General features: G+C 40.0%; 1 protein-coding gene, 1 long non-coding RNA gene and 1 pseudogene across 8 annotated transcripts; all 3 read left to right on the forward strand.

Moving 5' to 3' along the window:
- The first annotated feature begins 38,800 nt into the window (after positions 1 to 38,800).
- On the forward strand, positions 38,801 to 211,567 carry ZNF438 (zinc finger protein 438). Of its 7 annotated transcripts, XM_040451049.1 has the most exons (8): positions 38,801 to 38,915; positions 77,140 to 77,199; positions 100,457 to 100,557; positions 110,775 to 110,939; positions 116,430 to 116,507; positions 183,669 to 183,739; positions 206,844 to 208,662; positions 210,265 to 211,567. In XM_040451049.1, exons 6-8 carry the CDS (start codon positions 183,700 to 183,702, stop codon positions 210,884 to 210,886), a joined length of 2,481 nt encoding a protein of 826 aa, XP_040306983.1. In that variant the 5' UTR covers positions 38,801 to 38,915; positions 77,140 to 77,199; positions 100,457 to 100,557; positions 110,775 to 110,939; positions 116,430 to 116,507; positions 183,669 to 183,699; the 3' UTR covers positions 210,887 to 211,567. The 7 variants fall into 7 exon arrangements, with proteins under 7 accessions (XP_040306983.1, XP_040306986.1, XP_040306984.1 ...); XM_040451052.1 differs by lacking the exon at positions 110,775 to 110,939; XM_040451050.1 differs by lacking the exon at positions 100,457 to 100,557.
- On the forward strand, positions 136,683 to 139,402 carry LOC121014553 (probable ATP-dependent RNA helicase DDX10; annotated as a pseudogene).
- A 5,288-nt stretch (positions 211,568 to 216,855) lies between the features above and the next one.
- LOC121014570 (uncharacterized) lies at positions 216,856 to 219,484 on the forward strand. Its single transcript, XR_005783276.1, has 2 exons — positions 216,856 to 217,235; positions 219,429 to 219,484. It is a non-coding gene; the product is annotated as an uncharacterized LOC121014570 (long non-coding RNA).
- Positions 219,485 to 273,825: the final 54,341 nt, after the last annotated feature.

Consider the following 273,825-nt stretch of genomic DNA (forward strand, 5'->3'; position numbering starts at 1 on the left):
AAAAATGTTTTTGGGTCTCATTGTTTTGAATCAGAAGACCTTGTATATAAATACAGACACACGCTGTATATCTACACACATATTGTAGTGTACCTACAACCAAATCTGTACATTCATTTGTAAATTTGTATTCACAAGCTCTTCCTCAGAGAGCTAGATTCTGGTAATAGATGACCATTTCCACTTCCTTTAATTAACTTTAATAAGACAGATTTCATGTAGCAGTTTGTTCTATTAAATCTAAGTCATCTCCTCTCAGCGCCCAAATTTATGACCCCTAATTTCAGCGCACCTCCTACTTATCAAAACCAAGAAAATGATGGCACGTATCTCACAGTGACTTACGGTGTGCGGTAAAGGTATTGTCTTTGTTTCATCCCTGGGCCCTGCAAGGTCCGTGGAAGTCTGTTGGGTGCTTTTCTTTTCTCTCAAAGGTGTGGAAGGGAAGTGGAGAAGACAGGCAGCAGCCTCAATGTGGCCCGTGGACCTTCCTCCGTGTGGGGTGTTGCAGGGTGTGGGGTACAACTGTGACTGCCTTATGGTCGTTCCCAATTTACATGTTAGACAACAGCAGAGCCAGAGAGTGGGGAGAGGAGACCATGTTTGTGGCCAGCATCAGGTTTCAGGGCTGCTGACCTTATCCCTGAAAGATAAATAAATAGGAGGAGCCACATTTGGAGCTAATTTTGAAGGACGGTCCCAATACTGCAAATACGTGGTTGAGAGGAAAAGCAGGTAGTGGGAGAAAATAGAAGCTAATTCACAGGCAAGCACCTGGAAAGGCCTGGAAAATGTGACACATGTAAAAGCAGGGTGCCTGAGAGGTGAGTGGGAGGGCGGAGGGGCAAAGCAGGGGTGACAGAAGAATTTGGGAGAGAGGTTAACACCGTTCCTCTGTTGACAAAGGACTCATTCTAGTGACATGCTTTGTTGTCAAAAACATTGTCATCAGAAGTAAGAAATGACATAAGGAACCTAAGAATGCACGTTGGGATGACAGCAAAGAGAGGATTATTAAGGAAAAGAAAAATCTACAACGCTTAGGAAAATAGAATCGAAGGAGTTGAGATGTGTTGAGTGTTTGGATAGTAAATGTAATGGAAGTGTTTGCTGTTATTGTTAGCAGCAGCGTCACATGGGCCAGTTGAGGAAAAGGCCGGAGGAAGGGGAAGGGTTCAGAGGGAGGACAGAGGATGGACAGCGGGAGGAAAAGCGTCCAAGTACGCATCTGTCTTAGGTCTCATGGGGTTCCAGGCCACAGGGTAAGTTGATAAGAAAGTTGGCCAAATATGTGCAAGTTCTGAAAATAGTTTTGGCAGTGGGCCCGGGCAGCCCTGAGCTGGTCCTCTGCCCGGATCTCTGGAAGAAGTGGGTCAGAGCCTGCGGATCTTTTCAGATCACCTACTCCAGTCAATGCTAAAAAGATAATCGATCCAACTGGCCTTCTACAGTTCCATCCGTTCTATCACCCAGCCCCTTCTTCCTGCCGCCTCCCTCCTTTTAACTTGGGACACAAACTTTTGTTCTACAGTTGAAGATAAAACATCTTCACATGTGAATCCTGAGAGTAGTAGCATCTTGCCTGAAACTTATGTTCACTGGGTGTAATGAATCCATCAGTAGCTGTAATCCATTCCTTGTTTTTTAATGTTTATTTATTTTTGAGTGACGGAGAGAGCACAAGCAGAGGAGAGGCACAGAGAGGGGGACAGAGGATTCAAAGCAGGCTCCCCAACATGGGGCTCAAATTCACAAACCATGAAACCATGAAGTCAGCCGAAGCTGGACAGTCAATTGACTGAATCACCCAGGTGCCCTTAGCTGTAATCCATTCTTATTGGAACCTCAGAAGAGTGGTAAAAAGCTTGGGCTTTGGTGTCAGACTTGCAGGAGTGCCTGGGTGGCTCAGTTGGTTAAGCAGCCGGCCCTTGATTTTGGCTCAGGTCATGATCTCACAGTTCATGAGATGGAGCCCGATAGCGGGCTCCGCACGGACAGTGTGGAGCCTGCTTGGGATTCTCTCTCTCTTTCTCTCTCTACCCTCACCTCATTTTCTCTCTCTCTCTCTCTCAAAATATATAAATAAACTTAAAAAAAAAAAAAGACTTGGATTTAATTCCCATAACTGCCAATTGCCTGTTAAGTGACCTTGTGCATGTTGCTTAATCTTCATGAGTCTCAGTTTCCTCATCCATAAGATGGGGACAACAATGACACTCTTGGGATTGCTGCAAGGATTAAATCATCTATTATGTGTAAAGGAGCCAGCACAGGCTACAATTCCATACATACATAGGTGCAGCTGTTGCTATTATTATTCATACGGTGAGTGGTTTGGAAGGCAGGATGGCGCTGGCCACAAGAAGAGGAAAGGGGGGAGGAAAGGAATAAAGGCACCGGATTGGCATGAGGCTGGTCTGTGCAACTTCAGCTTTGTACAACTGCATCCTTGGATATAAACTCAACTTTGGTCATTCAGCTCTGTGATGCCCACCAATGTTGCTCATGTATCTCCTGAACATAATTTCATTTCATTTCTTTTTTTAAGTTTATTTATTTATGTTGAGAGGGGTGGAGGGGCGGAGAGAAGGAGAGAACCCCAAGCAGGCTCCAAGCTGTCAGTGCAGAGCCTGACGCGGGGCTCGAACCCACAAACCGTGATATCGTGACCTGAGCCGAAACCGAGTTGGACACTTAACCAAATGAGCCACCCAGGTGCTCCGAACATAATTTCACTTTAAAAGAGTTTTGCCCCAGAGGCATCCTCAACTGAGGCATGAGGCCTGGAGAAGGTAAGGTGTCAGAGTTTAACTCCTGGGCCTGCTCACTTCAGTCTCAAACTTCAAAAGGTCTGTGAGGTTTCTGAAGAAATGGAATTTTAGGCTATTCGTGGCGTAAATACTGCACCTCGGAGGACCTTCACGTCATTTGCAAACTTTTAAGCTAGCAGGCCCATTCCCACATCGCAGGTAGGCACCGATTCCCAAGGCACCCGGCATCTCCTATGTGCTCCCGGACTGCATCCTAAAGGTTCTGCCTCAGTCCATCTTGCTGGCCCCTTCCCCTCCCCAGCTGGTCCTGATTGTCCCAGGTCACGGCCCTAGACCTGTTTCCTGCTCCTTTGACCTGTGGTCCCACACTGCTTCCATCAGGCCGACCCCTGGCTTCCTTCCTTCGATCCATTTTTCTTTTGTCCCTTTCTCACAGGGCTTCACGGCTGCTCTGAGCCGGGCTTCACCCTCTCCCTGGTAGGTGCTCTCAGGCCAGAGTGCCTGGCCCCCAGGGTCACTCTGCCTTCAGCAACAGACCCCAGACCCACATCTCCTCTTATCCTGTGAGAAATTAGTTTTGAGCCCCTTGAAAGAACGGGCTGCCATGAAGACTTTAGAATTTGGTCATCACTGAAAAGCTAAATGTGCATCATGTAGCTAGAAAGGCCGCGTGTGCCTGAGAATTGATTTTCTCTAGGTGTGCACATGGTGAGCACCAGACCTCGCTCATGTGTAATTAGAGAACAGCAATACATAGTAGAGCTTTGCATGTACGGGAGTCAACCCAATATTCAGAGAGAAAATAATTGTAATTGATTGATTAGAAAAGGGCAACATAAAGATGATTTTAATGACTTTCTATCAGGTGACATGGTGTTCCAGCCAGGCCTTGTAATTACTTTCTAGACACCCTGTCCACATCCCAGCATATGTGGTCTTTTCTGAACCTGTCCGCTTTTACAGATGAGAATGGTGAAGCACAGAGGTTCAATGCTTGCCCAAGGTCACGGTTTGTAAATGTTGGAGTTGGAATTTGAACCTAGATAATCTGGTTCCAGATTTCATGCTTCCAACCCCTACATTATGTTACCTCTCAAAAAAAAATTTCATTCAAACATCTTGTAATAGTAATTATTTTTATTGATTTGCTTGCTTTATGTGATTCTACAAGGTGGGTGTGAGTTTGCTGGACAGGTGGTGCTGCCTTATTCAAAGCAGTGACTGACTGTTTTCAAATGCTAGAAGAATGAAACATTAAGGAGCCAGAAATGCAAGGGAGTGAATTAAGGCAGGCTGAGTATTTGCAAGCTAAGGACATTATGCCAAATATTTGGTGGTTCAGAGTTCTAACCTCTTACCCATGTTTGGGCAGCTAGATATAGAAAAACCTAGAATTATCTGTCCCTGGCTTACCAGAACCTTCAATTACTGGATTTTTTTTTTTCTTTACCTGGTCTTTTCACAAAGACGTCACTATCAACAAAATACTCTGAGCAGGCTGTTTATTTGTTTGTTTGTTTACTTATTTATTTTTAGAGCAACTTTTAGTGGCTGCCTTGAGTTTATATAATTTGGCCCCAGTCTCCTCCATCCAAATGATCTTTAGCATGAGGACCATGAGATGCTCCCCCAGCTTCCATTTTGTCCTTTGGACCATGTTTACCAAGTCAATAAAGCAGACATGAAGGCTTGATGGTTCTGAAAAAGCATTGGTTCTGAAAAAGAGTTGATAATGTGTTCCCTGAATTTCTGGTTGAATACAATCTTTACTATTGGTCACAATTTATTTTATTTTATCAATACAATTGAAGAGAAAAATATTCTGTGTACTTTATATTGAGTGTTATACGGACACAGGTGCACGTGTGTCACCTTTGTGAAGCTGTTTAATAACACAGGTTAGGGGCACTCAGCTAAATGGTGTATAAGGTCAACTGAATTCTAACAGCATCTTGAGTCCCCAGTAGTGTAAGACCTGGCTGAGCTGGATGATATGAGTGAATCAAAACTATGTAAGGTGTAACCGTACACATGATGACAACATAGGTGACCACAACATAAGGCAAATTAATCAATTGCAACACCGTGGGGTTCAGAGAAATATTCTCACTCAGAAATGGCAATTCCCTGCCAATGTCCTGCTGCACCCTTTTCCCAGATCCACAGCTGACAACATCGATCAGTCACAGTACTCTTTCCACTGAGCCCAGAATTAGCCTTAAGAAATAATAATGCCTAGGGGGCACCTGGGTGGCTCAGTTGGTTAAACGTTCACCTCTTGATCTCTGCTCAGGTCATGATCTCATGGTTCACAGGATCAAGCCCCAAGGTCGGCTCTGTGCTGACAGTGCGGAGCCTGCTTGGGATTCTCTCTGTCTCTCTCTCTCTGCCCCTCCCCACCCACGTGCGCGCGCTCTCTCTCTCTCTCTCTCAGAATATTTTTTTTTTAAAAAAGAAACAATAATGCCTATAATAATATCTCTCTCCTTCCCTTGTATTTCCTTCTTGAATGGGAAAGAAAGGAGTAGACTCCAGCTACCAAGTGGGGCATACGCATAGGCCATGCCTGTAAAAACAAACTGTCACATGTGTCACAGCAATGGAGAAGATTGAGAGTTTTGGTGGGGTGGGGCTGTTTTTAAGTATGCAAGTTTTCATAATATTCACTTAAAAAATTCTTGTGGCTTCCTTTGCATACTTTTGGAACTTTATTAGTAGTAAGAAATTATCGCACTTCTCACAACTCATTCCAACATACCAGGCTGTCGGGGCACCTCCACTGAGAACAGCTGCCGTGGAGGTTTCAACTCCAAAGTCTGCTCCAGACCAAGGTGAAAGAACAAGCTAACCACCTTAACACATCGCGACGTGACTATAACCCAGTCCAAGGCAAATTATCCCTTCCCTCCACGTTCCTGAATAGCTGTGCGTGTTCCTCCTACACTTAGATGCTTACAATTCTTGGTTCCCAAGGCGGTTATGACAAGTAAGAGGGAACACATTGGCTTTTTCCTTTTTGGACACCCTTCCTCCACCCCCCAAAAATATGAGTAAGGCCGGTGTGGCAGTCCTCGCTAGCAGCTTCCCATGGCCTTATGCTGAGCCAGTCTTGGCGACGTCTCAGAGCACTTCCCTACCTCCCCCAGGGGAAAAGTTCGCTCCATAAGGGATCAGTGAAAAGTGAGATACTTCACTGAAGCTTCCCGAGGGTTGGGTCTGCTTCATCTCCACCATGTAGCACAAAGCCTGGCCCACAGCAAGTGCTCGGGAAAGATGTTGGAACAAGTGAATTCACTGATGAATGAAAAATCACTGAAGTTCCCATTGCACATCTCTGTTCCCCTCCCAGCTCTTCTCTTCAGCCACAGGGGACCTCAGCCTGCTCTCCTTCCTTCCCCTTCAAAGATTGGAGCCAGCCTTTCCTGCTTCTACGAGTCCCCTCGATTCCCCTCTTCTCCCCACCATCTAACACAGCTCTTTCCTGCTCCTCCACCCCCACCCCCACCACTTCGCTCTGCAAAGGGCCCCCTCGAAGGGGCCTCCATCTTTCAAAAGCAGCCAGAAAATTGTAAAGGACAAAACACTCCCCACGCAACAACTAACATTTTCCTGTTGTGTATTTGTCATGTTTCTGTTCCCCCAGAGGAGTAATCTCTTTACAGGCAAGGGACAGTGCCTTTTACTTGTAATTCTAGTGGTCCATGGGGGGAGGGTGTTAGGGGAGGGTGACTATTACTGTCATACTCTGCACATGGAGGGTTCTTTCATGAGAGCTTTGTGGCTCTCAGAACACCACCGCCGCCACCTTAGGGATATCGATACTGTGTAAAAACATGAGCGTGTTGGCAATTAGAGGGAATTAAGTTCCCACCTTATTTTCCAGTACACAGAAGGCCTCTTAAGAGAAGTGGGGTGTTATGGACTTAGTGTAAAGAGAACATGAGTTTCCTTTTCGTAAGACCTTAATCTAATGAGTATAAACACATTAATTTAGGCAGGCTTTGTCAAAGTTCCCCAATTCTGTCCAGTCACATGCAAAGAAGAATACAAAATTCCTATTTTGTTAGCTCTTTTATCCTTTTCTCTGACCTCTTCCCAGCCTCCCCTGCCCCTGTGTCCTTCCCTGCCCCCCCCCCATATACACGCACACGCAGAAAGAGAGGAAAGGTGTGTTAAAGTTGTCAGAGAATTTAACGCAGTCAAAATCGTAAGATTTATGGTTGAAAAATCTATTTTTCTGTAACAATTTTCTACTTAAAAAGCCAGTTCCAATGGCTCAGCTTCTTTTCAAATGCACTTTGTGTGGTAATATCGCATATCTCCATTCCATTCCTTGGAACTTAATTTTTATTTGATTTTATTGACGCTGCTCGATTGGAATGTGTATCGCTTGAGCCCCCACGGAGAACTGAGCAGGTGTGAGTAAAGCAAAACATCTTTTGTTAATAGAAGTACACCCTGGGAGTTCATGGAGACGCTGTAATTTCGATTGCTTTTATGAAAATTCTGTAAATTCCCATGTTGTGAATTTCAAACAGAGCTTGGGAGACCAACAGTCTTTAATACGAGCCAAAGATATGGTTATTTCTATGACTGAAATAAATGTTCTGCTTTCTTTTTGCCAAAAAAGAAACTCAGGTATTTAATTAGAATGTTTAAACTGTAGAAAATCATATTAACTTTTGAGTTTGGCTCTCATAGCTAGAAAATGGAGATCTTGCTGTGATCGCCCTACCGAAAGGTGACTTTGGGTTTCCTGAGTAACTTCTGAAGCATGAAGGATCACTCATCCCACCTTCATTCGAGTCCAGAATGACTTTGCAACAGCATTGCCCATTTCCAGCCTAAGTCGTATCTAATTTAGAGACCAAGGGAATGGGACCCGGTCCCTCAAACCTCTCAGCTTAAGAGGGTGATGTATTAACTCTCTGCATCCAGCCTTCCTGGATCAGCTGCTACAGGGAATCTAAGGGTGAGGCCAAGCCCAACTTTCTTCCTGGTTTGGGGCCAGACACATATGGTGTTGCACTCTCCCAAGCTGGAAGGAAAGACGTAAGCTTGGTATATTACAAAATTGCATGTGTCATTAGAAAAAGATGTCAGAACGCTTTATTTAAAACTTTGTTTTCTCAGGTTGTATTGCCCAAGTGTATCTTGGCATAGACAGCTTAGCTTCAAAAATTCCAAGATGTATAAAGAGTTTCACCTAGCTGAAGCTATTATATTTGGTTATTTGCCACTAACACCTTTTCCCCCCTTCATTCTTGCAGAGGAGTGAAGTGATGACTGAATTTCTACTAAAAATTGTGTTCTCTTCTCCTTGCAGCCACGGGGTCTATTCTTGACAGGATCATTTATCTGCTCCAAAAAGAGGAATGTGGAGTTCACAATGGTGTGGGACTTCTGGGGATTTCTTGGATAAGGCCATTAGAGTCAAAGCTGTCACCATTCCAGGACAACTTTCAGAAGAATTATCTAGCAGCCTGCCCCGGTAAACTTGCCAAATTGCTCGTACTTGGCTAGAAACCACGGGTACTTGAAGGCCTTTCTTTTCCCCTGTAGAGCAATAGAGTATCACTCGACAGGAGCTAAGCATACTCATGTGATGTCTCGGGGAGTTTTTCAGGCTGTGTGTAAACCCCTGCAAAGGACCTGCTTCAAATGACATCTTCACGTCCACTTAGTCCCACTAAAACAAAGGCCACCTACAGAGAAACAGGTGTGCCTTTTGAAAGCATATGCCCTCCTGGTCTCCTATGCTCCTTGACAACTGGGTGGAGAAGGAACAAGGACTTAGATTATTTTTTTTCTCCAAACTTCTCCACCAGGCGTTTAGGGGGCATGGCTCTTCTTAAGTATAAAGATTTTGAGAGATTTGAGGATGCTCCCCTACGGCCTACAGACTTCTCTGAAAAACACGGTCTTTATGGGCAGGGGTGGAGTCTAATGTCCCAGGAAGTTCCCAGGCCTTGCCAATTACCTCAGCGCAAAGAAATTGAACTGGGCTGGATTGAGTGTTGTCACGTCTGTCCCCAGAAACCTGCTTCACTTCCAAACTACATTACCTCAGCCTTTCAAAGTTACCACAGGCAATGTTGGAATTTAATTTTGCTCCCCTTGGCCACGGTGCATAAGAACATTTGCTAGTTCCTGCCCATGTCTTCTCTCATGTACTGCCCGTGATGGCTGCCCCACTACCTTTCCCAGTCCAGACAAGCCACGGGAAGGAAAAATCAGGGCCCTGGGAAGTTCAGTGACGGGTGTGCTGAGCCTCTGGGAAGGAATCAGGGAGCAGGGACGTTAAGAGGACATTCACATGGAACAGGAAAGTCAAGATTGTGACCGGTGCTGCCTTCTATCCAGGAAAGGAAGAGATTAGTTATGACTTCTCATTCCTCTGGTACCTCAACTGTAGGAAAGAGCCCACCTAACCACCCAGATCCCATTCTAGTAGGAGTTGGTGTTCTTCCACTGTGTAACACCCTTCCAGCTCATGCCTGTCTCCCACTGACTGCAGAAATGCTGGGCTGAAATGTTTTTAAATTTTTATTTTTTTATTTTTTATTTTTAGAGAAAGAGAGCGCAAGTGGGAGAGGGTCAGAGAGGGAGAGAGAGGATCCCAAGCAGGCTCCATGCTCAGCACGAAGCCTGACATGAGGCTCTGTCCCATGAATGGTGAGATCATGACCTGAGCTGAAATCAATAGTTAGATGCTTCACTGACTGAGCCACCCAGGCACTCCTGAGTTGAAATGTTTTAAAGTAACATGGTAAACAGATTCACATTTATGCCTAATCATCCTGCAGTAAAGTAATGATTATGTGTGTTAGGGACATTGCATGTGAGGTTTTTTTTTTGTTTTTTGTTTTTTTTTTTTTCAATTACAACACTATGGCCTGTTCATGGAGGCTCAGACTTCATAGTTCTGGAAAACAATTGGATCCTTGTTCTCATTTACTATCCAGGTGCCTGAATTTCTAGGTAATAAAACCTAAACCAGTAGTTCTCCAATATTGACATGCAGAAGAATATTAAAGTTTTACAGTGTTTGCTAAAATGCAGATTCCTAGGCCTCACCACCAGAAGCTCAGACTTTCTGGGCACCAACCCCGGGTCACAGCCAAACATCATCCCTGGTGACTCAAGAATCACCTCCAATAAATCTGAGTCCCAGTCTTTCCTGTTACATCCTTTGTCTTTTTCATTTGCCTCATCATTTAACTGTATTGAGCCGAAATTGGCAACCTCCATGTTCCTACTTTGTTACATTATCTGTGTTTCTACACCCTAATATTTCTTCAGAAAAGTGCCCTCCAGCTCCGAGCAAAGGCTCTAGGGGCTCCTTTAGTCTTCCCCCACTTCCTACATGGTGGGGACAGGGATCTCTCACTCCTAGTACCTAGTGAGTGGTTCTAGGAGAAGGGACTTCCCAGGGATGGGAATGGGGTTGCTTGTAGGGGCTCAGCTTCCAGATGGCTATTCCCTGGGCTGTTTCTTTGCCTTGGGTCAATTAATTCTTTTTTCCCCAAGAATTCTTGGGTTTGTCCTATGGCTTTGATTTCCACTGTACCCACCTGTTTCTTGGGATCAAGGTTTCCTTCCTCCTCTGGCTCCTAAGCCTTGGGATCAGCCATAAATACCCTCCTACTCTCCAACTCCTGAAGTAAGCCACAATCCTTTAATCCTTTTGAAGTTGGAAACAGCTGGAAACAGGCTGAGGGTAAAAAGGGCAAACAGAGACCCATGGATATTAAGTCCAAAGCGTCCCAGGGCACTTTTCTCCATCAGGCTTCTCGGCACATCACTGGAGCTGAGGCCCTGATGTTAACCTGCACGTTCCTCGTTCACTGGGGGAGGGAGGCCCTCCCCACCCCCTTCGGCTCCAGTCCCAAGGCTGATGGTCCTCAGCACTGCTGGTCTCTCTGTTCAACGGTCCCTCTTCCTATTCCAGTTTATTTATTCATTTCATGCCCCGCCCCTGTCCCACCTCTCCAGGAGAGAAGGACATTGGGACAATGCCTATGATAGATTTCAGGATTCCCAAAGAACCTCAGAAAGATCCGTCATGTTTTAGAAAAACTGTCAGACTGTTTTTCCAGGATCTACTAAAAAAAAGTAAAAATAAAATAATAATAATAATAAGGCTATATTCTCTTCCTCCCAGGAGCCAAGGCTGGTATGAAAGCAGGAAAAACACAGGAGTTTTGGGGCTGGCATCTGTAAGGGGCAAGAAGTGGCCGGAGTGACAGCGCTTGAGTGTAGGGGGCTGGGAAGCTTTGGTGTTTGTCCAGCGTGCTCCTCCTTCTTTCATACTTCAGGTGACAAAAACTTCCTCACAGCTGCTCCTGCTTGATTCGTGCCCATGCCCGGGAGAGTTCGGCCTGCCTGAATCAGGGTTCACCACAAGCCCTCAGGCAGAAGCCCCAGCTCCAGAGGTAGCCATAGCAGAAGCAAGGGCAGCCTTTGGAAAGGTTGTGCAGGTTCCAGAGGGGAAGGCCTGGGTTCAAATCCCAATTTACCACTTACGTGACGGTAGGCAGGTATTTTAACGTTTCTGTGCCTTGGTTTCCTCATCTGTAGAAGTGAGGTAGTAAAAACTGTGGATTAGGTGGCTTAATCCACAAAAAGCGTTCAGAACATGCCAGAATATGTTAGACATTGTCTAAGCAGAAAGCCTTACTATTATCATTTTGCCACTATCTACCTCGCTGCTGTGCTTATGTCTCAGTCCTCCAAAGGATCCCCAACACTTGAATTCAAACTCATCCCCAGGCTCTTTCAGATGGTCAAAAGCAACATATTTCTTAGTAATTGCTTTGTAATTTTTCTAAAACTGGATACAATTTCTTTTTTTAGTTAAGTTTATTTATTTATTTTGAGGGAGAGACAAAGACAGAGAGGCAGAAGGAGAGGGAGAGAGAGACAGAGAGAGAGAGAGAGAGAATCCCAAGCAGGTTCTGCACTGTGAGCACAGAGCCTGATGTGGGGCTCAAACTCATGGAAATGTGGGCTCATGTCCTGAGCCGAAATCAAGAGTCAGGCATTTAACCAACTGAGCCACTCAGGAGCCCGGAAATGCATAAAATTTCTTTCTTTCTTCTTCTTTTTTTTTTTTTAATGTTTATTTTTGAGAGAGAGAGAGAGGGAGAGAGACAGAGAGTGTGAGTGGGGGAGGAGCAGAGTGAGAGGGGGACACAAATCCGAAGCAGGCTCCAGGCTCTGACCTGTCAGCACAGAGCCCCGATGCGGGGCTGGAACTCACAGACTGAAAGATCATGACCTGAGCCAAAGCCGAACGCTCAACCGACTGAGCCACCCAGGCGCCCTGCCCTCCATGCTTTTTAAACTATTTTTTATTTTTTTTAAGTTTATTTATTTTGGGGAGAGAGAGGGAGAGAGAGAGCGACAGAGTGCAAGCAGGGTAGGGGTAGAGACAGAGGGAGACACAGAATCCAAAGCAGGTTCCAGGCTCCGAGCTGTCAGCACATAGCCTGATGCGGGGCTCGAACCCACGGACTACTGCAAGATCATGACCTGAGCTGAAGTTGGACGCTTAACCGACTGAGCCACCCAGGCGCCCCGTGTAAGATTTCTTAACACCATTTTGGTCACATTGGATAAGCTACCATGCAAATTGACTTCCGTGCAACTGAACAATAGGAAATAGCAGGACCAGGAAATTGCGTTGGTTCATGATCTTTGTCTGGGCAAGGGGTACTGCTATAGCAGCAACAGAATGATAACCTTCACCAGAAGAGGAAAAACAAAACAGCTTGACTGCCACACCAGCACTAGGAACCTATAAACTGTATTTTTAGGAAGATAAACATGGCTGGTCTCCGGGGCACCCTTCCCAGAGAAGTGAAGACCCACCCGTGTGGCTATCACTTTGGGGGAGGTAGAAGTGCTTTGCATACCCCTTTTGGCGGCCCACAACCCCTGCCCACCTGCTCTGTGGCTGCCCAGCCAGCTCTGTTCTAATGGAAATGTTCCCAGCACTGGCTCTCTTGCTCCATGTGGCATTTTCTAGACTCCCCCAGAGCTGCCCAACTGGGCTCCAGGGGCTATTGTTCCAAGTACCAATTTTTGTTTTTATTCTGCTCTGGTTACAAAATCGCATAGTTTGGAGTGGCCTGCTCCAGCCTGATTTCTTCAGGAACTCAGTTGCTTCAGTACACCATTTTGCACAGCATAGTTTTGTAAGGAAACACATAACACATTAGAGCAGAAACCACTGTATTGTTATCATTACCTTGAAGACACATTTCAACACTGACTTTCAATGTGTCTATATTATCTTTGCAAATGGATTGCAAGTCCTTACTTTATTTCTTGAAATTATCAAAAGGAAAACTTAGATGGTCATTTGCCTGGAAATGAGATGGTGTTCTAAAATACCTTTTATCCTAGGCAGCACTGAGTCTATGTTGACTCGTTTCTAAGTTCAATTGGCATACCATCTAGACTTCAGTGTCTGAGCTACATAGTGATCATATTTTTATGAAACTGTTTTTATTTTATTTTTATGTCCTATTTGTTCGCTGTCATTCTTTCTCTCTCCCTCCTTCCTTCTTTCCTTGTTTTTCTTGGAGAGGAGGGCTTACCTTACTAAAGCCTGTTTCTTAGTGACTATTTTGTTTTTGGTGTTGTCAGTGTGATCCATCATGCTAAGGGGTTATTTTCTATTCCTTGAAAAAGAAATGATATGAACTTAGATGCACATCTGTCTGTCAATATTTCACATATAAGGCCTTAGTTACCTTGTCATGTGATGTGAGTCATTTGCCCTTAATGATGATATCAAATCAGAAAAGTTTAGCTGGTGTTCATGTAGAATATACCTCTTGCTACAAAACATATTCAGATTAAATCCCTTCTATCACATTTACTGAACACTTATTTTCTTTATACACGTTAGTTAATTTAAAGATCATGATAATATTGAACAAATGAGTAGCCAGTGTTGGTTTAATGCTACGTGCCAAGTAATCTTCTAAGCATTTCAGTGATATTAACTCGTTCAACCCTCAATTCACCCCCTTAAAAATGAATACCTTTATCATGCTTATTCTGCAGGAAAGGAAACTGAGGCACAGAAAGGCCAATGTGAAGTGGTATGTGGTGAATGAAGGTCATTGTGAGGCGGTTACGTGGTGAAGCCAACATTGAAAGCTAGGCAATGAGACTCAAGAGCCTGAAGGATAAATGTGCTTGGCCCTCACCACCACGATCCTGTCCCATCAAGGAAAGAACTATCATCCCCATTACACAGTCGAAGAAACCAATGCTTGGAGAGACAAAATACCCCATCCGAAGTCACAGATGTTCAGTGGTAGAACAGAGATTTGAACTAAACACGTAAGTACTTGGCCACTTCAGTCCTTCCTGAATTCCCATGCTTCTCTGTTATCTCAGACTCCAATACTGCATTAGATCCCCTTATCTCTTGAATATTTTTGAGACTTCAGGTGGAAAGGCCTCAGTGCCTTTCATTTATGACTCTCGAATTTGCATATATACATTTATTTCTAAAGTGTATGCAGAAATAAGAATATCTGGTTTAAACAGGAAGTCTTTAGCAAAAAGGCATCAATTCAAAAGAACTCTCAAAAAAGTTCTCAAATGTGCAAATAACTTTTTTTTCCCCTTTAAAAAACCTTCTGAATTAACTTGGCAGAAGACTGCACGAACCTGATAGCTTTGAGATTCCTCCCAACTTCTCTTTACAATTCCCTCAAAGATAAACATGAAGATTAGAAGTGGAAACTAAGTCTAAGAAGACCATATGCAAAAGACAAGCCTGATTCTCCACTACCACTCCAAGGGTTGTATTGAGGAGCACATTTTTGGATAGAAAGTCACACGCCCCACAGCCAGAGCCAGAATAGGACAGATGCTCCCCAAGGAGACTGGACAAGCTTCTGGCTCACCATTCTGTTGTTGTGATACACCAGCTTGGCATTAGCAAGCAAAACAGATACACTCTCCAAATGTTGAACTGGGAAAAGCCACACTTCTGCCTTCCACCTACCAGTGTCTCCTTTTTATTTTCATCAATTTTTTCGGCTGTTCATCTATGACCAGAGTGGTGGTAAAAGGTGGGGTGGAGAGAAGGGACCAAGGGGCAGGACGTATGGGAGATACAGTTTCAGCTCCCACTAGAAGAAGCCATTTTCAGATAAAGGGGCCTGGTTTTCTGAGAAGAAAAGGGGATAGGGTTAGGCTGCTAAAACCTGACTGGAGTCTGGGAGACGTGCCTTAGATGAGTACTAGACTTTATAAACTGAGCTGGGTTCTACACATTAATTATATTCTCCGACCTGGGCCAGTGTCCAGGCCCCTGTTCCCGGGCCAGTACATCCTTCTCCGGGCACTGTGAGCTGAACCCTTCTCCAGAGTTGACAGGAACTGCCTCATGCCCAAGTGCAGGGGAAGATAAGCCCTTACCCCAGAGATAATGTTCAGCCAGTGACTGGCAGTACGCAAAAGGCTAGAGCCTTTTTCTACGTGGGACAATGCTGTGTGGCAATGCTGCCCATGGGTTCAAGTTGAGACTAGACTTCAGTTGAACCCATGGATTCACCTTGCTTCTTCCTCAGCCCCAGCATGGGTCCCTTCCCACCTTGTAGGCCATGTGTCTCCTGCAGGAGTTGTCACTAAATCACTGCACAACAGTCCCCATCTCAGTCTCTGTTTCTAAGGGACACAAAACCTCAATCTACTAAACTAATTAATAGTAGTTCTAGGTATACTGAATATCTTGTAAGTAAAGGTGATACAAAAACCCTTACATGGGTAGTTTTTTCTTGTTTTATAGAATTCAATTAAAAAAAAATGCAGAGCCAGTATATTTTGTGGCTCTTGAAACGCATTGTCAAATTATTTTTGATGAGGTTTGTCCCAATTGTACTACCTCCAGCAATGTTTCAGAGTGGAATTAACAACAAAAGCAGCCAGCCCTGGAAACCAGGATTATTCCAAACTATAAAGGTTATCTTACTGCTGCTGTTATTTGTGTATCTCAGATTGCCAATGGGGTTGAATATCTCCCCGTATTTGTTTACTAATGGTTGATCTTCCTTAGGGGAATTTCGAATCTAAGAAGAAAATTCCATGCCAGCTTTCCACAAGTTTTGATGCTACGAGATTAATGTCATTGTGTGTGAGGGCTTTTCAGTTCCGTGTAAGACAATTCCAAGTTTAGAAACTGGGCAAAATCATCAGGACTGTTTTTCCTGTGTAGAAAGGTTAAAGTAAAGCAGATGTGAAACTGGCCTCAAATCTTTTTCTCATGCGGTATTATTTGTCAGGGATGTTAACTCTTGAAACTACACACAAAAGAATACTGAAGAAATAATTTGATGGTCATTAAAATTACCTTTCATGTCATTTCATTAATAAAACATACTTAATAGCATAAGCATAATTATAGTGAATGACCTCATTGGCCTTACTCTCTCAGCTTCCATGGCAAACCTCCTTGTTTTCCTTGTCCTGTGTCACCCCTTTTCTTCTTTTCCAGTGCCCTGAATGTGGGTGTTCCCACACTTTTCTGTTTTGGGGCCTTTTGTTGTCCCCGCTTTACATTTTCCCTTGGTGGTTTATTTACAGTGCGAAACTAAACTACCTGAGGTGATTTTTTTCCAGACCTTTCCATGCCACTCATGAGTGTGAAATGCCTGAGGGTTCCCCACAAATTCAGCAGTGCTCCCACACAGACAGATAACCTCACAATAAGGACACACTCTCATCAGAAAGTGCTGCTCGCTAGGAAATGCCACAGAGATGAAATGAATGTTTCTACACAATTCCTACACCACCACCTGACCACTGACCTGGTGCGTAAAGACAGCTTGTTCTGTATGGGTCCCATGCTTGTTACGGGCATAAAATGAAAGTTGTTGGACAAATTAGGCCCAAGACTATATGTTTCTAGCCTGTGTCAGAACTGTAAATTACTATTTACCAATATCTAAAACCTGGGACATTTTATATCCAATTTCTAGCATATCTTTTAAAAAAGGCTGATTCGAAGGGGCACATGTACCCCAATGTTTATAGGAGCACTATCATCAATAGCCAAATTATGGAAAGAGCCCAAATGTCCGTTGACTGATGAATGAATAAAGAAGATGTGGTGTGTATGTATATATATACATATATATATATATATATATATAGGAATATTACTTGGGGATGAAAAAGAATGAAATCTTGCCATTTGCAACAACGTGGATGGAAATGGAGAGTATTATGCTAAGCAAAATCAGTCAGTCAGAGAAAGACAGATATCATATGATTTCACTCATATGTTGAATTTGAGAAATTCAACAGATGAACATAGGGGAAGGGAAGGAAAAATAAGATAAAAACAGAGAGGGAGGTGAATCATAAGAGACTCTTAAATACAGAGAACAAATGAGGGTTGATGGGGGGGTGGGTTAAATGGGTGACGGGCATTATGGAGGGCACTTTTCGGGATGGAGCCTTGGGTGTTACATGTAAGAGATGACTCACTGGGTTCTGCTTCTGAAGCCAAGACTACACTGTATGTTAACTAACTTGAAAAAAATAAACCAGATATAACAATATTGGCTCAAAATTCCTACATGAGAAGAGTCTATAAAAGCCTGGTAATGGCTCCCTCGCTTTAAAATTTTTTTTTATGTTTCTTTATTTGAGAGAGAGAGAGAGAGAGAGAGAGCACACATGAGTGGGGAAGGGGCAGAGAAAGAGGGAGACACAGAATCCGAAGCAGGCTCCAGGCTCTGAGCTGTCAGCACAGAGCCCAATGTGGGGCTTGGACCCATGATCTGTGAGATCATGACCTGAGCCGAAGTCGGATGCACAACCGACTGAGCCACCCAGGCATCCCATGACTCCCCTGCTCTAAATGAAGCATGGACCTCCAGTTTACCACAGTCCCCTTGGCACCCCATTGCCTTAAACCTCCTCTTATTTCTTTGCCTCTTTTCTTGATACCCTTCTCTTCCTCCCTCCACTTCTATATATGCTCTTTCCTTGCCCGAGATTCTCTCTGCACATGCACCTATCAACTTACTCCTCTGTGTGGCACATCCTATTCAGTTTTAGAATTCTATTTGATGTCGCCTCTTCTGTATACCTTTTCCTGACTGTCCACTAGCACCACTACCTAGTTAATCATTAGCTCCTGTCCATTTATTCTGTGCCATGTAAAAACCCAAATGTATTTATCTATAAATACAGGGCAAGCAAGTCATATCGAGAAACCAGCATGCAACAGACAGTCTGCGAGGGGCTGCATGTATACAATAAAATATATATATATATATATATATATATATATATATATATATATATGATCCAGGAAGCATGGAGTGCAGTTTGCAGAAACTGCTTGGGTAAAGCATTGAGGAGGGTGTTGTGCAGAATAGAGGCAAGGCTACTCCATTTTGAAGCAAGCTTTCTAGAGTAAGTAAGTGGCTTACTTGATCTGACATTTGAAGGACAAGGAGGAATTAGCTTAGCTAATAAGTTGAGGAAAAGTGAATTTTAGGAAAGGAAGGCATGATCTGAGAAGACACAGAAGCCTAAAATACACAGTGTAGACAGGGAATTGCAACCAGCTTTCTATTGCCACAGATTAAAAAAAAAGTGCATTCCCTGACATAGCAAAATATGAGGCAAGAATCGTTTTAACCTACTCCCTTTATTTGAGCCACAGTTTCCTTTCACTCCATTTAAAAAAAGTTTTTTTAACATTTATTTATTTTTGAGACAGAGAGAGACAGAGCATGAACGGGGGAGGGTCAGAGAGAGAGGAAGACACAGAATCTGAAACAGACTCCAGATTCTGAGCAGTTAGCACAGAGCCCGACGTGGGGCTCGAACCCACGGACAGTGAGATTGTGACCTGAGCCAAAGTTGGACACTTAACCGACTGAGCCACCCAGGCGCCCCTTCACTCCATTTTAAATGGTAGAATTAATTAAATATCACAACTAAAATAAATAAAAGCAGCTGTATTTTAGGAGAAAATGTTAATTTTAACTTGAGGCCTACATTTTTCTTCTTAGTTGTGTGATTTTATGTGCATATTGGGCCTGCACTTGAGCTTTCTTTGGAAACAAGAGTTTGGAAGCAAGAACGCAACATAGGCCATTTTTAACATCAAGGCTATCATGCTACTTTGTTTTCATAGCCAGAAATATAAAAATTAAAGAAATATGTTTCACAAATAGAATCAATGAAAATTGGGTAAGGGCATGCAAGGCCTGCTCACTTATTTTGGGTAAAATAAGAATATTTTATCTAAAAGTTTTCCAAATTATTTTCTGGAAGTTAGAGCTAGATCAAATTTGATTCCCCAAATCTCCTCCTGGGGATCGTTTGGCAAAGACAGTATGTTAGTGAGTAAAAATTTCCTTTTAAACTTCCAAATGGAATTTTCTGCCACAATATCAGGAAAATATTACCTGAATTTATCTTGTAGGCAGACTAAATGACATTTTACATTTTTTTCTTTGAAATCACTTTGAAGAATTAAGTCAGAAAAGAGGAGAACATTCTTTTAACAATTTACTCTCTTATAGCTGGATTTTGGTTATAACTGCCTAAAGTATACTTAAAACACATTAATATTGGTGTTTACCTCTTAAAATGTCAGGTTCTATATACAAAATTCCAAATATATCTGCCAAATATGCCAAGCACCAATGAAAGTTATTATTTTTGAATGTTTTAAGTAATTGGTAGTTTCCTTGATGTTCTAAAAATAAGGCCCCTACATCCTTCAGCCAAATATATTTCCTTTTGATAACTAATAAACTTCAGGATGGAACATAAGAACTTTGCCATGAGCATTCAAATAATCATAAAGTAAAACATACACTCTAGTACTTTTCATGGGGTTGACCACCTTGATAGCGATATGAATAATTCTCATAGATTGCTGGGCATAGTTTTAGGTGCTTAGCAGTGAATAATTCTGATTTTTCCCCCCCTAAGGAATTCCTCACTGTGAGTCCTGTGTTACTGGAGTAAGATCAATGCGCATTCCTGTCAATTTTTTTAAAGCTCACTTGTTCAGAAGAATTTTGACAGGCCTTCAAAGATATTATTAGGTTTAGTTGTATCCCAAAAGGTTTGAGAAACAGTTTTTTCTTCCATACCACCTTGAACCATAAGTCATGCATCCACACATGGTACAGCCCAGAGTTCTTAGGGGCAGTCACAAGATCCATGAACTAATGGTAAGAAAAGGCAATGATTTGATCTTTGGCAAAGTTCAATGTGTGGTATTATCAGGAAAGACATTCTAAGGCCTGACTATAGAAAGGAACATTCTGGAAAAGTTTCAAAATATCCTCTCAGATAAACATTTGGCAGCATTCAGAAAGCATAATTCTCAGAGAATTTCTCCTGCATTGTGTAGTTTGGTCCTCGAGTGATTAAAAGGGGTGATTTAGGGACACTGCGTGGCTTAGTTGGTTAAGTGTCTGACTCTTGATTTTAGCTCAGGTCATGATCTCATGGTTTGTGAGATTGAGTCCTGTGTTGGGCTCTGTGCTGACAGTGTGGAGCCTGCTTGGGATTCTCTCTCTCTCCCTCTCTCTCTCTCTCTCTCTCTGCCCCTCCCCTGCTCATGCTATCTTTCTCGTTCTCAAAATAAATAAATAAACATTTTTTTAAAAATAAAAGGGCTAATTTATATAAAGTCTTCATGGTTATTAAAATTTGTTCTTAAAATGTTCTAGTATTACTTAATATTACATGCTGCAGAGTTGCGCTCTAAAAAAAAAAAAGGCACCCATATAGAAATACGGTTTGTATGAATTTGATTTAAATGTCATTAAAGCTGAGACAGGTGCTATATGGTTCCTTTGAGTTGTGTTGTTAGACATAAAACACACTGAGGAAGTTACACGTTTATTTGCAATAAACCTAGATTTAGCCTTGATATATAAGTGAGCCTCATCAGATCTGTGTTTTGGTGGACATCTTCAGCTCCCTTATACAAAAAAAAAAATTTTAATGAAGAGTGTTTTCAAGACTGCCAAACTGATTCAGAAAAGTAAAGTGTTGCTGATAGCAGAAGATGACTGCCTAGTCTCCCCTCATACCTGAGCCCAATAAACAAAATATTTGTTCATTCTGTGCATACATTTATGTCAACGACCTAAAACATGCCATCTTTTAATGGAGACTGAGGTAAGATTTAAAATATTTTCACGATTCTCTGATTTCTTCTTTGCTGTTGGAATAAACTCCATTGTCAAACAATACAGAGATACATAAAGAGAAGAGTCATTCCCATAGTGTCCTTACAAACCCATCTCTCTGATGCAAATCAAGCTATATATCCACCCTATTCTTCATGCTCCCACAAACATATAGTCATATTTATGTTAACACACAAACATGTAGGGTTTTTATTTTATAATAGTATTCTTTGCACATTTTTTTGCAACTTACTTTATCACTTAATGGCTGGTCCAGCCACAGACATATAATTCATTTTAAGGAACACCGAAAACAGATTCTGATTTGATTTGCATCAAGATGTATTAAAGTGGAGAAAGAATTTTTAATTATATTATGTTTTTATTTAGTAACATGGCATAAGTTTTCATTTATTGAGATTTTATGTCTTTCAAGAGAAAAAGTTCTTCATATAGTTATAATTTTTATAATTTTCATTATGATATTTGTTAACTTCATTTTTGTTTTTGTTTTTGCTATCATGAAAAGGTGGGTTTTATTTTTCATTTGTATTTAACTGGCTATCACTAGTATGGTGAATTGTATTAATGATCATTATCTACTCCCTCTATGGTAAGAGGATTATACATCCATGCTTGTTGAATATAATTTGCAATACCTTCTTAGAGAGGAAGCATACTTCCTTTCCCAATTGGGCTGGCCATATGACTTCCTTTGGCCAATGAATATGAGCGAATATGACATAAACACACCCAAACAGGAGCTCTAAATTCAATTGTGAGATTTCACTTAGCCTTTTGAATTTCTGCTTTTTGACATAAAAATGAGCAGGTAGGAGCTGCTCCTTCAGCCTAGCTCCTGGAATGAGAATACTTGTGAAGCAGACCTGCAACCAACCCATAGCTTAGAGAAGAATATCAGCCAACTGTCAAGAACTTGAAAGGTCTCATATTTTACCCCACTTTGAAGCTAAGGACTTAACTTGCCAGTTTCATGGATACTGAAGGAAGAACTTACTCCTGGGTCAGAGACAAAAACTATCACAACAAAAGCAGCATCGAGAATGTCAACATGATTGTGTGGCTTTCCTGAGTTTCTGTTCCCACACTGGTGATGTGAAGGGGCTCAGATGGATACCTGAACAAAGAGTAGGTTGCATTACAGGAGAGGAACATGGAACTTTAAACCCCATCGTTTCATAGCAAGCAGTGATCAAGCTTGCTCTTTGTCCTAGAGGTAGAAATTATGTCCTCCCTCAAGGTTGCTCATTGCAAACACACCTGAGAAATGGCTGGGTAAAAAAATGATTAAGGTCTTAAAGGCTTAGCAGACCCAACAGGACATGTAGAAACATGAGACTCATGAAACAGTGTCTACCAACACCAACCCTCAGCTCCCAGGTAATGAAATTGAGAAATAAATGTTTGCTATTGAGAAATAAATGAAATTGAGAAATAAAACTGCCATATTAGGCTTGTTTTGTTACACAGCAAAGTTAACCAACACAAAAAGTACAGAGACAAGGCACTGATGTTTGTATATTTGTCTTATATCCTGCCACCTTACCTAATTCTCTTACTTAAAAAATAATTTACTAAAGTTTCTTGGATTTTCTAGGTATAATATCTTCTGCAAGTAAAGTGTTTTCTCCCTTTTTTCATCCAGTGTTTATACTGATTATTATTGATTATTTTGTTTTCTTACCTTCCATATTAGCCTAAATCTCCAAAATAGTTTTGAATAACAATAATAGTAAATATGCCATTAATTAAGATATTGTCTCTTAGTTCCAGACCTACCCTTTGATATTTCACTTCTGATGCCAGAACCAGAACTCTGCAAACCATGTTTTTGCTTCTCATAGTGCTCCATGGTAAACTGCTGACAGGGATACTGCTGGGAGATCCCAGGCTGCAGAAGGAAGACTTGTTCTTTCTTATTTTTTTCTGAGGGATTCTTATTTGTTCCCAGTTCTCATGAGTGTCATGTCACCAATGCCTCTTCATCTTGGCAGCAGCATTTCCATCCAATAGCAGTAGGAGAATTCCATAAATGGTTTTCCAGTATGTACAGAAGCCATCCCATTGCGCTCCCCTTCCCTTACTCAGAGATGCCAGGGGTCTGAGTTTCATTTTCACAAGGGCCCTTCTCTAAACTTCTAAGTTTTAATAAATCCAATCTCTCTTCTTGATCCCACCCAATCATAGGATGGTGGCTACTTTCTGCAATTACTACCTCTGTGATTCCAAGTTCTCTCTCTTTTTTTAAACTTTTTTTACTTTGTGAATAATTTGACACTTAGTGAATAATTCCTTATGTTAAATTCTCTCTGCTAAAATAACTGGTGTTATTTCTTCCTTCTGATTGACCCCTGATTGTTAAGTAGGTAGGTATTCCTATTTATTTTCTGATTTTAATGATGATAACTTTAACCATTCACTTTTTAGTATGTGGTTGCTGGGTTTTGGTTAACTGCTGTTGAAGTTTGTCAGATGTGTTTATTATATATTGACAAATACATTTTTTCTTTGTTAATGTACTAAGCTAGGTATTTTTCATAATGTTGAATCACCTTTACATTTATGGAATAAATAGCTAATAGTTAACACTTTTGTAGCACTACATATGCTCTAAGAACTACATATATATTAATTCACTTAATAAACCTACTTGATTATGGCTTATAATGACATTGCCAAATCTGATTGCCAAGTGTTTATTTAGAACTTATATTCAAAGCTGAAATTGAATAATAGAATTTTATATCATGTATTGCTTTACTTGTTTCCTACTATCTTATTGTCTCTATTAAACTCAAAGATCCTTGAATATCAGTGCTTTACCAATATTTTTCTCCTACTCAGTCAATATCACAATACCTTGTAAGACCATATGATTGATAATTATTGACATAAGGTATGGGCACCTGGTTTGCTCAGTCAGTTAAGCGTCCAACTTCAGGTCAGGTTGTGATCTCATGGTTTGTGGGTTTGGGTCCCACTTTGGGTTCTGTTCTGGCAGCCCAGAGCCTGGAGTCAGCTTTGGATTCTGTGTCTCCCTCTCTCTCTGCTCCTCCCCCACTCATACTCTATCTTTCTCTCTCACAAAAATAAATAAACATTAAGAAAAATGTAATAGATCTTAAAGTAAGTCTACTTTTTGAAAAATTAGCATTTATTCTGTAATAAGTTTTAATTTTACATCTCCAATATAAGAAATTAAAATATATAACAATAGATACATTTAATATTATTTCAACTAGATCTCTCAGGGCCTATGTGTTCATTTCAGAACGCTGAAATTTTGTAAATTGTTGCTGATGCTCTCTCCTTAAACATGCTTTCATAGAGTTTTTAAATTTTCCAACCCTTAATTAATAGCAATAATTACTTTTGCATATTTTTGGGGTACTGTGTTACGTTTTGTAAGGTAGATTGTCTCAGCATTATTTCTTTTCTCAGAGGATTAAAGACAAATTAGTAAAATATATGCATCAAGGATTCTTAATGTATGAAACTGTTTTCAACAAAATACTTTTTGTTTAGGTTAAAATTGGATTTCCATGGTTTGAGGCTTCAGGGCTTCTCCCACTTTGCTCCCATAGATTGAAGACTTGAACTAGTCATTAAAGTTTATCATGTTGCCCTTTTAAGGTACTAGCTAAAGGATTTGGCAACTATTTTCTATGATTTAGCTTTACTTGATTTTTCTCCTTCAAAGCATCTGTTAATATGTCTTTGTGATTAAGTTAAAAGACAAGCCATGCTATGTTTTATTTGTGTCTTTTTTTTACATTAAAAATTTTTTTAATATTTATTTTTGAGAGAGAGAGAGCATGAGTGGGGGAGGAGCAGAGAGAGAGAGGGAGACATAGAATCTGAAACAGGTACCACGCTCTGAACTGTCAGCACAGAGCCCCATGTGGGGCCTGAACTCAGGAACAACAAGATCATGACCTAGGCTGAAGTCAGATGCTTAACCAACTGAGCCACCCAGGTACTCCAATTTGTGTCTTTTTTAAATTGCATTTTAAGGATCTTCTATGTGCACAGCACAATACTGGGAGATAGATAAGTACAAATGTATTCTGTACCACCAAGGATCTTGAAATTTAAGGGAGTGACCAAATGCTGACTCAAATTTTATATTCAAATAATAGTGTAGGGCAAACGTTTTTCAATCCCAATAGCAATAGGAAAAACAACATATCAAAATTAGACAAGCATGTTGCTGAGGTGGCACTCTGAGGGTCTTTTCCCTATTTGTTTTTGTTTTAATTCTAGGTTCTAATTTTATGTGATTTGGTAGGTAATGATTGGGGATTTATAATCACAGTCATGAAGAAACTTTTTCTCACATTGTCATGTCATGTTTGGGAGCAGTAATGTAAATGATTGTAATCAGAATTTTTGTTACTACTATTTTCTCTTTTTACCTTCCCTACATTCTAAATTTTTTGCATTCTAATTTTGATTATAAGGAATGATTATTATGTATCCTTTTACTAAAATGCAGTTTTCTAAAGCTTGGACTGGACTTATTTGAGAAAATACTCTATTTTAATGTATTATGTGGCCTGAAAATGGCCTCAAATACTTCTTGTCAGTTTAATTCAGTTTAATTTGTTCAATTCAGTTTAATTGTTTACCTCAGCTTCTTTGGTGTGTGTGTGTATGTGTTTATGTGGATCATATCCCTGATGATGGCAAAAACCTACACACAGTTCTGAAAACCACAGATACAGGGAACTATTTTGATGATATTCATCTAATTTTAAAAGTAAATTATGGCAGAGAACTATAGTTTGATCATATTAAGTATAGTCTACATTACTATCCTATATTTTTATCTCAGCTTTTCATTTACTTCTAAATATGAGATCCTTCTTTTCAAAGGTTTTCTGGGATTATGATTTAAAGACAAGGAAATAAGAAATACATATAGTTTATAGGGTGTTAAGTGACAGACATAGGAATCTACTTCAGGAAATTAAAATGGCAACTTGGGGGAATTAGTTTTTCTTTTAAATTAGGTTTATTAAGATATATAAATTGTCTCATTCACATCAATTACATGATATTTAAAAATATTAGAAAGCTTATAGTTTAAAATTTCACACTACTGACTCAGAGGTTTGTTCAAAGTTTTTCACCAACTGTCTGGAATGCCAACCAGACGATAAAGCATAAAATATACTAGCTATTTTTAATATGGTGTTAGCAGCCCCTTTATTATATTGCTTATTATACAGTTATTTTGTTTTTCTGATGTTTTTTGTTTTTTTAATTGATTTTTGTTGCTTGGTTCTTTAAAAAATGTTGATGCTATTTTCATAGAGAAAAAAAAAAAAAAAAAAAGCATAGACCAAAGGAAGAAAGTGATGTTGAGCAAATGTTAATGGAAAATTACTTTCTTGGTTTTAAAATTGAAGTTGACACCTTTGAGTTGTCAAGATTTTTTTTGGGGGGGGGGGTGTATTAGTTAATTCAAAATCTCTAAGATTTTAGGAAAATAATTGAAATCAGGAGATGGTCTTGAATGTGAAAAGACAAAAGATGGGGGAAAAAGTGTAAAGAGTAGAAAGGAGAAACTTTGGCAAATGTCTTTGTTCCACAGCAACATCTTTTCTGTTTTGAAAATAAGTCTTTGCAGGTGCGTTTCCTATCTTATTTTCCTGCTCAAGGAAGAATGTTGATCACTTTCTGAATTTACCAGCAATTGGTGTGTGCTGAGGGCTCATTTATTTCTTACAAAATGTCGCTAACCCATTCCTGTCCTCTTAAATTTAAAACAGCTGCTACCCACTGGCAGGATCTAAATCTTAAAAGAGACAGACAGAATTCCACATTCTCTGTACGCCTGTATTACACTATTGTTAATAATAATCTCTGTCCGTCAAGGTGACAAGGGCACAATGTGCGTCTACGCACATAATTTCTTTGTACGTATATAAAAAGCTAAGGCTTTTATTTTGTTAATAAAAACTCATGATTTAATTAAAAAAGAAACCTCTGACTGTTGCTGCCATTGGAAGCACTATAATTTAGTTTGCTTAAAACACTGCATCATTCAATTGCTGTTTCCTTTGTCTACAGTTATATTTTTTTTAATATTCTCTGTGAACTAGAATAGCTGATTTACTGAGCAAAAATAGCAGAAGGGTCCAAGCTAAATGTTAAAAGGTAAAGCAAATTTGGAAAAAGGGACATATTTTTAATTTTAAATTTATAAATTTATAATTTTATTTTCAGAATATATGTCATCATTTAGAATTTACACTCTTCTCAACATTTATTTTGCAAAGAAGACAGTTCCAACGTTTCCAATGAATGCTTCACTGTTTAAAATATGAATTTTGACATAATCATAAATACCTGGATTTTCAAAGATAACACTGCTTTTTCTTGTTCATTTTTTTTACTTGCTTTTACATTGCTACCTTACCAAAAAAGAAATACTTTTGTGTTTTTCTCTTAGATTTTTCCTGCAGCACAACTTCAATTTCCATAAACATAGATTCATCTGTTTTGAAAAATGCTAAAGCTTATTTTCATGCATAATATAAATCACTGAAAGAGACAGTAAAGAATTCAAAAAGTACTTCATGTTCTACCAGAGTGAAATCCAAATCATTCTTCTCCACAGTGGATTCATGGCTTCCTGCAAGATAAGATCTCGTCCTGGTAAGGACTTCATCTCTAAAGAAAAGAGAACATGATTTCTCAAGGGAACTCCAGTATCATAATTCATAAAATCAAATATATCAATAAGCACAGCTCTTCTTTTAAAATAGTCATCCAAGTCTCTGGAAACTAGAGTCTAGTGCATTGATGTTAAATTGTAATATGCTATAACAATGTAAATATGTAAAAGAGAACACAGTTAATTATTAAAAAGTTTTCATTCTCATGAATAAAATTAAAATGCCCAGTAATCCTTAATTAATACATTTAGAATCCCTTCCTTAGTGATGAGAATTAACTTTGCAATTTAATTTGACACTTTGCAGTGTGAAAAAGAAAGATAAAAAATAAGCCTCTTGGGAAAGGGAGGAAAATTTCCAGTCTCTAACTAACCAATCCAATTTAATCAGGTCTCTCTCCCCACCTCTTTCTTTCTCTGTCTTTTTTTCCCCCTGAAATAATTGATATTTCTACCCCTAGTCTCTCCCAGTCCTCTCTCTCTCTCTCTCTCTCTCTCTCTCTCTCTCTATATATATATATATATATATATATATACAGAACTAACTTTAAAGATCTGAGGTTTGGATTTCATTTCATCTTAAAGTATTTGCCTGGATTTGTTGCCAGTCAACATGGTAGTCCAGAATCTTAAAAAGATTAAAAAAATATATAGACTATGTTAAAGGAGATACATGACACTCTAGATATACGAAACCATGAACCAAATACAGCAAAAATTTCCAAATGTTGAATACTTTTTACAGTGCCCATCTGATCTTGGTATATATTATTCATGTATTCACCAAAAATGTATTGCAAATCTATAATCCATGATGGCACAGGGCCCAGGATTCAGTCCCTGCCTAGAGAAGTTCATAATTTAGTAAAAGAGTCAGATAGGTAAACAAATAAGTTTCAGTATTAGATGGCAAATTCTTATATAAACAGTTATATGGTACTGTGGGGAGAAACATGAAGACTTCCCAGAGGAGGTGACATCTGACCAGGGCAGAACAGAAGGATAAGCAGAAGGTGGGAAATTTATCCTTGGCAGAGAGAAGCTCCATATGCAAAGAAGTGGGTAATGGGGAATGAGGGGATATAAATGAATAAAGTTATCTGAAGGACAGAGTCCATGGTGACAGAAGAAGTTGGGGAGAGAGAAATGAATTAGAGCCAATCCATGAAAGCCTTTGTATGCCTCACTGAGGAGATACTACTTTAGATTGTAGGCAAAGGACTGTAAGCAGAGAAATGACATAATCAGCTCTAAGATTATCAGAAGTCAGACTCCCTGAGAAATAGTCACAGAAGCCCTGAGATGTGCATGCAGCAACTCATATAGGGAATAGTTTTGGGAACAGTACTTCTAAGAGAGTAAGGGGAAGGAGGGCTGGGAAGAGGGGAAGTTGGGCCTTAAAGCAGATGCATCAGAGGCTGTAGCTGATCCCTTGTAGCTCTTGAGCCACAATGGCTGTTCAGAGTTGTCCTACCTTGAAGCCAGGCCACTAGGCCTCTTACCCACACTGAGAATGACTGGATGTGGGCTGTCTCCAGAGATAAGGGGTAGCCTTGGGCATGGCTGATTCCCGCAGATGGGAGAATGCCTGGAGAGGGACACAGCTGTGAACTATCACCAACCAACACGTCCAGAAGCTGGAACAAATGTCTCCATCCAGGGATCTGAAGAGGTGGGGGGATCTGAGCAATGTGTCACAGAAGCCACTGCAGAGGTTTTACGTTTTTGTTGTTGTTGGTGGTGGTGGTGGTGGTGGAGGTTTATTTTTTTAGCCTAAATCTGACCATACTGAGAAGGATGATCTCAAGTGAGGAAAGATTAGTTAGAAAGAGATCAGATGGGATTTTGTGGGGGGGAAAAAAAAAGATGCCAAAGATGATGCCAAAGGTACTATGGTAATTCAGTTGGGGAAAGATAATTGTAACATAAATGGTGCTTGAACAACTGGCTATTAATATGGGAAAAGAAAAAGAAACTCAACTCTTGCTTCACACTATACAACAATCTAATTCTAAATGGATCATATTCTTAAATGTGAAAGCTAAGCTACAAAACCTGTGGAAGAAATCAAAAGAGAAATTCTTTGTGACCTTGGGTGAGTCCAACCTTTCTTAGATAGAACACTAGAAAATAAACAACAAAGGAACTGAAAGATTGACAATGCCAAATGTTGGCGAGAATGTGAAGGAACTAGAACTTTCATACATCACTGATGAGAATGTAAATTTGTACAGCCACCTTGCACAGCAGTTTAAAATTTTCTTACAAAGTTAAGGATATACTAACCACAAAATCCAGTCCCACTACAAGGTATTTGTCCAAGACAAAAGAAAACGTAAGAGTTGTATTCCAAAGCTTATAGGTGTTTAATCTATAATAGACAAAACTGGAAACAACTCAAATGTGTGTCAATGGGTGAATGGATAACATAGATTATAATATATCCAGAATATTGTATAATATACAGCAATAAAAAAGGGCTTGAACTACTGATACAACAATGTGGGTAAATCTCATAGACATTTCACTAGGTAAAAGATGCCAGACACAAAACACTATATTATTCTATTTATACGAATCTATTTATATAAAGGCAAAAGAAACACTGCTACTAGGGACCAGAGGAGGGGAAGGGACTGACCACAAAGTAGCAAAAGGGAACTTCCTGGGTGATGAGAATATTCCATAATATATGTGTTTTAAAATTGTTTGGTGGGAACATGGCTTTATTTATTGGTTAAAATTCATTGAATTATATATTTGTTATTTGTGAAAATTTTAAAGTTTATTTATTTATTTATTTATTTATTTATTTATTTATTTTGAGAGAGAGTATGTGTGCGCACATGCAAGTGGGGGAGGGGCAGAGAGAAAGAGAGAGAGAGAGAGAGAGAGAGAGAGAGAGAGAGAGAAAGAGAGAATCTCAAGAAGCTCTGCACCGTCAGCAGTGTGGAGCCCAATTCGGGGTTCGAACCCACAAACTGCAAGGTCATGAACTGAGTCAAAATCCAGAGTCAGACACTTAACTGACTGAACCACCAGGTGCCCCCATCCTGTTTCTCCTGACATCACCTCTCTGCTTTGTATTCACTCTAAAGCATAGCTTTGTAGTTCTAATCAGATAATAATTAGAGCACGAGAAATTACATATGGCAATAAACTATTGTTTAAATATAAGGTATTTTCCTGCACATATATCAGTTTTTGTCAATCCACAATTTTGTTCCCTGATATCTGAGTCAAAAGAGCTATCACATTTCTTTAATTTTTCTAAATTAAATCCAACCTGACTTAGTTTCCACACTAGAGAGGTCAAAAATGCTATCTATCTATCTATCTATCTATCTATATATCATCTATCTATCTTTCCTGGCTCCTATTCCTTCTCTTAGGGTTGTACATAAACCCAGAAATAATGGGGAAGAGCCTCAGCCCTTCAGTGCCTGGTAACTTCCAGTCCTGGTCATCCTGGCCCAAGGGTTTTCGTCATCCATTCACAGATATGAAGCCTCACGCCTCTGGATCACATTTAGCCTCAGGACCATCTGTATAGAATCCTAGGCTGGCATCTAGCTTCCCTGGCACACATACTCCCTAGGGCCCTGTGTACACGTGAGCCTCGGACAGAATCTACAACTGGTGTGAACCCCCTCTCAACAGCCCCCTTCCCCAGCCCCCAGCTGACAGTCTTCTCTCACCTTTGCAGTTGTTCTCCAAGTATGGATCCTGGACCAGCAGCAGCACCTGAGCACTGCTTTTTCATTTCAAAGTTTGTCAGGCCACTCTAATGTGCAGCCAAGGTTGAGAATCATTGTTCTAGATTTAAGAACAATGGTGATGACAGAGATATTGAGACTATGCATAATATAAATACATCTTAAGTATTTAAATGATTGAAATCTAGGAAAAGTAGGTTTTAAGTGAATTTAGAAATTAACACTTCAGTCTCTTAATTAGCTGAGAAAAGCTTCTTGGAAAAAGTGGGATTTGAGGAGTACAGGCTGCAGGATATTCTGGAGCTTCTCCTTCTTGCATGCTGGGGGATTACTGGAGCTAGGGTGCCATCTTGGACTGTGAGATGACTTTGGGAATGTGGGTCATGTATATGACTGAGCAACAAGATGGAAAGAGCCTGAGTCCCTGGATAGGTGACATGGGCAAACTGGACCTGAATCACCTATGTCCAGACATTTTTATACAGGAGAGAAATAAACCAATCTAGTTCAAGCCTGTTATCTTGTGGCATTTTTTGTTTTTTGTTTTTTGTTTTGTGATTTGCGACCAATGTCAATAGCAGTACCCACCACATGTCTAGGCAAGAGAATCTCACCAAAATAACAGACTAATGAAATACTCACATTCTATATAGCCTCAGAGTTTACTTTAAAGTGTAATGTAAAAGTGACCATGACTACCATTTGTGGTATAGAACAACACACGAACCTGATAATTAACACTCACTTCCCTCCTCCCATGTGTCACAAGAGAACTGAGAAGCCAAGGAAAGCAAGTTGCAGGCTAAGTGCGTGTTCTGCGAATCAGTCAGTACAACAGTCGCATATGCCTGGCTGTACTGTGAACTCTATTGCCTATTTTGCCCTCTATTTCTCTTAAGTATTTTTCTCTTTTGTTTAAGTACCAAAAAGCAGTATCCTAATGCACAAAATACCAAAAAGCAATATCCCTAATGCACAAAAACACTTCTTCTCTAGAAGACATATATAAACATTGTGAAAAATCTATTTCTAAAGGAAAATGTGACTATTGACAATCATTTAGAGCATTACTGAATTTCTGGGCAAAGCTGTTCATTTTGCAGGTTTTATGATCTTTCTTAAGCTAGAGACTTAAATGATCAAGCCCTTCACTTTCAAGGTTCGTCATAAACTCAAGTGCCTTCAGGGGTAGGTTAAATAGTCCCCAAGGTGGGGTTATGGGAAAATGGGGAACATCTGCACCTCCGAACCAGGCAGCTTCACTCCAGTGATGAATGCCCTGGGTGACTGGGCAGCCGACATCATCAGAGCTTCTGACTTTTTGGAAGAAGTCAAATGCCTGCTTTTAAAATATGTCATCTCCTGGGGTGCCTGGGTGGCTCAGTCGGTCGAGCGTCCGACTTTGCCTCAGGTCATGATCTCCCAGGTCGTGAGTTCGAGTCCCGCGTCCAGCTCTGTGTTGACAGCTCAGAACCTGGAGCCTGCCTCGGATTCCATGTCTCTCTCTCTCTCTCTCTGCCCCTCCCCCACTCACAGTCTGTCTCTCTCAAAAATAAATGAACGTTAAAAAATTAAAAAAAAATGTGTTATCTTCTTTCTGATAGTCCACTCAAAAATGTAAAAACACAAATCAAACACCTCTGTGAGCTGAGTACCATCTCCAATTTAATTGGAGTTTTCAAAATCAGATTTTAAAATATTACTCTGATTTGGCCTTAGTATAATTGCTTTAATTGGTTAAAAACTGTGTGACCCCAACATAAAGGGCAAATAATAAATGACAATTTGTCAAGTGGAGAAGAGACATGTTGAGTTAATTGCCCAGGGGCACTATCATGTACCTTACAGCCAGATAGGACTTAACCAGGATAAAACTCAGAGATGGAGGTGGCTTTGTTTCCCCAGGCCAATGAGGTCTTGGGGACAACCACAAATTTTGGTGTCAACAGTGATGACTTTTGTCTCCTAGGTTGCTCCTACCTGTCACTCTGCCCTGGAGACGAAATATCTTCTCCAACTGAATTCAAGAAGTCTGTCAAATGTTTTTTTATGTGCCAGGAACTGCATGGGGCACTAAGGACACAAAGTGGAGTAAATCATGCTCTGTCTTCAAAGAATTCACAGCTTTGTGGGGGAGAAAGAAGCATAAAGAGTTTTAATACAACACACTATTTGTTATTAAATTGAAGATGCCATCAATTACAGGAGGCACCATTTGCTTTTGCACCTCTAAGAAAAAAATGAATTGTTGTAAAGATTAAAGGTTTTACAGAGAGTGCTGAGCCTTAGATCTAAGCAAGTGCTCAGTGAAGGTTGGCTATTATTACTAGCAGAGATAGTTAATGGTAGAACTTGAACTTGAAGAACGAGTAGGTCTTTTCTAAGAGATAAGGGAGAAAATAGATTCCAGGGAGGAAGAACAGTATATACAAAGACCCAGAGGTCTGTTTCTGGAATATTCTGCCTGTTGTGCTGTAGTAGGTGAGGTTTTTTTTTTTCCCTTGAGGAATTGTAAATATTTTTGACACCCTCTCCTTTCTCCTGCATCTTTCACCCTTGCCCTCCAATCCCAACACACTCACAAAAAAAAGGCAGTTTGCTTCTTTCAACTCCATACTCAAAAGCATGCACCTGGCCCTGTACTCAATCATGAACTTGGCTCCTGGGAGCAATGACACTAGTTACTTGTCTTCCATTTCCCTCCATACTCCCCCATCCCACCCTCTTGTGGTTGGGGGAAGCCTTTGTCCAACATCTTTTGTTTAAAAGGATTAATTGCCAGCTCCCAGTGCCTGTCAGTTTCTTTTAGGGAACTTTATGCAAATTAGGCTCCAGGTGGCCTGCCCTGATTTCCCAGAGTTCCCCTGGGGCAACACTCTATTAGGACCTTCACTACAAATAACATTTATTAAGCCCACTGAAGTCTCTTAAGAAGTTACTGGACTTGAACAAAAGTACTCAGTTAATAACAGAGTTGCTCCTGTTCAGTGTTCTGCTGTGATACGCTGCATCGTTGTTCAAAATGTTTTTCCTTTTAAAGGATTTTTCTTCTCAGTATTATTTCTATTAACACGGTGTCCCCTTTTCAATATTTATTTATTTATTTATTATTTATTTTTTTTATTTTTTTTAAGAGAGAAAGACAGAGCATGAGCGGGGGTGGGGCAGAGAGAGAGGGAGACACAGAATCTGAACCAGTCTCCAGGTTCTGAGCTATTAGCACAGAGCCTGAAGTGGGGCTTGGACTCACGAACTGTGAGATCATGACCTGAGCTGAAGTCGGACACTTAACTGACTGAGCCACCCAGGCACTCTGACACAGTCCCCCCTTTTAAGAAAACAACTAGCATCTTGAATAAGAAAACCAGCCAGTCTTTAAATTTGAGTTCATCAATGCATTCATTCCTCCTTCCACACATAGTTCTTGAGTGCCTACTTAGGGTGTTCAGCTACAAGTTTAGAGGATTTGAGGTTGAACAAGACCAACATTGTCCCTCCTCTCACAGAGCTTACAGTCTAGCAGAGAAGGAAAATTAAAATCATTTTCAAGGCCAAGAGCAGAGACAGCTTAGGGAAAGCCTCTCAGGGGGAGTTCCTGAGAAGAAGGGACCAAAAGGTGGGGAGGATTAGCTAAATAAAGGGATGGGGGAAGACAGCTGATAAAATGAGACACGAAATACTTTGCAAACTGTGTGACAGCAGACGTGTGAAAGACCATGTGGTTATTAATCACACGCTCCTCCATAGCTCTCCAATCTTTGTCTCAGGTCTCCATTCCACTAAGCTCCTTATCTCTGCTCCTTGCTCTGAACAATCTCTCTTTTATTCTGTGTAACTCTTGGTTTGTGGATGTTTATTCTATTGTTAAGTTATTAGGACCCTTTTGGGCTTGCACTAGAGACAGGAGCATTTCTGGATACAAGAGTGACCTGATTATTATCTTGGCTGCCTGGAAAGAGATATCTCAGACCAGATCTTGGAGCTGACACAGATGCAAGGGGGTGGCAGAATGGGATTTGGTGTCTCTTGATCTTAATTCTGAAGGATGAAATATGCATGGAAGTCAGGCAAGAGGTGGCTTGTAATAGTGTTTTTCAAACTTTTTTTGATTGAGACCCATAGTAGGAAATACATTGGCACAGCAACTCAGGATACACATGCATTACTGAAACAAGAGTTTCCCAAAGTATATGCTTTGGGAAAAATTACCCTCATTATGTGTGATACAATCTGATATTTTATACTTTGGATTCTGATTAGTGTTTTGCAGGGTGGCAATCTATTAATGGTTATAAAATCAACTTACTGGGTCATGATGGGTGCCTTAAACAATGAAATAGAAGCATCCATGCAAAGACAGGCTGGGGAATAATGAAAAAGATACCTATGGAATCAGTCTTTAGGAGCTAGAATTTAATTTTTGGACTTTCTGAGTCTCTGTTCCCTTTTTTTTTTTTTTAAAGTTCATTTATTTATTTTTGAGAGGGAGAGTGCAAGCTGGAGAGGGGCAGAGAGAGAGAAGAAGATACAGAATCTGAAGCAGGCTCCAGGCTCCAAGCTGTCAACATAGAGCCTGACATGGGGCTTGAAACCATGAACCATGGATGAGCCCAAGTCGGATGCTCAACCAACTGAGCCACCCAGGCACCACCCCCTGAGTTTCTGTTTCTTGTATTGTTACATGAAACTTCATACGGATCGATGGTTATGGCTGTGGATTCTGGAGAATGGATTCAAATCTTGACTTTGCTACTTAGGGGCTGTGTGATGTAAGATACTTGACGTAGTATCCTGTACCCTGTTTGCCTTGTGTGTAAAATGGGAATAATAACAGCATTTATCTTATCCATTTGTAAGGATTAAGTGAGATAATGCAGTGCCGGGTATATATAAACACTCAAATAGTAGCTATTATATTTCGACCTTTTATTTTCCCCTAGTATTAAAGTCCAGCTTTTCTCAGTCTGTAGTGTAGGACCAAGGGAAGTGTTATGAAGTAGAGTGTTCTGGGAGCTAGCTTGCTAGGAGCAGCAGATATCTTTTAAAATTTTTTTTTTCAACGTTTTTATTTATTTTGGGGACAGAGAGAGACAGAGCATGAACGGGGGAGGGGCAGAGAGAGAGGGAGACACAGAATCGGAAACAGGCTCCAGGCTCTGAGCTATCAGCCCAGAGCCTGACGCGGGGCTCGAACTCACGGACCGCGAGATCGTGACCTGGCTGAAGTCGGACGCTTAACCGACTGCGCCACCCAGGCGCCCCAGGAGCAGCAGATATCAAAGAGGAAGAGCCATCAGGGGAAATTGAAACCCCAAGGGCCAGAGCAGAGGCCCTTAGTCCCTCTGGTCCAGGGCTTGAATGTCCAGGGCTTTATTTTCTTGAAGAAATACGTTCTTCTTACAGTTCCTCTCTCTAATATCAACACACTTTTGACCCTAGCTCCTGGCTTCTTATTTAGGTCAGATTCCAGTTTGTCACAGAAACTTGACTAAATCTGGATGTGTATTTCCTCACAAATTTTTACTTGATGTTCCCTGAGGTTCCTCTTTGTTTGGGTGCCCTTTCTGCTTGTCAGTCTTTACTTAGCCACATTACTTCTTTCCTGCATCTAGAAATATCGGAAGTTTTTGTGTTTGCTTTTGCTTTAAATCTTGAGGTAGCAAGAGAAAAAATAAAAACCAAAAACGAGTAAGATGGGGAAAAAAAAAGAATGCATCCTGTTAAACCATCTTACAGAAGCAAAAGTATTCTATGTTAAAAACACGGAATGAATTTGATGTATACTTCTTATCCATTTCCACTCCAAAAAATGAGAGATGACATTTACTTGTGAAACACTCCCATAGGCACATCTGGAATCTCAAAAGAGAATTCCAGCTTTTGGCATAATATACATAAAACATTTTATAAGTATGTTAACACTGAAATTTACAATTTCTTAAAATTGTTGTTTTGCAAAGAAAAATATCAGTATCATTATTTTGAAAATATGTAGCATTTTTCAAAACTCCCCTATTTTCCCTACCCCCCCCCCCCCCCCCGCCGGGCGGGGGAATTTAGTGTTGTAATGATCATGTACAGACTTTACAAACTTTTTACGTTATTTGATAATACTTAAAACCCTGCATAAAAATATAGTAAGAGGTACAAATATTCTCCACATCAGAAACTTTTCAAAAATTTCGATTTCTCCTGAATACACATTTTTTTTAACCAGCTCAGATATCGAGTTAAAGGCTAATAATATTCTCCTGTAATCTCTCCTTTCTGTGAAAATACTACAGTATTTTCAATGAGAGTTTCAAAGTTTTATTTACACTGGAGCTGCCTGGCAAAATCCCATGCCTGATCTAGCCATTTGTCTTGATTCCAAGTATTTAAGAGATCCTTGCTATCTACAATATTTCCACCTTGGCGTTTACTTCCAAGGCCTGTTTTTCCCATCCTTTATTTTTCTCCCAGGACAAATGTGTCTGAGCCACTTTTAACCATGTTTATTGTTTTTCCCGCTTATGAGAGCAATGTAAGAATCCTACAAGCCAGAGATAATCTGTTAATACACTGTTGTTAGTTCCTCGGGCATTTAGTTTTCCTTCTACTGAGTCATCTTTTAAGCATAACTGGTCCTTTCTAAGAGCAGATATAAAGCATTGACCCGGGGCACTGGAAGGTACGGTCACAGGAGTGGGAGGCTGTGGAAAGTTTACACCCGCCAAGAAGTGTACGTATTTGTTTACACGGAACCACCGTTTGTTACTTTTAATAACGGTGAACGGTAATCCATAAGTAGTCACACAGAGGCCAAACGGGTTACCCAGTAAGAAACACACACTAAAACCTCTAAGACGGCGCCGGGACAAGGCGAGGTAGGCGGGCGCACTCTGGAACCAGCAGCCGGAGCCGGAGCCGGAAGGGCGGACTCGGAGGGGCGGGTCTAGCCATCGCGGGCGGGGCCTACCCAAGGCAGGTCCGGTTGGGGCGGAGCCGGGGGCGGGCCCGGGGGCGGAGCCGGGTGGGAGCTGGGCACGGCGGGAGAGCTGACTCCTCCCTCTCGAGGAGTCGCAGGCACCTGGTGAGGAGCTAACGGCTGTTTCCACACGTGGAGAACTTTTAATGAACACGTGAGGGAAGGAGGCAATGTCTGCGGAAAGTCTACCTCACAACTCTGGCGTCCGACTCCAACCCCCAGGGCGACAGCTAGTTCGATGTGTTCCTGGGGTGGGGGTGAGGTGGTCTACGCCCCTTTCCATTAGTGTCCCCTGCCCTCGGCCACAGGTTTTCTGAGAAGCTTTCTCAAGCAGTCCCCGCCCCAGGAGGCGGCCACACAGGCCACTTGCGCCTGCGCCTCCTCCCGGCGCCACACCGCGGGGGCGGAGCCGCCGAGGAAAGGGGCGTCTCTCCCGCCGTCGCGCGCAGGGCGGAGCCGTGGGGGCGGTGCGGCCGGGCGCCCAGAGACCTGACCTTCCCGAACGCCGGGTCCCGTGACGTCACCTCGCCGTGACGCGCACGCTGTAGGAAAACTGTAAGTTTCTAAGGATTCCTGCAGCTCCCTGGGCCTGCGGGGCTCGCTCTGTTGCTTGCATTCCCTGTGTCGGTGGTGGCTGTGGGCGTTTGATCATTGGGCGATTGGGGAGCCGCCGAACGTGGCGAAGGGACAGGTGCCCGCCCAGAGCGGGAGTGCACCTTCTGCGACGGGCGGGACCGAGAGTGCGGGGAGGCGAGGCCGCGCCCCGCAGGACAGGCCCTCACTTCTCCCCTGGGGCCGAGAGGGCTCAAGGAGCCTGCGACCGAGGACAGGGATGGAGGAGGGTCCACATGGGAGCGACCCCCTTTTTTTCCTTCTTTGATGAAGGGACTTAGATTCCCCTCAGCCCTGGAGTTTGACATGTGAAGTATGGTATGGAGGGTTTCTTCAGAGACTCCACATCTGGGCTTCTTTGGGGATTCTGCAAGTGACCAAATCGCTGAGGACCGGTTATAAAGATAGCCACCTGCTGCCTCAGTTTCCTTTTTGTGTAAAATGGAGGTAAAGCAGCCCCTGGCCTAATTGGCACTCGTACAGAACCGGGGACGTTGTGAGAGCACGTGAGGTAACACAAGCATGTAAACTTGGTAGGTGAAAGCTTAGAAAGGCAGTCCTTATTCTGAGAACGTGGTGGCCAATGGCCATTTAACAAAGGTCTGGTAGGTAGGGATCTTTCACAGTTTTGCCTCCTTAACCCCCTGGCGCCCACTGATCATGGACAACACTTGAGTCGGATGGGCGATCTGAACTGTTGTCACTGAACTTAGTGGAACAGGGATCAAGAAATGACTGGTATCCTTATCACAGTGTTCTTGACAATGGACAAATGAGATCCCCTTGTCTGGGTTTTTCAGAGAAAGCTTTCAGCTTGCTTGAACTAGTGCATTATACTCGACACGGGTATACTCAGTTTTAGAGTTGTTGTGTCCACTTGGAATAGCTGATGGTCATACTTGAATTTGAAAGTTTTGGCTTGCCAAGGGTTAGCACGTTATTGATGACTTAGTACTGTAATACTTCTCAAGTTCAGGGATAAGTATTTGTTAGGACCTTTGAAGGGAATTCTATTGTACACATCACAGGGTGTATTTATTCCAGAGATGGAGAGATCACATTTCTGTAAATCCAGTTTAACCTCCTTTGAGAAGGCTTAGAATTAGAGAGCAGGGGTTTTAGTCTTTGTTCTTCCACTTAATAACTTTGTGTCCAAGGACAGCTCACCCCAACTTGGGATTTTCTTTTCCTGTCTCAAATGGGAGATGATGGTGTATTTACTGTTGCTTTCTCAAGGAACCAATGAGAGGGTAAGTGTAAGGATGAAAGGGTTTCTAAGTGTGGTTATTGTTATTAAGAAACCTCCGTAGGTCCCCTAGCCTGGATAAGAGGTGTGTTCGTTCAGAAGTCAGGTTCTAAGTCAGAACTAGAAATACAGCAGCAAGCAACTATCCTGCGAGCTGGTGGAGCTCATTTTCCGGGGGGCGGGGGGGGGGAATGGGCTACAAAGAATAAGAACACAGTATTATTTCAGACAGTGATTAAGTAGAGTGAGGTGAAGGAAGGTAAGAGAATGGCAGTGGGGGAACAGAGCAGGTGTAGATAGGGTCTGTCAGGGAAAGCCTTCCGAAAGAGGTGACCGTCGAATCCATGAAACCGAGAGGAAGAGCGTGAGGTAAGAAGATTTCCGGCAGGGATCATAAGAGCAGTAAACACATGGACTCACTGTATTTGAGGTAGTCTTGTAAACACTAAATTTTTACAGCGAACTTACGAGGTAGGTACTTTTATCTCCCATTTTTGTGGATGAAGAAACTGACACCCAGAAAGGCGTGCTCGAGGTCGTACAGCTTAAACGTATGGAATTTGGGCAGTTTGACGCGGAGTCCATGCTCCACGTGGCAGTCCTGTCGTGCCTCTCAGCAGGGGCAGCGGAGGAACGATGCTGGGAGGTGGACGCTAGCCTGAGGTGGCCAAGGCGTGGCAAGATGAGTGTACAGATCGCAGCAAGGACAGGGGGAAAGTGGTGGCAGGCGGTGTTGGAGGACCAGGCTGGGTTTTGGGGGCCCTTGTAGGCTATGGTAGTGTTACTCTAGGTGTGACGGGAAACCACTGGGAGGTTTGTATCAAGGAAGTAGCGTCTGATGTTAGTTTTCTTGGCTGGAGGACTAGCCGTAAGGTCAGGGAGTGGGGCCACTTGACCATGGGGAAGTAGGAGGGTATCGTTCTGTGCTGGAGGAGAGATGCTGGTGTCTTGGCCTGGGAAAGTGGTTGTAGAGACGATAGTACGTGCTCGAATTCATGATATGCTTTTGAGGGTAGAGCTGCTGGTGTGGGCTTACATCTGGCGTGTGAGGAAAAGGGCGAAGTCATGACCTCCTCGGTTTCAGGCTGGGAGAACAGTGGTGCTGTTGAGGGAGCAGGGAGAAAGGGCTTGGCCGCGAAGGTCATGAATTCTGTCTTGGACAACTTTCAGATGCCTCGTAGACCTAGTAGTACCAGAGCTAGTAGTAATAGGAAGCACTATGTAGCCGTAAACTGTACTGGGCAGGGTTTTAAGCACTTTCACGTGTATTAATTAATTTCATCCTCGTAACAGTTATACGTGCTAGAGATCATTATGATCCCCATTTTACAAATGAGAGGACAGAGGCACAGGTTGGTTAAAAGTGGCTGGCCTAAAATCACCCAGCCTGCAAGTGACGGAGCCAGGATTCAAAACCAAGCAGTCTCTGGCTTCGGATCCACACAGTTAATGTCTGTAACCACCTATAAGTTGACTGGTTGAGTAGGTAGTTACAGACATTAACAGTACGTTTGATTTACGCATTTGGAACTTAGAGGAATGGTCAGAGCTGGATACTCAGCATTTACATTTCTGAAAAGAAAGCCTACTTTTGTGCCTCATCTAAGCCTTGGTTGGCGATGGAGTAAAGAACGCAGGCAGTTGGGCCATGCTGACTAGACTTTGGTTACTTTGCTCGGTTCATACGGCCAATATCCAGGATCCCCTTTCTATGAGGTTCTATGAGGGTGAGGTCTGTATGTTTTTTACTTCTCTGTCTCTGGTTCCTAATCCAGTGCCTGCCATGTAGTAGCTGTTAGGGATGACTTTATATGTAAGACATTTGATTAAGTTTTGGGAGTTCAGAGATGAATAAATCATAGCACTCTCCTTGGAGGAGCAGAGTGTGAGGAAAAACCTGTGGGAATAAAACCAGAGTAGACTAAATGCATAAATACATGTTGATTATTTCATTCTGGCCTTCTGCAGCCCCCCCCCCCATCCCCCACCCCATATACTTGAGGGATGGGGCACGAAGAGGGTCAAAGGAGCAAAAGAATGCCTTAGCAATTGCATGGTGAATTTGAGGCTCCTCTTCCACAAAAGAATTACTCATAATCTTGCATATTTTACTATACTTGCATTAGTTTTATTTGGCAACGGTGTAATTTTTACCAAATGAAATAAATTCTGATATTTTAGTATCATTGTGGAGTGATGAGTTTTTCCAGTTCTATTACCTCAGTGTTGACAGGACTCACTAGTGAAATAAGGGAGTTGGCTTGAGATGTTGCAGCTTGCATAATAGAGGGTGATGCAGGGGCTGTGTGAGGTATTTAGGCAGGTTTCCACTGGTTTCAGTGTATCACGCCAAAGTTCCACATATTGGAGTAAGTTTCAGTTTCTCTGCTGATGATCTCTTTAACACTTGAGATATGTATATATATACATATACATACATATATATATATATTTTTGTCATAGAAAGGGGATCTGGTGGTGTATGTCATAGGTGGAATTATAGATTACATCTCATATCTGGAATGTGGTAGAACCTAGAAACTAGAACAATATGCACAAAAATAAGTGTCTTCTGTAGATCTCTGTAAGGGTATACTATAACTTCAATACATTTGTCACAATTTTATTACTTCCTATCAGGAGTTTTTGAAATTTGAACCATTACAAGATTATATAAAATTGCACCATGGTAGATTTTGGATTAATTTCAGAGTTTTTTCTTACAGTATATAAAATTATATCTTGTTTAGCTTTTTTAGCTTTCCATGGGAGAGTTGATCTGGATAACCCGGTTCACCATCACTCTAAACATCTAATTTTTTTTTTTTTAATATTTATTTATTTTTGAGAGAGAGACAGAATGTGAATGTGTTAGGGGCAGAGAGAGAGAGAGAGAGGAAGACACAGAATCCAAAGCAGTCTCCAGGCTCCGAGCTGTCAGCACAGAGCCCGACGCAGGGCTCAAACTTGTGGACCGTGAGATCATGACCTGAGCCGAAGTTGGACGCTCAACTGCCTGGGCTACCCAGGCGCCCCTTCACTCTAAACATCTAAACAGGAACCCTCCACAAATACAGATGTGCCATCTTGTTTTGCAAATTTTAAATCTGCTATTGTTGCTTCCCTAAATTTAATGGAGTTGAAATGATTAGTATTCCTTTATACCACAATCACAGCTGGCTTCCCCAGGAATATCAGATATGCATAAATGGTACAAAGTATCTTGAAGGGCCTGCTGATTGTTCAGCCTTAGTCACTTTTTAAGTTTAAACTTAGCGAGGGCAGGTTGATGGTTATTTAATTGTGCTAGATTGTGGTAAGTCTTCCTGTTTGCAGACAGAAGCCCCTCTTTCTAAATGTGACCATCCTAGATAACTTATACAATCCAGATTCTTAAAAAAAAACAAACTATATTTACATGAGCAAATTTAGAAACTACTACTTTATGTTAAGAGTACACATTTAAATATATGGAAATTGTTTCTTCTAGAAAATTATGTCTAGCCCAGTGATGATATGTAGTGGCCATTAAATATAATTTCTAAAATTCTACTTGTAGTTTCTTTTATTCCTGCATACTACCTTCAACTTATATATGTGTGTACATATGTGTATACATTTATATTTTCTGTATTTGCAGTAAAAGCTGAATATTAGTTGTGTCCTTTTACTTAGCATTGTAAATGATTGAATATATTTAAATAATATAAACAATTGTCACTTAATTTTTTTAATTTTAGTTTTATTTAAAATTTTTTATTTTAGAGAGCAGGGGAGAGGGACAGAGAGAGAGATAGAGAGAGATAGAGAGAGATAGAGAGAGAGAGAGAGAGAGAGAGAGACAGAGAGAGAATCCCAAGTGTGCTCCATGCTGCTGCAGGGCTTGATTCCACAATTTTGGGATCGTGACCTGAGCCGAAATCAAGAGTCAGAGGCTCAACCGACTCAGTCACCCAGGTGACCCACGTGTCACTTAATTTTGATTCATTTGACACGTGGTTACTTACAGATTAATTGAGGCTTGATTTTTTTCACACAAACAGTAATTATTATTAGTAAGTCTTGGTAGAGACTAAGCTTTAGTGACGGGTTAACCAAATTGCTTTTGCAAAAGAACATGCAAGGAGAAAATTTTAGAGGGGATTAAGCAAAAACAGAATGTTAGTGGAAGGGATAATTTAACCATAACAACCTGCCATACCTAGAATTCTTAAGATGTTACTATCCTATAGATAGCATTTTTTTATTTGGTTCTATATTGCAAAAGTGTTAGTTTTAAGCTGCATTCTAGGCCACCAATCTATAGTGAGATAAATACTGGAATATATGCAACTATGAATTTAGCTCAGTGGATCTCAACTGGGGATGATTTTGTTCCTTCCCCCAACCTCACTCTTGGGACATTTGGCAATGTCTAGAGACATTTTTGGTTGTCACAACTGTGTGTGAGGTCATGGTACCTGTCATATAGTAATGGAGGCCAGGGATGCTCTTAAATATCCTACAAGGCACAGGACAACCCCAACAGTAAAGAATTATCCATTTCAAAATGTCAATACTGCTGCTGAGAAATCCTGCAAGATATAAGTTTTTTCTTTTTTTTTTTTTTTTTTTTTTTTTTTTTTGGTGTTTTAGAGATTGAGGTGGTAGTTGCAAGTGGCAAGCACCTTACTTGAACAAAAGATTGTGTTCAACTGCTTTTAGTTTGTTGGAGAACTGAGCTAATTTGGTTCATTTATTGCAAGGAAAAGAATTTTTGTAGCTGATGGCTTTGAATTTTTTTTTTTTTTTGATTGCCAGTATGTCTAATGTTTTTGGTTTGTTTTCAGCCATGATTTTTTTTCTTGATAAAATTAATTTTGGCATTATGCAATCCTGGGTTGTATCAGATTTGCTAGTATGAGTCTCCTTCATATTTTGAATTAACTATCTCAGTTACGTGGTTGTTTATTCACTTCAAAAATCCTTTCACATTCATTTTGATTTGCGATTTTCATGAACACCCCATGAAATGTGCAGAGCATGCATTACCCTTACTATTTGCCAGATGAGGGAACAGATCAAAAGATTTGCTGTATACATTACAGCAAGTTAGGGATGAAAGCAAATTTAGGACTCTCAGAGGTTTTGATGCTTAGGACATTTTTAAAGTTACTAGTTGTTGTTTTCTCATTTGATTTTCCTGGCTGTCCTTTGAAAACTGGTAACTTAAGGTCACCCAACTCATAATGTAGTTTTGACTATTTCCAGTGACCTATGCTGCTTCTCCAGGTATTCTCTAATAAGTATATTTGACAGTTTCTGGATAAATTCACCAAATCCATGCTTAACCTAAGTAGGTTTCTTAACACTATAAGGGAGGAAAATTTCTCCATCCTCTTTGGTTCTCATTCTGGGCCTAAGTATTAAACTGATATGACAGATTGATAGTCGAAAAACATACAAATTTTATTCAACTTACTTGTACATGGGAACCTTAGATGAAGACCTAAAGTAGTAGCCGGAACAGGAAGCTTTTATACATTTTAGACAAAGAAACAATAAATTTGTGAAGAATTGACAAGACCAGAGGAGTTTGGGCCAGGGGTAGTAAATGGTGAAGAAGTAACTAGGAAGATAAGGATTAGTTTAATAGGATTTCTTTGTATAGGTTTCTCCACCTCCAGTTCTCCCTCACCCCTCCCACCACCATCTCTGCTGATAAGAATACTTTTCACATGGGAGTTTTATCTTTTGCTTTCAGGAGGGAAAAAGGAGAGTCATAACGTCCTTGCACCTGCTGTTTCTTAAATATCTTTGATTCAAAATAATCAGAATATCAAAATGGCGTATGTGGGGGGGGGGAGCATTCTGGTGTCCTGCAACACCTGTCAGATGTTCATGTTGTCACTTGAATGAATAGGTAATCCAGTGTTTGTAATCCTGTGATTGGACTTGAGTGGAAACTTCGCTGAATTTTGATAAACCATAAGGTAGTGCTACTTGCTATTTAGAATTTATTGTTCGAGCAGTCTGAGTCCAAAAGCAGACTGAAGAGATGGCTCTCAGCTGTATTTGAGTATATTTGGGTGAGGCAACCTACTCGGCATGATTCATTTTGCCTTTCTGATGAGTGATGTATATTTGGGATAGTACCTCCGTTGGTTCTAATTTTTAAATTAGAAACCCATTATTCTCTTTAGCCAGTGCCATCTTCTATGTCACATTTGAGGCTGTTTCTCTTAACTTTTTCAAAAAGACTATATACTCAAATATTTGATGAGCTTTCATGTTTGAAGATTATTTGATGATATTCAATTCTTGATGTAAGTTTCAGTAATCAAAAAAATTTTTTTAATATCCAGAAGTGGAATTGGTGGGGCATACGGTAGTTTTATTTTTATGTTTTCTTGAGGAATCTCCATACTGTTTTCTATAGTGGCTGCACAAATTTACAGTCCCAGCAACAATGCACAAGAGTTCCCTTTTCTTCACAGCTTTGCCAATATTTATTATCTCTTGTCTTTTTGATGATAGCCATTTTAACAGGTGTGAGGTGATATCTCATTGTGGTTTTGCTTTGCATTTCTCTAACAATTAGTGAGACTGAGCACCTTTTCATGTTCCTGTTGGCCATCTGTATGTCTTCTGTGGAAAAATGTTTGTTCAGTTACTCTGCCCATTTTTAAAATCAGATTGTTTTAATGAAGGGCAGTTGGCACACAGTGTTTAATTAGCTTCAGGTGTAACAGCGTAGTGCTTCCGCAACCCTATACATCGTGCTGTGCTTACCACAGTTGTCACTATACAAAGCTACTACAATACCTTGACTATATTCCTCATGCTGTACCTTTTATCCATGGGACTTACTCATGCTATAACCAGAAGCCTGTACCTCCCATTCCTTTCCCCCAATCTCCCATCCTTCTGGCAACCACCAGTTTGTTCTCTGTATTTATGCGTCTATAATTGGAAATTTTAATGTTTCGTATAATACATCCACTGGCTGAATGTGGACAATTGATAGTGTGAAATTGTGGGTCTTGGATTAAGAAGGAAAGGAAAAAGACCTTCGTCTGTGCAATTGTGTATTGGGCAACAAGGACTATAATTATATTGAAAAGGTGAAGATTTTCAATTTTCCATAAAACTGAATTGTCCTGACAAAATATTTTTCTTATCTCCATGAAGAAAAATGCCATATCCAAGTGGACATAATACTGTATTACTGAGGGGAGAGACCACCACTGACGTGTAACTGAAGCCGGGCTGGATTCCATACTTGCTAAGCAAGGGAGAGCTCTATGTGCAGAATATAATCCTCCAAACAGGCAGAGATGTACGTAGATAGGGTTTTGAGGAAGCATGGAGTTGTAGGATTGGCATATTTTCAGTGAGACAGTTTAAGGATTGGCCAACTTGAAACTTGGGGTTTAGGGTCTGGCTGGTGCTGAGGAGCAAGTGTCCTGAAGCAAGGCAGTTGCCGCTCGGCTGACTTCCTCAGCTGAGTACTTACGTGGAAATGTTGAGTAGAGTTGAAGGGTTGATACATTGGGGCATATTTACAACCGGTTCTGTGATTACTTGTTCCCAGCTTGGGACAAGAGCCAAAGAATAATCTTTTCCTTTCTCGAAGCTGGAGAATAGGTACTTTTTATTTTCCACATTTGTGTCAAACATTTGTTAGCATTCGCGCTAATACACACTTTGATTTTGCTTTCCTTCTGAAACTTGTAAAAAAAGAAATGAGTGCAGTGAATGTAATTTGTTTCCTATCTACCAGTCTCAGGATTATGTGTTATTTGGGACCCAGGCTGCTTCAAGGATTATTTTGATATATAGTTAAAAAGGTAATATGTTATTTATGGAAATACTTGACTATTTTAAATACTGTGGTGATAGCTGTTACTTTTATGTCTGTTTTTCTCTCTTGTGGGAATGTGTCGTATCATATGCCTGCCACAGTAGTCTTGATGGACGCTGAATTATAGATCTACAAGTTTGCTGTTTTGCTGTTGTTAGAGATACATGTAGAGGTGATTACTTTTTGAAAGTTAACTGGCAAATTCTTCTTATCAACATTTAGGAGATTTAATGGTTATATCGTGTCTTATATAAGGTAGGCTGAATGATTTTAGTGTCTGTGAATCATTTTACCACAATTATATCATAGTATCATTTTTACAAAGTATTTCGGTTTAATTTTTATTTAGAATATTTTAATTTTTGGAATGAAATAAAGAGCTGTTTGTGACAATTGGCTGGAACTGTGATATTTTTCTAAACTGATGTCTCACAGTAGTATTTTAGCTTTAAAAATGTTTTCCTTTGAGGTTTTAAAATAAACTCAGAGGGCATTCTTTATCCTAGAAGTTAGAAAAAGCAAAAGGAGTTTTTGATATACTTTCTATTTTGTGTTGAAGTTTTATTTAAAATAGCCTGTGTACTGTATTTACATGGAAAAACATCATAATATTTTAAAAAAAGAATGGGTACTGCCACGTTTATATGCAGCCCTTATTTCCTTTCTTAACTTACAGCTGTTATCATACCTCACTGCCTTCCAGATGAGTCTTATCCAGTGATAAAGCTACATTTATGATTTAGATAAAGCATTTTTGTGTGAAAGCTCTTTGAAAATGTGAAGCCTGATTCTTGTTTTTACCTATAGCACAAGTTTTTGACTTGCTATGATAGTTAATCTTAAGAGCTTAATCTCAACCCATTATTAAACTTAACATCATGTTGTTTATGAAGAGCTATTGTTTAATTGGTAAATGATACTCAAACATTTTTAGCCTCAGCATTTAAATTTTCTAAATCTATACTAAATAGGTAATTAAATTTCCTAGGAAAAAAGGTGTCTTTGATGCCTAAGCATGGTTACACTTTTGTTTATATGTATGAAATAATGGATTTGAAATGTGGTTTTTCTCTGTGCATATAAGCCCACCTCTGGGAATAGGTGGGCTTATATTGCCTAGTGATATGATCAAAAATAGAGTCCTAGGTAGGTGATAGTAAAATGGAAAAAACTGCTAATATAAATGGATATAAAATGGTATTTCGTAGTTTTAATTTGCATTTCTTTGATTACTGCTGAGGCTGAGCTTCTCTTCATTTACTTGTTAGCCATATAAAATTCACCTACAGTTTTCAGATTTAGCAAATAAGAATACAGGAAACCCTGTTAGATTTGAGTATTAGATTAACAACAAATACATTTTTCGTGTAAGTATATACCCTTGCATTAGTTGGGATATACATATACCAATTTTTTTATTGCTTATCTTTAATTCAAATATGATGGAGCATTCTGTATTTTATCTGACAACTTTACTTCTCTAAATTGTCTGCTTCTGTCTCTTACAAAATTCTTAATTGCATTTCCTGTCTTTGTTGTTAACTTCAAGAGTTCTTGGCATACACTGGATATTAATCCCTTGTTTTTTTTTTTTTTTTTTTTTTTTTTTTTTTTTTTTTGTTAGAAGTTGCAAACATATTCTCCCATACTTTTGCCTGTTAGTTTTGTAGAGTTTTTTTTTTTGTTGAATAACAAGTCCTTAATTTTGATGGAGTCAATTCTGTCAGTTCCATCTGAATTTTCCCATCTTGTTTATATTTTTGAGATCTTAAGAAATCTTTCATCACTCCAAGGTCACAAATGTATTACCCTACTTTTCATTTCAACAGCTTCCTAGTTTTACCTTTCATATTTAGATCTTTAATACATTTGGTGTTTATTTTAAGGGAAGAGTATCAGGAGATGAAGTGAGAGAGGTAGTGGAAGGAGCAGATTGCATAAGGATGGTAGGCCATTGTGAGGACTTTGGTTTTTATGCTCAGTGAAATAGGAAGCCAGTGGAGGTTTTGAACAGAGGGTGCCACTCTCTGAACTCTGAAATATGCTTTAACAAAAATTCTCTGATGACAATTGAGAATAGATTGTATGAGGTATGGCAGAGACTATTGATTCTTCCTCAGTATCTAGGATATCCTTTTCTCTGTTAGTATTGGAACCCGTCTTAGAGACTGTATCTTCTTACTTCTTCTGACTATAGGAGATATCTGTGTGTTTAGGTTGGGGCCAGTTAAATGTGAGCAAAAGTGGTATGTGCAACTTCTTCAAGGTGAGGTGCTTGTCCTGTTCATCTCCCTACGCTGCCTCCACCTTCCTGTTGACTGGAAAGCTGCATCAACTAGAATGGTAACAACCACCTTGAACCCAGAGATAGGCAGCCTGTGATGAGGATGGCAGAGCCATCCCTTGTCAGCCTAGGTCCCCATATGACCTTGTGGAACAGAACCAACTACTACTCATCCTCCCCTAAGCACTTGCCTATCTCTTTACTGTTTCCAGGAAGAGAATAAACTTTCTTGTTTCAGTCACTGTATTTGTTGTCATTTTATCACAACAGCTTTCTTCATACCCAATTTAATGCCAAAATTGGTACCTGAAGCGAGGTGTTGCCATAATAAATAGCTAAAGTACATGGCACTGGCTGAGTGGTTGGTCAGCAGACGGTTAGGCACCATGTCATAGGCTGGAAAACTTGTTACGCTATGGCAAAAGCTTGGTGAAACTGTCACCTCTGATAACTTGGAAGGCAATCAGTGTGTCTACCATTTTGTACCCCCAGGGAAGTGATTGGAAAGACTCCTAATGTGAGGCTGCTAACATAGGTTGACCAGCTGCTTTAGCAAGGAACTGCAAGAGGGTGTCAAGTAAGAGAACAATTAGCTAGTTTGCAAATAGAGCTGGGAGGGGTATGATTTCACTAAAGGAAGTTCTGTATGTCCATGGCCTATGCTTTGAATTAACTGAAAGGACAGTAATATGGGGTGTTGCAGGGTTGGAAAGATGGTTTCTTCTTCCCAAACAGCGAGAGGTTAGATTTGTTCTTAGGAGACTTCATTAGATTTTCTTGGCCAGAGAAAGGTGGAAGCCAGGCTAGGCAAGGATCAAATGAAGGATTTATCTTCCCACCTGAACCAGTCAATTAAGCTAGGTAAAGCTCCAGTTACAAATGCAGAGTTTCAGTTCCCTAGAGCAACAAAAGTTTATTTCTTACTCATAACATGTCTGTGGCTCTGTTCCACCATCCTCTGTCACTCCAAGCCAAAGGAATAGGTTTTTGGGGACATTGCTGTTCTGTTTCCGAGGGAGAGGAGACTTGCAAAACCGCTGCTTGGAAGTAACAGGTGTTACTTTTGTTCATATTTTATTGGCCAAAGCTAATCGGGTGGCTGAGCCTGAAATCAGTCAGGCAGGAAGAACATTTTAAGTCACATGGCTTGCACTGATGTGAATGGGGTGTGGTGGTGTAATCATCCTGTCCTGTGAATCAGATGACCTCAAATTAGCTAACCTTAAATTGAGGTACAGAGGGATGGATCTGCCTCAGAGGTCAGCTAATCAAAAAGGGCAGAATTGACAAACTTAGCATCTACCACCAGATTAAATCTTTAGTTGTCCTTACTTTCACGTGGTACTGACTGAAGACAAGAAGACGTGGGGGATTTTGAGACGATTATGTTGCCACAAGTTTAGCTTGCCAAAACTTGTGATGGTTTCGCATTGTTTGACAACTAAAGCCGTCTTTGACCCCCCAAATATGTACCCCCCGGGAAATAGGCTATTAGCTCTTTCCTGCCTCATTGGAGCACATACTCTCCTGTGTTCACTTCATAGATTGCCAGAAGGGATAATGGAAAAAGATATCTTCCAGAGACAAAGCCAGGCTTCAACAGACAAATGAACAAATGAGTCTCTCTCCCCACCAGGCACACAGAACCTGAGTTAAACCAAGGAACTTGCTTCCCTGGTAGAGTCGGGGGATTCGTTGCCATTCCTGTCCAGTCGTATTTTGTGATTGGTAAGAATACCTATTTGCCATTCTTTTCAAAATGACTTAATTGCATTAATCTTACTTGTATTCCATTGTATATTGGGTGTGATGGTGGTGGTAGAGAACAAAGTTATTTCTCTATTAGTTTGTGGGTCACTGGATTGGGACAGAGACACATTGATATCTGTTGAAGAGGTTGTGTATCACCCAGAGGTCTTAGGCTTTGAGCTGAATCCAGTAACTGGTTGGGACTTCAGGTTATCCCTTTAGAAAAGGAGAGGAATGTTTCAGAGTGGGAAGAAGGATGCACTCCGACCTCTGATATTTTGCTGGCACATAGTTCCTACACAGAAACTGTATTCCTTAGGCTTCTTGTAGCCAGATGAGACCACATATCTAAGTTTGGGCCAGTGGATGGGAGTGGAAGTGATGTGTGCAACTTCTAAACCACATTTATATTAAACATCTGCTGTATGTCGTAGTCTTTTTTCCCCTGTCCCCATGGGCGAGGTGTAGGTGAGCCAGCTTCCATCATACAGACAAAGGCAGTGCCCCAGAGGAGTGACAGGACAGAAGAGAAGGACCCTCAGGAGGAACCCTCAGGGAGGAACCTGCCCACCTTGCTGGGACCACTTGTCTGTCTCAGGCCTACTGCACAAGACAGAAGTAAACTCTGGTTTGAGCCACTACATTCTTGGTTTTATTGTAGTAGTGTAGCCTATATCTTGGTTAATACAGATGGCAGTGATGGAAACAGGAAACAGGAAAATTAGAATCATTTTTAGTGATTTTTTTTCAGGTGAGGCTTTTCATTTATATATTCTTTCTGTGAAAGTTTATCTTTCAAACTGTCTAACAAAGAGTTTAGAAATAAAGAAACTCCTTTGAACATTGTGATTTCCTTTATATTTCAGAGGCGTATTTACATATTCATGTAAAAATCCTGACATTTTCACATGATACCAATTTTCTTTGTTGCTGTAGAGTTCTTACACTTGCACAGTTATTATTACATAACATTTGGTTTTACCATCCTATACTTTTATTACTGTTTGATGGGCAGCAGCAAGCAAGGACCTGCTGAGACGGGAGACTGCATTTGCAGCATCTCTGGTCCACTTGGGTGGGGCTTTTATAGCAGCAATCTCCAGTGTGGTTGTGGGAGGGAAGAAGTAGGTTCTTAGATTGGTTTAGGAGAAGGACAAGCCAGCAAGAAAGTTAAGTTTAGGCAAGGGAGTGGGCAAAGCTGGATGATCAGATCTTAGGTTTATAGTGGATAGGAAGTGAAGCCTGGAGCATGGCTAATGGATCAGGAAAAAATAGAGAGGGCATGAGGAAAAACTGGAATCTTCAACGTATTAAGATCAAGTGAGATTTATTTATTCATTGATTCAATAAATATTGAGTATTTATCTTCCAGACACTGTTCTCTGTGGCATGGCTACTAAGATCAAAACAGTGATCAAAACGAAGCACCTGCCCTACTAGAGCTTACTTCTACAGGGGAGATAGATAATACACATGAATATATGAAAATGTTAAAAAGAAAAATGAGGAAGGGTAAGGGGGTAGAGAGTGATTTAGATGCTATTTTAGATGATGTGAACAAGAAAAGGCTCTTGGAAGAGATGATCTCTGAGCAGAGACTGGAATGTAGTTAGGATACAGCAATGTGAAGAGCATCCCAGGGTATGCAAATAGTATGGCAGACAGAGCCCTGGCCCAGAGCTTGCCTGAGGAGTGGCCAGGTAACTGGGGAGCGTGAGTGAGGAGGAGTTGTAATTACTGAGGGCCATGATACTTTAGGGCTGCGGTAGGATTTGGGATTTTATTCAAGTGTCATGGGAAACCCATTAGAAAGTTGGAATCAGAGAAGTGACGTGATCTATTTTACTTTCCTGAAGGCTCATATTGGCTGCTTTGTGGAGGATTGATTGGCAACGGCAGGTAAAGAATCTAGAGAGCTAGACGGGCAAGCGACTATAGCCTATAAGTGCATATTGGAGTTTAAGATGTCAGCAGTTGAATGCTTCTGGGTGAAGGATCCCCTTGCCGCTCTTATAAGCAGACACACCCACTCCACAATAGGCATTATTTTCAGTGGATACAGGTCTGACCCCGACCCTTGGCTTATGCCGCACCCTTTCCTGTTTTTGACTCTGCCCCTCACCAGCTTCATTATTCATTCTTCCGTTGGGTCCTCACTTGTCTTTCAGATGTGATGCACAGTGTTATGTTGTCTGCCTAGCCAAGACTTCCTCTACATTTAGGTTCTCAGACCTTTTTTTTGGAGTCTGATTTTAGTCTTCAGAGAACTTACCTGGAAGCCTGCTGTGTAAGACAGGTGAAAGCAGTGGAAACGGAAGTTGGTGGTGTTGTGTTCTGTCCACTTAGCAGCTATTCTCTGACTCCCTGAAGCAACACCGAGCCACCTCCAGGAAACCCCAGCCTCTCAGTTCACAGTGGAAAGAGCCCTGCCTTGATCTGTGCTTTTGCCTGTCTTGCAGCAGGCCATCTCTGGGATCACCTCCAGTCATACTCTCCAGGCTCAGCCTGTGCCTTCTGAATCTTTAGGCACCTAGCTAACCAAACGACAGTATGCATGCCCTCCATTTAAAGTGGCGTGTTGAGGACTCTCAAAACTATGAGGTAGGCATGGTACATCATCCCGAGTATTAGTTTTACTTGCGGTTATTTAATTTACTAAATTTGCACAGCAAAAATTAATGTAGTTCTAATCATAAACTATCTTTCTCAACAGATTCTTTTATTGACTCTAATTAAGAATGTAAACTTTTTGGGGCACCTGAGTGGCTCAGTCAGTTAAGTATCCGACTTTGGCTTAGGTCAGGATCTCAGCGTTCTTGGGTTCGAGCCCCATGTCGGCCTCTGCACTGAGCTTGGAGCCTGCTGCAGATTCTGTGTCTCCCTCTCTGTGCCCTCCCCACCCCTGCTTGCCCACACACACACACACTCTCTCTCTCTCTCTTTTTTAAAAATAAGTAAACATTAAAGAAAAAGAATGGTACTGAGAACAAACTGGGGGTTGAAGGGGGGTGGGAGGGTGGGGAGGGTCGGTGATGGGTATTGAGGAGGGCACCTTTTGGGATGAGCACTGGGTGTTGTATGGAAACCAATTTGACAATAAATTTCATGTAAAAAATAAATAAATAAAAATAAAGAATTAAAAGGAAAAAAAAGAATGGTAACTTTGTAAAATAAGAAAATAGACGTATTGGGGCACCTGGGTTGCTCAGTCGGCTGAGCATCTGACTCTTGATTTCAGCTCAGGTCACCATCTCAGGGTTGTGGGATTGAGCCCTACATTGGGTTCTTTGCTGAGTTGGAGCCTGCTTGGGATTCTGTCTGTCTGTCTGTCTCTCCTTCTGCCCCTTTGCCCCACTCGCTCCCTCTCTTTCTCTAAAATAAAAATGGAAAAAATAAAATAGATATATTATAGTTTAGAGTGTAACATTTGTGTGAACTCTTTAAGGGGCAAAACACAAAGCCAAGAAATGTAAAGTTCGTGTGGGCCATTTAGTGCCATGCCTTCAGCCTCTTGAGGGCTATTTGGTCCCTCTGCTTTGCATTGAGGATACTTTGATAGGCAAGGTTAGAACTACCTTTTTAGCTGGTTGGATTTGTAATTCTATATTACTGTTTTTATGTTTAATGGAGCTATATAACATTTTTTTTCAGCATGAGTTAGGAACTGGCTATGGTATAGACTCTGAATCTTTAGGCTTTTCTTGTTAAAGGTAAAAATATGAGTATTTTCTTCCTTTACTCAGGTTTCATTTTGACAGATGTCATTAAAGTAAGCACTGCTGCATTATAAAAAGGTCATCCTGGGCCACAAAATAAGTTTGACACTTTGGATTAAAAAAAAATAGGGTATCCCTTGCATTAAAATCTGTAATGTTTCTTGAGGGGGATTTTTAAGCAATAAGATAAATTTCTTTGTTTGGACTGTTTGCCATTAGGACATTGATTTAGCACTAGGGATTTTGTCTAACACTGCCAATTTGTAAGGTTAATGAAGGACTTGGTCATGTTCGCTGATGCATCCTGAGCATAGCACCTGCCATGTAACAGTAACTATTTTTTGAATGAATGAATGAATCATCTTTGAGATACCTGTGGAAATAATATTGTCTGGTTATTGATACAGGACAGCATCACAGTTGGATGAAGGCTCCTTCCTTGATGTGCTGTCACAATGTTGCTATGGCTCCTTTAAATTAATGAAAATAGGTCATAGCTGTAAGTTGTTTTTATTTATTTATGTTTTTTGAGTCTGCCAGTTGTCAAGTCTATTTAGTCATATAAAATACTAATTCTCTCAGTAAAATAGGGATGGTAGCACAGAATTTGTTTATTGAGTGCGAGTAGCTGCACTAAGATTAGATGAGGTACATAGAGTGGGACAAAATGCATACAGGCAGATGAGATATCTGACAATGGACTTATATCCAGAATTTATAAAGAACTCTTACAACTCAGTGGTAAAAAGGACACCACAGTGAAAAAATGGTCAGAGGACCTGAATAGATATCTCTCCAGAGAGGACTTATAAATTGTAAATAAGCACATGAAAAGATGCTCAGCATCATTAGTCATAGGCTTATACACATCAAAACTACAAAAGAAAGCACTTTGTACCAACTATTTGCTTATAATCAAAGACAGATAATAACAAGTGTTGGTAAGATTGGAGTGAACATGCATACAGTGCTGGTGGGAGAAAAAGAGGCAGCCGCTTTGGTAAATGGCTTGGCAGTTCTTTATAAGGTAAAAACATCGGGGCCTGGGTGGCTCAGTGGGTTAAGCATCAGAATTCGGCTCAGGTCATGATCTTGCAGTTTGTGAATTCGAGCTCTGCATCAGGCTCTGTGCTGGACGCTGGGAGCCTGGAGCCTGCTTCGGATTCTGTGTCTCCATCCCTCTCTGCCCCTCCCCTGCTCACGCTCTGTCTCTCTCTCTCTGTCTCTCTCTCTCTCTCAAAAATAAATAAACATTAAAAAAAATGTAAAAGGTAAAAACATAGAGTTACCATATGTTACCCAGCAATTCCATTCCTAGGTCTCAACCCAGGAGAAATGAAAACACACATCCGCATAAACATTTATACACTAGTGTTCATAACTGCATTATTCCTGATAGTTAAAAAGTAGAAACAACCCAAATAAATGTCCATCAGCTGCTGAACGGATAAGCAGAATGTGGTATATCATTCACAGGATCCAGTGGAATATCATTCAGCATGAAAAAGGAGTGAAGTACTGACCATGCTACGACATGGATGAATCTCAAAACATGCCACGTGAAAGAAGCCAGACACAAAAATGCTCTATATTGTATGATTCCATTTATATGAAATGCCGAGAAGAGGCATGGGGACAGAAGGTCAATTAGTGGCCGGGGAGGGTTGGGGAAGGGAGTTGGAGAGTGACTGGTAATGCCTAGAGAGTTTCTTTTTAGAATGAGGAAAATAGTCTAAAAAATTGTTTGTGGTGATAGTTTTACAACTCTGAATATACCAAACCAATGAATCATCTACTGTGAAAGGGTTAATTGCACGGTATGTGAATTATATCTCTTTAGCTATTAAAAAACGAATAAGTGAGGTAATGTGTGGGAATATACTTTGAGCTACTTGAGAAGATATTATTGTAGTTTGACTGTAAGGCCTTTAAATAGTAGCAGGATGACTTAGATATTTTTCCTTGCTTGCAGGTCTGTGATTTTTATGCCATGACTCAACTTTATAAGGCTGTAACTCAGCAATATAAAATATTGAAAATGTTGAAACATTAAATGAAAACTGCTTGGCTTACTATTTTTATTTAATAGGATTTTCTGAATCTGTTAATTAGCAATAAGTAGAATGTCATTAAGGAATTAGGTTTTGAACCATAAAATTTTAGAGCTGGAAGAAACTTTAGAAGTCATGTATTCTAGGCCCCCTCATTTTGCTTTGCAAGTGAGAGAAATGAGTCTAAAGTTAACTAAGATGTCTTAGGTCAGAGAGTAAGTTCTAGAACTGAGTCAGTGCTCTTTCGCTGGACTACCATTGTTTTTGGTGCTGTAATAGTAGTAGCACTATTAATATCTTTAGCAGCTATTTGAATACTTCTATATCCTAGGCATTCTGTTAGGTACTTTATGTATATTTTCTTGGTTACACAGTTTATGAAGTTGATTCATTTTACTTGTGTATTAGTTTGCTGTTGTTCTGTAACAAATTAACAAAAACTTAATGGCTTAAAACAATGCAAATTTATTACCCTATGGAAGCCCAGCATGGGTGTTACTGTCAGCAGGGTGGCATTCCTTTCTGGAGATTTTAGGGGGCATCAGTTTTCTTGTCTTTTCCAGCTTCTAGAGGCTGCCCACATACTGTGGCTTGTGGTCTCCTTCCATGTACAATGCCAGCGGTGGTGGGTCAAGTCTGACATGCAGTCTTTCTGGTTCTGACTCTTTGGCTTCTCTCTTTTCCCTTTAACAAACACCCTTGTGGTTACTGTGGGTCCACTTAAATATTCCAGGATACTCTCCTTATTTTAAGGTCAGTTGCTTAGTAGCCTTAATTCCTGTTTCCATGTAACATAACATATCCACACATTCCAGGGATTAGGATGGTAGATATCCTTGAAGGGGCATTGTTATGCCTACTGTGCCTACCACAGTTTGTTAAGAGGTATTAGATCAGAAAGGTTAAGTCATTCAAAGTTGCAACATTAGCAAATGAAAAAGCCGGTATTTTATAAACTGTGACTGTTACTTAGCATATTTTTTATGACAGCATGGTCTTTTCCACAAATGCTGTTTGACCTGACAAAGTAAATTGGATGGTGAGCGGTGTCCAAATAGTAAATAGCTCTTTCTTATTAAAGTAAATGTGATTTTACTTTAATAGTATCAAGGTATAGGCTATATTATTATGGAACAGTTAAAAGCATGGTAGAGGAGTATATTTATTGATATGGAAATGTGTATGACTCATCAAGGCTTTTCAGTTCATTAACACCCTCCCCCATTTTTCTCTATTCATTAGTTCCCTTCTGTCATCAAGTTTTTCCTTATCTAGCCTAGCTGCCCCAATTCAAGCTGCACTGCGGAAGATTCCCTCAATTCCTTTGCATCTCTTTGATCTCTCCTATCTGGCAAAGCCTTAGGACTGGATGAGCCCAACTACCTGCTTGTTGATTTCACGTCAGGGATATACTCAGCAGTCTCAAAACTGCTGAGCAGTCTTCCCACGTGGCTCTGTTATCTTACTCCCACAGCATACCTCCTCCATTCTTTCAAACAGCCTACCCCCTCCCAGTGCCACTTGCCATCTTAGCTGTTTTCCATGGAGTGGACTGCTGTTGAGCATCGGTCCTTTTAGGAACACTCTTCTTTTGGCCTTTGTCACACCACCCTTTCCTGGGTTTCCTTTTCCCGTTCTGGCTAACCCTTTTTAGTCTTCTGTGTTGGTTCTTTCACTTTTACCTGACCACTGAAAAAGAAGTTCCTCAAGGTTCTTTTTTTTTTTTTCTCACTTTGCACTTTTGGTTTTATTTATTTATTTATTTATTTATTTATTTAAAAAATTTTTTTTTTCAACGTTTTTTATTTATTTTTGGGACAGAGAGAGACAGAGCATGAACGGGGGAGGGGCAGAGAGAGAGGGAGACACAGAATCGGAAGCAGGCTCCAGGCTCTGAGCCATCAGCCCAGAGCCCGACGCGGGGCTCGAACTCACGGACCGCGAGATCGTGACCTGGCTGAAGTCGGACGCTTAACCGACTGCGCCACCCAGGCGCCCCAAAACATGAAATTTTAAAGATTTTAAATTATAGGTAATAAATAATTTTCTTTATTACATAAAGATAACTTTGTAATCTTCATGCTAAAATGTATAATTTTTAAAGTCAGCTGGCAGACTTCTCTCACCCTCTCCTCATCAAAGGCTACACTCTTAGTCTTGTTGAGTTATCTGGTGTAACTATCAGGAAACAGGGTAGACCTCCCCAGACTGTGGGCTCACAGGGTAGCTGCATTTATGTGAATGAATTAAGTCTCCAAGCATACTTGAACTTTTACTATGATTGAATGTATATAGGTTGAGAAGTATTTTCCTTTTTCGTGGTTTTTTTTTTTTTTTTTTTTTTTCCAAATGATTCCATCTCCTAGGTATATGGTGCTTAGTATTTTGGAGTTTATAAATGCATTCACATTATCAGTGATACGTTATACAGCTTTTGATGATTTCAGATATAAATGGTAATTGACTTCTTTTACATTTTTCGAGTATCTACCATCTGTCGGTGACTGAGATACAGAATGCCTTCAGGGGAGTCCTTGTCTGGCAGGAAAGATGGGCAGCCATGATCACGTGATGAACATATGGTGGGGTGCAGGAGGAGGGAGAAGCAGTTATTTACCAAGAAAATCGGCAAGATAAGATGACTTTTTTCCCAGTGAGATGACTCTTGAGCAGGACTTCAGAAGATGAACTAGATTTTTGCCAAAAGGCAGAAAAAGGAAAGTATAAACAGAGAGGTGGAGGTGTGGAAGTATATGATGTGTTCACAAGCCACTGAAAAGCTTTAGAGAGGGAGATGACATGATTGTGTTTGTATTTTGGAAAGAAAACTGAGGTCCATATGCAGAATGATTGTTTCGAGGAGACACGTGAAGAGTGGTTCTCAGTCTTCTTCGCTTTGATTTTTGCATGCTTTCCCATATGATGTTTTTGTAATCATCCCTAGATTTCGATTGCAACATAGATAAGACAAGTTATATATTATGCACAGTTCTGGCCAGCCAACCATATGGCCTTTCTCAAATTAATAGCTGTATAACAGAGTGTCTCTTAGGAAATTCTGGATGAGAACCAGTGGATTAGAGGAATGAGATCAACTAAGAGGCCACTGCAATGTTCCAGACAAGAGGTGATGGCTTAAATCAGGGCAGTGACAGAAATGGATGGGAGGGAATATATATGAGACGTTTTCCTGTATAGACTTGGTGGACTTGAAGTGCGGGGGTAGGGAGAAAAAGGAATTACAGATCAGTGTTTCTCAGATTTTAATGTGCGCTTGAATTGCCTGGGGATTTTGTTAAAAGGTAGATCCTAATTCAGCATGTCTGGGGTGGGGCAGTCTTATGTTTCTAAAAAGATTCCAGGTCATGAACAACAAGCACTGTTGGTCCATGGACCAACCTTTAAATAACAAGGGTGAGAGAACTTGAGTGTCAGGTTCTAGTTTCCAGCTGGTAATGTCATTATCTGAAATGGGGAACACAGGAGAAAAGAAAGGTTGGAGTGGAGTCCTTTTGGGACATTAGGTATAAAATTGTAGGCACCTGGAAATTTGTATTTTTAACTCAAGAGAGAAATCAGCCCTAGAGATACAAATTTGGGAATCAGGATTTCGTCGATTGTAGTAAAAGCTGTAAGAATGAATGACATTACCTACAAGAAAGAGGTAAGGGTAATTAGAGTATATACTTACTCCCGTTTGCCAGAATTTTAATGCTCCATTTAAGTTACTTTATAAACTAGCAATGGGGAAGAAATTGGATAGACGGCCTCCTTTCTATGAACAGTGTGTATGTACAAATTTCAGGAGTGGGGAAGTCTTTGGAAAACTCCTTTATCTCTTGGTAATGACCATAGATCAGGTTAAATATTCCCTGGTCAGGTTAAAAATGAATTGAAGTACCTTCTGTTAGGTAAATTCATTTATACAAACAAATATGTATTAAACAGCTTCAAAATGCCAGCTACTTATCTACGCTCTAGGGCTAAAATAGTAGCAGATAAGATGTGTCACCCAAATGACTGATTACGGGGGAGATAAGCAAAGTGATTACAGTACAGTGTGAGAGATACTGAGGTGGGGGAGTACAGCAAGGACACCTGTGATTCAGTGTGGGGATGAAGAACTATCTCTTGAGGAAGTATCATTTAAGCTGAGAAGAGAAGCCTGAGCCAGATGACCTAGAAGATGTGGGGGAGGGCGTGACAGCAAAGGCTGGGAAGGGAAAAGGCCCTGCAGGTTGAAGAAGGGCAGTGGGGCTGACCCACAGAGCATGTGGTGTGGGGAGTAGTGAAAGATGAGGTTGGAGAGGTGAACAGAGTCCATGGCTAGGCCCTTTCTCCTGGGACTAGGTAGAGGGTGGAGGGAGAAAATGATATATTTTCTAAAGGAAAAAGTATTATTCTGCCTGGGTGTAGTTCAAACAATAGTCTTATGCGTATGGTTTTATAAGGGTTTTATGGACTGGCCCAGGACCGGAATGACTCATAGTAACATTGTTTCTATAGGAAAAATGTTTTGGGCTTCAAAAACTGTCTTACAATTTAACTTTCAATTTTATTTTTCACCATTTGGGGACTGCTTGGATACACATACAGTTCTAGGGCTTTTTGTTATTTGTGTTCAAATTGCACTTTCTCTAGTGTTTATCTACATGGCCACAGTGTTGATTTTCCACAGATGTAGTTGAAATGTTTTCTTTTCTTGAACAGATTTAGAAAAGGTATGGAAATAAAAATAGAAACCTTTTAATACACTGTTTGCTTTTCAGAGTGTTTGTTCTTTCAAGTTAAAGGTTTCCTCTGTAAACTATATTGTGGTATGATGTTATATACCAAGAAAGTCGGAAAATTGTTACAAACAGAAAGTAAAAGACATTGGTATGATTTCACTGCTGAAGTCAAAGGGAATGCAGAAGGTAAACAAAACAAGGCTTAAATACCTAGCTTTTAAAAATACGTTAATAATCATGAGGTTATCACCATCATCTTCTTCGTGGCTAACTATTGTTATTGTGAGAAATACTAGATATTTTAAAGCAGAATAGAGCTGTTAAGGCCTGTCCCTTTATAAAATAGATCTATATGAGCTTCATTTTGTTTAATAAATGAAACTTTAGTCTGGAAGTCCCTCAAATTCCCATGTCTCCAATAGGCAAAGTTAATTTTATTCACATCCATCTGAGTGAAAATGTCTTTCAGTATCAGAATGCTTTCAGCTGGCAAGTGACAGAAGACCCAATTGAAACTGAAAATATTAAGTTAATTTTATGATCTCATATAACTAGAAATTTGGAAGAAAGATGGTGTTATAGTTGGTTCATGTAGCAGCTAACTGCTGTCATGAGGCTCTCAGGATCTTTCTGTCTTTCTTTTCTAAACATCTTAGATGAGTTAGCCTTTGTCCTCAGGCTTGTCTCCTTCTGGTCTGAAGATGACAGGCAGCTTTAGTTCCAAGCTTTATGTCCTCGTATAAAAGAACCCAAGATTGTAAGAAAGGAAGGTGTCTCTTGTCTTAGTTTAGGCTGTTGTAGAAAATACCAAAGACTGGGTGGCTCAAACCACAAACATTTATTTTGCTTTGTTCTGGAGTCTGGGAAGTCCAAGATCAAGTTGCCTGAACATTCTTGGTGAGGGCCTCTTTCTGGCTTGAAGACCACCACCTTTATGCTGTTTCCTCACATGGCAGAGGGAGAGTGCTCTCTAGTCTCTTTCTCATTTATAAGAACACTAATGGTATTACCTCCCAAATACCATCACAGTGGGGATTAGGGCTTTAATCTGTGAATTTTGTCAGGGTGGAGGGAGGCACAAAAATTCATGCCATAGCATCTTTTTTATGTCTTTTTTAAGAGTGAAAAAACACTTTTCCAGAAACCTCTCAGCAGACTTCACTAGTTGAATTTACATCATATAGCCCATTTCTAAACTGGTACGTGGCAAGAGATATAGAAGTCCTGTGATTGGCTTAGACTAGTCAGGATTCGTGGCCCTCCTGACTTCCCAGAGAAGAACTAAATTAAGATTCTGTTGTCCAGGAAGGAGAGTGGACCTGGAAGACACCCACTGGTGCCTGCCATACCTTCCAAGGCCAGTTCCTTCTGCCTGGGCTCTGAATCTTTTTCTACCTTTTAGAGGACTTTATTCTGTTAATCCTTTTTTTTTTTTTTTAACATTTATTTATTTTTGAGAGAGAGAGAGAGCGCGCACAAGCAGGGGAGGGACAGAGAGGGAGGGATACACGGAATCAGAAGCAGGCTCCAGGTTCCAAGATGTCAGCACAGAGCCCGATGTGGGCTCAAACCCACAGACCGTGAGATCATGACCTAGGCCGAAGTCGAAGTTGGTGGCTTAACTGATTGAGCCACCCAGGCACCCCACTGTTCATCCTTTTTTAAATCACCTGTGTCTCTTCTCATTCTTTTAAAGCTATATTGAAAGAATCTACATGTGCTGTCTCCATTTCTCTTCCTACAGTGTAGTCCTTAAATTTACTGTAATCTGGATTCTGCTTAACCTTTCCTTTCCCTTCTGTCATCATCAGTGCCCACCTGATTGCCTGATTCTTCACCCGATTACTGGTAGTGTTTGGCAAGACCATTGGTTCTGTAGGGTTAGCACACACCAGAATCATGTAGAGGGTGATTAAAAACATAGTTGACTGGGCTCCATCTCTAGAGTTTCTAATTCAGTAAGTCTGAGCTGGGGCTTGTACATTTGAGCTTACTTTTGATATTATTGATTTTACTAACTACTACCTTTTTCCCGACTTTCAAAACTCAAAATTACCTCTCAAACCTGCCCTTCTTGTTCTTCCTGTAATCTCTGTTTTATTGATGAATACCAGTGTCTTTTTTTGTCAAGTAAGAAATCTGGAACTCATCCTGGTTTTTTATTCTTCCTTACCCCCATATATAGTCAATTCATGTGTCCTACTCTAAATGTCCTTCAAGTACATCATTTTTGTCTCCATCCCTATTGTCTCTGCATTAGTTTGAACACTCATTTCTTTTCACTTATGCTACTGGAATGATCTCTAAAGTGCTTGTCATATATCCAATTGCATATTTTCTCTTATTTATACTTCATACTGTTGCAGAGTGGTTGTTTTTTTTTTAATGCAAGTCTGATCATATTATTCCTGAGCTCAGAATTCTTTGGGCTGTTAAACCCTCCAGATAAAATCCAGACTCCACGCCATGCAAGCAAAGAGCTTCAGGATTATGTCTACCCACCTGTCTAGTGTTTGCTTTTTCTCCCCTCTTCTTTACTGTACTTCAGTATTGAGCTTGACTTAATTCTTCTCTTGGGCTTTTGAGCCTTTGCATGTTTTCTCTTTGCCTGAAACATTTCTCCTTCCCCCTTCACTGCTTTGGTAGGTCTTGCTTATCTTCCAAGACTTAGCCCAAGGATGCCTCTGCTATTGCCTCACTTCCCTGGTCCCTTTCCTTTTCTATTCCTGGAGATTAGGCGTTCCTTTCTGTACAACCATAGAGGTATATAAATGGTACTCATTTAGTACTGAAACACTATTCAGTTCTGCAGGTTTATTGGGTACTTGCTCCCTCTAGGCTATAATTTCTATGAGGACAAAGATTGTACTTTTCATCTGTTTCCTAATATAGCACCTAACATAATAAGAAATGTTTGTCAAATGAATATTAAGGATCATTTTTACTGATAGAAACTGGTCATAAAATCAAATCTGAAAAACTTAGGACTCGGAAACAAACAGGAGGGTGACAGAAACACCTTAGACTTTATATATAGTTGGATTTGTTCAGGATGCTGGGTGGAATTTATGGTTCTTAGAGAATTTATAGGGGTTGGTGATAGGTTGTAGAAACCACATGAGTGATGTTCAAATTAGGTTACCTTTTTTATTTCCTGGAGAGTTAGGGTGAAATCTGGAAATAGGGCTGCTGTTAAGTTTTTGGGCATATTAAGAACTCTGCCAAGTGGGATAAGCACAACTGATTGCAAAATTTTCTGATATATATATCTACACATATATGCATGTGTATATATATATGATATGTATATTATATATGTGTGTATGTATATATATATGTATATATATATAAATAGGGAGTGTGTGTGTGTATACACACACACACACACACACACACACACACACACACATATATATACACACTCCCTATTTCATTGCTTGTTGAGAATTCTATGCACATTTTAAAAAGTGATGGTTATTATAAAGCTGCCATCTCTGTTACATATAGATTTTATTTTCAATGTTTTAAAGGTTAGCTTATTTATCCACTATTTTTGAAAATATATATCTGCCAAAAATTTCATAGTAGTTGTATGCTCTAAGCTTGCATTGTCCATGTGGTAGCCATCAGCCACATATGATTATTTATATTTGAATTTAAACTAGTTAGAATTAAATTAACAATTCAGTTCCTTAATCATGCTAGCCACATTTCAGGTGCTCAATAATTGGACAGTATAGACATAGGATAGAACCAGTGACTTTGAGGGGCGCCTGGGTGGCGCAGTCGGTTAAGCGTCCGACTTCAGCCAGGTCACGATCTCGCGGTCCGTGAGTTCGAGCCCCGCGTCGGGCTCTGGGCTGATGGCTCAGAGCCTGGAGCCTGCTTCCAATTCTGTGTCTCCCTCTCTCTCTGCCCCTCCCCCGTTCATGCTCCGTCTCTCTCTGTCCCAAAAATAAATAAAACGTTGAAAAAAAAATTTAAAAAGAAGAAAGTGACTTTGAGTGGCATATTAGACCAGATGAACTTAACATATATATCCAGAACATCCCATCCCAAAACACCAGGATACACATTCAAGTGTACATGGAACATTCTCTGGGATAGATCATTTGTTAGGCCACAGAATAAGTCTCAAGTTTAAGAAGACTGAAAGCATATCAAGCATATTTTTTTCAATCACAGCAGTGTAGAACTAGAAATTGATTACAAGAAGGAAACTGGAAAATCACACAAACACATGGAGGCTAAACAGCATGCTACTACACAACAGTGGGTCAACGAAGAATCAAAGACAAAATGAAAAAATACATATAGACAAATGAAGATGGAAGCATAGCAGTTCAAAATCTTTGGGATGCACTAAAAGCAGTTCTGAGAGGAAAGTTTGTAGTGATACAGTTATAGATCAAGAAATAAGAAAAATCTCAAATAAGCAATCTAACCTTACACCAAGGGCTTTGAAAAAAGAACAAACAAACCCAAAGTTAGTAGAAGAGGGCGATAATAAGGATCAGAACAGAAATAAATGAAATAGAGGCTAAAAAAATAGAAAAGACCCATGAAACCAAGAGTGATTCTTTGAAAAGATAAATAAAATTGATAAACCTTTAGCCAGACTTGTCAAGAAAAAAAGAGAGGACTCAAATAAGAAATGCAAGAGGAAAAATAACAACTGACACTGTATGAAGGTCATGACATCATGGAATATAAAGGATTATAATAGGCTACTATGAAGAATTTTATGCCAACAAGTTGGATAACAGAAGAAACAGGTGACTTCCTAGAAGCATATGATCTTCCAAAACTGAATCAGGAAAAAAATAGAAAAATTGAACAGACTGATTACTAGTAATAAATTGAATTGGTAGCAAAAAATCTACCAACAAACAAGAGCCCAGGACCAGGTAGATTCACAGTTGAGTTCTACCAAACATTTAAAAAGAGTTAATACTGATTCTTCCTAAGCTATTTCAAGAAATAGAAGAAGGAAAACTTCCAAGTTAATTTTATGAGGACAGCATTACCCTGATACCAAAACCAGACAAAGATGCTACAAAAAAAGAAAACTATAGGCCAGGAATACCTGATGAACATAGTTGCAAAAATCCTCAACAAAATATTAGCAAACTAAGTTCAACAATATATTAAAAGAATCATTCACAGCGATCACATGGAATTTATTCTAGGGGTACAAGGAGAGTTCAGTATCTGCAAGTCAGTCAACATGGTTCATCACATTAACAAGAGGAAGGGTAAAAACTACATGACCATCTCAATAGATATAGAAAAAGCATTTGGCAACATTCAACATCCATTCATGATAAAAGTCTTCACAAAGTGGGTTTAGAGGGAACATACTTCACCATGATAAAGATCATATATGACAAACCCACACCCACAGCTAACATTATCTCAGTTGCAAAAACTAAAAGCTTTTCCTGTAAGATCAGGAATAAGACAAGGATGTCTTCTGTTACCACTTTTATTCAACATATACTGGAAGTCATAGCTGCAGCAGTCAGACAAGAAAAAAAAATAAAAGGCATCCAGATTGGTAAGGAAGAAATAAAACTTCACTACTTAAGAGTGACATGATACTCATATATAGAAAACCCCAAAAAACTATTAGAACTAATAAATGAATTCAGTAAAGTTGCATGATACAAATTAATATATAGAAATCTGTTGCATTTCTATACACTAATACCAAACTAGCAGAAAAAGATATTAAGAAAATCCCATTTACAGTTGTGCCAAAAAAATACGTAGGAATAAATTTAACATAAGAGGTGAAAGACCTATATTCTGAAAACTATAAGACGTTGAAAAAAGAAATTGAAGATGACTCAAACAAATGGAAAGATATACCATACTCATGGGTAGAATTGATATTGTTAAAATGTCCATAGTACCCAAAACAATCTACAGACTCAATGCACTTCCTTTCAAAATACCAACTATATTTTTCATAGAACTAGAACAATTATAAAATTTCCAGCTCATATAATTACAATTTTTTTCTTAGTTATGTACTGCTGATATTTTTAATGATTCTTTGAGATTTTGTAAGTGCTAAGGAATACATTAGTGTGGTGGTGGGGGTATATAATAGTGATTAAAACAGATTTACTTCTTGCCTTCAGGGAAATTATACCATAATGGATGAGGTAAGACAGTGAACACATCAATAAACTATATAATTACCAAAAAAAATCCCAAAATTTGTATAGAACCGCAAAAGACCTCAAATAGCCAAAAAAAATCTTGAGAAAGCACAAAGCTAGAGATACCAAGATCCTAGATTTCAAGATATACTACAAAGCTGTAGTAACCAAAACAGTATCTCTCTCTCTCTCACACACACACACACACACACACACACACACACACACACACACTGGAACAGGATAGAAAGCCTAGAAAGAAACCAAGCTTATATGGTCAATTAATCTATGACAAAAGAGGCAAGAATATGCAATGGGGAAAAAACAATCTCTTCAACAAATGGTATTGGTAAAACTGGATAGCTACATGTAAAAGAATGAAACAGGACCACTCTTAAACAATACACAAAGATAAACTCGAAATGATTAATGATTTAAATGTGAGAACTGAAACCATAAAAGTCCTAAAGGAAAGCATAGGAAGTATAGGCAGTAATCTCTTGGACTTCATGGCCTTCACAACATATTTATGGGTGTGTTGCCTGAGGCAAGGGAAACAAAAGCAAAAAAAAAAAAAAAAAAAAAAAGACTAAATGAGATTACACCAAAAAAGCTTTTGTACAGCAAAGAAAACTATCAAGAAAATGAAAAGGCAGCCTACTGAATGGGAGAAGATATTTGCAAACGATATTTCTAAGAGGTTAATATCCAAAATATATAAAGAACTTAGATAATTCAATGCAGAAATTGCCCAAGTAATCTGATTAAAAATGGGCAGAGGACCTGAATAGACATTTTCCTAGAGAAGACATACAGATGGTCAACAGACACATGAAAAGATGTTCAGCATCAGTAATCATTAGGAAAATGCAAATCAGAACCACGATGAAGTATTGCCTCACACCCGTCAGAATGGCTAGTATCAAAAAGACAAGAAATAATAAGAGTTGGCGAGGATGTGGAGAAAGGGGAGCTCTTGTGCACTTTTGGTGGGAATGTAGATTGGTACAACCACTGTGGAAAACATTATGGAGGTTCCTAAAAAAACTAAAAATAGAAATACTATCCAGTAATTTCACTACTAGGTATTTACCCAAAGACAAAAACACTAATTTGAAAAGATATGTGCACCCCTATGTTTATTGCAACATTATTTATAATAGCCAAGATATGGAAAACCAGTATATGAATGGTTAAAGAAGAGGTAGTGTATACACAGTGGAATATTACTGATCGATAAAAATGAATGATAGATCTTGCCACTTGTAACAATATGGATGGACTTAGAGGTAGTACTATGTTAAGTGAAATAAGTCAAAGACCAATACCCTATCATTTCACTTACATGTGGAATCTAAAAAACAAAACAGACAAGCAAAAACCCAGAAACAGACTCGTAAATACAGGGAACAAAACTGGTGGTTGCCAGAGGGGAATGGATAAAATAGGCTAAAGGGATTAAAAAGTATAAAACTACATTTATAAAATAAATGTCATAAAGATGAAAAGCACAGCATAGAGAATGTAGTCAATAACATTGTAATAATGTATAGTGACAGATGATAACTACACTTAGGCATGGGGAACACTGTATAATGCATACATTTGACAATCACTGTTGTATGCCTGAAACTAATATAACATGTATGTCAAGTATACTTCAATAAAAACTTTTTTTTTAATTCAGTTCCTCAGTCATGCTAGCCACATTTCAAATGCTCAATAAATGTATACAGATAGAGGATATTTTCATTATTGTCTTAGCAAATAGTTTAGTCAGATGATTAGGATATAATCTCAAATTCCTATTTTTTAAAAATCCACAATGAGAAAAAAATGAAATCCTCCAGCAATGTGGATGGAACTGGAAAGTATTATGCGAAGTGAAACAAGTCAGAGAAAGACAGATATCATATGTTTTCACTCATATGTGGATCTTGAGAAACTTAAGGCCATGGGGGAGGGAAGGGGGAAAAAATAGTTACAAACAGAAAGGGAGGGAGGCAAACCATAAAAGACTCTTAAATACAGAGAACAAACTGGGTTGATGGGGGGGTGGGGAAGAGGGGGAAATGGGTGATGGGCATTGAGGAAGGCACTTGTTGCGGTGAGCAGTGGGTGTTGTATGGAAGCCAATTTGACAATAAATTATATTTAAAAAAATCCAAATATGACCCTTAAAAATGTGTTTTTATTATAAAATAAAACATATGCTATAAGAAACGTTATAAAATACATGGTTTACTGAATGATTGCAATGCTGATAACACCCAGGTCAGGAAATAGAACTTTGTCCATCATCCTTAAAACTCTTCCATGTGTCCTGTGTCAGTCACAATCCTCTCTTCTCTCTTAAGTGATCATTATCTGAATATTCATAATAATCACTTAAGTTTTTAAAAAATTATTTGTGGAGTTAATTAGCTTCCTTAGGCACTATAGTTTGGTTTCAACTAAAATAAGAACATTTTAATTGCAATACAATTTCCAGGTCATTAAATTAACCCATTTAAAGTATACAATTAGGTGGTTTTAGTGTAGTCACAGTATTATACAACCATTGCTACAATCTAGGTTTAAGACATTTCCATCACCTCCTAAAAGAAGACTATATCTGTTGGCAGTCACTGCCTATCCCTGTTCTTCCAATCAACCCAGCCTGACAACCATAATCTACTTTCAGTCTATACATTTGCTTATTCTGGTTTTTCATGTAAGTTGAATCTTACTGTATGTGGTCTTTCACTTAGTATAGTGTGTTGAGGTTCATTCATGATGTAACATATATTAATATTTTAATTAATATTAAATTATTATTAATAATTTAATTTTTATTGTTGGATACTATTCCATTGAATGGATATGCCACATTTTGTTTGGCTATTATGATTAATGCTGCTATGATATTTATGTTCAAGTTTTTGAGTGGGTGTACGTTTTCATTTCCCTTGAGTACTTACTTAGTAGTGGGAATTGCAGGGTCAAATGGTACTCTATCTTTTAGACTTTTGAGGAACTGCCAAAATGTTTTTCTAATTGACTGTACCATTTTTCATTTCCACCAGCAATGGAGAGGATTCTAATTTCTCCACATCTTCATCAGTACTTGTTATTTCTATTTTTGATTATAGGCATGAAGTCGTGTCTCATTGAATATCAAATTGATTAAAAATGTATTGTGATTTTTACTTGCATTTTCCCAGTGGTTAATGATGTTGAGCATCTTCTCATATGTTTATTAGATGTTTGTAAATCTTCTTGGGAGAAATGTCTATGCCAGTACCATGCTGTGTTGATTACTGTAACTATATAGTAAGTTTTGAAATCGGGTTATGTGAGTCTTCCAACTTTCTTTTTCTTTTTTAAGATTGTTTGGCTCTTCTAGGTCCCTTGCATATCCATATGAATTTTAGTAAAAGTTTGTCAATTTTTGGAGAAAAGACATCTTGGATTGTAATGGGAATTGTGCCAGATATGTAGACCAATATGGGAGTATTGACATCCTAACAATATTGAGTCTTAACAGTTCATCAACATGGCATGTTTTTCCATTTAAGTTGTCTTTAATTTCTTTGAACAGTATTTTGTAGTTTCCACTGTGCAAGTCTTATACTATTTTTGTTAAATACATTCTAAAGTGTTTTAATCTTCTCAATTAAAATCTTCCATATTTTAATCTTCCTTCTCAATGGAATTGCTTTCTTAAGTTTATCATTTCAATTTTGGGTTGGTTATTGTGGTTGTATAGAAAAAAAAGAATTTCTTGGTATATTCTTGTATCCTGCAACCTTGCTGAGCATGGTTATTCTAAAAACTTTTTTTAAAGTAGATTCCTTAGGATTTTCTTCACACAAAACTCTGTCATCTACGAATAGAGATAGTTATACTTCTTTCCAATCTGGATCTTTTTTTGTTTGTTTGTTTTTGTTTTTTTCTTGCTTAGTTGTATTGGTTAGAACTTGCAGTGAACTGTTAGGTAGAAATGGTAAGAAATAGGACACAATTCTCTTGTTTCTAATTGTAGGAGGGACACATTCAGTCTTTCATTATTAAGTATGATGTTGGCTGTGAGTTTTTATAGATGTCTTTTGTCTGGTTGAGGAAGTTCCTTTCTATTCCTGGTTGTTGAATGCTTTTTGTGATAAGAGAGTGTTGGATTTTGGCAAATACTCTTTTTGTATTTATTGATATTATCATGTATTTTTTAAAAATTTCATTAATGTAGTATTAGTTAATTTAGTTAATATATTATTGATTGGGTTTCTTGGTCGGTGGGTATTGAACCAACCTGGCATTCCTAGGGTAAATCTTACTTGGTTGTGGTTTTAATCATTTTTACATATTGCTGGATTTGCTTTGCTAGTATTTTGTTGAGGATTTTGCATCTATATTCATAAAGAATGTTGGTCTATAGTTTTCTTATGTCTTTGTCTAGTTTTGGTATCAAGTAATACTGGCCTTGTGGAAGTGTTCTCTCCTCATGTATATGTTTGGTTGGTTTGTTTTGGAAGACTTCTTTAAAGATTGGTATTCTCATTTAAAGGTTTGGTAGAATTACCAGTGAAGCCCTCTGGGTCTGTACTTATATTTGTTGGAAGTATTTTAATTACTAACTCAATCTGTATTTGTTACAGGCCTATTCAGAGTTTGTATGTTTTCTCTGTCAGTTGTAGTTGTTTTTTTAAGAATTTGTTCTTTTTGGGGCACCTGGGTGGCTCAGTCGGTTAGGCGTCCAACTTCTGCTCAGGTCATGATCTCACGGCTCATGAGTTCAAGCCCCGCGTCGGGCTCTGTGCTGAGAGAGGTGCTGACACCTCAGAGCCTGGAACCTGCTTCAGATTCTGTGTCTCTGTCTCTCTCTCTGCCCCTCCCCTGCTCATGCTCTGTCTCTCCTGTCTGTCAAAAATAAACATTAAAAAAAAAATAATAATTTGTTCTTTTCATCCAAGTACTCAATTGGTTGATGTACAGTTATTAATAATATTCCTTTATAATAACTTTTATTTCTGGAAGGCAATAGTAATGTTCTTTTGTTCATTCCTGATTCTGGTAATTTGTGTGTACCTTTATTTTTTCTCAGTCACTCTAGCTAAAGATTTGTCAATTTTGTTGATCTTTTCAAAGAAACAACTTGTTTGCATTGATTTTCTTTTTTGTTTTTTTATTCTTTATTGCATTTTTTTTTTTTTGCACTTCAATCTTTATTATTCCCTTACTTCTTGCTTTTCTGTGTACTCTTCTTTTTCTCAGTTCTTAAGATGGAAATTTAGGTTATTCATTTGAGATCTTCTTTTTTAACATAAGTATTTACAATGATAAATTTTACTTTAAGCACTGCTTTCTTTAGCTGTATCCCATAGGTTTTGGCATGTTGTGTTTTTGTTTTCATTCATGTCAGGGAGTTTTCCAATTCCTTTATGATTTTTTTTTTGACTTATTGGTTATTTAGCAGTGTATTGTTTTATTTCCACATATTTGTCTAGAATTTCCTTCTGTTACTGATTTCTAATTGCATCCTATTGTGGTCATGGAACAGTCTGCATGATTTTAATCACTTTAAATTATTGAGGCTGGTACATGGCCTTGAATACAGTCTACCTTAGAGAATGTTTCATGTGCACTTGAGAAAAATGTGTATTGTATTCTTGGGTGGAGTATCATATAGATGTCTTTTAGGTCTAGTTGACCTATAGTTTTTTTTCAAATCTTTTATTTCCTTGTGTATTTTCTTCTTGGTTGTTCATCTAATATTGAAAGGGGATATGACATCTTCCAATTTCATTTTTGAATTGTTTATTCCTTCAGTTCTTTTGTTGTTGTTTTAAAGTTTGTTTTTTCTGATTCTCATGGTTCTTCTTTGCATAGTGTGTCTTTTTTTTTCCATTTACTTTCAACCTATTTGTATCATTGAACATAAAATGTGTCTCCTGTAGACAGCATATTGTGTATACAGTTTTACCCTTGAATGACACGGGGGTTGTGGTGCTGACTCTCTGCACAGTTGATAATTTACATAAAACTTTTTAAAATAATTTTTTATTATTTATTTTGAGAGAGAGAGAGAGAGAGAGAGAGAGAGAGAGAGAAACCCAAGCAGACTCCATGCTGTCAGCACAGAGCCCTATGTGGGACTCGATCCTGTGGACAGTGAGGCCATGACCTGAGCTAAAATCAAGAGTCGGACCTGTAACCAACTGAGCCACCCAGGCATCCAACACATAAAACTTTTGACTCCAAAGAACTTAACCTATTGTTGACCAAAAACCTTTACCAGTAACATAACAGACATATTTTGTATGTTACAGACATATGTTGTATATTATTTGGTATATATTCCAATAAAGTAAGCTAGAGAAAAGAAAATGTTGGTTGTTAAGAAAATCATAAGGAAGATTTTTACAGTACTATAGTGTATTTATTGAAAAAAAATCCACATGTTAAGTGGACTTGTTCAGTTCAAACCATGTTGTTCAAGGGTCAACTGTCATTGGATGTTTAAAAATACAATCTGATAATTTCTGCTTTTTGACTAGGTTGTTTAATCCATTCACAATTAATATTATTGATATGGTTGGATTTACATCTGCTGTTTTGCTTTTTGTTTTCTGTAGGTCTCATGCCTTTGTTCTCTTGAATTCTTTTAAATTAAGTGAATTCTTTTGAAATAAGTGAATATCTTCCAGTGTGGTATTTTGAGTCCTTTAATCATTTTTAAATTATACATCTTGAATTATTCTCTTAGTGTTTGCTCTAGGTTTTACAATATACATTTTAACTTAGAAGAATCTACTTCTCATTTTTACTTATACTCAGTAAAATAAACATTTCTCCTGTATAGCTCCATTTTTCTCTCTCCCCACTTTTTCCTACTATTATTATACATCTTCTATGTATATATATGTATTCTATGTATATATATATATGTTTATATATATATAAACCCAACAATATATTGTTATAATTTTTACTTTATATAATCCTATGTCTCTTTTAAAGAAGCTGAGAGAAGAAAGGAGAACAAATATGTATTTATAGAGTTAGCAATATCAGCCTATTTTTCATTCTCTTATATTTCTGTGGATTTGAGTTCCCATCTGGTGTTATATCCTTACTCTAATACAACTTTCTTCTCACTTGCTTCCTTTATGCTGTTATTGCAAATATATAAAATTTCTGTATGTTATTAGCCTAACAGTACATTTGTATGCATATTGTTTTATTGAATTACTCTCTAAATCAGTAAGAAAAAAAAGGGGGAATTAACTGAGTTTTCTATTTGATGTATCTCCTGACACTGATAGAAAGCTGACATCATTTAATTGTGAATTTCTTCTGCTAATAGAGCCATCAAAATAACAGCTGTCACTTAACTTTGTGTAAAGAAGATAAATTGTAATTAGAATTGAGAGGGAGAAGTTTAAAGAGCATTCATTTGATCTAAATGAAAAGTCATTCTTTATAGAGTAATATGTAAAACATCTCCATCTGCTTTTCTTAATATGGTCTTCGAACTAGTCATAAGCAGGGGCAGCAGTATTGAATATTTCTTCCACCTCCATTCAAGGCTGAAGGAGTTAATTGTCTCGAGCTATTCCTGCCTGAGTGCACTTTTTTTTTTTCCCCCTGAAACTGGCTTAGGTATTGTTTTTGAGAATGAGGTATGAGTTATAGCCCATCCAGAAATGCCTTTATGCTTAAAGTCTTTCAGATTTAACCACATGTTAATTGGCAGCTGGGTTCTCTGCACATGCATCTCATACTGCTCCACAAGATAATGGCAGAACCTAAAAGTGAAAACCCAGGCTTATTATACTGCTACCATTAAAAAAAAAAAAAAAAGCACTAAGAAAATCTAAGATAAATAATACATTGAGTGGGACACAGTGAACAACAGGCATAAATTGGGACCATCTCAGGCAAACTGACACACACGGACACTTTACCAGACATGTAGTTTTTCAGAAACCTCCTAACTCCAAACTCTGGATTACCATTTTCCCATCAAAAGTCTGTGTCCTCGATATGATTCACTTGTTTGTGACTGTTTAGTAATTTGCACGGCATTATGTACATGGAAAAGAATGCGAAGCATTCTTCCTAGTCAGTTTTATTCATTTGGCATTTCTTTTTTTTTTCTGGTACATTTTCTGTTTGTCTTAAAACTTTTATTAAATTTTGCATGCTTTCATTTTTAAACTAAAGAGGTGTAATAAATTTAGTGAATTATATTCTCCCTTAAGTTAGTTATTGTGATATCTTAATAAAAATATACAGTAATTAAAAATTAAATTTGAGAATGAAAAGAAGGCAGTTTCTACATATGTTTGATAAAAATGGATTATTTGAATATGCTTATAATAATACTTTATATTCTATTACAGGATTAATTAAAAGGATTTACTGTATATCTTATGACTCTTTACTGGAGCCTTAGGAGATAGGTAAGAGACAAGCATATTTATGAAACATTAAATAATTTGATCTCATAGGTTCCTGACAAAGTGATTTATCTCTTTTTCTCCTCAGTAAAATGTTAGTAGAAATATTATGTTTACATGAATCATAGTATAACATTTCTCTGATATCCAATAAGTCATATTTTCCAGGGAGCCTGTACTTTTATTTTCTGTAGTATTTATAGTGAAGACATTTAATAAGACACATAAGCTTGGCACCTTAAAGCACTAGAAAATACTTAAAGCACTGAAAATATAAAAAATATACATGTTATAAAATAAAATAAATATATAATAAAATATATATGATACATATAAACATAAATATAAATATAAAATATATAAGTATATAATATAAATATATATGTAACTATAAAATATTTACTATATAAATAATATAACATATAAATATAAATATATAGAAGTATAATATAGATATATAAAATATATATTATATAATAAGATATGTAATATATAAAAATATAATAATTATTATTAGATTAGATCTTAGAACTGAAAAAAAAGGTATTAGTGAAAAAACAGGTGAAATCCAATTAAAACCTATAGCTTAATTAATAGCAATATATCAACATTAATTTCTTAGTCTTGACAAAACCGTGGCTATGTAAGATGTCAGCTTTAGGGGAAATTGAGTGAGGGAGATACAGGAACTCTGTTGTATCTTTGTAACTTTCCTGTAATTCTAAAATTATTCCAAAATAAAAATTCATTTAAAGCAGAAAAAAATCAAGGTTTATTTATTTGAAAATTATAGTTTAGAAGTAACTTTTCCCTGCGATAGTTTGAGGAATCAAAATTATTAGTTATCTTTTAAAAATCCAGATTCTGTGAATAGAGATACAAGGAAATATGTGACCATCGGTTTCACTTTTCAGTTTATAGGAGGTGTGGGATTTCAGTTTTTGGATATTGGCATGGTGTTTGTGACTTCCTTATACCTGATTACACACTTGCTCTTTGATTCTTTTAAGGTGCTTCTGTGGTCTTTGGTAGTTTAGTATAGCACTTTGTATTAACAGAGGTAAGACCTGCAAATGGTTCCCAGTGCACTGTTTTTTCTTTTTCTTCTCTTTTCTTTAATGTACTATTGGAGGCAAAAAGACCAGTGATGGGACTCAGTTTGGAGTTGAGACCCTTCAGTTACACCTATGTAAGCTTCTAGGTCAAGTACTAGACACAGTTGACCTATTGTTAAGGAATATGAATAAAGATGAACAGAACTCTTAAATAGCCATTTCTGTAATTGAGCTAAAATAATTGATTGCTGTCAGATAATAGAAATTCTCAGTTTCAAAAATGAACTCTAGCAGTATAGCTCTTTTAGATTTCTATAAATATTAAAAGACTACAAGAATGGAACTCTGTAGTTTGCTGAAACTATTACATAACTTTTCATTTTCATTACATAACATTTTCATTTTATCATACATAAAGATAAAATAGCCATGCTGGCCTTATAAATGGTTTCCTGCTTCTGTTGCCAACTTTAATGATTTTAGTTAAACTTAAATTTAATAAAGGGAAATAGAAATATATTATACTTGAAGGATGTAGACATTTAAAACAACAAACCCAGGCCTGAGTGATCATTGCAGAATGATTATTAGGCTTGAAGATTTCTGTTTTGCTTGATGGTATTTATTTAGAATTGGTGTTATCAATCTTGTATTATTAGAATGACATCTTTACTTGTTTTTTGTGTAACATCCTTTTGCTAAATCTTGGCTAGGAAGTTCAGAAAAATGGAAGAGAGCTTTTTTGGGACAAGTTTAAATTCCATCGGTCATATGATAGTTCATACATAAAAAACAAACAAAAAAAACCTTTTATTATTCTTTTGTGCTAAAGAAGAGCATTAAAAGTAGTTTTTAGAGACCTACTTTACCATTCAGCTGCCTGACTGTTATTTTGTGGTCATCTAAAGTATAAATGTGAGTAGCTATTATGTATTGAGCACTTTCTATGTCCCAGCCACTTTATTTATGATCTCATTTAATCTTCCCAAACACAAAAATAGTTTGAAATTCCTTTTCTAGATGTGGTGGGGAAAGTAACAATATCTCTAGGCTGCACCTGAGAGTTTGGTGCAGAACGAACGGGCGCTGAAGTGTGGTGTAAAGTACCTCCTGTTTGGTTCATAATGTGATCAGCTTCCAGGAAACTCTTAGTCCGTGGATACATGGTAAACTTTAGAGCACTCAACTCTTCTGGGTTAAAGGATGTCTGATCACACTGGGTGACCTAGAGCAGATTCCCCTGGGGTGACTAGCCTGGAGTACAATCTCTTGGTCCCTGTTCCAGCCTTGATCTGGCTCATTCTACAGTTCCCTAACGTGTCAGTTGTTCTCTGTCACTTGATTAACTGCTGAGCACTCACTCATTGTGTGCTTCATTGATCACAAGCCAAGAACTTCTGGCAGCTCTGGGAAACATGATCTCAACCTGCCTCCTGGTCAGTGCTGGGCAACTAGAAGTTGTTAGTTGGGGGTGAAAATTTGGATCCAGAAGCTAGAACAAATGCCAGAGGCCAGAGATGGGGTAATGGAGCCGCTGACATGTTGAAATGCAGCTATCCAGGTTCAGTCAATAGGTCGGGACTCAGAAAAAGAGTAGGCATGTGACTTTGAAAGGTAGTTTTTGAAGATAATGATGACTGGGTGTGGACTTGGTGGATATAAAATACAGTCAACCCTCGAACAATGTGGGCTTTGGGGGTCCTGCCCCACCCCAAAGTCAAAAATCCACATACAGCTTTTGACTCCCTCAAAACTGAACTACTAATAGCCTCTTGTTGACAGGCAGACATGCCAGTAACTAAATAGTCGATTAACACATACACATATTTTGTATGTTATATGTGTGATATATTGTGTTCTTACAATAAAGTAAGCTGGAGAAAAGAAAATGTTATTAAGAGAATTGTAAGGAAAATACATTTACAGTATGATACTGTATGGAAAAAAAATCCACATGTAAGTGGACCCCCCACAGTTCAAACCCATGTTATTCAAGGGTTAACTGTAATTCCAGCTGCTTTATGAAGAAGAGTAAGAGTTACTTAACAACTTATTCATCGTAGTGCTCATTACACTGTGCAGAAATCTATCTCTCTATAACTTCCCTCCATCAGTTTTAGCTATGTCTTTCTGCAGTTCTAAGTCTCCAGTCTCTCTTACACTGGAAAGCATAAAATACACACAAAATTACAAAGTCTCTTTTGTTATCTTCTCTTCTTTATGGTCTCCAAAAGTTGGCATTCTTTAGGGCTTAGTCCTCGGCTGCCTTCTACATTTATTCTCTGTGCAGTCTCATGTGACCCCTTGTTTTAAATGCTTTCTTTCTCCCAGCTTTATTTTTTTACCTTGATCTCTCCTGTGAGCTCTAGGCTCATTTCTATGCCTGCCTCTTCAACATCTATTTGAAAGTCTAATAAACATTTCCAACCTAACATGTGTGAAGTAGAACTCTTGAATTCTCCTCCCCAAACCTGTTCCTGTCTCCTCCTTCTTTATCTCAGTAAATGGTCCACACAGTTGCTCAGGCCAAAAACCAAAAGCCATCTTGAGTTTTCTCTTTCCTTCTTAACCCATGTCCAGCCCATCAGTAAGGTTTATACGTCCTGTCTTCTACATATATCCCAAATACCCCTGTATTGCCACCACCCCCTACTACTACCCTAATATAATACAACCTGTCATCATCCCAAGTTACCTGGATGATAGCAACAGTCTTCTAACTGGTCTTCCTTGTCTCCTCCTTGTACCACTCTGGTCAGTTCTCCATATAAGAGCAAAGGTGGGGTTTTCTTTTTAATGTTTATTTATTTTTGAGAGAGACAGAGACAGAGACAGAATGCAAGCAGGGGAGGAACAGAAAGAGGGAGACACAGAATCCGAAGCAGGCTCTAGGCTCTGAGCTGTCAGCACAGAGCCTGACACTGGGCTCGAAGCCACAGACTGTGAGGTCCTGACCTGACCCAAAGTTGGATGCTTAACCGACTGAGCCACCCAGGCACCCAATAAGTGGTTTTTTAAAATGTTCAACAGTCCCTGTCTGTTTCCCTGTTCAGAACCCTTGGGTGACTACCCATCACACTCAGGATAAAACCCCAAGTCTCACCATGTTCTACCAGGTCCTGTGTGTTCTGCCAGCTGACTGTATCTCCTACCATTCTCTGCCTAGCTCACTTTGCTCTAGTAAATTGCCTTTTTGCAGTTCCTTAAGTTCTCCAAGTTCATTGGACTCCACTAAATCCTTGTTACTCCCTGCCCTATACCCTCATTTCAACCGGTTCAGCCTCTAGCCTGATACCAGTGGAGGGAGATCTAGAGAAAACAAAATTACAGCGTACATAGTGAGTGAGGTTACACTAGAAGTTTTGCAGCTTTATTATTCCAAGTTTCTGTATTTGGAATTCCTTTCGAGTGGAAGAGGAACTAGAGATTTAGAGCTATGGAAAGACCTGGCTAGAAGCAATGGGAGAAGTTACAGAGAGATTTCTGCTTAGTGTAATGAATGCTATATTGCATAAGTTGGCAACAAGTACACTTGCTTAAAAGTAACACTGAGCTGCTCCACTGGACAGTGAGTTCTCCAGCACTGGCAGTGTACAAGTTGAGGCTGATCAGATTGAGACTCTACAAGTTGTGGAGGGAAAATGTGCTGGAGTGGAGGAGATGAGAATTCATTTGTAGATCTTCCCAACTCTGAGAGTATATGTGTTTTTAGAATTTTTTATTTTTTTCAGAACACTTACTCTCAGAGTATTCCTCACATTCATCTGCCTGCATTTATACTGGAAGCTTTTACCAATAAAGGGTAAGCACTTCTAGATGAAGTTTCCAATATTTAAGAAAAAGAGGAACTACTATCAAGGTTGATTCCACTCGGATTGGCCAGGTCTCCATCTAAGGAAATTACTTTGAGTAATAATTTAAAATTTATTTTTTATTAGTTTTTGGTCTAAAGTAAACAATAAACACAACAAATTCCCTGATAGATTTTAGTTATTAAACAAAAGTACACTGAGTCGCAGAAGTAAAGAGCATGATACTTGGAAATAGCTTATTTTTTTTAATAGCCTTTGATCAGAGTTTGCTAGAAATGGAAAAGTCACCTCATTCTTTCCCTTACCTCAGAAACTCTTTGAGAATTAGTGATCGCGTGTGAATGTTTCATTGAGAGGGATATAGCCATTCCCCTACCTTCTCTTAGACAAAAATATGATTTAAGTAATAGAGAGCTTTGTTATAAGTGCTTTTAGTTAGACCTGAATAATGCTATTCATGCAAATTCCAGTTTCTTTATAACCCTTGAACCTTGGAACTTGGAATTAATGACATAAGAAAGAGTAATTTTCAGAGTCTCTGGATACTAAAGTACTTCATGTTTGATTGCTTCTGGTAGCTAGGACCTAAATAATAGGATGGCACATCTAAAAGTTGCCTCCAGCGTGACACTGCTTCTGGCAGCACCAGGGCCTGTCCCACCCAGCATATGCTCAGCAGACCAGTATGAAATCAGCGCTATGATGAATACCCTGTTGTGACCAGGAAAGCCTGAACTCCTTCACATGCTTTCACCTTGAATCGCATTTTGTTTCTCTGTCTTCTCTGGGTTTCTGACTTTGCTGCCTCCTTTCCCATTTTACCTATCTCTGTCCTTTAGATGTGACTTCTTCCTCGTTACTGTATTGACGTTACCCAGACAAAACTTCTGCTCTGACTCAAAACCTACAATTTGGATTATGTCCTGTATTGAGATTCCTGTCTTGCCCTGAGCCAGGAATTCTCCTGGGAGGAGAGATAAACAGTAGTACCTACTTGATTGTATAGGTAGTGTGACCACTGCCTATGCATCTTGGTTCTTGACCTCCTGCATCTAGGCAATCAACATTAAGTATTGCACCTGGCCTTAGCAGAAGACGAATATATCCACATTCCTTCTAAAACCAATAATGATGTGATAAAGAAAGGGAAGAAGCATTTCTTAAATGTAATACACTTTTCTCTGTCAATCTCATCTACCTAGAACAGATCCAAGAATCAGGGATGAGAGGAAAGAGGCTTTTTATATGCTACATTTGGTTGATATTTGAAAATTCAGACCCTAAAATGGTGTATCAGGTGCACTTAGAGCCTCTTTATTTGCTAGTTTTCCTCTTAATTGCAAACATATAAATAACACAATGTTTTAAGTGCTTTATCTGTTTTAACTAACTTAATCGTCATGGCAATCCTGTGAGGTATATACTGTTATAGTCCCCATTTAACAGATGAGGAAACTGTCTTGGACAGGTTACATCATCACCCATAGTTAACACGGCTGGTTTTGTCAGAGCTGGGATTCAAGTTCAAGTGCATAACCACTTGTTACATTGATCTGTGAATTCTCTGACTCCTAACTCCAACAAGCCTGGTTAACTGGTTTCTCAGACCACAGCAGGTTAGAAGTTTCAAATTTGAAAGAACACATAATAACCTAGAATTCCCACTTCAAAAAAATTTTTTTTAACATTTATTTATTTTTGAGAGAGTGCATGAACACGAGTCAGAGAGGGTTGGAGAGAGAGAGAGGAAGACAGGATCCAAAAGCAGGCTCTGTGCTGTGAGCACAGAGCCCAATGTGGGGTTTGAACCCATGAACCTCAAGATCATGACCTGAGCTGAAATCAAGAGTCAGCCACTTAAGCAGCTGAGCCACCCAGATGCCACCCCTAGAATTCCCACTTTAATGTGTTCCTTCTGGTAAGATAATTACTCAAGAACACAAAGATATGTGCAGGAGAGTTCTATATAATGTTATAGAAAAATAGTTAAAGCAAAATAATTGAAAATAATATGGAAGTTCAATAATAGAAGAAATGGATAAACTAGGGTCCTGCTTTTCAAACTTTAATATATATATGAATCACCTGGATATCTTATTAAAATGAGGTTTTGATTAAATCTGTGGTGGGGCCCAAGATTCTACACTTGTAACAAGTTCCCAGGTAATGTTGATGCCGATGCATGGATCCCACTCTGAGTAGCAAGGAATTTCAGTACTCTCATGTTATGTGCTTGTTAAGAACAGATCTGGGACCATGGAAAAGTGAATGGACACCTTAGATGCCTCACTCATCTCTTCCTAGTCCCATCCCTGGGTAAGAATCTTTATTTAAAAAAAATTTTTTTTTCAACGTTTTTTATTTATTTTTGGGACAGAGAGAAACAGAGCATGAACGGGGGGGGGGGGGGCACGACGAAAAGGGAGACACAGAATCGGAAACAGGCTCCAGGCTCCGAGCCATCAGCCCAGAGCCAGACGCGGGGCTCGAACTCACGGACCGCGAGATCGTGACCTGGCTGAAGTCGGACGCTTAACCGACTGCGCCACCCAGGCGCCCCAAGAATCTTTATTTTAAAAGACCATTCAGTGACTCTTAGTTATGCTTGTAACATAATTCAAAGAAAATTTGAAAATGATACTTGTATTATTATTTTCACTTGAATTAAAAAAAGATATCAACTTGGCTTATGACAGTCTAGCCTTGAGGAAACATTTGCTTCCTGCTACCCACATACATGTCTTCAACCTCCCCAAAAACATCTGCTCATTTTTTTTCCCCAGTAGATATATAGGCTATTTAATGGTTTAGTGAGGGCTTCAGTTCGGGCATCTACCAACACAAGTAGTAAAGGGCTAATATTTTTAAGAACAAAGGTAATGAAATAAATACTTTTGTTGTGCATAATTATGGTTTGGATGTAGATAATCCTACTTTTTAATATTTATCAATATTATTACCTATTCAGCATAAGCTTCTTAAGAAGCAAAATCTATGTTTTTTTTTGTATTAAATTCCTGGTGTGTGTGTGTGTGTGTGTGTGTGTGTGTATGTATATATGTACATACATACATACATATATACACACACGTGTGTGTGTGTGTGTGTATAAATAAAGCACCTTTTACATCACCTCCTCCTTTTTTAGTAAGGTATGCTAAGCAAGTTTTTAAAGGGAAGTCAGTTTTTAAAGGGAGTTTTTTAAAGGGAGGCCAGTTTTCCTTTCAACCTTTACAGTTCGGTAACCTGAATCTAGAAATGAAATATCTTTCACTGTGGAGCAGGGAAGGAAGTAGTAAGGAGGCAGGATAGGGAAGTCTGATTCACTTAAAATCTCGTTCTCCTGGAGAGGAGTGTGTTGGGCACAGAAAGCATTCCTGAAACCTGCATAGGGGTATTCTTGAGGATCTGGCTGAGCACCAAACTGTGCATGCAATTTGAAACCCCTAGAAGCTGGCAAGGGCAGCCTGTAAGAAATGAAAACTTACCAGCTCTTCATAAGAATGAACCCTAGAATAAAGGTTTCTCTACACAAGTCCTAAAAGAGCTTACAACCAACCCTCAAAAGAATCAGGTAACTTAACTGTCTGGCAGAAGTTTAACACTCTATAAATTAATACAACAAAATCTAGCACTCAGCAACATAAAATTAACAGTAAATTGCATCTAGTCAATTAATAAAAAAGCAAGAGAAAATTTTCATAACCAGGAGACAATAGAAATAGACCCTGAAATAACCGAGATGGTGCAATTAGCAGACAAGTACATTAAAGCAGCTTTTATAAATATGGTCCATGGTCATAAGCATAATGAGGGGTGAAATACAAAATATAAAAAAGAAAAAATCAGAACATCCAGAGATTTAAAAATACAGTAACTAGGTGTGATTAAGTGCAGATTAGAGTTTTTGGGAGACGAGGTCAGTGAACTTAAAAACATACTGAGAATTCAACCATAGGATAGAGAGAACAAAGATTGAAAAAGATGAACAGCAACTTGGGGCCCTATAGAAGTACCATGAGTCTAACCTAAGTATAATTGGATTCTCAGATTTGGGGGGAGGGCGAGAGAGGAAAAAATTTAAATAAATAATGGTTGAAAATTTCCCCAGTTTGAAGTAAACTATAAACCCACAGATCCAAAAAATTAAAAAGACCCCAGACAAGGTAACACACACACACACACACACCAAGGCACATCATAAGAAAATTGCTGAATATCAATGATAAAGAGAAAAATCTTAAAAATGGTCAGAGAGGAGAAAATATATTGCATACAAAGGAATAAAGTCAAGAATTTTAGGCAGCAGACTTTTCAGAAACTGTTCAAACCAGAATGCAGTTTAATAGCATGTTTTTCAGTGCTAAAAAATTGTCAACATAGTATTATATAGCTAACAAACATTTTTAGGAAATTAAGAAAGAAACAAAATAAGGGAGAAATAGCTTTTTTTGGTCTCAAAACTTGAGACAACTTATGACCAGCAGACTTATAAGAAATATTAAAGAAATTTCTTTAAGCAAAAGGAAAATGATACCAGATGGAAATTTGGAGTATACAAAGGAATAAAGAATCCCTGAACCTGAAATGGTTCATATGTGGATAAACATAATTTTTTTCTTTGCATTTTAGTTTTTTAAAAAGGTAACTGTTTGAAGCAAAAAATAAAACAGTGTCTATCTAATGGGATTTTAACTTGTAAAAATAAAATATGACAATAGCTCAAAGAATTGGATGGGAGAAAGGAAGCATGTTGTGGCAAGAGTTTTATATATGAACATGTAATATTTTTTGAAGGTAGATTAGAAGAGAGCATCCACTTAAAAGGATTAGAAAAACAGTTTTAATTAATAAGAAACCAATGGTGGATATGAAATGAACTCCTAAAAAATAATCCAAAAGAAGATAGGGAAAAAGGGGAAAAGGAACAAAGAACAGAAGGGACAGATAGAAAACCTACAACATGATAGAACTACATATAACTGTATCAATAATCATATTAAATGATGTAGTCTAAATAAAAGGCAAAAGTTGTCAGATTGAATAAAAAAGAGTAAAGTCTGTGTTGTTCTCAAGAAAGTCTTAAAATAGGTTAGAAAAAGGATGGAAAAATATATACAATGTAGGTTCTAATATAAGAATACTGGAGTGGCTATGTTAATATCAAAGTGGACTTCAGAACAAGTGATGTTAATAAGATTAAAAAGGGACACTTCATAATGATAAATGGACTGATTCATCAAGAAGAAATAATAACTTTAAATGCAACTAATATTACGTTGTCAAAATACATGAAGCAGAAACTGATAAGCTGAAAGAACACATTGAGAAATCTTCTATTATAGTTGGACATTTCAGCATTCGTGTAAAATTGATGGGATAAGTACAAAGAATATCAGGAAGGCTATAGATGTGTATAACAACACTGTAAATTATCGTAATTTCATTGACATTTATAAAACATTCCATTCAAGAATAGCAGAATATACATTCTTTTTAAGTGCACATGGAACATTCATCAACATAACCCACCATATACTAATATATAAAACAAGTCTCATTAAGTTTAAAATGACGGAGTATGTCCTTTGGTCCCAACAATTAAGTTAGAAATCAATATCAGAGAGATATCTGAGAAATCCTCATTATTTGTAATTATATCGTATGCTTCTAATGCATTGGTTAAAAAAAAAAAAGGGAAATTAAAAGTTGTTTTCAAGTGAATCAGAATTAAAACACGTGAGAATATGTGGGGTATAGCTGAAGCAGTGTTTAGACAAATGTTTAGCTTTAAATGCATGTATTAGAAAGAAGAAAGGTGTAAAATAAATGATCTAAATGTCCACTTTAAGAAGCTAGGAAAAGAACAAATTAAAACTAAAGTAAGTAGAAGGAAGAAAATGATCAAAAAGAACATAAATTGATGAAATAGAAAGCAGTTAATCAACAGATAATCAAGGAAACCAAAAGTAAGCTCCTTGAAAAGATGAATAAACCTCTAGCTAGTCTAATCAAGAACAATAAAGAAGGAAGAAAACACACTAGTAAGTATAATATCAGGATTGAAAGGGGGAGGCATCATTACATATTCTATAGAAATTACAAACATATAGGGGTGCCTGGGTGGCTCAGGCAGTTGAGTGTCCAACTCTTGATTTTGACTCAGGTCATGATCCAACGTTTGTGGGATCGAGCCCCACATCGGGCTCCACTAAGCATGGAGCCCACTTAAGATTCTCTCTCTTCCTCTGCCCCTCTTCCTCGCTCATGCGCTCTTTCAAAAAAAAAAAAAAAAAAACACAGAAGAAATATTCCAAACCTCTAGAAATAAGTTTGACAACTTTGATGAAACAGATAAATTACTTGGAAGACAAACATTACTGAAATTGACTCAGGAAGAAATATAAAATTAGAATAGTACTCCATGCAAACAAAGCAAACCAAAACCCCAAACCAAAATAACTCTACGCCCATACATGTTTTAACTGATGAATTCTATCGAACATTTAAAAGAGGAATAATTCATGGGGCGCCTGGGTGGCACAGTCGGTTAAGCGTCCGACTTCAGCCAGGTCACGATCTCGCGGTCCGTGAGTTCGAGCCCCGCGTCAGGCTCTGGGCTGATGGCTCAGAGCCTGGAGCCTGTTTCCGATTCTGTGTCTCCCTCTCTCTCTGCCCCTCCCCCGTTCATGCTCTGTCTCTCTCTGTCCCAAAAATAAATAAAAATGTTGAAAAAAAATTAAAAAAAAAAAAAAGAGGAATAATTCAGAAAATAGAGGAAGAAAGAACACTTCCTAACTCATTTTAGGACACCAACATTACATTAATACCAAATCAAGATAAAGACATTACAAGAAAACTATGAACAGATATCTTTCATGAATGTAGATTAAAAATTTTTAAAAATTAGCAAATCAAATCAGCAGTGTATAAAAACAGGTTTATTGTTGGGGTCCAAGTTTGGTTTAATATTGGAAAATCCACTAGTATAAGTCATCACTTTATTTATTTTTTTAATATATGAAATTTATTGTCAAATTGGTTTCCATATAACACCCAGTGCTCATCCCAAAAGATGCCCTCTTCAATACCCATCACCTACCCTACCCTCCCTCCCACCCCCCATCAACCCTCAGTTTGTTCTCAGTTTTTAAGAGTCTCCTATGCTTTGGCTCTCTCCCACTCTAAGTCATCACTTTAACAGGAAAAATGGGAAAAAAGCTATGTGATCCTCTCAATCCTTGCAGAGAAAGCATTGGACTAAATTCAACAGCCATTCAGAGAACGAACCTCTTGGGAAACTAGAAGCAGAAGGGAGCTTTCTCAACTTGACAAAAGACATCTACATATAACTTCTAACTAAAATCTTATTAAAGTCACAAGTTCCAATGCTTTCCCCCTAAGATAGGAAGCAAGCCAAGGCTCCCCACTCCCCTCCTTATGCCTGTCAAACACTATAATGGAAGCCTCAGTCAGTGTAATAAACGATAAAAAGAAAGAAATGGCATACAGATTGGCAAAGTAGAAATGAAACCTCTTTATTTGACAAAACATGATCATGTGTAGAGAAAATGCTGAGAAACCTCCTGAATGCCACTAGAATTTGTAATTGAATTTAACAAGATTGCAGGACACAAGGTAGATTTACAAAATCAGTTTTATGTGTATATACTAGCAGTGAAAAATTAGAAATTGAATTTTGAATTCATATGGAAATTTAAATGACCTAGAAAAGTAAAAAAAAAAAATAAAAAAAAAAAGAATTGACAAAGAAGAACTGTATTGGAAAGTTTTCACTACCTAATTTCAAGACTTCCTCTACATTTTAAAGCTTTCTCTTTAAAACTACAGTGATCAAGGCAGTGTTGGCCTAAAGTAGACATATATTCATGGAATAGAATAGAGAATCCAGAAATAGACCCACACACTTACGTCAATTGATTTTTGATATTGATGCTAAGGTATTTAAATGGAGACAGAATAGTCTTTCAATATAACATATTAGAACACCTGGATATCCAAATGTGAAAAAATTAACCTTAACCCTTACCTCTTCATGTACAAAAATATCTTGAAAAGAATCATGGATCTAAATTCAAAAGACTAAAACTAGAAGAAAAAAAAAATCACAGGAGAAAATATTTGTGAACTTGGGATATGCAAAGAGATCTTAGGACACAAAAAGCATGACCCATAGAAGAATGATTGACAAATGGGACTCTATCAAAATTTAAAACTTCTATTCTTCTAAAGACATCATTAAGAAAATGAAAAGGTAATCTTTAAACAGAACATATTCACAATATGTATACCTGACAAATGACTTGTGCTCAGAATATATAAAGGACTTTTACAACTCATTAAGACAACCCAGTTAAAAAATATATGCACAAGAAAATAATGAATGGCCAGTGCAGCACAGGAAAAGAGGTTCAACATCATTAGACCTCAGAAAACAGCAAATCAATACAATGAGATACCACTGTATATTCATCAGAATAGTTAAAATTTAAAAAGAGCAAGTGTTAGCTGGGATGTCGACCAATTCCACTTTCATGTATTTTGCCATAGGGAAAGTTAAATGATAAAACCATTTTTTTAAATGATAAGACCATTTTAGAAAATAGTTTGGCAGTGTTATAAAGGCAAGCATATTATTACCATAAAATGCAACAATTTCACTTGTAAATATTTACCCCAAAGAAATAAAAATGAGTTTACACACACACTTGTACATGAATTTTCATAGCAGCTTTATTAATGATAGCCTCAAGCTAGGACGAAATGTCCTTCAACTAGTGATGAGATAAACACATTGTGCTGTATCCATGCAACGGAATACTACTTGGCAATAAAAAGGGATAAAGTACTGATAGACATAACATGAATGAATCTCAGAAACATTTTGCTGAGTAATATAAGCCAGACACAAAAGAATACAAATTCCATGATTCAATTTACTGCCTTGGATTACTACATTAGAAATGTTAGAAAAGGCATATTTAATCTTTGGTGACAATAAGCAGACAAGTTATTGCCTGTAGCTGAGTTCAGTGTAATTGACCTGGATTGAGTATGAGAGAACTTTTTGGCATGATGAGTGTGTTCTGGATCCTAAGTGGTGGTGATTATATGGATATATATGTTTATAAAATACATTGAAATGTACACTAAGATATATTTTATATATAAAATTTTGTATTTGTATTTGTATATAAACTGTACTTCAGTAATGTTGTTTTAAAAAACATTCCACAAATTTTGAAAGTTATTTAGCTAGTGAAAGATTAACTTCTGTCTAACAGTAGAAGACTTCTGTGTAAGACTGAAACTGAGTCAGCCTGACAAATCCATTTAGGTAAATCAGTATACACAATATAAGCAGTAATACATGAATTGAATATCCTTAAACCAGAAAGGAAAGTAAATGAATTCTCAGTACACTTTCTAGCATATGATTTGATGTATTGGGATGGGACCCTAGCATCCTTAGAATTCACTGATATACTTTTCTAAATTCTTAAATTGTATGTGTACAGCATGGTTTTAAGTGTATTGGTTGTTTCCCCTCGTGATCACATAGCTGACTAGGAGCTGCAGCCCTGCCCAGCATCATGAGAGTTCAGTGTTATAGTTGTTCAATGTTATGACATACTATTAACCTGGGAAAAGTCAAAATTCAAAATTTGAAGTACGGTTTCTACTAGAATTATTTATTATGTTGTCAACTCTTCTATAATTATTTTTTGGTTTAGTCAGTCAAAGGTTTAAAGATGTAGATCAGTAATTTATTTTGTTAATTTTTCCTTATATCAGTTTTTATTTTTGAATGTGTGTTAATGTATTATTTGCTGTCAGTATCTCAATTAAGAGTTATACCTTGTGTTAGAATAATATGAGTCTCTTCCTAATTTTTGCCATGTGCTTTGTGTTTTAGCTGACATGAATATTGCTACCTTAGTTTATATTTTCCTATATGTCTTTATACTTATTTATATTTTTTCTTTATTTTCATGTGTTTTAGATATTTACTAAAAGTAGAGCATAGATTTCATTTTTTAACCTGGTGAGAACCTTTGTCTTTTAAGGATATTTTAACTCATTTATATTTATTGCTAAAATTAATCTAATTGGCTTTACTTCATTGATCTTGTTTAAAGCTTTCTGTTTTAAATTATTTTTTGTTTCCATTGTGTTTTGGACTTTTTGCTCTGTGGGTTAACATTTATCTTAGTTTAATTTGGTTTTGATTTTTTGAATTTGTGGGAATATTCACAGTTATTTACTAGTCAGCTTGTTTTCTAAGATGTCCCTGTCATTCCTATATTAAGTTACAAAGGGCATGGCACTTAGATTCTCATTAATATTTATTCAGTGACAGAAGCTGTCCTCTTGCTGCTTTGAGTCTTTGATAGGCTATTACCCTACCTTGAATGCTCCTAGTCATGTGGTGACCTCAAGTGGGTGTCAGCTCCATTCCCTTTCTATTAATAAGGTGCTTGTATGTGGGGCTTTCCCATTTTTTTCCCAATATACTTGAGGACTATTTAGGGGAGTAGGATCTTAGATAACACTTAGATAACACTTAGACTTGTCTTAGAAACAGTGTAGGAAGAAGCCTGTAGCGGTTGGTAGGGGTAATATCTTTAAGAAAACAGTGATGTTGAAGCTATTTTTAGAGATGGAAGTCTTGTCTTTCTCATATTTCGTTTTTTAGCAGATAATTATGTGGCTGGACTACCAAGATGTAGGGAGTGAGGTGAAGCTGAGAACGGCCTCTCCAGGATTGTGGGTCATGGTGAAGTTCTTGGCAAGAGTCTCATCTTAGTGTGGTATGTGGAAAGCACATGGGCTGAGGAGGCAGGAAAGCCTTTTTCCAGCTTTGGTTCTCTGTTTTTTTGTGTGACCCTGGCAAACCACTCAACTTTCCTGGGCCTCAGGCTAGGTCTGTTAAATGAAGACGATGACTCGCTGGGATCCTTTCTAACTTTAAAACTCCATGACTGACCAGGGCACCAAGTATAGCAAAGAAGTTTCTGTTTGACAGCATTTTTATTTTTAATTTCATTAAGCAAAGAAGTCATCTTAATTTCATCTTGCAAAGTCAAGAGGAATAAATCACTTATCTTACTACTTTGAGTAGGAGAGTTAGAAGAAGGGATCCTATGTGACTTGTGTATTTATGCTCTGACCTAATATTAGGTAAGTGACACATGTTGTGGTGGGGAGTCCCAATTATAACACCTGGAAGTAGTTTGGTAATAGAATGACTCAGAGGAATGTTAAATCACTATTTTTCCCTGAGAAAGATATTTATCTAGACTCCCAGAAAGTTACTACTTTTTACATTGCGATGTGTGCTTCGGATTGAGAATGCTGGGAGGTAGGCCCACTGTGTGATAATACTCAGACATCAGGCTAAAGGTCACACTGAAGGTCTGTCATTGCTGGGCTCCTGAGTGGTAAAAAGGCTGCTACTGCTGAATTTATGTTTCATGAGATCAGCAATAGGATGCTGCCCGAGCTGGCTTTTTGTCATAAGCTGAACTGGGCATGGTCACAAGCAGGGTGGGCAGATAGAATTTTGAAATAATGAACATGTCACAGCTGTGAAAGAGTGAGGAAACCGTGCTGACTGAATACAATCTATACCGCAGTCAAAGGGTGACTCTTTTTGAAGAAAGGCTTTGTTCTGGCTCAATTCTGGAGGATGAGCCACTGACAAAGGCTTCATCCAGAGCAGCATGGAAAAGATCATGCAGCAGACATTGGTTGCTTCTCTTCTCTGTGGTCATCACTGTGAGGAATTTATTTCCCTCTCTACCAAGAGCCTCTAGGGAAAAAAAGAGAATTGTTTCATTTCAGAAATTTTGTTTTTTGTTCTAGTAAATAAAGACATGTCATGAATAAATTCAAGTAAAATTCAAAATAAACTAGAAGCTTGGATAAAAAATGCAGGTGATAGGCTTTTATAAAGGGCCATTGTATGGTAGACCCACCTAGGGATGCAGAGATCAACATTCAGTAGCCTCTGTCCTTAAGAACTAAACTTGAGTAGGTAGACAAATAAATGGCTAATACTTTTTTTTTTCTTGGTAGAGGAAGACCTTTATTACTGATAGTAACAACTTGAATTCTAGACTCTTCTGTGGGACACTGGATTCCTCTTCAGCTTGTACATAGAGGGGTACTGTATGTCTTTATCATGTAAAAGGTTATTCACCTTCTGTTTGGTGATTTGAATAAAGAGTTGCAAAACGCAGCTCTGCACGAGGAAGTTGATGTCATGGCCAAGGGCTTGTGAGGTTAAATTGCTAAGGGTATGTTTCATTTAAGTTTTTATAGAGCATTTGCTCTCTGAAAGGCTCTCTGCTAGATGTTGAGACTACAAGGTAAGATAGAATCCCTGTTCTCAAGACATTTATAGTCCAGAGGGAGATGAATAAATGGATAACTAGAGCACAGGGTACGCTGAAGCATTTAGAGGGAATAAATCATCAGAATGCACAGGAGAGAATGATGTAGGGAACTTTGAATGTGTTCTAATAGAACTAAACAGTCTCAAAGAACCTATTTCCTCAATGGTTGCAGTGATCTGTGCTTAAATTTGTTTTTTTCCAAGAGCTATACATTTCTGATGGTAAGGATAATAATAACAGCCAAAAATTGTACAGTGTTTTACTCTGTGTCAGGCACCATGCTGGTATTTTATGTATAACAAGTTAAGTGATCCTTACAGTCGTCCTTTAAGGTAAGTATTTACATTAGTCTAGAAACTGAGGCATAGAGCATTCGAGTAACTTGACCAATGACAATTAGTATATAGTAGATCTAGGACTTTTTACCAAAGTTCGAAGTTCTGTGCAAAGTTAAGATGTTTAAAATTAAGAGCATCAACTACTGGAGGAACCATCATATGTTTTTGTAGGTATAGCAGCTTAATATTAATGAGTCATAGCTGAGCATCCAGGAGAAGAATAAACATTGTTGATACATGTGCTTTTCATTTTCTACAAATAAAGCTGTATATTATTATAATTATTATTGGAAGTACCCTGTACCAGCTACAAATTATAAGTAGAATATTTTATTTGAAATTAGAGGAAGATACCTTTTGATCAAATACTCTATCCCATTAATTTACAGGAAAGGGCTTTCTTGAGTTTTGAATATATCTAAAGAGATTGCACAGCCTCCCACAATCATGGAATCCCACAGCTCTTTGAGGTGGGGATTTCCTATTCAGCCCAGTGTCTCCTGGACAAGGAAGAGGTTACTTTCTCTATCACTCATCCGTTGAGATGTGGATCTTTTTTTACAACCCTGGAGGCCTTTAATTTATAAACTGGATTTGTAAATTGAAGGAGCCCAGGCTGGTTGGGTCTGTGGCACATGTGGCTTACCTCCATGCCTGAACCACAGGAGGCCTGCTATTTGCTGCACTGAGGGAGTTAATAAGAGCTCTTGTGACCTGGTTTGCCCACAGTTTATAGGCTCAAATCTAGATGATCTGAAGGAAAAAAGAATGGGATGAAGAAGTCTAAGTTATGGTCATAAACTAGAGGGAAAGGTAGAATTTTGAAGCCAGCATCAGTATAACACAGACAAGAATTAGAAGTTAGGAAGAGCCTTGGAGGAGAGATTTTTAATTAGAGCAACACTCAGGACATTTGAGATTGTTATGGTGATTTTAAATAGGCAGCCCTTGGCTTTAAATAGAATCAAGGACTTGACTCTTTGTCTGTGGTTTATTAAATGTAAACACATAGCAAATTTAAGGGGAAAAGGTAGTCTTTTTATGTAGAGGTTCTGATTTATGGCTTCCTGGACTTTGAAAGACTCCTTGCCCCTTTATTAAATACATTGAGTTGTTCTAAAACTTAATAAAATATATTTTTCTTGCACAAGCAGGTATTTTTAATATAGCAATTAGGAATGTCACTAGGAAGATTATTGAAAGCAGTATGTAACAAAGTTCGAATGGTCTTACTAAAGAAAATGGGATTTTAGACATCATTTGAATACATTAACTAAAAATAAAAGTAAACTTTTCATGTACTACTGAAATCAACCATGGGATTGAAGAAACTTACGAAGATATTTTGTCTAAATGTATTTTCTATTTTGCTTTTCAAAAACTGAATTTTATTTACAGATGGAATACATAACCTTGTTTAAAAAGCTCCCTTTGACCACCACCCTCCAATCCTCTCAGAGGTCATCATTTTGCCATTTATTCTTCCAAACTGTTTTTTTTAATATTTATATGCATATATTTATATGCATTGAACAGATGCATTGAAACAGATGGTTATGTTTTGCATAAATATTTAAAAAATAATCCACAGAATGTATTGTTTGCATGTTCATTTGAAATATGGCCTTCCATTGTATGTTTTGTTTTTAATTCTTCAATAATGTTACTAATAGCAGCTGACTTTTATTGACTTGTTACTATGCGCTGGATAAGATATTTAGCCTTTTTCATATAATTTAGTTTAATAATCTTCAATAAGCTTTAGAGGTAAGTCGGGATAGTTGGTTTTATATGAATAAATTTTCACCTTCATTATACCTCACATTTACATTAAATTACTAATGCCAATAGTTTATCATTCTTTTCTTTTTTTAATGTTCACTTATTTTGGAGAGAATGAACGGAGGAGATACAGAGAGAGGGGGGAATAGAGGATTCGAAGCGGGCTCTGCACTAACGGCAGAGAGCCCAATGTGGGGCTCGAACTCACAACTGTGAGATGGTGACCTGAGCCAAAGTTGGACGCTCAACCAACTGGTGCCCCAGTAGTTTATCATTCTTTAATAAGACTTCAAAAATACACATTTAGAATGATTTTTAAAAGTTGCTAAGAGTATAACTTATAGTTCTGTGAGTTGTGTTATTCTTATTCAGTCAGCCAAGTCCTTGGAACAGCTGTCTCTGCTAGGCCACAAGGCTGGGAATGTGAGGGTGACTCCTCACCTTTTAGGAATGAAGAGGTAGTGTGTGTCATATTTGACTCATTCTAAATGAAGAACAGACAACCCCAGACGTTTCCTCAGTAGTTAAGGATTTTAAAACCTATGCCTGTGACAGTGTCCTTATTTTGGGGAACAGTTACAGGATACAAGACCCAGGTGGAAGGAGGTTTGTTTTTGAAAGATGCTTTTCACTTTTGCCCTTCATCATTCTGGTATGAGGAAATCGAGGCTGCGGCAGCGGGAGCTCTGAGAATTTTTATGGGAACTGGTAACGGGAGTGATAGTGAGTGGCTTGAGAGGGGGAAAAGGGTGGTGCTTATTATGTATACCCTGATTTTGGAATTTGGAGGAAGATCTTTTCAAAATTTCATGACAAAATAAAGAGTTTTTAATGAGTGGGATAGCTTTTTGGAAGAGTTTAAATCTCCGCTCTGCTGCTTAACTAGCTGGATGACCTCAAAAAAGCCACTTTATGCTGTTTCAATCATGTTAATAGTATCCACTTTATAAAGTTGTGGGGTTGAAATTACATAAAACATTTTATACATTGGGAAGTGCTGTACAAATGTGCAAATATTAGGTGATATTCTTACTGTTTTTATGATCATAACTCTTGTCAAGGCTTGTCTATGTTTTGCCTCTTTTGTTATTGCCTCTGTATTGAAGACTTAACCTGCTTGTTGCTTCTATCCTTTATTACTTGAAAGAGAGTACTCTATTAGGGCTCTGTGATTTTTCACGCAGTAAAAGAGACCTTCTTGCTGAGTCATTTAACAAATGTTGAAGGCCTAGTATGTATCAGTCAGCATTTCTTCAGGCCCAGCATAAGAACTGAAAAGATCATGGACAGTATCTCTCAGGAAAGGAGACACGCCGAAGGTCCCAATAATTATCATGTCATTGTCATTATACATTAGTGTTCACAGACATTTTTGATCTCTTTGTCTTCAAGATAAAAGTAAACACATGTAAGTTAACATCTCTCTACCTAAAAAGTATTTGTACTAAATTCTGTCGTAGCAGGGACATTGTTTGAAAAAAAAAAAAAAAAAAAACATCGAATTATCTTGCTGTGGTGTCTTTTTGGTTATAATACTTAAATTATTTTGAGATTCCCAAATAACATTCAATGAGGATATGAGGTTTTTATGTTTATCAGAACTAGACATGAGTAAACAATGGTTAAGCGCTACAAGTAAGCTCTCCTTTCCAGACAGGGAGATAGTTGCACTGAGGTTCCATTTAGTGCACTTCAGGGTCCTCAGTTAATGGGGAAGTGATCTTTACTTAAAAGCCCGCTCAGAAGTCTGGTTTCTTATTCAGAATTTGTTTATTATTTTTTGCTCCCTCTCATTCCCCAAATGTTTCAACCAACATAAATGTTACAGCAACTCCAAATCCGTGGAAAGGACAAGCAGCTTTAGCTTGTTGCACAGGTGTGGGACTGCCTCTCTGTGAGCCAGAAATTAGACATCAGATGTTTAAGGGAACTTGGAAGTCTGCAGTTTAAATCTCATTTGCCATCTGACTGATGTTGCCGTTTATTGTCCAAAACCACTACTGGCATAGGCTGTTTCTTGAAGAAGATGTATACTTTGGAGGAGGCACTTTGCTGGGGGGAAAAAATCCTCTGGTTTTATTGTTCCTCTTCTGGATAGTTCTAAAAAGCTATAACCCTTTTGACTTTTGTTGGTGGTTTGCTTTGTCATCTCCGTGTTTACTTCCATTTATTTCTTAACCTACTGTTTGTGGCAAACCATCTCTGTCCTGAAGTTATACCAATGAAAAAAGTTAAATCTTACTCCAAAGTGACCTATGAAATTCCATTCCATATTTTAAGCTTAGCCCATTGGAAATATCACTTTTTTCTTTATTTAGTTTGCTGCCCCACCCCAGTACCTTATAGTCTGAGGGCCATGGGTGGGTTTGTTTGTTTGTTTTTAATTAATCTTTTAAACTCACCTGTTTATAGAAACTGAGCATTTCCTCTTTTCTGAAAGGCAGTTGTGGTAAGAGCTGCTTATTTTCTTGAGATCCCAACCCAGAGGTCTCTAGAGGAATTTAGGATCTGCACAGTCACATTTGCTTTTTCAAATTAGAAGCAAGAAATACTTTAATTTGCCTTGACTCTAAACTGTTTTTTTAGATAGAGTTCACAATTAATTGAATTCTCTGAGCTTCTGGTTTATAATACTGAAGAACTTTTACATAGAGTAGATAAAGGATGGAGTAGGAATTTCTGATTCAGTTGCGCATTATTTATTGTGGAAAGAATGTTTTCCCTACAGACCAACTAGGAACAAGATGTTTAAACATAAGCCAGGGTGGAGACTTATTTGTTTGGTCAGCTTCAGAGGAGCCACGTTTCCCTACTTACGATGCGTCTGCCAACTATTCTGTCCCCGGACTCCCGCCTGATTCTTCATGTTTCTTTGGAACTTTTAGTTAGGACTCTGTTGGATAAGGCAGTGATACAGTGCACACGTGGCATTTAGAAAGGCTAACGGCAGTTTTCTGGAACAGCATACTTTTATCATGTCATGAATTTTTGCTGGTGTGTGTGTATGTGCACGCACACGTGTTTATATAAAATGGCTTCTTTCCTTTTTCCCAGTCCCCCTCTGCTGTTGGTTTGTGTATTCACATAGCTGGCGGCTCCAGGACTCCATTTATCACAGGCAGTGGGAGGGGGTACAGAGATATGAAAGGGTTACTGTTCACATTTCCTGTGTAATTCCCTCTGATCTTACTGAGCTGTAGTTTCTTTCTTGATGTTAAACATTCCCAGGCTCCTATAACCTTCTAGCCTGCTTGCTCTGGCCAAGTTTGTCCCAGGTGATCATGTAGGCGAACCTCCTGTTTTTAAAGCTTAGAAATCTCTCCTTCCTTCGTGAGATGGGCTAAATGCTCATTCCTTTGCAATCCCAGAAGAAATCCCTGTGATTTAACGCAAGAACAGAGCATACCATATTAGTTTGAAAAATCAAATTCAGCAGCCAAGTTTATTGTCAGATTAACTGTGTAGATTTTAAAATCTGATTCCTGATGTAGTATATTTCTAGTTAAATGAAAGCCCATGATCTATTAAAGATTGCATTTTTCCTTCTAAAAACACACTTGAAAAATGGGTTCTGGTTCTAAAAGAGTAAATTTGACTGTTACCATGTTACTTTTAGCTTGCCCAATTGCTAGATCATTTTAAATTGTCTCCGATATAAAGATGCTTAGCTGAAACTGTACCATTTCTGTCTCAATTCAATTCAGAAGGTTGTAGGGAGGGTTGCTGGTACTTGTTATTTTCTACTTTTTCTCTGGTTTTAACAGTATATAGCAGCTCATTTTTATTCCACAATTTTTAAAATATACATTTTTGTGGTTGGCAAAAGTTTTTCTATTTTTGCCTTTTCCCTTTAGAAGAAAATGCCATGCTCCTGTGAAGCATAAGAATATGTCAGCAGCTGCTAAGAAATTGATAGGGGCAGGGTGTACCTGGGCCAGCACTGCCCTCATGGTAGGTAAGGAACATTTCTTTAGACACAGCTTTGGGTAAGTTTGCTTGTATTGCTTATAGCATATCTCTCTGTCTTCATTCAACAGCCTGGGAATCTTGGGGCTTGGGGACAGATACAAATGAAACAGTGTCTCTTTGAAGGAGTTTCTGGGATAATTAAAGCTTGCTGTTGTTTAGGTCAAAGTAAACTATTTGCGTTGCTTAAAACAGATAAAGTATTTTTTAAGCACCTTAACTATGTGTGATATGGTTTGACATGGAGGTAGGTAGATGAAATTTTAGATTGATTCTGTTTGGATCTGCCTTAAAGAGCCAACACAAATGTTTGATATGTTTCATTCACCTTTAGTTCCCCAGTGTCTGAAACAGAGCTCACCATGCAGTAGGCTTGCAGTAATGGTTTGTCGAATGAGAGAAATAGATTGCCAAATTACTTTTGTATATTCTTAAATGTTTTATATATGCATGATCACATACATGTCTAAAAATGTTTCATTTACCCTTTCCATTAGTCTCTAATGATAGAGCCTGTTCGGAGTCCTTTGTTATTAAGCAGTTAATTCCCTCAAAGCATTTTGTGCCCAAGGCCATAAAAAGTGTACATCTTCTCGTCTAGCCATGACATTCCTATGTCATAGAAAAAAATGAGATTTAGTCATAAGTTACTTAAATTATAGATAGTTTATGAACATTTCCTAAAACCAGTAAGCCCATTCACTATTCTCATAATGGAAAACCGCTTATATTTTCTCCTAAAGAATATCTATTCCTAAGACCATCACAAAGCACTGAACAGTAATATTAATCATCAACAGATACTAATAGAATGTTAATAGAAACAGCATCGTGGCTGTATTGTGGGTTCTCTAAAGATGTGCACAGCCTTGGTCCTCCTACCTAAAGTCTTTCAGACTTTTCAATGAATAGAACACATACAGTAGTCAAGTTAAACAGCAATTTAAGGTACATTAAATGTAGTTATGTGCTAAGTGAGAGTCTTGAACAAGAAGCATGCAGCTTAGTGGAAGGAGAAATCATTTTGACTTGAATTAGAGAGTGGTGAGAAGTTTCACTGAAGAAGCTTGAGTTGGGTATTAGAGAAATGATTGGATTTTAGATATAAAAGAAGTGAGGCTAGGGACGCCTGGGTGGCTCAGTCGGTTAAGTGACCGACTTTGGCACAGGTCATGATCTCATGGTTGGTGGGTTCGAGCCCTGTGTCAGGCTTAGTGCTCACAGCTCAGAGCCTGGAGCCTGCTTCAGATTCTGTGTCTCCCTTTCTCTCTGCCCCTTCCCCGCTCATGCTATCTCTCTCTCTCTCTCTCAAAAATAAATAAACATTAAAAAAGTGAGGCTACTTTACATTTGTAAATATCCGTGATAGCTACCACACTTCTTGTCCCAACTGCAGTGAAGAAACAACAACCAAAGTGCTTAAGTATTATGATGGAGACTTTTCTCCATTGACAGTTTATTAACTCATTTTTTTAGTGAAGTGAAATTTCAGAATAGCTTCCACTGAGGACATACAACTCTGTTAGTTACCATAAGGATCCTTGTCGGTAGGAAGTCCTCCCAAATTATAATTTCGGTGGTTAGACAGCATACATATTGGAAAGTTATCATTCATGATTATACTTTGGTAATAAAGGCTCCATCCAGTCTCAATGGAAAGTTTAACAGAGTTCATTGCTGAATTATATCATGATTTGAAGTCTAACATATAAGGAGATAGATCCAAATTCACTGTTTTTTGTTGCACAGACATAGTTGGCTATAGTAACTCATAAAAATCTAACTTCACCACAATTTTTCATTAACCTCTTGAAGATTCTTCTATGATAATGCAGTTACTGTAGTAATATCACAAATGAATCCAATTTTTTGGTTTTGTAAAGCAAATTAAAGTATGCATAGAATTTACATTGAGACCCTTTGATTAGATTTACTTGTTACTAACTATTAAAAGCAAACACTTTAGTGCATTTAATTTTACAGCCAAACTTCTATCTCTAGTTTTATTCTTTTATTGCATAAACAGTCAAAGGAAAAACAACACAACAAAGAAATGAACCTAGTTTCTCTAACATAGTAAAGATAGAATCTTAAGACAGTCTGCTGACTTTACTTTTTAGTCTTTTGGCCATTAGCATATTTATATGGTTCTGTACATATTTCTGCATATCTCGTTTGTTGCTGCCAGTGTGATAAAGAAGGGAATGATGAAGGGAAACTATAACCAGTGCTTATTTCCTACACTATATTTTTGCCTCAATCTAGTGTCTTTCAAGATATCACTAGGTGATCCGTGATTAAAGAGTTTGGTGGTTAGCTAATGTTATGAAAGGTGAGAGCATCTCAGTGCATATTGATATTTTATTTAACCCACTGTTTCCCAGATGTACTTGACTTTGGAAATGCCCACTGCTTGCCTGACCGCTTGCTTGTCTTTCTTTCCTCCCTCCTCCTTTCCTTTTAGCTTCCTTCATTTCTTTTCTTTCCTTTTTTAAGGATACTTATTAAAAATCTCCTATAGGACAAGTTTCAGGATCATCACTATAAAGTTTATACACACACTGTTTAGGTCTGGTGCTTACGCCCATTTTTTCTCTTAATCTCCACCTTTTCTAAAGCATACGATGGGAGATAGAAGGAAAAAGAATAATTTTCAAGTCTTGCTAGCTATACTGATGTCATGTGTAGTGGGTAAGAGGCTGACACTCTTTTTGAAAACAAGATTTGAGATTTGTGTGAGGATTTCAAGAGTTCTTACTGTCTGCATCTTAGGTAGCTCTGAACAAACAGAATTTGCCCAAGTACAATAGAAGTCTTTGGGGAGAGGAGTAGGGTGGATTCAAGGTAAAATGGGGCTTTCACTTTTTACTATAAGTATTTATGTTTTGTTTGAATTTTTCCATTAATGTAAATTTCTCTTGTAATCTTAAAAACAAAGACTGAATTAAAAGATCTTACTAGTTGAGAAGAACTCTATAAAAGGATTACTTATTGCAAGCTTTTGTAAGGACTAGCCTCTTTGTTGTGTTCAAACTCACTTTGTTTAAAAACATACCAGAAATTGTAAGCCATTTTTTTTTCAGAAACAAGATTATATGAAGTAAGGTAAATTTGATAGATAAAATTAATATACCTTGTCCTTGCCACCACTGTATCTTGTACATATTTCAATTGTTGCTGTAACTCACTGTGCCATTATTCTCTACTTATGTGTTAAGTGAGGGACTGTGCTTAATTGTTTCAGCGCCTAACTATGCACCATGCCTAGTATTTAGTAAGCATTTGACAAATGTTGATACGGGTGTGTGTTGGGGAAGACTTAATTTCACAGTTATTTCTGGGAGAATGCATTAGTGATTATCACTTTCAAATCTTAAGAGGACTATATTCCTTTGAAAACATTTTTAAAGTTTATTCTAGTTTTGTATTTATATCTGTCCTCTGTCAGAAAGAATTTAAGATAGTATTTATTCATTAGGACACATAATATAAAATAAAGTTTTAAATAAATAAATAAAATAACAAAGTTGGAGGGCTTTGTTACTGCCCATGTGGAAAATTCAATATCAAGTGACAATGACCAAGACAGTATGTCGTTGGCATAATGATAAACATGCAGATTAATAAAGTGGAATTGAGAGATACTTATATTTTTGGTCCATCAATTGTTTTTTACAAAGGTGCTATTCTCTATTCATTTGCAATTGTTTATAATAGCTTTATTCATAATAGAAATGAGAAACAATCCAAATGTCCATCAACTAGTAAATGGATAAACAAAACACAATATGTCCATACATTAGAAAACTCTTCGGCAATTAAAAAAAAATTAAAATGGTTATATGTACTATAATATGGATGAACCTCAAAAATACTATGCTAAGTGAAAGATGCCAAATTCCACTCGTATGAAATGTCCGTAATAGAGCTGATCAGAGGAGTTTGGGGGGTTGCGGCAGGGACTGACTTCACATAGACTTAAGGGGATATTGAGAAGTGAAGGAAACGCTTTGAAACTAGATTGTAGTGATGATCGCACACATCTGTAATTTGACTAAAACATCATTGAACTGTACACTTTCAACAGGTGAATTTCGTGATATGGCAATTGTACCTCAGTATTGTAAAAATAAGAAAGGTGATAAAATGGGACCAATTTATCTCATAAGATCCCCTATATTTCCTTGAGGTGGATCACAAATTTTGCTCTAAATTTTCTAAAGAGACCATTCTAAGATGAGATGTGTTTACTAGTGTTCACAAGATCAAAATTTGTCAGCATTTTAGGAGAAACTACTAATTGTAATTCAAAGAAAACTATATGCTTTCATTCATAGAGTAGCATATTCAACTCTGACCTCAACAACATCCTTGTAGTGAATAACTGAATACTCTCTTTTCTATAATTGTTTCTTAAACCTCCCTTCAGTGTAGTCTAGTGGCTTAACATCAAAGGCGCTTTACTAAGTACAATAATGCTGGGTGAATAGGATGGAGAGCGATAAAAGGACAAAGCCAAGAATGCTGCTCTTTGGTGGTATGTCTTAATCCAGACATGCAGTTTTAGAATAATGAATGGGTGAACTAAATAGATATGTAGCAGCCCTGCAGAAGCTTTTTGTAAAAAACGGAGTAACAGTTAAGTTTAGCATTTTACTCTCAGGCAAGTACCTGGAGTGTAATTATTCTCAGGTATAGGTTAGATATGGGGCCATTTACTTTAATAGCTGGATTGGGAGTATGATTGGCATCCTCTTAGGAATGTTGGGGACCCTGAGGAGGAAAAGTATCAGATTAGACTGTCCAGCATGTATGAATAGAGGTAGTCTGAAGAAATATGTGCTGATGGGTTATGATTCTCCCTTAGAAGTAATTTTGGCTGTTCTCCAGTACTTAGACCAAGGGATCATTCATGTTCTGAAGACAGTATAACATGGCCATAGGTATTAAACTTGGAATAGTGTGGTTTTCATTATAAATTTTCAAAAGTGATACATGTGTGTTATAAAAACATTCTAGCAATTCAATTCAAATATCAAGTATAGAATATGTAGAATAAAAAATTGAAGTCTTTCTTTTCTCTATACCCTTCTTTTTTTAATAAAATATTTTTTAAGGTTTATTCATCTTTCAGAAAGAGAGAGACAGAGAATGAGGGGTTAAGGGGCAGAGAGAGAGGAAGACACAGAATCCAAAGCAAGCTCCAGGCTCTGAGCTGTCAGCACAGAACCTGATGTGGGGCTCGAACCCACGAACCATGAGATCATGACCTGAGCCGAAGTTGGACGCTTAACCGACTGAACCACCCAGGTGCCCCTTCTCTATACCCTTCTTAAATAATATTCTTATTAATGTATATTTAAATTATTTCCAGTTTTAGCTTTTACAGTGCTGTGGTAAACATGCTGGCACAGGGCACTCCAACATTTAAATAAATATTTGAATGCACACACACACACACACACACACACATACATACACACAATTGCGTGTACACATATTTATGTATATGTGTATATGTTCATATATATGTATATATTATCACTTTAGTAACAGCTATCACCTGTTCTATACCTCATATTTTATTTTAATACACCAGTATTTTTTACTTTATATTTTAAAATAATTTCTTTATACTACTACAAATGTTCAATTTTATATTTGTAATTCTGGTCTTGTTCCAGTCATGTGAAAGTATCTGAACAATCATTTGTTAAATTAACTAAAAGACAACTTGAGCCTGAGTCTTTTGGCTTTATTATGTAAGTACAATAGTTTATTTAGTAAGAAGAAAATGTTAATTGCAGTAGCTTAGTTGAAGTTTCTTATGTTTGGAAAACACTTTTTTTCATTATTTTTTATTTTAGTGTTTATTTAGAGAGAGAGAGAGAGAGAGTGTGTGTGTGTGTGTGTGTAGGCATGTGAGTGGGGGTAGGGCAGAGACAGAGAGTCCTAAGCAGGTTCTGTACTGTCAGTGCAGAGATACAGGGCTTGATCTCACAAACCTGTGGGATCATGACCTGAGTGGAAATCAAGCTTAACCAACTTGGCCACCCAGGTGCCCTGAAAAGTGTTTGTTTTATAATATCCTGAGAATGTTAGCCTTTTTATCTTTAAGAAATAATTTTACCTTATAATTAACTTTGCAAATTACTTCTGAATAATATCTTGATTTAGGCTTTTGCTTCCAGTTGGGTTGTAGAAGGTGGTGGCAGGACATTGTGACCTCTGTAACAACTTAAATAAATTGCAAAAATCATTGTTGCAATGATCTGTTATTACATAATAAATTGCCCCAACACTTAGTGGTTTAAAACAACAATTGTTTTATATAGCTATGATTCTGTGGATTGGCAATTAAGGCAGATCTCAGCTGGGTGATTTTTCTGTTCTTTGTTGCATTGAATGACATCACTGGATAGTATTTAGCTGGTGGATGAATTGCTTTGCAGGATCCATGATATTTTTACAGATATATATGGTGCCTGGGCGGAGGTGGAATTCTGGACTTGCTTGACCTTTCTAGCATGGTAGTCTTAAAGCAGCCAGACTTCTAATATTTTGGCTGGGGGCTTGTACAGAGAATTTTCCAAGAGACAGGAAGTAGGAAGACCAGTATCTTAAGGCCTAAAACTGGACACTGGCACCACATCTCTTCTATATTCTGTTGATCAAAGCAATCCCAGTGTCCTCTCAGTTTCAGTGAGAGGGTTTATAGTCATCACCTCTCAATGGAAGAAGTATCAGAGAATTTGTGACCATTTTAAATTTATCACCATCTACCCTCTACCCACAAATTATTTACATTCCTTCTACTTTGAAAATATATTCAATCCTTTCCAAAAATGCAAAATTGTTACCCTACTGTGGCTGTAGCCTCAAGCTTAAGGTCCAGGATATTGTCATTTAAATCAGGTCCCAGATGTAGCTCCTTAGATGTAGTTCTTTGCAAGAGACAAGTTATTTACTCAACAAATAACGGAGAGGCAGACATAGAGTAACTGTGGTAAGCATTCCATTCAAAAATGGGGAAACAGGAGGCATGTAACCTTCACTGGTCCATAGTAATTTTGAAATTCTGATGTTGACAGTTTCTTTAGTAGAGCCATTCTTAATCCTTGAAAATGATTATCCATGACTTCCGGCCTTACCTATAAATTCTGTCATTTTTATTTTTCTGTAAGAAATGGTTCATGTTTATAATTGGTGGTCTTTCCAGCCTTGCTTCCTGTTTGTAGAAGCGTGAGAGTCTAAAAGTGTATTTTCATTTTGTACTCTCTCTCCTGCTTTCAATCCAATTTCACATAATTCTTTTAAAATCATTATAAGGCATTGATGTGTCAAATTATAATCCACACCTTTGGAAGCCACACCCACATTTGTTTTTAAGATAGGCTTTTTTTCTACTTGAGACTGAGAGTCCATGTGTTACAAAACAATACCCATAAAATTCTTAGAAGCTTTTCTATTTGAAAGAGCCCAAAAGGCATACTTCCAAGATTCCTAGAGGCCTTTTATCTAGAAAAGATAGTCTAAGAAGCACATTCTTAAGAGTTTTAGAACTGAATTAGATACAACTTTAAATTATTTTCTACTTCTACAGTATTTTTAGAGTCATACTGTAATTGTTATCCTGAAACCATGCTTTACTGGTAGCAAACCCTAGACTTCATATTTACTCTGAAGCTATTTCTTTTCAGTCTGGAGGGAATGGGGATGATTATTCTTTTGAAAGGGCAAGACCTGGCTCCTTTACCTTTCCTCTAAATTCTGCTTGAAAATGAAACAATTCTTTTGTTAGCTCATCTTTGTCTATGTATACGTTAGTACACACAGCTAAAAGAGACTAATACTTTGAATCTTCTGCCTAGAAATCTCCTTACCCAAATCTACCACTTTATTGGGTATATTTTCTCTTTTCTATGTTATGCAAGTAAGTGTTGCATACCACTATGTAAGAGGGGTTGTAATTTCCTTCTGTTAACGTGTTCACTAATGTACTTCAAGCTTTTATTAACAGTCTTCTTGCCACATGTTTTAAGATTTTTATTAAGGGACCCCACTTCCCTGTACCAGAATCTGTTATGGTTCTCTGTTTCCATACCAAATTATCTAAAAATTTATAATCTTAAAACAATAACCATTTTGTTGTACCTCATATTTGTGGGTAATGAACAGGGAAGGCTCAGCTGGTGGTTATTCTTCACTGTGTAGCATCAGCTGAGGTTAGTTGGTGCGCATTCAGCTGTAATGTGGGCTGGTTTGGAGGGTCCAAGACAGCTTTATGGTATTTTGACAAGGATCACTCAAAAGTTAGTTTTAGCTAGATCTTTGAACCAGAGTGCCTGCACTTGGATTCTCCAGTATGACAGTCTTACCATAGTTAGACTATGATGACAATAGCACAAAAGACGGGAAGGAAGAAACAGATATATCCTGCTGTAAAATTCTTATACATGACGTGGTACGGCATTATTATAAGTTAAATTGTGACATGTTAGGGGCACCTGGGTGGCTCAGTCGGTTGAGTGTCCAACTTCAGCTCAGGTTATGATTTCACAGTTCATGAGTTCGAGCTCTACATCGAGCTCTGTGCTAATAGCTCAGAGCCTGCTTAGGATTCTGTGTCTCCTCCTCTCTCTCTACACCTTCCCCACTTGTGTGCTCACTCTCTCTCTCTCTCTCTCTCTCTCTCTCAAAAATAAATAAACATTTTTTAAAAATTGTGATATGTTAAAGGTCTATATTTTAAACACCAGAGCAACCATTATAATTCTAAAAGAAACAGGTATATCCAATAAGCCAGGAGTGGAGATAAAATGAAATAGTAATGATAAATGAAATGAAATAGTAATTCCAAACAAGGCAATAAAAAATGGGAAAAGGAAAAACAGAACAGTTTGGGACAAACAGAAAATAAGATGATTAATTCAAATTCAACCATATAACATAATTACATTAAGTGTAAATGATCTGAATACTGTACAGGCAGAGATCATCAGGCTAGATAAAAAAGCAAGACCTGCTAACTGCATACTTTCTACAAGAAACCGTCTTCAAATATGAACTCACAGATTAAAAGAATTGAAAACGATATACCATGACAACACTAATATTAAGAAAACTGGACTTCCTGTATTAATATCCAACAAAATAGGCTTCAAATCAAGGAATATTACTAGTGATACTGAGAGATATTTTCTGCTGATAGAACAAACTCATCAAAAGGATATCATAATTCTAAATGTCTTTGAGCCCAATAATGGAGCTTCAAAATATTTGAAGCAAAAACTAACAAAAAAGAAAGGGTAAGTAGACGTGACTACAGTTATAGATAGTTTTGAACACTTCTCAGCAATTGATATAGGCAGAATATCAATTAAAATATACAAATCTGCAACAACACTTAATGAATTGGACTTCATTGACATTTATAGAATACTGCACTCAATAATAGAATGCACATTCTTTTCAAGTATGTGTGGAATTTTTATCTAGGTAAATCATTTGTCAGGTCATAAAACAAGATTTTAAAGAATTAAAATCATACAGAGTATGCTCTCTCACTATTACTGTATTGAATTAGAAATGAGTAAGTGTGGAATATCTAGAATTCTTCCCCAAAATATTTGGAAATGAAACAACATACCTTTAAATAAACCATGGTTTGAAGAGAAATCACAAGGAAAATAAGAAAATATATTTGAACTGAATGAAGATGAAAGCACATCATACCATATTTATGTAGCTTAAAGCTGTGCTTAGAGGAAAATCTATAGCTTTAAAATACATTAGAAATGAAAGGCCTAAAATTTTCTGAGCTTTCACTTTAAGAAAATGGAAAAATAAAATCCAAAGTAAGTAGAAAGTAGAAAATAAGTAGAAATTGATAAAAGAGAAGTTTACAGACAAATAATAGAGAAAATTAATGAAACCAAAAGCTGTTTTTGCTATTTTTTAACAGATCAGGATAGTTGGCTTTCTTTTGTGGTAGTTCAGTGATTTTAGAATATTCCTAGATATATGAGGTTAAATTCATCAGTGTCTTAAGGTCTAGGTCCAGAAACTGGTGTCATGTCATAGTCACCATATTTTATTGGTCAAAGAAGTTACAGAAGTGACCCATATTCAAGGTGAGGGAAGGGCATATATGCCTATTTTTTGGTGGGGGGAGTTTTAAAATATTTGTGTTACTCTTAACCACAGCCATATTTATTGAAGATCTCAGAGAGTTGTGAAAGCAAAGACGACAAAATGAACTGAGATTTCAGAAATGGAAGAGCCCGTATGAGCTAAGAATACTGACAGTCATTTTTCCTAAGTGTATTTGCCCAAAATGGACACTGGCTAAAGATCAAGCTTGCTATGGAAGTAAGACTTTACTAGGGGAAAGAGAAACCATTGGTGTTTTGATGGTCATATAGTCTGGCATGATGAACTGGAAACCAGAGTCCTCAGACATACAGCTAGCTTCCCCCATGTGTTGTTAACTGAACCTTGGGGCAGGAAGGGAGGCTAGGAAGTTGAGGTGGAAATATACAGAGAAATTTTCTGTAATCTCATAGTGCTTAGGAGAGAGTCTACATGGGATGGTGGTGGGATGCAGTTGCTATAAACCACACAATTGGTTTCATATTTGAGACATCTTATACCAGAGTAAACTGATCAAATTGAAGAGATCATCTCCTCACCCTACCTGTCTAATACAGGAAAAGATGGGCCCTCACTGGGAAAAAATAATACCTACCACAGTTTTATGTTTCTTACATTCACGGTGTTAAGAATACACTAAAAAGTTATATGACATGTGAAAAGTAAAAATCTATCAAACAGCCCAAGAAAGAAGAGAAAATAGAAGCAGATCCACCAATGGCACTGATAATAGGAGTTATCAAGCAATGATTTTATCGTCATATGAATATATAAAGGAAATAAAAGAAACAGCTAAATAGAGGAAAAGACAAAGAATGGCAACAGAATGGTGGGATCTAGAGCTAAAAAATGTAATCTGAAATTAAGATTTTAGTTTAATAGTAAAGTAAGCACAGTTAAAAAATAAACAACTGGAATTAGTAAACTGAAGGACAGTTCAATGGGAAAATGTACAAGGTGAAGCATGGGTGGGGGGAAAGAATGGAAAGAACAAAACAGGTTAAGAGACATATGGATTGAATCATTTCACCTAATCTACATATCATTGGAGTACTGGGAGGAAAGAAGAAGCAAAACCAATATTTGAAAAGATAGTGACCAAAGATTTTCCAAGCTGATGAAAGATAGCCATCCACAGATTCAAGAAATACAAAAAAAAAAAAAACTTAGTGAACTCCAAGCAATATTATATAAAGAAAACCATATGTAAGTATAACATAATGAAACTCAGGAAGAGCAGATATAAAGAGAAAATCTTAAAATAACCCAAGGAAAGAAACCATAGTAACTTGAAAGGAACAATGATAAGATTGATGGCAGATTGTTCTACAGAAATTATTAAAATCAGGGAACAATGGAATAACATCTTTAAAGTTTAAGTGCAGAAAGGAAAAATACTGCTAACCTGAAACTTTATGCCCAGCAAAGTGTTTTTTAAATGAAGACAAAGACAGTTTTAGACAAAAGGTGGGAGACTTTATCACAGGTAGAACCATAGTACAGTAATACTAAAGGAAGGTATTCAGTCTGAAGAAAAATGATCGCAATTGGAACCACAGAACTTTAGGGAAAAAAATGAAAAGCATAAATATGTGAGTAAATATAAAAGATTTTTGCCTATTTAAAGCCATAATAACAATGTCTTTCAGGCTTAAAACATATGTAGAAATAAATTAAATGAAAACAGTAGAACAAATTGCAGATAGGTATAAATGGAGTTAAACCAATTATTGTCTTGTATAGGAAGTGGTAAAAGTCAAGTTTTGTAATTCAAGGAAGTATTTGTAATCTCTATGATAATTTCATGAGAAACTACAAAGATGTTTGAACAAAAAGCTAACAGAAACAATCCTAAAATTTATATGGAATCACAAAGGACCCTGAATAGCCAAAGTAATCTCGAAATAGAAAAAGCAAAGCTGAAGGTATCACAATTCCAGCCTTCAAGTTATACAGCTGTAGTTATCAAAACCGTATGGTAATGGCACAAAAATAAACGCATAGATAAATGGAACAGAATAGAGAACCAAGAAATAAACTCATTATCTGGTCAATTAATCTTCGATAAAGCAGGAAAGAATATCCAATGGGAAAAGACAGTCTCTTCACCAAATTTTCAGAAAACTGGTCAGCTACATGTAAAAGGATTAAAGTGGATCATTTTCTTACACCATACAGAAAAATAAATTTGAAATAGGTTAAAGACCTAAATGTGAGAATTAAAACCATAAAAATTCTAGAAGGGGGCATAGGCAGTTATATCTCCTTTGGCCGTAGAACATTTTTCTAGATATGCCTCCTAAAACAAGGGAAAAAAAAGCAAAAATAAACTATTAGGACCATAGCAAAATAAAAAGCTTCTGCACAGCAAAGGGAAGAATCATTAAAATTAAAAGACAGCCTACAGGAGTGGAAAAGATACTTGCAAATGACATAACCAATAAAGGGTTAATATCCAAAGTCTGTAAAGAACTGATACAACTCAACACCCAGAAAACAAATAATCCAGTTAAAAAATGGGCAGAAGACATGAACAGACACTTCTCCAAAGAAGACACCCAGGTGGCCAAGAGACACATGAAAATATGCTCAATATCACTCGTTATCAGAGAAATGCAAATCAAAACTACAGCGAGGTATCATCTCAACCCTGTCAGAATGGCTAAAATCAACAATATAGGAAATGGCATGTGTTGGCGAAGTTGTGGAGAAAAAGGAACCCTCCTGCACTGTTGGTGGGAATGCAAACTGGTGCAGATTCTGTGCAAAACTATATTGTACACCTGAATCTAATATAACATTGTATGTTAACTATATTGGAATTTTAAAAAATGCTAACAAGAGATAAAATGTAGTAATAAAAGTTTATTAATTAAAAGAAGAAAAAAGATTAGATGGAATGAATATAAAACCAATAAGGTATTTTAAATATCAGTATCTGATTACATATACATAGGTTTAGTCCTCCAACTAAAAGCCAAAACGTTTTGAACTACATTTAAAAAAAAGACCCAACTATATCTAGTTTGCACAAGATATATTATATAGAAGAATATGGGAAGAGAGGTACACTGTGCAAACACTAAAAGAAATCTGATATATTAATATCAGATAAAGTAGACTTTAAAGCAAGAAGTTTTATGGAAGATAAAGGGAGAATTTTATGATGATAAAAGGGTCAATTCAATAGGAAGACAGAATAGTTCTAAATTTGTATGTTCCTGACAATTTAACTCCAAAATATGTAAAGCTAAAATTCACAGGACAACAAGGAGAAATCATGATTTCACCATCCTATTTGGAGAATTTAATAACCTTCTTTGAACCACTAGATATAATAAGCAGATTTTTAAAAATCATAAATGTTATAGGATGTTTAACAATACTGTTAACCAACTTGACCTATTGCTGTTATAGAATGTTATTCTCAACTCTTGCAGACTACAATACACTACAAGTGTACAAGAAACTTTTACCAAAATAGAACATATGCTGAGCTAAAAAGCAAATCTCAACAAATGTAAAAGATTGAAATCATATATGTTCTACAGTGGAATTAAACTAGAAATAAAGATTTTTTTTTAATCCTCTGTTTGGAAAATAAACAGCATACATTTAAATAATCCAGTACCGGTCAAAGAAATACAACCACAATTAGTATCTAAGCTGTGAGAGAACGTTAAAGTGGTGCTTAGAATATGTAGCTTTAAATGTTTATGTTTAAAAGGTTGAAAGCCAACCATCCATTTTTTCATTTCAAAAACCTAGAAAAAGAAGTTCAATTTCATTCAATAAACTGGAAGGAAGGAAATTACAAAGAAACAAGGCATTCTATAGAGAAGACTGACGAAGATTAATAAAGTCAAAGTTGTTTCTTTGAAAATATTAATAAAATGTATAAGCCCCTACTAAGTAAAAAGGAGAAAGCTCAAATTAACAGTATAGATATAAAAAGGAAACATTATTAGAGATCCAAGAAGTATCTAAAGGGTAAAATATTCTGAACATTATGTCAATACATGTGACAACTTACATGAAATGGACAAATTCCTTGAAAAATACAACTCACCAAAATGACACGAAAAAGTAAAAATTGTGAATAGTGCTATATCTTTTAAAGGCATTGGCCCCATAATTAGAAATCTGCATCTCTAATAATGTTCTTTAACCTCATTAAGTCTCAGTATTAGGTCTTTGTCGAATGTTTTTAGAAAATTTCAAACTTCACTTTGGCTGACAGGTTCTACACTAAACTCACTTTCCATATAATTAAGGTTGATTTCCATTCAAAGGTTTACATACCTTTTGTTGGAGTTTTATACCGTATATTCCTTCTTCCAACTTCTAAACCAAACCCTTTGAGAAGTAGACATGACGTAACTCAGTTTAGAATAAAAATGTCAACTTTATGTGGGTGGAAACTGGGTAAAAGAGTGTGTTTATATCTGCATGGAATCTTATCCCTATTCCAACTGGATTGACTTAACTTGCCCTGTTGAGTTTACCATGTAGATGACAGGAGAATGTATGTGGGTTTGGGCAGGCAAGTTCTAAGAGAAAGTGAGACTGGTGTCATATGTGGCCAGTCTTTTGCCCTGTCTCACCAAACAGATAAAGCAGAGAAAAAGAGAGTCAGAATGGTGTTTTGTTACCTGTCATCCTGAGTGAAGCCCTACTCTTATGCTCTTTTTTCCCCAAGGAGTCAAACCTACCTTGTTCTTGTGGAACCGTAGTTCTACTGCCGACCTGCTTCTAGTTCCTTATGTCATCTGGGTCCTGTGCTCTATTTTGAACAAGTTTTTGTAACTTTTGTCTTCCCCAGAACTCTTCTTTCCTATCCTCCCAAGAACTTTAAACCTGCCTTTTGTGGACACTGCCAGTTTTTGCACAGCCATCTCAAAAAAAGTATTGAATTCTTCCAATTCTAGATTTTTTTTCCAAATGCTAATTCTAGTGCAATTAACATACGGTGTTCTATTAGTTTCTGGTTTGCACTATAATAATGTTTCAACATTTTTATCCATTACTCATTACTCATCAAGGTAAGTGTACTTTTAATTATAGTACATCTTGTGTATTCATCTATTGATGGATCTAATTCTAGAATTTAAAGGATAGTTGATATGTTCCTTTGCTCTCTACTGTCAATTCAGTGATTAGTGTGCCACCTTTGTGTATCAGTTCTTTCTCTTCTAACTCTTACCCTGCCACCTTTCTAATTCTTGGTATTGGTTCACTTCTGTCCCTCTTGGGGCACTTATTATATCTTTCTTGATATGGAGTTGTTTGTGTTTGTCTCCTCTTGTGGTTTGTGGGTTTTTTGATGACAGAAACTCTCTCTTATGCAATTTCATCTTTCCCTGTTCTCCATGATATTAGTACTGAATAGGGCTTGATTATTGGCTATATTAAAGAATTTGGTGTCAATCAGTCTTGAATATCTAATAATATATTTTTCAGAATTTTGAGGAGATTGACATAAAAATATATGAAGGAAATGTATTATATCTTCTATTTTAGAAGTCTTTGGGCATAGCTGGAGATTTTTATCTTAGGTTCTTAAATTATACATAGTATAAGTAATGTCAGTTTTATAGGACTTCATATAACTCTGTTACAGTCTTTAAGGTGTAATCATATAATTGGCTTCTATAAGCTACCTATCAATTCTTTCAATTTCATTACTTCCATTACGTTTTTTTTTTTCAGATAAAGATGAATGCCGTGTCTCATCCAACACTGAAAATTTGAAGTTTAGAAGACATTTACTAAGTCAAATCACCTCAAGTAAGTCTGATCTTATCCATTTTAACACAGCTTAAGATTGATTTAACATCTAAAGAATTAAGTCCAGTATCTGTGACACTTTGAACTCTCAAATTTCTCAGAATATCTTAGAGTTGCCTTGTATATTGAATTACTGGTCTTGGAAAATAGTGGAAAGATTATTTCTTTGTAAATGTCATATGCTTACTAAAATTGTAATGTTTAAACTCGTGGTATCATTTTAAAAGTGAGATTAACACTTCAAAAATGTTCCTTTATTTTTCATTAAGTCTAGTCATTAGGTCTTGACTAAATGTCAAACGTAATGTTTTTAAAAGTTTTTTTCCCACTAAAACTATGTTTTTCAGTTTTTTTAAGGTTTTGTATGGCTTTTCTAAATGATTTATATATTCGTGATCATCGAAGGGAGGTATTTAGTAATGAACTAGTGCTTAAACCTTAAATGTTTGTTTATTCAAAAACTTAGCTTTAAAAGTCATCTTGACCAATGTCAACTAATATAATTATCTCCTGATGGTCTTCTGTCTTCATTCACTCTTCCTCCATCCTGTATTCCACTGCCAGATAGATCTGCATATAGAACTCCAATACTTTTAAAACACTTTAATGGCTCCCCACTCACTGTTGGATGGAATCCATGTTCCATTGCGTGGCATTCGAAGCCCTCTACCCAGCTCCTAAAAATATCCTTCACCTTAGCCAACTGGACTCTTTTCTGTTCACTGAATTCTCACCATTCTTCATGCCTCTGTGGCTTGCTGTGTACTGTGTTTGTTACTTCATGTTTTTTCTGGGATGTTCTCTCCTTCAATCTTACTGTGTCCTCTGCTTGTTGAAATCTTGTACAAATCCTCCAGGCTCAGCCCAGGTGCATGCTCTTCCATGAACTTTCCCTGATTGCTCTAGCTAGAAGCACTAGCTTTCACACACTCTGTCTCCGTCTCTCTCTCTGCTGACTTCATCCAATATTTTGTTTTTATCACTGTCCTAGCACATTTTACCAGGCAGCTTTATTACTTGTGTTTATGTCCGTCTTATCTCCCATCATAGGTTGTGAGGACTATAAATAAAACCAAACTTCTTGTTTAATTTTTGTTTCTCATGTCATTCAGCATAATCTTAATAGTTCTTGGTAAATATTTGCTTAATAAATTAGTAATGTGCCTGGATTTTTCTTTTATCATCTGTCTTTCACCCTTATAGTCACATATGGTCTGTGTTCATGGCAACTATTTATTCCTGTTCTGCACTCTTGGCAGACCCCCCCCCCCCAACTCTGCCATCTTATCCTAGGAAAATACTGACCATAGTGTAAATAACAAGATGCAGTCAGTTCCTAATCTAAGAAAAAAACTGTATTCCAAAAGTTCATATCTAATTCTGTTGTTTGGAATGCGGAAAACATTTTTTTTCCACAAAAACAATGTTATAAATAGTGGTTAGATTCTCAGCCAGGCCTCCCAAGACTATTTAACTCATATGTACCAGTGGTACTTTAACCACAGGCAGCTACCATGCATAATACTGTTTTGCAGAGAAGTTTTAGCTTGGAGTGTGGAATCACATCTCCCATGCCCTAGAAGCAGGATAGTACCTTTCTGGGTTGCTCAAGACACAGGAGAGCCTGAGCTGGAGCTCTGGCAGTGGCTCAACATATCGCTGGATGCTCTCATGCCAGGAAGTTTTTGGCTTTCAGTATTTGCATAAAAGACATTTACCTGTAGGTTACTGATACTCTCATGTCTCCTAAATTGAGGGCAAGGGAGCATTTGCTCTTCTGGCCTCTCCACAGTAGTTCATTGTAGACTCTTCAGCTGTTTGATCGTATGGGTGGGTCATTTTAAGTACCGTATTGACATTTTACTACTTCTCCCTTTCTGTTGTTCTATGAACTTAGGAGAAATGAATATATAAACATGGAAAGTACTTCTGTCTATAGAGAAAACACATTTATAGGCATCAGCCAACCCTGTGTTTGACATCCTATCAGATTTTGTGGACAAGTAATTATCATTTCTGTATGGGTGTAGTGATGCTTCCCATGAAAAACCCATCAGTGTATGCATCAACAATGCCGAAGGTTGATAATTTATGTTGTCAGGTTATAAGAATACACTTAATAAATTTTGGAGACTTTAATATGTTTAGTCATTGTAAGCTTTGAGCACATGAGTGAATGTCTGCTTTATGTTTAATGCTGTCGTAGGTGCAAAGGGCTAGGGAATGAGAACCAAAGATACTAGGAAAAGTTGACTTTCCCTCTAGGAGCCAGAAATACAGGGAGTGAAGTATGGAAAAAACACTCGCAGTGCAAACAATATGTTATTAATTGCCATAAAGTACTTCATGAAGGTAACACATGCCCTTGGGGTTATCAGAATGGCAATATCATTATGATTCACAGTGGTTATAAAGATGGTGGTGGGATTTCAGTTAGTCTTAGAGGAATGGTAAAGATTTAAATTTAAATAAAGAGCTAAGAGAGGAAATGATATTCCAAGTTGGATTAACAGCATGATGGAGAAATAGAGGTACAAACAAACAAATCAGCATTACTGGCTGGAACAGAAGCTTTAGTTAATGTTGGGTGAAATAATAGGTGGGAAAATTATACCAGTGCTTCAACCCTGGCAGTGAATAAAAGTCATCCACGGATATTTTTAAAAATACAAGTCCCTAGATCTTTCCCCAGAACTAATAAATAAAATTTCTGGGGCACAAGATGTACGCCTGTTTATCTTTTAAACCTCCCCGAGTGGTTGAGAACCACTGAATGAGAAGGATGGGCCAAATTTAGGAGAGCCATGAATGCCTTGCCTTGGAGTTGGGCCTTTGTGTCTCAAGCAGTGGGAAGCCCTCAGAGGTTTCTGAGACGGGTGACATGATGGAATTCATGTTTTGCCAAGATAAATGATTCATCAACCGCATGTGAATGGAAGAGAAATAAGAAACAGCTTGAATTAGAGCAGTGGTGGCGGGAAAAAAGAGAAGGTCACATTTTTAAGGGTACTTAGATGTGTGGGAGTTGGCGATGTCAGCCTTGACCTCAGCATGATTTGTTTTATAAACTGATTATACAACTTCACCCTCATTAATTTGCTCTCTTTTCTCTTACAACCTGGCAACTTAAACAGTAATTTCAGCCAGTTTGCATTTAATGGAAGGAGACCATTGTCTACTCATGTACACGTCTAACTCATAATAGTAAGTGAAGTTATGTGTATGAGGAATATAACCTTTAACATAATCATTATAAAGCATTTAATAACCACCCACATATGCAATAACACAACCCCAGTTCTGCAGGAGTGTGCCAAGAGCTGGAGTCACAAATGTAAGACAGCTATTGGCACGTAATTCCCTAGCATTAAGTTGAAATTGGAAGAAATGTTCTAAATCATGTTATGCATTTTAATATTTTTAGCATCGGATTTGCTAATTGCTTAGCTTTTGTGGTAGTAGGCCTGTGAATGCCTCTTGACATTAGCAGCTCTGAGCTTATGCTTCCCTCCTGCCCACATCTGCAGCCCCCTTAACTTCTTGCCTCTCTTTCAGGCCCATCCCCACCTAGTGTCGGTCATGTGTGCCCCTACTTCATTCTCACCCAAGTGAGCCAGAGAGAGGAGGTACAAAGAAGATAGCATTTAAGTTCTTTTGTGGCACTGACTAGCCATGTGGTCCTGAGGAATCTCTTTCCTGGCTGATGTAGGACATGATAGCTATTGGGATAACCTACTTTTGGAGTCTCAAACAGTTCCATTAAGTTGGAAGTATGTCATACCTGTTTGATATGTTTTGAATATTTTGTGTTTGGAGACAATGAGCCATATTTATTACATGGTAGAGAATGAGTTCAAGGCGTGATGTTTTGATGTGACCTGCCCCTTTAAAAACAAGACTCAAGATCATGGATTTTTTTTTTAAACCACTCTCTTGGCCATTATATAATCATACATGACAACAACTTCTGCTATGGTCTTCTTTGTCTGTGACAATGAGCTTATCGTTGTGCTTTCAGTATCTGCGTATCCCCTGAGTTACTTTTCTATAGTTATTTAGGGTTTCACCAATCATACAGATTTTGAACCAGAGAATGGACGATCTACTTAGATTTAAGGGATCTTGTAGAAGAAAGAGAGAAGGGAACTGGCATTTGTTCAGTGCCCACCCTGTGCTATGGTCTTCACATGTGTTTTATAATTTTAACTCCCATTTTACAAATGAGAAACTTCAGATTTACAGACATTTGAAAGATTTATCTGACATCAGAAATCAAAGGCAGTTTTGGGGCACCTGGGTGGCTCAGTCAGTTAAGCGTCTGACTTCGGCTCAGGTCATGATCTCATGGTTCTTGGGTTCAAGCCCAGCGGTGGGCTCTGTGCTAACAGCTCAGAGCCTGGAGCCTGCTTCAGGTTCTGTGTCTCCCTTTCTCACTGCCCCTCCCCTGCTCACGCTCTGTCTGTCTCTCTCTCTCTCTCTCTCTCTCTCTCTCTCTCTCTCTCTCAAAAAAATAAATACATAAATAAACATTAAAAAAAAAAAAAAGAAATCAAGGGCAATTTTGATCACAGGTCTGGCTATCCTAATGGCTAAACAGCCTGGTCTTAGAAGTCTGCATGACATATTTGTGGGAAAGGTTACTGAACTCAGAATCAGGAGGTTTGAGTGCAGGCTTTTACCTCTGTCACTAACAACCTTGAACAAGTTATTTAACGCCCTCAGCTTCAGTTTCCTCATCTGTCAAATGTGGATAAAATTGGCTTTCCTGACTATTTGGGGTTTTGTGAGAAATATCAGCTAGTGAATTTCAGTATGATTTTATCAGTTTGAAGTGGAAGATTGAGATATTTTTAATTCAAGCAAAAATAAACTTTAAAAGCCCAAAACATTAAATGAGATGAACTTGGGCCGATTTTGCAGTATTTCACTTCTTAACTTTGCTCTACAAATTTTCTAAAATAATGTTTGTCAATTTTCCAGGTCTCAAACACTGTAGTGTGCCAAACTGCATCACTGAATTTAATATCTCAATGTAGCAGAGAGAGTCCTGGCAACATATCAAGTACTTCCTTTCACTTACCAGCAGCAATCATTAGTTTCTATACCGTATCAAATAGGTCTGAACTCCTGTAGATACTGAAGCAATGTTTATAGCCAAGGAGGACTCAGAAGATTCTAAGGCTACTAAATAGTAGTAGACCTATTGGGCTACAGTTGATGTTAACATAATCAGAACAATGCTTTATATTTTAGAAGTTTTTCTAACAAGCCTGAGTAATAAAGTCACATTTTGTAGAACTGATTTCAATTTCACAAAACTTGTTTTCAGAAATGTTTCCAGGTTTCAGGACAACTTTCACAGGTTATAGGATGGTGAATACTGAAAGGCAGCTCTGAGCTATTGCAATCCACTTAGGCTTCGTTCAAATATACACATAAGAGATAAGAAATTTAGGAATTATAAGTTATATGCTTACGTTATAAACACAGTGCTATGAATGAAATGGCAGTGAATCTGAGATATACCAAGATCATGTCCTAGACTTACCCAAAACCTTTACCCAGTAAAGCTCTAAGTCCCTTATATATCAGACTGACAAAAAAAAAAAAAAAAAAAAAAAAAGCAAGCCTTAGGAAGGCCAGCTGACAGAATAGAGGAATAGTGTTAGACTCCAGGTACAGATCCAGAGGAGTGCATGTGTTCAGTCTTGGATTCAAAAGTGTGTAGGATTCTTCTGCATCTGCTACACTCTGTATCTCAAAGAGGGTTTCCTAGTCCTACAGCGCTGACTTCCACATGGCTTCTCAACGTACCCACACTGTGCCTGCTTCCTAGATCTGGTAGCTGGATGACTCCAGTTAGGGCCTGGTCAAGTGAAAGTGGTCAAGGGGAAGTGGACAAAGTAAAGAAAACAGAGATTGTGGTCAGATTTGGTCCATAGATGTGTCCTGTTTGCACAGTGTTTGTTTTAAACATGAATTAGTTATTAACTAGTGTTATTTTAACTAGTAACTAATTTAATTTGTTTTTAACTAATGTACAAATCCACTTTCTGGGTTCTTGTGAAAATTGAACTGTTCATGTGACAGTGATCAGCTAGAGCTGAGGGTAGCTTAGCTGCCCCAACTGGATGGGAGGCTGGGTTTTTCATTCTCACAGCCCCAACCCTGGCTGTTGATTTTCTTTACATAGAATTCAGAGGACAGTTAATGTTATTCCTACTGTCATCTGTATTAAACTAGGAAATGACAGATTGGTAAGATGGTATATTTCAATACAAGGGAAAGACAGTATGTTGGTTTCCCAGGGCTGTCATGACAAGGTACCATAAACTGCGTACCTTTAAACAACAGAAACGTATTCTCTCACGGTCCCTGAGGCCAGAAGTCTTAAATCAAGGTGTTGGCAGAGCCATGCTCCCTCAGAGACCTCTGGGGACACTCCTTCCTGCTTGTTGTAGCTTCTGGTAACCCCATGCTTTCCTTAGCTTCTGGCAGCATAACCCCAAACTCTGCCCCATCATCTCATGGATGTCTTTCCTCTGTGTCTCAGTTTTCCTGTTCTTATAAGGACAGCTATCATATTGCATTAGGACCCACCCTAATCCAGTATAATGTCATCTTAACCTAATTATATTTACAGAGACCCTTCCAAATAATGTTACATTCACAGGTACCAGGGGTTAGGACTTTAAGTTAACATTTTGTGGGACACAATTCAAACTGTAATAGGATGGCATATTTCTTTGGGGAGTGCAGAGTAATAGTTTAAGAACAGAGATCCTTGAGGCAGAGTGCTTGTATTCATATTTGCAACTTATTTTCTATGTGATCTTGCACAGGCTGCTTACCCCTCTCAGTGTCTCCATGCCCTCGTCTATAAAGTGAGGATAATGGTACCTACCTCAAGGAGTTGAAATGAATGCAAGATCACTTAATACATATAAATGATTTAGAACAGTGAATGGCACATACTAAGTGCTCAATAAACTGAACTATTACTATCAATTATTATTAGCTCCTACTCATACACAGTTTCTTTACATAGAGAATCAGTGCCAAAAATCTATTATTTATAATTCTATGAAACAAATCATGGATGAACAAGGAGCAGTAGATAGGAATGATGCATGAAAAAGAAAAACTCCCAGGACTTGAACCAATAAAAACAGAGAGTGAGAGAGACTGAATTTTAATAAGATTTACTCTTTAATGCAAATAAAGTAATTCTAACACATTTAGAATGCTTAGCTTACTCATTTTTTTTAGATTACCTGCATGGCCTCTAAATGTACTCGAAATCACTAAAGACGCAGGCAACGTCTTCAAACCTAGAGCCTTAGACAATGACCATTAGATTGGTGAGCACTGGACTGCAGACAGTAATGGGGAAGTTATACCAGGGAGAACATCCAAGGAACACATGACTTCTAAGCATCCCCACCTGTCTCCTTGGAGGCATGTTATTACCATCTTCCTTCCCAAAAATACTTGGGTTGAAATTATCCTTGTTTCCAGTCCCTGGTCAGAGATTGAGGCTGAATAATTATTTGAATATCAACCAAACTTTTCCTCCTAATGGAACAAATATTTTGAGATATATTATTTTGTTTTTCCACATAGCCTTTATGTAAGATAACCATGCAACTTGAGTTTTTTTAAAAACTGATGGAGAAGGTTTAAAGAAATGACAAGACTTTTTTAAGTACCTGGAAGAAAATCATTCTGTAGGCTAGTGACTCTGGGGTTTGTAATACTACAGAGTATATATGCCTCCTTCTCAAAGATCCTTCTACTCTGGAAACAGAATATTCAGATAGAAGGGACATACATATATGTTACTTATGATTGTGATTTTATTTTAATAAAAGAAGTTAGGCTGTTTAATTTTGGTGAAGAAGTGGTGTTTTATAGTTCAAGTGTTACTAATTTGGAACATTTTGATTAAATGATGAATTCATCAGGACTCCTTTGGTTGCAAGTGAAAGAAAGCCAGCCCACGCCAGCTTATGAAAATAAAAGGAACTTAATTGTTTACATAGCTATGGTTTCCAGAGGTGCATCTGGCTTCAAGCATGGTTGCAGCCAGGAACTCAAATGATCTCATCTGGACCCTCTTTCAGCTCTGCTGGTTTCTTTATTCGTCATTATTCAGACAGGCATATAACCAGTAAAATGACTACCAGCAGCTTGAGACTGTCATCTTCCTGGTTTAGCAATCTCAACAGGAAGAGAACTTGTTGAGCCGCACATCTAGCGATTGGCCACAGGGAAGATATGGATCAACTCAGTTTGGCTCCACATGTGGTGAATAATCACTGTGGCCCAGGGAACGGAGTATTCTGGTGGGCCAGCCTGGGGCGTGTTCACCGGTGCTGCCACAGACCTGCATCCAGTGACTGAAAACCCCACGGGGTCTCAGGGAGTGAGGGAGTCTTTCTCCAAATGAATTAGAAGAAGAGATTTGGGAATGTGTACTGAGAAGACCAAAACTGTGGTAAATTCAGCCATTGCAAATGGTATGTGAAGTAACTCAGAAACTGTAACTTCTGATTTTACAATGACGTGTAAAGAACTTTCCACCTTCTCCTGTTAAAATGTCCATTCAAAACAAAGGAAATAAGAAACAAAAATTCCACCTTTTTTTTTTTGATAAAAAGTGGGTGACATCAGTACTTCTCATAAATATGAATACAGAAAGTGTATGATACCATGACTTAGTGGAGTAGAGGAAGGCGAAACCTAAGCACCTACAGAAGAGGATAGTGTAAGGAAGCAGTTTTACCTTATAGAACCTTAGAAGGTTCTGTAACTAAAGGTTAGGCTGAAGGAGGAGGTGAGGCATGGCACTAGAAACAGATGACCAGCTGAAAGTCTGTAAAAGGACCAGCTGGACACCCAGGTCCTTGTCTAACCCCAGCCAGATGAGTACCTTCCCCCAACCCAGAAGATGGGGACACAGGAACAGTGAGCACCAGGAGCCAGACTTCTAAGTACCAAACACAGTGTTAGAGGATTTTCCAGAGAAACAGAATGATCTCAGAGAAAGTCCCCGTAGGGGTTCCCCCACAGAGAAAGCCAGCTTGCTGCCCTGGTTGCTTTTCAGTGACACTCACCTTCAACAAGCTGCCGGCCCCCCCCCCCCACACACACACAGACAGAGCTGCCAACTTGCTCTACTAATAATTTACACTTAAGTAGGAATAGACAGCCAAGGATCACCAGATATTTAGGGATGACTCCAATATGACAGATAAAATAAACCCAAAGGACACAAAGGAAGAGCTCTGATGAGACAGAAACTATAGAGACAGCAGTAAGAAACTAAAGAAACAAACTATAGGGGCACCTGAGCAGCTCAGCTCAGGTCATGTCATGGTCATGAGATCAAGCCCTGCTTGAGCCTTGATCAGCTCCGAGCTGTATGGAGCCTTCTTGAAATCCTCTCTCTCTCCCTCTGCCCACTCCGTTCCTGCCGCTCCTGGTTTTGCACACACACACATGCTCTCTCTCAAAGAAAAAAGAAAGAAAAAGAAAAGAAACAGGTCTTTAAAAATGTGAGAAGGTTTTTGCATAGAAAATAAGTCTTTTTTAAAAAGGAGAATTAAAGGAAAGGAAAATTAAAGAATGGGAAATAACTCCCAAAATTAGAAATCTAAAGGCTAAAAAAAATTCACTGAGCTGTTGAAAGATAATTTGAGGAAGAAGTCATTAGTGACATAAACCAGCAGGTCCAGTAGCAGCCCACTAATACAAGAGAAAATGGGAGAGAATCATCCAAGAAATAACATAAGACAGTTTCCTAGAACAGAAGGAAAGATAAGTCTTCAAGTTTCAAGAGAAGGAAGAAATTGTCATATGTAAAGTGTTTTGAATAAAAGCAAACAAGAGACTTCTCAACATCTGTGCTGGTATGGAAACATCTAAATGTGTGAAGACTTTTCTTAAGGGGTAATTTTATCATAAAGAAAGCATTTCTTCCTTTACCTGAGACTTGTCAAATATATCTAAATAGTCTCCTTAAGTCGTTTTTAAAAAAATATTTCACTTATAAATCTTCCATCATTTAAACTTACTTAAATTTTTGTATATTCTAAGGTACACCTGCAAATTTCTGTCAGATTTGAGGTATTTTCACGGTACTTAATCTCGTTTTTCTTCTTTTGCTTCACTAATCCACTCAACAGATTATTAGAATGAACTTTTCCCAAGATACAATGGAGTTGATTAGTCCAACATCTATAGTTTCATGTTTATAATCAGTGACAATAAATGTGATTAATTTAGAAACTCACTGATGGTACTCGGGTATGTGATAGCAGAACTTGAAAAATGTTTGCCATTTTTTTTCTTTGTCCCAACATACAGTGATTTGAAGTTAACAGAATTTGGGCCTTACTCTCTTAAAATGTTTGGCTTTTATTTTTATACGTGAATAATATAGAATAATAATATATATAATAATAATAATATACGTGAACTAATAATATACTAATAATATACGTGAACTAATATAGAATATTAGTTTTTATCTTTTTTTTTCTCAGTGAAGAAGGCAGAGTCCCAAATGGTATTTTCTTCCAGAAAATTAAAAAGGACCTCACAAGTTGAAATTTAGCAGATATATTTTTCAAATTTTAATTATCTGAAAAAATAATGTTTTTAGAATTCAGTGAATATTCTTGTTGACTGTATGACTGATAAAGTATTTTATTATGGTATCATTAGATTGAAAGTGACTCCAAATTGCAATTGGTTTTTAAAATATTCTCACTTTTAATCTGGAAATACTATAAAAGAATTAAAATGTTTAGGTACAGTGCACTTTCTCCTTTCTTTTTGGATTAGTTTCTAAAGCCTAATGAAATGGAAGGCAAGTGTCTTTTCTCAGTTTAAAAAAAAAAGTTCTATTTTATTCTTTAATGTACTATAATGAAACCAAAATAATATAGAAAACTCAAGACATGAAAGAGTGCCAGGATGGTTCTTGCCAATATAACTTTTTAGAATTGTGCTGAGTAGCTTTTGCTATAAAACTAGACCAGCTAGTTTATTATGTATTGTCTAGGTAATGACATTTTATAGAGGATTTTTGTAGTTCTTTTGGGTCAGCAAGGTCAAGAACTTTAAATTAGAATTATTAGAACTGGAAGGCATCCTCTTATTCACTTTCTAATTGAGGGAACTTAAGTCCTGAGAAATCATGATTTACCCAGGGTCACACAGCTCATAGTGAAGGTTGGAAGAGAATCATGGCCTCCTGGCAGTCAGGTCAGTGATCTTTGTAAAAGACTTTTGGGATTTATTCTTACCACCATCATGTTATGTTTCAGCACCCATAACTTATTGTACTGGGCCCAATTAGCAAATTAGAAGTTTATGTTTAATCTCCTAACGCTGAGGGAACATTTAGAATTAGGAATATTGACAATAACAAAAGCGGGAAATGGCAAGAAACATTTTGAAGAAATTTTTGCGTAGGTTAGAAGATATCCCTTGATTACACTCTGGTCCTGGTCTCTAGAGGGAATTCCATTGTTCATTATTCTCTAGGACCTAATTCTGCCTTCCAGAAGCTTCTTTCTTGTTTGTTTTTTTCCAAGGTCAACTCATGTCGACATTGGGGAATATGTCCTCCTTGGAGGCTATGTAACCTTTATTTCCTACTTTCTGTCCCTGCAATTTTGGCTGCATGCGCATTGTTTTAAGGGTCAAAGGCTTATAGGCAAGGCTTGTGGGGTTTTTGTCCATGTTATTTCCTCTGAAACTTAGTTGGCTCTGATCTATCTTCTTCCAGTTAATTCCATGTGCTAGTAATAGAGTGACTACATGTCGAAGACTGGCAGAGAGTTTTAGTTTATATCTCTTGTGCATGGTGAGTAATAATGCCCTTTCACTCTGAAAACTATCCCAGTTTCGACAATAAATTAATATGGTCACTCTAACCAAAAAGTGCACCAGAAAATCCTATTTTATTCCTTTGCTTCCTTAACCCTATTCCTCCCTCTCTCAACTGTCTGGGTGCTGTACTTCACCAGATCTGCGGCAAGGCTGACTTCCCTCTGTTTACCTGAGAAAATCTAATGGACCATTTTTGCTCAAAGCTTTTCAGCCTTCTTTCTTACTGTATGAAATCCAGAAATAGTCAGTGTTTCTAGCCCTTGGAGCCCCCAAATTTCTGGATTCTCTGTTCCCTCTCATTTCCACTCTCAAATCTCTTTAGTTATTGCCTGTGCACCTTTCTTTCTTGTAAATTCTCAGTAAGAGCAGAAAGTAATATTGTTATTCTAGTATTCTGTTTTCCATCTCCTTTTCCCCCCAGCTATACACTTGGTAGATACCACTGTGCCTTTGAAGCTATCTTAGGCATTTAAAATAATTGAGGTATACTTTACATTCAGTAAACACACAGCTCTTAAGCATTCAGTTCAGTGAGTTTTGACAATCATGTACATCTGTTGTAAACCACTACCCCAAATAAGATCTAAAATACTTCCATTACCCCAGATGTATGTCTCTTTCCAGTTAATTGTCTGCTTTGCTCCCCTGAAGGCAACCACTTTTTTTTACTTCTATCACCATGGGTTCCTTTCAGCAGGCAATATTTTTATTAAGTGTTTTGTGACTACACGACATAACGATCTTCCCATCCTTTACTCAGTTTCTTTATTTGCTGCTGTGTGGCTGCTAAGCAGTGGCCATATATTTTAGTTTTTTTGTTTGGTCTGCTCCCCACTCAAAGATACCAGTTTTCATGTTAGTGAAAACTACTGTAATAAATGGACTCCAAAAAGTATAATAGGTTAAACCTAGTCAAAGTGTACTTATTGCTAATAACCGGTGTATTGAAGGCATTCCTAATCGGAAGGTGACTTTCTGTAACGTGGGCCTCTGAGGCCTCCAGCGGTTGGGGAAAGAGCAGGAGCACACACCTCCCATGCTGCAGGGTTCAGGTTGAACCTGAGAACCGACCTTCAGCCACTTGCACTGACATCCTTCTGGGGAGGACTGTTTCTAAGACCACTATCCATAAGTTACCTGGGGTACCTGGGGGAGGGTTTAGAAATGTCGACTCTGGCTGGGCAGCCACTTCTCAGTGACAGCTGCACACTGTGACAGGGGAGAGTAAAGTCGGGACGATGTTGTCTACAGGTTAACATGGTTAATGTCACAGCTTCTATTTTGTTTTAGTAACATAATACCATTTTGCTTTTCTTTTTTGTCTTCATGTTACTTCCCTTGCTTTCTTTGTGTTGTACTCTTTTATGCCTTTTGAGTGAACATTTTAGCATTTGAAAATAAAAACAATGGTATTGCTATCTCTGTGGTAATGTTCAAAGTAAAAACAACTGACTTATTTTTAGATTTTTCTGATGCAATTAAGATTATCTGTGGTCATCAACAGAGACAATGGAGTCTTTTTAAAAAATTCTTTATTTTAATTCCAGTATGGCTATCATACAGTGTTACATTAGTTTCAGGTGTAACACTGAAACGATACAGTAATTCAACAATTTTGCACATGAGTCAGTGCTCATCAAGATAAGTGTACTCTTTAATTTTTTTAACATTTATTTATTTTTGGGGCGCCTGGGTGGCTCAGTCGGCTAAGCGTCTGACTTCAGCTCAGGTCACGATCTCGCAGTTCGTGGGTTCGAGCCCCGCGACGGGCTCTGTGCTGACAGCTTTAGAGCCTGGAGCCTGTTTCAGATTCTGTGTCTCCCTCTTTCTCTGACCCTCCCCCGTTCATGCTCTATCTCTCTCTGTCTCAAAAATAAATAAATGTTAAAAAAAAACACATTTATTTATTTTTGAGAGAGAGTGAGTGGGGGAGGGAAAGCACGGGGGGAGGGCAGTGCTAGAGGAGGGAAGAGGATCTGAAGCAGGCTCTGTGATGACAGCAGAGAGCCCGATGTGGGGCTCGAACTCATGAATGGTGAGATCATGACCTGACCTGAAGTTGGACACTCAGTTGACCGAGCCACCCAGATGCCCCAATAAGTGTACTCTTTAATCCCCATCTTCTATTTCACCCATTCCCCCACCCACCCACCTCCCCTCTAGAAAATGTCAGTTTATTTTCTATAGCTAAAAGTCTGTTTCTTGGTTTGTCTCTCTTTTTTTCCCCTTTCTTTGCTTGTTTTATTTCTTAAATTACATATATGAATGAAATTACATGGTATTTGTTTTTCTCTGACTGACTTACTTCACTTAGCATTAGCATTATACTCTCTAGTTCCATCCATGTTGTTGAAAATGGCAAGGGGTGCCTGGGTGGCTCAGGCAGTTAAGCGTCTGACTTTGGCTCAGGTCATGATCTCACAGCTTATGGGTTCGAGCCCCATGTCAGGCTCTGTGCTGACAGCTCAGAGCCTGGAACCTGCTTCGGATTCTGTGTCTCTTCTCTCTCTCTGCCCCTCCCCCCACTCACACTCTGTCTGTCTCTCTTTCTCAAAAAATAAATAAACATTAAAAATTTTTTTTTTGATAAAAAAAGAAAATGGCAAGAGTTCATTAGTTTTTATGGCTGAATAATATTCCATTGTGTATGTGTGCATGTATATGTATACGTGTGTGTGTGTGTATCATTTCTTCTTTATCCACTCATCTATCAGTGGACACTTGGGTTGCTTCCATAACTTGAGTCTTGTAAATAATGCTGTGATAAACATAGGGGTACATATATCCTTTTGAATTAGTGTTTTTCTATTTTTTTGGTAAATACCCAGTAGTGTGATTACTGGATCTTAGGGTAATTGTATTTTTTATTTCTTGAAGAACTTCCATTCTCTTTTCCACAGTGACTGCACCAGTTTGCATTCCCACCAACAATGCACAAGAGTTCCTTTTTTTTCCACATCCTCACCAATACTTGTAACTTCTTGTGTTTTTGGTTTTAGCTACTCTGACAGGCGTGAGGCAATATCCTTATACTTCTGATTTGCGTTTCCCAAATGATGAGTGATGCTGATCATCTTTTCATGTGTCTCTTAGCCATCTGGATATCTTCTTTGGAGAGATGTCTTTTCGTGTCTTCTGCCAATTTTTAAATTGGATTATTTGTTTTTTGGATATTGAGTTGTTTAAGGTCTTTATATATTTTGGATACTAACCCTTTAACAGATATGTCATTTGCATGTATCTTCTCGCATCTAGTAGATTGTCTTTTAATTTTCTTGGTTCTTTCCTTTGCTGTACAGAAGCTTTTAATTTTGATATAGTCTCCATAGTTTATTTTGGCTTTTATTTCCCTTGCCTCAGGAGACGTACCTAGAAAAAATGTTGCTACAACCAATGTTAGAGGAAATAATTTAAGTCAGTAAAAGATAAGGACCCTGATATTACTTGTATTCAATATAGAATAGAATAGAGATCCTACCAGAGATCCTAGCCAGCAGAATAAGGTGGGGGGTGGGGTCATAAAAGAAAAGGTGTAGGAATGGAGATGAAGAAAAAAACGCTGTCATTATTGACAAATGATACGTAGAAAATTTCCAGAACTCTATGGCTAAATTCCTAGAATTAACTAGAGAGTTTAGCAAGGTTTTTGGATGCAAAATTAGTATAGGTAAGCCAATTAAATTTCTGTAGACCAGCCACAACAACAACAACAACAACAAGACAGAGAATATAATTTTAAGAACAATTTATTGTGAAATAATTAGCATCCTACATAGCCATGCTCTACTTTTTCAAAACTAAGTTGACACTGGTACAATAATGTTAACTAACCTATGCCTTTATTTGGATTTTCCCAGTTTTTCTACTTACACCCTTTGTCTACTTCAGGATCAAATCCAGGTAGCTGTATCTATTTAATCCTAATCCAGTTTGCAGCTATTCCTTGGTCTTTTCTATTTAGGGCCCTGTCACTTTTGGAGAGTAATGGTGAGGTCTTTTGGAGACTGGACCTCATGATTTTATCATACAACATGACATTACTAGTAGTGTTAACCTCGACCAGTTGGTGAAGGTGGTATCTGCTGGATTTCTCCCTGGTAGTTACTATAGTAAATGTAATTTTAAAATTACACAGTTTACAATATAGAATGTAATATACAACACAATATAAATAACATTTGGATAAATCTTAACAAATAATGTCTATGACCTTTATTGAGAAAACTATAAACTTCTGTTGAACATTAACTATGATCCAATTAAATAGAAACGCCCTATTAATGTATTGGGAGACTAAAGTTTGCAAAGATGTTAATACTCTTAATGCACTTAGAATCAGATTCCTATCAGATTTGGGGGGTTTTAACATTACTGCTACTCACGCTATTATTATTTTTATTGTTGTTGTTATTTTGGTGATACCTAACATTATAATTCTGGACTTGAAAGATGCTCAACATCACTCATTATCAGGAAAATGCAAATCAAAAGTACAACAAGGTATCACCTCACACCTGTTAGAATGGCTAAAATCAAAAACAAAATAAATAACCAGTGTAAGGAAGTGGAGAAAAAGGAACCCTTGTGCACTTGTTGGTAGGAATGCAAACTAGTGCAGCCACTGTGGAAAACAGTAAGGAAGTTCCTCAAAAAGTTAAAAATAGAATTACCCTAAGATCCAGTAACCACACTAGTAGGTATTTACCCAAAGAATACAAAAACACTAATTCGAAGGGGTACATGTACTTGTATGTTTATAGCAGCATTATTTTTCAAGAACCAAATTATGGAAGCAGCCCACATGTTCACTGATAGATGAATGGATAAAGAAGTGTGTGTGTGTGTGTGTGTGTGTGTGTGTGTGTATACATATATATGTATATATATATAATGGAATATTATTCAGCCATAAAAAGGAATGAAATCTTTCCATTTGCAACAACATGGATAGAGCTAGAGAGTACACTGCTAAGCGAAATAAGTCAGAGAAATACAAATACCACATGATTTCACTCATGTACAAAATTTAAGAAACAAAACATATGAAGAAAGGGAAGAAAGAGAAGAGACAAACCAAGACATAGACTCTTAATTATAGAAAACAAACTGATGGTTACCAGAGGGGAGAGAGATGGGGCATGGGGCAAATAGTGATGGGATTAAGGAGTACCCTTGTCATGATGAGCACCAAGTGATGTATGGAGTTGTTGACTCACTATATTGTACACCTGAAACTAATAGAATACTATGTTAAATATACTAGAATTAAAAACTTAATAAACAAATAAATGAAAAGAAAGAAAAGAAAATGTTATGTGATTATGTTCACAGTTGTAAAAAAGACATTAGAATTCTATAGAAAATTATATTTTAAAAGGTCAATCAATAGAATATTGGTGTAAAAAATTTTTTAAAGAAGATGATCCAAAAATTACAAAGATACTCCTGAAGAACAAAGTGTTTTTCCTCCTTATTTAATAATAATATAAAACTAATAATTAAACCAACGTGTTGTATAAGGATATAAAAGTTGGTCATTGGAAAGAATAGAAAATTCAGAAACAGATCCATCTATATATAGAACTCAGATTTCTTTTTTTTGTAATTAATTTTTTTTTTACATTTATTTATTTTTGAGAAACAGAGTGAGACAAAGTGTGAGCGGGGGAGGGGCAGAGAGAGAAGGAGACACAGAATCCAAAGCAGGCTCCAGGCTCTGAGCAAGCAGTCAGCACAGAGCCTGATGCGGGGCTCGAACCCACGAACTGCGAGATCATGACCTGAGCCGAAGTGGGACGCTCAACCCAGGTGCCCCTAGAACTCAGATTTCTGAGAGAACTGGTATTGTAGATCAGTGGGGAGAGATAGATTTTTCAGTAGATGATGCTGAGGCAAGAGATTGCTCAGATGAAGGAGAATAATACTGGGTTCCTATCTCACATCATATACAAGATGGGAAATGGTTAAACTACAACTTTTAAATTAATTATAAGTAAACTTAAAGGTAAAATTTGAAGCAGAACTCAGGAAAGAAGTTGAAGAAAAAAAACAAAACTACCAAAGAAATGAAAACATAATTGGAAGGAGTGCAAGAAAAAAGATGGTACAGTAAAATAGTGAGGTCATAGAGATTAGAAATGAGAGAACTGAACCAAGTCAAATACACAGTCAAAGAATGACATAACACCTTGAGATTTTTTTTTTTTAATTTTTTTTTTCAACGTTTATTTATTTTTGGGACAGAGAGAGACAGAGCATGAACGGGGGAGGGGCAGAGAGAGAGGGAGACACAGAATCGGAAACAGGCTCCAGGCTCTGAGCCATCAGCCCAGAGCCTGACGCAGGGCTCGAACTCGGGGACCGCGAGATCGTGACCTGGCTGAAGTCGGATGCTTAACCGACTGCGCCACCCAGGTGCCCCTAACACCTTGAGATTTAAAATATTCGTGCTTGTAATAGGCCAGAACTGCATCATTTATTAACTTTTCTCATCCTGCTGAGTTTTGTACCAGAAATCATGAAGTGATCTATAAATTATTGTAATGATGTATATACTGATAACTCAATTGCTCAATCACTGGTTGAAAGCAAAGAATGGAAACCACTTGACTTGCAGAGGGATTTATTATCACTTTGTCAGTTCAGGGAAGTTTATCAAGAAAGCTTAACTAATAAGACTTGCCAAATGATGATTAAAACCTATTACTAGTTTACAGAGACACCTTGTCCGACCCAAAATAGTTAGAAAGCGTTGTTTAGAAACACTATTAGTTTTAATACATATTCTCCAATATACAGTAAGATTTTAGAGAAATTTTTTGTCTTAACATATGTCTGAAATGTATTTTTTATCAAAACCTTCCAGCTATAAATGTAGATCACTCAATCTAAGTAAAATGATTGTCATTTAATCTAATTGACAAAGCTAGTCTTCAGTTTCAAGTTTATCTTTCAAATCAGACTTCCTCTGTGGGTAAGAGTCCAACTTGACTTTTCAGCTCAAATAAATATGTTAATGTATGTCTCCATGACGACGATCACACAGCTGAATTCTAATTCTAATATAGATAAATAGATAAGGCACAGAGCCTTACTATGCGTTGCCTGGAGACAGTAAGATACTGCTGCCTTCAATATTTCTTTGCTTTGTGTTTGCTGAAGTCTTCCAAAGTTGCGATGATTCTTTTACAATAATAAGGATACAGAAGATGTACGGTCCTTAAGTGAAAATGCCCTCACTACTCCTTCATTCTGCTATATATCTGAACTTATAATATACTAGCACAGGCCCACATACTCCATTTCTTTTTTTTTTTTTTTTTAATTTTTTTTTTCAATGTTTATTTATTTTTGGGACAGAGAGAGACAGAGCATGAACGGGGGAGGGGCAGAGAGAGAGGGAGACACAGAATCGGAAACAGGCTCCAGGCTCTGAGCCATCAGCCCAGAGCCCGACGCGGGGCTCGAACTCACGGACCGCGTACATACTCCATTTCTTAATAAAATATATGTTACTTGTATATATACACGATGAGGGAAGAACAAATCCTTGTATTGCCTCGATTAAAGGGAGGATTTCTATGTTTGACATCCTGGAGAGTTTTTATATTCCAGGGAAATGCACTAGATAGGATTAGTGAGTAGTATGCATTTCTTTTGTAAAGTGGGAAAAATGACTGTGAAGGAGGGGAAGAGGAAATGAGAAAGAGACTGACCTTAGCTGCAGGTACATTTCCAGAAAGATCAGTAGTAGAAAAGATGGAAGCTGAAGATCTGGAATTTGATTGCCTTAACACTGTGTGCACATATCTCTTGGGAAGTCTTCGTGTAGCCTCAGTGTACCTCAGTTTGTCGACTGCTGATACAGAAGACAGGCAGAGAGGATCCATTATATATATAATTGTACACACAATACCCAAGCTAATGAAGCAAAACTAATGCTTAGAGATTAAGCTTTTCTGAAATAAAAGACAACTGGAATCTGAAGATTGAAAGGGCATAGTGTGTGACTGGGCCTTTTTTAGTAAAGTTGCTGGACTTCAGAAGTCAAGAAAGATTTTGATGGGGAGCCAGGCAATAGGTCAAGTTATTTATAAGGCAGGAAATTATGTTGGCTTCCGATTTCATTCAGTGCAAGATTTCATACGATGGAATATACTTAAAAGATTTTCAAGAAAAGAATAGGTAAGAAAGAACTGATCTGTTTCTCAAGAAATAGGAAAGAATCGTGACTTTCCAGTAGTCTCATCATTGATAGAAAGGATCTGAGACAACATGTTTGAGAAAGTCAACTGCATAAATATACTTGTTTTGCTACTGGTTTGACTTCTTAAACATAAGAATGAAGCCATAAGTTTTCATGATACCAGTCTCCAAAAGTTAGTTCATGATAAGGTAGAATCTTAGACATCAACTTTGCTGATACTATACTATGAGTGGTATTATCAAAAATCTTCCCCAGAAAGATTTATTTGCTTTTTTCTAGGCAAAATAAATCAAATCTGTAAAAGACCTTGTATGCTTAAGTTAGGAAAAGTCCAAATATGTTTATGTTGGTGAGGAAATAAAAAATATACCACCACTGTCAGTTTGGAACAAAACTACATAGTTTGTGAGCTGTGGTAAAAAATAAGTATCCTGCATTCCTTTTTGAAAAGCCATCTGAAGAAGTAAAACATATATATTTTTTCAGTTGTAAAGAGGTTTAGTGTCTAAACCAAGTTTTCTACTGCCTATATACTCTGGTATTTCTCTTCATGACTTCTGTGGTTGACAGCAACAGATGACTAAAATGGAAGTCTGCAATAAGTTTATCTGCAAGAGAGCTGACGGTGCTCTTTGCTCCTGATACTACAGCCAGGGTATTGGACATTTGAGCTGTGAATTGGGTTCTTCAGTTTGATTACCCAGAGGATGGCAACTCACATTCACAGAGCAGATAGACCTGCCAAGTAGATGATGAAGGTTTATTAATTTTACTTCTCTCAGAAGTAAAAAGGATGGTGTAGCAACTTCTTGAGAATAAAGTGCCTATGAAGGAAATAAAAATCAATCCAGAAAAACTTAAGGATATCTAGAGGAAAAAATTAATAAATAACTAGAGTCATTTTTAGCCTAAGATCAGCAATTAAGAAAGAGCTCAAAGGTATTTTGTTTTCTACCTCATTCATATATGATGAATGATGAAGAATCATTTGATTTGAGTAAGTTACCTTTACCCAAATGTGTTATGTCTTTTGGTCTTGCTGTGAAACCATGAATAAGATTTCTTCAGAAAACGTAGAAAGAATTGACCAAAGAATTGCTAATGAGTTAGGGCTCTGTGTCTCGCAATTGACTAGGTAGAATTCAGAGCTTATTTCAATGAGAAAATGTCCATTCTTCAGTAAGGTAGAAAGAGACCAGAAGCAAAAGAAGAGTGCAAGCTGGCCAGTGGTATTAATAATGAAGAAAGGGAAGAGGAGGAGAAAGAGTGAAACAGATGAAGGGGAAATTGGAAGAAAAAGTGGTAAAAACAAAAGGCCTCAAACTGAGTCTGCTCCTAATACTGATGAGGCACAGAAAATCAAATCACAGAAACCAAGTAATGATACATTTTAAGTGAATAAGAAAACAGTGTTTACTGATGAAGGGAAGTTGGTTCACCATTGACCACCAATGTAGAAATGTATTGTGAAAGATACCAAGGAAGAGGATCATACCAATACCAACCTTAATAAAGCAAAAGAAAGGTTTTGGGTTGAGGATAAATTTGACTAAGGAAAGTATATGAAGAAAGCTAAGGCAAAGCATATGGAGAAAAGACTTTAAAAAAGAGAAGCCAAGAAGATGGTGGAGAAGAAGGACCCTGAACTCATCCTGTCCCACATTTACAACTAGATACCATCCACATCCAAGACAATAAACTGGAGGGTGATCTGAAGACTGATGGAACTGTGTGCACAGATAGGGCAGAGAAATGGGCCCTCATAACAGAGACATAAGGAACACTAATCCCCATAGTATTTGGCTTTAAAAGCCAGAGAGGCTGAATTTCAGGAGTTTGTAAAACCAGTGGGACTTGGAACCTGGAATTTCAGTAGTCAGTGGACTCAGTGGATGAGCTAAGAGGGTGAGTGGTAGTTGGGTCTCCACCCTTAAAGAGATAGCAGCCTGCATAGAGAGGCAGCATAAAAACAGTTAACACAAAGCCAGGGGCAAAGAGGAGACAGATCTGTTTATACTGATTTTAGAGCATGTTGGGGGACATCTTTGAAAACGAGGGAGCTGGCAGACACCATTTTCCCCCCTGCATAAACACAGCCATCTGTGAGAGGCAGTGCTGCACAGACAACAGGTACCTAACCTGCTAGCAGCGGGCCACACCCATGAATTCTCCTGAGGACTCACCCACTCCACGCCTGCTGCCTGGACCCTGGGCTCAGGGCAAATATTGTTTAAGCCCTGTGAGTACCCTGCCCAGCCGCTGATGCACAGCTGCCGGTGTGCATTTGTATCCAGCCACTGCACCATGCCCGGCCTCATCGCCTCACCCCCACCCCGCCCAGCTGCTCTGGTGCACAGACCCCAGCTGCTACAGCACTTCAGGAGATTCAGCATTGGACTAGTGGCCCAGTGTAAATTTTGCTAACATCACTGCTCTACTCCCAAGTTCCCTGACAGGTAGAACCCCTCAGAGCTGGCCTGCCTGGGTCCTACTAACACCACAGAGAGCAAGAACAGCCACAACTGGTAGAGAGTCAGTGCAAACGAGTGCACTGAAAGGAAAAGTGACTCAGACACAACAGCAGGGTGTAAACAACGTACATAGGATACTCTTCTAAAATGCCAGGTTCTGGTGAACAGGGAACATTACACTGCAGGGCAATCCAGGACCTCTTCTTCATAAAATCACTACTTTCAAGAGTAGAAGGCATAGCTGACTTTCTTAACACACAGAAACAGAAGGAGAGGCAGACAGAATGAGACAGAGAAAATTATCCCAAATGAAAGAACAGGACAAGGCCACGGCCAGAGATCTAAGCAAAACAGATATGAGTAACATGACTGACAGAATTTAAAGCAGTGATCATAAGGATAGCCACTGGACTTGAGAAAAGAGTGGAAGATATGAGTGAAACCCAGAGATAAGGAATAACATAGCAAAAATAAAGAGCTCAAATAACAAAATGAGAAACACGCTTAATGGAATGAACATCAGGATGGAAGAAGCAGAGGAACGTATTAGTGACCTAGAAGACAGGGTAATGGAAAGTAATCCAGATGAACAAAAGAGAGAAAAAAGAATTATGCAAAATGAGAATGGACTTAGGGAACTTAGTGACTCCATCAGACATAATAACATTTGTATTACAGGAGTCCCAGAAGAAGAGGATAGACAAAAGGAGGCAGAAAATTTAATTGAAGAAATAATAGCTGAAAATTTCCCTAATTTTGGGAAAGAAACAGATATCCAGATCCAGGAGGCACTGAGAATGCCCATCAAATTCAACAAAAGCAGACCCACATCAAGACATAGTGTCATTAAATTGGCAAAATACAATGTACATAAAAATATTAAAAATCAGCAAGACAAAAGAAGTCAGTAACTGGCAAGGGAAAAAGCATAAGGCTAGCAGGAGAGTTTTCAACAGAAACTTGGCAAGCCAGAAGGGAATGACATGATGTATTCAAAGTGCTGAACGGGGGAAATCTGTAGCCAAGAATACTCCATCCAGCAAGGCTATCATTCAGAATAGAAGGAAAGGTGAAAAGTTTCCCAGACAAACAAAAACTAAAGGAGTTTGTGACCCTTAAACCAGCCCTGCAAGAAATATTAAAGGGGACTCTTTGAGTGGAAAGGAAAGGCCAAAAGTGATAGTATAAGGATGGGAAATGCAAAAGTAGTAAAAGTGAATATTTCTGTAAAAAAATGAACCAAGGAACCCACACAGAACAAAAGGATATAATATATAATAGCATATACCTAAAACACAGGGAAGGGAGGAGAAAAGAACAGGTTCTTTATAGATTGCTATGTGCAGAAGAGGTTATTATGTACAAACCTGATTGTAATCGTATATCAAAAGCCACTAATAAACATGCAAAGAATAAAAAAAAGAAATCCAAATATATCACTAAAGAAAATCTGCAAAACATGAGAGACATGAAAATATCAGAGAAGATCTTCAGAAACAATCATAAAACAAGTAATAAAATGGCAATAAATGCATACCTATCAATAATTACTTTGAATAGAAATGGACTAAACACTCCAGTCAGAAGACATAGTGGTGACAAAATGAATTAAAAAAAAAAAATCTCATCTATATGTTGTTTATAAGAGACTCATTTTACACCTAAAGACACGTGCAGATTTCAAGTGAGGGGTTCGAGAAACATTTGTCATTCAAATGGATGTTAAAGCTGGAGTAGCAATACTTATATGAGACCAAATAAATTTTAAAAGTAAGACTGTAACAAGAGAAAAAGACACTTATATATATAATAATAAAGGACAATCCAACAAAAAGATAGAACAATTATAAATATTTATGCACCCAACATAGAAGCACACAAATACATAAAAGACTTAATCACAGACATAAATAAATGAATTAATAATTCAATAATAGTAGGGGACTTTAACACCCCACTTACATCAACGGACAGATCATCAAAACAGAAAATCAACTAGGAGACAATGTCTCTGAATGGCACACTGGAACAGATGGATTTAACAGATAATTCAGAACATTCAACCCTAAGACAGCAGACACGTTCTTTCAACTGCACATGGAGCATTCTCCAGAATAGCTCACATATTAGCCCACAAAACAAGCCTAAACAAATTCAGGAGGACTTAAGTCATACATACTATGCACCTTTTCTGACCACAGTGTTATGAAACTAGAAGTCAACCACAAGAAAAAAGTCTGGAAAGACCACAAATAAATGGAGTTTAAATAACACGCTAATAATCAATGAATGGGTCAGCCAGGAGATAAAAGAAGACATAAAAAAGTACGTGGAAATAAATGAAAATGACCACATAATGGTCCAAAACCTTTAGGATGCAGCAAAAGCACTTCAAGAGAAAAGTTTATACCAATACAGTCCTACCTCAAGAAGCAAGAAAAATCTCAAACAACCTAACCTTGCACCTATAGGAGCTAGAAAGAGAACAAACAAAACCTAAAGTCATCAGAAGGAAGGAAATTATAATAAAGATTAGAGCAGAAATAACTGATATTAAAAACTAAAAAAAACAAAAAACAAAAAACAAAAAAAAAAACAACCTAGTAGAATGGATCAATGAAATGAGCTGGTTCTTTAAAAAAAATCAATAAAATTGATATACCTCTGGCCAGTCTTACCAAGAACAAAAGAGAAAGGATTCAAATAACACAAATGACAGAGGAGAAATGACCAAGACCACAGAAATACAAATAATTATAAGAGAATATTATGAAAAACTAAATGCCAAAAAATTGGACAACCTAGAAGAAATGGATAAATTTCTAGAAGCATATAAATTACTAAAACTGAACCAGGAAGAAATAGAAAATTTGAACAGACCAATAATCACCAAAGAAATTGAATCAGTAAATAAAAAACTCCCAACAAACAAAAGTCCAGGTGGCTTCACAGGTGAATTCTACTAAACATTTAAAGAGTTAATACCTAATTCTTCTCAAAGCTATTACAAAAAATAGGAAAGGAAGGGAAACTTCCACATTCATCTATGAGGCCAGCATTATCCTAATACCAAAAGTGAATAAAGACACCACTAAAAAAAGAGCTACAGGCCAATATCCCTGATGAACACGATGTAAAAACCCTCAGTAAAATGCTAGCAAACTGAATCTAAAAATACACTTAAAAAAACTATCACAATCAAATGGGATTTATTTCTGGGTTGTAAGGATGGTTCGATATTCACAAATCAATCAAGGTGATATACCACATCAATTAGAATAAGGATAAAAACCCTATGATCATTTCAGTAGATGCAGAAAAAGCATTTGACAAAGTACAACATCCATTCATGGTAAAAGCCCTCAACAAAGTAGGTTTAGGGGGAACATATTTCAGGATTGTAAAGGCCATATATAAAAAACCATAGCTAACATCATCCTCAATAGGGAAAAACTGAGAGCTTTTCCCCTAAAATCAGGAACAAGATAAGGATGACCACTCTTACCACTTTTATTCAACATAGTACTGGAAGTCCTAGTCCCAGCAAACAGAGCAAAAAGAATAAAAAGCATCCAAATTGATATGGAAGAAGTAAAACTTTCACTATTTGCAGTTGACATGATAGTATAGTATATAGAGAGAGAAAATTTAAAAGACTCTACCAATTTGTGTAGAACTGATACACAAATTCAGTAAAACTGCAGGATACAGAATCAGCTACAGAAATATGTTGCATTTCTATACACCAATAATGAAGCAGCAGAAAGAGAAATTACGAAAACAATCCTATTTACAGTTGCACTGCAAATAATAAGAAACCTAGGAATATATGAATTTTCACCAAACAGGTGAAGGACTGTACTTTGAAAACTACAAAACACTGATGAAGGAAATTGAAGATGACTCAAAAAAACAGAAAAACATTCCATGCTCATGAATTGGAAGAACAAATGTTGTTAAAATGTCTATACTACCCAAAGCAATCTACACATTTAATGCAACGCCTATCAAAATACCATCAACATTTTTAAGAATTAGAACAAACAATACTAACATTTGTATGGAACCACAAAAGGTCCTGAATACCTAAAGCAGTCTTGAAAAAGAAAAGCAAAGCTGAAGGCATCATAATTCCAGACTTGAAGTGGTATTAATAAGCTGTAATGATCAAAACAGTATGATACTGGCACAAAAATAAACACATAGATCAATATAACAGAGTAGAAAACCCAGAAATAAATCCACAGCTATCTGGTAATTAATCTTCAACAAAGCAAGAAAAAATATCCAGTGGGAAAAAGGACAGTCTCTTTAACAAGTGGTGTTGGGAAAACTGGACCACTTTCTTATACCATACACAAAAATAAATACAAAATGGATTGAAGATATAAATGTCAGACCTGAAACCATAAAAATCCTGGAAGAGAACACAGGCATTAACTTCTTCGACATTGGCTGAAACAGCTTTTTTCCAGGTATGTCTCCTGAGACAAGGGAAATGAAAGCAAAAGTAAACAGTTGGACGCACCAAAATAAAAAGCTTCCACATAGTGAAGAAAACAGTCAGCAAAAGTAAAAGGCAACCTACAGAATGGGAGAAGATACTTGCATATGACATATCCAATAAAGGCTTAGTATCCAAAATATAATAAAGAACTGATATAGCTCAACACCCTGAAACCAAAGAATGCAATTAAAAAATAGGCAGAAGATGTGAACTGACATTTCTCCAAAGCAGACATCTAGATGCCCCAAAAATACATGAAAAGATACTCATCATCACTCATCATCAGGGAAATGCAGATCAAAACTACAATAACATATCTCCTCATACCTGTCAGAATGGCTAAAATCAAAAACACAAGATACAACAGGTGTTGGCAAGGACGTGTAGAAAAAGGAACCTTTGTGCACTGTTGGTGGGAATGCAAACTAGGGGTAGCCACTCTGGCAAATAGTATGGAAGTTCCTCAAAAAGTTAAAAATAGAACTACCCTATGATCCAGTAATTGCACTAGTATGTATTTACTCAAGAATACAAAAACACTAATTCTAAAGGTACATGCACCTGTCTGCTTATAGCAGCATTATTTACAAGAGCCAAATTATGGAAATAGCCTGCCTGTCCATTGATAGATGAATGGACAAAGAAGATGTGGTGTATATATACAATGGAATATTACTCATCCATAAAAACGAACAAAATCTTGCCATTTGGAACAACAGGTATGGAGGTAGAGAGTATAATGCTAAGTGAAATAAGTCAGAGAAAGATAAATACCACATGATTCACTCATATGTGAAATATTAGAAACAAAACAACAAAGGAAAAAAGATAAACCAAGAAACAACTTTTTTTTTTTTTTTATTTTAGAGAGCGTGAGTGTGGGAGAGGGGCAGAGGATTTTAGAGAGAGTGTGTGTGAGTGTGGGAGAGGGGCAGAGGAAAGAGAGTGAGAGATTGAGAATCATTAGCAGGTTCCACGCTGAGCGTGGAGCCTGATGCGGGGCTCAATCCTAGGATCGCAGGATCATGACCCAAGCCAAAACCAAGAGTCAGATGCTCAATCAACTGAGCCACCCAGGCACCCCGAAATAGACTCTTAATTATAGAAAACAAACTGATGGTTACCAGAGGGGAGGTGGGTGGGGAGGTGGGTTAAGTAGGTCATGGGGATTAAAGAGTGCAGTTGTCATGATGAGTACCGGCTGTTGTATGGAATTGTTGAATCATTATGTGGTATATCCAAAACTGATATAACATTATGTTAACTGACTGGGTTTAAAATAAAAACTTAAAAATAAAAGGAAAGCCAAGAGGGATACCTTTAGGGTTGGTGTGATGAGGAGGAAGAATTTGATCCATTCACCTCAAATCCTGATAAATACAAATGCCTGAAGAATCAGATAGTGAAGATATGGAAAATGAAATTATGGATACCAGAAAGAAGCAAAGAATGGGGAAAAGGAATAATTCTGAAGTGGAAGAAGTGAAACAAGTTGCAATAGAAAGAAGGCCAACAGAGAAACCTAAGAGCCTCTGGATACAGGTCTGTCTTTGGCAGAGGACAAAAAACTGTTACATCTTCTCAAAACTCAAAGCTAAATACTTCTTGCTTTATTCTTCCTGAAATCCTTTGTCATGATTATATGGGTCAGAAGTCAAAAAAGAGTTGGCTTTGGAATAGTTAGGTAACAAAGAGTCTGTGCTTAAAAGATCTAGACTCTAGACAACCCTAGACAGAAATGATTATATATCTAACCCCCTTCTTGACCTATCACAGAATATATTCAAAATGAGAGTGGATTAAAGAAATTTCCTTATCCCATTTCCAGCATGTATGCATTTGGACTCTATCTACTTCTTTATTTTACTGCCAACTTGTAGAATTCTTGTCACATTTTTAGAAATTCTTATCTTAATATAAAGAATGTACTATGTACTATTAAACAGAATTGCTCAGAATTTTGATTTTTTTAATATTTCCAAATAATGGTGGAGTCCTAATAAATAATGAGTATTTTTGAATTGAGATTATTAATAATAATCCTATTTTCCATTTTTAAAAATATACAATAATTAAGAATACATTAGACAAATGACCTGCAAAATATGTACATTGGAAACAATAAAACATTACTGAAAATTAAGGAAGACTTGAATAAGTGAAGGGAGATGACATGTTCATGGATTGGACTCTCATTTAGAGGACAGTTCTCCCCAAACTGATCTATAGATTGAACATAATACCTACCATATTCACACAGGCTTTTTAAATAAAATTGGCAAGGCGATTCTAAAAGCTATATGGAGATGTCAAAGATTGAGAATATCCAAAACAATCATAAAATCATAGCTGGAGGCCTTGACTTCATAACATAACTATGCACTACAGTAACCAAAACAGTGTGGTACTGCTATGAGGATCAACAAACAGATAAATGTAGCTGAAGAGAGAGGCCAGAATAGACCCACAGTTATTTTGTCATTTGATTTCAAAGATTTAAAGCAACCCAATGGAAAGGAAGGTTCTTCAAGAAATAGTGCTGGAACAACTGTATATCCATATGGAAAAAAAAATCTTAATTCCTACCTTTCACCATGCACAGAAATTAATTTGAGATGGATTATATTACTAAGTATAAAAGGTACAACCATAAGGTTTTTAGCAAAAAAAATCAGGCACTACTTTATGACTTTGGTGGTCATGTAATACTACTTATCAATAAAATGAAACAAAGTACTAATACCTACAACAACATGGATAAATCTCATTATACTAACTGAAGTCTCATACAAAAGAATATATACAGTACAATACTACTCCACTTTTATGAAGTGCTAGAGCTAACAACTTTTATGAAGGAAAAGAATAGATTGGTTGTGTCTGGGGAGTGGGGGAGGAATTGACTGGGAAGGATTATGAAGGAACTTTCTTTGAGGTAATGGTAATGGTTTGGATTACAAGGCATATGCATTTGTAGAAACTTATGGAATGATACACTTAAGATTGGTACATTTTATTTTATGTAAATTTTACTTCAAAAGAAAGAAAAAAGAGCTTTAAAAACATCACAGGGAGAGAGGCACCTGGGTTGCTCAGTCTGTTAAGTAACCAACTTGATTTTGGCTCAAGTCATGATCTCCCAGTTCCTGAGATGGAGTCCCACATTGGGCTCTGCACTGACAGCGCAGAGCCTGCTTGAGATGCTCTCTTTCTCTTCTCTCTGCCCCTCCCTCATGCGTGCTCTCTCTCTCTCTATCTTTCGCTCTCTCTTTCTCTCTTAAAATAAATAACCAAACACTAAAATAAAACGATCACAAGGAGATACTATTTTATATCCACCAGATAGGCAAAAGTGTTGGAAAGGAAGTAGAGCATCCTGACCTCTCTCACCCTTGCCAGTGGTAGTGTTAATTGTATCAACCATATAAAGCAGCTTGTCATTATCTAATAACTCGAGCATATACCAACCAGACAATTCCGTTATGAGGCATAGAAACTCTTGTAAATGTATACAGAGAATATATATTACAATATTCCTGGAAAACTGCAAAGAACTCAAGTATCCATTAGCAGAAGGCATAAATTGTCCTATATTCAAACATACCATCATGGATAAATCACATGAGCATATAAGAATACTCATAAGATGATTCCAACCAATATAATTTCACCCAAAATCTTTAAAAATTACATATGTTGACTAGGGATACATTTCTTATAGGGGAAAGGAAAGACAACAAATTTAGTATATATATAGGATGAAGACATGGCAAGGAGGATTAGAATAGGAATGAAAAAGGCCATGAAGGCGACTTCAAAGTTACTAGTAATGTTTTATTCCCTAAAGTGGCTAGTGGGAAAAGTGCTTATTTTATTATTTTTCTTTATAACTTACACATTAACATATTATTTGCTATATATTGAATATTTAATAATTTCATGAGAAAATATACATTTTAAAGTTAAATAATCTAAGAATTTTTCATTAGCAACAATATAACATGCAAAAATTAAGAAGTGAGCCATTTATTCAGATATTTATCAAATGCCTGTACACAGCCTGGTTAGGGATGTGACATTAGTTAAGTCCTCATTTGGAGGCTACCATTTTGATAGCTGTATCTTAAAAATGAATTTAAAAGCCACTGAAATCTAAAGTGATTATAATCTTACACAGGACCAGCTTTAACCTCACTCCCCTAATCCTACTCCAGGGGATTTCTGAAGACATGCTTTTATGAATTGTAATGTCAGTTGAATTCATCATTGACCAGTCATAAATATACCTTATATTCAGGTCATGGAGAATCTCTCCCATAATTTATTTTCTTGAAACTTAGCTATGATAAAAGTTGTCAGGATGCTGTGGCTAACACGTAGATCTTACTGTTCTTTTGTTGAATCTTAAACATTTTTGAGGGATTTATAGATTTTTCATTTCAACATTTCCTGCAAAGTCTGTGAATATTTTTTATTAAATCAACTTCCAGAAACTAAAGGTTGTACTCTGTAGCTCTAACGTGGTCCTGAGTTTGTAGCTTAAAATTAAAAGGCCTTACCCCCAACCCTTTATTCTTTATAAGTATTCAAACATTCCTTTGGATGCCAAATAATAAATTCATAGTGCTACATATCCAGCAAGATGACAGTCTGGTTGCCTATATGAAGTACTTAAATATACCCAATTGCAATTCCAAAGCCTTATTGCTTCATTTATCACAGGAAGTGCCAGAGTTCTGAAATATTTTGTAAGAAAGCTACTCTACTTGCATGAATTCTCATAGGAATGACCAAGAATATTATGCCAATTCAGTCCTAAGTATTGAAGTTAGGATTCTAAGGAACGTTTAATAGTATGATTTATTTTCTTTCTTAAACTTTATAAGGCACAAAACAAGATCCTATCCTTTCATATTGCTTTTTATTTTTAAAGCATCTGAGTGATGATAAAAATCTCAGTTTAAGAACTGTCAGATGATTTATGATATTTCATTTATTTTTCAAAGGATTGGGGTGTCACCAGTAAGCCTATTAGAATTGTAGGTTTAAAGTTCTTCAATTTTGAAAAAGACCAGCTGCATAAACAAGTGTGTTAGCTTTGTAATTTAATTCTGTGTAATTTTTTTTAATACTTCAAAGTACCAAAAGGAAGCAGTTCTTCTTAGGTCATAAATACTTGTTTATGTCATTATGATCTCAAACTTTCAAATAGATTTCAAGTTCTACTTTTTACAATATTAATATGTTTTTATTGCATTCTTTAAAACCTCAAGACATTTCTCCCTTTGTCAACCTAAATCTGCCTTTCTTCATGGGCTGACACCAACTGAAGTGGAATGTAGATAAAGTGGAGGAAGATTACTTTTAAAAAATTGGAATTCTGTAGTCATGGATAGACAATCTAATAACCATCTTTGAGAATGCACATCTTAAAGCTATTTTTATTAAACTTCTAATTTTGGGATAACTGTAAATTCACATTTAGTTATAAGAAATAATAGGTACCCCCATGTAATCTTTACACATTTTCCCAAAATGGTAACATCTAGAATACCATGCAGATGATACTTTTCAAATACATGATACAATTCAAATCTTACTCAGATTTCTCTAGTTTTACTTGAACTCATTTGCATAGGTATACATTTAGTTTCTATGAACTTGTTATCACATGGTGTAACTTCTTGTATCTACCACAGTCAAGATATAGTCAAGGTATAGAACAGTTCCATTACAAGGATTCTTCATGTTGCCCTTTTATAACCACAGTCACCTACCCTATTTCCCCATCTCTAAACCCTGGCAGCCACTAATTTGTTCTCTATTTCTACAATTTTTTTCATTTCAATGCTATATAAATGGAATTTTAGAGTAAATAATCTTTTGGGATTGACTTTTTATTTAGCATCATTCCCTTGATATTCATCCAAGTTATTGCATGTATCAGTAGTTTTCTTCCTTTTTATTGTTGAGTGGTATTTCATCAAAATCATCTTTGATTTTTAGTTTTCACACACATGCACACACATCAAATGATAAGAGGTGATTAACATAGTTCAAAAGTTTTTTTTTTTAATGTTGCAATTAACCTATTAAAGTTATAGCTAAGTTTTTAGTGTCCTTTTAGTCATTTAGATCGGATTCATCTCTGTCTTCTCATACAAAGACCAGACGAATTGCTACCTGTATACTGCAGATATATTTCCAGTAGGAAGAACAAAAGAAAGAGAGATCATTCTGTGTCCTGTGAATAACTTATTTTAATAGAAACTGGCAAGATAGGAGAAAATACACACACGTATACATATATGCATGTAGGAATTCCTGTTATTTATGGCAACAAATGGATGGATGGATGGGTCTGGAGAACATTATGCTAAGTGAAATAAGTCAAAGAGAGGAAGACAAATATGGAATCTTTGTCTACTCGTAAACAAAGTAGAAAGTAGAAAAATGGCTGCCAGGGATTGTAGGGGTATAGCATTGACATTTGCTGAAAGAGTAGAAAACTTAAATGTTTGCATCAGAAAAAAGGGGGTGGGGTTACATATATGAAGTGATAATGTGTTAACTGACTTGATGGGGAGATCCTTTCACAATTACATTGTATACTTTAAATGTCTTGTAATTTTATTTGCCAGTTATACCTCAGAGCTTGAAACATAACATTTGTGATGTCTTAAATGCTTTCATTGAAAGAATCTTCTGGTGGTTCACATATTATCTTACATTTTATTTATCCTAGAAGACCTTTTTTCACCAGCAAGACGTTTCAAATAGCTTTTTAAGGACAGAACATGTATCTAAGCAAGCTGTTCAGTGTGTTCACTAAATAAGAAGTGGAAAAGTGCTAGATATTGCACCTTTAATGACACTGTGAGACACATTGTATTCAGGGATTTTTAATAAAATTTTATACTTTTTTTGCAAACCTTTACTAAATAGAGAAATGTTCTTATCTGAAATAATAATGACACCCACCTTTTTGACCTGCCAAGAGAATTACTTTCTCTTACCCAGTTAAACTTTATATTGATTTAATGTAGCTGAGAAGTATGAATCATAATTGACATATTCTATTTATTTCTCAGTTCAGATTTTTTAAATTATGAAAATTTCTATTTGCTGGGGCCATGTTACTACTCTAAAATTTTGATACTTTTTGTAGTGATTCCCTTGTATGTTTTCAATTCTAGAATATATGAAATCTTAGTCTTGATTTTTGATAGGAGAGATACTTTGAATACAATAGCTTAAGTTTTAACTCTGTTAATTTAGAATTGGCTTAAGAAAAACAGGGTTTAGGGGCACCTGGGTGGCTCAGTCAGTTAAGCAACTGACTTCGGCTCAGGTCATGATCTCACGGTTCGTGGGTTCAAGCCCCGCATCGGGCTCTGTGCTGACAGCTCGGAGCCTGGAGCCTGCTTCAGATTCCGTGTCTCCTTCTCTCTCGGCCCCTCCCCGACTTGTGCTCTGTCTCTGTCTCTCTCTCTCTCTCTCTCTCTCTCTCTCTCTCTCAAAAATAAATAAAATGTAAAAAAAAAAAAAGAAAAAAAAGAAAAAAAAAGAAAAACAGGGTTTACACAAAAAGTCTTTAAAAGATACTTTAAAAATTATATTTTATTAAGAATACTCTGGGTGAAAGAATAATGTGTTTCCAAAAATCTAAGTATATTTTACAGAAATACAACTGAAGATTCTGTTTAAACCAATGATTTTCAAAGGGGAATGCTATATTACTACTAAAAGATAAAGTTCCTCTCTGCTCCCTTTGTAAGATATGATTCTCCCTCCAACATATTACCAAACCCATGCTGAGAATATTTCATACTGAATAGATACTTTTGTCAGTCTGATCAGATTTGGAAGTGCCTACCGCTGTCTTCTGTATCTTTGTCTCTTTTCCCACCTGTGTTTATAGGAGGCTGGAAGGGGAGAAAAGGATGTTTTGATATTACCAGATTCTTCTACACATACTGGAGATACACGTACTGGAGAACTAGAGGAATCTGGGCATTTGCTGAAGCATAGTCCTCTAGTCTCTTCTTAAGCAACCATCAGCTCTTGCCTTCATTAACACTAATGTTCTTCATCTTGCTCTCTAGAGATTCCTTACTGCCTGTTATCTGTGACCACTTTAAATATGATCTTTCCTCTTTCCTGTGCCTATAGCCTCAGTTGAATCTTCTTTTCCACCCTTGTACATTGTAACTGTGCTCTAGGAAAGCCTTAAGTCTTTCTGTATCCAGTGTGTCCGCATGGGTAGACTACAGAGAGCTCCAGGACCTTGCTTCTCCAAAAGTGCTTAGTTGAACCTAGGGAGCCTCAAAAACTAATGGGAAAGAAGATCAAGCCAGGCACACTGTGACTAAGAGTAAATATGCCATTTATTCTGCCATTACCTTTATTTGGGCATGAAGACAGTTTCAGAAATCTCTTTGCATCCCTGTTGTTATATGTACCATAGTTGTGTGGCTATATTGTGCTGTGGCTATCAAAATTAGAGGGAGATATGTAACATATTTTTAGATTCAAGGCTGTGGTCCATGATGGTTACTATGACTGCATGTGGCCTTCATGATATACAAATACTGCTTTTTGTTTTTCTCCTAAATTTGATAATTCAATTACATTTTCTAAGAATTTGAAGAAAGTCAACAGATTTTATTTTCTTGACATTTTGAGACGTCACATAGTAAAAATATCAGATAATTTTTGTGCATTGATGTGGTTGTCACAGTTTCAGATTTGCTTTCTAAGGCCTACTTTAAAATAGTCTTTAATAGGGGCACCTGGGTGGCTTAGTTGGTTAAGCGTCCGACTTCAGCTCAGGTCATGATCTCATGGTTCATGGGTTCAAACTCCATGTCAGGCTCTGTGCTGACAGCTCAGAGGCTCGAGCCTGCTTTGGATTCTGTGTCTCCCTCTCTCTCTGCCCCTCCCCTGCTCACTCGCTGTCTCTCTCAGAAATAAATAAACATTAAAAAAATTTTTTTAAAATAATTAAGTAAATAAAATGCTTTTTAATAGATATGACTTCCCAGAGTGTAAATTTCATAAGTGAAGTTTCTTGGTCATAAAATTTATTTTGGCTGTATCAAGTGATAGGATCTTTCTTTTAGAAAGTGCTTGGGCAGACTAAATTTTAGTATTAGTTGTTTGAAATAACATTTTCACATTTCACTATGCACTCCATATTAATTATTTTATTTGCAGGGTGTCTGCAATTAATTAGGACACCTAGAACAGCTACATTTTTTTTTTCCTATTTTGCTGTTTCTTAGAGTTTTAGAACACATGTGTTTAAGAGCAGCTCCAAATTGAGAACTTTATTGTGCATACTTCTTACTATTAGGGTAATATTAAATGGAACAATGTACATGTAAAAAGAAGAGCACCTTCTTGAATGCATCAGAACAGCTTGGGTTCTACTCCAACACTGTAAATTAACCAGACCTAGGAGATATATATAGAATATTCCACTTAGCAAGAGCAGAATATACATTCTTCTCAATGCATATGAATCATTCTCCAGGATTTCCCAAATATCCTTCTGTTACTTATTTCTAATTCTATTGTAGTCAGAGAACATACTTTGTTGGGCTATAAAACAAGGCCCAGTGAATGAATGTGAAAAGGATGGAAATCATACAAAGTATGAACACAATAGAATACAATCAGAAATAAGACTGCTTCGGATTCTGTGTCTCCCTCTCTCTCTGCCCCTCCCCCACTCACACTCTGTCTCTCTCTGTCTCTCAAAAAAATGAGTAAACATTAAAAAAAATTAAAAAGAAATAAGGAACAGAAGGATATTTGGGAAACCCACAAACATGTGGAAATTAAACAACACATTCCTAAATAGCCAGTGGGTTAAAGAAGAAATCACAAGGGAAATTAGAAAATACCATGGTATAAATTAACCTGACATACAACATATCAAAATTTATAGGATTCAGCTAAAGAAAGCAGTGTTTAGAAATGTATAGCTATAAATGTCTACGTTTTTAAAAAAGATCACAAATCAGTAATTGAATCTTTCACCATAAGAACCTAGAAAAAGAAGAGCAAACCAAACCAAAGCAAACAGAGAAAATAAATAAAGGTTAAAGCATAAATTTAAAAACTAGAGAATAAAAAGTAGAGAAAATCAATGAAAGCAAAGGTTGGTTCTTTAAAAGATCAATAAAGCAGACAAACCTTTAGACTGACCAAAAAAAATAGAGAACATTCAAGTTACTAAGAGCAGCAATGAAAGGGAGTCCATTACTACCGATCTTACAGAAATAAAAAAAAAAAAATTATAAAGGAACACTAGAAATGATTGTATGCCAAATGTTATCTGGTGGTTTAGATGAAATGGACAAATTCCCAAAAAGACAAAAACTACCAAAACTAACTCAAGAAGTAGAAAACCTGAACTTATAACAAGTGATTGAATTATATTTAATAAGTTCCCACAGAGAAAAAAAAGACTCAGTCCACATGGTTTTCCTTGTGAATTCTATCAAAGATAAAGAAAAATTAGTATCAGTGCTTTACAAAGTCTTCTAAAAATTAGAAGAGGACAAAATACTTCCCAATTCATTCTGTTAGGCCAGTATATCCTGATGCCAAAACAAAGATAACACAAAAAAAACTACAGACCAATATTCCTTATGAAAACAGATGCAAAAATTGTCAACAAAATACTAGCAAACCAAACCTAGTAACATATAAAGAGGATTATAAACAAAGGCTCAGTTGGTTAAGCCTCCAACTCTTGATTTTGACTCAGATCATGAAGCCACAGTTTGTAAGATTGGTCTCCATGTGGGGCTCTATACTGACAGCAAAAGCGTACTTGTGATTCTCACTCTCCCTCTCTCTCTCTCTCCCTACCCTGCTCTCACTCTCTCTCTCAAAATAAATAAATAAACATTTTTTAAAAATAAAAAAAAAGGGGCGCCTGGGTGGCGCAGTCGGTTAAGCGTCCGACTTCAGCCAGGTCACGATCTCGCGGTCTGTGAGTTCGAGCCCCGCGTCGGGCTCTGGGCTGATGGCTCGGAGCCTGGAGCCTGCTTCCGATTCTGTGTCTCCCTCTCTCTCTGACCCTCCCCCGTTCATGCTCTGTCTCTCTCTGTCCCAAAAATAAATAAAAAACGTTGAGAAAAAAATTTGTTTAAAAAATAAAAAAAAAAAGGTCAAATGGGATATATATCAGAAATGCAAGATTGGTTTAACATATGACAATCAATCAATGTAATATATCATATTACTAAAATTAAAAAGCCACCTGATCATCATTTAATAGACACAGAAAAAGCATTTGACAAAATCAATGTTCCTTTTATGATGAAAATACTCAACAACATAGAAATATGAGGGAACTACAAAAACTCCACAGTTAACATCACACCTACCAGTGAAAGACTGAAAGCTTTCCTCCTAAGATCAGGAAGAACATAAAGATGTGTTCTCTTGCAACTTGTATTCAACATTGCATTAGAGCTTCTAACCAGGGCATTTAGGCAAAGAAAAGGGGTAAAAAAGCATCCTAAGTGGAAAAGAAGTAGTAAAACTTTCTGTATTTGAAGACGGCATAATCTTGTTTATAGAAAACCTTAAGGAATCAACTGAAAAAACTGTTAGAATTAATGAATGAGTTTAGCAAGGCTAAAAGATACACAATCAGTATAAAAATCAATTGTATTTGTATACACTAGCAATGAACAGTCCAAAAGTGAAATTAAGAAAACTGTTATAATAGCATCAAAAAGAATAAATACTTAACAGTAAGTTTAACCAAAGAAATACAAGACTTACACACCAAAGTTTAAAAACATTGTTGTTAGAGGGGTGCCTGGGTGGCTCAGTCGGTTAAGTGTCCGACTTCAGCTCAGATCATGATCTCACATCTCATGAGTTCGAGCCCCATGTCGGGCTCTGTGCTGACAGCTCAGAGCCTGGAGCCTTCTTTGGATTCTGTGTCTCCCTCTCTTCTCTCTGCCCCTCCCCCGCTTGCACTCTGTCTCTCTCAAAAATAAATAAATGTTAAAAAAAATTAAAAACGTCGTTAGAAAGTAAAGATAAACAAATTGAAAGACATCTTACGGTTTTTAGATTGAAGTATAGTTGATATACAGTATTACGTTAGATTCAGTTGTATAACATATGCTCACCATGATAAGTATAGTTACCATCCGTCACCATAAAAGTTACTACAGTATTATTGACTATATTCCCTATGCTGTACTTTTCATCCCCATGACTTATTTATTTTACAACTGGACGTTTGTACCTCTTAATCCCCTTGAATTGGGAGACTTAACATTATTAAGATGGCAATACCCCGAAATTAATCAACAGATTGAATGCAATCTCTATGAAATCCCAGCTGCCATTTTTTTTTTTTTTTCTGTAGAAGTTGCCATGCTGATCCTAAAATTCATATGGAAATGCAGGGGACTCATAATAGCCAAACCAATCTTAAAAAAGAAAACAAAGGAAGACTCACACTTCTCAATTTCAAAACTTACTATAAAGATAGAATAAACAAGATAGGGTAGTATCAACAAAAGGATAGATATATAGATCAATGGAATAGAATTGAGAGTCCAAAATAAACCCTTACATCTATGGTAAATTGATTTTCAACAAGAGTGCCAAGACAATTCAATGGGGGAAAATAGTCTTATCCACCAGTGTCCTGGAATAACTGGGTATCCACAGGAAAGAGAATGAAAGAGGACTATATTCAGAACTTAACTCAAAATGGAGCAAAGATCTATGTAAGAGCTAAAACTGAAACTATATAGAACTCTGGAAGGAAAGCATCTTTAGGACCTTGGATTAGGCGATAGTTTCTTAGTTTGACATGAATAGCAGGAGCAATAAAAGAAAAGTAGGTAAGTTCAAAATTAAAACTTTTATGCTTCAAAGGATACCTTCAAGATAGTGAAAAGACATCTCACAGAATGGGAGAAAGTCATATATTCTGCTAAGGGACTTTGCACTGAGAGTATATAAAGTACTCTTACAGTTCAATAACAAAAAGAAATCCCAGTGTTAAAATGAGCATAGGAGTTAAATATTTCTCCAAGAAAGATATACAAATTGCCCGTGAGCACCTGAAAAGGTGTTCAACGTCATAATCATCAGAGAATAGTGACTCTAGTCACTTCATACCCATTAGGATGGCTTATAATAAAAAAAAAATGGGCAAAGGTTTAGTAAGAATATGTAGAAATTAGAAACCTCATATATTACTGATGGGTTTGTAAATGGACAGCTACTTTGGAAAAGTCTGGCTATTCCTCAAAAGATTAAGCAAAGTTGCCCTGTAACCCAGGCTATATCTATATAGAATATACACATTCCACTCCAAGTATATACCCAAGAGAAATGAATATGTCTACACAAAAACTTGTACACAAATGTTCATAGAAGCATTATTCATAATGGCCCAAAAGTGGAGACAACCCAAACATCCATCAACTGATAACTAGTAAACAAAACGTGGCACATCTATATACTGGAACACTATTTGGGAACAAAAAGGAATGACTGGTGCGTTCTGTAACATTATGCCAAGTGAAAGAAGTCAGACACAAAAAGGCCACATATTGTATGAATCCACTTGAAAATTTCAGAATAGGTGAATCTGTAGAGACAAAAAGCAGGTGAAGGATTTCCAGGGACAAGCAGGGTGACTGCTAATGGGTATGAGGTTTCTTTTTAGGGTGATGGGATATTCTGGAATTGGATGGTAGTGATAGTTGTATAACTTTGTGAATATACTATAAAACAACCAAATTGTACACTTTAAAAGCATGAATTTTATGGCATGTGAATTATATCACAGTAAACAAAGTTTATATCACAAATACAGTAAATTTCACAAATTTACTATATCACAAGTACTAGTAAACAAAATGCTAGTAAACAAAATAAATGTTAACTGAGCTCCTCCTAGGCATTCTGTTACTGTGCCAGATGTTTAGGGTACCAAACGAACACAAAGGGATATGACCCCAACCTTCTAGAACTTCTTTTCCATTGAGGGTGCTTGACATTATCTGAGTAAAATTACAGTTGTTGTAAGTGCTCTGAGGGAAAAGGTACAGGATTCACGGAGATTATTAATAGGAGTATCTGAGCCAGACTAGGTCAGACAGTTCTAAAGAGTTGATATTGCCTTCAGATCGGAAGACTGAATCCAAGCTATCAAGAAGAAAAGAAGCACCACAGGGAAGGGAACCAGCGTGTGTCAAGACTCTGCTGCCAGAGCCACACTGTGTCCAGGACACCGAAAGAAAGCTAGTGTGGCTGGGACACAGAAAGTGATGGGGCGCCTGGGTGGCGCAGTCGGTTAAGCGTCCGACTTCAGCCAGGTCACGATCTCGCGGTCCGTGAGTTCGAGCCCCGCGTCGGGCTCTGGGCTGATGGCTCAGAACCTGGAGCCTGTTTCCGATTCTGTGTCTCCCTCTCTCTCTGCCCCTCCCCCATTCATGCTCTGTCTCTCTCTGTCCCAAAAAAATAAATAAACGTTAAAAAAAAAATTAAAAAAAAAAAAAAAAAGAAAGTGAGGGGGGAGGGTGCAAGATGAAACTGAGAAGCAGGCTGAGACTGGACTGTGCAAAACCTCACAGACGTGCTAGAGCTTCTCATGGTTTCCATTCTGGGATCACATGTTCTTATTTATGTTTTGAAAACACGACTGTGGCCATGTTGGTTAGAGAAGGAGCAGGGTTGGAAACAGCTACAAGAGTGTTCAATTCAGTGGTCTCTGAGGGAATGATACAGCAACTGGCACCTCATAGTTGGCAGGGGAGATGAGGAGAAATGGATGTATCTAAAGGCTTTTTAGGAGATAAAAGTGACACAATTTGGTGAAAGCCTCGATCTGGCAAGTGAGGGAGAGAGGTGTAAGGCAGGATTCCTATATGTTGGACTTTTCACTGAATGGGTTGGAGGGCCTTTGCTAACCCAGAGAGATTCCTTCAGGATGTACTTTGTTTTACCAACAACTTCAAGTACCATGAATGGATTTTTTTTTTCCGTTAAGAAAAAGCTCTTTCTTACCAAGGCAGTCACATAATATAGAACTATGTGTTTCACTAATAGCAAATACGTTGGGAAAGTTTAAAAAATGAGAAAACTAGACAACTAATTTTTTTATATTTGCCAGATGAATTTTTCTCTGGGAGTCTCTTTTGTCCTAGTCTACATCCTCAGTGTCTTAAATGTACTTGACCTTGCTGATGATTCCCAGTGCTGTAGAGATCATCTGTCACTTAGGTTTCTTCATTTTGATGTAAGTAATGGAAATAGACTCTGAAATAATTTTTTGGCAAGTAACTACCTTCCAGTGAGGAATAATTGGAATGAATTCATTCTTCGCAATTCTTATTTCCTTGGCCAACAAAAGTCTTAAAATGTCAAGTCTTCAAAGATGTTTTTATTCTGCAGTTATGTAGAGCGGTAGTGTTTTATTATAATTTCTAAAAGCCACTTTGGTAATTTAAGACTACACTGAAATAAATTTTAGTCTGTGCCCTCAAATTGTTTTTCAAATGAAAAACTGAGATTTGGAATGTCAGCACACAGAACCAAAAGACGGGTAAAGGCCTGGCAAAGAAAAGAGATCATACAAATGGCTTGTGATTTAAGTTAAGTTGTATGGTAACTGTTGTAAGAAAGGCACTCCCTTTTTATTAGTGTTTTATCGCTAATGTACAAGTAATGAGAGAAACATTATAAATCTGTAAACGCCATTGTTTACAGCAAAGCTTGAGGCAAATTTAAATTAGGAGAATCAAGAGTCATTTAGAGAAAATCATAACAACCTGTCTTTTGCAACCCTCTTCTGGGGCATTTTCACTAATGTCTGTTCTCATCAGCCAGCAGACACACAGGAGGGAGTCAGAAACTATTGGTGCTAATTGTTCCATGAGAACACTGAAGCTTGAATCCATTTGAATCAAGTTTCTATTTTTCTTGCCATCAGTATAAGCTCAACCTTAGGATTAGCTAGCTCTTTACTTATCGGCATTAACTGTATTACACTGTTTTCCATATGTGCTTATTCCATTGTGTACTTGAATTTCTGAAAATTGTCATTGAAATGGGAGCTCTAAGAAAAGAATGGGCAAATTTTTGAGGTTGGGGCATTTGTGGTTAACAACAGAACCAGACAGTGCCTGTCTTGAAACTTCAGCTTCACCATTTACTAGCTGTGTGAGCTTAGATAAATTGCTTAACCACTCTGTGCCTAGTTCCTCATATATAAAATGGTGATCATAAAATATCTACGTAGTAAGTTCAAAATAAATGTTATTTGCTGCCACTGTTGTTACACCAATAAAATAGCTAAGCCCAATCTGAAAATTAAGATGTTATAATTCAGTTATGGTTGTTGTTTTGTTGATTTCATTTGTTGTTTGGACTTTCTTGGTGGACTAAGGACAAGGTTACATGGCTAACAAGTGGTATAAACCAGGTTTATTAAACAGTTGGTTGAGGTCAGGAGTTAGTAAACTATGGCTTCCAGGCCACATTGGGCTTCTTTTTGTATGGCTTGCAAGCTGAGGATAGTTTTTGCATTTCTAAATTATTGAAAAAAAATCAAAAGACCGTGCTTTGTGACACATGAAAATTATATAAAATTCAAGTTTCAGTATCCATAAATTAAAAAAATGTTATTGGTTCATGGCCACATTTATTCATCTATATTGTCTGTGGCTGCTTTCATGCTACAGCAGCAGAAAGGAATAGTTGTGACAGAGACCATAGGGCCCACAAAACTGAAAATATTAACTATATGGCTTTTTACAAAAAAAGTTTTCTAATGGCTGGCTTGTGGGGTTATTAGTTATATTGGTTAAATGAATGAACTCCTGCCTTTTATACTGTCTTGCTTTAACAAAAGATGTAAGCTTGAATAAGAAAGCATATGACTTTAGTTAGTTATCCTTGTGGCCAGAGAAGTTTTGTTTTGTTTTGATTTAGAAAAAGTGTAACTTTCCATTTGTGTTAAAATTGTGTTGAAAGTAGATAGTTCATGAGTAGACTTAATTCAGCTGTAGTAGATTACATAAGTATAGACATGCCAGAAACCATACATATTCAGTAAAGAGTATTAAGATTTGGATTTCTCTCAAGAATTGTCGAAATGGAAGTCTGGCTGCGTGTGTGTGTGTGTGTGTGTAAGGATCGTAATTCTTTCTAAAAGATTCTTGAAATAAAATGAATTCCAAGAGAATCTGAATTCTGAGAAGTAAAGTTTTTAGTGATAACATATCATAAGACTATAGTATTATAATCCCATTTCAGAAGTTACTTGTGGTTATTTTTTTCAAGGCTTTGGCTTTGTGACTCAGAGCCCAGTATTTACAAGATAGCCAAAACTTCTGGAGTCTTTTGGCAATTGTGCTTAGAGAACATATGCTTTGATTTTGTCAGACCAATGATTTAGGCAAATAACTTCTTCTTGTATCCTTACGCTATTTTTAACTATGATGTGGATCCTTTTCGTTTGGTTGGTTACATAATCTTTGTTTAGGATCTGTGTTGCCCTTGAATATCTGTAAATGTTGCAACTCCTTTAAGTTAGGTTTATATCTTTCAAAGTCTCTTTGTCAAATACTTCTGGAAGACTTCTCCCCTGGGGCTAATGGAAACAAGAGAGACCTGGACCCTGCCCTTGAACAGTTTTGAATCTTTGAGGAAAGATAGACATTAAATCAATATATAAGTATGATCAGCGTTGGAGAATTAAATTGTGCAATGGGAAATAGACTAATTGAACCTAAACCATGGGAGAATTTTAAGAAATTACATCTAGTGTCCCTTTTATTGATGTAGGCACAATATACTAATTGCTTTTATTATAGATATTAAATGGTTGATTGGTGAACCTTGTGCATTTGATTCTGACAGGAAATTATTTATTGATAGTAATGATTGCTGTGAATTTGGGATGAGAAAAATACAGAAAGTGATAAAAAGACTCACTTATTTTGTTAATTTACTACTTGAAAATCAAAATATCCATTTGTCTCTCTTGAACAGATTTGTGTTTTTAGAGTAGAATCTAGGGTTTCTTCCTCCCTTTTAGAACTGTTATTTATTGATTTTATTATTAAAAAGATGGTAATGTGATTATGTATGCACTGTATAAATGAATGTGTACACACGCACACACACACAATGTACAAAGAAAAAAGGGACGTTCTACTAGCCCATCTCAGATAGAATGAGAGTGTACCCACTGTTCGACAGTTTGCTTCACTTAAGGTTATTTCATCGACATTTTTCCCTGTCAGTGTTTATTGAGAACTACCTGTCTCTCTAGATCGATTCATCCTTTGTTGATCTTATTGTTGATACTGTTGTTTCAAGTAGTATATCCACAAGATAAAATATTCAAAAGATTTACAGAAGAGTACACAATGGGAAGTCAGTCTCCCTCCCAAACGTGCCTGCCTCCCACTTCTCTTCTTTCCAGAGTGGCTACCCTTAGCAGTTTCTTACCCTCTACAATCGTCCTTTTATTTTTATATGCCTTTGCTTAGTCAGACTAAAATTAACTCCCTGCCCAGTCATTTATAGGGAAACTGAATGCTTAGTGAATTTACAGCAGCAACCAACTGATTCTGTAATACCAGTGTTTGAGATTGTATACTGAAAGGAGAAAATATTTCTCACTAGTTGTGTTTCATTTTTGGATTTCATGCAGTGTGATTGTTAGAGAATATAATCTGTAGGTGTATAATCATTGCCAGCATTTTATTTAGATCCTTAAACTGTAACTGAATATTCCCAGGAGAAGGCCCTGCATGCGGGTGGAGAATACTGCCTCCCACCCACCCTCACCCCTGTCTGCTTGTCTCACTTCCATATTGTGAATACAGACCCAAGTCTTGAGGAGCCCAAGCATAAATGGGCTTGCTGCTTTAATCTCAAAGCTAATTGAGGGGTGTCTAGCTAAACTCTGAGACAGCTGTGGCTATTTTAATCTAGAACCTCATGGGTTAATAACTTGATTATTTCAACTCAAGTTTGATAGTACCAGAGCCTGGGGAGTGGAAAGGGGGTGGCAGTGGATTGAAGGAGGGACAGACTTACCCCTGCCAGAACCAACCTGGAGCTGAGAAGTTATTTATTGAAGTGCTTTCCCTGTAACACTAGGTCTTTTGTCAGCTGCTAATACAAAGGTAGCCTCATGAACAAATCTGACCTAGAAACCCCCTGCTCTCTGATACACTTACCAGGGAACATGGGGTGATAAGTGTTTGGGGAAATAGAAATGAACCATATCCAACCTTCAGAGTGGCTGTGTTCATAGCCTATGGCCTGAGGAGCCCTAGTCTAGTACTTTCCGTTTATAGGCAGTATTTACTTTTGTACAAATTATGTTCCTCAAAAAAAAAAAAAAAAAAAAAAACCATAAAGAAGTGTGTGATACTATAAAGGAAGATATTCTGTCACCAGAGAACTAGTAAAACATTATATAATTCCTAATGCATCATTTCTTTGGTCGTAGATGTATGTCTAGTATAAATAATGTATATTCTGTAAATATTCTTTAATTCTATTACTTTTTCTCACAACTGAACACATATATGCCTGGCTGAAATCCACTATGCTTCCAATAAAGATTAAAGATTTGCCCACATAAAACACCCTGAATGATTGCCATTTTTGCCTACATTTATGTTGTTTATAAGACTTACTCTTCTTTTTTTTTTTTTTTTTTTTTAAATTTTTTTTTAATGTTTTTTTTTTTTTTGCAGAGAGAGACAGAGCATGAACAGGGGTGGGGCAGAGAGAGAGGGAGACACAGAATCGGAAACAGGCTCCAGGCTCTGAGCCATCAGCCCAGAGCCCGACGCTGGGCTCAAACTCACGGACCGCGAGATCGTGACCTGGCTGAAGTCGGAGGCTTAACCGACTGCGCCACCCAGGCGCCCCTAGACTTACTCTTCTTAATACTAGTATAACCACATTTACTTTTTTAAATGATGGTAAAAAATAAAACACATAAAATTTATCATCTTAACCACTTCTGACTGTACAGTTCAGTGTGTTAAGTATATTCACATTGTTGTGCAACCAATCTGTAACTTTTCATCTTGCAAAACTGAAACTCTATACCCATTAGACAACAAATCCCCTTCTCCCCCATCCCTCCAGCCCTTGGCAACCACCATTCTACTTTCTGTTTACATAAATTTGACTGCCCTAGATACATCATACAAGTAGGATCAGACAATATTTGTCTTTTGAGACTGGCTTATTTCAGTTAGCATCATGTCCTCCAGGTTCATCGTATTGTAGCAAGTGTCAAAACTTCCTTTTTTTTTTAAGGTTGGATAATATTCCATTGTAAGTGTATACAATGTTTTGCTTATCTGTTCATCAATTAATGGATACTCATGTTGCTTCCTGGCTGTTGTGAATAGTGCTGCTAATGCACATAGGTGCACATACATCTCTTCAAGATCTTGCTTTCATACCTTTTGGATATATATCCAGAAATGGAATTGTTGGATCACATGATAATTCTGTTTTTAATTTTTTGAGAAACCACCATACTGTTTTCTAAAGCAATTGTACCATTTTTCATTCCCACCAACCATGCACAAAGGCTCCCAATTTCTCCACATCCTCATCAACACTTGTTATTTTCTTTTTTTTTTTTTAATCATATCCATTCTAATGAGTGAGGGGTGACATCTCATTGGGTTAGATTTGCATTTCCCTAACAATAAGTGATAATGAGTACCTTTTCATATACCTGTTGATCATTTATATATCATCTTTTGAGAACTGTCTTTTCAAGTCCTTCGCCCATTTTTTGATCAGGTTATTTGTTGTTGTTGTGGTTGTTGTTGTTGAGTTATAGGAGTTCTTTATATATTCTGTATATTACTCCCATATCAGATATATACTTTATGAATATTTTCTACTGTGTTGTAGGCTGCCTTTTCATTCTGCTGATTGTTTACTTTGATGCACAGTTCTTAATTTTGATGCAGTACATGTTGTCCATTTTTATTTTTGTTGCTGTGCTTTTGGTGTCATATTAATCACATTTACTTTTAATCTTTTGAGCCCCACTAATTTTAATTAGTGCAGAATATAATGAAACATTCAAATAATTACAAAATAGACATGGCTGCCTCCTCAAAGTGAACGCTTGGCTGTCAGGGAGTGCAATCATGAACTAACTTGAAAATTGTTTCATCAGCTCCTGTGAACATATACATGTCTGGAGTACAAAGGGAAATTTGGGATGTGGATCCATATACTGTAAAGATACAGGTTAGGGGAACATGGTCAAATGCATGAAAACAAAAATGAGGGCGGCATTCCTCATCATTACCTCTGACTCGGAATCCCTGCATATCCACAATAAGCCATTGTAGAAACCCTTGCAAGAAAAAATGATTCTCTGTTAGTCTTCTGATTCCCTGTTAGCATTCTGATTTTCCTCACATCTTTCTGATGTGGTACTTCCCCAGAGTCAGTTAACACCTCTGGACAAAGACAATTAGAAAATTTTATGCTAAGGTTACCTTTCAAATTTAGAGAAATAAAAAATGTTCTTAAAGTATTTAATTTTAGTGCCCTTAACTTTTAATAAACTCTTGCAGCTGATAGGCAACAAAATCATTTAACAACTAGTCAGAAGTCATTGAGACTATTGAGACTATCACCGATGCACAGAAAGTCCTGTGTCATTACTAACTGCAGTAGAGTGTATGAAGAACACTCTTAAAATGTTTTCTATACCTTCTGAGATATTTAAAGAAACTGGAATTTAAGAGATTTTTTTTTCCTTCACATACCATTTCTCCTTTTAAAATAATGTTGCCATTGTTCCTTGTTCCTCCCACTTCCTTTTTCTTTGTTTTGTGATCTCTACCTATTCATCTTTCCCCCAGTTCTTTAGTCTCAGGCAGATGTTGATAGCCCTTCTTCTTGCCTACTTTTCCTTCCCGCCCACCCAAAGGCATCATTCACTGTCCTCGGCCCCCCTCTCTCCTCCAGCACTGGTAGGGATTAAAAGAGCCTAACAGAGGCTGCGTGGGGAATCATTCCAGCTTCAGGGCACTTGAGGACACACACAGCGAATACTTCCCCCTTGCCAGGTCAGGCGGCTTCCTCTCCCACCCAGAGCCCAGGCCCGGTGTTGGTAATGAGGCAGGAACCTGAACTACCAGGAAACTATTAAGCTTTGATGTTGCTTCTGGACCATGTTGTCCTCCAAACGTCTAAAGCAGTTTGAGTTGTAGAAATTTCAGCAGAAGAAGAAGCTACTGAGATATCCCCCTCACACACTTCATTTTCTTTTGGGTGTAAATAAATAGTCATAGTTGCCAGCAAGTCCCCAGTTCACAAAATAGGAGACGTATTGGACCACAGAAACCACGTGGAGATAAACTACCCATGACAGATAGGACCGTTGGCTCAGTGTTCTGCCCATGTGAAGTTTTTACTTCATAAATAAAGCTCTGTAAGAGATAGAGCATTTTATGCAAAAAGATTCCATGTATGCTTACTAAACTTTTTAGTTAAGCTGTAGGTGAGTGAAAATTCAGGTTTTCGAGTGGTTACTTTGTTCGGCTAGCCCTCTGGTGCATCATTGTGCTCTATGAGAGGATGCCGTAATCTCATTTGGGAAGTTTTATTCATTAACAAAAGCTACCAAGATAAATTTAGCTTGGGTCACAGTGTTTAATTTAATAGTATTACAATAATAACTACCATAATTAGTTTCAGATTTGCCTTCCTTCCCAGAGGACGAGATTTTTTTTAGTTTTCTGATGCCTATTTAAAGCATGAGAATGACAGGAAAATTAATGTCATGACCTTTATAGCCTGTTTATGGTTTTCTATGTTGTACCCTAAAGGATTTAGGGAGTAGTATACATCTAAAATAAACCGCTTAGTACGGACAAGTAAAAATTGGGTTAATTGGGTTCACCTGATTCTCAGCTGGTAGCACCTTAGTCAAGACATCATTTCATATTAGACAAAGGAGCGCCATTTTTACACTATAAAATTATCCTTTAAAACTATACCTGTATATTCCGTAATGTCTTGAAAAGAAAAGCATTTTTAAAAGCCTAGTTTTTCAGATATGTAGGATATTTTCTCCCTGATATTTTACCTGGTTTGTCTTTTTCAATTAGGAAATCACTTTGTCATTTCGTGGCAGGAACGTACGGACGCTAACTAGTGGGCGATGGTCCATGACATTAGTACCACTTCCTTTGGGTGATGCTGGGCAGCATTGCTTTTTCTTACAACTAACTCTTTTTTCCTTTTCTAGTCTGTGAGAGATTTTGCACAATCACCTTTCTAAATCCTTGAGATGTGAAATTTGGTTTGCATTTTATTGTCGGTGTTTGTATATTTCAACAAACAGCAGTGTTTTTATATTCAACTGGAGTTGAGAAAAATATCTAGGCATGCTAGAGTCTTTGAAGCTTTTGGATAGTTGACTGAAAAATTCCTGTGGTGATTTTTGCAAATCATGGTTTAAAGGCACTTTCATACATTGTTGGGTAAATCAGTATACTGTAACTTCTTTGAGTATGATTTGATAATATCCATAAAGATTTTAAATCGACCTAAGAAAGTATTTACTATGCTTTCATCCTACAGATGGACTTGTACATGTTAGCAAAGATATAGGTGTAAGAAGGCACACTACAGCTTAGGGCTGAGAACAATGTCATTATCAGCCAGTGGGTAGCTGGTTAATAAGCAGTGGGTCTATGCAGTGAAATACTCTACAGCTTTTAAAAAGAATGAAGAGGATCCGTAAGTGCTGATATGGAGAGCTCTTGAAAACATATTAAGTGAAAAAAGAGTAGCATGTATAATCTGCTCTGATTTGGAGAGGGGAGAAAGAGGGGTAAAATGTATTTCTACACATGTTAGCTTGTATATACACAGACTATTTCTGAAAGGAGACCCACATAGATGCAAAGAGTTGTTGCGTCTGAGGAGGGGAATTAGGGTTACAGAATGAGAGGGAGGCTTGTTCATTTTTACTCAGCTTTTTCCATGTTGGAGATAATCATTTTATGATAACCTAAGTATTAGACAAATGCCATCGGGGGCATGGAATAACAAAAATTTAGCTGATTCTGAAGAGGTAAATCTGTGAAGAGAGTGCTCCAGGGAAAAGATGAAAGTTTGAATTATTTTAAAAGAAAAATCACGAGAATCATATAAGTGGCCGCTCACACACCCACAAGAACATAAAAAATATGGATGAAGTTAGCAGGAAATCGAACAGTGATGTGTTTTCTTTTTTTTATTGAAACAGTCATTGTAAAGCTAATTGATGGGATTCTAACTTAATGCAGACACGCCATAGAGAAGGAAGAAAAAGCTAAAGATGGGAGCAGGGCTGAGACAGAAATGGACCTTACTAGCAGGGCTGCAAGGAGGTGAGACAGGAAGAGCCGTAGGAGACAGAGCTAGAGTGTGGTGACGAAACCAAAGCTCCATGGTGCTTTGCAGCCGGTGAGATTTAGGAGAGAAAAAGAATGTGAGAAATCCAAAATGATCTTGAAATTGTATCAATTTTCTGCCAACCTGCTTTGTTTAAAGATGATTGTATCACTGCATGTAGACAAGAGAAGAGCAAGAATGGTGAAGATGTGATTATTTCAAGGTAATGAATTAAATCTAAACTGATTGAAACACTGCCAGCCAAAATGATCCAAGAGAGTGAAATAATGAACAGTTTCACAATGCGTATCTATATCATGAATGTGTAAATGACACCGTCTTTATTTTATGTGTTTATTTTACTGATGACTGTCATTTATTACCAAATGGTGTACTTTTATGCAGTGACTTCATCCTCATCATGATGGTAACCTCACTGGCCAAACAACTTCATTCTTTTAGCATTGAGAATCCAGGCGGGAAATTCCAAGGATGTTCTAGTTGATGTAGAAACACCCAAATATTTTTCTTACATCAGTATCTTTTACATTTTAATAAATAAGTAATAGAAGGATGCCTGTTTGTGAAAACTTGCCAAAACTTGGATCTTTTCAAATATACTAAAATGCACGGAGGCCTTTTAAGAGAAGAGCCACAGCATCAACGTATTGCACATATAGATAATGCTGGGAATCATTGTTTCCTAGGACTTGTTATCTGTAGGTGATGACACTTAAAACAGTGTTGATCTATCTGGAAAGCTCCAAGCCTTGTACTTGAGAAATTGAAAGTAGGACATTTTTTTTAATAGTTATTGAAGATAATTTTTAAGTCATTTTAGTAGTGTTTCAGTCCTTCTGAAAACAGAACCAGGCAGTCTGTCAGTGATCAAAGGAAATTTACTACTGAAAAAAATAACTTAGATAATTATCTGTCACTTTAGGTTATGGAAAAGTGTAATAATGGCAAAATTAAAATGACATTACCTCAGATTTTAAATTTCACTATTCATTAAAAATATTACTTAGAATTTTAGAAACTTACTATTGCAAACTAAAAGATTTAAGTGGTATGAAAAGCACTCAATGGAACCGTAGAAGTATTGTTAATTAATTCCTAGCACTTTTGTTTTTATAGGACTGCTGACATTTATTCATTCAATAAACATTTGTTAAGCCTTGTTATATACCAGTCGCTGCTAGGTTCTGGAAATACCAAGGTAAATATGCCATTGTCCCTGCCATCAGGAAATTCATAAAATTAAGGGGAAAACACACAGATTTAAACAGATATTACTGCTAATAGAGAGCCAACGTGTGTTGGAAGATAATGGATAAATCAACAAAAATGTCTTGAACTGGCCGGGTGGACACTGCAGAAGTTGAGTAGGAAGTATGTGGCAAGATAGGGGAGAGAAGCATCATGGAGGCGTATGAGGGAACCTGTTTGGCCAGCTTCAGAGATGCAGCTCTTAACAGTAGTGGGATGACCACACAGTCCAGTGTGTGGAAGGCTTCATGTGCTGTGTGAAAGAGGTCAGGCTTTATCTTGTGGACAACAGGGAGCCACTGAAGGACTTGAGGTCTAGGAAAAGCACGATTAGATTTGCATTAAAAAGACCATTTATGGGAGGCACCTGGTTGGCTCAGTAGGTGAAGCATGGGATGCTTGATCTCAGGGTTGTAAATTTGACCCCACATCGGGTTTAGAGATTACTTAAAAAAATAATAATAAAAATTCACAGACCACTGGGTAAAGATGATGGTTGGAACTCAGTTGAAACACTGGAAGATAATTTTTTTTTCCAGAAAGAGCAAAAATGAGAGAGAAAACATAGGAAAAGGGGGATAAAAGGTATAACTGTCCAGAGAGGGTAGTTCTGGGCCGGGGGGGGGGGGGGCGGTGGGGGAGGGGGGGTAGGAAACAGAGAAAAGTAAATTAGGAAATCTCAAAAAAATAATTGAATAACCCAGGGTCTGAATATAGGGGTTCCCAGGTTGAAAAGGCCCACCAAACATTTTGCATATGGATGAAAATATGCTGAGATACTTCATTGTGAAATTTCTAAACATTGTTTCCATAGAGAAAAAATGAAAACAGACTGCATCCAAAGGATCACAGATAACTTTGGATTTGTTAACACCAACATTGGAAACCAAAAGACAGTGGAACAACACCTTTAAATTTCAATCTAGAGTTCTATACTCAGAAAAATTGTGGGGTACCTGGGTGGCTTAGTTAAGCATCTGACTTCAGCTCAGGTCATGATCTCATGGTCTGTGAGTTCAAGCCCCATGTTAGTCTCTGTGCTGACAGCTCGGAGCCTGGAGCCTGCTTTGGATTCTGTGTCTCCCTCTCTTTCTGCCCCTCCCCTGCTCTCTCTCTCTCTCTCTCTCTGTCTCTCTTTCTGCCTCTCTCTTTCAAAAATAAACATTAAAAAAATAAAAATAAAAAATAAAAATTATTAAGCAAAGTTTTGTTGATGGAGAGATAAAAATAGGGATAAATCTTCATTTTCCACAGTGGAACATCAGTAAGTAGATACTGCCTAAAACAACAATCAAGAAGTAGGGTTGTAAGTATGTTATCCACAGATATGGAAAAGAAATACTGGAAGAATCAGCTCTGAGAATTCAAAGTGCTCGTCTCTGGGAAATCTAATGTACAGCATGGTGACTGTAGTTAGTAATACTGTATGGTTTCCTGGAAATTTGCTTAAAAGAGTAGACCTTAAGTGTTTTCAGCACACACACACACACACACACACACACGCACAGGTAGCTATGTGAGATGATGGGATATGTTCATTAACCTGATTGTGGTAATCATCTCACAAAGCATATATATGTCACGTCATTGTATTGTACACTCTAAATATATACAATTTTATCTGTCAGTTCTACTTCAACAAATCTGAATAAAATAGAAATTTTTTCATTATAAAGGACAAAGAGAAAGATAGTTCTAGCTCTATCACCAAGAATAGGCTGGAAAGATGGAAGCCTGGAAGCCAGGAGGTAGGAAGACAGTTTAGGAGGCTGTTGTAATAGCAGCAAGACCTGACCTAAGGCAGTAGTGGGTATGGAGCAGAGGCGATAACTTTGAAAAACACCTTAGAGGAAACAGGAGCTACATTTCATCTGCAGGTAGCCAAGTGGAGATATGTAGTAAACAGAGAACGTTTCGCCCTGGAACCTGGGAACTAGAAATATAAATTTAGAGTTGTAGTTAGAGCCACAGGAGTTGGAAGAAATTATATAGAAAACCTGTGAAGGGAAAAGAAATGAAGGCCTCAGGCTAGAACATATTTTCCTGGACAGATTTTGATTGAGGTGGAAAAATGCCCTCCCAAACATTCTGCATTGTTCAGTCGTACGTGTAGCACATGTGAAGGAACTCTAGTATACGAGCACTTTATGAGGGTAAATGATTAGATATTATGGTTGGAAATAATGTTGTTTGTGTTTTGAAGTATAATCTGGTATATTCCCTTTTTTCTTCTTGGAAATGCCAAAGATAGCAATAACCATTTCTTAGTTTTTGGAAGAATCCTGGAGAACTTTATTAACATACAAAACACGCTGTTTTTTGAATAGTTTTTTTTTTTTACAATGTATTTTCAATACATAAGACCTAGTTTAATGTTTTATTCAGCCAACAAGTTAAGTATTATTATCTCTCCCTTCCTAATTTGGGGAAACTGGAACAGAAATAAGATAAAATGACTTCTCCAAGGTCACACAGTAAGAAGTTTTAGTTAAATATGTACATCTCCTCAGTTTGCTGATCCTTTTCCACTTTTAACTCATTACATTGCATTTAATTCATTGAGATTGGGCTGGAACATGGTCCTGAAAATTAAGGGTCATTCTAGTCTTTTAGGGGTGTTTGGTTTGGGGAAGAATAGTGAGCATGTGGCGAGAACACGTTAAAAACACAGCTAAAAACTTAGGGGATGTAGGACTATGTACTTCCAAAGTTTCCCCAATTCCAAGTAGAAAAGAAGTTGCCTTGGAGGGTCTTAAAATTAGTTCCCCAGGATGACTCTGTAAAGCACTTGACTGTGTCAGTGGCTGACATTCAGAAATATCTGAATTTAAAGAGGGGCTTTCTTACTGAACTCATTAGCAGTATGCAGCCATTTAGGGAAGGAAGGAGATTGTCAAATATTAATACATTATATTAATGAAGCACTAAGAATTTCCTAAATGGATCCAAATATATTCTGTAGATCCTCTTTCAGCTTTTCTAATCTTTTAGTACCGATTTGAGAATTTTATTATTTGTTTCTAAAATAGGACAGAGATAAGAGCCTTTATTACAACTGAGTGAATGATGAATGCTACTATTAGTCAGAATTTACATACTATAAGCTTATATTATTTTAACAAAATTGAACCTTAAGGTATTTGGGTCCTCTTATTTATGTAAAAATCTCAAAAAACATGAATTCAATCATTGTTTAGAAGAGGTAGCTTTTTAAATCAATGAAAACCTCTTTGGAAAACAAGCAATTAATTGCTTATAAAGTTAAGTGTACATTTAATATACCACCCAGCAATTCCACTCCTAGGCTTTCACCAAAGAGATGTCTACATAAAGACTTGGACACGAATATTTATAGTGGTTTTATTCATGATAGCCCAAAACTGGCAACAACCCAGATGCCCATCGGTGGGTGCATGAATATCATTCGGCAAGAGAGGGGAATGATTTGATGCACACAACATGAGAATTCGTATTGTTTGACTGATATGAAATAATATGAAATTCTAGAACAGGCAAAGCTCATTTATAGTGACAGAAAGCATCAATGATTGCCCGGGCCCTGTAATGAGGGGTGGGGTTGACTGTAGCGAGCACAAGGGAACTTCTTCAGGTAATGAGGGAACTTTCTGAAGTGATATTAATATTTTATATTTTCTTAAAATATGTCTGGGATCTGTTTCAAGTATGGTATGATGTGTAAAACAGAGAAAACTACCTTTGAAAGAAGAATGTATTACTTACAGTCCCTTAAGAGGAGGGGCATGCCATCCAGGGTGGCCACATTGGGAAGTTCTGGCATTGGTCAGGAGGCAGAAGGAGCTATGGGAAAGCATGGCCTGGAGCCTTTACTGTGGTTTTCCTGGGAAAGACAAGGCAGGGCAAGGTAAGCAGTTAGGATTGGCTAGTTTGAATGATTTCAGTAGCTCCAGGCTTTAGGATGGTCCTAGTCCTCTAGCACCTGGCCCTGGGGTGATTTAGACCTGGGAAATTATGGGCAAGTTATGTGACAGCAAGATAATGGAGGTGGTTGGGGATGTGGACTTTGTATATGGAAGGTATGTTCACAGCGGAGTTGTTTGCCATCTCCAGGATTAGCTAGCCCTGAAATGGGCACTCGGTCCTGCCAGCCAGGCCCCTAATGTGAAGCAAGAATGTAATACTACAGTGGCGTTTATGTTTATGTATATGTTTGTTGTATATAAATTATATCTCAATTAAGTTGATTTGAAAAGTGAAAAAAAAATAGTGAAATATAATGGCCACATGAAATTACTTAAAACAAGCTAGGAAAATTCATCACAAGTGCATTAAATTTTTTCAAACAATACCTAAGTATATAAAGGACAAGAGCAGTATTGAATACCTCACAATTATAAGTTCACTCAAGCAGTTCCTTTTTCTCCTCCTCTGTGTCATGACCATTTTCAGTTCCATAATACATCAGAAAGTTGGCTTTTTCAGTTATACATTGTCTGAGGTCACACAACCTATCTCAGTCCTTTCCTGCCACGTTCCTAATGTGTACGTTATGTATTCTTAGGTCTGATTTAAAAAAAAAGCATCAGTCAGCTTCTTCCTCAACTTTTTCAGTGACAGAGTTTAAATATGTCATGTAGCATGTTCTAGAATAGGTTCCATGGCTGAATGTCATTAATCATGAGGAAGTTCTTCTTTGTTTCACTGATTTTCCTTCAATTCTAGTGTCCAGGACAAAAGCATTCTATGTAGTATTTCCATTGACCTGGTTGACCCTTGTGTGTGGGTGTGGGGGGGGGGGGGGGCCCATGAGACTATAGATGCTGGCGAGGATGTGGAGAAACAGGAACGCTCTTGCACTGTTGGTGCGAATGCAAACTGGTGCAGCCGCTCTGGAAAACAGTGTGGAGGTTCCTCAAAAAATTAAAAATAGATCTACCCTATGACCCAGCAATAGTACTGCTAGGAATTTACCCAAGGGATACAGGAGTACTGATGCATAGGGGCACTTGCACCCCAATGTTTATAGCAGCACTCTCAACAATAGCCAAATTATGGAAAGAGCCTAAATGTCCATCAACTGATGAATGGATAAAGAAATTGTGGTTTATATACACAATGGAATACTACTTGGCAATGAGAAAGAATGAAATCTGGCCTTTTGTAGCAACATGGATGGAACTGGAGAGTGTTATGCTAAGTGAAATAAGTCATACAGAGAAAGACAGATACCATATGTTTTCACTCTTATGTGGATCCTGAGAAACTTAACATAAGACCATGGGGGAGAGGAAGGAAAAAAAAAGAGGTTAGAGAGGGAGGGAGCCAAAACATAAGAGACTCTTAAAAACAGAACAAACTGGGGCGCCTGGGTGGCGCAGTCGGTTAAGCATCCGACTTCAGCCAGGTCACGATCTCGCGGTCCGTGAGTTCGAGCCCCGCGTCAGGCTCTGGGCTGATGGCTTGGAGCCTGGAGCCTGTTTCCGATTCTGTGTCTCCCTCTCTCTCTGCCCCTCCCCCGTTCATGCTCTGTCTCTCTCTGTCCCAAAAATAAAATAAAACATTGAAGAAAAAAAAAAAAAAAAAAAAAAAAAAAAGGGTGGGGGGGGGGGGGGGGGGGGGGAGGGGAGGGTGGGTGATGGGTATTGAGGAGGGCACCTGTTGGAATGAGCACTGGGTGTTGTATGGAAACCAATTTGACAATAAATTTCATATTTAGAAGAAAAAAAGGAAGGGAGGGTGGAGAGGGAGGGAGAATCTGCATGGACGAGAGCATGAGCGTGTCTATGAATTTAGGAATCAGACACACCTGGGGAAATTAAGTTGGGTCATCCTAATGATGTTGCATGTGTTACTTAATTTCTTTGAGCCTCAGTTTCTTGACTTGAAAGATGACAACTGCTGATGCTCATGTGAGGATAAGAGAGATGTGTGAATTAACTTACCAGCATACAGTAAGCACTCAGTGCAGAAGAGTTACAGCGTAGACAGGGTAGGTGAAGTTGTCATCTGTGGATTCACCAACTCTGGTTCTAGCCTCAAACCTAAAACCTGTGCGATTGTCACTGTCCAGTACTTGAAAATCAAAAGTCACGGTGGAATCAGAAGTAGAGGAAGGCCTGAGAGGCAAGCAGCTACCCAATCACATTATTTTAACATACAAAGAGGAGCCTGTTAAAATTACCAATGGTGAGGTACCCAAGACTTTATTACCTTTTAAAATATTTTCATATTTCAAGTTCTCCTGGCCAAATTTATTATATTATGGCATTTATCTGAATGACACTGTATCAGGCAGGTGATGTATGACATGTTTATTCTCTGGGAAATAGTTCCCTAGAAATAATTATCTAGATGAACATCCACATTGCAGCTCTGTTTGGTGCCCATATACACACAAAGGAGAATGCACTGAAACACACATTCACACCATGCGTTAATGTTAATAAGCTTGTTGAGCATGGAGTAAATGACTTTTGCTTTTTCTGTAAGGTTCTTTGTCTAAATTTATTTTTAAGACAAGGTAGTATAACAAAGACCAGGTGCTATCTGCCTTAGGTTCCCTCAACTAGGAATAAATGGGAGATTTCCATTTCCAGAACCATCAAGCTGTCACTTCTCAAGTAACCAATTCACCTAATTTTCATTTTTAATCAACTCTTTAAATATGACATATTAACTAAAATTAAAAGTAATCATGTGAGTGATTTATAGGGCATATTGTATTAAGTCATGCTATAATTTATGGCATTCACTGTTTGCATTCATTTTTTTTCCCTTTCAGATAGATTTTTCTGCTTAATATATTTTTTGGCATTCAAATAAGAAAAGTCAGCTTATTGCTTTGGATTCTGTGTCTTCCTCTCTCTCTGCCCCTCTCCTGCTCAACGCTCTGTCTCTGTCTCCCTCTCTCTCACACACACACACACACACACACACACACACACACACAAATAAATAAGCAGTAAAAAAAAAATTATTAAAAAGAAAAGCTAGGTTTTAATTATCAGAGAGTATATATACTGTGAAGGACACACTGCCTGCTAGTGCTGTATCAGGGTACCTGGAGTAAAGATGCATATTGACTTTGCTTGTATGGTATTTGAAAAATACTGTTAGGTCCTGTGTATTTTTAATGCAACTTTTCCTCTAGCACATTTTTGTAATGCACTTTTATTTCTAATCAGAAGATGCAATATTATGATTATTCATAAGTTTTCTTCACTTAGCATTAGGCATATTTATTACATAATTTATTCATTTACTATAATTAAAGTATAGAATTAAGGACAGCAGTACTTTATGTTTATGTGGCAGAGGAAAGCATTAGACTCCATTTGAGCAAATTTTCTACTTCAACTGCCAAAATATTGGGGGTACAGGTAAAATTATTTTAATGGCATTCCATATATAGCATTCCAGAGCAATAATATAAAGACTTTTTTTTTCTTTTTTTCTTTTTTTTTCTGATAGCAAAGATACTATTTATTCACTAGGGAAACTTAGATATCCATAAACCTAAAAAGGAAAGTAAATAGCAATTAATCCCCACTCAGAAATAACCCCTTTTAATATTTAGTAGCTTTCTCATGCATATATGGGGGAGAAATATTGAACCATACCTCTCTGCAACCAACCCCTTTCATACAAAAATGTATGATAAGCATTTTTCATATTTTTAGTATTTTAAGAAGCATTGTTTGTAATAGTTTTATTGTAAAAATGTATCCTAATTTACTTAGAGGTTTTACATTTGGTGTGTATGGCACCCTAAAGAATTCTAAAAAGGTAATAAAAATGATGATAATGAAGATGGATGGCAATATAGCTTTGCACATTATCATGATGACTTTCTGAAGTGGAAGAAAGGTCAGAATCAAAAGGAATGCCGAGCTTTAAGGCTTAGGATGCATATTGCAAAAATACCCCTTAGAGTCTCCATGTGAATATCACTCCCCATTAAGTAGGTTGCCTTGTTTTGTTGGTTTCTTTTGCTGTGCAAAAAGCACAATTTTGGTGTAGTCCCAATTGTTCATGTTTGCCTTTGTTTCCCTTGCCTGAGGAAAAAAATGTTGCTAAGGCTGATGTCAAAGAATTATTACCCATTTTTCTTCTAGGAGTTTTATGGTTTCACATTTAGGTCTTTAATACATTTTGAGGTTTTTTTTTTTGTTTGTTTTGTTTTGCTTTTGTATGGTGTAAGAACCCGACCCAGTTTCAGTCTTTTGCATGTAGCTGTCCAGTTTTTCCAACATTATTAATTGAAAAAACAGCCTTTTCCCCATTGTATTTTCCTGCCTCCTTTGTCATAGAGTAAATGACCATATAATTGTGGGTTTTTTTCTGGGCCTCTGTTCTATTCTGCTGATCTGTGTGTCTGTTTTTGTGATGCTGCCATACTGTTTTGATTACCATAGCTTTGTAGTATAGTTTGAAATCTGGAATTGTGATGCCTCTACCTTTGTTCTTTCTCAAGATTGCTTTGGCTCTTTGGAATATTTTGTGGTTCCATACAACTTTAGTATTATTTGTTCTAATTGTGTGAAAAATGCTGTTGGTATTTTGATAGGGATTGCATTGAATCTGTGATTACTTTGAGTATTATGGAGATTTCAGTAATATTAATTCTTCCAGTTCATGAGCATGGAATATCTTCTCATTTGTTTGTGTTGTCTTTAATATCTTTCATCAGTTAAGTTTTATAGTGTTCAGGTAAGTTTTATAGGTCTTCCAACTCCTTGGTTAAATTTATTCCTAGGTGTTTTGTTCTCTTTGGTGCAATTATAAATAGATTGTTTTCTCAAGTTCTCTTTCTTCTACTTCATTATTAGTGTATAGAAATACAACAGATTTCTGTATATTGATTTTGTATCCTGCAACTTTCCTGAATTCATTTATTAGTTGTAATAGTGGAGTCTTTAGGATTTTCTATACATCGTATTATGTCATCTGCAAATAAGGAAAGTTTGACTTATTCCTTACCAATTTGGATGTCTACTATTTCTTTTTCTTATCTAACAGCTGCAGCTAGGACTTCCAGTACTATGTTGAATAAACATGTTAAGAGTGGACACCCTTGTCTTGATCCTGATCTTTGTGGAAAAGTTCTCAGGTTTTCACCATTGAGTATGATGTGTAGGTGTGGGTTTTTCATATATGGCCTTTGTTATGTTGAAGTACATTCCCTCTAAATTGACTTTGTTGAGGGTTTTTTATCATGAATGGATATGGTATTTTGTCAAATGCTTTTTCTGCATCTATTGAGATATTAATGTAGTTTTTATCCTATGTCTTGTTAATGTGAGGAATTATATTGATTGGTTTGCAAATATTGAATGACCCTTGCATCCCTGGAATACATCTTACATGATTGTGGTGAATAATTTTTTAATGTATTGTTGAATTTGGTTTGCTGGTATTTTGTTGAGAATTATTGAATCTATGTTCATCAGGGACATTGGCCTGTAGTTTTCTCTTTTTGTAGTGCCTTTGGTCTAAAATTTTGCTTATACTTTTTGCTTTTATGTTATTGGGGATGTTGGTCTGGAGGTTTCTTTCCTTCTATTGGCTTTTTATCTGGTTTTAGTATCTGTATAATACTGGCCTCATAGAATTACATTGTTAGAATTCCCTCATTTTCAGTTTTCTGAGAATATTTGTATATAATTGGTATTATTGCTTCTTTATTCAGTAGATTTCATCAAAGCAACTATTTGGGACTAGTATTTTCTTTGAGGGAAGATTTTTAACTAAAAATTCAATTCTTTGAAAATATAATAAGTCTCACTTCTTTTTTTTATTTTTTTTATTTTTATTTATTTATTTATTTATTATTCTCAAGTTAGTTAACATACAATGTAGTCTTGGCAACAGGAGTAGAACCCAATGACTCATCACTTACATGTAACACCCAGTGCTCATCCCAACAAGTGCCCTCCTTAATGTCCATCACCCATTTAACCCACCTTCCTACCCCAATCCCATCAACCCTCAGTTTGTTCTATGTATTTAAGAGTCTCTTATGATTTTAAGGCTCACTTCTTGAGTGAGCTTTGATAGTTTGTGTCTTTCAGGGAATTTGTTCATTTTATTTAAATTATCAAATGTATTGCCAAAATGTTATTTGTAATGATCCCTATTTTTAATAGCATTAGTGTCTGTAGTGATGTCACCTCTCATTCCTGATATTGGTCATTTGTGTCTTCTTTCTTCTGATGAATTAAGCTAAAGGTTTATCAAATTTATTGATATTCTCAAAAAAATCTTTTTATTTAATTATTTTTATCTATTTTTCTGTTGTTCATTTCACTTATTTCCTCTCCTTTTTTCCTCTCCAATCTCTTACTTCTTTTTTTCCACTTTGGATTAAATTTGTTTTTTCTCGTTTTTAAGGTAGAAACTGAGGTCATTGACTTGAGATCTACTTTATTTACTCGAAGAGATGCTTAGCGGTCTCAATTTCTCCCTACGTATTGCTTTTTGATACGTTGTATTTGCATTTCACTCAGTTCAAAAGACTAATTTTCATTTTGATTTCTTCTTTGAACTCATAGGTTATTTATAAGTATGTGATTTAATGAACAAATATTTGGAAATTTTCCAGGTAGTATTTGTGGGTTTTCTTTATTTGTTTTGCTTTCTACTTTAATTCCATTGTGGTCAGAGAGCATATTATACATACATTATATGACTTGAATCCTCTTAAGTATATTGAGACTTGTTTTTATGGCCCAGAATATAGTCTGTCTTGATAAATATTTCATGTGCTTTGAAAACAATGTGTATTCTGTTATGTTGGGTGAAATATTTTATAAATGTCAGTTAGGTCAAATTGACCTCTAATATCTTTAGTGATTTTCTGTCTCCTTTATTGATTATAAATTATTGTATATTTCTCCTTGAAGCTCTGTCAGTTTTTGCTTTATGTATTTTGAAGCTCAGTTATTTGGGATATAAACATTTGAGATTATTGTCTCTTTTTGATGAGTTGACCTTTTATAATTATGAAATGATCTTCCTTACGCCTGCTAACATTCATTGCTCTGTAATCTACTTTTTCTGATATTAATATAGCCATTCTACCTTTCTTTTGTCTTGTACTAGCATGATATATCTTTTTACATTCTTTTAATTATAATCTATTTGTATCTCCATATTTAAAGTGCCTTTCTTACAGGCAACATATAGTTGAACCTTGCATATTTATCCAAGCATTATCTTTTATTATGATATTTAGATCATTTGTATTTAATATTATTATTGATATGATTAGATTTTAATCTATCATCTTGCTCATTTTTTTCTGTTTTTCCCATCTGTTTTATTCTTTTTTCATTTTCCCTTGAAAAACTGAATATTTTTATGATTCCATTTTTATATTGTTGGCTTTATCTCTAAAATTCTTTCTTTAGCGACTTTAGGTATTGCTTTCAGATGTATAATATATATGTTTAATTTACCATAATCTACCTCCCAGTGATATTATACCACTTCACTGATAATATAAGAAACTTAAAATTATGTACTTATATTACTCCCTTCTCAATTTTGGTCATATTGTTACCATATATCATTTTTACATACATTATAAACCCCACATTGCATTCTGAATTATTTTTATTTAAATAGTTGTATTTTTAGGAGATTTAAATATTAAGGAAAAAAAACCTTGTATGCTTACCATGTAGTTCCCATTTCTAGTATTTTTCCTTCCTATATATAAACCCATACCCTAATCTAGTGTTTTATTCTTTCTGCCTAAAAGACATTGTTTAGCATTTTTATAGTGTAGTGGACTTGTAATGAATTCTTTCAGCTTTTGTATTTACAAAAAAATCCTTCATTTCTCCTTTATTTTTTCAAAGATACTGTCTCTGAACATAGAATTCTAGGTTACAGGTTTTTTTTCTTACAGTATTTAAAGATGTTGCTCCACTGTCTTCTCACTTGCATTGTTTCCAACAAGAAGTCCTCTATACGTAAGATGTGTTGGGAATGCCTTTAAAAAACTTTTTTTTTCCCACTATTTTTGAGCAACTTGGTCATAATATTCTTTGGTATAGTTTTCATGGGTTTTTGTGCTCCAGGTTTTTGAGCTTTTTAGATCTGTGTGTTTATAGCTTTACTCAAATTTGGAAAATTTTCTGCCATTATTTCTAAAATGATTTTTTTTTTGTCTTTCCATCTTTCACCTCTCCAATTGCTGATATATTTAGGCTGCTTGAAGTTGTCCCGTTGCTCGCTAACCATTTCTCCTTTTCTTCTCTTTTCTTTTTTTACTCTCGCCTTCTGAGTTTCATTTTAGAAAATCTCTATTACTGTGCCTTCAAGTTTGCTAACTTTTTTTTTTTGACATGGCTAATGTGCTATTAATCCCATCCAGTGTATTTTCATTTTGTATATTATAGTTTTCATCTCTGGAAATTTTATGTGGGTCTTTTTAATATCTTTCCTGTCTATATTTAACTTTTTGAACATATGAAATAGTTATTACTTAATTACAGTTTGAACTTTGACCACTAATTCTAATAGCTGTGTCAGTTCAGGGTCAGTTTGATTATTTTCTGCATTATGGCTCATGTTTTCCTGCCTCTTTGCATGCTTAATTTTTATTTAGACGTTAGATATTATGAATTTTACCTTGTTGCATGATGGATATTTTTGTAGGTCTGTAAATATTCTTGAGTTTTGTTCTAAATGCACAGTCAAGACACTTGGAAATAGCTTGTTCCTTTTCACTCTTGCTTTAAGATTTGTTATATGAAACCAGAGAGGGGTGCATGGGTGGCTCAGTTGGTTAAGCATCCAACTCTTGATTTCAGTTCAGGTCATGTTCTCACAGTCGTGAGATTGAGCTCCATGGTGGGCTCCACGTGGGTCTCAGCACTAGGCATGGGACCTGCTTAAGGTTCCTCTCTCTCCCTCTCCTTCTGTCCCCACCCCCCTTGCATGTGCTCACACACATGAGCTCTCTCTCTCCCCCCTCTCTCTCAAACAAAAGAAACCAGAGACATGCTTGGTGTAGGGCTTAATTAAATTATTTCCCTTTACTAAGGCAAGACCCTTCTTTGTGCTCTACTTGATGTCCTGTGAATTAGGGGTGTTTTCAGTCTGGCTGGTGGGAATAGGCAATATTCCTGCCCCACTGTGAGTGTTGAGCAGCTTGGATCTTCTCATGATGAAAGGTAGTTTCTTCACTTGCATGTGCTGAGCAGTACATGAGCAAATACTTGATGGAGACCCTCTTTATTGCTGTTTCTCTTTTTCTTTCTAGAGGTTTTTTCCCCATTACTCTGGGACTCTCCACAGGGTTCTCCCTTCCTACAACATTGCTCGTCTCATTTGTTTCCTGTTTCCCAGGACATCAGTCTTTTGTGATCTGGTGTCCAGTGTTTTGAAGTACTGTTTCGTATATTTTGTCTATATTTTTGGTTGTTTCAGGCAGGAGGACAAATCTGGTCTCTGTTACTCAGTCTTGGCTATAGCAAATGTCATGCCTTTTAATTTTGGCTAATTTTCTATTTAAAAGCATTTAAAATTCTGAATAGAAAAATTCGTGTCTTTACCTTCATGGCTTCTGTCTTTGGTGTCATGCTAGAAACACTTTTGTGTTTGATGGCTTATAAGATATTTACCCGTGTTTTTTTCAATGTATTTAATTGCCTTATTTTTATATTCAAATAGTTCAAGTATATATTGTAGACTATTTGGAAATATCTTGTATTATAGACAGGTTGGAAAATAGCTCAGTTAAAGGCAAAAACAATGTAATGCCTCAACAAACACGTTGCCAAAACATATCTTAACATATTGCCTGCCATGCATTTTGCAATACCTTTGTTTTTTATATAGTTGTAATCCTACAGTATATTGTCATTTAGGGTGTTCACTCAGTGCATTTTCCATTGTGCTACATAATCGTCATAATTGTATCTTAGTGTCTGAATTATATGTCATCAAATGAGTATACTGCAACTATACTACCTTTACCTATATTGTTAAACATTTTAGTTATTTCTTCTTAAGTAGAGTATACGAAACATAATTATCTGGCAGGGCATTTTCAGGGAATCTTAATTTTGCCAACTTTCACATTTCCCTGGCCTTCATTGGGCAGAGATGCTGATATAATTCCTCTCTCATGGTGTCATTGCTTCCCTCTCTAAGCCCATACTAGTACATTCAGTAAAATCCTGTCTGTATAAAAATGAGAAGGAAATAAAAGCATTAGTTTCTTCATAGTTCAGTCCATTTCTTATTACTCTTACAATTATAAATTGGAAGAATTTTTAAAGAGCTTATAATTTATATTTTTCATGTGTATGAACAAGGCATCTGAATTGTTTTCTAATTATTATTTGTGTTTGGTTATTTTTTAGGGACATTGTTATTCAAGTCAAAAACATCATAATGCAGAATTTTTTATCAATACCACCAAAAGATCAACAAGGTAAGATGAACCATGCTGAGAAAAATGGTCATGTGTATGTTATAAACAGTTTTAATTGATACATTCAATGCCACTGTCCTCTGACCAGAGGTGATTTTATTTCCAGGAACTAAGAACAAAATCCTAATTATGTAGGAAAGTTGATTTCCTTTGTTAAATTACTTAAGTGTATAAAAGGACATGTATCCTTGACTGAGAACTTGAGAGCGGGTCATCTCAACCCACACAAAACTCAGAACCCAGCCTATTAGCTGGCACGTAGCTGGTACCAGTAGATGTCAAATGAAACTATGGAGTATTGGCTTTGGTGAAGCTGAATCACATGTATCTTAGAAGACAATATATATATTCTTATACACATGCACATACAACAGATATGTAGAGGGAGGGGATATTTGACTTGTTTTTTCCCATAGTCATTTCAAAAGAAACATACGAAAAACCATTCCCCAGCCCCATATGATTTATAAAAAAGAAAATCGTGGTTTTTTAAGAAGAGCTCCTGGAGTTTTCAGAAAAGCAGTTTAGGGGCGCCTGGGTGGCGCAGTCGGTTAAGCGTCCGACTTCAGCCAGGTCACGATCTTCGCGGTCCGTGAGTTCGAGCCCCGCGTCGGGCTCTGGGCTGATGGCTCAGAGCCTGGAGCCTGTTTCCGATTCTGTGTCTCCCTCTCTCTCTGCCTCTCCCCCGTTCATGCTCTGTCTCTCTCTGTCCCAAAAATAAATAAACGTTGAAAAAAAAAAAGAAAAGCAGTTTACAGGTGGAGATAGAGTCTTTTCTGAATGGAGAGCAATTAAATTTACTGCACTGTAAAGGGCAAATTCCAACCTTTAGGAAGAATTCAAGTCTTTCACCTGCCCCTACATGCTCTCTTCTACACAGAAGAGAAGTTTTGATATGTTTGTGAGAAAAATAATGTCTTCAATGATACAAAATTAGGCTTCATTCATGGAAGAGAAATAACTTAGCCAATGGAGGGAATTTGCTATAAAGAACCCTTAACAGAAGCAGACACTCTTTGATCTCTTTACCCAAAGGAAAGACAGTGTCATAACTGTTAAGAGCACTGAGTCTGGTTTTGACACTCAGGTCTACCACTGATTTGCATGTGTTAGGTACATCACTTGACCTCAGCTTTCTCATCTATAAATCTTTAAAGTGAACATAGTAAGTACTACCTTATAGGTCATATAGAGATTAAAGGAGAAATACATATAAATCACCCAGCATATTCCAAATTACATAGTGGGCTCTTCATCGTTGTTTTTAATACCTGGTCTCCCTGTATGTGTGGAGGCTGATGCAGTGAGATGAGCATGGCTGCCTCCTGCTTCTGGTGCCTACTGGCCGTAAAAGGCCACGCATGATCCAAGGTGACCCAAGGGACGTAAACACGGGGCAGACTTCTGGCTTAGTTCTCATCCAGACATTTGGCCAAAGGGATGGTAAGATTGTCTGAAACTCACACAAGATCCGTCCACAAACATGAAGATACGAAAGGACATGGGATGAGAGAGACGGGAGCAATCCTAACTAGAAATAAAATGTGTGCATTTCCTGTGAATGTTTTCTGGTTTATATCCTTTGGAAGATTTCTGCAGTGGTAGGTAGCTGATCAAGGGTTTGGAAATTTAGTGTCCTAGGTGGCATCACCTTCTTCATCTCAGCAAGATGTGTGACCGCTTATGAGGAAGAACGCTGGGCCAAATGTCAAACCAGCTGCCCTCCTTTCCCTCATCTGCTGCCAACCAGCTGTGGAAATTCAGACTGGTTATTGTATCCCTAAACCTCAGTTTCCCTGTTAGTAAACCCAGGATTACTAGACATTCTTTTCCATCTCTAAAAGGTTGTAAGTGTGTGTGAATATCTAAGCAACAAGCCGCTTGGTTTCTGGCTGATACAGGGCAGTAAAACGTGTCACCACGCACACCTCCTGCCTACTTTGTTTCTCAGCAAGGCTTGTTTCGTTTGTTTTGTTTTGTCTACCTCTCGAGCTGTCGCCTAAGCATAGTTATACCTCCATGGACTTGGCCAGAAAATAAGACCCTTCAAGCCTAGCTAGGAGTTCAGCAGCTCTAGTAAGTACTTGGTCAGTCTTTTCTGGGACCAAAGATGCTTAAGCCTCCAACCCAGAATTTAACAGAAAAAAAGAATAATGAAAAGAGCTCAATTAATCAAGTGCCTCCAGGGTAATAGTCACTCTACCCACAACTTTACATCCTTTGTTTTATCCAATCCTACCCTAAACTAGGTATAATCTTTAATCTAAAGGTTCAGGGAGATTGGTTACTTTTACCAAGATCACCAGTCAGTTAAGTGACTGAGCTAAGATCTATCAAAATCCAAAACTCACTATTTGTCCCCTGTGTCACACTGTAAATCTATAAAGAATGTCTCTAATTCTGTTTTTAGATGATCCCTCTTTTTCTTCTCTGATCAAACATACTAGTTTTTATTTCTGTCATCAAGTATAATCAATTATGTGACATGAGGAATGTGTTGGGCACATGTCATTAATTAAATGCTGAGTACTTTATTTAACACACCATGGATGGCTACCTATAAAGTATGATACTTTTAAATTTCAGACTTGTAAACACACATGCACACATACATACTAATGTATAAAGTTCGGGGTAGAATATTACCAGCAGAGTTGTGGGGCTTAAGAAAATCCAACGTATCACGTCCTATCTCCTATTATTTCAGTGGTGGAAGCAGCTTTAATGATCACCAGTGTAATACTTAACGAGGAGATATGTCAGATCCTAAAGATTGGAGAGATCCAAAGTAAGTCAGACATCCTGTGCTTTTACAAAACACAAAATCCTATTAGAAGAGCAGACATGTATATAATTAACTAGAATAACGCGTGACAGATGATGTACTGGAGGTGAGTATGACATACTTGAGAACATGGATGAAGGGATACTTGGGTAGGCCAGAAGTTTTGAGGCTGACATTTTGGTCAGGAAACACAACAGAACGGATGATATTTGTGCAGGACATTAACACATGTGTAGAAGACAACCACGTGGAATTTAGGGGTCAAAGGATATAGGTTTAAAGTTGGGAAAAAACTAGAGGAAACTAATTAGAAATTCTAGTGCCTTCTATTTAAATGTTTTCTAATTTTGGATAAAGAGATTTAATATTGTAGTATTACTCTAATGATAATTTGTACTGTATAAAAAGCTTTTCCATTATAATTTACTGTCATCATTATTCCTTTCTGTGTGAAGGTATTATAGAATCTCCAGAAGTTCATTAGACTTATTTCATTACAATTTTCTATCTTTTCATACTTTCAGGATTTGGGGGTAAGATTTATGATTTTCCCATAACTTTCTGGTTTTTTGCTTGATATTTTCAAGTGATAAAATAATAGAAATATCTTTTTGTTTGATATTTTCAACAATAAGATAATAGAAATATAAGGGCAGGTATTTTGTGTTAGAAAATAGCAAATTGTAGCAAATAATAAACCATGTCTTTGGAAAAAAAGGCACAAAAACAACAGGAAAAGGCCATCTACGGTTGTTGGTAACTTCTACTTTAAATTTGTTGACAGACAAAACCACTACAGTGACTGAAAATTCACAGGAATTTACTTACTTGCCAGATAAGGAACCTCACACAGATGTGCAGCTTTGCCAAATGGTTCTCTCACAGGGACAGTTTATGTTTGCTACGTACTATAAAGAAGTTCACTGTGGTGATGCCAATTAAGGATTGAAGTTTGCACCTTGGAGAAGGCAGGATGAATTTTAAGTCTCCACATAGTTAGTTAAAACAAGTCCTGCTGTTCATTGGACAGGGAAGAGTCTTCATTTAAGCCCAGGGAGGGTCAGTTTTACTGGAGTCATTCAAAATTCTTAGTAATCTGCCAGCTTCACAATTCAGTTTTGCCATTTACTAGGCAAGTCTGCTGCAAGTAGAAAGGTCTTCTTATACGGGTCTTCTAACACTTTTCTCAGCTCTGTCTTAACACATTTGCATTGATTAAAGATAATTTTCAAATTGTGAGTGCTCTTTTTATTCAATGAGACTATTAGTAAAGGGGGGTGAGAACACAGCAGATGCTTTAGGCAAGAGGGTCTTAATGACCCCCTTTGGAACCACTACAGTTAGTTAAGTACACACTGTCAACCCCTACTAATTTTCAAAATCTGTACAGTATTTAACTGCAGTCATAGCCATTACTGTGTATCATGTGAATTGAGATTTGGATCTGAAAATAAAAAACAGCCCTGGATTTTCTGAGTTTAATAAAATACTTTTAAAATAATTATAAAAATATAAAGACTTAAAAATATATATGTGCAGCCAGACATAAACATTCTGGTATTAGTGAATGTAGCATGTTAGAACTCAAGGAACACTTGGGGAAACTAGTGAATATTCATATTTCTTTTAAGTTTAGAAAAATGATCTTATTTTAAGCTCCTAGTACTTTATAAACTTCTTGATGAATTTTTTGTCTTTGGCAGCCTTGAAAGCACTTTGGCATGTAGTGGCTTCTCATATATACATTAAATTTTGTGGAAAATGCTTTAAACTCAATTTCATCTATGACTTAGATGCTGTGAAAACATTTTAATCTTTGCTTCTTGATGAGACACCAGGGTGGAGTTTCCAAGTCTGTGTGTTCATTTAACAAATATTTATTGCCTTTGGAGAGGCCATGAGCAAAGAGCACAGGGGGAGAAAGGAAACCCAAACTAAACTCTACTGTTACGGCTCCATTTCAGTAAAGCTTGCAGCCTATCAGAACAGTTTTCTTTTTATGAGGGTTTAGCCTAAAAATGGTTTATTATCTTATTATCTAACTAAAGTTTGACTCATTCCAACATGGTATTAAAGCTGCTTCTTAAGCTCCTGTCCCATTTTTGTCTTTTCTTTCCTTCTCCCCCATCTTTCTCCCCTCCCAATCTGGTGAAAGACCGAATTCTCAACTAAGAGCTGGAGCATTGAGGTCTTTTTTACCCTTCCCCCCTTCTTTTTAGGCTCTGTGATCTTGGCTAATACAGTGAGCATCAGTCCCTTCATCTTTCAAATGGGGATATTAATTCTTGCTCTAGAATAGCCAAATGAGATAAGGTACAGTTGATTCCCATCATTCACAATTGGCACGTTCTATAACGTCACCACAAACACTGAATTGGCTAATACTGAATTTTTGCTCCACAGCATTGGGGTTCCTGTGAGCTTCTGGTCACAACACATTTTCATTAACTATTGATACAGAACATAGTTTTATGTTGAGTCCTTAACCTTGAACTCACAGACACAATATTATAACTCTTGCCTGAACAAAGCTTATGTAACACATGTATTTTTTTCTGCGAGGCACGTCGTCTTCTTACACTTAGGAACACTGGACAGCACAGCAGTACTATGCTTAAGGACTATTTTAAACAGTGAAATCACCAACCAAAAGGAAAAAAAAAATAAGAAAAATGTGACACTGTAGACCACGAAAATGATACTTGTCATTCATTGTAAGGGGAGAGCTGAAACAAGACAGAGCATCAGCCACTGCTGAGAATGTGCACTTGAAGTGATTCAATTTTTTCCTGCCTGTGCATGTCCACAAATGGCCATGGAGACGTCATCAGTATGGATTTGAGGGCTGCAAATAAATTGTAGCGAGCTGGCAAATTTGCACATACAGAATCTGTAAATGATCGACTGTATATGAACACTTTCACCTTTTAAACTCTTAAAGCACAACCTATGTCTCAGAATAATTTGCAGAATAAGTTACATTTAACTCAGTAACATTTAACTCAAATATAAGAATTTTGTCCAAAGTTGATATTATCAGTGTCAAGTTAATAAAGTAATAAATATATTATTTGCAAGAGACCCCAAGTTCTTAGCTCAGTAAAGCTATGAGTACAACTATTATCGCAAATTGTTTAGCTCTTCAGCCCTCACATTTAATGCACAGCAGCAAGGAGAACCACTATAATTTGATGCTTTGCATTTAGTGGTTAACATGCTTTGTGACCTCATTATTGGGGTGGGGGAGACATTCCCTACATATTACCAAAATGTTTTATTTCCAAATATGTGACAGTCGTATGGAAACATTTCGATCTTAGTGGTGTAAATGCTGTTCTTGGATTTTTGGTACCATTTTATGTTGCAGACCAAGTACAAATTGACATTTTCAAGCTGGTTTTGGTTAACTACTTAATGTTGGCAATTGGAACTTTCCAGTGTAATAACCTCTACAAAATATCACTATGGATTAATAGTATGTTATGCTGTTGACAGAAGTACAAATGGAAAACACACACACATACACACACCTATAGAAATTTCCTCATAGAACAAGATGGAAATGACCTGAGTGGCCTAAAACTTACCAGGTAGATGTTATAATGGAAGTTACTTTCCTATTTTGAGATAAAATGCTAGAGTTTGGAATATCCTTATTAGTAAATGAGGTTATGAATATTTTTATTGTTTGAAATAGCCGTATTTCCACCTGCTTAAAAAGCAGGCTACTAATCAGATAGTCTGCTCGGGCATGTATCAATGTCAGTGTGGCCATTTGGCAGCAGAGTCTCTCAGAAACTCCCAATTAACCATGCAAATATATTTCATAGCATCACATTCCACTTTGTCAGAACCCCTGCTGCCTTTATATTATTAACATAAATGCAGGTGCAAATAGCATTTATGTTCTTTGATAGAAAGCAGTTGGAGACATTTCACTGAGGGACATAACACTTTCAGATTGTGTACATCTGTTCAAATAATGTATCCAGCCCCAGTGACATGAACACAGGGATGGAAACATCTGCCCCTGAGACCATTTGCCATATAGCAGATGCTTACATCTTTATTTATGCAGATGGCTGGTGTGATGAGTTAGGCTGGGATAAAAGCAGAGTTTGACACAGGTATTTAGGATGCTGTGCAAGCCAGGAATATAGGCTAGGCATTTCATGTTTGTAAAGGTCTAATACTATTAAGAGAAACGCATAACTCTTTTAATGCTTTAATAGAATGAATATACTGTTCATCCGTAAATTACTTGGCATCAAAATCCTAAAAGTGTTTACAGAAATTCCAACATCCAACTTACACTAGAAACAAAAACTTATTAGTTTCCTTTCGATAAAATAATTTAAAATGATTTTATACGACCAAGAAAATCTCATGATGACATTTCTTAAAACCGGGGGGAAATACAAATGCCATTAGTTTAAATATAATTTATGACATATTCCATGAATATAAATTCAAATTAGGTAAAAATAAATTTCTGAAGTGTTACACCTTTATAAGATTTTTGTCAAGCATTTTATTATTTAATCTGTATTCTAGCATTTCCAACTACTGATATTTAAATTATAACTGATATTTTTATTAGGATAAATTACTTTTAAATGCTTTTTTTCAAAACTCTGTCCTATAGATCTACCATATTACATTCTCATTGGAAACAACAATGAAGGAAGTAAAAACTGCCGGAAGTAAGACATTTCCAGATTTTATCTTCTGTTCTCATTCACACACACAACAAAAATATCACAGAATCTCAAAAGAGCTGGGGTATTAGATTTCATCTAGTTCAGCAGTTCTCAAACTTTTTACTTTCAAGACTCCTTTATACTCATAAAACTTTGAGGACTCTAAAGAACGTTTGTTTATGTCCATTACATTATCCATTGGTATTTATCATATTTGAGATTATAAACTGAAAATATATATATATATATTTGTGAATTCATTTTAAAATAATCATTACAACTTAACATAAATGACATATTTTATGTACTTAGAAACTGTTAGAAGACTGGCCTTGACTTTTGTTTAAATATGTTTAAAGTCTGACTTCATTAAAAATGTCCGAGTCTCAGCACTGGGTGTTGTATGGAAACCAATTTGACAATAAATTTCATATATTGAAAAAAAAAATGTCCGAGTCTCATATCCAGTTCTACATTCAGTATGTTGTGATAATGTCCTTTATGTTGAAGTGATTGTAAAAAATCTAGCTTTACAGTGGCTGGAACCAGAAGGAGAATATTAATAGCCTTTTCAGATAATTGTGTATATTTTTCTTCGCTACAACACCAAAATGGGTCCAATAACTATAACTGACTTTAAACCAGTCAGGTAACCCCTTAAACTTTAGTTGAGGTGTGAAATTTGAAACCATGGCAAGGTACTCCTTGTATTCTGTTACTCTTTGGCCTTACACTTGAGTGAGTCATTTACCCATCCGTGTAACATCATCTACTGGGTATTTGGGAGGTTGGGAGGCGTTTACTGAGTTTGCAAATCTTCTATTCATCCTTTTATCCAGTATTCTAAAAGTCCTATTTGTTAATGGAACCACCATCCTCCTCTGAAAAATCTTAAAGCATTTGGAAGCTTCAACCTCCTGGTGATGGATTCAAGTTTTCCGAAATTCTAACTGCCACTTGAAAGAATGATTTTTATCACTGGCAACGGTTACCGTCAGATGTTTTTTCTTATAGTGACAGGCTGTGTTCGTTCACTTTTGAGAAAATGTCTGTCAGATACCTAAGCTTGACCATGCCCTTTGAACATGTGTCTGTCAGATATTCTTTCAAGTAAAAACGGTATTCCATGACAAAAGCCACTAGTTCAGCTTCACAACTCAGTGGCACAGATGCTTTTCCTCGAGGCAACCATCTTCCTTCCGTGTGCAGCATAAGTGCTCTATGAGCGTGAACCATTTCATCACACAGAATTGTAAAACACGTAAGGATCGTGGTTTTTATAAAACTAAAATTTCAGACTGCTTCCGTGTTGTACTGAGTGTGCTGGCAAAGAACATGGCTAAGTGGACAGTTTGCTCCCACTGCCTGAATTCAGGCTAAGGTGCCAGAGCGGTTTTACCTAATTATCCCCTTTGCCCTATCACTGGCTGCAACGTGTGCAGAGGTCAGCACACTGGAAAACACAGATGACATCTTACCATCTATCAGTATGAGAAGAGAGTGTTGGGACCGTTCCCAGGGTTTGCGGGCCACACTTTGAGAACCGATGGTCCAATATAATCCTTTCTCGTTAAAGGGAGCAACTAAAGGGCAATAAAGATCATCTTGCTCAGACATTTTCTGGTAGCAAAAGGAAAAACCAAAGCCAGACCTCTGCTCTCCTTCTTACATGTCATTTGTTTGCTTTTCCCTGAGGAGTTCCCTCTCCCTCCACTCCACCAAAAAAATGAATATTCCCCAGACCAAACTATAGGCCACGACACTGATGTTTAATCAAGTTTATTAAAGAGGTAGTACTTGCCACATAAGAAATTCAGAAATTCAACATTTTTTAGACTTTTTCATTCGTCCCAATGTTTGTCAGTTACTTCAGTTTTAGAAGCAGGTGGTATGGGATTAGAAAATGTATATTATTTCTAAAATTGTAAAAGACCTTTGTAATGACCTTTTTCTTCATTTTTGCACATCGCAAAAAAGTGTCATTAAATTTATTGTGTAATTGTTCAGCTTTAAAAAAGTTATTTTGGTGTGAGCCTGCTTTGCTCACCAAAGGTTCTGTAAAAGAAGGCCACCCATGCAAAAGCCTAGCTTTTAACATCCAGGACATTGTGAAGGGAATCACTTTGTACTAACTGCCTCTCAAACAACCATGCTATGGATTCCTGTTAAAAATAGAAAGCTCACTGAGGTGCCTGAGTGGCTCAGTCGGTTAAGTGTCTGACTTTGGCTCAAGTCATGATCTCACAGTTCATGGATTCCAGCCCCATGGCGGGCTCTGTGCTGACAGCTCGGAGCCTGGAGCCTGCTTCAGATTCTGTGCCTCCCTCTCACTGCCCCTCTCCTGCTCATTCTCTCTCTCTCTCTCTCTCTCTCTCTCTCTCTCTCTCTGCCTCTCAAAAATGAATAAACATTAAAAGAAGAAGAAAGAAGGCTCATTCTCTCTCTTGAGGGTTGCACTCTCTGATTAGAAAAGGTTAGTCAAAAAACACCTTTATTTTCTCAACATAGATATGGATTATGTGGCACTCACCAGCCACTGGGGGAGACTGACAGATAAGTGGATAAATTGCAAAACACTTTAGTAATAAGTTCAGTGTGATGGAATGGAAGGGGAACAGTTTTGGTGTCAGACAGACCTGGGTTCAAATCTAACTTTCACTTACCAGCTTTGCGCCCTTAAAAGAAATATTCAGTTTCCATGTCTGTGGATTGGAAATGTTAATATTAAGAGTTGGTGGTGGATTAAGTGAGATATAATAGATTAAGCACCCAATCTGACTCCTGACAGAAGGACATTTTAGTACTTCACAATGGAATTTGGGGTGTAGGGGATTGAAGGATGGATAGAAGTTGATGAGTAGAGACAAGGGCTATATATACTAACTATTAAGTTTTCTCATGAAGAAAAAAAAGAAGATAGGGCAGTATCTTGAAGAGGAGATAGAGCCCAAATAATCTTTATTGGCATTTTGGATTTTATATTTTTGTGTTCAGCAAGAGCAAAAGAGAAAGCAAGACAATACGGTTGAGAGTTATAGTTCACTCGTTTAGTAAATAACATATTGTGTGACTACCATGTACCAGATACTGATCTCTAGGGACTGAGGTCCTGGCAGTGAACAAAATAAACTCCTGCTTTCTTGGAGTTTATATTCTAGCAGGAGACAGATAATAGAATCACAGTATAATGAAGGACAGTTAAAACAGAGAAAGAAACAGCGGTGACTAGGACTGAGCAGGTACTTCTAGAAAGGAGTCAGGGAAGAATGGAAGCTCCCTGATGGTAGAGGATCTCTGAGCCAGCATGAAGGGTATGGAGAGAAGCATGGGACACAGAACAGGGTTGGGAATACTCCCATTTCCTTATTCTGAAGTGCACATTTTTTTTCACATTTTAGTGTCTCAGGACTTGAGGTGGATGAGTTGTATATTTAGAGTGATAGTGCTTCTCCCTCCTTTCCCCTTATTCCAGAAGAAGTAAATTTATTTGTGTTATAGAATTGACATATGAGAGTTTAGAAAGAGAAAGAAGGAACAGTAAATGAGTTCCTACCTGATGACTTCTCTTTTCTCCATGAGGTCTTAGTCACTCCAGGCTGCTATAGCAAAGTACCATAGAATAAGTGTCTTATTATGAACCACAGAAATTTATATCTCACAGTTCTGGAGGCTGAAAGTACAAGATCAAGGTGCCAGCATGGTCAGATTCTGTTGACAGCTGTTGGGGAGGAAAAATTTTTCCTCTACCCTTTTTGATTCTTTGGCTGATCCAATAATCAAATTAACACAGGACAGGAGAAAAACAAATTTAGTTACGTATGAATGGAGGCCCCACAAAGACAATAAGACCCCAAGACAAGTCCCATAGTTGAGGCTTATAGGCCACCCTGAGCTAAGGAACAGGATGGGGCCTGGGGCTCCAAGGGGGAGGACGGTAATTCATAGGATAATAAATAGAGCAGATATTTGATAATTAGATATATGCCATGCCATACAGATAAGGCATTTGGATAAAAGTTCTGTCTAGTAGTAGCTCTCTCTCTAAGCCAGGCCCCCTAGCAGAATTCTTTTAGGTAGTTAGGAAGAGGTAAAAGTTTTTCTGGAGTCTTCTGGATCTCAATTATGTTCAGCTCAAAATAATTCATTTACCAAAGTAGCATATTTTGGGGTCACATATTCTGTTCCCCTTTATAGCTCCCTTCTGGGTTGCAAACTGCCATCTTATCATTGTATCCTCACATGGCCAAAAGAAGGCAAGAGAATTCTGTGGAGTCTCTTTTATAAAAACATTAATCCTATTCATAAGGGTTTCACTCTTATGACTTATTTACCTCCCAAAGGCCCCACATTTTAATACCATTACACTGGGGCATTAAGATTTCAACATATGAATTTTGGGGGAACACAGACATTCAGTCCATTGCAAGATCAGTGCCAAAAATCATTGGTGAGAGAGACGGGAATAAGGTGGGGGTTGGGTAGAGGAAGAGTGCCTTGGAAAAGCAATGGGAGAAACCTGAGCTAGCCCCAGTGAGGAACTGAAGGGAGTCTATTAGGGATTAAAAAAATAATGATAATAAGATTGTGGACTAGGTCTCTAAGTCAACACTGGAAACTTTACATTTGTAATGTTTTGCAGTGTTCACAGTGGTTGGATTTCTCAGCATTAAGCAGTTAGCAGTGGGAGTGGAGAGTACAATGTCAGGCCAGGTGGGGTAGGTGCCGTAGGAAGACAGTCGTGTGCAAAACCCACCATATACTAGGAATGTCCATGGATGGTCAGCCACTACACCAGCCCCAGAACCAGGGCAACCTGCGTGCGCACACATACAAATATGCAGTGCCTTGAGGAAAAGGGAACACAGGTGGACCACATAATCACTGAATCTCTTCAGGGAAGATGGAGAGTTAACTCTTACATGTTTCTGAGGCATAGATGTGAGTATGCATTCCTTCAGCCACACTTCGTCATTGCCATCCATGTAGTAATAAAGGTGTTGATGGAGGAGAAGCCAGGCAGAATTCAAAAGGAAAGGATTCCAAAGTGGTCCCACAGCTTTCCAACTCTGATGATTTCACTCTCTGTAGTAGCTCACATCAGCATCTGATTACCTACCTTAGATGTATCTCAGAATCTGTATTTGCTAGTTAGCTCACATACAACCTATCTGGTCAGCTCCACAAAGGTAACCACTGCTGACCCAGTTACCTCAGTACCTGTGGGTACCCGGTGCTTCGTTTCCTCTTTTTTAATTTTCTTCAGTGTGTCTGTATTAGACGTGGTGTCTCTATGTTACTCAACGTGCATCTTGACTAAGAAATAAGTGACAGTCAAGATTTACAAGCAGGAGTTTTAGGGAATAATTATGCACATGATAAAGGAATATGTAGTCCTGTGTATTTGCACTTTCAAATCATGAGCTATTTGACATAAAGGCTGAGGTATAGAGGAACTTGCAGCAGAAAGTGTTATAAGTCACTGTGAGTTGAAGATAAATCAGAAGTGAAAATAAAACATCTGTAAAACTGTGCCATAAAGCAGTGGAACAATTATTTCATTTTTTAAAGAGGGGGTTTGCATACTCCTTAAAAATGTCCGTTCTATAAAATAAATCTACTTTTGAAATCACAGTATAAAAATAAGAGGATCTTTGTGATTCCATTCCCTTGCTTTTAACCATACTGGTGTTGAAACATCATGATCCTTACCACATTGGTTTCATAATCCTGGTATTTTGACCAAAGGCAAGAACCTTCTGCCTGTGTCCTCGTTTAATTGTTCCAACTGACTGCACATTTGCATGGTGAAACCTTATCTTTCTGTTTATCCCACTAAGGAAAAGGTTTTCCTCACCAACTGTCGTCTTGTTACTCATCCTGGATACTTAACTGTTCCAACTGATATTAAAATATAAGATTAAAAGGAAGGGGCCCATTTTTAATTTGTTCATGGAAGAGTTCTTGCCATGAGATATCTTAGCAGCTTCCTAAAGCTCTTTCACAGGAGATGTTTCCTCGCTCACCCATTGTGTTGAAAAACAACTGACTCGGAAAATGTCGGAATCTCCTGGAAAGACAGTGTGCACAGGTATTTGCTATGAGTGGTAGAACATCAAATGAAATGATTTGCTGCTTTTACCTTGATGAAGTTCACTTATCAAGGTCTTCTGAATTTCAACTATGTGACCCAACTGAATCTTGATAATCCTAATAATATTAACAACAAGATGAAGAATGAGAGAATGGGGTTAATAAGGCATTTCAAAAATTTCCATTTGTCTTGCTTTGTGTCCCCCCGTAGGTCATTAGCTTTTAGTTAAATTTTCATGCTACTTAGTCATTCTTAGATTTGGGTAAAGATACAAAATTGACTGTTTTCTAATAATGAATAAGACCTAGGGCATGTTATCATTTTTTGGCCAAAAAGATTAATAACTTTGTATTCCTAAATGTATTAAAAATTAAAAGATTTCATATAGTTTTCAACTGCTTTTCATCAGAAGTACTGGAAATCAAAAAGTCCTCCCAGAAATAAGGACTGATAAAAGGACTGATAATTAAAATGGAGAAATTCATTGAAATTGAGGATAATTAAAATGTATTTTAAATGATAATGCATTTTAAATTTTCATTTCATTTGGGACACGAATTATATGGCTCAAAAAGAATAATAAGTTACTTGAACTTAACAAACCGTATTGTATTATTTTTCCTTGTATTGCCATTAACATTTTAGTTAATTAGCTTTTAAGTTCTTCCATAACGAATGCTTGTTTCCTCTTGCTTCCTGATACATTTACGTGTCTAATTAATTCAGTTTTGTGGGCTCCTCTTTCAGTGCCCAACTTTTCTTTCTGTATTCAAGCTATCTTAAATTTCTTTCTTAATGATTTCCTCAACAAAATACTGAAATCTACAAGAACGTGCTTTCAAAATTGTGGTTGACTTGCCCGTACCCTCTGTGAGAGTCCACTTATTTTTCCTCCTGAATCAAACAATCACATGGCCATTGCTCTCACAGTCCTGCAGACCTGTAGCCAGTGTCCCCAGTTCTCCCCTGGGCCCCTTCCCTTCCAGGGCCATGGAGACCTGGACTCACCCCCACCCCTGAAAGGTCTACTAGGGGAGCTATTTTCTTCCCAGGCAGTGTTGAGAACAACAGCAATTAGCATCAATACTCAGTATAAACAAAAGCAGGGAGGAGTGTCCCCACAAAACAGCTTTTTTTTTTTTTAATTTTTTTTCAACGTTTTTATTTATTTTGGGGACAGAGAGAGACAGAGCATGAACGGGGGAGGGGCAGAGAGAGAGGGAGACACAGAATCGGAAACAGGCTCCAGGCTCCGATCCACCAGCCCAGAGCCCGACGCGGGGCTCGAACTCACGGACCGCGAGATCGTGACCTGGCTGAAGTCGGACGCCCAACCGACTGCGCCACCCAGGCGCCCCAAAACAGCTCTTTAAAATGCACATACGTTAACTCCTATTCACTGTAACTGTTCATCTGATTAGCACTTTGTCAATGGGATGTGTAAAACTTAGGGACAGGGAGTAAGAGAGGGTGATAGGATTGATCAGCTGTAGGGAAGATTGAGCTGTGGTAATAGGTGGCTGGAGAAAGGGAGGAAAAAATGCTTTACAGTTCTAGTAGGACCGTGATTCACAAGTTCTAGCCATTTCTTCCCTCTTTCCTTCATTTACCTCTCAACAAAGAAACATCAGTTTAAGGATTCAGTACTATTTCCATATGATTAGCATTCAAGATTTGTGCTTTTTTTTTTTTTCTACCCACCAAAAATAACTCAGGAACCTCATGCTTTTTGTCAAGAGAAAGTGCAAAGCTAATGTCTGCTGAGTACCTAACTGGTAGGCACTATCCTGGCACTTTTCCTGGGTCCTTTTTTCTTTTAATCCTGTCCATGACCTTTGCAGCGAGATATTCTTATGCCATTTTTGTAAAAGAGAACAGTTAGGCTCACTGGGAATGACTTTCCCAGCCCACGAGACAGAGCCAGGAGTTGAAACCACATCTGACACCAAAACCATGTTTCCACTAGATACCGTGATAGTGGCCATAACTGTGCATTATAGCTCAGGCAGCATGTAAAGGTGGAAAGAGACCTTGGAGGCAGCTGGGCCAAGGCTTGAGTTCCAGCACTGCTACTTACCAGCTTCAAAACCTTTATCTATAAAACGTACATACCAGTAATTTCTAACTCGGTTTTTTTTTGTGGAGATTAAATGAGATAGTGCATGTAAAGAATTCGATAAGTGCCAGGAAATAAAGAAACTCTGGTGCTCCAAATACAAGAATTCCCTTTCTTGCAGAGCTAGGTAGTGAATTCACTGTTTGTCAAGACAGCTCTCAAAGGTGTGTCCTGAAGGGAGGATGCCTGGATATCACTAGTGGTGTTACAGGAGGGAAGGAGAAGGCCTTAGCTATCTTAGCTGCATAGCTCTGCACAGCAGGGAAGTGTGCAAAGAGAATGGACAAAAATGGGCTCCGGATACAAGATCTGCGATTAGGAAGTGCTTATTTCCTTTGTATAGTATCAGATTGCTAGAGATCTGGGTCCTAGATGTACTGACTCAAGGAGGTCTTAGTGCTACAGATAAGTGGACTAGAAATGGCACCCTGAGTCTGTAGACACAAAATACACTGGTGCCTGTTGCCAGCGCATGTTACAGGGCGCTCTGTAGTCACTGCTCCATAAATTCCTGTGGACTCTCGCTGCAGTGCCTGGACGGTGCCCTGGGGAGAAGGTGGGCGGTAGCTAAACGTGCTTATAGGTTTTTCAACAAAATAAGCTGAGCTCCCTTGGGTTATGAGGCATTTCTTTTATCTCCTGCTTCTCCAGGCTTTTACCATATTTGTTTTAACCAGAGACCATCTTGGGAAACAGTTTGAACCCCAACTGGAATTTCTCATTAGAAAGCCAAGTGAGAGGGAGAACAGGGATGCCAACAAATAAAATTAAAAATAGGGTCTTTCAGTTTAATAAAATTAAAACCTAAACAATGTCTAAAAGTTTTGGCACTTCTGTGGCTAAGACTTTGGCAGGACTTCCGTTCTGAGCCTCGGTCCAGGGAGCCCGTTTCAAGAGCAGTGCCTCTCGTCTCTGTGCCCAATCACTACTCCATGCTGAGCAGCAGGCCGGTGGGTCGAACAGATGGGGTGATGGAACTGGGCCCAAACTAATGAAGGGACGAGTGGGAACAACTTTTGAGAAGCCACAGAGCAGGCCGTGGTTCTGCCAGTGGAAAGGAGGGGGTGAGTTGTGGGCAGGCTTGTAGAAAACTGCCTGCCCTCCTACGTATTCCTTAGTAGCATCTCTGCCAGCCTTGTCGTGAGGCAATGCGATCGGGCCAGCTTGCATGCTGACACTGAGTACCACTAGCCCTCATTCTGCCCTCTGGGTCTCTGCCTGTCAGACCAGTCCTCTGGTGGTGACGGAGGACACACATTGATTGCACTTTCTCCAAACAACTATTATCTGGCAACTCTACTGGACTTGTCAGAGGTCTATGGATGTTAAGGGCAAATTCGCCTTAAAAAAAAAAAAATCTGCTTTTACCTTCAAATGACTATTAATTGTTCATGAATTCTCTCCTAACAAGTGGGCTTTCAGAAAGTGTCATTTAATTGTAATCGAAATTTTGGGATATGTATGACAAGCCATTTCTATTTCAAATTTCCCTTTTGTCTCTGCAAAATTCAGAGATACCACTGTATTTTGGAGTTAATTAGGAAAACTTGGTATATAATTTAGCCCCTTTGAGGAGAGAATGAAAGAGAGGAAGGTCATTGCTTCAGATCGGAATGGAGATCTGCATGGCGTGGACTTTAGCACATTACTTAAGTCCTCAAGTCTTATTTTTCTCAATCTGTAAAAAGGGGACAATAATATTTATTTGCAAAGCTTGTGTGAGGGTTCAATTAAAAGACCTAGCACAGATTCTAGCCCTAATAAGGACTCAATGCCTCCGTGTTTCCCTTTAATCCACGGTTCTATCGGTTTTTCACCAACTGTAAATGTCACTTTTCAAAATAGTTTTTTTTTTTATACACTTAACGTAGTAAAAACAGCCCATATTTAAAATCCTAATATTAAGTTTCACGTTGTATAATTGCACAGAATTAATTTTACTGAGTGCACCTTTTATGTTTTCAGTTAATAAAAGTCCATGTTTAGTGCCTGAGAGTCCTGTGAGTCTCTTTAACAGTGTTATGGGAAATTTTGCAGGATTTCCAGAAATTATGAATGTCACTGGAAATTTCTACCTCTCATTATTTAGTGCACACTTCTTTGAGATCTATAATTCAGTAGGTGACGGGAAGGGTTTGTAGATCACACCATCTGGGGAGGCCTTGTAAATGTGTGTGGACCAAACCACTGTAGTAACTGCATTGCCAAGAAAGACTTCCTACAAGCACACATCCTAGTATTTCAGAGCTTTAAAAACTTAACAGCATTTTCAGCTTCTCTAAGGACTCCTATTGTTCAAACTACTTTAAAAAGAAAAAAAAAATTCAAACCTGTGGTTATTGTAGCATAACTGACCTTTATTGCAGATTGCCTCGTTTTCTCCTGAAGAGCCTAGTGTTTGCAGGAACAATTCTCAGGACTCCCATTGTCCTTGGGAAGTAATGAGCTCTAATACTTCTCAGTGCTTAACTTTGGGGGGTAGTTATGCACGGCCTGTCGGATTATTAGATTTCTTCCCTTATCGTTAGCAATTCTTGTCCTTAAATAGGCAAGGAAAATAAAAACAGAAGACACCGTGTGTAATGTAGACACAGTCATTTATGCAAAGACACACACTTACCCACCGTGACTGTCCCCAAAGGTACCCCTTTTAATAACAGATTCAAAAGGGAAACTTCATTTTCCTTGCATTCATTCAGCAGATAGGTGTGAACCTCCTGTGTGCCAGGTGCAGAGAGTATTTGGTGGGAAATAAGCACGTGTCCTATCCTGACCTCTTAGTTTCCTTTGCCCCCAACCCAAAGGCCACTACCAATGCTAGTTTCTTTTGTTTACTTTTAGAGATATTCTGTGCCTGTAAGGAATATATTTGTGTGTGTACCCCACACACACCAGTACATATTTTTTTTAATCTAACACAATAATTTTTTTTTCTAATTTTTTTTTCTGTTTTTTTAATCTAACACAATAATAATAATCTATACATCTCATATCTTGGAGAGTATTCCAGATCAGTCTACCCCACCTTTCTTTTTCACTGCTGCATAATATTACGTTGTATGGTTGGATATTTACTTTATGAGTACCCTGTTGCTGAACATATTTAAGTAATTCCTAGGGGTTGTTCTTCCGTTTTCGGGCCTTGCCCTCGTTCTCCTGCCTTATACATTTCTTCTGATGCATCACTCCATTCCCTGTTGTTCCATCATTAATGGTTCTGGTGGTGCAACACCACCTTCACGGACACCCTCACCCTTGTCTGTACTTCCTGATAGATCCAGGCCAACATGAGTAGGTTACATTTATCTAATAAGGCCTTATCTTTCACCCCAAAGATTTCTTATGATTATCTTACAATTGTTGATCATGAAGGCAATTGATCAACTTTTCTACCCCAGGATCCACTTGGTTGAATTGCAGCAAACTTGAGAGTTGACTCTGTTTGGCCTGTCATCTTACCTGTCACTTATGACTCTCATTTCCGGTCGCCCAGGCTGCTCACTGCTCAGTGTTCTCCTTTGCTGGCACAGCCAGTTACCCTGAGGGGTTTCCTTCACTCCCACATCGGAGTTGGCCTCCTTTTCCTTTGAATGGCACTGCTCTTCCTGTGTGATTTTATTTCCACTGTAACGTAGAAACTTTTGAAGATCGATCATCAAAGCACATTAACTTTAAATGCATCATAATTAGCTCGCTCCCTTTTGGATGGCTCTGTAAAATATATCTAGTTTCACTTCTGGAAACCTTAACTGTCAGAAGGTTGCTTTCTTAGATTTGGTCATAAAAAATAGGAAGCCCCTTCCCAACTTAAATCTTCAGAGACTTCGAAGTGACCTTGACCACTGGTTGTTGCTTCAGCTGTACCTTCTGGTCTTTGTTATTTCTGCTCTTCTTCATGTTGACATCACCGTCCTCTGCTTCTGTGGTTCAGTTTTTCCATTTCCAGTTGTCTCTTCTCTTTTCACTCCAATCCCTGCTGTGCCCCTCTATGGATGTCTGTTTTCTTTAAAGCAGTTTCTTTTTCAGAACTTGCTTGTTTCTCTATTCTATCTTGTACCCGAGCAGCATAATTTACTGTTCCCTTACTCCCTCAGATGGCCAGTCAGTGGGCCTCACCTATTCTCTTTATATTAAAGGGTTTTAGGGGCACTCACGGTTGCTCAACTGGCTGGACATCCGACTTCAGCTCATGTCATGATCTCATGTCTGTGAGTTTGAGCCCCACATCAGGCTCTGGGCTGACAGCTTGAAGTCTGGAGCCTGCTTCAGATTCTTTGTCTCTGTCTCTCTGTCTCTGTCTCTGTCTCTCTCTCTCTGCCCCTCCCCTCTTGCACTCTGTCTCTCTCTCTCAAAAATAAAGAAACATTTAAAAAAATTTTTCTAAATGAATAAAGGGTTTTATTATGGTGCTAACCCATTTTCTTATTTTTTAATTTTAGAAATTTGGAAACGTTAAAGGTCACTTTTAAATTGTGGCCCTCTTTTCTTTTTTTTTTTTTTTTTTTAAGATGATTTTCTAAGCTCAGTCTATGAATTCTTTATTTCAGCCATTAATCACATAATTACCACTTACAAATTCAACAGATAACTGTGACATTTCTGCCACATGCCTAACACTGTTCTGGACCCTGGAGACATGGACAAAATCTCTGCCCTCCACGTCAGCGACGAAAGGCAGTGGCCCATGATGTAATCTGTAAGATGGAGTAAATGCGCTACAGAAAATTATGACTGGAAAGGAGGGAAGTTCAGAACAGGGGTAGTTTTAACTAAGGTAGTCAGAGAAGAGCTCCCCAGGAAGAAACCATTTGACCAAACTTGAAGGAAACGCTGCAGCAAGTACTGGGCATTTATCTGGAAGGCGGAAGCTCATCCTGGTAGTGAACACGGCAAGTACAGACACTGAGAAAGCGGGTGTGTGCACGTGGAAGGAACAGTGAAGAAGCCACTGCGGCTGGAGCATAGCTTAGCTAACAAAGGAAGTCAGTCAGAGAGGTTGCCAGGAGCGGAGGGCATGAGGCTTTTGAGGCCATTGCAAGGACTCTGACTCTGGCTCGGAGATGAAGAGCCCTTGGACAGTTTTGAGCAGATGAGTGAGGTGATGGGTCTTGTGCTGTGATGTATTATTCTCACATATTATTTCAAGAGGATTTACAACTGATTAAGGACAAAGCAGCTTTTCTTCCTGTTCTTTTGTACTCAGTCCGCTGGGAGTATGCAGTAGACGTTTTCTCTTCTCTTCCTTCCTCAGCCTCGATTTGTTGTGTAGATTCTAAGACCATTACTATTGTTAATGTAATTATTTAATAAGCCTTGTCTTTAAGCAACCAAAAGCTATCAATAATGTTAAGCTTTCTGTAAACTCAATCCCAATTTAACATTTATTTACAACTGACTTCAACACTTCTTCCGCCAAGATGAGAAGACAAGGCTAAAAATGGAAGGCATTTACATTTAAAGTCTATAGATAGAGAACCAAAAGATAAATAAAAGTATGTGGGAAGAAGAAGCAATCTGTAACAGACTGTTGTGAGATGATGGACCAGTTCATTCACCCATGAGCTTTGGGGTAACAAAGCTAAAGAGGGTAAGAACAGATCCCACGGTTCTCCTGACCTGAGTTTTCCCATAGCGCTAGTCTTTTTCCTTCTTACCCTAATGCAAGCCACCATGTGAAACATGTTTTTAACATACTTTTTCTTCACCGAAGAGGGATTACTTTCTAGAACAAGCTGATCGGTATACATTTCAACCTTATTCCTACGCTGCTTACTCATGCGAGGAGTGTCATTTTTGCCAAAAGAAACAACCTTCTGCTAAAATTGTTAGTTCAGTAACTGTAGACATTAAAATTTAGGCTGATTTAAAATTTTTGTCTGTTTCAGTAGATGGAAGTAGATTGCCAGCTTCCTAAGGTAGAACTTGTGTCTGTTCATCTTTGTATCGTTGGGATCCCTGGAAGAGTTCTTCAGTCCTTCATCCACAGCTGCAGACTCTCAAAAGCCCAGAAAACAGAAAATGTGATCAAAAGTTGGAAACCAAAGCTCATTCAGAGGCAAAACCTGAACAGAGCAAGACTATTTTAAAAACCCTCCGTTTGTCCCACTTTTTGCAAATACTCCTGTATTTTACTACAGAAGTGGTGGTAGGTTTAAATTGGATGCTCTGCAGACCCTGCTGGGTGTTACTTAACATTTGGCTTATGCATCTCGTTACTTTTCTAAAATTTGAAAGTGTAAATTGCAAAATACATCTGCCCCCAAAGGCTTTAGAAAGGGGATGTGGGCCTGTCATAGCCAATCCCTCGAATAGTGTAGGTACCTAGCAAGCGTGAGTGGGAGTAAAGTTTGGCTGAAATGAGGAACTTAGAAAAGGGGAACTTTACTGCAGCCAGGCCTTGGGCCTTGAGGTCTCAGGGAATAAAAGATGATTCAGTTCTTAGAAGCAGTGCATTGAAATGTTGCCTTAATTATTCTCTGAGAATAGTTGTACTTGGTCTTCAGTTAACCTAGTAAATAAGGAATTGGAAGTGTTATTATATCAGTTAAAATTGTACCTATTAGTGTCCTAGCAGGTGCTTTTTACGTGATTCATGCCTTTTTTATGTTGTCTCTGTATCTTACCATTTTCTATCATTTTGTTTTTATTCAACATTTTTTAAGGTGTCACATCAGCTTTTTTAATGCTGGTGATTTAATTGCAAAAGCACACATAAACAGTTTGAAAGGTGTGAGAAGAAATTCACAAGTCACACGGGAAACAGCAACAAAGCTAGCATTCAGTGTGGAAATTCCTCCACTGTGCAAAACAAACTGCACCGGCCAGTGGGTCAAATGGTGCGTCCTGAAAGGGAGTGAGAAAGGAGCTTGATACAAGAAACATTTGTTTCCCACTGAAGATACACTGGGAAATATGGATCTGAATTAAATAGAAGCTTTATGCTCACAAAGCTTAAGTTTAATAGGGAAAACAAGATATGTCTATAAAATAAATGAAATACACAGCAGAACATACCAGAGGACAGTCTCTGCAGCTCGGGAGGGCAGGAAAGGAGACCAGGAATCGGAAGTAGGTACGTGGAGAGGATGGACGTGGAATATGGAATGGGAAAGACAGAGTCCAACTTTCAAGAATCTCTGTGTTGAGTAGGAAAGACACACAGATAAATTACTGTGGAAAGTGGTAAATGTTATCCTGGGGGCTTTGGAACCATAGCAGAGAATAATCCGTCCTTGGGAAGGTGAACGGGAGTTGACTTTAAGGCTGGGTGTTGAGGAACACAGGCATTTGCCCAGAAGGCCAAGGGTGAGCCTTGGAACGCATCACAGGCAGAGGAAATGATGCTTATTTGCACTCTCCACAATAGGACAGTTACACCAGAGTGACTTTTTATACTGCCATTGTCATTGCAGGTGAGTCCAACATCTCTTCTGGAACGATTCAGAGTGGGAAAGGTTTGCAGAATAAGAGTCAGTTTAGGACCATTGCACCAAAAATCATGCCCAAAGTCCTGACATCCAGAGTGCTGCCGTGCCCTTCATCATCACTCTCTGATCAGGTGAATCCAGGACCCTCCATCAACGCCAAGCCTCTGGGGGTGCCCACCCAAAATTACGCTCTGATGCAGGTTGCTGGACAGGAGGGGACGTTTTCTCTCGTCGCTCTGCCACATGTCGCCTCCGCTCAGCCAATCCAGAAACCCAGACTGGCGCTGCCTGAAAATCTGAAGCTGCCTATTCCTCGATACCAACCCCCAAGAAATAACAAAGGATCGAGAAAGAAACCCACTCGGAGTTCCTCTGAGAGTGGTGCTGGCATACCTCCTGCCCAAACCCAAACGTCCCCCTCCCCACCTGACCGTCCCAAACCCCCACACAGACCTGGTGAATCAGAGCAAGTGCTGTCACTAGACCCAGGCCCGTCCAGCATCAGCATGGCGGCACTGACCAACCATGGTGGCCCCGGAGACTCTCCACCCCCAGGGACCAACGACCATGGAGATCTGAACCCTTCTGCCACCCCGATGGTGTCCACACCAGAAGAGCCCTCAGCCAAGCCGGGCCTCGCAGTGACTCCAGGGAAAGCAACCTTGGCGAGTGAGGAAATCTGCAGTAAACCTTCTCCCGTTGCCAGTGGGAAACGGAGAGAACAAGCTGATCTTACAAAAGCCATGACCATTTTATCACCAGCTGTTTTCAGCAGTGCAGTTCAGCTGATCTCTCCAGTCCCCAGAGGTAAACTGCCCATCCTGCCCTATGCCAGAGGGAGAACAGCGGAGGTGTGTGGAGGCCAGTCAGACGTGAGCCTCACAGATGGCTCTGTGCCCGGGCTCAGGGCAGCCTGTGGTAAGGCATCCTCCATCCCAGAGGGCTTTACTGCAGCCACCAAGATGCTCGGCAAGACACCTGCTCCACAGAGCCCCTGTGAAAGTACCTTTTGTGCGGCCACCAGACCAGATCTCAGCCACAAAGCAAAACTCAGTGGTGGGGCAGCAAAGAGAAGAGTAAGAAAACGAAAGGTACCAGATGAAATTTTGGCATTTCAGGGAAAAAGGAGGAAACGTGTCATTAGTAAGTGTAAAGATAGTAAAGAAAGAGTAAAAGCCGATCCGCAAGAATCCAGTGACCAAAAGCCAGGGTCTCTGAAGAAATACCGCAGCATTATGCCCAAGCCTGTGATTGTCGTGTCTGCTTTGGCTCCCCTGGCTTCTCCTGCAGGCGTGTTCCAGCCCCAGACACCAGGCAGCCTCGGGCAGGACATGTTGTTAAACAGTCCCTTCAGCCCTAAGTATCCCGGCTGTAGGCAGGATAGCGGCACCTCCCCGAAGCCTGGCTCTGCACTGAGAAACGGACTCTCCGGCATTAAGAAACCGTGGCACAGGTGTCACGTCTGTAACCACCACTTCCAGTTCAAACAGCACCTTCGTGACCACATGAACACACACACTAACAGACGGCCTTACAGCTGCCGAGTCTGCCGCAAGGCCTATGTACGTCCCGGCAGCCTGAGCGCACACATGAAACTCCATCACGCGGAGAACCGTCTGAAGAAACTCGTGTGCTGTGAGTTTTGTGCGAAAGTGTTTGGCCACGTCAGGGTCTACTTCGGCCACCTAAAAGAAGTGCACCGGGTTGTCATCAGCACGGAGCCTTCCCCCGGCGAAAGGCAGCCGGGGGACGTGTCAAAGAACAGAGGCCTGACCACGCGAGGGCCGGAGGGACCCGTGGAGAGGTGAGTGCTAAGGGGACGGAGGCCTGGCAGCAAGGGGTGCTTGGATTTGGAGAACAGGGCGGTATTTCCTCTTCAGAAAGATGGATCTGTAAAAACATTCCTCAGATCAACATTCTGGAAGGTCGTTACCTCTTCCTCCATGTCTGTGAAGAGTGATCTCATTTCTTGTCGCTTTCTGAGCAGTGATGATTTTTTAATTCCTCTAATCCCAGTTAGCCGGGGCACAGACACCAGTTTGCGGTATGCTGGGGTCACAGTGAGAGAGGATTTTTGCATCTGAAATAGGAAATATCACTGTATATAGTTCCTGGTACCCTCTACAAGTAATGTTCCCAAACTTGTGGCCACAGAATTTATATCTAAATGTCATTGTTTGCCCCAGAATATAGTCTGACCCATGGTAGGGACTCCGCGTCCCCCATATTGACCATACTTTCAGGTCCCAGACCCAGCCCTCTACATTTGCACTAGTTTTCCTGTCAGTCCAGATTAACATTTCCCGTGTCATCATTGCCTTGTGCGGGTACTGATTTCTGGTGTTACGAACAAGCGGGCTCTGTAGTTTGAAAGCCTGGCAGGCTGGGCTTAGAGCAATGGGTCTGCCAGGGAAACCCCAGCAGTCCACCTGCTTTCCACTGGATGATGGAGGGAGAGTCACTGAAATGAACTGTCATCAGCACCATGAAGATTAAACAATTCTAAGTTTATGTTCTCTGTTCCTCATTGTTCTTAATCGTCCTAATTGTTCTCAATACTTTCTGTTCAGTTTTGGCTTCTGCTCCCACCTTCATTTTAAAATCAGGGGTGCCTGCCTTTTGTCTTCCTGGCTTTTCTAGAGTTTCTCTGCTTTTCTTCAGACGTTCCTATCCACTGAGATATGTCTGTGCCTTTTATTTTATTTTATTTTATTTTATTTTTAATGTTTATTTAGTTTTGAAAGAGAGAGAGAGAGACAGAGTGTGAGCAGGGGAGGGACAGAGAGAGGGGGAGACACAGAATCCAAAGCAGGCTTCAGGCTCTGAGCTGTCAGCATAGGGCCCGGCGTGGGGCTCAATCTCGTGAACCACTAGATCATGACCTAAGCCGAAGTCAACACTCAACCGACTGAGCCACCCAGGCGCCCCTGTCTATGCCTTTTATTAACACATCTAGCAGCCTCCGTAAAGAAACCTCTCTTCTGAATTGTTTTCTGTAGTACATTTTGATGTTTAGGTTAACTGTCCAAGCTGCATTCAGTGCTCAAGGTTAGGAAGGGCAGCAGCGAGTGGGTGGTGTGGCTGAACAAAGCGGGTCCCTATGGTGCCTCACTTGGTACTACCTGACTCTGGAGTAGATAACACCTAGCTGGTAACCAAAGAATAGTTAGCTCCCCTGGGGGAGAGATAGAAAGGGAAACACTCTTTCACTGGAGGCTGGTAGCTTGAGAATGGTGTGACCCCAACCGGGAGTGACGGTCGATGTCCACCGCGGTCTGCGCTTCCCATGTGCCGTTTCCCCCGTTCCCCGTCCTTTGCCTCACTGGGCCTGTTCTGGATCCCTAAACAAGAAGTTCCAGTTATGTTTTGCGTGAAATCTTACACACACCGTTTTCCCCCTTTTCAGGGAAAACAAGTCAAGCCTAGAAGAGGACCTCCTCCTAACCCAGGCGGATGAAGTCAAATTACAAATCAAATGTGGCCGTTGTCAGATCACTGCCCAGTCTTTTGCTGAAATCAAGTTTCATTTACTTTACGTTCACGGAGAGGAAATTCAGGGCCGGCTGCAAGAGGAGATCTTACCGGGAAGCACAGGAGCTCAGGAAGAACTGGTGAAACACACCGCTCCTTTCAGGAAACAACATCCTGAGAGAAGGAGGCTACTCAAGCGTGCTCCCCCTGATGAGGACTTAAATGCATTTCCTAAGCTGAAAAGGCAGCTGTGCCTTCATCATCACACTGATGTGGACAGGTTCAGGAAAATGGAGGGAGCCCAAGCGGGACCCAGGGAGCCGCTGCCAGGGGCAGTCCCCCGGGGCTCTGTGAGTCCCAGCCCCCACACCCTCCTCTTTGGGGACCCGTCAGGCTTTAACTGTGTCCTCTGTGCACAGACGCTGGCCAGGAAGGAAGAAGTCCTCCAGCACTGGGAACAAGAGCACAACTGTGAGGACCCTCCCAAGCTGTGGACGATTTTAAATGCATTCTCTAGCCAGGGGGTGACCGGACCTCCCGGGGAGATTGAGAAATGAAATCTTGGGGGTGGGGGTAAAGAGAATGCTGCTTGCTTGCTCTCTCTTTCTCTCAAAGCCCTGCATTTTTATGGTGGTGCTTAATTATAAAAGTCAGACAAATTAGGATCAGCATTAATGAGCACAAGTGATTTTTGTACATAGTTTTATTTTCTTACAAAATATATATATATATATGCCTTTTGTGTATATTTTTCTAACCATATGCAGTTTTACTTTAAAAGTCTATGTACTAACCATTAATGTCTTAGACTTTGAGAATAAAGAAAAAGACCAAAATTTGGCAATTGAAATGTAAAAAATTATATAGGCTGTTCTTCAAGTACAGTGTTCAGTGTGTTTGAGCGTGCGCATATATCATTTTGTTCAGCTGTTTGCTGTTTAAGTAGACAGACAAATGTGAGCCAGGCCAGTCTCAGCCACACGTATGGTGTTGATATTTATCAAATTCTCTGGTGTATTTGAATAGGCTGTAGAGCAGTACATTTAATAAGGTTCTCATCTACCATAATTTAAAATTCCATGTTTCCTGGATTTATTCCATTATTTTTGCTATTTTCTTAAATGTACGTTGCCTTGAAGATTAGATGTTGGTAAGTCTTACAGCTGTAGTGTTCCATATCAAAGTAATCAAGCATTTTTTAGTACTTCAGCTAATAAAAAACCACTTTTTGGTTAAAAGTTCTTCTCAAATAGTCTTTCGGGCCAGGAAATTTACAACCTGGAAAGTGTGCTAGACAGTTCAGCCCAGATGGCTAGGTGTCTGAACCTCTCTCCCTCCCTCCCGAGAAGCTTCACAGGGTCATCACTAGCTGATCAATTTTCGATGCAACTGTGCCTTTCAAGCCCAGGGTTCTCTTTGAAAGCCAAGAGTAAATGATTGCCTCTTAAATTCCTGGGAACCAGAAAAGTTGCCACTTGGAGCTCCTGGACATCCTGGCTGCAAAATCATTTTCTTAGAATGGGGGAGTTTAAGCAGTCGTCCAGCTGAGGTTCCAGCCTCTGGGTGAAAGTACTGTGCATGTGGCCAGCCCCGTCTGCCTGAAGCATGGCCCAGGCGTCGTCACAACATGTTTCTGTGCTACAGGAAGTTGCCGAACCAGGAAGAACTGAATTCGAATTGATAAGCTAGTGGGTTTTAAGTCATCTTTTTTTTTTTTTTTTAATGTCTTATTTTAAAAGAAAGTGTTCATTAGCACGATTTGGCTCAAATTTTCCAGAAAGTCAATTCTTGACTTTTTGCAAATAGTTTTATAAATTTGAGACTATGAGGGTAGGCGTGGAAATCTCTGAAAGATTTTGCTGCCGTGGTGTGTCGATCATCGTGCTTTACCCAGTTTGAAAGAGATCATATCAGACCTTCACTGTTTGATATTTTTAGAACCAGGTTAGTAATGAAACCACTTTACCACTCAGTGCAGCACCTTTTGGGAAGATTGGTCTGAAGGCACTAAAAGTGAGATCAACCAAGAATACTACTTGAATTCAAACCATGAAACTTGAATTCAAACTATAAAATAATTCGTAGACTACTCAGTCCTCAGATACTAAGCAGTATTTCTGAAATACTAGCCAGTCGGCCAAGGCAGAGGAGGGGGTCTGGAGTATGTACAGAGGCAGAGTTGTGGGGGAGAGTGCCCCCACACAGCAAGTAAAGGAAACTCTGAAGTCCACCAGGTTGTGGAGACACCTGCCTACAGCCAGTGTTTTGCCTACAGCAAAACACCGAGGGTATAGACAGCCTGTAAAAAGTAGAGACTTATGAATGGGGCACGGGCCCAGGTAGGAGGGTGTGACTGGCTCATGATTAGGTGCCCTGACTGGATCCCCTTATCAGGGCCCTGTACCATAGGTTTGGGGCGGGGGGGGCAGGGGGGTCAGCACTCATCTTTAAGAAAGCTCTTATTATGAGAAAAGGAGATGTGCAGTGCAGAGGGCCTCACTGGATGCCTATGTGTGTGGGTTCATTCGGAATAGAATGTTCTAGTTCTCAGCTTCTAGAAGCACTCCCCTGCATTACAGTGGGAAGGGTCTTGCTGCCACCCAAGATAAGGGGCTTCTGGCCCTTAAGAGCGCTTCTTCAGCTGGAGTGGTACGGAGAGGGACTCCTACTGGGGAGCAGGAAGGAAAGAGAGGGTCATTCAGCTAAAGAGGCTCTGGGAACAGCTCAGATTGATAAGCCAGTGGGTCTTCATTGATGAGCCTTCCTTGGACACAGACATGTTGTTGGTATGGTCCCAATCTACATCCTTGACCCACAGGCAGTGAGGTGTAGAAACGTGCTGCTCTGTGTGACCCTCAGAGCGTTACCTGTCCAGGACTCCATTCCCTCGTGTGTGCACAGTGAGTGATGCTCCTGCCTTGGGCCTCGCAGTAACCGGGGGCTGATATTTATTATGTTTCTGGCCACCCTTGGAGAAGAGGTGTATTAGACCATAGAAAGACCATTTAAAACGGCTCAGGTAGGCTCTTCCTGTAAGCGGCCTGAGGTGATCTCTGAAAATGGTCCGCCATTCACTGGACCCAGAAAACCCTACAAAATCATGCAAATGAAGAGATTCAGATCTTCATGTTCACTTTATACGCATGTATCCAAGGTCACATGACAGTACCTGAAAGTACCTGCGAAAGATGTCACTTTGCAGAAGCAACGTGTGCCATTCCGTCGCGACAATGGTGGATTTGGTAGTTGTGCCCAGGCCAAACAGTGGGGCTGGACACAGGGTCAGTGGCCCAAAACGTGCTGAGTTTTTACTGCAGATGCTTTAAAACCGCAGAGTAATGCTGAACTTAAGGGTTTAGATGTAGAGTCTCTGGTCATTGAGCTCATCCAGGTGAACAAAGCCCCCCCAAGATGTAGTGGAGAATTTACAGGGTTCATGGTGGGATTAACCCATACATGAGCTCTCCTGCCACGCTAAGACGATCCTTACTGAAAAAGAACAGAGTATTCCTAAACCAGAAGAGGAGGTTGAAAAAAAAAAAAAAAAAAAAAAAAAAAAGGTTTTGCTCAGAAGAAAAAGACTTCCTGGAAGAAACTGAAGGAACAAAAACCTATGGCCTGGGAGTAAATTCTACATAAAGTAAATGCAAATAAAAGTAAAAAAAAAAATAATACAGTTTTAAAAATAAAGCAGCTCACGGAGGTCTCAAGTCCAGAATTCAAAAATGAAAACTCTACTGAGAACCATAGAAATTTTCATCTTTGCATAAAAAGTGTATTTTAATTTTTCAGTTATCAAAGTAGGATCTGGAGTACATGGAGGCTGCCAAGTGTTTCTTTATACAGAAAGTGGCATTCAGTTATTTCCATTCTGGGCTCTACTTTGGCCCTCATGTTCCTCCCTGAGGCTGCCCCTTCCTGGCCTGGATCTGGCCAGCACCGCAGTGCTCACCCCCGGGTCTTGAACTTGACAGTGGACTTGTCCACTTCCCACACTAGACCATAAGCCTCTGGAGGGCGGGGATTGTGTCTTTGTTCAGCACGCAGCCCCAGAGGGTCCAGTACCTGATATGGAATAATGTTCAATAAACATTTGTTGAAAAAATGGATATGTTAGCTAAATACAAATGGAATTGGCACTTCCCTTTTTACGAATAAAGCCAGCTTCAGGAATAACCAAACTTACAGCTAGGAAGGCATAGAGGCAAATTTGGTCTTAAATTCAGCACACTCATTTTGCTTAATGTCTTTTGCTTCTTGGAAAATTGTCCCAAAGCCAGCAAAACGGGACTTTTTTCTTTTCTCTTGGCCCTAAATTATTTCTGAAAGTTACAGCATTTTAGATTTGTATTGTTTTATTAGCTGTCATTTTTATTCATGTCCCCTTTTGTTACTCTCTCTTTCTCTGGACCTCTTCCTGGTTTAGCTCGACTATTCCTCCGTTAAGCTGTTCCTCATATGGAAAGTTGTCTCTTCATCAGCACGCCATAAATAATCAAACCTGGGCGCGTTCCATTACCTTCTCTGGCTCCACACTCCTGCCTCCCAGCTGCACGGCTCCAGTTTTCTGTGGCCCCAGTGACATGATTGTTGGCAATAAATGCTCAACTTCATTTATTTATTAGAATTCTCGGATCTGGACTGGTTTGCTCCATTCGAGCTGCTGACATGCTTTGTTAGATACATACTTTATGGAGTCTCCTGCTTTCACTGAGCTCCTGAGAAACAATGCCCCGGTAGAGATGAACTGGGATTTAACAGAACAGGCTTTTAGCTTCAACTTTATACAGACTTCCCTGACATTAGACAAGCAGCAGCTTATCTAGGCTTGTGGTGCAATCCAATATATATTTTAACTATATCCATCTCTTCGAGAATGTTCCTTTTGAGGTGAAATGTTTATTGTATCTCCTATTTGGTCATGGTTATCACCATAATAAAACTATAGCCACAGTTTTGCAAGCATATTTTAAAGTTGTGTTCAGCGTGCAGACGTTAGCTTAGTGGTACATCACATTTTCCATACTCTGAAGTGTGAAAATGTTTCAATGTGTTGCCTAACCCTAGGAAAAATCGCTATCTATGGAAGGAAACCAAATGTGACAACTCAAGAGAAACAAAGATTATTTGTTCTAATTTTGATATGAAGCTAATCAGGATTTTATTTGTTTGTATGAAACTTGCCTCCACCTTCAGAATTGCTCTCCTGCTCCTCCTGCTTTGTTACCTTAGCAGCAAAGAATTCGCCTACAATAGGACAGCTATATTACCTCTTTAGGTATGTTCTAAAAAGAAAGTCACAAGCAGTTAACATGATAGATCATTTCTGACGAGAAAAACAGCCACTAAGCACTACTCAAGTAACAGATTTCACCTTGTATTATTAAATATGATTTTAATTTCCAACTAGGAGTCTCAGGTAGAGACCACCAGATCTTCTATAGGCTTTTGCAGAAACAGCAGTGAGTGGGATCTGACTACTTCCTGAGTTGCAACGCAGATCTTAGCACAAGAATTTGGCCATGGAAGAGGCCCAGGTAGCTCAAACATAGGACCTTCATAACTATCCCAAAGCTGTGTCTGTATCTGGAAGTAGTATTTAGGAATATGTTCGTAGGAAACTAAAACACTGCCTTTTCCTAGTGTAATCCAAATTAAAGCACAGTTCAGTTTTTCATAAGATATTCATGGAGCCAAGCCTTTTGGACAATGGTTACACCCAAGGAAAGCTAAAATATCCAAGAAGATGAAGTCTTTTGAATGGGGTTTATTCTTTCTTGAAGTAAAGGGTGGGGATGGGGGAAGCAAGAGGGCAGTCCTGTTGTGTCAGGATGTGGCACGAGGAGGTTTTTGATGATGAAAAGCCCCCACGGGGCACTCATTATGAGGGTAGCACGCCTCCTGGATCCAGTGCCCACAGAGCAAAATGACAGTAATATTTTGGTACAATCACAGTGGAGCAAATGAAATCTGACATATCAAAATCTAAAATGCACAGACCTCTTGATCCAGATACTCTGCTTCTGGAAATGTGTCCTATAGATATCAACGCACAAGTGCACAGACGGGTGGATGAGGATGTTCACTGCAGCACTGTTGATAATCAGTAGAAAACGTACACAACCGTCCACAGATCTGGTTTAGCAAAACTGCAGCGCACCATATGATGGAATACCATCTAGAGTGAAAGATTGATGTAGCACTTTATGAGCTCAACTATGTAATGTGTGAAGGAAGCAAGGTATGGAACAGTGTACAACACACTCTTGTTTGCTATTTATTTATTTATTTTTTTATTTTTATTTTATTTTTTAAAGGAGGAAGTGGGGCACCGGGGTGGCTCCATCAGTTAAGCATCTGACTCTTGATTTTGGCTCAGGTCATGATCTTGCAGTTTGTGGGTTCGAGCCCTGTGTCGGGCTCTGTGCTGACAGCATGGAGCCTACTTGGGATTCTCTCTCTCCCTCCCTCTCTCTGCTCCTCCCCTGCTCGCTGTCTCTATTTCTCAAAATAAATAAACTTTAAAAAGGGTTTTTTTAAATAAATAAATAAATAAATAAATAAATAAATAAATAAATAAATGGAAGAAGAAAGAGACGAGATAGATGTATTATTATAGATGCTTGTGTGTGCATAGAGAATTTCTGGAAGGTCATGTCAGGAAAGGGGTACCAAGAGATGGGAAAGAGGGACACACTTTTGCATTACTGAAATATTTTGCTACATTTTATTTTTTCCAATTGAAAAAAATGGCTTTACCAGATTAAGCTGTAGCTCTCCTCTTTCCAGAATGCCTCAGCCAAACTGTGAAGGAAGAAAAGTTTGTCTTACCCCTCAGCTTTGGGGCACACACAGATGTCCTCAACTTTGCCCTGCTGCCTAACTACCAACAGATAGTGATCCACGGTGAGAAAACAGTTTTTTAACTTAGTGTGCATGTGGATCCACATACAGATGCAGATACCTATAATCCAGATGAAAATTTGACTTCATAAAAATACAGTGTACGAAATAATGCACATTGCATTTCAATATGTTCTAACATTGTTTAAAGGCTGGCTATTTGATGAGGTTCCAATCGTTCAGTTTTGCTTTGATTTCCCTTGCCTTCAGAGACAGGTCAAGTAAAGAAGTTGCAGCAGCCGAGATCAAAGAGGTTGTTGCCTGTTTTCTCCTGCAGGATTTTGATGGTTTACTGTCTCACACTTAGGTTTTCATCCATCTTGAATTTGTGTGTGTGGTGTAAGGAAGTAGTCCAGTTTCATTTTTCTGCATGTTGCTGTCCAGTTCTCCCAGCACCATTTGCTAAAGAGACTGTCTTTTTTTTCGTTGGATACTTTTCCCTGCTATGTCAAAGAGTAGTTGGTCACACATTTGTGGGTCCAATTTTGGGGTCTCTATTCTATTCCATTGGTCTATGTGTCTGTTTTTGTGCCAATACCATACTGTCTTGATGACTACAGCTTTGTATTGTAGTAGAGGCTAAAGTCTGGGATTGTGATGCTTCCAGCTTTGATTTTCTTTTTCAACATTACTTTGGCTATTTGGGGTCTTTTGTGGTTCCATACAAATTTTAGGATTATTTGTTCTAGCTCTGAGAAGAATGCTGATGCTATTTTGATTGGGATTGCATTGAATGTGTACATTGCTTTGGGTAGTATCGACATTTCCACAATATTTGTTCTTCCAGTCCATGAGCATGGAATGTTTTTCCATGTCTTTGTGTCTTCTTCAATTTATTTCATAAGTTTTCTATAGATTTCAGAGTATAGATCTTTTACTCTTTAGTTAGATTTATTCCTGGATATTTTATGGTGCGTGGTATAATTGTAAATGGGACCAATTCCTTGATATCTCTTTCTGTTGCTTCATTATTGGTATATAGAATGCAACCGATTTCTGTATACATTGATTTTATATCCTGCAACTTTGCTGAATTCATGTATCAGTTCTAGCAGTTTTTTGGTGGAGTCTTTCAGGTTCTCCATGTAGAGTATCATGTCATCTGCGAAAAGTGAAAGTTTGACTTCTTCTTTGCCAATTTGGATGCATTTTATTTCATTTTGTTGTCTGATTGCTGAGGCTAGGACTTCCAACACTGTGTTAAACAAAGGTAGTCAGAGTGGACATCCCCTTCGTGTTCCTAATCTCAGGGGGAAGGCTCTCAATTTTTCCCGAGGATGATATTAGCTGTGGGCCTTTCATATGTGGCTTTTATGATGTTAAGGTATGTTCCTTCTATCCCGGCTTTCTTGAGGGTTTTTATTAACAGAGAATACTATATTTTGTCAAATGCTTTTTCTGCATCTGTTGACAGGATCATATGGTACTTATCATTTCTTCTATTAATGTGATGTATCACGTTGATTGATTTGCAAATACTGAACCAGCCCTGCAGCCCAGGAATGAATACCATTTGATCATGGCAAATAATTCTTCTAATATACTATTGAATTCGATTTGCTAATATCTTATTGAGAATTTTTGCATCCATGTTCATCAGGGATATTGGTCTGTAATTCTCCTTTTTAGTGGGGTCTTTGGTTTGGGAATCAAGGTAATGCTCGCTTCATAGAATGAGTCTGGAAGCTTTCCTTTCATTTCTATTTTTTGGAACAGCTTGAGAAGAATAGGTATTAACTCTGCTTTAAATGTCTGGTAGAATTATCCTGGGAAGCCATCTGGCCCAGGACTCTTATTTGTTGGGAGATTTTTGATAACCGATTCAATTTTTCACTGGTTATGGGTCTGTTTAAATTTTCTACTTCTTCTATTTTGAGCTTTGGTAGTGTGTGGGTGTTTAGGAATTTGTCCATTTCTTCCAGATTGTCCAGTTTGTTGGCATATAATTTTTCATAGTATTCTGTAATAATTGTTTGTATTTCTGTGGTGTTGGTTATGATCTTTCCTCTTTCATTCATGCTTTTCTTTATTTGGGTCCTCTCTCTTTTCTTTTTGAGAAGTCTGGCTAGGGGGTTATCAATTTTGTTGATTCTTTCAAAAAACCAGATTCATTGATCTGTTCTACCAAATCCCAAAAAATGGATTCTATTTTGTTTATTTCTGCTCTAATCTTTATTATTTCTTTTCTTCTGCTAGTCTTGGGCTTTGTTGCTGCTGCCTTTCCAGTTCTCTGAAGGCAAGGGAAATAAAAGCAAAAATGAACTATTGGGACCTCATCAATATAAAAAGTTTCTGCACAGCAAAGGAAACAATCAGCAAAACTAAAAGGCAACTGACAGAATGGGAGAAGATATTTGCAAATGACATATCGTATAAAGGGTTAGTATCAAATATCTATAAAGAATTTACCAAAATCAACACCCAAAAAGCAAATAATCCAGTGAAGAAATGGGCAGAAGACATGAATAGACACTTTTCCAAAGAGGACATCCAGATGGCAAGCAGACACACAAAAAAATGCTCAATATCACTCATCATTGGGGAAATACAAATCAAAACCACAATGAGATACCACCTCACACTGGTCAGAGTGGCTAAAATTAACAACTCAGGAAACAACAGATGTTGGCAAGGATGTGGAGAAACGGGAATCCTCTTGCACTGTTGGTGGGAAAGCAAACTGATGTAGCCACTCTGGAAAACAGTCTGGAGGTTCCTCAAAAAATTAACAACAGAATTACCCATTGACCCAGCAATAGCACTACTAAGCATTTATCCAAAAGATACAGGAGTGCTGATTTGTAGGAGAACATGTACCCCAATGTTTATCACAGCACTATCAACAATTGCTAAATTATGTAAAGAGCCCAAATGTCCATCAACGGACAAATGGTTAAAGAAGATGTGGCATATCTATGGAACATAACTTGGCAATAAAAAAGAATGAAATCTTGCCATTTGCAACAACATGGATGGAACTGGAGGGTATTATGCTAAATGAAATAAGTCAGTCAGAGGAAGACAGTTATCATATATTTTCACTCATATGTGGAATTTGAGAAACCTAACAGAAGACCATAGGGAAAAGGAAGGAAAAATAAGTTACAGAGAGGGACACAAACCGTAAGAGACTCTCACATGCAGAGAACAAACTGAGAGTTGATGGGGGTGGGGAAAATGGGTGATGGGCATTAAGGAGGGTACTTGTTGAGATGAGCACTGAGTGTTGTATGTAAGTGATGAATCACGGGAGTCTACTGAAGCCAAGACTACACTGTATGTCAGCTAACTTGACAATAAATTATTAAACAATAAATGAATAAAAGAAAATTTACACTCAACCAGAAATAAATAAGTGAATGAATGAATGAATAAATAAATAGATAAATAAATAATTTGCTTCACACTAAATTGATTTCATGACCCACTAAAGAGAAATACAATCTGCAATACACTGCTGTAGACCTCAGATTTTCTGTCCCCACCCCTATGCCATCTTGGCCTTTCTGGGCTGTCACCCAGTTGCTCAGGTCCGTGCTGCCAGAGGCATGATGGGTGACTCTCCTCTCTCTTCACGAATATGCATCTGATAGGCCTTTGAAGGGTGACCTCAAGCTAAATGGATGACTAACTAGGGATTTCGGACACCCTGTGGCAAATACAAAGGCCTTTGGTGCCTCTCCAGCAATGCCCTGGTGGCTCTTGAATACCACTTTGGAAATGGACAAGGACATCATTTAGGAATGAAGAGACATTGCTGCCTAGCTGGGATTCACCCCAGAAAGGCACTGGGGTTGCAACCGGTTTATAAAGCTTCACTTGACTAGAGCTGCTGACTCGGGGTTTGGGTTGGTTTTGCAACTGTCTCTCATTTCTTACCCTCAGTCACATAAAACGATGTGGCAGAAATCTAGTCCACTGAAGAAGATACAAAGTCTGATAGCTTTTGAACCAACAGCCTTCCTCCATGCTCCACCTGCTCCCCCTTTCCTGTCCTAGGCTAAGAAGCCCACACTCGCTAGTTTTCTGAAGATATAAACATGACTACTCCCTCTCCTCCTCCCAGACTCACTTCCTAGAGAACCTTCTGCCGTTTGCTAGGCCTGCAGTATAACTGAGTCACAGTGGTAGAACATGGCCAACGAAAGGACCTCTTGGGGTTCAAAGTGATCTTTATCCTTCCATTGTCTCTTCAAGGAGATGTTCTGACATTAGGCCGAGGCTCTAACTGATGCAAACAAACGCTAGTGCCCCCCACCCCGTGTCAGACATGCAGCGCCACTGTGATGAGGAAAATTCTGCTTTTCGCTTGGCTGTCACTTGGTCCAAACCATTCAGAGGTAACACCTAGTTAATTCATCCCCCCATGTGTATTCCTCAGAGGTCCCTCTTTTTCAGTTTCTGTGTTGGCTTGAAGAAAATAGGTCTGGTTCCCCTTTTTATAGCAGCTTAAATGGGTCCCAGGTTGCCAAAAAAGTGTTTATGGAACTACTCACAGGTCCTCTGGGGATATTCCAAATCAACACACAGCTCCTGAGTGCGCAGGCTCACATGAAGAAACACACACCCAGCATGCCCTCTCTGGGGGTCACTGGCCTGCACAGTCAGATGGGTTTACCTAGGAGGTGCTGCAGCTACACTGTACTTTTCCATATGCACATGGACAGAAGAGAGTTTGGCTCTCTCATTGATAATAAAAAGGCCGTAGGAGAGAAGAAAATTGGCCGGTATTAGCCACTGATTGGATGTTTTCATTTGGCTTTGGTTTTCATCAGTGCACTGAAATACTACTTCAAGCATGTGCTCCATCTAACATGGAAAATAACAATTACAGCAAGAACTGTTGTTAACTCCAAGGGCCTTATTGTTGAAGAGGGGATTCTTATACCAGTTTCACAAAAGCCTCATGCTCTTCCGGGTCCTGCGGGATTAATTGGGGATTTCAGTCCAGGTACAGTGGGGAAATTTTCCACATCACAAAATCCATTGCCATAATGGACACTAATTGGCCTCGTTGTGGCCAGTTCCAGAAGAGAAAGCTCTGGACCCCAATACTGAGCAACGCACTAGAAAGTTGAGACCGTAGGTAGAAAGGAAATCATGCTGTTTTGACCCACAGTTTGCTTTCTGTGGAAAGGAAGTGTTTGGGTCTGCAGGGTCACTGGCAATCCATTCAGAAACAGCAAAAGGCCTTCTAGTACAACAAGGAACTTAAAATAGGTTCAGTAAGACGTCCAGCACAGGCCAGCATTAATAGTCTTTCAGGGAAGAAGCCACTGAATTTCAGTTGCTGGCAGAGCAGATCGAGGGGGTAGATGAAAGAGCTAATTCTCCTGAAGTGACCATATGTGACCATGTTGCAGAAAAACAGGCTAACTGCTGTCTTTTGAGGCGTTGTGGCTGGGAGGTGCTATTTGCAGGGACCCCGTGAGTCAGGTGACATGAGTAGTTGTGAGGTCGGAGTTAAGCCTTTTGCACTGATCGGAATGGCACCCAACTGTTAGCTAACACCTGCCAATTTCCCACTAGGTGCGATCAGACGCTGGTGCCAGTACAGCCAGCCGAGAGCCCTTAAGTCGTCCTGGTATTTTCTGTCAGATTCATCACCGACATCTTTGAGAAAACGTCTTAAGTGGACAATTCTTTCAGAAGACCATTAAAATAAGACAGAAAAGATCAACAAACACTAAAAAGTCTGTTGGCTCTGTAGGATGAAGAAGCTTCACCCCTCCCCACACTGCATGGGCTGCCGTATTTCTCCCCTTTCAGGCCAATATTGACGGTGTAACCGTGGTTTTACAGGCCTGGACACGTACCTGCTGTCCAGGGACTATGGACGCAACTAGCTCATCTCTGGCTCTGAGATGCCCCCGGACCTGACCTGCTTCCCCACTAGCAGCCCTCTGTGCCTGCCTTCTGCTCTGGTGGCAGGGCCCCGCTCTGCTCAGCTGGGCTCGCCCTCGGTCTGCCCACCTGTTCACTTGACCCCTTGCACGTGGTCACTAACGAGGGAGCCATTTCGTCGGAGGTCCCTGCTGTGCTTCCACTCCACCCACAAGGAGGGCTGTGCCCTCCTCCTCCGACAGTGACACGGTGTTTTATCAGGCCCCAAAGTGGGAGGGAGGCCTCAATTTCTTGCAATGACCTTTGATCCCTTGCTTACCCTCTGTTTCTGCTCACCCTTGAGCAGGCCAGGTTGGAGGTGGCCAGGGAGGCTCTGTGGGCCGCTCAGTGCCTTGTGCGGCCTGGACCTCTGGGCTCTCCCTCTCACTCGGTTGCCCAGCCCCTCTCACTCTCGGAGCACAGGTCAGTTCTCATAAACTTCTAGACGCCTTGTCCAAATCATCCCGCTATGAAAGTTGAGAAAACCCGCTAAGGATCTTGGTTTCCTAATTAAGGTGTGCTCCTCAATCTCCAGGGCCCTGTGCGGTTTCTTCCAGAGCTTGATTAGCAACTAGTTCAACAGAGGAAGGACTGGTAGGCGGTAGACCGCCAGGGCTCCCGCTCCTGACCAGCTGAAGCAATGAAAGGTATGCATTTCCAGGGCAATGGAAGTACTGACCCCGCTAAGCAACTAAAAACGCATCCCTCGAACGCTGAGGCGAAGGCTTCTAGAAAATAAACGGATGTTCCCTTCTCCAAAGTAGAAACCAGCACCAATTCACAAAGTCAGCCCAGGATGGGTTTCTCCCAGCCACTAACAAACGCTTCCAAGGTGGTGAGCGGGGCACAGGCCCACCAACAATGGCTGATTTGATTTATTAGTGGAGGGAAATTTGGAATTGAACTTTACCGTTGGGATTCGCTTGCATTTGAAAGCATTGCAGTTAGTAGTTCATCTTTCAACACTGAATGTATTTTCTCCGCTTTTCTATCTTTCTGATGAATTAAGGGCTTACGTAAGGTGAGGGCTTGAAAACGTTAACAGCTGAATCTCTTAGTGGCTCGGCTTGCCAGATACGGCTGGATGGAAAAACACAGGGACCAATTTTACATTGTTTCTTCACCGATTCATATCAGCCGTGAACTGTGAGGCTTTCCCAGTTCTACAATGGGTGGATAATTGGAGTTCCTTGCCCTCCAGTTCTCCAGGCCATTTTGAACAAGGTCTGCTAATTGAATTCAGTTGTTTGCAGTTTTAAATGCTCCGTGTTTTCCACAGAGCAAGAATATATTAAACTCATTTCATCTGTCATCCAAGAAGAATTGGAGCCTGAATTTTATTACCAACTGACTTGTGTTCACCTTTATCCTAGATTTTTTTTTGAAATGTTTACAATGTAATTAAAAACAATCAAGTCAAATTATCTATTTGAATGGGTCCCTTTTGGGAAAGATTAAAGACAAGAAAAGGTGCCTACAATTACTTCATTTTTGCTGAGCATTTCTGCTTTCCCACACAGAAAGACATCCTGCATCTGGCCACCAAGAGCATTTTGTAACGTTGCTGGTCATATAACAATGACAAAATATTGTAATTAAATGTTCGAATGCTCTCTTTCATTTCTCCCATTACCAACGATCCTGGAACTTGATCAACTTCAGCCTTGTAGAAAGAACCTGGCTCTGGTAATATTGTTTCTTGCAACGCACACCTCCAGGGGAAACTATGATCTGCATTCTGAAGTCAGAACCAATTAAACTCTTGCATTTTTCCCACTGCAGCCGTAAGATGAGCCACATTTTTCAGGCATGGCTCAAGCAGGCATGTCAGCTCTCCGGGGCTCAGTGCCTTTTGCCAGCTGTGAAAAAGCATTCCCCAGGAACAGTTGCAAAACAGGGAAGAAAAATGATCAAATCCACAAAGACAGGGGCCATGGGGCCAGTTGTGCATGCTTCCCCAGCACCGGGGCGGCCCAGGCCTGGTAAGGAAGCCAGTTTGACACTTTGATGTTCACAAGGGGGTGGGGAGCTAAGACGTGGTGGAGCAGAAAATGAAACCTCAGTTTTAAACGTCAGAAGGGGGAGAAAGGCTTCCCTCAGAACTGGATTTGGGCTGATTGAATGCAGGAGCCAATCCTTAGATAAGCTGTCAGATCAGAAATTGGCAAACAGAGGCCATTGATCAAGTCTCCTTAGTTTTAAAGTTAGTTTTAATGATTCCCCAGACAGTTTATAGAAACGACTTTAATGTCCTGAGTTTCTCCTCTAGAGAGTAGAACGTTGTGTAATTTTACTCCATCTGACTTTCCCCCTGACTTTGGTATTAAATAAACAAACAACAACCAAAACCTCCAGGATAATTAAGGTGGAGCAAATGAGTTGTCAGAAGAAAACTGCCTTCTCTTCCCAGGAGGATTGTTGCCAGTCTGTTTGCTTTGGAGGATTGAAACAGCTCTGCCCCACGAAGCAATAAATGCAAGCCCCAGATTTGCTACACAGAATGTTTGTTTTACAAAGGAGCTTGTTTCTTGCATCTTCCTCTGGGACCTAAAGAACAAGGCTTTGGCATGTGAGGTAGAGGCCAATCTCTTTTATCACAATTAATTTACAAAGTAGTCAGACATCAGCTTTACAGCATCAGAGATACCACAAAGGGCAAAGCCACTGTGATGAAGTCTGAAGGAGCCCACCAGCCCCTCACCAGTGTCCCGACATCCCGGACTCCGGGCCTGCTTGGAGGTTCCTTACCAATATCTGCTCTGCTCAGTCTGCTCCTCTCTTTTCGCCTTTTGCTCCTCACATATGTCTGTGAATTCATAAATCTTTAACATGGGCTTCTTCTAGACATTTCCCCAAAGTTCAGCAAAACGTGGTGGGTTTTTAAAAAATGTGACGTAAGCAGGGCATCTGGGTGGGTCAAAGCCTACTTGGGATTCTCTCTCTCTCTCTCTCTCTCTCTCTCCCTCCCTCCCTCCACCCCTCCCCTGCTCACTCTGTCTCAAAAATAAATAACCTTAAAAAAAATGTGACATGAACAATAATTAGCTCATTCTTTCTCATTAATGCTGTCTCATTTGTAGCCACGCAGAACATGGCAGCACATCCTTTGTATTTACAAACAGATGTTACATGTGGTTTCAGGATCCTTCTCAAGATAATCACCTTCCAGCTGTGTGCCAGCACCACCCTGGGGTCAGAAGGGAGGTCGTTGCCTCCTGAGCTAAGTGAAGACAGCCTGAGGGGCTGGACAGAACGTGCCGTCCTCCCCCATATCTGAGTTGTGGTCTGGGAAGGTTCCAGACTGGCAGCCTCAGTAATGCGGTCCCCGAATGCGCCTGAACAAAGACTGAAATACCACCTAATAGCCTGGTGCAGGAGGAAGATAGACCATGACCTGTCAGCCAGGAGGGCTCCTGCTGGGGACCCTGGAAGGGAAGTGAGGGAGGCCAGGTTGCCCCAGGGCACACAGAGAGTGCTGGGTCTTGGTGACCGTGTTCCCAGGCTGTCACATCTGCAAACGGGGACGCACCCCAGCTGTCCCTCAGCCTGGAGAGCCAGACCCACCCAAGACCTGAGGCTCTTGCTAGGCCAGCGCCCTTCAGCTCCAAATTGGCCACCTGCAGGCATCACTGGCAAAGGCTCGGGGTCTTAAGAGCACCATCAGGAATTAAAGCATGCAGAGCACTGTGGGTGAGGGGGGAGTTCAATCAAGGGGTCAGAGAATGTGTCAGAGGAGGAAAAGTGAGTGGACAAGATGGGGGGGGGTCTCTGGAGAGGGTCGTGGTGGCCTAACGGGAGAGGCCAGTTGGAAGGAAGCCAGCCCAGGCAGGGCCCTTCACGGGCTTGGCTGCAGGCTCAGTCCAAGGGGCCAGTCGGGGGGCACGGGGGGGGGGGGGGGGGGGGCCCAGGACCAGAGGTAGAGCCTCGGGGGCCCGGGAACGCCACCTCCCGCCGCTGCTGGGCCCACAGGGAACCACAAAGGCAAACTCTGCTGGGCTCAGCACTGTTTTCTAAAATGAGGGATGTTTACACTAAATCAGATTCTCCATCTTGGTGCTTCGGGTAAAAATCCTGTTATAACTTCTAAAACCCAGTCGGATTTATGACTGGAGAGGTCTGGCCGTGTGGGAATTGAGCTGTTTGTGACACCCGCCCTGCCTCCCTCCCACAGCCATTACCCAGCAAGGGGCCAGTTTCTGCTCAACCCCCCACCCCAACCCCCCCACGAGCCTGGCTGAAATGCGCCTCTCTCCAGACTGCGGAGATAAAACAGGATTTAAAGGCAATGCATTTTCTACCCGGCAACCTTATCTGGATTGACTGCTCGGGGTTTTCAGCTAAGTGCGAACGTGACGGATAATTACCGTCGTGTGTTACCTGAGATTACAGGCTTGTGTTCCAACTAATGACGCCGCGAGAACCAAGCACTTGTTAATATTTAATCTGTCTCTTGGCTTAACAATTGGATAAATGAGGTGTGTAATTACACAATTATAAAAGACATTTCGGATAGGAATGGTACTGGTTTCAGTACCGAAGGGGAGAGCTGCTAGAAATCCACCACCAGCTCATTCCAGAGACATGAGCAAAGAAGACCGTTCGAAGGGGGGAGATCTCCCTTACGAAATCGTAAGCACAGATCTCAAATGCGGTTTGCCCATACGGACTCTCGCTCTGCCTTTAGGGCTGTCAATACTGAACATCAGGCCAGAGGTTGGTTGACGTCCCAGACAACCGTCCCTCCCTGGAGTGTTTAATGGGCCCCAAAAGGCAAGCTCCAGAGGTCCCTTAATTGCAACCTAAAGGTGAGCCCTGTGTAGGGGCCGTATGTGCTGGCGGGTTTGGGCTTGTTGATTTCTTATTTTTGGTTGACGTTTGGGAGAGACTGAGCCAAAACCCAGGACGGTGAACCTTCTTGGGGCTGATTCTCCAGCCCCTGCCCAGCCCCCACCCCGGGTGGCACCTTTCTACCAAGGAAGCAGCCCCGTCCTGCCCGCGGACGATCTACTGGCAACTGCCCTGTGGTCTCACTGGGCATCTCAGGTGCTCACAGCTCCTCAGCGGAAATGAGGGGCCCGGGCAACCAATTAGCTGAGCATTCTTCCCCGGCCAACACCCGGAAAACACAGTCAGGAGCCGCTTCAAAGTGCCGAGCACATTTTAGCACCCAAACTCAGAGCTGTTATCCACCAGGACGAAGGCAGTCCCGTGACACGAGTCCCAGTGCAGTGTGTGGGATTTATGAAGATTCTCATCCCTCAAGGGTCATTTGTCAAGGCTGCAAAGAAGCCTTTTAAGAATCACCTGTATTCACGGTGGCCAGTGACCCACAGCACATAATTAGCAGCTAGGAATGCCCGTCCCCAGCTCCCCTGTCTGGCGGCCCAGCCTCCGTCTCCTTCCTCCAGGGCCTGGGTCCCCAGGCTTCATGGCCTTCATTTCTTTCTGGGCTGCAGGGAAGGATTACGTCAGAAGCCCCTTTTGCGCCTCACCTACCTTGCAACATCCAAGAGGCTCTCCGAGATGGATGATGGAGGGCAAGGAGCCTCAGCTCATTCTACGGTTCAAATGTCACCCCCTCTCGGAAGCCTTCCTCAGCTTCTCTAGACAGAGCCCACCTCCCCTTGCTCTGGAACCCTAGGAGCCTTGCTCTTAATACCATCTGAGCTCACAGTAAGTACTCAACGAGCACTAGTAGTAATTCTCAGCCAGTTAGCTTTCTACGGTGGTTCCTATATCGTTCCTAAAAATCAAAGCTTCACACTTTACCGTCCCTTCTCAAAAGCTGAGAGAAAATTCAAAAACACCCAACATGAACTCCTGTACCTAACAGTTTGGTGAATGAACTGAATGCACAGTAAAGTTGTGCACCTCTCGCTGTGACAACATCAAGGATGTCCCATCAGTACTCCCTGCAGGCACGCGACATATGCCAGCATTACTGACATGTCCCTGTTAAAGCAGGTCCCATGACCAAGTCCCTTGGCCTGGCTCACCGCAGACACATCATAAGCAAGTCCACCCAGAGCAGGCAGATCATCAGAAGTTTACATGTAGGACCATCTAGTTCCGTAGGTTTGGGCGTCGCATACGAAAAGAAGCACATTAGGTAGAAACTCAGGGATCTGGCATGGGAGCATCCCTTAACACCTTGCACTGAAATTGTTGGGGATACTAGAGAAGTATTTATTTTATTTATTGGGGTGTTTGTTTGTTTTTGAGAGAGAGAGAGTGAGTGAGCAGGGGAGGGACAGAGAGGAAGAGAGAGAATTCCAAACAGGCTCAATCCCCCAAACCAGGAGATCGTGACCTGAGCGAAAAATCAAAAGTCAGATGCTTAACTGACTGAGCCACCCAGGCATCCCAAGAGAAGTATTTAAATCATAATACAGTGGTGCCCTCTTATCCACAGGTTCACTTCCTGCAGCTTCAGTTACCCATAGTCACCTGGGCTCTGGAAGCAGGTAAAGTTCTGGCTTATCATCAAAGGTCAATAGTAGCCTGACACCATGTCAAGATGCTTATGTCATTCACATCACTTCGTCTCATCACATAGGCATTTTATCTCACATAATCACAAGAAGAAGGGTAAGCACAGTACCATCCATAATATTTTGGAAGCGAGACCACATTCACATAGATCTTATTACAGTGTCTTTTTATAATTGTTCTATTTTATTGTTGTTAATCTTACCATGTTCATATATAAATTAATCACAGGTATGTGTGTATAAGAGAAAATATAGCATATGCAGGGTTCCGTATTATCCGTGGTTTCAGGCATCCACCGGGGGTCTTGGGACATGTCCCCCATGGATAAAGGGGGACCACCATAATCACTATTAACTACTTGGAAAAAGCGAGCAGGTGAAAAAGACCAGTCCCCAGCGGAGACTTCAGGGGCTGATTATAAGCCTGATCATGCAGCCCTTTCTTAAACACAAAAGTGAAACCCTCCAGTGTCTCTGTGCCTCAATTAGGTGTCTGGCCAAGTAAGAAACCCAGCAGAGAATGGTGCCAATGTCTTTGTAACGTGTCCGCGTCATCCTCTCTCCTCTCGTCATGCCTCCCCCAGTGCTCAGACTTCCTGGTCTTTCTCACCAGCCTGGCGTTGAAAGGCAGTTCTCAGCTAAGTGAATAATGTTGGGATGAAGCCAAGGCACTTGAAAGTGAGTTAATCCTTTCCCCATCAAAATCCCCAGCAACAATCTGGGTTTGTTTAGTCATTTGGTACTGGTATTTCATGGCTTTTTAATAAACACTAAGGGAATCGCTCACTTTGGCAGTGGCCAGTGTGACCGTCATACCCAGCCACATAGTCACTCTTGCTCATAAGGGACAGCTTCTACCCTTCATATTAGAAGATGGTCTTAACTCTGCTCGATTGTCCAGAAACTTGGATATAATTCTAGCAACAAGTTTAGCAGCTAACGTGTGCCAAGCACTGGGGTAAGCTCTTTACATATATTAGCTCCTTTAAATCTCACTATGTCCCTCTGAGGTATTTTTATTATGCCCCCTTTACAGATGAGGAGACAGAGTCACTGAGAGGTTAAGTAACTTGCTGTCAGGTAGTTGTTACTGGATTCAAACCCAAGAGCCTATTGTACTCAAGCCCCCTCAAGACCACCCTCTCTCCTGAAGCCACAGGAGACTTCGTTGGTCTGCAGGTATTTCCAGAGTCTTGGTCTCTGAGCAGGCAGAGGCCCGGATTGGGGATCAGGGAGGAAAGAGTGTGAGGTTTCTGTCACTCTGTGTCCCCAACCCCTGTCATCTGACCTGAGGTAACCCAACATTGCAGACATACTGCTCTAGACTGGCCTTCCCCTCTGCCCCAGGTGGTTGTGCATTCTTGCACCTGCCTGCAGGAAGACTCCAGTTCTGGGGCATGCACCGTGCCGGGAGGAAGAGGAGGGATAAGGGCGAAGGAGGAGGAGGGAAAGAGGGAAGAGAAGAGAGGTGGTTTGCAGACCAACCTGCAAGCTTTCTCTTCCAGTCTTGAGAGGACAGGGATGATAGGAATGGTTTCTCACTTGGAGCTTTGTAATTTTTCTCTTCCTGCTGATTCTGGAGAACAAACTCCCTGGGCTTTCCTGAGTAATTTTCTGCAGTAATTTGCATTTTTGATGATGGTACTTTGAAGTAAATATCCTGTGGGGTTTTCTTGTGTGTATTTATTTAAACATTAAACCTTGCTCGCTTGGGTCATTTGTTAATGTTTGCTATTATGTTTGTTAGAGTTGCTCTTTCTAGGTCTCTCTCTTTCTCCGAGACCATGCGCTTCTTGAGGATGTATCTTCTGCATCTCCGTGGCCTAGTTTTAACTTGGCACATAGGAGGTGCCCAAAAAGTGTCTGTTGGTCAGGTGACTGGATTCATGGGAGGTCTCAGATTGAAGGGGCAGAATGGGAGAGGAGAGTGCAGGGCTCTCTGGCAGGCATGTCGAAGAGCCTGTGGCCCCTCCTGTAATCATCCCAGACCTAAGCGCTCAACCCCAGAACCGCTGGTGACGCACAGTCAGGCCGAGCTGGTGTCTCTTTACCCCCTCTCCTTCAGGGCCCCCTTTCCTTCATCCCCTTCCTCCCCATTTCAATTTCCAGCCATTCCTCCCTTCCAGCCTTGCCCTCCGGGCACTGATCCTACCCTAGAACACTGCACTGGCCAATGTCATGTACAGATGTTTATCTCAGCTCTTCCAAATTGTCCGTCTGCACCTTTTAAAGGTCTGGCGTTATTTGCCAAGGTCTGGAAGTAAAGCCATTTTGCAATGAGCTTCCTAGTGATCGTGTAGTAGTCAGGATAGGTTGCCAATGACAGAAACTCAGCTCAAACTGCCTCAAACCAAAACCAAGGGGAGGGTGGGCCAGGTGCTGAAAAGTTGAGACAGACAACCACTTCCAGGTGCCCAGATGATGTTACCAAGGCTCCATGGCTTGTTCTACTCTTGGTTTTGTGGGGTTTATTCTCCGAATAGACTCTGCACGCAGAGACAAGACGGACACTGGCAGACGCAAACCTACCAAGCCTTGTATCTCACAAGAGATATGAGAAGGGGAAACAGCTTTCCCAGTTGGCCAGCAGAAGTCGTGGGGAAAACCTGGGGGACCTGGCCATGGGTTTGGGTCATGTAACCATTGCTGCTGAAGCTTGGGTCACATGCGCACTCTGGGTCTGGGGTGACGGGAAGGGGCAGGGAGAATAGAAAGAGCCCCACCCAAAGCCAACACGAGTGCATGCACCCTGGAGAAATGGCTCCCCCGAGGAAGGCATGCTGGACAGACAAAATCAGATGATCCCATAACGTGGTCCCCCGAGTTTACCTCCAGAACAAATTTTCTGCAAGAGGATTTCATCTCGCCCAACCGAAGAGAATCCCAAAGACTCCTGTTGGAAGGCCCCGAGAGGGCCTCTCCACGTGTTTAGTGGGCAGTAAGCAGAGGCACTGAATGCATGAATCTTCCCTTATGGGTGGTGCAGCTTTGGTGTCTGGTTCTCCCAGTGACATGTGGCTGGAATGACACACTCCACTGAGAGAAAAGGCTGGGCTTGGGGGAAGGGTCTGAGGTGACACCACTTCCAAGGCCCAGCTCCGGCCTGGCCAAAGTTTATCAGCAAATTCCAGTTCCTCTCTGAAGTATTGATTAGGTTTTTTCAAAGTCCCCTAGGACTTTGGAAATCTTCCCCAGCACTGTGATAGGGACCCGAAGTCGCTCGTTCAGGGAGCCTTGCCCGGGCGCGGGGCTGCTGTGGGCTTGGGTGCCGCCTCCCTGGGCAGAGCTTATGCCAGGCACCTCGTCTGGCATGGAGATGCCTCCTCTGGGGAAGCAGAGGCTTTGCAAGCCCCCCGGGGCCCGCGTGTACCGCGGGCCATGCCCTGAACCAGCCACGCCGCGCACTTCCTCTCCCCTGCGTCTCACGCTGCCTGCTCAGGTGAGTGTCACGGCCACCCTGCCCACATGTGAGGGACACACAAAAGTTCTGGAACTTCCCTAAGAGCACACAGCTGGTAAGTGAGGAGGGAGCCCGGGTCTGTGTTACTCAGAGCATGACTTCCTGCTGGCTTTCTTCTTGCGACGCTTCTTCAGCTGTGGGCGCAGACAGTCCTCTGAATTCAGGCCCTCGGTTCTCCCGCAAAGTCCCCACGGCCCTCCCCTCGGAATCCAATCCAGGTCTTAAGGTTTGACCTCACGTTGCGGTGGGATCATGATTCACCAGCGGCAGAGGATGACGGGCCGGGGCCCCTGGGGCCCCGGGTGAGTGCTGCCTCACTTACCTTCTCTCTAGTTCCTGACGTTTGCGTACACACACTCACACATACACGCGCATGCACACTCATACATGTGTCTGTATGCACATCCACATCCACACACATGTGCCACGTGCATATCCACAGCCACTCACACACACGTGTGCTGGCAAAGTGCATGCCCACAAATGCACACCTTACACGTACATGCACTCACACAGACACACATACTCACAGGCATACCACACAAACACGCACACACTCATACATGCATGTATACTCATACTCTCACAGTACACACATCTGCACCCACACGTGCACACGTATGCATGTGCCCACTCACACGCACAAACATGTGCACACTCATGCGTGCGTGTGCATTCACACACGCACGTGTTCACACATGCATACACATAACACTGACTCACACGTGCATGCACACACATGTCATTTCTGTCCCACGCCTGGGAGGCACCAGGGCCATCCAGGTCCGTATGGCCCCAGTGCGCATCCTGTCCCATCACCGTCCCTGTCTCTAACAACTTCCAGCGGTACAGTGACGCTCCCAGCCCTTGACTCTTTAGGGTAAGAAGGGAATGTAGCGATAACGTGCACAACCTGGGGACGTGATTTGTCCTCAGTCACACAGCCAGGGGTGGAATCTAGGTCCTCGGCTTCCATTTTGCAGTTCTCCCTTCCTCCCATAAGGACCTAAATGCACCGTGTGTATTCCTCATAGACCTCTGGCCACAAGGCAGCCGTGCAGCAGCTGAACTCAGCAGACGGTTGGGGGCTTGGAAAGCAAGCAGGCCTTGCTTCCTGCCCGCAGCAGGAGGCTCCCCACTCTGGTGGCGCCAGAAATCTCTGAGGGAACTTTCAAGTCACCCGGGTGGATCACACCCTGACCCTCACGCCCACCTGGCCTGCTGGTGATCCGGAAGTGCAGCCAGGGCTGATGACCTCGGCCACAGGCCTATGGAAATGAGAACCCCAGTCAAGGGGGGTTTGGTGTTCCCCATCTGTGCCTGCATCCTGTCCCTCCCTCGTGATCGGCCCTCTACCTGCAGCTCCTGAATGTTGCCATGCGCCAGGCAGGGCTCACAGCCAGAAGGGAGGGAAACCAAAACGTGGTTTCTCCTGCACCAAATAAATAATGGGCTTCGGGAGAGCAAAGGAAAAGAGGAGTGACAGTCTGGTGACAGCGTGGCCAAAGGGGGGTGGGGACACTGAGTGGTGCCTGGACGAATGAGCTCGGGAAGAAATAGTCCTGCAGGGCTTGAAGGCAGAGCGCTCAGACCCGAAGTGTGCTATGGGCATACTCATGTGGGGGGCAGGCTAACCTCGGGCTTCAAGATGAAGTGTCTAGGAGGCTATGACATTAGTCCAGGCCAGAAATGACAGAGGCCTGGCCTGAGGGAAGCACTCACTTCCTCCAGCAACAACGCCTGGATGCAGGGGGAGAACCTTAGACAAGACAGGTGGGCTTCCTGCCAACAGAGTGCACCTGGAACATCACTGTCCAGTAGAATCTGCCACAAGGTGCAAGGCCTCTCAGTCTGCACAGCCCCATCCAGTAGCCACCAGCCACACGGGGCTCTTGAGCGCTTGAGATGATGTAAATGTCACTGAGGAACTTAACCTCAGATTTTATTTAATTTTTTAATAATTTAAATAGCCGCACGTGGCTTGTGGCTACCATATTGGACAGCACCGGTTGGAAGGGTTGAAGGTGGGTTTGGCAGGGATCGGAGGAGCTGTATGGATGAGGACACCATTAACAAAGCTGAGCCGTTTCAGAGGCTGAGGGCAGAGGAGGAGGCTGACGGGATGAGGATGAGGGAGGTGACTGTGGGTCACCCACGTGGCAAGGTCATCCTTTTCCTTGGCATTCTCTTTCCTACCTGTACGCATCCCTCACAGCTCAGTCAATGCCCTCGTGGAAGAATTCAAAAAGTCTGGTAGATGTTCAGAGTGAGGAGGACCCCTCTCTCTGGCTTGGCGGAGTCCCAGGACCTTCCCAATGTGAGGCCACATAGCTGTCTTTCTCCTCCCCATGGCCTGCCCCTCTCTGCTTCTGGGAAGCCAAGCCAGTCAGCAGTGGGCTCACCAGAGCCATCAAATATGTGCTCAGCTAAAAATGTAAAACGTTCCAAGGAAGCAGCTCAATACATTTCAGCAGCTAGGACCCTGGACTAATCGGTGTGCTGTCTGGTTTCGCATGGCCTCCATATTTACCTCCACTGAAAAATGCACCATGACAACCCCTGCATTATTTATGCTCCTTCGGACACAGGGCTCTTCCTGCCACAGCCTGCCCCTTAACAGGCCAGGGATAGAGGGAAGAGCTTCGGAAGAGAGAGAGAAATAACCCACATCACTGAAGAGCCGACTGAAATAACCCACATCAACCCTGAAACTCGCCACAAAGAAGCCAGATGTGTCCCATTGATTGAAGGGGGTGGAAGCCAGCTCTGCCCCTCCCAGTTAACCAGCAGGATTTGGTTCCATGCCTGAGGTCCCTCCCAAGCTGCTCCCCCCTGCTCCTCCCTCTTTCTTCTCCTCCCCTCCCATCCCCTCCCTCCTTTACTATGTTACTTGTCCCCATCTTCCTTCCCTATCTTCTTTAGAGAATGTTAGACAACAAACGGTGGTGGTGGAACCTCCCACACACCATTACTGCAAGCCTCTGCTTCTTCACAGTGAAGTCCTTGGACTAGATTCTCTCTAGACTGTTCCCCATTGCCATCCAACCCCTCTGCTAGAGCCACCACGCCATTCACCGGCCCCAACGCTGGCTGCTAGCTATTAGAATATGTTTCACAGGGAAAATTTTCCAAGAATTCCTGAAAAACTATAAATCACTAGTCCCCAAAGAATCTAGAAAATTTTCTTCAGCTCTTCAGTAAGAAAAATGTCACTGCCATAGTCAAATCATTTATTGGCTTATCGTTTTCCTCCCCATGCTAGACTATAAGCACTTTTGTTCTGCTTCACGACTATGTTCCTGGAGCCTACAAAGTGCTCAGCATAAAACAGAGGTTAATACATATTTACTGAGGGGCGCCTGGGTGGATCAGTTGGTTAAGTGTCTGACTTTTGATTTCAGCTCAGGTCAAGATCTCATGGTTCATGGGATCGAGCCCTGCATTGGGATCTGCGCTGAGAGTGGGGAAACTGCTTGAGATTCTGTCTCCCTCTCTCTCTGCCAATCTCTCTCTCTCTCTCTCTCTCAAAATAAGCAAATAAACATTAAATGTTTATGTATATAATATATATATTTATATGTAATGTTTATTTGCTTATTTTGGTTATATATATTATATTTGGTTATATATATTATTTGCATATATATATATATATATATATATACCTACTGGGGAACGGAGGAACCTTATCTTCACTTGGGTCAAGTTCATCAGCTTCATGCATTTGAGACTATGTTGTATATTTGAGACATGGTTCTCCACACAAAATGCTGTGTTGTGATCCTACTTCTGAACTTGGGTAAACTTGAAAGAGTCAAAGAGAAGCCAGGCCCTTACTCTCCTGTAACAAACAAAAGGAGTTTGCTTTGTTAACTCTGGCCCATCTCCATGATGGGCACTGCTGTCTGTCCCATTCTCCTGGGTGGGAGCGAATAAAATGCACTTGGCAGAAAAGGATATGCGTCTGCAGAATACTTGCACAACTTCCAGCAGGAGTTAATAAGTCACACCAACAAACTTACTTCTGGGACTTTTGCTTTACAGCTTCATCAGGCTTTCAGTATAGAAGACCCCCAACAGGAGGCAAATACTCATAGGGGGATTGCTTTTGAAATTGACCAGGACTTGGTTAATGATAAACGCAGCTCTAGTGAGTGTTCAAGGGACGCTTTAGATTGAACATTTCTGCTCGTCTCTTGGAGTTTGTTCCTAAAAAGAATCCCAAGATATGTTAATGGAAGCAAGACTCTGAATAAAAAGGTCAATCCAAATTGCACTTAGTCCAGTGCAGTCACTTTCTAGGCTGGAGATCGAGGGCATACCCAGAGAGGGGGAAATGGGAAAAGTGAACTAAGTTGGCAGGAACAAACCATTACCAACCCCAGCTCACTTCAGGAAAAACAGGCAGGAGAGTGAGAGCAACTTTTAAAACTGAATTCTCTCAACATGACTCAAGGGTCGTCTTTCCTATGCCAATTTTCAGTCTGTTTTTATAGGTGGATGAATGGGGGCTCAACAACACAACTTCATGCTGAAATGAAGGATGAACACATCTCCCATATCATCTGAGCCCCAAGTCGAAAGGGGCTCTTCACCAAAACCTAGACAAATATTGAATGCATGTCTTGGAAAGGGAGATAATGTCCAATTGGTCTCTTTTATAATACGCATGTGTATGGGCAGGGCGGGGGGAGGAAGTGGGATTTAAAAATAAAACCGTCTACGTCAGAGACTTGGATTATAAAAGCATAGGTTTTTCTTTCAGGGCTCTCTGAAGTTGGAAAGTATGAATTACATACGCTCATTAAAACTTTTTATGTTAAATTCAAAGAGTAAAATTAGAAGCCATGTTAATGATCCAGCCAGGCAACAACTGGCCAACAGATGTTGGAGCCTTCTGGTTAAGAGATTACATGGTTTGAGCTGACAGTTTACTGTATGTGTCCCTGGCACCGAGGAGGTGTAACAAACATATTATCAGACACAGAAAATATGCAGCCCCGGAAAAAAGGGAATGCGCAAATCTGACCGCCTGAGACACTTTCAAAGCTGCACATTTTCCCACTGAACCGCTATTTCAGAGAGGTGGAGTTTGGGTTTTTTTGGGGTGTTTTTGTTTTTGTTTTTGTCTTTCCTTCAGAACGAAGAGTTAATCTTGTCCAAGTTCGGAGCCAGAAATCTGTCATATTAAATCCCAGTGAAGCCCAACATTCTTTCCGACTTCCTTACTCACAATGTCGCTGAGTTTTCCAGGGGTCCACAAGCTGTCATGCAAAATGGAGCCGTTCGTCACCGCTTCGGAAGGCTCTGGGATTCCAAGCTGGGGACAGGTCTCTTGCTGGTAAAACTGCTTGGAGAACTCAAGGAAAGGAAATCTGAACGACTGGGAGGGACTTGGGGGTTGTTCTGGTTTACACAATACAGGTAGGTCACAGTTTTGGTCCCCTGCAAAGGCGACCGCCCACTGGTGGGAAATGTCCCAGGCTTCCAGCCTCGGATTTGATGCCTACCCCATCAAAGCTGTAAACTATCAGGAAGAGGGAAAGCTGCAAGTGAGTCGTGAAAGGGGAGAGTGTTTCCCCAGAAGGGAGAGAAGACGCACTGGGGATCCCCCCCGCTGGGGGATGAGTGTAGGGAGATCTGGCGAATGCACCCCTTTTCCTCGTGTCCTCTGCTTGGTCTGAGCTTCCAAGCTCCTTTCTCCTTTCCAAACTGCTTGCAGCAATGTAATTCTTTCTTCTGGGGACAGGCCGGGCTCCGCTGTTTTCCCGCTTTCCAGGGTGTGCCCCGTGGGTTACCCAGGGTGGGCGGAGAAGTGAGGCCGCTCTGAAAGATCCTGTAGCAGACACAGCTGCCTTACCTCAAAGGGAACTGGTGGATCCCAAGAAACCAGCCACGAGGTAAAATTCGGGGCATCCGCAGCTTCCACATACACACCCCTACAGAGGTTGTGCCCATGCTAGGGATGTGCAAACAAACGGAATGTACCCAGACACCATTCGGTGAATGCTTAGCTCCCCTAACAAGCATGTAAAGATTATCTACTGTGTACCAAGTTCTGAGCTAGCCACTGGACAGAGATGGTGGGCCAAGGCCAGGCCTTGTCCTCCAGAAGTTTGCAGGCTGGCAGAGACACACACAACACCAGAGGGTCCCGCCTGCTCTGCGTCTGGGTGAGGCCAAGTGCTTCTCACCTGCCTGCCTGACCTTAGTGTCCCAGCCTGTCACCTGCCAGCTTGGGGTTAGCAAACCTCTAACCACTTCTATTACCTGACTGCTCCTCAGGGTGGCTCCTGGTCTCCAGGCCTTCCTAAAGTGGGCCTTCCTAAAGGGGGTCGAAGGCCCACTTTACCCTCCAAGGTCTGGAGAAGTCTTGTTCGTAGCTGCATTGGTTGGTCTGCTTGGCCTTTTGCCTGCTCCCATAGCCTTAGGAGACAGGCTCTCACCCTATTTTGTCTCGTCTATAGGGCTTTTTCCCAGTTAGGAGCATCATTAATGGCCTAGCAACCAGGCACTACATGGGGCCAGAGTGGGCAGGAAACTACACATTGACCCACATGGACACACATGCTGCCAGCCAGAAAGACACCAGCATGGGCAGTGTGGCCCCCAGAGCCGACCTAGATTCCAGGTCCGAAGGCCAGGTCACTAAAAGTACAGAATTCGCCACTCTGAACAAAACTGGTCCCTGTGACTCCCTGATAGGCAGGGCTGATAAGCAACAGGTCAAACTGGCTTCCCACCAACCCCCCGATACCCATTCCTGGGTTTCCCAGGATGCTCCCTGTGGAAGAGCTGAACTGGCTCTCCCCCCTGCATCAAACCCTGGGACAGAGCTTCCAGAAGGATCTCTCAACTCCCCATCTCCCTCTTCCTTCTCTCCTGGCCTCTCCCCACTGGGCAGCTTGAACTGTAGAGCTGGTCAAGTTTCCTCTGGTCCACAGTCACATTTCTAATCCAGTTACCTAGAGATCCCTCTAGATTCTTAGATTGTCATGTTGTTCTAGAGGAAGCTTTTGGTCTCCTCACTCCACAGTGAAAATTGACAAGAAATCAACATATCTGGTGTCTGGGTTTTGTTTTGTTTTGTTTTGTTTTGTTTTGTTTTGTTTGAGCATGTGATTAGAAAGGATGTAGGTACCGAACCTTTTCTCTAGAGAGGCAGTGTCCTGGTTAAGGGCTTGAAAGCCCAACTCTGTGATATACTGGCCATGTGACCCTAGGCACTAGCTTGACTTTCCTCATATTGTTTATTTATTTATTTAAAAAATTTTTAGGGGCGCCTGGGTGGCTCAGTCGGTTGAGCGTCCGACTTCAGCTCAGGTCACGATCTCGCGGTCCGTGAGTTCGAGCCCCGCGTCGGGCTCTGGGCTGATGGCTCAGAGCCTGGAGCCTGCTTCCATTCTGTGTCTCCCCCTCTCTCTGCCCCTCCCCCGTTCATGCTCTGTCTCTCTCTGTCTCAAAAAATAAATAAAAACATTAAAAAAAAAATTAAAAAAAAAATTTTAATGTTTATTTATTTTTGAGAGAGAACACAAATGGAAGAGGGCCAGAGAGGGAAACACAGAATCGTAACCAGGCTCCAGGCTCTGAGCTGTCAGCACAGACCCCGACACGGAGCTCGAACTCACAAACACAAGATCATGACCTGAACTGAAGTTGGATGCTCAACTGACTGAGTCACCCAGGTACCCCTACTTTCCTCATCTTTGAAATGGGAATAATAACTGTCCCTGGCTCATGGGGTTGAGTTAGTACGTGTCAGGTTCTTAGAATAGGGCCTCCACACATAACAAGCCCTCGCTGAATCCCGATGGCTATTATTATTCCCTGCATGAGAGTGATGAATGGGCAGAGCCCTCCTGCCTAAGCCGGGTTGGAGCCATAGTCAGAAAATAGAAAGTTTTACATTATTTAAGCCTGGCCATTTGCTTTCCAGAGAGCCCTGTGTCACATTAAACTGCAGCGTTAAGGGGTCAACTGGAGACCTATTTTGAGTTCACCGAAGGAGCTCACTCTCTTACATTTTCCTTTAAGTCCAGCTTCACAAGATGTACTTGGGAGCTGCAGGAATGAAGATAATCCCATCCTGTGAATTAAATCCAGGCCTTGGAATCCAAAGATTGTAAGGCAGCTGGACAGACGGAAACTGCACACATTCTGGCATTTTCTTTTCATCTCCAGACTCTGTCATACATCCTCAGGCACCTGTCACTCCCGAGGCCATCAGGCATAGCTGGGAGAGATACAGCCCATGACTGGAATCTGGGTTCCAAAGACTCAGGAGAACCGACAAGCGAAGTCCTCTGTTAAGGGAACACAGGTTAATGGCCACTGTTTTGAAGACCCCTGAGCTGCTGTCCTGCTCAACCCTCCCCTGGTTGCTGACCGGAGGGGACCTGGGGGGCTCAGGGCGCACCTCCCTGGCCCCAGGGACCAGCTCCGTCACACCGTCAGGAGGCCTTCTTCCCTGGAAGGAATTCTGAATTTTTCTGGGCGTCCGTAACGACTAAAATGCCTGTTTGCATTTTAGTCATTTCCGTTCCCATATGTATAAAATTCGGGAGCTGAGAGCAAAGGCTGGAGCCGCTGGGCCCACGTGCTTCAGCCTCCTTCGATGTAGGAATGCGGGGCAGAGCATAGGCTTGAGGTTCTGGCTCACATTTTTTCCCTAATAAGTGTTAAAACAAAAACATAACTATTAAAGCAGTGTTTGTGTACCACCTAGGCTCACCCGGCCTGCCTCAAATATACCACCATACTTGAGGACGTCTTTAGGACCACCAAATGGAGGGGACTAGAGGCAAAACAAGGCCCTGCCCAATCTTGGCCTAAATGGAATCTTCGTGACTTGCTGATTTCCACAGCCCTGGGCCAGGTCCACCTGAAACCTTCCTTGCTTTCTCCAGGGTCCCAGCTCCCATAGCTCACAGGCCTCTCTCCTGCCTTCCCTGGTCTCCTGGCAGCTGCCCACATCTGCTGGCTCACGTACCTCTGCCTTCATGGCCTCCATACCGTCTTTCTGTGATCCCCTCACGTCCAGCCCAACCCACATTTAGAGATGGCTCTCTGTGGGCCACCTTAGAGACACAAAGGGGAATGGAACCCAGCCCCAGCCTCGTACAAGCAGCACTTGGCCATCGGGGTGGCCCTCTGGCCTCAGCCTCTGCCGTCACACTCCCAGAGTCCGAGGCAAGAACTCCCTGGAACTGTGATTCCAGATGTGAAAGGTCTTGTCTGCTCATCCTGAGAACCAGACAACAAGGGCAGATGTCCTCCAGCTTTAGGGATTTCACTAGATTCCCTAAAGCTGGGGCTCTGTCAGCTGGTCCCAGAAATTGGGTTCCATGGAGTTCCAAGTGTTCCTTGTGATGTTCAGTGAAAAGCAGGCTCTGTGATCAAGGAGATTTGGGCAACACTGAAGACTACTACTGCCTCTTGGAGTACTACAGCCTTATTAGTTTACATAAGACTCTAAGAAATCCTACAGTAGACACATTCGTTTAGCCCAGCATTTCCCTGATTTATTTGATCACACAATCCTTTTCTTAAGGAATACAGTTGGAGACGGTGGAAGACACTGGATTATATTAAGGTCCTTCTACCTCAATACCTCCCTCACTACCCCCACCCCCCCACCCCCTATACCTCTTCTCCTCTGGTCTGGTGGTGAGCTCTCAGTCAAAATTTGGGACAGACTGAGTGATTTTTCAGTGAAGGGTAACAATTTCTGATAATTGCATGTTAGAGACCTTCCTTCCCCCTCTCCCATAAGAAACTTAACCACAGGGGGAAAAAAATAAGTTTCTGGCCTCAAATGGAAGTAAACAGCTGGAGCTGATGAATTCCAGAAGCGAGTATTCTTTTCTCCTACAAGCATCTATGAAAGAGAGACACAGAGAGAGAGAGAGAGAGTGACCACAGAGGCTATGTAAATATAATTATTTCTAAGTAGAGTACCTTCAACATTTTCCATTAGGTAGCAGGGAGGTCATTGTGAGGCCAGCTGTCCAAATATGGCTGCTGATTCCCCTGAGTCAGCAGAGTATATAAAAAAATGATCTTTGGGGCAGAAATTTCTAACCACACATTCTAGTAAGTATCTCCAAATGTATGGGATATTAAATTTAGGGCTGTGGTTTTCAACTTTTTTTTCAAAGCATGAAAACCCCTTTTTCAAAGGAAATCTTACTCAAAACCCTTCGCACAACCCCAGGCCAGCCCCTGAGGCTTCTTCAGGAAACCCCTGGATTCTAGTCTGGAAACAGGCCATGCTGCTGAAAGCATTGTGCTCAGACTAGAAACTTCTGCATCACCTGGGCACTTGTGAGAAATGGGGCATCTGGCTCCACCTAGACCTGCAACTCTGAATCTACATTTTTCACACTGTCTCTTGGGGATTTATGGGCACGTTAAAATGGAGGAGGCGGACCTAAAGGATTTACTCCCAAATATCCCTCCTCTAGTCGATCTTCCTAAATTCCCAGATGAGGCTTCTTGACAATGAGTCTGGCATTTAGGCTCCCAACCGGGCTGCAGCTCCCAATAGGGTAAGCCGGTGGGGGCGGGTCCTCTTCATTGAATCTGTGCCCCTTCCCGCCATGGAAACACTGGGGAAAGTGAGGGCTGCTTAGAAAGAGACAGCAGAAGCAGTGAAACTCAAAGACTCTGGACTAAAGTTCCTGGGTTTGAACCAATACTCCACCTCCCCTCTGGGGGCGACCCTGGCCGGTAAATTAAGGCTCTGTGTCTATTCGTCCCCATCATCTAGCAGGGGTGGGGGGATGATGATGATGGTGAGGAGGATGAGGCTATGCATTAAATGAGCTGATGGGCTAGGAGCACCTAGAATCTCTAGGTGTTTGGTCAGGGCTTTCATTCCCGAGTCGGTAAGAGCTAGCCCCATGCAAGGGGAATGTGCCAAGGAAAACCTGGGTCTGTCAGATTAAATATGGGCCCCACAGGAGTCACCATCAGGTTCTTTCAAATAATCTCACCACTTAAGCACGATTGAAAGACCAACTACTCCAATTTCAACTTTTTGATGTATTGGTAACTTCTGTTTAGACTTAGTTTCAGAAAAATCTATGTTTCTATCGAGGCTTCTCCATTTATTAGTTCAGTGATCTTGGGCAAGCTCCCATGGCACTTATCTCATTTTCTGCACCCAGGGTGGAGACGTAATCCCACCCGGTCAAGCTCCCAGGGATCCTGGAGGCTGTAAGCCTCCGGAGCTCACAGCAGAGGTGTGCAGGGGTGATCCATTCTTTACCTCTGACCTCCGAGAACTGCAGAATAAAAACACACAGAGGGTCCCCTATCCTTCCAGGGCAGGGCTGGGGCAAGAAACAGAGCACAAACTAGAAAAGCATTCAAAAGAGGTAAGAACAGGCAGGAAGTGTTATTCTGGCTAGTGCCTCACCCATAAACGCTCTCTCTTTATTCTAGAGGACACTAGTAAGAGTCACCTGCATCCCAGCCCTTGCCCCTCACCTGAAGATAAAGGTGAGCCCCTCGCCCCCTACTGGAGCTGTGGACCATTTGCTGAGGGAGCCCCAGGGCGGTGGTTGTTGTACACCCTGAGCGGTGAGCCTTGCTGAGCCTGTGTGCGGGCCGATCCCAGGGATCCCCACCCCCAGTGGGGGTGATGCTGGTGCCTGGAGGCCTTTCTGCACCACACTCAGAGCCTCTGAAGCCTCTTTGGGTTTTTGGCCCCCTGAACTGCCTGATCTCAGTCCAGAGATTTGCTCTTATAGACAAGAGGAAAAAACAAAATAGAAACGTCGTGAAAAACAGACACAGGGAATTCGGTCACCCTAGAAATTCTAAGACATGAGCAAAGCTCTTGTTTAGCATAATTTTAACTCAGGACCACAGCAAGGTCTTGAAATATGTAGGTGGAGAAGAAGAGTCAAGATGGAACGAATGGCAGGCGGGAAGGAGGTCAAGGTGATCCCTGGCTCCGGACGGTCAGCTAACCACGGTTTCTGCTGCACGGGGCACCTGCGGGCCTTCTGGTGTGGTGAGCGCGTTTGACCTTCTTTTTGATCTGGGAGTTTGGGATCCTGACATGGTAACTGAAGGAGGCCGAACCTCTTCATACAATTGAGCCCCGAGCTGCCCGCTCCCCACTTTGTGAACTTCATCATCAGACTTCCACTTCCTTGATTTTGATGTCAGCGTGGCATTTACGGGGGGTGGAGCAGGCACCAGGTTTTGCCCTGCAAACACACCTCTAATGATGAAAGCTGGCCTTCCACTCTGCAGTAAGCCTTTAAGCCACTTAAAAGACTATTTTTACTCTAAATGCCTCTTTCCGTAGACAATCACCAGCCACTGGAACTCACTTACACCTTGGAGCAGCGGAATGCATTTTAATTGAGTTAGTAAGAGCTGGACAGGAGTGAAGACGAAAGGCCCACTCCTGTGCATGAAAGGTGGCTGCATGAGCCGAGGGCAGCAGACGGCCTGTCTCCCGGGAGCTGGGGGCAACAAGCAAAGAGACCGATCCTGAGTGAGAAGGAAGCTGTCTGTCATCCGGCTGCTAAAGGCTGGAAGGGAAGGGGGCTTATCGGTGGTACTTGGGTTTAACCAAAAAGGGAACAGAGGAAAACAGAGTCTTGGTGTTGTGGAACGAACCGTGGTCTTGAGATTGGCTTCAAAGCACGTTATTTAACCTATTTCCTCATCTGTAAAATGGGTGTAATGATCTCCGCCTCCCAATGTTGTAATCAAGATCAAAAAAGAGGAGGTTTCAAAAACCTGGAAAGTACTACGTGCATATTACTCTTCAAAGGCTGCCACTGATGGTGTGCTGGCTGGGGGTGGGCGCTGTGCCAATGATCGTCGAGACGTGGTCTCTGTCCGTGTTTGCAGCAAGCCTGAAGGGGAGCCCGGTTACCCCCATTATACAGATGAGGAGAGCAGACGTCAGTTAACTTGCCTGGGGTCGCATGGCTTTGAGGTGAGGGCACTGAGCTTTGAACGCAGGGCTGTCTGACTGCGTTCTTCACCTTGGGGAAGGTGTGTGCTTCTGTGCTGTCCTAGTGACTGCATAACGGGACACGCCCACATGCCATAGAAACAGTAGCCCATGTCCACAACACAGCCCTCTCCTCTGCAAGGCTGCCCCCCTTACGTCTGCCCCTGCCCTCCCTCCGGTGCCATCACCTGGCAGTGGCGAGGGGCTCTGCTGTCACTCGTTGTGCTGGCCCGAGCTAGGGCTGCAGTAAGCTTGACTTGTGAACGTCTTTCTTCCTTCCAGAAGCATGCTCCCGGCTTGGTTAGACTTCAGGTGGGACCAGAGAGCTCAGAGTGATTCTGACAGCTGACAGGACGTCTCATCCAGCCCCTGGCATGCCGCTTGTTCCTTTGTGGTCTCCGCTTCCAGAGACAAGAATGCCAACCTCCGTCACATCCCTTGTAAGCACAGAACACCCCTTTGTCCCAGTGCTGGCTGTCAGCCATTCCTGAAGCACCCACTGAAATCGACTTCTTCCGAAGGAACTTAGCATGAAGAGACTCTCATCCCCACCCTCTGTGCAAGGACACTGGGAAGTGACCTCCGTATTTTTCTCTAGGCAAAACATCCCTGTCCCCTCGTCTTTGGGGCTAATGGGGCCAAGCTCTCAAGGAGCAGAATCAGCGGATTTACACAAAGGCTGGTTTCAGTTTCTGGCACCTGGAGCTCCTCTCCTCGCCCTGTCTGTCCCCAATCTAATCCCCATCCTCACCACCTGCCTGACTGAGCGACATTAACCAACCTCTCTAAGCCTCAACCACCTCATCTGGAAAATGAGGATATTCGCACATGGCAGGAAGGTGGGAGGACTGGGGTTACCACAGGCAAGGTGCCCGGCTCGGTGCCCGGCTCTAAGAAAGCTTAATAACTAGGAGAGGCTGTCATTGTCAGGTTCGTTATTATATTGTTCATTATTATGTCACCGGCAATGAAGACGGGTTTCGCTGTAATTGTCTGCCTCCGTTGCTGATTCTTCATCTGCGTTTACAGGCCCCAGTTCCTGGAAAGTCTGGACATTCTGAAACCTGAACGGGAAATGTATCAGCCCTCCCCTTTTCCACAGCCAGTGGGCATGGGAGAGCAAAGCCACCAGCTGTCGCCACACTCCATGGCCGGGTGGGAGGTGTGATTCCAGGGTGACTGAGTGTCTTCTGTGTGAGGGGAAGATGCTGGGTGGGAGGCGGACAGAGAGAGAGACAGAGAGACAGAGAGAGAGAGAGACAGAAAGATTTGCCCACAAATAAGTGCATGAGCGGGCCTCAGATCCAGTGGAACTCCAAAGCCCAGGCTCCTGTTCCCTCCCAGCCCCTCTAGCCTGTGTGATCTGCCCTCCCAGAATCTGCCCTCATGGAGCCTGTCCCCACGGAACCTGCCCTCATGGAGCCTGTCCTCATGGAAACTGCCCCTCACGGAGCCTGCCCTCATGGAGCCTGCAGTCCTGGAAGGTATCATGAAGGGCCAGGCCCGGCCAGGACTCTTTGGGACCAGACTTGGGGAATGTTCCAGAAGCAACCGTATATTTGCCATATATTCGTTTTTCTAAGTGGTTTCTAAAAGAAACCACTCTCAAATTGGAAGCCAAAGGTCAGGGGTCGGAAGAGAACAAAGCAGCAACAAAGAGAAGGCTAACAAGAAAGAAAGAAGGCGGACATAAGGTGGATTCAATTAAATGCGAGCTTTCGTTTTGGTCAAATTGTAAGTTAATTCCTGCCTCCTAGACTATTTAATTAAAGGCAAATCCCACAGGCCGCCTGTGGTTTTAACCGTTTTTCTTCTCTGGTGGAGACCCTGGGACTCTGCCGAGGGAGCACAGAGCAGTCACCCGCGATCGGACTCTCCTGGGGGAAATGAGGGAGAAAATGAATGATAAACATCTTGTCTTCAGACAATCATAAATTTTTCAATACGAGACCCCCAAAAGCATTAGATTTTCATCCTTAATTTGAATGCAGCCCACCCGGTAACGGCACACGCTAGTTTACATCCCCCCCATGTGCGTTTTATTTTCTTTATGGGGTCAAGAAGGAAAAAGGAAGACGGACCTATCCCTCATTCTGTTTGTGTCTGCACAGTGTGACTGCCGAGGTGATGTCCTTTGATTAAATCAGTCTCCCCTCCCTTTGCTCCTCACCAGGGAGGGACGCGGATCTGGTTCCTGCCGCTCGTCTGCACGACGGGACGATGACTGCGTCTCTCTCCTGTTGTTCGTCCTCTAGCCGCTTGAGGCCTGAAAGGCAGTTCAGTGAACCGGGACGTCCGTGCACAGCCTTAGGAGCTGAAGCCATCCTGTCAGGTATCCCTGGGACCCGGGGACCAGGACCAGTGGCCACAAATTTGGCTCTTGTGCTGCTTCACTTCAGATTAGTAGCATTCTCGAGTCAGCGGTGAGCAGCCACTGACCACCCCAAGTGGGTGGGATAAGTTTGGATTCTAAAGGGCATGGCCCCACAGCGCGTTCTGCTTGGTCATCCTGTCAGGCAGTTTCGTAGGAGCAAGCCTCCTGGTCAGTCCTCACGGCAAGCTGTGCGGCCAGACCGATCGGGCCCTCTGGCCTGGCCCCTCTGGAAGGAGCCGCGCCAGCCCCTGGACCTGGACTCCGGGGCTCTCCCCCCTGCACCGCCTTGACCGGCTCCACTCCTGCGTGGACACGATTTGTGCCACGTCCTCGCACCGTGCCGTACTATCTTAATAATTTGTGTCACATCCCCACGCCGCCTGTAGTCTGCTCTTCGCTCGGTCTTGTTTCCTTAAATGGACTCAGTTTTACCTCAACTAACCAGTTTATAAGGAAATTTCTTTTTATGAGGCTAAATGGGAAAAATAGTGCCATTCGTGAGCTAGAGAAGATAACCTTAAAGAGTGCCAGAAAAACCAAACAGGGTCATCAAAGTTGAGCTGGTGCCTGTGAGTGTCCCTAGGCCTGGGGTTCACTCTGATCTCCAAGGGGGAGATTAGCCAGCGTGGAGGGGTGCCAAGGACCCACTGGCGCGGGACAGAGGCACCCCCTGACATCGCCGGGTGAAATGGAAGGGAATGGAGAAGGGGGCTGTTTCTCACCAGAGACTCGGGGTCACTGGCAGGGGGCTGGTCTCTCTCAACTCCTAGTGCTGGGATGCTGTCCATAGGTCATCATCCTGGCCCTTCCTTTCCCCCTCAGACGCGGCAGCGCGGCCTCAGTCCTTCCCACCATCGGGACCTCCTTGTCATCCGGTTTTGTGGCCTCACCGTGGTCGTCATCATACTGCACCTTCTCACGGCATTCGACTCCCCTCTCTCTTCTCATAGAAACCCCTTTCCGGGGTTCTGGCACTGTAGCCCTGCCTTCCAGACCGCTGCTCCCTTTCACCACCCCTCGCCCCCAAAACACACACTCTGGGCATTCTTCCCTCTCCCCTTTGTGTGCGTGCTGGTGCACCAAAGGATTCCGAGCCAATTAGACAGCGCTACGGTCACGAGGACCAAGAGACTCACTGACCTCTGTCCTTGGACGTCACCTGTAGGACTGTGCTCCGGGCCGACCAGCTGGGCCAGAGACGGTGGAATTGGTGTCGCTTTGCTGGGATCTGCTTCCCGGTGTGACCGTGTGGCATCGCTGCTCAGACAGTTGGGAAAGCCCCAGCTCACGTCCTGTGCTTTTCAGGGGGGCAGATGGGCAGAAGTAAAGCTCCCGGAGGTCTCCCACGAGGGGACATTGGCGCGGTTGCAAAGCCACAGACAAACGCCCCCACAGGGCAGGGCCCCAACCGTCCCTACGCGCCCTCTCGGCTGCCCACGAGGGACCCTCATCCTGCCTGGTGTGAGAACAGTGGGCCAACAGGTCAGGGCTCAAACCCAGGCCCCCGTGACTCCAAAGGCCTGGCTCTCTCACTGCGGTGTGCACCGATGGACTGGGCACAACGTCCACATTTTCACACCTATTGAAATGCGACCCCTCTCAGATGAGCTTGTGCTGCTCAGGAGTAGATTAACTCCACCATTCCTTGTCCAATGGTTTCTTTTGCGAGGCTCTCCTCGGCCCGTGGGTCTCAGGCTTCCCTCAGAAAAGAGAGGAATAAAGGCCAGGTCTGGAGACACAACTCCCCCCTTTGAAACTGAGACTTTGGGAAAAAAAAAAAACCAAAAACCAAAAAACAGCCAAGAGAAAAAGATGCCTTTTCCCCTCAGGGGTGAGTGAACCACGGGCCAGGAGCCCGGTGTGTGGGGTCGGATGGGTCCGGAGGACGCTGTTGTCCACAGGACACTGTGGCACGTACCTTCATGGCCACATTTCCCCTCCGCGCGCCCGCCTTAGCCCGTGACAGCGTCGCCTCAGCTTAGCCCGGGTGAGGCAGGCGGGGCCTCTGAGAGGACACAGCATAGCCCTCAGGACTGTTGGACCTGGTTGTGTGTCCACCTGGCATATGGAGATGGGAAGGAAACTGTGACGTTGAACGGCCCGATTTACCCTGACTTCAACGAAGCAGCTCTTTGCCACAAAGCGCCGTCGCGGTTACTTGGCTCTGTTTCAATAGATCATGTCACCCTTTGCTCTCGGAGTTATTACAAAGCTGTTGTGGACAAGGGTCCAGAGCCCAGTTTTACAAGTTGTTGCTTAGAGGTGCAACCGTGCGTTGGCTCAGCTAATGCTCAAATCTTTGGAGGAGTTGGGAAGAAAAAGATTAAAGTGACTCTAAAACCACAAATTATGTACAAAATGTATTATGGACTTAAATCTGTGGGTTTTTTTGTTTTGTTTTGTTTTGGTTTGGTTTTTTTGCCTCATACAGCTTGAGGCAGTGGTTTCCAGAAGAGTCTGTTGTTTGTGTTTAAGGCTGCTTTGTAGAAATAGTCCATTTTCAAAGGTCCTGGTGGTCACAAAACAATTAGCACGGGTCCTGCTTGGGCCCCGGGAGGAGGCTGGTGCTCTGGGTGATGCAGGCAGGGTCGGAGGCAGGATTGGAGCTGCTGGACTCCGGCCTGGGTGGGGATAGGGCCGCCAGCGTCAGCCCAGAGGCCGAAAAGCCGGAGAGCCCCAGATCCTCACATACGTCTCGCCTGCCTCCCTAACTTCCAGTTGAAGAAACAGGGTCCTAGGGGTTTATCCACCTTTGTCCTGTTTCATCCTAAAGAGTTGGCACTTCACTGTGACCTTTTAGACACAAACGTCATGCACTGCCTGGACCTTTTGAGTCTCCAGGGACTTCTGAGTTCCAGGTGGTGCTGAGCGTGGAACAGTATTGTGAGGCTTGACGACGGCAGGAGGTCTCCGATTTCTGTTGTTGGTGACAAGACCTTGTGCTTTTCGAACTTCTCATCCTCTGTGTTTAGTGGGTGGTGAGACAACTGTCACCCATTCTCCTGGGAATACGTCTGGTTTAAGCACAGAGGCTAAGCCCTTCCAAGCCAGGTGCCATCCTCTATAGCTTCTCTCTTTGCCCTCATGGTAAGCATACGCAATACGTAATCTGGATTGAATCAAAAGTCCTGGACCCAGTGTTCTGGCCTCAGACATCTGTGCCTGGGGGGAGAAATGTAAGAAAAGCAACCAAGTGCCTGGGATAAAAGTGCTCATTGCAAACTTGCCATTTTAGCCTTAATGAGAAAATTCATACACACAAGGGCAGCACGAATCCCTTCAAGCCTGCGTCACGTAGCCCAAGTTCTGCCAAGTTCAGGCCTCACACTCGGCTCAGAGGATCTTTAGCACCCATTTCCAGCCACACATGGACCCCAGAGGGATCAGCTTCCTCCTGACGCTTGAATTTCAGTCCAGCCTCCGACCTCAACTTGGCTTGGAATTCAAAACAAGTTCCGGCCTTAGCATGAAGATTGGAAAACTGTCCATGTAGAGAGAGTCCAAGAGTTCACTGAGTCCAGAAACTTCTACCAGAACAACTGTGGAATGTTTAAAGGGTCAGCACTGGGCTGGGAGTCAGCACACCTGAGTTCTAGGTCTGCCTCCCACCTGTAGAGGTTCACTAAGGCTGCTCCAAACAACTGGCACAAATCAAGAGGCTAGCATAACCTCAATGGGTTGTCTCGCAATTCTGGATGCTACAGTCCAATATGACGATGTTGGCAGGATTGGTTACTTCCACGGACTGTGAGAGATTTTCCCCAAGATTTGGGTAGTTTGCTGCAATCTTTGGCCAATCCTTGGCTAGAATCCTTGGCTTAGTGAAGCATCACCCCAATCTCTGCCTTCATGCTTACATGGTGTTCTCTCTGTGTGCACGTTTGTGTTCAAATCTCCCCTTTTAATAAGAACACCAGCCACGTTGGATTAGGGCCCAACTTAATAACCTCATCTTCACTTAACCAATTGTATCTACGATGACGCTGTTTCCAAATAAGGTCATGTTCTGTGGAAATGGGAGGAGGGGTGGTTAGGAATTCAATATATGAGTTTGGGGGGTGAGGAGACACAAGTCAACCCGTAACACCACCCTACATTTTGGACCTTGGGTGAGTGGATGAATACTTCTGAACCTTATTTTCTCCATCTATGACGTTGCTAATCTTTAAGAGTCTTTTCAGATTTAAACTCAGCGATTCTAAACGCCTCTCAAGTATGATGGTCTAGTTTATTTCCTTTCTTAACAGTTTTCGAGCAATTCTTTTCATTGAATGTCATTTTTTTTATAACACTTTATCTAGGCTTTAAGAAACGTGTCACTTTTTGCCTTTGACCATAGTTATTTGCATGGTGGTATTAAATATTTTTAATGATCCATATGTTAGGGCCCCAACCTAGCAAATGGCCACTAGTCGTTATAGCTACGTTGGGACTTGCTGGAGTGTACTGGTGTGTACTGGCCGAATCCTAGCCCTGGCCCTTTCAACATGGGCCTTAACTCTCCTTTTCGATGTAATATTCTTCTTCCAATTTTTTTCTGATATTAAGATAAACATGTAATCATTATTGAAAATTGTAAGGAATACAATGCTTCAAACCTAAAATACCTCTCCTTAGTGATACACTTTAGTATTGAAGCGGGTTTTTGTGTGCATTCTCCGTTTTTCATATTTCATCCTAGATATTTTCCTGTACGCTAAATATTTGTTGAAAACATGGCTTTTATTTTTGCAAAATATTCTATTCTATGGATGTGCTACTTCCATTTTTAAATGTTATAAATCACCCTGTCTCTGACATAATGTTAAGTTACGATAATATTTAATTTTTGTGCATGTCCTAATTGCTTCCTTAGGTGAAGCTCTTTAGTGTGGAATTACTGAAGCAAAGCTGATACATATTTTAAATGTGCTTTGTAAAACTGCCCTCCAGAACAGTGGTGACTGGTTCCTGTCACCAGTGGCATCTGAAATGACCTTCGTTTCCTATAGGGATGTTCATTCTTTTCTTACTGATCTCCAAGAGCTCTTGTTCTACTTAAGATATTAGATCTCCTTCTATCAAACATATTGAGAATATGGACTCGAAACTTCTTAAAGTCAAGGTCTGTGCCTTATTACATGTGAATCTCTCATAATAATGAGTTTCGTGACTTGTGCACAGTAACATGCAATCAATGTCCAAAGAACATACAGGAATGATATCTGCCATTATGAAGCATCTACTATAGGCAAAGGAATATAAATAAATACAAAATACAAAATGAAACAAATGCTACAAAGGAGGCAGCATATAACCACTGTAGGATCAAACAGGAGCATGTGATCAATTCCAATCAGAAGAACTGGGAGGTCCAATTTTATTTAGGTCTTGAGTGTGATTTCTTAACCAGAGAAGACACTCTAGGCTGAAGGATCAGCATAAATACAGCACATGGCATGAAAATGGCTCGTATGTTTGAGAAAGAGAGGTATTTACTGACTCCCAATGCTAAGAGGGCCCTGAAGGCTATAGAGCTTTACATGGACAATAGGGCCAAGTGGAAAACCTGTGACTTTGACTTATGCTTAGGGAAAATGGTGCCAGTAGCTGTGTGAATGAAAGACAGGAGAAGAGAGAGACTGTTAACTTGCTTTAAAAGAAGCTTTGTGGTACTCCAGCTAAGATGGTGACACAGAAGACTCCCGAATTTCCCTCCTCCCATAGACGCACCAAATTTATAGCTACACACAGAGCAATTCCCTCTGAGAGAGATCCACAAACTAGTTGGGTGACTCCTACCTATTGGACAATTGAGAAAATACCCACATTAAAAGGAGTAGAAAGGGCTGAGACCCACCTCTGGCACAGTACCATTCAATTGAGAGGGTATTCCTAACTCCCAGATTCTCCCTGAGGATCAAAGGGTTTGACCGATACATCTAGTGATCCAACCTTTAAGGCTTCCACCTGAGGGATGGGCCCCTAAGTCACCTAGCTCTTAAAGCCAATGGGGCTTTCATTCTTGAGTCCCATAAGAATATAGTAAACAAATAGTTGTTAATGGGCACCTGAACACGCACTGTAGCTATCACCCCAGGGCTCAGTGCAGAGGGAGTAGACAAATATGCCCATTTCCCAGTCTTTCCCTGGAAGGGGTTTGACTGTATACACTATAAGCTGCTATTGAGAGTCCAGCTTCTAATCATCTTGTCTCTAGGTGATGACTATGATCCTCCCCTTTGGGGACACTGACAAGTCTTGGCACACTCTCAACTACTAGAAGTAACTAGAAACAATGTCAGCAGCTTGAACAATCACAAAATTTGATAGGCAACCAGGAACTCAAGCCAAGCTGATTGATGAGGTTCTCTCATGTGAGACCAGTCTGTCAAGACCAGGAGAGGTGGCTGTTTTATCTACTGCACAGAAACAAACACAGAGAGTCAAGGAAAATGAAAAAAACAAAAAAAACAACAAAAAAACAGAGGAATGTGTTCCAAAAAAAGAACATGATAAATGTCCAGCAACTGATCTTAATGAAATGAAGTTAAGTGATCAGCCTCCAAGATAAGGCAGTGGAACTCATCTAGACGGAAAAGAGAAAAAAAAATGGAAAGAATAAAGATTCCTTAAGGTATCATGCGGCATCATGAAAAAGATAAATATATGTATTATGAGGAAAGAAAAAAGATACAGAAAGAGACAGATAGCTTATTTAAAGAAATAATGGCTGAAAACTTCCCTACTCTGGGGGAAGAAACAGACATCCAGATTCAGGAAGTCTAGAGAGTTCTGAATAAGAAGAATTCAGAGAGCCATACTGGGGTACCTGGGTGGCTCAGTTAGTTGAGCGTCCAACTTTGGCTCAGGTCATGATCTCACACTCGGTGAGTTCAAGCCCTGCATCAGGCTCTGTGCTGACAGCTCAGAGCCTAGAGCCTGCTTCGGATTCTATGTCTCCCTCTCTTTTTGCCCCTCCCCCCCCTCTCTCTCTCTCTTTCTCTCAAAAATAAATAAGCATTAAAAAATTTTTTTAAAAAGAAGAGAGCCATACCAAGACACGTTATAATTAAATTGTCAAAAGTTAAAAGCAAAAAGTATTAAAAGCAGCAAAAGAAAAGCAACTTGTTACATACAAGGGAAACTCCATAAAGAATATCAGTAGATTTTTCAGCAGAAATCTTTCAGTCCAGAAGGGAATGGGGTGATGTAGTCAAAGTTCTGAAAGAAAAAGAAAAAGAAAAAAAAAAAAAAAAACTGCCAACCAAGACTACTTTACACAGCAAAGTTGTTCTTTAGAATTAAAGGCGAGATAAAGAACTTCCCAAACAAAAACTGAAGGAGTTCACCACCACTAGCTTGGCCTAAAAAGAAATGCTAAAGGGTGTTCTTCCATCTGAAATAACAGGACACTAACTGGTAACATAAAAATTCATGAAAGTATAAAACTGGTAAAGGTAAATATATAATTAAATTCAGAATACTCTGATATTGTAATGGGGATGGGTAAATAATTATATATACCTCTAGTATAAAGGTTAAAAGACAAAAGAATTAAAAGTAACTCTAACTACAATAATTTGTGAATAAATGTATAATATAAAGATGTAAATTGTAATCTCAAAACACAAAGTGTGCATGGGGGTATGTAAAAATGTAGAGCTTTATATGCATAAAAAGTTAACTTGCTATCAACTTAAAATACTTTGTTATAAATACGTTACGTGTAAGCCTCCTGGTAAGAACAAAGCAAAAACCTACAGTAGATACACAGAAGATAAAGAAAGAATCAAAGCATACACTACAGAAAATCAGCATATTACAAAGGAAAAGAGAAAGAGAGGAAGAAAGGAACAAGGGAATTACAAAGAACCGAAAAACTAATGAACAAAATGGCAATAGCAAGTCCATACCTATCAATAATGACTTGAAACATAAATGAACTAAATTCTCCAAACAAAAGCCAGATAGCACCTGCATAGATAAAAGAAAAACAAGACCTAATTACATACTGCCTACAAGAGATTCACTTCAGCTTTAAGGACATTATAGGCTCAAAATGATAGATGGAGAAAGCTATCCCATGCAAATAAAAACAAAAGAAAGCAGGGGTAGCTGTATTTATATCAGACAAAATAGACTATAAACCAATAACTGTGAAAAGAGACAACGAAAATCATTAAATAACGATAAAAGGGTCAATTCATTAGGTGTATGTAACTACTGTACAATCTATGCACCCAACATCAGAGCACCTGCATATAGAAAGCAAATAATAACAGAGCTGAAGGGAGAAACAGCAGTAGTAAAGTAGACTTCTAACACCCCGCTTTCAACAATGGATAGATGATGCAGACAAAAAAAAATCAATAAACATTGGACTTAAACTACATGTTAGGGCAGATGGACTTCATATCAGACACACTAGATGTATCAGACTTTTCCACACAATGGCAGCAGAATACACATTCTTTTCAAGAGCACATGGAACATTCTCTGAGATAGATAAGATGTTAGGCCACAAAACATGTTTTGATAAATTTAAGGAGATTTAAATCTCATTTATATCCTTCTGACCACAATGGTCTGATACTGATACCAGAGATCAATTAAAAGAGAAAACCGGGACGCCTGGGTGGCTCAGTCGGTTGAGCATCTGACTTCGGCCCAGGTCATGATCTCACGGTCCATGAGTTTAAGCCCCGCGTCGGGCTCTGTGCTCACAGCTCACAGCTCGGAGCCTGGAGCCTGCTTCGAATTCTATGTCTCCCTCTCTCTCTGCCCCTCCCCCACTCATGCTCAGTCTCTCTGTCAAAAATAAATAAATCAACTTAAACAAACAAACAAAACTTAGGGTAGGTAGCAAAAGCAGGTCAAAGAGGGAAGTTTATAATAGTAAACACATTAAGAAAAAAAAAAGAAATCTTAATGAAACTAACTTTATACCTCAAGGAACCAGAAAAACAAGAATAAACCAAGCCCAATTTAGTAGGATGAGGGAAATAACAGAGTGGGAATAAATGAAATAGAGATTAGAAAGACAATAGAAGAGGTCAATGAAATTAAGAGCTGATGTTTTGAAAAGATAAACAACATTCACAAGACTTTAACTAGACTCAGAAAAAAAGAGAGAAGACAAATCAAATCAGAAATGAAAGAGAATACATTGCAAATGATAAGCAGAAATGCTAAGTACAAAAGAAACTACTATGAACAATTGTTTGCCAACAAATTAGAGAACTTAGAAGAAATGGTTAAATTCCTAGAAACAACCTACCAAGACTGAATCATGAAGACTGAATATGTGAATAGACCAATTATTACTAAGGAGACTGAATCAGTAATCAAAACCTGCCAACAATGTCCCGGACCAGATATTCACTAGTAAATTCTACCAAACTTGTAAAGAAGAATTATTACCAATCCTTTTCTAATGCTTCCAAAAAACTGAAGAGGAGGAAACACGTCCAAACTCACTTAACAAGGCCAGCATTACCCTGATACCCAAACCAGACAAGGACACTACAAGAAAAGAAAATTATAGGCCAATACCATTGATGAACATAGACACAAAAATCTTCAACAAAATATTAGCAAACCAAATTCAACAGTGCTTTAAAAGGATTAAGCATCATGGTCAAATGGGATTTATTTTTGGGATGCAAAGATGACTCAACATTCACAAATCAATGAATTTGACAAACCACATTAACAAAAAGAAGGATTAAAATCATATGATCAAATCAATAAGTGCGGAAAAAGCTTTTGACAGAACTCAATATTCTTTCATGATAAAAGTTCCCAACAAATTAAGAATAGAAGGAACATACCTCAACATAACAGGCCCACACTAACATCATACTCAAGGGTGAAAAACTGAAAGCTTTTCCTCTAAGAGCAGGAACAAGACAAGGATGCTGAATTCTTGCCACGCTTCTTCAACATAGTATGAAAGTCCTGGCCAGAGCAGTTAGGCAAGAAAAAGAAATAAAAGTAATCCAAATTGGAAAGGAAGAAATAAAATTGTTTGCAGAGGACATGATATTATATATAGAAAACCCTAAAAACTCTACCAAAAAACCTGTTAGAATTAAATCAGTAAAATTACAGTATAAAAATAACAATATAGAAAAATAAGTTGCATTTCTATATATTAATGACATACCATCAGACAGAAATTAATAAAAGAGTTCCATTTACAATTGCATCAAAAGAATAAAATACCTAGGAATAAATTTAACCAAAGAGCTGAAAGATCTGTACAATGAAAACCAAAAAATGTTGATCAAAGAAATTGAAGAAGACACAAATAGGTAAAAAGATAATCTGTGTTCATTGATTGGAAGAATTAATATTGTTAAAATATTGACAGTACACAATATGATCTACAGATTCTGTACTATCCCTATCAAAAGTTTCATAGCATTTTTCGTAGAAATATATGAAACAACCCTAAAATTCCTTTGAAACCACCAAAGACCCCAAATAGCCAAAGAAATCTTGAAAGGAAGAATGGAGTGGGAGGCATCATGCTTCCTGATTTCAAACTATATTATAAATCTACAGCAATCAAAACAGTATGATATCAGCATAAAAACAGACATGTAAATCAGTAGAACAGAACAGAAAGCCCCATAATAAACTCATGTATATATGAGTGGTCAATTTTCAACAATGGAGCCAAAAATATACAATGGGGAAAGGATTGTCTGGTGTTAGGAAACTGGGTATCCACAAGCATAAGAATGAAACTGTATATGTCTTACACCATATACAAAAATCAATTCAAAATGGATTAATGATTTGTCGGTTTTTTATTTTAGAGAGAGAGAGTGCAAGTTGGGGAGAGGGGCAGAGGGAAAGAGAGAATCTTAAGCAGGCTCCACGTTCAGCGCAGAGCCCAATGTAGGGCTCGATCCCACCACCCTGGGATCACAACCTGAGCCACAATCGGGAGTTGGACGTTCAACTGACTGAGACACCCAAGCACCCCAGATTAATGATTTGAATATAAGACTTGAAACTATAAAACTCCCAGAAGAAAACATAGGGTTTGAGTTCCTTGACATTGGTCTTGGCAATGATATTTTGAATTTGACACCAAAAGCAAAGGTAACAAGAGCAAGAATAAACAAGCGTGACTACATCAAGCTAAAATGCTTCCGCGTAGCTAAGGAAATCATCAATAACTGGAAACAGTAATCTACAGAACGGGGGAAAATATTTACAAACCATATATTTAATAAAGGTTAAATATCCAAAAATATACAATGAGGTCAAGTTACTCAATAGCAAAAATCAAAAACCCCAACTGAAAAACGGGCAGAGGATCTGAAGAGACACTTTTCCAGAGAAGACATACAGATGGCCAACAGGCGCATGAAAGAAAATATTATGTACGTATGATAGTTAATGACATTGAGCCATGAGAAAGAAAGAAGTCCTGTTATTTGTGACATCACAGATGAACACGGAGGGCATTGTGCTAAGTGAAATAAAGCAGACAGGGAAAGACAAACACTACATAGTATCACCTAGATGGATAATTGGGAAAAAACAAAAACAAAAACCATTAAACTCATAGAAACAAAGAGTAGAATGGTGGTTGCTAAGGCGGGGAATAGGGGAAGACTGGTTAAAGGGTATACGTTTTCAGCGACAAGATCAATACAGTCAGAGAATCTAACGTAGAACGTGGTGACTATGGTTGATAATGCTGTACTGTGTAGTTGAAATTTGCTAAGAAAGTAGAACGTTAAGTGTTCTTACCAAAAACAAAAAAATACGTGAGGTGATAGATGTGTTAATTAACCGGGGAGGGGGAATCCCCTCGCAATGTATACGTATGGATATCAAATCATCATGTCGTGTGCTTTAGGTAAATACGTTTATCTGTCAATTACACCTCAATAAAGCTGAAAAAAAAAAAAAATCAAGAAGCCTTTGTGACATCCGAAGCTTGCCTCCGGTACCGCATCCCTGCTGCCGTAGTTCACAAGCCCGGCGCTTCTCGGGGGGAGCTTACGGCGGTTCTAGCACACTATTGTTCCCCAGCTCAAACCTAAAGGTGGATTTCCTGTGGAAGGAGCTAATAAGACCTCTGTGGATTTGCAATCCAATCTCCAAAGCCCATCTCAAACATCATCTCCTTTTTTGCCTTTTTAAAAAGCAGTTTCACTGACACTGAAATCACAATACAATTCTTCTGGCTGAAATATATAATTCAGTCTCTTCTAGCATGTTCAGAGTTGGGCAACCATCACCACAATCGATTTTTTTTTTAATGTTTATTTATTTTTGAGACAGAGAGAACAGGGCGGGGGGGGCGGGCCGGGGGGGGGGGGGCACGGAACAAAGGATCCTAAACAGCCTTCCCCGTGCCGATAGCAGTGAGCCTGACGTGGGGCTCAAACTCATGAACCACAAGATCATGTGATCCATGAGATCGTGACCCTAGTCGAAGTCGAACGCTCAACCCAGGCCCCCCCGTTCACGATCAGTTCATGAACACTTGCATTACAGCCTGGAAGGAATCGGGCCCCTAGCCATCGGCCCTCTCCAACCTCCCCATCTCTCCTGGTCCTAGGCAACCACTCGCTCTACTCTCTGTCTCTAAGGATTTGCCTGTTTTAGACCTTTCACACAAATGGATCGCACAGGGTGTGGTCTTTCGTGACTGGTTTCTTTCACTTAGCATAATGTTTCCAAGGCTCATCCCTGGCGTGACGTGTGTCAGCGCCTCATTCCTATTGCTGGCTGCGTAATATTCTGTCGTGCAGCTCCACCACATTTCGCTGATCCATCCATCAGTGGACGGACCTGGGGGGTTGTTTGCACTTTGGGGCCATTATGAATAATGCTGCTGTGAACATGCAAAACCTCATCTCCTGTGAGGTTTTGTTTTACCCTTCAACCAAACGCGGTTCTCCATTTTATGTGACCCCCACAGCTCGGCCCCTCTCCCATGATGCTTAGCACCTCCAAACGCACACCACAGTTATTCACGGGCTCCTCGTAAACCCCTGCTGGAGGCTCAGTCCCAGGAGAGAGTTCACTCCTCTTGTCTCTTAGCTTATTTTCCGCCTCTTGTCCACTTAGCTTGGTGGCTGGGGAATAGCGGACGATCGTTTGTCGGGGGCTGTAGGAGGGCAGCCTTGTCTCTCCACCTTTGTCTTTGAGACAGGCAAGTTGAAATGTCTATATGGAAAAAACCCAAGTGCGCCCTGTTGCAAGTAACCCTATTGATTTTTTTTTCAAGTTCTTTCCACATTCCAGAAAAAAGAGAATCATCCAAATGAAAACCAATGCCATCTGCTGTAAAATAACAATATTAAAAGAATAGGGAAACATGGTTTTACCTGCCTGCCTGATGAATTGGGTCAAAACGCCATGGAGTTAAAAGTAGTTGTTCTATTATTAGTGACCCAGTTCATAATACTCAGAAAAACACTGTTTTTAGGCTTAATCAAACTTTTAATGAGAACTTTCAATGTTTAGACTCCAAAGAAAACCGTTTTTGGGGGGGATATGATGTAATTGAAATGACTAAGGTGTGAATTATGAATTTTAAACAAGGGCACTTCTGTCCTGGCCCCAGAATACGCATAGGTCCAGAAAAAATGTGTTTTGATGGATTTCAGATTTTTCTGTAATTACCCTTCCTCCAACCCTCCAGTGACACTTGCCCAAAGTGGCTCTTCATGTCTCTCTCTCTTCCGCCCCCCTTCAAAGGGGTTGAGAAATATAGTCACAATAAGATATAACTGACACTCAAGTCCCATGTGTAACCACCCTAGGGAGCTGGCCTTTTTTATAGGTTTAGGATCCCTTGTCACTAGAAAGCCCCCGTCCCATGTAGTCTCAGGTGTCCTTTCTTTGCCAGGAACCACCTTATCCCCCTCCTTCCTTTATGTTGTGTCTTCATCTGAATCTCCTTCTGCCCCCGCCCCTCCCCGAGTGTCACGGACAGGGGACAGGGAAGTAGATCTGGGGTCACAGCGTTTACATGTGGATCTGCCATTTTCCAGCCACGTGATTCTGAGCCAGCTGAACCTCTCTGGGCGTTAGCAGCAAACTGGGATAACAACGCACCTTGTCCGATCATGGGTGAAACCTGGCAGTGGGTGCAGGGGCCGAGCACAAGAGAGGCAGGCACGCTGCGCATTCCCTCCTTCTGTATTTCTAAGAGACCGGTAATTACCCTGTCATCTGAGTTTCTAGGGAACAGTTAGTTTATACCCTCTTGCGTTCTCGACGATTGTCCCTGCGGGCAGAAACCCCTCCTGTTCTGACTACCTGTCTCCCCCAGCCCCCAGCCTGAGCACCCTGAAGATAGAGAGAGGGACCTTTTGCAGACTGGATGACAGATGACTCTCTTTTCCTCTGTCCTGGGGAGGGAAACCACTGCTTAATGTCACCAAACGTGAAGAGTATTGGTACGGAATGACCAAAGCCACCGCCTGAATCAATTATTTTCACAGGACCTAGTGTGTACACATTCTTTCCCACCCTCCTTTTATAGCCAGGAGGGGGGAAATTCCCTAATTCATCTGTGTGCCATTTCGTGCCGCTTCGAAGAGAATGAAAATGATAAACGCGCTGCGGTTCCTGCGGAATAAATAGTTCTTGTAAAGCCAAACTAAGTAAGGTGATTTGCAATATGGATTTTTCCCTCCGAGTTATTAGAATATGTTCAGTCAGCACATTCGGCCTCTGTCTCCAGCGATACATTAAATTAACGGCACTCACCTCCACCCCAATCTCAGGGTGTGGGTGGCGCCTTGCGTTTGTCTTGGCAGGTCGGGCTGCGGGCAGCAGGGGACAAGGAGAGCAGGTTCTGGATGTGTGTGGTCGCAGAGATGCTCACTGGCTTACTGCTCCCTTGAGGACATAGCCAGCGGGAGCTCTGGAAGCCACTGGAAGGTGGGCATCCGGGGGCCACGGTGCCTCCCTCCAGCCTGCATCTCATGTGGATGCTATTCCCACGGGGTCCCCACAGTGCCTAGCACACAGTAGGTGCGCTTGTCTGACCCCCTCTTCCCAGCAGGTCTGGCCCCAGAGGAACCAAGTGACAGTGTGAGAACCCTTACAGGACCCGGCCAAGCTTCCAGAAATGTCCACACGCTAGAGTCGGGCTGGGCACCTAAAGCATTGGGGGAGGGAGCCAAGTACAGTTTGCAAATGTTTAAACAAGAAAACCTGATGTAATAGTTCTGCTTAACTCTGAAGTAAGTCCCTCTGCAGCTAATTATGGGATGTCTAAGATAAAGAGCTCACATGCCAAGGCAGGGGGAGGGGCAGCAAGGACATGGGTGTCTGCTCTCCTGTGTCTCTGAGTGGGGTGCCTTTGGGCTCTGATCACACCGTGTTGATTCACTTAGCTCTTTCCACCTTCTAGCATGACTGTATTCTGTGACAGATTGCTGGTTCCGCGGGCCAGTCATGCGCTTTCCTTTGCTTTTGCTAAAATGACACAACAGTACATACACAGTGTCACACGTCCTACTGGGAAAAGCAACGCCTCCAGATCTGAAGCATCTCATTTAATTAATGAGTCAGGGAGCTCACCTTGTACCTCCTGGGCCCACGTGGGTTTTGCTATATTCCTGTCCTCAGGATCCAAGGACACGAGACCACCCTGTAAGCAAAGGTATTTTTGTGTCTTTGGATGCCGTGCCATGCGATCTTTTCCCCTTGTACCGTGTCCTCCGTTATCACAGCTATTGGGTCAACACCCCAGAGCCTTCCAACCTCTTCGTCAATAATATGCAAGGGCATAATCCAGAATCTTTACCTCATCTACAGAAGTTTACCATTTATTTTATTTTATTTTTCATCCAAGCTCATTTACTTATTTTGGGGGGGGGGGGACCAGCTTGTTGCGCCCGGGGCCGCGGGCCCGGGCGCGCGCGGGGCAGGCGCGCGAGGGGCGGGGAGAGAGAGGGGCGGGGAGAGAGAATCCCAGGCAAGCTCTGCCCTGTCAGCACAGAGTCCAAGTCGGGGCTCGAACCCATGAACCGTGAGATCATGACCTGAGCAGAAACCAAAAGTTGGACGCTCAGCCGGCTGAGCCACCCAGGTGCCCCTAAAAGTCTACCATTTATATACAAACTTTAGGAAGCCTTCTTCACACCATGAGGACTGGTGCCAAGTGTCCTTGCCGGGAAGCGAATCCTTAGTTGTGAGTGAAACCCCCGATTCAATAAATTCTCACCTTTTCAAGCTACTAATTCCACCCACTACAGCTGAGAATCTTCTTAAATGCTGCCCCAGAGGCCCTGGGCCGCTCGCAGTGTACTTTGAGTCGCTAACCGGCTGTCCTGAGCCTATCAGGTAACGACACCGGCCAGCTCTGCAGCCGTCACCATCACCGCTGCCTCCACAGTGATCAGATGCCACAGCCGCCCATGCACCCCAGTCCTTCCCTTCTCCCCGCGCTTCATCCAATCACAGGCGACAATCTAAGTTAAGACGCTGCCGCACATCAGATGTTATCACCACCCACTTGCCGCATGGCCGCCACTACTGGTGGCTGGTATGCCTTTCCTGCAGGCATAGGAGACACCCAGAGAGGGGCCTACTTGAGAGGTAGGTGACACTGTAGGAGCCTGAGGCAAGGTATGGTCACGTTGCACCCATCAAAGCCAACCAGCCTCCACGGAACCGGTCTTTGCAGCAGGGGCTGGATCACAAGGTGGGGGGGCAAGATGATTTGAAGTGATGCTTGAAGGTGTCTCAGATGGCTTCCTGTGCTAATGGGGAAATAGGTGATCACAGACAACATAACGCGTTTGATTTAAGAATATCTTTAGCATTTCATTTCTATAACATCTACCTTTAAAAAAATTTTGTTAATGTTTATTTATTTTTGAAACAGAGAGAGAGAGAAGGAATGTCAGCAGGGGAGGGGCAGAGAGAGACGGAGACACAGAATGCGAAGCAGGCTCCAGGCTCTGAGCTGTCAGCACACAGCCCGATGCGGGGCTCGGACTCATGAGCTGCGAGATCGTAACCTGAGCTGAAGTTGGTCGCTCAACTGACTGAGCCACCCAGGTGCCCCAATATCTACCTCTTAAATTCCATTTAGCTCAGGTTAATGTTGACATCGCATTCCTCAAGCACACTTAGATAGCCAGGGGTGGGAGCGGGGAGGGAAACCCACCCTGCACAGAAAATCCACAGGTGACTCGTTTGTTTAAAAAAAAAAAAAAAAAAAAAGGCACTGTTCTAGGCACTAGGATTACAGCAATGAACAAAACAAAACAAAAGTCTCTCAGGGAGCACACGATATGGGAGGGGGGATCAGTGAATAAGGCAGGAAGAGGGTAGGGAGTGCAGGTGGGAGGGGCTGCTGTTTTAAGCAGGGTGCTCAGAGAGGACCTCCCAACCAGGCAAAGTGTGAGTTGAGACCCAGAGGAGGGGGACAAGTGGACATCCGGACACAGCATAACAAGGAGGAGAAACAGCCGAGGCAGAGGCACGGCTGGAGCAGTGGGGATGTGTCTGCCTGCTGAGCAGGGTGGCCAGTGGGCTGGTGGGGATCAGGGGAGGGGGCCGGAGGGCTGGAGGGATACTCCTGCTTCTACCTGCAGAGTAAGGAGGGAAGGCACTGGGGGGAGGTGATTGGAGCAGAGAAGGCGATGCTCTGACTGTATCGGAATTGCGTACCAGCTCACACATCCATGGGAACGCATCCTGGCCTCAACGTGGCTCACTGGGATAAGTCTCAGGAATGCCATCCGGCAGACGTGACAGTCTAAGCAGAGCTGCAGAGAACGCAATGTTGAAGGCCACTGTCTGGGCACTTAGACGACGGCAGGACTTCGGTCATAGACGAGACAGGGCTGAGGGCAGAGAGAAACTTCCAAACTGCAGAGATGGTCCTCGTCGAGGGATCCAGGCACCCCGAAGTGCACGCCGGGGGCTCTCCGGCAGCACGTGGTGCAGGGCTCGCACACGGGGACCCTTGTCCTCCTGGGCAGTAGGTGCCTCTGTCTTCCACTGCTCTGCATGGTGTGTGTAGCACGGAGTTTGAACTCGTAAACCACGCCATTGACAAGCACGGCAATAAAACTTCACTGTCCCTGATGGCAGTAAGTCTATTTTTCTAACCTTTGGCTTCCCCTTTCCTGGTACTTTTATACGTCTGGTTCTGGTAAAATAAAAAGATTCACTCGGTTTATAACTGTACTTCCTGTTCAGGCCTGGGTTTCAGGTGGACGTGATGGGGTGCTCCTCCTGGAGATAAGCCCCTCCGGGCAGGACAGTGTCACAGGCATCCCCAGGGCTATCAGAGGCAGCCGCCCCCCCACCAGAGTGCCCTCTGGAAGCACCATCTGGGAAGGGACTTTCCTGAGGCCACCCCGGTGTACTCCCCAGCTTTACCAGGCCCCCAGATGGGACTCAGTGCTGAGAGCTGTTCCATAGGACAATGATATCTCCTAAGAGTGTGGGCCCTTGGTCCTGGGTGGGTTTCACTTACCATTTCCTGTCCTCTGCCGTGTTTGCTTGTGCTCAAGCAAGATGCCAAGCCTTCGGGATGCGGGTAGCCTCTTCTCTGCAAATGCGCCACAAAGTCTGTGTGTAGGAAAGGAAGATGACAGATGACAGAAGAACAAGGGCCACTTTGAGGCCCACGGTGAAAGCTGCTCCATGGGGCAGGGAGAGGAAGAGACCAGTAGAACGAAGGTCCTTGTCGCCTAATGAGGGGCCTGAGATCAGGCCCTCGAGCTGTGAATGAGCACAACTTTTTCCTCCTGACCCCAGGAGGGAGGCAGGGCAAAGCTAAGCCATCCCCCGGGCCAGGCCTCAGGGGCTGTTCTTCAAGTCTCACTGTGCAACCGGGAATCTCACGGCCAACAGACACCAGCCGTGTGTCCAAGAAGAGCCCGGAGGCACAACTACGGAGCACAACCCCACGACCAAATACTAGCCCGGACGCAGCAAGCCTCACTGTGAGCGGTGCTCTGGGTGAAGGTGTTCTCATTTGCCCTGGTACTCTCCCAAAATGAAAAGCCATATTCTATTATCCCCACTTTATGGAAGGAGAAACGACCTCAGAAACATAATTTGCTCAAGTTTCCAAGGATGCTCATCAATCCAGATCCATAGGACTTCGGGGATGTAAACGGACAACAGACACAGATACACAAACACCCACACACACATACATACCCCAAACTATACACACACACTCCCCTCCACACATTAACACACACACACATATATATATATATATATATACTCCCCACATGCACACACACACACACACACACACACACACCGATACGCAGGTCCAAAAACACGACAGAAAAGAAAAAAAGATGAAAGTATTCAGACTTACAAGTGCTCAAAGAAGTACGGATTTAAAAAAGACACGAGGGGTGCCTGGGTGGCTCAGTCGGTTGAGCATCCCACTCCAGCTCAGGTCACGATCTCACGGATTCTGAGTTCGAGCCCCGTGTCCGGCTCTGTGCTGACAGCCCGGAGCCTGGAGCTCATGCTTCGGATTCTGTCTCCCTCTCTCTCTGCCTCTCCCCCACTCATGCTCCATCTCTCTGTCTTTCAAAAATAAATAAACAATAAAAAAATTAAAAAAAAAAAGATATGAAACGGGCCCCATCCAACAAAACACTACTCTGACGGCGGAGTCAGACTGCCCGGGTGCTGGCCTGCTAGGTGACTGTGGGGGCGAGGGGAGAGGCGGGCGGTAGGCTCGCCCGTGGGGTGGAGGGGGTGGAGGGGGTGGGGAGGGGGCAGAGTGGCACTCGGGTAGTTATTAACCTCTGTGTCGCCTCCGGCTCCTCCATGATATGGGGATAGTGACACCTCCCTCAGAGTGGTATTGTGAGAATTTATTAAGTAAAAATATGTGCGGGGCTTAGAACCCTGCCTTCCACATCAGGGGAAGCACACACGTTCAGCTGTTGTTATGACTGTTACTGCTGCTGTGGCCAAGGGTGCTACGGAAGGAGCCCTTTCGTTGCTATTGGTGAGAACGCCTTTGTGAAAGGTGATCCGGCCAAAATCCTCAAAAACCATCCCACCAGTACCATGAGCCAGTACTTCCTTTATCCCGAGGACATAAGGAGAGAGGCTCTCACAGACTTATGGGTAAGGGTGTTCACTGCAGCATTATTAACAGCCAAACAAGGAAAAATGGAAACAACCTGAAGTTTCTGCACCAGGAGGTTGGTCATGGGGCCATCTTGAAGCCATCCTGTGCTCCTCCCTCACATCCAGGGTTGTCTTCCACCTCCTCCCTGAGGAATCTGACCATTTCCAGCTTTCACCCCTCAGGGCTCTGCTTCAGCATGACTTCCTCAAAGAAGCCTCACTACCACCACCTCCACCCTGCCCACCCCTGCCCGTCACCCCCCATACCTCTCAGGTGCCCTCTCTCACATGCTAACGTGAAGCTCTACCCTTTTCCGCTGCGATCGTCAGCTCTGTAACGACCAGCTCCCTACCTCTGCCTCTCCCACCAGATTGTGAATCCCCCGAGGGCCAGATGTGACTGTCTCCTTTGCTACTGTGCCCCCAGAGCCTACAACAGGGCCTGGTACACACGATGTTTCCTGGCTGAGGAATGAGGGAAGAAGGAATGTGATTCAATCTTAAAGCCATATTCTTAGGGCGCCTGGCTGGCTCAGTTGGTTAAGCTTCAGCAGGTCATGATCTCACAGTGTGTGGGTTCGAGCCCCACGTCAGGCTCTGTGCTGACAGCTCAGAGCCTGGAGCCCGCTTTGGATTCTGTGTCTCCCACTCTCTCTGCCCCTCCCCTGCTCAGGCTCTGTGTCTCTCTGTCTGTCAGATATGAATAAACATTGAAGAACTTTTTAAAGCCATATTCTCAATGAATCCGTAAATGAGAAAAAAGTCTATAGAACTCTATATATCACATGACATTAACATTATTACACATAAACAGATGTATAAAAATCCAAGCACTAAATTCTTAGCTGTGGTTATTCTCAGTCACTTTAATTGTTTTCTTTATATTTGCATTTGTTTTCCATATACTTTACAATAAACATCTTTTTCCTTTGTAGTGGTGAAAACATCGGATAAGATAGATGGATACAGCAAAGGATTCAGAACTTTTGGAATAAAACATTATTTGCGTCCAGGATCGGAATGGCGGAGACATCCTGGGAAATACCCATATTTGAACTTGCCCACAGTGAATGTCTATCATATGTCATTTCCAGATCAGTTCCGCACAGTCACAAGTGATTCCTCTAATAACGGGCTCCTTCCTTTCTCTCGGGGACACACGAGGCCACGTACAGCAGAGATGACAGGTAGTGGTTTCAGTAAGATGATATAATTTTTTTCTTCTTCTTCCTAACAGAAAAAGTCCGGGTAAAGGAGTCTTTTTTTTTTTTTTTTTTTTTTTTTTTTTCTGAGTCACCATACTCACACATTCAGTCATGTCATAGAGAACTTGCTTCTGTGTCCCCACGGGTGTGGCTTTTACTGATTGTAGTAACTATGGAAAGGTGCCAACGTGATAGCCACCACATGGGGACGTCAGAGTGCCCCGAGGCCAGACCTCCTTAGGTCTGGGAATCCAAGCAAGCCCAGGGCACCAGCACACAGATAGATAGCCCTTGGATGGACCCAGGGAGGATGTGACTCCGTGGCAGCGGTGTCTGTAGAATTGGGGACAGTGGTTTCAAGTCTTGGTCTGGACCCTGGATTTCTTCTATTGCCTGATTTCTCAGCACCTTAGTTTTCCCATAGGTTACGTTGGAATGTTGATGCACTTCTCTGAGACAGTTTTAAGGAGTTGTGGAATTTACAGCACTGCCATTGGGATGCATCCTCCTGACCTTCTGCCCACAGGGCTCTGTGGAGCAGATCAGCATATGAGGAACAGAGTGGAAAGAAGTAGGATGTTCAGCCTGGGGAGGAGTAGAAAAAGTCCAGAATGGTGGAACTTAAAAAAAAAAAAACAACGTTACATGCATGAAGGACAAATTTGTCCCATGTGGCTTCCAGGGGGAGAACCAGAGCCAGCGGCTAAAGTTCTAGAAAGCCAGGTTTCTGCTTCACTTAAAAAAGAACCTTCTAAGAAAAAAAAAGGCGCCCCAAAAGACTGCCTTGTAAGGCAATACTGAGTCACCCGTCACTGTGAATATTTCAGGGCTGCTGAGTGACAGCTCATAGGGCAGTTTGGGTAGAGGGGATTTCTGAGTTAAGTTGAAGGCCAGACAGATAAGCTCTCATATCACTCCTGATTCCAAGAACCTATGTTTCTGCCACTTGGCCTTTCTGCTTTTGGAGCTGTTTGAACATGATTTACAATTCATCCTTAACACCACTTCATCGAAGTCCAGCCAGAGCTGCAACTGCCAGGAGGCCTCCCTCCCCTCACCCCTCTGACGGTGGAAATTTGTCTTGTTCGTGGCTGGCTGTCTCCTTATTACAGGAAAAACTCACAATGTGAGTCCTGCCTTCCGAATAAAAGCCAGAACTCAAATTCCCAGCATCCCTTGGAGGAAGGATGAAGTCTTGGCCCTTCAAATGTTCCTATTCAAGACTTGAATTTGAAAGTAAATGACCTAAAAGGGGGGCGGGGGGGGGGGACAGGGAGAAGGGAATTTCCACCTGGTGCCGCCACACTTTCTTCCAAGTGTTTTGGGTGATGGCAGAGAAGTCCGGCTTTCAGTGGTGCAGCTGTTTCCCAGACATTGCAAGGCCCGGCCCTGGGGCTAGAAGTTTCTTTAGTTGTGACAGAGGTGGCTTTTGCAACCAAGCAGTTTTTGGCATCTAGTGCTTGTGAATGCGGAGGCTGCTGACACTTACTAGGGTCTGTGGCTGGGTTTCGGGAGTGCTCCTGGAAGGGCAGCCTCAGCTCTGACTCCCACCTGCCCAGGACTCTGCAGGCTTCCTAAGGTCGCCTTAAGAGAATGGCTGATGATACCCAAAACATGACACCCATGTTTTTTCTTGGTCCTTGAGCACACACAGGGCTGGACCACCTTTCCCGGTCTTCTTTGCTCTTGCATGTGGCCATAGGGCTGAATTCTGACTAAAAGAAAAATGGGCAGAAGTGTCTGGTCCTTAAAACCTCTGGTACAATCTTCCATGCTCGTATCTCCCAGCGGGAGCAGAGGCTGCACTGGAAGACGAGATCCCTAGAAGATGATGGAGCCGCTAGAAGAAAGAAGTCTGGGCCCTTGGGGGCGCCTTGGGTGACCCAGTCAGTTGAGCATGGGACTTCAGCTTAGGTCTCTCTCGTGGTTCATGGGTTCAAACCCTGCATCCGGCTCTGTGCTGACAGCTCACAGCCCAGAGCCTGCTTTGGATGCTGTGTCCCCCTCTCTCACTGGCCCTGCCCCACTCGCACTCTGTCTCTCTCTCTCTCAAAACTAAGCATATTAAAAAAAAAAAAAAAATGCTGGGCCCTTGAATTCCCCAACTAGACTGTGCTGTGAATGAAAAACAAGCCTGTTATTGCTTAAGCCACTTTGATTTGGGGGTTGTTGTAGGGTTAGCGCATCCTGACTAATACGCTTAATAAATCCATTTTTTGCTCAACGAGCCAAAGTAGATTTCGTTTTTTATGACTAAGAGTTCTGATTGCTTCATTTTCCTACATGATCTGTCCTCAGGGGGTCTGATTTGCTGATTTGATGGTCACATCTACAGATAGGCTCTGGTTCCCTCAGAATTGGAGGCACTGGGCTCCCTTAGACCTCTCTCTCTCTCTAGAGTAGGACAAAGGGCTCTAGGCAGCCCAGAAATCCCATCATTCCTCAGGCCCAGGCCACAGAAGTCTCTCTAAGGAGAGTCGGCTTCTCCTCTTATCTGGTCATGGCAGGGTCTTCACTCCTGACACCCTAGTAGATGCTGGGAGAAGTCAGGCGTATTCTTCCTGGTGCCCCCAAACTCAGTTTAGGGAATCCCACCCTTCCTCTTTATTATAAGGTGAAGCCAGCTCTGGATGGAGCTTTTGGGAGCCCCAAAACAAGCTCTCTCTAAGGACATTAAAGACATCAAGGAGCCCTTGGCTCATCTATCCATTGAATGGAGTTGATTTAATTGATGAAGGGTGCGTGGGACTGTCTTCTATGCTAGGTGGACAGAGAAACAGGCCTAGAAGATGCCAGTTGGCTAACAAAAACGAACCAGCAGACATAGAGAAGAAAAAGTGAGAGAAGGAGAAAGGAACTTTCTGAACATGGCGGTTCCCATGTTGTGGGTCCATGAGCAAACTCCTCCACCCATGAAACAAAATTTCTCCAGTTTGCTTAAGCGAGTTGGTTAGTTTGTAATTTCTTTAATTGGAGGTCCCAACTGATACAGGAAGAAGCAGAAAACGTCACCCCACAGATAGCATCTCAGGGACACCAAGGCACCTCCTGGCTTGTCATGAACCGGGAAACCTAAAAATACTCAGAGCCAGGGAAAATGTGGTGGCTAGACAGATCTCTTGGGATTTATTCCTAAGTGAAAAGGATATGACTGACTGGTTCTCCAGTCCAACAGCCTCACATCGGAGCAGAACAAATGCAAAGAGCCCAGAGAAGTGGGGTGACTTACCCATGCTCCCACAGGCAGCCGGAGCTGGGCCCCAGGCCTCCAAGCTGCAAGGCCAAGAGGGTGAACCCCCAAACCTGAAACCCCCTGTAGAAAGAGCATCTCTTTCCCACACTGGGCCCCGGGGCGGGAGCTAGCAGGATAAGTAAGCACGTGTTGCTAGGCTGGCGACAAATGACGCGGCTAATTCCCCGCGCCCCTCTGGTCCCCGCGCCGCCCTGACGCCGCGCTCCCGGCGCACATGTGCGCACTCGGGCGGGCGCGGGAGCAGCTGCAGAGGCCGGGCCGCCCGGGAGGGTGGCGGGGGTGCTCAGCGCCCCCACCCCACCCCTTCTCACCCCTGCGCTGCGGGGAGGGCCCAGCCAGCCGGGCCTTTCAGAGTTAATTAGCCTTCATGAATATGGATGCCACCGCCGATTGAATACGGTTGAGAGGTCATAACCTGACCCCGGCGAGGCGTGCATAAAGAAAAGACTACTTTTCTCGGCTCGGTCCCTAATTGAAAGCCGAGTTGTCAGGCGCTGCGCTGTGGGTGTGATCGCCGCCGCCCCGCTTCTCCCGCAGAAGAAACATTTCTCGGGGCCGCTCTCCCCGGCGCCCGGCCCCCATTAGTAGTCACTCTAATGACCTGCAGGTATGTGCAGGCCGCCCCGCCACCGTCCCCCTGAAATGTCGCCCTAATGATATCTGCGCTGGGAATTCATTCCGAAGCGTTCCTTTTCCATGATGGTTTTCATTTCCTGTCATTTAGAGCTGGAAGCATTTATGGAATATCACATGGTTTTCGTTTACACAGGAAATCAGCTGCAGTTGTGAGAAGATACCGACTTACTTTTGGTGTTTGTTTTTTTAAATCCACCCCCCCCCCACCACCC

This window comes from Herpailurus yagouaroundi, unplaced genomic scaffold (assembly GCF_014898765.1).
Source record: "Herpailurus yagouaroundi ecotype Mexico unplaced genomic scaffold, PumYag 203, whole genome shotgun sequence".
Lineage (NCBI taxonomy): Eukaryota > Metazoa > Chordata > Mammalia > Carnivora > Felidae > Herpailurus > Herpailurus yagouaroundi.

Coding starts and splice junctions, on each gene's coding strand:
- ZNF438 (XM_040451049.1), top strand. CDS start 183,700: ATGCAGAATTTTTTATCAATACCACCAAAAGATCAACAAG. Junction 183,740..206,843: donor ACCACCAAAAGATCAACAAG/GTAAGATGAACC, acceptor TTGTCATTGCAG/GTGAGTCCAACATCTCTTCT. Junction 208,663..210,264: donor CCGGAGGGACCCGTGGAGAG/GTGAGTGCTAAG, acceptor CCCCCTTTTCAG/GGAAAACAAGTCAAGCCTAG.